General features: G+C 42.9%; 5 protein-coding genes, 1 long non-coding RNA gene, 1 other non-coding gene and 1 pseudogene across 21 annotated transcripts; 6 read left to right on the top strand and 2 right to left on the bottom strand.

Moving 5' to 3' along the window:
* The first annotated feature begins 73,750 nt into the window (after positions 1–73,750).
* Positions 73,751–74,902, top strand: Gpr173 (G protein-coupled receptor 173). The gene has a single exon (XM_026407435.2). The coding sequence runs from the start codon at positions 73,751–73,753 to the stop codon at positions 74,870–74,872; it is 1,122 nt and encodes a 373-aa protein (XP_026263220.1). The 3' UTR covers positions 74,873–74,902.
* A 4,147-nt stretch (positions 74,903–79,049) lies between these two features.
* Tspyl2 (TSPY like 2) lies at positions 79,050–85,410 on the top strand. The gene is made up of 7 exons (XM_026407416.2): positions 79,050–79,963; positions 81,274–81,351; positions 81,455–81,566; positions 81,649–81,794; positions 81,915–82,009; positions 82,323–83,044; positions 84,703–85,410. The coding sequence occupies exons 1-7, from the start codon at positions 79,157–79,159 to the stop codon at positions 84,831–84,833; spliced, it is 2,091 nt and encodes a 696-aa protein (XP_026263201.1). The 5' UTR covers positions 79,050–79,156; the 3' UTR covers positions 84,834–85,410.
* A 6,898-nt stretch (positions 85,411–92,308) lies between these two features.
* LOC113195779 (uncharacterized) lies at positions 92,309–162,847 on the top strand. Of its 3 annotated transcripts, none has more exons than XR_013342572.1 (4): positions 92,309–92,474; positions 92,585–92,661; positions 158,642–158,826; positions 160,260–162,847. It is a non-coding gene; the product is annotated as an uncharacterized LOC113195779 (long non-coding RNA). The 3 variants fall into 3 exon arrangements; XR_003302460.2 differs by adding an exon at positions 104,012–104,144 and having other exon boundaries at positions 158,642–162,847; XR_003302461.2 differs by having other exon boundaries at positions 158,642–162,847.
* On the top strand, positions 118,388–118,785 carry Kantr (KANTR integral membrane protein). Its single transcript, XM_077793867.1, has one exon. It carries the CDS (start codon positions 118,388–118,390, stop codon positions 118,616–118,618), a length of 231 nt encoding a protein of 76 aa, XP_077649993.1. The 3' UTR covers positions 118,619–118,785.
* On the top strand, positions 122,791–122,864 carry Trnaa-ggc (transfer RNA alanine (anticodon GGC)). Its single transcript has one exon. It is a non-coding gene; the product is annotated as a tRNA-Ala (tRNA).
* Positions 150,794–196,108, bottom strand: Kdm5c (lysine demethylase 5C). Of its 13 annotated transcripts, none has more exons than XM_077793923.1 (26): positions 195,655–196,108; positions 191,973–192,050; positions 190,044–190,166; positions 189,581–189,751; positions 188,729–188,863; positions 187,571–187,694; positions 187,291–187,493; positions 186,148–186,306; positions 183,813–183,932; positions 183,522–183,680; positions 181,028–181,209; positions 180,767–180,929; positions 172,908–173,027; positions 172,604–172,798; positions 169,601–169,782; positions 169,387–169,511; positions 169,111–169,258; positions 168,437–168,542; positions 167,187–167,545; positions 166,464–166,602; positions 165,819–165,998; positions 165,515–165,652; positions 164,725–165,324; positions 164,366–164,444; positions 164,028–164,227; positions 150,794–152,357 (listed from the first exon to the last, which is right to left on the bottom strand). In XM_077793923.1, the coding sequence occupies exons 1-26, from the start codon at positions 195,802–195,804 to the stop codon at positions 152,352–152,354; spliced, it is 4,344 nt and encodes a 1,447-aa protein (XP_077650049.1). In that variant the 5' UTR covers positions 195,805–196,108; the 3' UTR covers positions 150,794–152,351. The 13 variants fall into 13 exon arrangements, with proteins under 13 accessions (XP_077650049.1, XP_077650042.1, XP_077650044.1 ...); XM_077793916.1 differs by lacking the exon at positions 150,794–152,357 and adding an exon at positions 163,308–163,918; XM_077793918.1 differs by lacking the exon at positions 150,794–152,357 and adding an exon at positions 163,308–163,918 and having other exon boundaries at positions 164,375–164,444.
* Positions 196,109–203,005: 6,897 nt separating this feature from the next.
* On the bottom strand, positions 203,006–285,934 carry Iqsec2 (IQ motif and Sec7 domain ArfGEF 2). Its single transcript, XM_026407427.2, has 15 exons — positions 285,203–285,934; positions 258,283–258,312; positions 223,358–223,619; positions 222,132–222,533; positions 218,510–219,405; positions 216,931–217,092; positions 216,297–216,419; positions 214,875–215,041; positions 211,833–211,972; positions 210,950–211,075; positions 208,980–209,079; positions 208,126–208,287; positions 206,325–206,498; positions 205,785–205,834; positions 203,006–205,185 (listed from the first exon to the last, which is right to left on the bottom strand). The coding sequence occupies exons 1-15, from the start codon at positions 285,907–285,909 to the stop codon at positions 204,220–204,222; spliced, it is 4,467 nt and encodes a 1,488-aa protein (XP_026263212.2). The 5' UTR covers positions 285,910–285,934; the 3' UTR covers positions 203,006–204,219.
* A 1,872-nt stretch (positions 285,935–287,806) lies between these two features.
* The window catches only part of LOC113195782 (small ribosomal subunit protein uS2 pseudogene), an 857-nt pseudogene continuing 305 nt past the window's right edge, over positions 287,807–288,358 (top strand).

The raw sequence follows: 288,358 nt of genomic DNA, 5'->3' as shown, positions 1-288,358 counted from the left end.
TGACAATTATTTATAAATTACATTTCCAAACCTGACTTTTTAAGAAAAAGGAAAATAAATATTCATATTTTAATCTATCTCTGCCAAGCTAATGATGTCACCACTTCTATAGACTAGCTGATAAAGCCCCTCTCCCTAGTTAGGATGGTAATCCCATCTATTGTGGAGGTTGAGGCAGGAGGATCACAAGTAGGAGGCCATCCAATTTAGTAAGATCCTGTCTCAAAAAATAAAAAGGGTTGGGGGTGTAGCTCAGTGGTAGATCCCTTGCCTAGCATGGGTGAAACCTTGGGTTCCATCCCCAGTACCAAAGGAAAGGAAGGAGGGAGGGAAGAAGGGAGGAAGGAAGACCTCTCTTCCTGTGATAACTGGCACAGAACTAAAGGAACTATGGAGATGACAAGTGCCACTCATCCAGCCAGCCACCACTGGACAAAACACTGAGAAGGATGGAGACAATTTTCTCTATAATGGTGAGAGACAGAAGCAATACTTGTCCCGGCACTATGAGGTACAGATGTGCTATCTGTCCAGCCAGTTGCCAGTGGATCCTCCCAATAAGCATTTTTCAAAAAACCTTATGTCTCACACCCCATCTCCAGGGACACCTGGAGATGGGTGTGAGACATCTTTGGTCTCTTGGCAACCTATTCCACTGCCCTAGCATGACTAGGCTGTGGAAGTTACACTAACCAAGGCCTTCAAGGCATGGTATAACCCTGCCTACCTCTCTAGCAATAAGGAAATAACAGCTTCCACTTATTGGGCTTCTTTCACATCCTCAAGTTCTTAAATTTCTCCACTGACACTGGCTTCTCTTCCTGAAAGGACCTGATTAGTTAACTTCTATGCATCCTTCACATTTCAACTTGAGCATTGCTTCTGGGGAAGACTTATCTAAAGATGCTGCTGAGGTGATTTCCCCCAAAACCCTGAAGTTACCAATCAGAAGTAATTTCTACATTTATATGTGGGATTATTAGATAAACTGTTGTCTCGTGATTTCAAGTAAACTCCATGAGAGAAGAGCTGTATCTTTTTTTTCATTGCTTCCCCAGGCACCTAGAATGATTAGAACATAGATTTTGGCAAACCATTGTTAGCTGAATAAAGCTTCTCCCTCCATCTTTGTTCAATACACACAAGCTATCATCATAGTTATTCAGCTGAAAGAGCCATTTCTAGGCAGCCACTCTGATCTGGATTAGGAGGCTGAAGAGTACTGGTAGTTTTGCTAGAGGGTGCCTTTGAAGATCCCCAAAGGTGCCACAGTACTACTCCCAGTCAGGCTAAAAAGTTTTCTGTGTGTGTCACTGGTAAGGGTCAGGAAGCTTCATACCTTCAGACATTCATTGTCTACTTGTCACAGCTCATGGCAAATCCTAAGAATGTGAATTGCTAAGTATAAATAATTCCCTCCCTCAGACCAGGGAGGTTCTCACAATAATGGAGCGTGCTATACTCTCAGAAGAAAAACAGGCCCAGAAAATTGAACTTCAGCTGTGTATCCACTATTAATGCATTTTAGCATGCTTGCACATTTCTTATTTGAGTGACCCAACCCGCCCTGCCAATTCTGAATTTATTACAACAACCTGTATCTGCATCTCACTTTCTACCATATGTTTTCTTTCTGTGTTCCCTTTTTAAATCCATAAGCTTCCCACCCCAGATCACTCACAGAGGAATTGATGTTACAGGTGAGGCTAGGACTCAACCTCAGCATAGCTCACAAGCAGTGCTGCCTTACTGATACTATGTCTTACCTGATGGTGTCACTGGAGTCAAAAGAGAAAAGTTCTAAGAAGATTTAATTTATCTCAATACAACAACAAATAGGGTTTTTTCTTTTGTGTTCTTACTTGTATTGACTATGACATTCTTCAGAACACCTGTAGACTTTAGTTAACCTTCCATCTGGGCCACTTTGCTTCCTCCACTATTCCTGTCTACTGCCTCAAATCGTCCTGTTTTAAATGCTACCTTTGGCCATGATTGGTTTTTCACCTAACAGGGATATCAAAACAAATGTTTTATTCTGAAACATCAAGCTACCTAAGAGAATGAGTCTTCAGAGAAAAATGTTAAAATTGTAGAAACACTGGCTTAGCTAAACCAGTAAAGATAAACAAAACAGTGAAGAGTTTTATTTGAAAATTTTCTAGAGTTTCACACTTTGACCAAAGCTCTTAATATATGCTGTGTTCCCTGTCAGGATTTTTTCCATACATTTTTTTAAAATCCTGACATTGGGAGGGAAGGTAATATCTTCCCAATATTTTATCTGGTGTATTTTGTTTAATATCATATCAAACCTATTTTATATAATGACAATGTCAAGGATGTTGCTGCTGACCTTGATGATTGCAAATACATAACAGAAAGTTTGATGTGGTCCAGAAACTGTTCTTTTTGCTTTCCATGTATTGACTTGTTACTCCCATATTATTTAATGCACTCAACAAACATCATGTTCAACCCATACACAGATAAAATGTAATCCAGTAATGCTGATGGACATTTTCACCTGCCTTTTGATCCAGAGGACATCTGACATTGTAGTGCATTCAAGACTTTTAGGATTGAATTCCATGTCTCTTCATGTTTCTCTAGCCTGGATAGAAATTTGACTATCCTTGCTGGCTAAATTTGTTTCCTAATTTGTTTCCTCTTCTGTAAAAAGGGATGATTACATTAATACTTACCTCATAGCATTGCAATGAGTACCATCTTAGTCCATTTTCTGTTGCTTTAACAGAATACTCAAGACTGGGTGGCCTTATAAAGAAAAGAGATTTATTTTCACTTATGGTTCTGAGGACTAGGAAGTCCAAGAGCATGACACCAGTGTCCACTTGACTTCTTTTTGCTGAGAGTTATGTGTTACTTTTATCTCGTGGTGAAAAAAAAAGTGGAAGGGCAAGTAGGAACGTGTGCAAGGGTGGGTTTGATTTATAATAATCCACCCTTGGAACTAATCTGGTCTCACAGCAACTACATTAACCTTTTGTGGGGTGGGGCCACCATGACCCAAAGCCTCTCCCACCTCTCAATATATTACAGTGGCAATTAAATTTCAACATGAGTTTTGGTGGGAACAGACCACAACCAAATCATAGCAAGCACTTGTTTGTTTGTTTTGTGTTTCTGGGGATTTATCCCAAGAGTACTCTACCATTGAGCTACACCCTCAACCCATTTTATTTTTATTTTATCTTTTTTTTTTTTTTTTTTTGGTACCAGGGATTGAACTCAGGGGCACTCAACAACTGAGCCACATCCCCAGCCCTATTTGTATTTTATTTAGAGACAGGGTCTCACTGAGTTGCTTAGTGCCTTGCTGTTGCTGAGAGTGGCTTTGAACTCAAGATCCTGTCTTAGCCTCCCAAGTTACTGGGATTACACATGTGCACCACCGAACCCAGCTCAGTTTTATTTTTATTTGAGACCCGGTCTTTCCCTCACCATTCTCCTTGTACCTTCTTGGAAGGCAGGAAACAACCAGTATACTCTTTGAGTCCTCAGGATAGAAGACAGGGCCTGGCACACAGGAGGACCCCAGTCAACACATGCTAAATGACTGGATGAACAATCCCAGTGTCCTAACGATGAGCTATATGGCTATCACTGTGCAGAGGGTGGGAGGGCAATGGAATAACCATGGATCTCTGTATTAGGACCATGCAGAAGAATAAGACCCATTCTATGGTATTGATCTTTCATATCTTTTAGCCAGTTATGGTGTTCCTCTCTGCAGATAAAATATTTTCTTTCTGAAGGGACCCCCATCTATTTTCTCCTAAGGCTTTCGACTGATTGGATGAGGCCCAACTACACTATGGAAGGTCATCTGCTTTATGCAAGGTCTACTGAAGTAAATGTTAGTCTCATCTAAGAAGTACCTCCAGAGACCTCAAGCCTGGGGTTTGAAAATATACCTGTGTACATGGCCTAGCCAGGTGAAAACATAAAGCTAACCATCATAGGCCAGCTAATACAAATCCCCTTAATCATTAAGGTCTATATTAGAAAGGTAAGTGACTACTTAAGTTTCTGTATTAATCTCTCTTCTTGACCCAAGTAATCAACTCAAGCTCAGTCCAATTCCGGCCTGACCTGAATGCCTGCCAGGGCTGAGACAGGCTCAGGATAGGCAGATACACATGCAAGTACATCTTGGAAACCAATCATTTACAATTGTTCAGGCACACCCAGCAGAACATGTCAGTCAGACAGGGCAACTGACCAGGGCCCCCAGTGTGGCCCCCTACTGTGTGACCTTTCACTGTCCAGTTCCTGGTCCTTGTGTCTTTGGTTTCAGAGGAACTGCCAGAGGCAGTCAGCTCCAGTTTTGTTAGTCCGTGACACCAGTTCTTCCCCTTTCCAAGTGTGGATGACATTGATGGGTGTTCTGCATGGGAAGTTCACACGCTGGGGTCACCCCTGCTGTCTCTGTCAGGCATGACTGGAAGCTTGGCAGGTAGGGTGATTTTATTTTTTCTCTTAATCTTTTCTTATCAGTTGTGCCTATGGAAAGTAGTCAGTGTGATTTCAAAGTGCTCGTAGTGGATAGAAAGGCAGCATGAGTAGTATTTGTTCAGGAAAAGGGGAAATTTTCTGGAACCATTTAAAGAAACAGAGATCATTAATGTCCTCTCCCACCCTTGTCTCTCCCCAGGTGGCAGGTTTTGAGGTTTCTCCATTGTTAGGAAATCAGCATGTTCCATTCTGTCATCTAAACTTCACATTTCTTTTATCTGAAAGGACTATATGCAAGATGATGAAAAACACTGTCATAGTAAAATAATTTTCTATAATTTAATTATAAAGACACATCACATCTAGGAACTGTCAGGATGAAATCTTGAATTAAAAAAAATTAAACAGGTTTCCATAGCCTCCCATCCCTTTTGTCTCTATCATTTATCCAGTGAGAACACTAGAAAAGAGCAATCTCTTGCTGGAGACACTGCTTGAATAGTCAAACTGCCTGATATGTTACATTAGTTTTATCACACATCCAGATGCAATATCCACAAAATGCAAGGTCATTTTAAAAATTATCCCTTTTATCATCTTGCTGAAAAAATATCCCAACCCTTAGCAGTGCATTTAGTATTTACAGGGTTGCCATTATAGCAGCTAAGGGAAGTACTGTCTGGAGCATTGGAAGGGGGTCTGCAGTAGCCAAGCTGAAAAACAGGCTGAAGAGTGTTTTCCCCTCTGCTTTACCTAAAGCTTTGCTCCAGCCTAGGGAATTGATTAATTTTTTTCCTCTCCCATTTCAAGGAGAGAGCAACTCAAAACATTTAACATTTTTGGTCTATCCAAAGCTCATTTTGGGGAACCTTTAGTTCCTTTCTGCTCCTGCCTAGAGAGAGAACAAAAAACCAAAGCCAGCACCTAGCTGCACCTATTTCCCTTCACATCATCCAGAAAGGCCAAGGCAGCCAAGGGATTCTGTGAGTCAACTCTCCTTCAGTCAAATGTATTATTTTTAAATTCTATAATTTGCATTTACTTCTCATAATAGACAACAGTTCAACTGCTGTTTCATATTATGGGTAAATCCATAGTCCCCAGACATCAAAGGGTCATCACTCATACCCCCTCACCAAACTGCAGTGAATCAGAGTCTTGCCAGGGAATCACACACTGCCACCCCTGTGCCAGGATTCTCCAAGACTATCCTTACTTTCAATGATTCTCCAGGAGGACTTGCAGAACTCAACATATACTTGTCCTCATGGTTAAGACTTATATAGTCAAAGGATGAAAAGCAAAATCAGCGAGGGGCAAAGTCTAGAAGAAACTAGTAAAACTTCCAAGGGTCTTTTCCCAGCAGAGTTACACAATTTGTCCCTCCAGTAATGAATTATGACAACACGTGTGAAGTGTTGTCTACCAGGGAAACTCATCAGAACCTCAGTTCCCAAGTTTTTTATTGGTGGCTACCACATAGGCACCCTCTGCCCAACATGTATCAAGATTTCAGATTTCCAGGAGGAAAGCTGGGGTTTTGCATAAATCATATTGCTTGAACAAAGAGTTTAGGAGCTAATCACTCTTATCAGGCACATAGTGATGGGAAACCTCCTCGAATCCATTTTCCCAGTTGCCAGGCAAAGGTCAATATTGTAAGCTGGCCTTTCTCAGGACAGTAGTCTCAGGCTTTCTATATTAACTTTTTTTTCTGCACAGAAGAGAACACAAATATTCAGAATACATAATCAAATCAGACAGAACTGAACAAATCAGCAATATAGAGATTAAATGAATGATACCATGAACCAAGTGGATTTAGTTGACATGTACAAACATTCCACATAACAATAGCAGACTATATATTCAAGTGCATATGGAAGTTTCACCAAGATAGACCATATCCTAGAACATAAAATAAATCTTACCAAGTATAAAATAGTTGAAATCATATAAGAATTTTCTCTAACAAAAATAGAAAAAAACTACAAATAAAAAAAGTTGACAGAAATGTTTCCAACTGTGTAGAAATTAAGTCATATACTTCTAAATAATTCACAAGTCAAAGCAAAGTCCAAAAGAAAACTTAAAAATTAAAAATCTGCCAACCAGGCAGTGAGAATTGCTATGCTCTGTAAAAATGTTTTAATGCAGGTATATGTAGATATTAACACTAATTCTGTCTGGTTTCAAGTCATATATAAAGAGACTGATGTGGTATGTCCTCTTATATCTGGATTCTTTCACTTAACATTACTTCTGTGTACTCCTTTGTTCATTCCAGCTCATAGTTGTATAGTACTCCAGGGTGCAGTATTCCAGTATAGCACAATTTATTTGTACATTTCCCATCAGTGGATAATTGGGTAGTTTCCAGGTTTTTTGTTGTTTTTGTCATTGTTTTATTTTGTTTTATGCTATTATAAATAGAGTTATTTTCTCATGAGCATCTCTGTACCTTTCCTAGATTTACACATATGGGCAAGATTATTGACCAGATTGTTTATGAAAGTAAATCAAATACCATCTAACCAATGACTTAATTAACAGTGATGATAATAAATAATGTCATATCATCAGAATCATTTCAGACTATATGAGCTGGATAAATTACACAAGTGTTCCCTTGGTGGCTGATGTGATGATGGCTCACAGCTCTAATGATGGCATGTGGGTCACAGTAACCAATGGGGCAGTGAGCTCTCTGAGCTCATCTCAGGGCTCTGGTGGGCAGAGATGAGGATAAATAGGAAGGAGCCAGTGAAAAAGGCACCTGCCTGCCACAAATCACTATGGAGCCAACTTATTCTGGCCTCTCTGGCCCATGGTTCTGGTCACAGCCTCAGCGTGTCCCCCTACCTGACCACACTGAGTACTTCTAGGAAGGCAATCCCTGGGGGTGAGGTGGCCCACATCAGTCCTTTCCCACTAAGTCTGACTTTCTCCTCCTTTTCTTGAGCCAAATCTGCTTTCTTATGGCTTCAGCTCCCCTCCACTCAGGAGCATCCCCCGTATGCTAAGAGAATAATTATGCCCATTGAACAGGTTAGGAGACTGAGGCCATAAAGGGCAGGAACTGGATCTGCAGCAGCACAGCAGATCAGTGGGTAGGTGGTGGGTAGGCCGTCCCTTAACCCACAGCCATACATCTTCTCAAGCCATGTGGAGATTTTCTGCTGCTTGCTCCCCTGAGGGGCCTCCTGGCCTGTATCTCCCCCAGACCACTAGACCTGAGGCATCTACCTGCCCCAATGAGGGATTCTAGACTCATCATTCAGGCCCTGGAAGAGGACTGGGCAGAGGCTGATCTAGCAGCTGCCCAGGATATGTCTGGGAGTTTGGTGGCCTTCTAAACCCCAGGTTACTGGAATTGTCCCCAGTGCCTTTAGGATCTAGACCTGTGTGCCCTTAGGACTGGCCGAGCTGTACCCCGACCTGCCCATGGTTCCAGCTTCAGAGCCAATACATCTTGTGGGGGTGGGAAGCCCATAATGCAAACTTTAGATGAGAAAAAGATTAAAAATATGAGAGCCTTGGAAATGAACTCCTGGTAGGAAGAAGAAGAAAATAAGGAAGAAGAGGGCATATTCAGAAAACCCAGAAGAGCACTCACTAAAATCTGGGACCATCAAGATGGTGCAGTCCCCACCCCCCCAGGATGCCTCCACCGCTCCATATTTAGAGGAGGCAGCTCCAAGGGACACCCCGCCCTAAGGCTCATGCACTCAGGGCCTGTCACCCCTCTAGGAGTTAATGTTTAAAACTCCCTTGTCTTCTCTGAGGCCTTCGCTGTTTTGGAACTGTGACACTCCCTGCTGGCAAAGATGGGTATTGCTGCAACATACACTCCATGGCTGAGTTGTACCAGATAACACCAAGACCTCAATGTGTAACCACAGTCACCATGGGGCCACAGGCTTCTGCCAGGCTTCCCTAAATGAAAATAAAACTTATTTTAACTTAACAGGAACCTTAGGCTTGATCATACTATGATTTCATGAATCACCCACCATCCATTAACATAAAAAGAGAATTTTTCTTAGATTTCAGTGTTTAAACAGAAGAAAATAACATGAACAAAACTCACAGGGAATATGCTTGATATATGAGAAACATTAGTTACACAGTATATGAATTCCAGGATTGAAAAGTTTTCCTCTGTGAAAAGTAAGGTCTAACGGAAGTTTGATGTACATCTTTAATACATAAAAGAGAGCTCATGTATAATGGCATAATTTGGTGTGAATATACTTTATATACAGTTACGAAAAATGTGCTGTGAATGGATAATTATTAATGTAATGCATTCCACTATTGTCATGTAAGAAATAAAAAAAGAAGATCCCTTCATGTTCCTGTGTTTGCCTGTTGCAGCCTCAGCTCTCATTGTACAGAGATGTGACACTGTGACTCTCTTCAGAAAAGCAGTTGACAGAGTATAGCCCCGCTAACTGTCTAAGCTTTCAAGATATATAAACTCTTGAGTTTATACATTTTTCGAAGTCCAGTAGTTGAGGTCAGTAACTCACATATAGTGGATCCTAAGGATGAGGAATAAGATTGCTTGCACTCTTAAAGAAAGTGGGGAATTCATTCCAAATTCTCACATATGGGATCCAATAATATATCCACTCTTAAAACATCAAAACATAAGCTTCAAAACAGAAATATCTTATAGCAAATTATGTAAGTGTTTGGAACCACTTCAATACTATATAAGAGTCACCCAGAAAGGGAAGTAGAGGGGTTGTAGGATGTGTGCAGGTGACAAATGAGACCAGAGAGAGCATGGTCCACTGTGAAATTCAGATGCTGAGCCTACTAACAAGGAAGAAGAGGGAAAGGATGAATAAGAAGGTCCCTGAAAGGGACTGCACTCAGGGCTGATAAGAACACAGAAGGCCCCAAGGCCTCGGTTTCCTCATCTGTTAGCTGATGATAAATTCACACTCTTAAGAGTTAGTGTAAGAAAAGCGTGATTCTTGTAAATTGGTCAGCTGATTCCAGCACAGATTTAGTGTAAGGTAAATCCTGATAGTATTGTGATTATTACTAGAATCATTCTATGGTAATTGACATTGACATGCTGTTGTCCCCCACATGATGTGTACTCTGACCAACTGGCCATTGCTGGCTCTAAAAATGGGAGGGGAAGGGCACCAGCTAAGGACTGTGAGCAGCCTCTGGAAGCTGGAAGAGCAAGATGAATTCTCCCCCTAGAGCTTTCTGAAGGAATGAAGCCTGCCAACCTGTGAGACTTCTGACTTCCAGAATTGTAAGGTAATATATTTGTGATGTTTTGAGTCACTAAGTTTGTTGTGAATTTTTTTCCATCAGTAACAGGAAACAATTCAGGTGGGACATACATCCTTTCCACATTCCTTCCCATCCTCCCTCCCAGGCCATTTGTGTCAGAGACACCTAGCCCTGCAGCCTACACAGGATGTCACTGAGATACTGACACAAGCAAACAAAAACCCCTAAAACCCAGGGTGGGAATGTTAAGATATTTTTAAAATTTTACTGTTTTAAAATCCATTCCAGTGATAGTTCAAATAATAAATTTTTATGGAGTTAACTCTTTTTTTTTCCTTTGGTACTGGGGATTGAACTCAGGAGCACTTTACCACTGAGCTATCCTCAGGTATAGCTCAGATAACAGGCCCTGTCTCATTACCAAGTTCAGTGACAGAGGAGACTGAAGAAGTTTCAGGTCCTCTGGTGAGGGTGTGAAGGACCCAGTGCCTCATGAGGGTGCAGGCCAGGAAGGCACCTAGAGCATGGGGAAGCTCCTACCCTGCACATCATCCACTGTTATAACTATCCACACTGCCAAGGGGTGACAACCACAGGCATGTGCCAGATGCTGCTATCAGTGACTGACAAGTCATCTCATTTCATCCTCACATCACCCTGTGAGGAGGGAAAGTTACTACCCTGACAACAGATGATCTAAGGGAAGCACAGAGAGTCTAAGTAACTTGCCCACTGCTTGACATGAGGACATTTCAGTCTTAGATTATGTCACTCTAGCCCCTGCTCTTGCCTGCCCTGCTAAGCTGTATCAACTACCATATTAATTAAACGTAATCAATTAAATGTAATTAAAAAATGAGGGATTTTTACATATATCCTACCCAAACCCCATGATTACCCAGCCTGATGGGGATCAGACCCCACTTATGAATGAGGATCAGAGGCTCAGCAAAGACAAGTGACTCCCCAAGTCACACAGCTGGAAAAAGTCAGAGTCGACAGTTGAGACAAGGTTGGCCTGTCTCCAAACCATATTTTCCTTCTCCACTTCATCCCACAGACTCCCAGATGATTAAATGGTGCTCAGTGATACCATTACTTAAGATATCATGTGCAAAGTGAGAAAGAATACAAGTATTTAAAGGAATCCAAATGTCTAGCACAGAGCAAAGGAAATGCTGTTACTTGTGGGGAACACAGGGCAGGGAGCCAGATAGGAGCTTATCTTCTTTCAGCTGAGAATAGTAGACCAGGTTGATACACCTTAGGCTAGGGTGTAGCTCAGTGGTGGAGGCTTGCCTAGCATGCACAAAGCTCTGGGTTCCATCTCCAGCACCACAAAATAAAACAAAAATGCCCAAGTGTACACCTAGGCTGAGAGTGCTAAGGACTGGAAGGTATGTGGCTTGGTTGTGGAGTACTTCTCTAGCATGCATCAGACCCTGGGTTCAATCCCCAGAACTGTAAAACAAAAACCCCTAAAACCCAGGGAGGGAATGGTAAGGAAAAGGAAGATAAGATATTTTTTAAAATTTTACTGTTTTAAAATCCATTCCAGTGATAGTTCAAATAATAAATTTTTATGGAGTTAACTCTTTTTTTTCCTTTGGTACTGGGGATTGAACTCAGGAGCACTTTACCACTGAGCTATATCCTCAGTCCTTTTCATTTTTTATTTTTGAGTGAGGGTCTCACTAAGTTGCTTGGGGCCTTACTAAATTACTGAGGCTTGCCTCAAACATGTGATCCTCTTGCCTCAGCCTCTTGAGTCACTGGGATTATAAGCACATGCCAACACACTCAGCCTGAGTTATCACCTTTTTAAAAGAAATTCAGCTTTAAAGCATATAAGACATCATCCAATGCTTCATTTTTCCATAATTTTTTATTCTTAAATATTTACAAAAAAATATTTACAAAATATTTACAAAAAAAGTTGCAAAAATATTTTCCTCTCCCTTAAGCCAATGGCAGGAACATGAGAACATGATATGACTGTAATTCCTACAGTCAAGGACATTCTCCTAAATAACCACAATCCTACCATCAAAACCAGAAAGTCAGCATTGATACAGTACTGCCATCTGATCCTCAGATCCTTCTATGATTTGGATCTAGATGTCACCAAAGGGTTCATGTATTAAAAGCTTTGACCCCAGCCTGGAGCTATTGAGAGGTGGTGAAATAGGTGAGGCCTACTGAGAGGTCTTCTAGCCATTGAGGATATACCCTTCCTTTCTTGATCACATCCTGGCCATAGAGTAAGCATCTTTTCTAAGCCGTGTACTCCTGCTATGATATACTGCCTTGCCACAGACCTAAAAACAATGAGATGAAACCTCCAAAACTGTGAGCCAAAATAACTTTACTTCTTTCTTATTATTTTAGGCATTTGGTTACAGTAATAGAGAGCTAACTTACACAGACCCATTAAAATGTGCCAGTTCTGGGGACTGTGGCTGTGGCTCAGCAGTAGTGCACTTGCCTGGCATGTGTGGGGCACTGGGTTTGATTGTCAGCACCACATATAAATAAACAAAATAAAGGCCTATCAACAGCTAAAAAAATATTTTAAAAAGTGCCAGTTTTTCCAAGAATGCAGTTTATATATAGTACTAGAATCCAGTTCATAATTACATTGCATTTAATTATCCTATTCTCATTAGTGTCCTTCAATCTGGAATAGTTCCACCATCTCTCCAGGCTTTGATGCTATGGGAAACTATAGGCCGGTTATTTTGTACAATGCTCCTCATGTGGGTTTGTCCTGTTTCCTCTATTAAGTTCGGGTTATGTATATTTGGCAGGAATTTCACATATTTGCTTTTTCTTCTCATTGTTTTCTATCATGTGGCACATGGTTTCAATTTGTTCTATTTCTGATGATGATTACTTTCATCACTTCTTGAAGAGTTACACTTTTCCCATTTATGATTAACTCAAATTTTGTAACAAAATCCTTTAAAATTATTTAAATATTCCATTTTGAATCAAACTTGCAATTCATTTGTTTATTTATTTGTATTTGTATGCACTCAGTGTTTCCTATTTTATTCAGTGGGATACAATCTATTACTATCATTATTTATTTTGATGCCAAAATTGTCCCCAGTTTGGTCATTAGGAGTCCTTTCAAGCAGTTTCCCTGTCTTAGCCCCCATCATTCCTTGAATATTCTCTTTTTTAAAAATATTTTTTTAGTTGTAGATGGACACAATATCTTTATTTTATTTACTTATTTTTTATGTAGTGCTGAGGATTGAACCCAGTGCTTCACACATGCAAGACAAGTGCTCTACCACTGAGCTACAACTCCAGCCCTTGAACACATTAGTGGCATCACAACTGAAGTCAGACTCATCTTATCCTTTACCTTTCCCAGCATTCCAAGGAGCCTTGGCTCCTCTCAGTAGAGAATGGCACTTAGAAACTAAAATCTGGGGGCTGGGGATGTGGCTCAAGCGGTAGTGCGCTCACCTGGCATGCGTGCGGCCCGGGTTCGATCCTCAGCACCACATACAAACAAAGATGTTGTGTCTGCCGAGAACTAAAAAATAAAGATTAAAATTCTCTCTCTTTAAAAAAAAAAAAAGAAACTAAAATCTGGGGGCTGTTTGCTTATTTAAATTGGGGTATTGCTTGTGCCAGGAACTTTGGAATATATGCATGCATGACATACATGTACATATGCACATCCAAACCTATCAATCTATCCACACATACAGGCATATATATTGAAAACCATGAGTTCATGTGCAGACCTCCAGTACATCACCTCAGAGTTTGTTCTAGTTTTCTTGCTTTCCATATTTGTAACTCCCTTTGGAAAAAGTGAAAGACCTAGATCCTGTTATCTTTAATTGATGAAATCCAATGCATATAATCCATCCCCCTCTCCCACAGAGAGGCCTTTCTCAGCTGTTGTGCTGAACTCTCCTCAACCCATTGACCTCCACACCTCACTTACAACACTTGCATCCCTTAGCCAGTCATCCTTTACCCCACCTAATCTCCTGGACATCTTTCTTACAGCCTTAATCTCTGGCACCCACTCAAGGTTGTCTGCCTTCCTCACTATCAAGCCCTCCTCACTATGCCTGGGCTCTAACTTCCCAAGTTGGGATGCCCCTACACATGTACATTTGCTTGCTCTGCCTCAGAGAATGGCCTTAGGACAATTCAGCTCAGGTGCAAAATGGAGGGGAAGGGAAAGAGGGTAGAGAAAGGGCATATTTTTAAAGAATTGATTTATTAAGGTAAATTGGCCAAATCTAGGCAACCTTTTAAAGCCAGTGTATTTTTCCTCACTGTTCCTCATCTCCCCCTTTTTGCTTCTCTCCCAAATCTTAGTTCCTTTCTCATTCCTGGAATCCTGCCCTCCATCAAAAACAGAAATGTAGCCACGTGTGGTGGTACATGCCTATAATCCCAGCGACTCAGGAGGCTGAAGCAGGAGGATCACAAGTTCAAGGCCAGCCTCAGCAATTCAGTGAGACCTTGACTCAAAATAAAAAATAAGAAGGACTAGTAATGTAGCTCAGTGGTAAAGCACCTTTGGGTTCAATCTCCAGGAACCCCCCCAAAAAAAGTAGAAATATTTTTGATGGGAAGAAAATGTGATATACATACACCCTGGAGTTTTATTCAGTCATAAAGAAGAATGTATTTACATCATTTACTGGTAAATGGATGGAACTGGAGAGTGTCACTCTAAGTGAAATAAGACAAACTCAGAAAGTCAAAGGTCATATATTTTCCCTCATATGTGGAAGCTAGAGAGAAAAAAAGGGGGGATATCATGAAAATAGAAGGAAGACCTACAGAGTACAAGGGAACCATGAGGAGGGAGGAAGAGAGAGAAAGGGGAGGTACTAAGGAATAAAACTGACCAAATTATACTGTTATGTGTTGTACAAATATAAACAACAAATCCCACTGATATGTATAGTTATAATGCATCAACAAAAAGGAAAAAAGACACATTGTCATGGTCACCATATAATAATAATACTGACACATTGGCTGACATTTACTGTTTGTGGCATACTACCTCTAGCTCTGAGTCTATCTTGTCTCCTGGTGCAATAGAAGGCCACCCTCCCCACCTTTAGGAATTCCAGGTGTGAACAAGAGACCAGGCTCAGGGCACTTTGAGCCTCAGGTTCTTCATCTGCAGCATGAGGAATAACTCACAGGTTGTGGGAGAAATAAAGAAAAGGACACCAGACGCCTTCACTAAGTACTACATGTCAAAACCTGGGATGAGGCTTTACCAGTATCATAGGACTCCTTGATATCCAAGAACCCACCAAAAAGCTTCCTTCTTCAGGTCTGTTAGATATGCTGTTCCTTCTGCCTGAAATGCTCTTCTGAACATAATGAGATGGCCTGCTTCCTCCCTTCCTCCCCTACCTTCTCAGAGAGACCTTCCTTGTACACCCTAAATAATAAACATCCTGCCCACTTACCCTTTCTCCTGATACCACCTTAAACATTTTTTGGGTGTGGCATTGGAAATTGTACACAGGGGTGCTCTGCCACTAACCTACACCCCCAGCCCCTTCTTTATTTTTATTTTGAGGCAGGATCTCACTAAGTTGCCAAGGCTGGCTTTGAACTTGTGATCATTCTGCCTCAGCCTTCTGAATTGCTAGGATTAGAGGCATGCACCACGGCATCCAACCCACCTTAACTTTTTATATAGCATTTGCTACCCTGCGATGTGCTATATATTTACTGACCAACTCTACAAAATCAGGGATGTTATCAGTTTTATTCTCATATACCCAGAACCTAGACAGTACTCAGGCACCAAATGGGATCTCAGAACATTGTTGAAGGATAGCTGAAGGAGGATACTATTACACACATTGCTGATATGTACCATTCCTCTTCAAGATGAGGAACTGGTCCCATTTTACTGATTATGATACATACATAATGAGACATGAGGAAGCAAATGACTTGCCCAACATCATACAACCAGGACTTGGGAGTTCCAGGCCTTAAAGTCATGTCTTCCAGGCTCCAAAACCCACAGTTCTGGGATAGAGATCTTACAGCCAAAAAATGAAGAGATTTCAATCCTGAGACACAGATACCCAAAGCTACCAAAAGCAGCCCAATGAACTCACAATCTAAGACATACTACAAAAATCCCTGCAGAGAGAACTCACAACTTGAGACAAAAAGGCCCCAAACAGAACACAGACCAATCACACTATAACAAAGATGCCCCTCTATCCTCCCACACACACCAGAACAAAATTCTCAACCCTGGGAAACAAAACTGTTGGGATACATGTCTTAGATCTCCCATGCCACTCAGACACTTCCCAACCTAATAAAAGACCCCTAAAACAGAAATGCAGAAGTACAAATGGCTCAGAAACGTCACATAACCTTAAAGTAAAGTCCATGGACAAAGATCCCCAACCAGTTCAGCCACTTTACCCATTAAGATAAAGTGCCCTCAGCATCTCAGAAACACAATTTGGGACCCAGAATCACACATAGCTCAGATGCAGATGCCCACATAAAGGACACATATTCAGGGACATAAATGCCCAAAAAGCTCAGGGAATGCACATCTAGATATACAGACATACAAAATCCATTCACATAAAATATCCCACTAAGACACAATCCCCCTAACGACTCAGAATATTCCCAAACAGCATCTGAGATGTCAAACCTAGCAATACGCATTCCCAAACTACCTTACATGCTTTATTACTGGCAGAGACAACAAGCTCAGAGACCTCTCCCTGTACATTAATTGAATGCTCAATAAGAATGATAATGCGGTGCTAAAAGTTCCAAACCATGTTTGTGACAGTTATGGATAAACGTGATTGAAAGAGCTCACGTGAAGAAAGCACCCATCACGCCATGATTCCAGCGCCAGACTGGTTACAAGCAAGTGATTAGGGCGAACCTTGCCAGGATAGCATCTTCAGCCCCACTGAGGCAGTTGGTAAGTAGTTCAAAAAATTCTACAGACTGAAAAAGCAACACACACCTCAACCGGCTGCCTGACCACTGGCTCTGCAATATCTTGCCTGCCCCCAAAAGATGGCCAATGGGAACAAAGTACGCAAAAAAGGAGGGAGGGGCTGGAAGTCCTTCCGGAACCATTCTGTACCCCGGAAGTGCTTGCTCAGGCGCTCTAGCGGTGACCAATCACCTCCCAGAACAACCCTTGACCCCACCACCTTCCATATCCCAAAGCCAATCGCGTGCTACTTTGCTGTTCCCAGCTGGGTTTGACTAAGTTGAAGTGAAGGGGTGAAGTTAGGGAGGTGAAAATGCTGCGGGCTCCAGTGGGCCAGAACAGAGTAGGGACAGACCGAAAGGGGCCAGTAGTACCTCTGTTGAGAACTGTGGTTGATGCTCACATGAGTTTGAGGAGATCCTCAGTGTGCTCTCGCGCTCTCTCTTTACACACACACACGAGGGATTATTCCCAAGTGGTCGCCCCTTCCTCGGTGGTACCTTCCAGAGTTGGCTGTCCTACCTCTGCTCCCCTCAGTGGTATGAACCAGTACAGAACTGAAACATCCCGCGCGCCCCTTGGTGGTGCAAACCGGGAATAGCTGGTCGATGTAAATGCCCATGAGCCATTAAAGACCAGTTCCCAAAGAGGGCAAAGTCAAGACGAAAACCCTCATTGCGTGTTCACTGCAGTCTTGAACATGGAAAAAGTCTTCGTAAGCTGGTATTTACCTCCTTGCAGTGTCCACCGTGATAATACAGAGAGTTTTCAAATGCTTACTGTGTGCTGCACATTGTGCTCATTTGTGCCTACCTAGGTAATGCAAAAAGAGGTCTTATGGTGGCTGGGGCAGGGAGTTAACTGCTTGAGAACCCAGCCACAGCCCCCAAGGGGCTGGAAAGATGGAGCTCTTAGTGGGTCAGAAGGCCTGGTATGGGCCAGGTCTCTGTCTTTAATGGGTGAGAGGGACAGGAGGGCCTTCAAATTCCCTTCAGGAAAAGATCATCTCCCTACGTCCCCAGAGATAGTAAACAGGTCAAGTAAATACTGTCATCATCCTATTACACCTGATGATGTTCCTTGGCAAAATCTTCAATTTGTTTAGTTATGTCTATCACCATAACTTTGCATTTGTTTATTCACTCATTCATTCATTCTGTCCAAATGATGTGCTGTACACCATTATGGGCTATAGGAATACAGCCACGTGGAAAGAGACCCAAAAAAACCCTGCACTCATGGGATCATACAGCCCCAAAATGTAAGCAGGTCCTTTTCCACTTGGTGGTAATTGCTGTACTGAAAATTAAGTCAATGTAATGAAATAGAGATGGGAAGAGCATTTCTAGAAAGAGTGGCCGAAGAAGATCTTTCAGAGAATGGGACACTGGAGCAGAAACCTATGGGAAATGAATATCTGGAAGGAAAGATAAAAGATAAAAGCCAATGCAAAAGTGCTAAGATGGAACTCCACTAGCATGTGTGAGGAACAGTGAGGAGGTCAGTGTGGCTGACAGCATATGTTCAAGGGAGAGAGAGGCAGGAGATGAGGTTAGAGAGGGACAGATCATGTACGGCTTCTAAGCCATGCTGAAAACTTTGACTTACCCTGAGTGAGCCATAAATGTGTTTTTTGTTGTTTTGTTTTTGTTTTTAGCAGAGAGGCCCCTATATCTCTTTCAGCAGCCAGAGGTCCAGGTTAATCAATGCATAGGGAGGAGGTCCTGGTTTTCCCCAAGAAAGGACACCTTCCCCAGCCCCTCCACAAATGAATATGCCTTCCCTGGGCAATAAATTCAGGGTGATCCTCTACAACTGATCCCCATGAAAATGGCTGTGAAAGGATGATACTCTCAGAAAAGACTGAGCAAGGGCCCTCATGGAATGTATGAGGTCACAGCCATCCTATGTGTTAGAGAGACAAAGTAACACAAAGAAGACAGAGAAAAAGAGAGCATGAGATAGACAAGGACAGAGAGACTATTTCTAGCAGCTATTGTCTCCACTGAATAAGCACCCAGAGTTCTGACCACTCCCATACATACTTTGGGAGGCTAAGCCTATCTCTACAGGAGAAAGAAAGCACTTCCCCAGCAATTGTTTCTAGGGACTGAAATTGGCTTGGGCCTCAGTCATGAGGAAAGACCTTCCCCACTATCTTGACACATATCAAGTCCCTTTACCCATAAGGACAAGAACATGTTCCAGTTAAGGGAAGACCCATGTTGTACATAGGGTCACCCACACCCCCTCAAGCTTTGACCTTCTAATGACTCTTGGTGCCAAAAAAATTCTTTAAAATTGGAAGAGAAGGCAGGAATCTCTACATTTGCTCAGGGGCCTTGTGAAAATTGATGAATCTGGGGGCTGGAGTTGTGGCTCAGTGGTAGAGCACTTGCCTAGCATGTGCAAGGCACTAGATTCTATTCTCAGCATCCCACATAAATAAATGAATAAAATAAAGATCCATCAATATCTTAAAAAATTAGATATTGATGGATCTTTCCCCACCTGTGTAAACACTCTATCTCTACCTTACCCTACTACCCCTCCACAGGTACTATGAGAATTGCAACCTGCATATCAAGTACCAAGTAGGGTATGTGTGAGAGGCAGAGAAACAGACATCCTGACAATGAGTCAAATAAGAGTCCTTGGGGCCCTGGGAAAACCTTTCCCTGTCCCCTTTCATTGTCATTTCTCCCCTGACCTCAGCTGTGCGTAAACATCCAGTGAATCCGAGTTTATATCCAGTTCCTCCCTGCCTTGTGAACCTAGGATTGAAGCATGTCACCCATCCTCACTTGGCTTCAGCCTCTTAATCTGCAAATAGTGAGACCCCCCCCCTATACTATGTTTGGCAGATAAACTGAGTTAATACATGTACATGGGTTTTTCACAGGCTTGGTTCTGAACAAAGATAGCACTGATTTCAGCAGATATTGTTATTAGTAGTATTATTGCCAGAGGTCCCTACATGCTGCATATGACTGAGGAATTGCTCTCCCAGAGGATGAGAAACATATGTTTCATCTCCACAGTACCAGAGCAGGGATGAAATAAAATCAGGTCAAATGTGAAATCACAGGCCTTGTTCTAAGCCCTGTGAGAGAAAGGTTCATTTTGCCTTCCTTAAGTAAACATCCTGGGTGCAAGACCCTGGGTTTAACCCCTAGTCCCACTAAATAAATAAACAGAAAAAAGAAACATCCTGGGATGCAGATACATGAACAGCTCAGAGTCCTAATTTTCTGGATAAAGATCTTCCCCAACAGCACTAGGAACTGAAATGGAGCAAACTGTTACATGCAGTTGTGAATAACATCAAAATGAACCCCACTATTGTGTTTAACTATAATGCACTAATAAAAACATTTTTTAAAAGATACTCCCCAACAGTTTGGAGACTTCTCACCCTATTCACCAACCACCAAACAGCTCAAAGATGCCACACCTGAGCACACAGTATCCCCCAACCAACTCAGAGAATTCTTACCTCTAGGTAACAGCTTCCCAATTACTCAGATACACCAAAGGCTGCACCCTGAGACACAGACCCACAAATATTTAGCTCTAGGATACCATGAGGGCAGTGACACTGAGTCTGTATACCATCCAACCCTGTTGGGGAGAGGGTTCTGTTCTCACAGTTCTCTGCTATCCACAGTCATCATTATGTCATCATAAGGAAGGCAGGTTCTCACCACGGATGGGAAGAACTCTATACGACTTTTGGGTTCTGAGGGTGACCTCTCATATGTGGCTCCTGGGCATGGCCATAATCTGACCAATGCTGGTCACCTCTGATCATGATGACTTTTGTATCCTACCCTGTAGGGGATTCAGAGTGAATCTGAGTGCAGGAAAAGATCCATGGACCCAGACATCTCTGACATCTCTCAGTATCCACTGCAGAGACCTAGATCCTAGAGAGGAGAGAGGTCTTCTCCTCACACTGCTTATAATAACTCCCATTAAATCCCCTCTTACCATTCCAGTACTTTCTCCAAATTTCCTCTCCTAGTGGCAGCTATCACACCTCTCCTCTCTCTCAAAATCATCAGCACTAAGGGCCACCAGTTCTCCCATCCACCCCAGGGACCCCTTTACCCACCTCCCTCAGCCCTCATTACTGGGCTTTAGTTACATCCTTTCACCCCCATTTGTATCCCTCAGAGGACCTTCACAACACCCCCTTTTCTCCATGAAAATGAAGAACACTCTACAGGACAGATCTCTTTTCTGCCCCCCACACAGGGCTCTGTTACAACCAGATGAAACTCCAGACTCAGATTGGGAGTCCAGAGCAAGTCCCCTGTGGTTGGGGTTGAGGAAGGAGTTACCTTGAGTGTCGCCTTACAAGATGGGGTGACACTGCAGAGCTGGATCTGTGGGAACAGGGAAGGAACGCTAGGAGGGAACTGGGCAAGCATAGGCTTGGGGAATGTCTTGACTGTCCTTCTCCTGGACTTTGGCATCTGGCCCCACCCAGCTGGAGAACAGAGCCAGTACCTGTCTTCTCATGCCTCAGTGTTCTAATTAGTGACAGGAGTGAGGGAGGTTTTTTTCCCCAAGGGTCTTAGTGAGAATTAAATGGGATACCACATAAGACATGCTTAGGATGTTAGACCAGGACGCAAGAAAAGACCACTGACTCCAATTAGAATCAAATTAAAGCAAGCTTATTATTTCGACCAGCCGGGCTGCCTCTCCCTCCCAAAACGGCGGGAACAAGACAGCAACCCCAGCTTTCCTGCAGCCCAGCTTTATAGCCCAGAAAGTTATACAAAGAGGGGTTACAGATAACAGAACTCTGACAAGCATCACACTAATGGTAGTTTACATTTTCTTGCTGGCCCCAATATCATAATTTATGAGGACCATTAGAGCCTCAGAGAGGGTCGTTGTCTGGCCAGGGAAGGCCAATATTTATGAGGTGTCACTAAAGTTTCAGAGAGGTCTGCTATCTGGTCAGAGAACCAGGCATGGGTGAGTTCAAGGCACGGGCAGGCATTCCAAGCAGGTTCAGAATTTGGAGTAATTTATAGTAAAGCCGAAATTATCTTTTCATGGCTTTGTGGCGAGATGGCTCCCAATTTTAAGAAAAGGTCAGGTTAGGTCTATCAAGGACACTGAAGATCAAATGTAGAATTACTTAAAATATACAGCCCTGGCAGCCTGTCTGTAATCCCAGTAACTCAGGAGGCTGAGGCAGGAAGATCACAAATTTGAGGCCAGCCTCAGCAATTTAGTGAGCCACTCAGCAATTTAGTAAGACCCTGTCTAAAATTTAAAATAAAAAGAACTGAGGATCTGGGGATGTAGCTCAGTGGTAAAGTACCCCTGGATTCAATTCTCAGTTTTTTTTAAAAAAAGCCTAACCATAGAGCCCCATGCACCAAGTGCCCCTAATCTTAGTGAATGGTTACGCTAAACATTGCCTCTGACTGGGGAGGAATCCTCAGCTCTGTTACTAGACAGCTAATCAAATCTTGGAGATTAGATTTGATTGATGCTACAAGTTTTTTCCCCCATACTGGGTATTGAATCCAGGGGGTGAGGCTCTACCACAGAGCTACATTCCCAGCCCCCCATGACCCTTTTTTAAATGAGACAGTGTCTCCACTAAGTTGCCCAATCTGGCTTCCAGCTTGCAATTCTCCTGCCTTCCTCTCCCAAATCGCTGGGATTACAGGTGTGTGCCACTGTGCCTGGCTGGTACTCCCGTGCTCGAGCTCTAAATTAGGAGCTCCTGCCCATCAACCACTGCACCTGACTATATGCAAGCTCAGGGACCATCCTTCCGTATCCTGTAAGAGTGAGTCAGAGCTGGCTTTGGAAGTCTCAGAGTGAGCCTCCCAGAGCAGTCCTTATTTCCTTGTCTTTCTTATCCCACAACCAATCAACCTGTCCTTTGAAGGTTCCTGGTTTATTCAAATCAACGGAACCGAGATGGGCGTGGCCCAAAATGGGAATAGAGTGGTCTACACAGAAAACCAAGAATTGGTGTGTGCTTGAGGTTGGGAGGAAATCTAGAGGACCAATTGCTGGCAGGGGCAGTCAACTTAGCATCAACCTTTCTTCTGTCAAAGGGTAGGGCTAATCACATAGGATGGGTATGGGCTTAGTGACCCTCTACACACAGTATTTGTATTATGAAATAAAACCTTCCCTCCCTTTTGATACCTCAAGTAGTGGTGTGTGTTCATTCCTGGCACCTTCTATGGTATGTTCTGGGTGGGGGACAAGTTCCATCCTTCACACCTCATCCCAGACACACTTCTAGGAAGTGAAACACAAGAGGGGCTGTTTCATCCTTATGTCCTGTGGATTATCCTGCTGGTTCTCACACTTCAATGTGCATCAGAATCCCCTAGAGGGCTTGTTAAACACCAAGCCACACCTGCCAAAGTTTCCAATTGAATGGATCTGAATGAGTGCAAGGAAGGTAGTAGCAAACAATCAGGGAAAATCTCTAAATGCCCATTAATAGTCAATGTGAATAGCTGTAGGGCATGATGTAACGTGGGACATGTTGCATCAGAAAAGAGGAAACATAACTTGCTGGCTGCTACCCGATTCCCAGTCCTGGGGCCACAAGTGGCTAAGAGAGCACCTAGCGATTAGCCAGAAGGCATTGCCATGGGTTGTGATGATGAATCGGACCACCTCTAGGATAGGCTCAGAACCCTTCTGCCCTCATGGACATTACTGCCTGTAGGATGGGTGTAGATGTAAATTCTCCCCACCCTGCTGACCTTTATCCTAATTGGCTCCTGTACATTATATTAGCTGTGTATGTTTTCTCATTAAACGAGATCCTGCTTTGACTGTTCTCCCTGGTCCACCTGATTGTCCTGGGGGGGGGAGGGAGGGGGAGGGAGGGGGAGGGAGGAGGGAGGAGGGAGGAGGGAGGAGGGAGGGCCGGCTGGGTGTGGGTGGCCAGTCGACCTTTACCTTTCTCAGCTCGTTGGGGCGTGCTTTCCCCATCTCTCCCTCAGGTCAGGTCAGGCTGGAACGGGGTGGGGGGACTAAAAAACCCGACAAATAGCAAGGGATTCATGTTATAACACGAAACACTAACTGACCATGGAAAAGAATGAGGGGGATTACTCTCTGTACTGATCAAAGTGACATGCTGTTAATGTCAGGGAAGGGGGAAGCATGAAGAAGATGTTCTTAGTGGGACCCTGTGTGTGTGTGTGTGTATGTGTTGTTGTTGTTGTTGTTGTTGTTGTTGTTTAAACACAGAGAAATGTTTGAAAGAAAACAAGGAAATGCCCATATCTCACGTCGCTGGTAAGCAGGGATGGGGGTGAATGTGGAGAAAGAAATGGCCTGTGTTGTCCGTGTGCTGATGTACTAATAGAGTCTCTTCTATACCAGGCCCATATTTATATATAATCTGAGTAGCTCTTTATTTTTTTTCCTGAGCAACTCTTTATAAAGCAAGAGCATATGATGAAAATAATATCTGCACCACAGAACATTTTATGCAAGGGTATCTGGAGTGTGTCCAGGAAGAGGGTTCTCAAATTTCCAAACCCCAGGGACCAGACAGTTAATGTACATAAGAGAACCCAAGTCATCTCTGGGTAAGAAATAGTAGCACAATGTAAATGTTCCCTGTCAGCATCTTGAGTAGGTGCTAATAGAGAAGATGCAGCTGGTGTGGACTCCAGATCCCACACCCCATCTGAGAGTTTTCCAGAGTGCAACTACTGCTGACTGTCTTTGTGCAGGAATGAGATTCCCACATGGTCAGATTTTCCGGGTTTTCCCAGAGGAAACTGGAAGTCTAGGTTCTTGTCATCTCCATTTTTTTTTTAAATAATGGAAACGAATTAACTTGACAAAAAGTGTGGTTCAGCTTCCCTCTGTATAAGCCATATAAGACAATGTGTCTAGGAGTGGGGTTGGTCTGGGGGATCTAGTCTGAGACAAATATTTCTGAAAACTTTCTGAAGCTCTTTTGGAAGAGAGCAGTAGCTCAACTAATGCCTTTTGGATGAAAAAAAAAAAAACGAATGAAATCAGGAGATAATATTCAGACCTAGAAAATGGTTCCTATTCTCAGCCAGTGATGTCCCTTATAATGTCCACTCCTGGGCCTTGTTCTTCCCCGATTCTAGGGTCCTGGGTCAACACCTGTTAGGCATAATCACCTGCCCTCTGTCCCCTTTCTTCCACTTGTTGTGTCATCCCAGTACTCATGGCTCACGGCAGACTGCTCTTAGTTTTCATCCCAAGCAGAACTCTCTAGAATGGACCTCTCTATGCCCTACCTACTCATCTTCATCAGTGGTCAGGAGTTTGGGTTCTCCTGAGTGCATAGCCCAGCTTCTCTTCTTCATATCAGCTCTGTGACCAGAGACTGTTCCCTTACCCTCTCTGTGGCTCAATCTTCTGAATTATGAAATAGTGTTAATCCTTACAGGTTGTAGTGAAAAGTAAATAAGATGATACCAGTAAGAGTTTTCACAGGTCGTTGGCACAGAATAAATGTAAGATGAACCTTAGTCAGTATTATTATTTTGTCATTATTATTGTTTCCAGAGATGCTCTTTTTTATTTTCTATTTTTTAAATTTCTACATGATCTTTATTTTACTTTCATCCTTTTTAATTTTTAATTTTTTATTTGTTCTAATTAGTTATACATGACAGTAGAATGCCTTTTGTCACATTGTACACCAATGGCAGGGATACTCTATTTTAGTCATCAATTAATTTCTTTAATACTAATAACATTCCCAAAATGTGATTATTATTATCAATCACCATTTTAGAGATAAGTAAACTGAAGTACTGTGCATCAGTTAGCTAACTTATTCAAGTTCACAAGAGCCCAAGGGGAAATGCCAGTATTTTGCACTCAGGTCTGTCTAGCCCCAGAGCTCCTGTCCATACCACTCGCTGTGCCTTCTTCCACAGCAGTGTCAGTGACAGCAATAGCCACTGAGGTCATAAAGGTAGCCAAAATCAAGCATAGACCCCATTTGCATAAACCTTGAAATAAATATGCCCCCACAATGCACTAAGCAGAGACTAGATACCCTGAGTGCTCTCAGTCTCAGTGAACATTCTTCTCTGTTCATTCCTTGTGGGATGAGGAAATCCATTTTATGAGTACTATCCTCCAGGGACCTCTGTCCCATCTAAAGTGTCATGTCCAAAATTGACCTGAGCCACGTCAATCTCTCCCTCCACTGCTAGGTGGGGTATATTGGAGCCTCTTGTTCTAGGGAACTTCTGCCCCTGGGTCAGCTGACCGTCCTTCCTGGTACTCTTCCCTTGGAGTGACTGTGACAGCCCACATTTACCCCAATGTGTCAACAGACCAGTGCATAAAGAGACTTAGGTACCATAGAGTTAGACAACTTGCCCAGGACACACCACTAGTCTGTGGCAAAGCCTGAATTCACAGACCACACTTTCTGGCTCTAAGTGTCCAGACCTGAAACAATATTTTATTCTGCTTCTAGTAGCAGATGCTCTGTAAATGGTGATCACATGTCACTACTTTACACATGATGTCTCTAACATGCTCATCAACATAAATAATGGTAATTGTTATGATAGTGTAACAAGGAAAACCTAAATAAACTCTCTAGTTTCACTTGCTTTTAGCTGAATTTAAAAATCACGGTTTGAGGGACTGGAGATATAACTTAGTGGAAGAGCATTTGTCTAGCATGTGCAAGGCCTGGGGTTAATCCCCAACACCTCAAAAAAATCACTAATTTTGGAGGTCACACAGCTGAGCAATATATTTATTAGTCTGCTACTAGCTTTGCCATGGATGACATCTCTAACATGTGGGTCATAATAATGGCTGACTAGGTTACTTTTCATGTACTTGAAGGTCGCTTTTGCTTAAAGCACTGACTCTTCACTTGGGTCCGTAAATATGTCCAGTGGGTTACCAGAACAGGGTGAAAAAGTTTGGCATCTCTGCCTTCATAATGTACCTGTCTCCTTTGCTACCTTAATCTCTGGGTCAGATTTCTTCTTAACTCTGCACATAAACATTAATCATTTAAGAAATGTTTGTCCAGAACATGCAGTACAAAATTGATGTACCAAAACCTCCCTAATCTCCTTTCTTCTCCTTCTCAGATTGATGCTGACAAGACAAAGGTAACCAAAATATTTTCAAGGTTCACAAGGCCGTCACCACCCTGTGCTTATATGTGTACTAGCCATTGGTTTTCCTGTTCCAGACCACTGGTGAGACACCTGAAAGTCTGCAGTCATCAGACCTTTATTTAAGCCCTCCTTCCTTCCCCCTTGCCTAAGGGTAAAAGGAGCTTGAAGCCTGCTAAATTAAGATGTTTTCTCCCCAGGGCACTAGCTTGCCATCTTCTAATTTTGCTCTTTTCAGATAAATCTTTTTCCTTGCCCCAACAACTTATCCTCCATTCATTGGGCCTCTGTTTGAGCAGTGAGTATTTGGTAACAATAGCAATAGCTATTAAATCTTTACACTAGAACTGGAGGTGTAGCTTAGTGGTACAGCACTTGCTTAGCATGCATAGGGTTTCATCTCCAGCACTGCAAACAAAAAAAAATTAATAATCTTCACACTGATTGAAATGGGGAATTTCTCTTGACCTCTTCATTGCAGTACATGCATACAAATATAATATGAGAATCCCAGAACTATTTCAAGATGGACCTAAGAATTGCTTTTGGCTCTGATGGGTTTGGAGGTATTCTCCCACTTTGAAGAACTAGAAAATTGGGAGAAACAGTTTTAGGACATGGTAAACAGGCAGTGTAGGCATTGATATCTAAGAGGAAGAAAAATGATGTGAGCACCACAACTACCCCTAACTTGCAACCTGGAGAGAGTTTCCAGGCATCGGTGCAGGGAAATGGAACTAAACAAAGGCCAGCAGTCTCCAAGTTGTGGAAACAGAGTTCAGAATTCAGGGAGGCCAAGACAGCTAGAATTCATAGAGCAGAGGTCCAGAGGGCAAAAAGCTACATGGAGAGGAAAGAACTTCAGAGGCAGTGAGAGCCCTGGAGATCTGCAATAAGTCCTCTTCAGTCCCCAGCTGAATTCTGAATAGCACAAGAGTGTAAGGAAACTACCCAAGTCCAGCAAAAGAGTCAGGAAACAGGAGTGGATGGAACAACCCCAGAAGTCACAAAGAGACAGAAATAGTTTATCTTTGTACCTGACAGAGAGAGGGAAAAAACCTCATAACATACAGACTTTTCAGTATTCAGCAGGATACCATGTCAATAATGGGATAAATTTGCCTAAATAAGGCTCTGGTTCAATCTAATAATGCTTGAAAACACACCTCAAAAGGATTAAACTGCTTCCAAGTAACTTAACCACATCCTGAAACAAAGTTCAAAATTATTTAAAGAAATTATTATTATCAATTCCAGAACCCAACAAGGTAAAATTGGCATCCAATAAAAATTATTAGGCATTGTAATGTTTTGAGCAACTAATAAAAAAATTAAAAAAAAATTAGGCACAAATCAGAAAAAGTACAACCAATAATAAGGAGAAAATTCAAACAGAAACAGACCCAGAAATAACACAGATGATAAAGTTAATGGACAAATACATTAAACCACTACTGGAAGTGTATTCTGGGTGTTGAAGATGATAGAGAAAAGAATGAATATACTAAGAGGAGACGTGAAGTTATTATTATATTTTTGAAAGGCCTAAATTGAACTTTCAGAGATGGAAAATGTGATCTCAGATGAAAATTATGCTGGGTGAAATTAATAGTGGGTTAGATATTGCAGAAGAGCTTAATGAATTTGAAGATATAATAAAATTTTTAAAAACACAAAATAAAGCACATGAAGGGGGAAGAAAGCTTGGAAGAAACTGAATGGAGCAACAGTGAGCTGTAGGACAACTTCACACAGCCCAGCACATATATTATTGGAGTTGGGAAGAGAGGTAGGCACAAAAAAAATAGTTAAGGAAATGATAACTGACTTTTTTCAAAATTTGATTCAAACCATAAACTCATAAATCCAAGAAGCTTAAAGAATGTTAGGTACAAGAAACATAAGGAAAAATACACCAAGGAGTGTTATAATCAAAATGTTTAAAAGCAGCAGAAAAGAGAAAATCTCAAAAGCAGTGGGGGGTGATTCATTATGTGAAGTAGAACAAAGATAAAAATGATAGCACATGTCTCATCAGAAATCACAAAGCAGCGAAACATCATCATTAATGTAAGTCAATGAAAGGAATTGTCAAATCGAATTGAAACCAAGATAAAATAATTTGCAACAATGAAGACAAAATAGTGATTTTATAGATATAAAGCTGAACATATTCTTTAGCACATTTACAGTACAAAAAGGTTTAACCAGGTGCAGTGGTGCACACTTGTAATTCCAGTGGCTTGGGAGACTAAGCCAGAGGATAGTGAGTTCAAAGCCAGTCTCAGCAACTTAGTGAGAACCTAAGCAATTCAGCAAGACCCTGTCTTTAAATAAAACGGGCTGGGGACGTGGCTCAGTGGTTAAGCATCCCTGGGTTCAATCCTTGATACCAAAAAACAACAACAAAAAAGGTTTAAAACGTCCATCAGCTAGAGTTAAATGATAAATACATGTGTATATATGAAACATTCATTTTATTATTTTTATAATAACCTTAAAATTTAATTGACAGTTTAAGGCAAATAATAATAATATATAATGAGAGTTAAAACATATATAAAAGTAAAATATACTCCAACAAAGGCAAAGGCATTTGGAATTATATAATAATAAAATTCTTATACTCTCTCCAAAGTGGTATAATATTACTTAAGAGTAGATTGTGATAAATTGCAGATGTATACTATAGTCCCTGAATCAACTATTTTAAAAAATCAAAGAACAGCAGATATGCCAGCAAATCAACAAAGGAGATTAAATGAACTCATAAAAATACTACAGTAATACAAAACAAAGCAGAAAATGAGGATAAAGGAAGCAAAGAACAGATGGGACAAATAAAAAACAAGGTGGAATATGAAACCCAAACACATCAATAATCACATTAAATATAATTTGCCTAAATATTCCCATTAAAGGACAAAATTTGTCCAATTGATTTAAAAAACAAGTCTCAGCTACATGCTGCCTAGAAGAAAGCCAATTTGAATGTAAAGACACAAGTAGGTTAAAGAGGCCACTCAGGGGATTCCTCTTCCAGAATGACAATGCAAGGATTTAAATAATGTTTTTTAAAGATTTTTTAAAAAACTAAAAGTAAATAGCAGAAAGATCAGTAGAGTAGAAGAAAAAAGAAGAGGGAGAGAGAGGAGGGGAGGAAAGGGGAAATACTAGGTACTGAATTAGATCAAATCATATTCCATGCTTTTATAATTATGTTAAAATGAATCCTAATGTTATGTATAACTAAAAAGATCCAATGAAAAATAATTCTTACTCTTATAAATATTTTTGAAGAACGAAACAAAGTCTCCATTACATGTACTAAAGGCATATGACAAGGAAACATTTATTTAAGAATATCTACTGGGCTGGGGATGTGGCTCAAGCGGTAGCGCGCTCGCCTGGCATGCGTTAGGCCCTGTTCTATCCTCAGCACCACATACAAACAAAGATGTTGTGTCCGCCAAAAACTAAAAAATAAATATTAAAATTCCCCCCCCCTCCCTCCCTCTCTCTCTCTCTCTCTCTCTCTCTCTCTCTCTCTCTCTCTCCACCTCTCACTCTTTTTAAAAAAAAAAAAGAATATCTACTAACTTTTGGTAAGAACAGTGAGAGTCTGGTAGTTGAGCTATGACCATTGTATCTCCTATACCCCAAGCTCACTTCTGGGAGGATGTGACCAAAAAGATGAGGCTCCTTCTCCCTTCAGCTCTCAATCAAAGGATACATATCTCACTGGAAGAGGCAGAATACCAGTATTTCTCATTGCCTCCAAATTCAAGTTGCAAAGGCTAAATTCATAGTGGAGTGTGTGTGAGAGTTCAGGGGCTCCCAACCACAACAGGCTGATATACTAGAACATCAACAACCTTCACCTCATCTTACTCTTAAGATGTGGTTCTAGTTGAGAAAAGCATAGGCTACCAACCCCCATCTAACACCTGGAGCAGTGGCTCAGAGATTTCGCCCAGGGACAGAGGCAGTTCATAAGAAAAGAAAGCGGGACTGGGATTGTGGCTCGGGACTGGGATTGTGGCTCAGCGGTAGAGCGCCCCCTAGCAAGGGCGTGGACCGGGGTTCGAGCCTCAGCACCACATAAAAATAAAGGCATTGTGTTGTGTCAATCTACACCTAAAAAATAAATATTACAAAAAAAAAAAAAGAAAAAGAAAAAGAAAGCTCTAATTATCCCCAAAGGAAAAAACTTTATTTAAAACAGAGCATGGGGAAGTTCAAACTTAAGGGCACTCCTAAAAATAATGGAGATTTTGATGGTAAGCAATTAAGAAGAGGCTAATAGGTCTATGAGAACAATTAACAAAACTGACTGAAGGTTCTTGTCAGAACAATTAAGCAAGAAATAGAAATAAAAGTCATTCAGATTGGACAAGAAGTAGCAAACTTTCTGTATTTGCAGGTGGCATGCTCTGGTATATAAAGAACCCGTAGGAATTTACTAAAAATTATTAAAGCTTAGAAATGACTTCAGAAAATTTGCAGGTTAAATGATCAATATAACAAATAAATCCTATTTCTATACACTAGTTATGAATATCCCTAAAATGAACTAAAAGAAACAATTCAACTTACAATACCATTGAAAAAGTAAAATTTAGGAATAAATTTAACATGCCTTGCTCTTTCTGCCATGTGAGGAAACAACTAGAAGACACCATTTATAAACCAGAAAGTGGACCCTTGCCAGACACTAAATCTGCTGGTGCCATTATCTTGAACTTCCCAGAGCTCTGAGAAATTTCTGCTGTTTATAGTTTCTGTTGTTTATAAGCTACTTAGTTTATGGTTTATGGTATTTTGTTATATAAGTCTAAACAAGACAATCTCTTTTGAAAATAGTCTTTCAATTTCTAAACTATTAAGAATAAAGTCACTGTGGGATTCAGCAATTCTACTCCTATGTATATTCCCCAAGAGAATTAAAAACATAGGTCCATACAAATGTTTATAGCAGCATTATTTCAATAGACAAAGTGGAAACAAACTTAATGTCTACTAACTGATGATTAAACAAATAATATGTAATATATTATTTTAAACAATTAAGATCTTTTTTAATATTTAGTTTTAGGTGGACACAGTATCTTTATTTTTTATTTTTATGTGGTGCTGAGGATGGAACCCAGAGCCCCTCGGATGCCAGGCAAGCTCGCTACCGCTTGTGCCACATCCCCAGCCCGTAATATATTCTTTAATGGAATTTTATTTGCCAATAAAAAGTAATGAAGTGCTATGTGCTACAGCATGAATGAGCCTAAAAACATAATTCTAAGTGAAAGAAGTCATTCATAAAAGAAATCTCCCAAACCAATGATCTCAGATTCTGACATAATAAACTAGAAGAAGAAGGAAAACAAAAGCCAAGGTAAACAGAAGAAAGAAATTATAGAAATAAGATCAGAATTAAATGGAAAAATAATAAAAGAGAAAAATAAATGGAATTAAAAGTTCATTCCTTTAGAAGATCAACTCCTAGGTAGAATGATTAGGAAATGAAGAGAAGACACGAATTATCTACATCAAGAAAGACTACAGATGCTACATATTTGGTTTTTCTTTTTGGTACTGGGGATTGAACTCAGGGGTACTGGACCACTGAGCCACATCCCCAGGCCTATTTTGTATTTTATTTAGGGACAGGGTCTCACTGAGTTGCTTAGGGCCTCACTTTTGATGAGTCTCCTGCCTCAGCCTCTCAAGCCACAGGGATAACAGTCATGCACCACTGCACCTGGCTGCTACAGATTTTAAAAAGATAGCAATAGAATCTATTGTGCATACATTCCTTGAATACATACATTCATTCCTTGAAATGTATGAACTACAAAAGCTCAATTAAAAAGAAATAATGTAGGGGCTGGGGATGTGGCTCAAGCGGTATCGCGCTCGCCTGGCATGCGTGCGGCCCGGGTTCGATCCTCAGCACCACATACCAACAAAGATGTTGTGTCCGCCAACTAAATAAATAAATAAATAAATAAAAAGAAATAATGTATATGTATGTGTGTATATAGTTGTGTGCATATATGTGTATATATATGATAAATTGAATTTATAGTTAAATATATATATATATATATATATGATAAATTGAATTTATAGTTAAAATCTTCCTTTAGTGAAAACCCCAAGCCCAGATGACTTCACTAATGAATGCTACCTACCAAACATTTTTCTTTTGGGGGGGGAGGGGAGCGGTGGATACCAGAGATTGAACCCAGGAGAACTTAACCACTTAGCCACATTCCCCCAACTCTTCTTTATGTTTTATTTAGAGACATGGTCTCACTAAGTTGCTTAGGGTCTTGCTAAGTTGTTGAGGCTGGCTTTGCAATCCTCCTGCCACATCCTCCAGAGTCGATGAGAATACAGGAGTGCACCACCACTCCCAGCTTCATTTGTTTTGAGAAAGTCTCTCTGTATTTCCCAGGCTGGTCTTTTTTTTATTTTTAAAAGAAATCGAATTTTAATATTTATTTTTTAGTTTTTGGCGGACACAACATCTTTGTTTGTATGTGGTGCTGAGGATCGAACCCAGGCCGCACGCGTGCCAGGTGAGCGGGCTACCGCTTGAGCCACATCCCCAGCCCCTCCCAGGCTGGTCTTGAACTATGATCTCAAGAAATCTTCCTGCCTCAGTTTCCCAAGTTACCAGGATTACAGGTATACATCATCATGCCTGGCTGTCTACCAAACTTTTAAGAAAAAATAACACAACTTCTACACAATATATTTGTGTAGAAATATACAAATATATTTGAGAAAGTTGAAGAGGAAAGAACATGTTACAATCTAGTCTGAGACCAGAATTAAACTGATACCAAAATTGAAAAAAAGAATTTACAAATAAAACTACAGACTAGCATCCCTTGTGTGTGTGTGTGTATATATATATATATATATATATATATATATATATATATATATATGAAAAATGTTAACAAAGACTTCAAAAATCCAAAAACCTATAAATAGATCCTAATAAACAAAAGATATTTTATCCTATAGTGTAAGATTGATTTAGTATCCCAAAATCAATCAATGTAATTAATCATGCTCACAGAATAAAAAAGAAAATCTATATGACCTAGTCAATAGAGGCAGAAAAGCACTCAAAAAAATCAAACTCCCATCCATGCTAAAAAAAAGTCTTACCAAACTAGGGATAGAAAAAATAATTCGTCAGTCATAAAGAGCATGTATAAAAAGCCAGCAGCTAGCTGGGTGTGGTGATTCATGCCTGTAAAACCAGCTACTGGGGAGGCTGAGGCAGGAAGATTGCAAGTTCAAAACCAGTCTGGGAAACTTAGTGAGACCCTATCTCAGAGTAAATAAAAGGGACCAGGCACAGTGGCACATGCCTGTAATCCCAGTCGTTCAGGAGACTGAGGCAGGAGGATTATAAGCTCCAAGCCAGCCTCACCAACTTAGTGAGGCACTAAGCAACCCTGTCTCTAAATAAAATACAAAAAAGGGTTGGGGATGTGGCTCAGTGGTTAAGTTCCTCTGGGTTTAATCCCTGGCACAAATTAAATTTAATTTAATTTGAAAAGGGCTGGGAATGTATATCAGTGGTAGAGCACTTGTCTAGCATGCGTAATACCTTGGGTTCAATTCCCAGTACTTCAAAAGCAAAACAAAACAAGATGAAAAACCCAACAGCTAACATCATACTCAATGGGTAAAAGCAATGCTTCCTTTAGAATATCAGCAATAAGGCAAGAATATCTGATTTCCCCACTTCTTTATGTTTTTGTGCAGTGCTGGGTATTGAACCCAGGGATGTTTTACCAGCTGTTGCCCAGGCTGAACTTGAACTTGCAATCCTCCTGCTTCAGCTTCTCCAGTAACTGGGGGTATAGGTGTGTGTCACCACACTGTGCTGATTTCCCCATTTCTACTCAACATTGTACTGGATGTTGTAGTCTTTGAAATATAGTGATAAGAAGAATAAAAATATCCAGTTTGTGGTGGTGTACACCTGGAATCCCAGTGCTTGGGAAGACTGAGGCAGGAGGATCACAAGCTCAAGGCAAGCTTGGAAAACATAGTGAGGTATTATCTTACTAGGCCTGGGGATGTAGCTCAGTGGTAGAGCACCCCTGGGTTCAGTCCCCAGTACAGAAAAAAAATCTGTCTATCTACCCATCTATCTATTTATCTATGATACATACTTAGATACCTCCAGTGTGTAAAGAAAGAAAACTTTCTTTCTCACATATTATAGTCTATTATATATAGAAAATCCTGAGGTATCTATGAAGTAAACAAATAAATGAGTATAGCAAGGTTGCAGGATAAACGGTCAACATTAAGGGCATAGAGTTGTAGCTCAGTGATAGAACATTTGCCTGGTATGGGTGAAGTCCTGGGGGAAAAAAGTTAACATACAAGGTCTACTGTATGTCTATCTACTGACAATTAGCAATCAGAATTTGAGACTAAAAAGATCATTAACAGTAGCATCACAATATACAAAACACTGAAAGATAAATTTGACAAAAAATGTGCAGGACTTGTACACTGAAAAATCATAGAACCTTTCTGAGAGCATTAAGGAAGATATCCTGTGTTCAGAGATTGGAAGACTCATATTACCAAGGTTCACAGACTGAGAAGTTGATTCTATAATTCATAAAGAAATGCAAATGACCTAGAATAACCACCACAATTTTTTAAATGATTTCCAACTATAGTCACCAAGATGATATGCTATTGATGTAAAAGATGTGTGAAAAATAAGAGAGTCAAGAAATAGGCCCCCACATTTATGGTCAATTGATTTTCTTTTTTTTTTTTTTATTTTTTTTTTATTGGTCGTTCATAACATTACATAGTTCATAATACATCATATTACACAGTTTGATTCACGTGGATTATGAACTCCCCCTTTTACCCCATATACAAATTGCTGTATCCTATCAGTTTCCCTTCCATTGCTTGACATATTGCCTTTCTAGTGTCTGATGTATTCTGCTGTCTGTCCTATTCTCTACTATCCCCCCTCCCCTCCCCTCCCCTCCCCTCCCCTCCCCTCCCCTTTTCTTTCTCTACCCCTTCTACTGTAAATCATTTCTTCCATTTGTATTATCTTGTCTTGCCCCTCCTTTCCTCTTATATGACATTTTGTATAACCCTGAGGATCGCCTTCCATTTCCATGCAATTTCCCTTCTCACTCCCTTTCCCTCCCACCTCTCATCCCTGTTTAATGTAAATCTTCTTCTCAAGCTCTTCGTCCCTACCCTGTCCTTGTTTACTCCCCTTATATCAAAGGAGTCATTTGGTATTTGTTTTTTAAAGATTGACTAGCTTCACTTAGCATAATCTGCTCTAATGCCATCCATTTTCCTCCAAATTCTATGATTTTGTCATTTTTTAATGCAGAATAATACTCCATAGTATATAAATGCCACATTTTTTTTATCCATTCATCTATTGAAGGGCATCTAGGCTGGTTCCACAGTCTTGCTATCGTGAATTGAGCTGCTATGAACATCGATGTAGCAGTGTCCCTGTAGCATGCTCTTGTTAGGGCTTTAGGGAATAGACCGAGAAGGGGAATAGCTGGGTCAAATGGTGGTTCCATTCCCAGCTTTCCGAGAAATCTCCATACTGCTTTCCAAATTGGCTGCACCAATTTGCAGTCCCACCAGCAATGAACAAGAGTGCCCTTTTCCCCACATCCTCTCCAGCACTTATTGTTGTTTGACTTCCTAATGGCTGCCAGTCTTACTGGAGTGAGATGGTATCTTAGGGTAGTTTTGATTTGCATTTCTCTGACTGCTAGCGATGGTGAGCATTTTTTCATGTACTTGTTGATTGATTGTATGTCCTCCTCTGAGAAGTGTCTATTCAGGTCCTTGGCCCATTTATTGATTGGGTTATTTGTTATCTTATTGTCTAATTTTTTGAGTTCTTTGTATATTCTGGTTATTAGGGCTCTATCTGAAGTGTGTGGAGTAAAGATTTGTTCCCAGGATGTAGGCTCCCTGTTTATCTCTCTTATTGTTTCTTTGGCTGAGAAAAAACTTTTTAGTTTGAGTAAGTCCCATTTGTTGATTCTATTTGTTAACTCTAGCGCTATGGGTGTCCTATTGAGGAATTTGGAGCCCGACCCCACAGCATGTAGGTCGTAGCCAACTTTTTCTTCTATCAGATGCCATGTCTCTGATTTAATATCAAGCTCCTTGATCCATTTTGAGTTAACTTTTGTGCACGGGGAGAGATAGGGATTCAGATTCATTTTGGTGCAAATGGATTTCCAGTTTTCCCAGCACCATTTGTTGAAGATGCTATCTTTCCTCCATTGCATGCTTTTAGCCCCTTTATCAAAAATAAGATAGTTGTAGTTTTGTGGATTGGTTACTGTGTCCTCAATTCTGTACCATTGGTCCACCCGCCTGTTTTGGTACCAGTACCATGCTGTTTTTGTTACTATTGCTCTGTAGTATAGTTTGAAGTCTGGTATCGCTATACCGCCTGATTCACACTTCCTGCTTAGTATTGTTTTTGCTATTCTGGGTCTTTTATTATTCCATATGAATTTCATGATTCTTTTATCGATTTCTACAAGATATGCTGTTGGGATTTTGATTGGCATTGCATTGAACTTATATAGGACTTTTGGTAATATCGCCATTTTGATGATGTTAGTTCTGCCTATCCATGAGCAGGGTATATTTTTCCATCTTCTAAGGTCTTCTTCTATGTCTTTCTTTAGGGTTCTGTAATTTTCATTGTATAAATCTTTCACCTCTTTTGTTAGGTTGATTCCCAAGTATTTTATTTTTTGGGGGGATATTGTGAATGGAGTAGTTGTCCTCATTTCCGTTTCGGAGGATTTGTCGCTGATATACAGGAATGCCTTTGATTTATGCGTGTTGATCTTATATCCTGCCACTTTGCTGAATTCATTTATTAGCTCTAATAGCTTCTTTGTAGACCCTTTTGGGTCTGCTAGGTATAGAATCATATCATCTGCAAATAGTGATAATTTAAGTTCTTCTTTTCCTATTTTTATGCCTTTAATTTCTTTCGTCTGCCTTATTGCTCTGGCCAGTGTTTCGAGGACTATGTTGAACAGAAGTGGTGAGAGAGGGCATCCCTGTCTTGTACCAGATCTTAGAGGGAATGCCTTCAATTTTTCTCCATTCAGAATGATGCTGGCCTGTGGCTTATCATAGATTGCTTTTACAATGTTGAGGTATGATCCAGTTATCCCTAATTTTTCTAGAGTTTTGAACATAAAGGGATGCTGTACTTTGTCGAATGCTTTTTCCGCATCTATCGAGATGATCATATGGTTCTTATTTTTAAGTCTATTGATGTGGTGGATAACATTTATTGATTTCCGTATATTGAACCAACCTTGCATACCAGGGATGAATCCTACTTGATCATGGTGTATAATTTTTTTGATATGTATTTGAATCCGATTCGCCAGAATTTTATTGAGGATTTTTGCATCAAGGTTCATTAGAGATATTGGTCTGTAGTTTTCTTTCTTTGAAGTGTCTTTGTCTGGTTTCGGAATCAGGGTGATGTTGGCCTCGTAGAATGAATTTGGAAGTTCTCCCTCTTTTTCTATTTCCTGAAATAGCTTGAAAAGTATTGGTGTTAGTTCCTCTTTAAAGGTTTTGTAAAACTCTGCTGTATACCCATCCGGTCCTGGGCTTTTCTTAGTTGGTAGTCTTTTGATGGTTTCTTCTATTTCCTCTATTGTTATTGGTCTGTTTAGGTTGTCTATATCCTCCTGGCTCAATCTGGGCAGATCGTAAGACTCAAGGAATTTATCTATGCCTTCACTATCTTCTATTTTATTGGAGTATAAGGATTCAAAGTAATTTCTGATTATCTTCTGTATTTCTGTAGTGTCTGTTGTGATATTGCCTTTTTCATCCCGTATGCTAGTAATTTGGGTTCTCTCTCTTCTTCTCTTCGTTAGCATGGCTAAGGGTCTGTCAATTTTATTTATTTTTTCAAAGAACCAGCTTTTAGTTTTGTCAATTTTTTCAATTGTTTCTTTTGTTTCAATTTCATTAATTTCAGCTCTGATTTTAATTATTTCTTGCCTTCTACTTCTTTTGCTGTTGTTTTGCTCTTCTTTTTCTAGGATTTTGAGATGAAGTATGAGATCATTTATTTGTTGGTTTTTTCTTTTTTTGAGGAATGAACTCCAAGCAATGAATTTTCCTCTTAGAACTGCTTTCAATGTGTCCCAAAGATTCCGATATGTTGTGTCTGTGTTTTCATTTAACTCTAGGAATTTTTAAATTTCCTCCTTGATGTCTTCTAATACCCATTGATCACTCAGCAACCTATTGTTCATTCTCCAGGTGATGCTTGATTTTTCCTTTCTTCTTTTATCATTGATTTTCAGTTTCATTCCATTATGATCAGACAAGATGCATGGTATTATCTCTACCTCTTTGTATTGTCTAAGAGTTGCCCTGTGACATAGTATATGGTCTATTTTTGAGAAGGTTCCATGTGCTGCTGAGAAAAAAGTGTAGCAACTTGATGTTGGGTGGTATAGTCTATATATGTCAATTAAGTCTAGGTTGTTAATTGTGTTATTGAGTTCTATAGTTTCCTTATTTAACTTTTGTTTGGAAGATCTGTCCAATGGTGAAAGAGGTGTGTTGAAGTCTCCCATGATTACTGTATGGTGGTCTATTAGACTCTTGAACTTGAGAAGAGTTTGCTTGATGAACACGGCTGCACCATTATTTGGGGCATATATATTTATGATTGTTATGTCTTGTTGGTGTATGGTTCCCTTGAGCAGTATGAAGTGTCCTTCTTTATCCCTTTTGATTAGCTTTGGCTTGAAATCTATTTTATTAGATATGAGTATGGACACTCCTGCTTGTTTCCGTGGTCCATATGAGTGATATGATTTTTCCCAACCTTTCACCTTCAGTCTATGTACATCTTTTCCTATCAAATGCGTCTCCTGTAGACAACATATTGTTGGGTCTTGTTTTGTGATCCATTCTACTAGCCTGTGTCTCTTAATTGGTGAGTTTAAGCCATTAACATTTAGGGTTATTATTGAGATATGGTTTGTTCTTCTATCCATATTTGTTTATTGATGTTACTAAACCTGATTTGTTATCCTCTTTGACTACTTTCCCCCCTTTACTGTCCAACCTCCCATTGTTGGTTATCAATGTTATTTTCCATTTCCTCTTCCTGTAATGTTTTGCCAAGGATTTTTTGAAGAGATGGTTTTCTAGCTGCGAATTCTTTTAACTTTTGTTTATCATGGAAGGTTTTAATTTCATCTTCTAACCTGAAGCTTAATTTCACCGGATACACGATTCTTGGTTGGAATCCATTTTCTTTAAGCGTTTGAAATATGTTATTCCAGGATCTTCTAGCTTTTAGAGTCTGTGTTGAGAGATCAGCTGTTATCCTGATTGGTTTACCCCTAAATGTAATCTGCTTCCTTTCCCTTGTAGCTTTTAAAATTCTCTCCTTATTCTGTATGTTGGACATCTTCATTATAATGTGTCTAGGTGTGGATCTCTTATGATTTTGCACATTCGGCGTCCTGTAGGCTTCTAGGATTTGGGATTCTGTCTCATTCTTCAAGTCTGGGAAGTTTTCTCATATTATTTCACTGAATAGGTTGCTTAATCCTTTGGTTTGGAGCTCTGTGCCTTCCTGTATCCCAATGACTCTTAAGTTTGGTCTTTTGATATTATCCCATAGCTCTTGAATGTGCTGCTCATGGTTTCTTAGTAGACTTGCTGAGCTATCTATGTTCTTTTCAAGTTGAAATACTCTGTCTTCATTGTCTGATGTTCTATCTTCTAAGTGATCCACTCTGCTGGTAGTATTCTCAATTGAGTTTTTAAGTTGGTTTATTGTTTCCTGCATTTCTAATATTTCTATTTGTTTGTTTTTTATTACCTCTATCTCCCTGTGAAATTGTTCTTTTACCTCCTGGATTTGTTTGTCGATGTGATCTTTCATTGTCTGATTTTGCTGTCTCATGTCTTCCTTGAGACTTCAGATCATCTGAAGCATGTATGTCCTGAGCTCTCTATCTGACATTCCATCTGTTGCAGCTATTACCTCTTCTAAAGTTGAGTTGACCTGCATTGCCTGTGGTCCTTTCTTTCCTTGTCGTTTCATACCGCTGGCGTTTCTTTCTGCTTGGTGAAATTGTTGTGTCTTTGATATTTTCCCTCTATTTATTTATATTGCTCTTGTATAGTTGGAAAATCACTCTTGCAGGGCAGGTAGTGGTTGTGATCCTCCTCCAATTAGTGTGAACCATCTACCATGCTGGCAGGCCCTAGGTCTGCTTTGCTGGTCGGTCAAAGGTCCACCTACTCAGCAGGCGCCAGGGGCACCTGTGTCACTCCGTAGGTTGCTGGGCCTAACCTCCCGATGGGTTGCAGGTTCGCCTCGTTTGCAGGCTCTGGGGGAGGGGCCGGTTCCACCCCTCAGCAGGCTTTGGGCCCGCTCTGCTGTTGTTCCCAGTCCCCCGCCTACCTGCAGACCCTGGGGGAGGGGACGGGCCTAGCCCTCAGCCGTCCGCCGGACCTGTCCTAGTGGGTCCGGTCCGCGTTCCCTGCAGGCGCGTGTATCTGCTGTCACTTGGCTGGTTGCTGGGCCTGACCCGCCCGCCCGTGGCTTGCAGGTTCGCCTAACTTGCAGGCACTGGGGGAGGGGCCGGTTCCACCCCTCAGCAGGCTTTGGGCCCGCTCTGCTGTTGTTCCCAGTCCCCCGCCTACCTGCAGACACTGGGGGAGGGGACGGGCCTTGCCCTCAGCTGTCCACCGGACCTGTCCTAGTGGGTCCGGTCTGCGTTCCCCGCAGGCACGTGTATCTGCTGTCTCTTGGCTGGTTGCTGGGCCTGACCCGCCCGCCCGTGGCTTGTAGGTTCGCCTCGCTTGCAGGCACTGGGGGAGGGGCCGGTTCCGCCCCTCAGCAGGCTTTGGGCCCGCTCTGCTGTTGTTCCCAGTCCCCCGCCTACCTGCAGACACTGGGGGAGGGGACGGGCCTAGCCCTCAGCCGTCCACCGGACCTGTCCTAGTGGGTCCGGTCCGCGTTCCCCGCAGGCGCGTGTATCTGCTGTCTCTTGGCTGGTTGCTGGGCCTGACCCGCCCGCCCGTGGCTTGCAGGGTCGCCTCGCTTGCAGGCACTGGGGGAGGGGCCGGTTCCGCCCCTCAGCAGGCTTTGGGGCCGCTCTGCTGTTGTTCCCAGTCCCCCGCCTACCTGCAGACACTGGGGGAGGGGACGGGCCTTGCCCTCAGCCGTCCACCGGACCTGTCCTAGTGGGTCCAGTCCGCGTTCCCTGCAGGCGCGTGTATCTGCTGTCACTTGGCTGGTTGCTGGGCCTGACCCGCCCGCCCGTGGCTTGCAGGGTCGCCTCGCTTGCAGGCACTGGGAGAGGGGCCGGTTCCGCCCCTCAGCAGGCTTTGGGGCCGCTCTGCTTTTGTTCACAGTCCCCCGCCTACCTGCAGACACTGGGGGAGGGGACGGGCCTTGCCCTCAGCCGTCCACCAGACCTGTCCTAGTGGGTCCGGTCTGCGTTCCCCGCAGGCGCGTGTATCTGCTGTCTCTTGGCTGGTTGCTGGGCCTGACCCGCCCGCCCGTGGCTTGCAGGTTCGCCTCGCTTGCAGGCACTCGGTCAATTGATTTTCAACAAAGGTATAAATGTAATTCAATGAGGAAAGAATATGTTTTAATTAAATGGTGCTTGAACAATCGAATAGCCATATGTAAGAAATTTGGATCCTGGCAGTTACCTCACAACATATTAAAAAATAATGCAAGATAGATCAGAGACCCACAATAAAATTATTTTTAAATCAAGGAAAACATAGGAGGGGATCTTAATCACATTTGGTTTGGGACAGATTTCCTAAAGAGGACACAAAAAGCATGAAAAGAAGCAACAACAACTTGGACTTAAATCAAAAGTAGAAATTTACTCTTCAAAAAGAAACTATTATGAAAAGAAAAAAAAAAACAGGCCACAGACTGGGGGAAAAAAGTTTTATGGAGCATATATTTAATAAAGAACTTATATAAAGCATATGTTAAGAACTCTGAAAACTTGCTAAGAAAACAAGCAATCAAATTTTTCAAATGTACAAAATATCTGAAAAGATACTGCACTAAAGAATATATACAGGTGACAGTTTAAGTACATGAAAAACGGTCAACATCATCAATCATTAGGGAAATGCAAATTGTTGTACATAAATACAGGGGAATTTTGTTTAGCACTAAGAAGGAATGAACTATTGACTCCAAGGCTCAGTCTCAAACTAATTATACTGAGTGAAAGAACCAGACCAAAAAGAGAACATACTGTGTTATTCTATTTGAAAGGAAAGTGAAGAACTGGGAGATGGACAAGCAAGAAATGAAAGACAGAGACCAGGCAGAGATACACACGAGAGTTTATTTGTCAGAGCTCACAAATAAAGGCCATCTCTCCACAGACGGAGAGAGGCCCCAAGATATTCACATGTTCAGCTTTTGTGGGGGTAGACCATGGGAATGGGGGTGGGGGGAGTCTGGGTAAGAGGAAGCACAGGAAAATGAAACTTATCTCATGAGATGGTGATTAACATTTAAGATGGCTACTCGAATGTTAAATCAATACCCTATAATATTGATATAGAATTCAAGAAATGCAATTGAATGGATTAATAGATTGGAGGATGGTTCAAATATGGTGTGTGTGGTGGGGAGGGGGGAGAGGTCAAAAATAACTTAGAGAATGTGACCTAAGGGGCTGGGGTTTTGGCTCAGTGGCAGAGTGGTTGCCTAGCACATGTGAAGCACTAGGTTCAATCCTCAGCACCACATAAAAATAAATAAATAAAATAAAGGCAGCCGGATGCAGTGGCACACACCTATAATCCCAGTGGCTTGGGAGGCTGAGGCAGGAGGATCATGAGTTCAAAGCCAGTCTCAGCAACAGCAAGGCGCTAAGCAATTCAGTGAGACTCTGTCTCTAATAAAATAGAAAATAGGGCTGGGGGGCTGGGGCTGTAATTCAGTGGCAAAGAGTTTGCCTAGCATGTGTGAGGCACTGGGTTCCATCCTTAGCACCATATAAAAATAAATGAACAAATAAAATAAAGGCATGCTGTCCATCTACAACTACAAGAAAGAAAGAAAGAAAGAAAGAAAGAAAGAAAGAAAGAAAGAAAGAAAGAAAGAAAGAAAGAAAGAAAATAGGGCTGAGCTAGGGTTGTGGCTCAGTGGTTGAGTGCCCCCTGAGTTCAATCTCCATTACCCCTACCCCAAGAAAAGGCATTGTGTCCATCTACATACATTTGACCTAAGCAACCAGGTACATGGGGTTACCAACATGATAAAGCAAAGACTGTGGGAGGTGCTATAGTTTTAGGGACAATGTCAGGAACTGAGTTATAGATGTGTTGAGTTTGAGAATGATTATTAGACATTTAAGAGAGGATGTTAAGTACAAAGTTTGATGTGAGATTCTGGAGATCAGGAGAGAGAACTAGCCTGGAGATATAAATTTGGGAGCCTAACTCCAGGACTTTCACTCTTAACCACTAATATATATATATATCAGTACCTGAATATTGATATGGCTTCCCTAACTGGCCACCCTGCCTCCTGCTTTTACCCATTTCCATCCATCTTCCCTGCCTTCCCTGCTAGAGAGGTCCTTCTCAACTGCAAAAAAAGACCATACGACGTCCATGATTAAGAACAAAGGAGAAAGAGAAGAGAAAGAAAATTTTCAGTACTGACCCAATCCCTTAGGAATAAAGTCCCATTGTCCTAACTCAGCACCCTGGAGCTTTTGTGGCATGTTACTTGCCTCACCAACTGACCCTGCCACCTTAATTCTCTCCTCTACCTGTAAACAATTAAAAAATCTCCCTATGACCCAGCATTCCCAAATGCTAGCAGTTCCTCATGCTCCCACTCTGCCTTTAATCAATAAATCTCAATACCACCCCCCCTTTTCTTCCTAGGAATATTCTGTCTTGCCATCTGTCAAAATTTAGCTCAAACATCCCTAGGTTTGGGTACCCCTAACTCCATTTGTATAACTCTCATGTAGAATTTATGCAACTTTCTGCCACATCTATCTGTCTCACATGCAAGGCCTTTAGAAGTCAAAATAGTGGATACCCTAAGGTGGAAAGTGGCTGGGGGAAGACACAGTTGGACCTTCTAGAATGCTGATCAGAATCTGTTTCTTTACTCGAGTATGTTCCATTTGTGAAAACTCATCAAATTGTCCGTAAGTTTTGTGGAATCTTGCGTGTGTGTGTGTGTGTGTGTGTGTGTGTGTGTGAGAGAGAGAGAGAGAGAGAGAGAGAGAGAGAGAGAGAGAGATACATACTAGAATAAAGGCAAACCAGATGGTAAGAAAAAAGTAAGGAAGTAAACTATAACATTCAGGTGATAATTACCTTTAGAGTAAAGAGAAGGAGATACAATTGATAAGTCACCCAGAATACTTCTAGTTTCCTAAACTGTATGGTTGTTATATAGGTATTTAATTTATAATTATTCTTAATTAATAGATATAAGATTTTATACTTTTCTGTAGGTATATATATTTACCATTAAAATGTTTTTTAAAGTATATAACTTCCAGGATATAGTTGTAAAGAAAATACTTCAAAAACAAAAGCAAAGTGTAACAGAGGATCCATAGTATACTACTTTGTGTGGAAGAAAAGTAAAAATGAGAAATACATATATTGTTCATTGTGCAGACAGAAACACAGCAAGGGTAAATCAGAAACTAGTGAAGGTATGGAATGGGGTGAAAAAGATGAGAGGATGGGAGTACAGCAGGTGGGGAAGTGATATTTCTCTCTGAGTATAATTTTTGTATAGTTTTAAGTTTAAATCATGTTGATGTATCATATAATCAATCAACAAAAATAGGGAAAAAGAAAATAGAAAGCAAGCAGAAACAAAGGAGCTTATTTCAAGTGAATAATGGGACTATACTGAAAGGGGAAAAACAAAAGAACTGTAAATAGATATTTAGTCCTAGTTAGTAGCTTTATTTTTTAGTAGTGGTGTGGTTTGCCAATTCTGAAACTGCTGAGTATATATTCTCATGTTACTGAAGAGGGTCTGAGAAGGAGACTTCAACTCAGGATGACAGTCCTTCTTGACAAATGTGGCAGAAAGGAATTTCAAGATATGTCAGATAGAGGCACAGAGATTTATTCAGGAAAGCAAGGAGTACAAATTCAAGGGAGAATGCAGGCCATCTTGAGAATGAGAAGCAGACTTTTGGGGTCTCAGACTCTTCTTTTTAAAGGAAACTTTGTGAGGGGTGGGCATGGAAGGTATGTGAAAATGACATCAGTCTCATGATCACAGGTGGTTTATGGTGGTCTGGCAGTTTTCAATAGATGATTCTGGGAATGTGTCCTACATTATAAGTATTTTTAAATCTCCCTTTGTTCAGTCTATTAAAAATTACATTTATCTGTGGGGTAATTAACACTGCACAGGGCATTTTTTTTTGTACTGGGAATAAATCCAGGCACTTAACCACGGAGCCACATCCCTAGCCTTTTTTTTTTTGTATTTTATTTAGAGACAGGGCCTTACTAAGTTACTTAGGACCTCACAAGTTGCTGAATCCGGCTTTGAACTCACTATCCTCCTACCTCAGTCTCCCAAGCTGCTGGGATTACAGATGTGTGCCACCATGCTCGGCTGCACAGGGCAATTTTTTATAAATAGGTGGAATTTCCAGTAACTTTAAGATTATGAGTGAAGATTCTTAGATTTCCCAGAAATTTTAGATTGGCAGGTCTGGGACAAAAGCTATCTTAGGGAGTGACCAGCCTGGGAAGAATACTGGCTTTGGGAGTGAAGGTATGAAGAACTTTAGTACAAGACTTTCAGATTTAAGTTATAATCATCTTGTCCTTCCTTTTGTCTCCTTTCTATCCTACATAACTAGACTTGAACAAATGTATAAATTCACTGTGGATAATGGGAACTCGGTTACTATCAGAGCTAGAATGAACCTTGTAATTTAGAATTGGAATTAAAACATCAGTATGAGCTCATGGTCTTCAAGGAGATACAGAGATTAGATCGACAGATGATAGATGAATAGGTGGGTATATGGAAGGGTGGATGGTTGCATGGATAGACAGACCAACTGACAGATAGATAGGTGATATGTGTAGGAATATCCTAGCTCCACTGAAATGGCCTAGAAATAAGAGCAACAAGAGCACACCTAGTGCCCATATCTTGGTACCTTTACCCAAAAGAATTAAGACTGAATTACAAAGTAAGCCTGGAACATCTTGCTGTTATAAGAAAGAAAGAAAGAAAGAAAGAAAGAAAGAAAGAAAGAAAGAAAGAAAGAAAGAAAGAAAGAAAGAAAGAAAGAAAGAGAAAGAAAGAAAGAAAGGAAGGAAGGAAGGAAGGAAGGAAGGAAGGAAGGAAGGAAGGAAGAAAGAAAGAAAAAGAAAGAAAGAAAGAATAAATGTTCAAAGAATAATGGAGTGTAATAAAATAACACAAAGGAAAGTTCAAGCGGACTCCCCAGGGTTGAAGTTTTACCTCAGTGGTCAAATGCTTGCCTAGTATGCATGAAGCTCTGTGCTTGATACTTAGTACCACCAGAAAAAAAAAACACAATAATTCTAGAATAAATATTGAATTTAGTGGTTTATAGCCCATTGAATAAAATAAGAATCCACAAATTCATGTGATAAAATTGACTAAATTAATGAATAAATAAATGGGGGAGAAAACCTTTTTTATTGTAGAATGTGAACTAATAAATGTATAAGGAATAATGGAATTAGAAAAGCACCATTTGGCACCTACTAAAGTAGTCATTGTTTCAGGCAAGTGCAAAGGGATTATGAGAGAGCAAGGGGAACCTATGGCTTTTTATTCCATGCACTTCTGAGTTATTCAAGCGTCTCATAATGTGCATGTTGACATGCATTGCTTGTGTAATTAAAATATGTATAATTTCTGTCGTGCAGAGGGACAAATGTTTGTCACTGTCAGTGCTCACTGCAAGATACTAGAGATAAATAAGTTGCACTAAGGCGCTACCCAAGGAGCGCTGTCTGCTGAGAGTCAGAGATAAGAGCAGCAGCCCTAATTAACTGTTACACGGAAAAATACACTAGAACATGGTGATAAGTAAAATCTTGCCTGACTACCTCAGCACAGTGCTGGGAATAGGAACTCAATAGATGCTTGCAGAAAGGGTAAAGCGACATATACAGTCAGATAGCTTTGCATAAGAAAGGAAGAAATGCAGAATATAAGTTATCATCTTATGTATCTATAAGGTGTATAGTATCTGTATAGAGATAGATAAACACTGAAGAATAAGCCAAAAATGAATTAAAATATTAGCCTCTGAGGGAGGAGGCTTAACAGGGAATAGGGACAGGATAAAAGTGACATTGCTCTGGATAAATCTTGTATAGTTATATAGCTGAGACCTGGGAAATGTAAAAAATGTTTTACATATTTCAATTTCAATTCAATTTTTAAAAATCAACCCCTAAAAATTTTTTTTAAAAGAACTTGAATGAATAAACCTAACTATACCACATTGGTAACATAACTTCCAGAGATGATAAATGTACTATTTCCAGCAACTTTAGAATACAGTGTCTCAAGACCCATGCATACCATACACATAGTGGAATATAATTCAAAAATAAATAGAAATACTTAGAAATCTTAGACTTCTTTGAAGAGTCTAATTATTAGTAGAAATACTGATTTTATTAGTTTAATGCAAAGAAAGCATTAAATAGATGTTAGGAACCATGATTTTCAGAGAAAATGAAAGATAAAATTTTTAAATTGCTTAAACACTTTGGAATATTAATTTTGAATTGTAAATATCTATATGGTCTAATCACATTTTGCTTCTTTCACAAAAGATTTCCTTAATGCTAGGGCCTTTGGGTACCTTTCATATTCTATTTCTTGAGCTGAGCATGGGTGTTTGATTTTTAATTATTTGTTAATCTGTATCCATAAGCCTTAAGCACATTTCCATCTATACCTTACATTTCACAATTTAAAAAGTCAAATTTTTAAAAAAGTAGAATTGGATAATAAAACATGATATTCTTTCAACTGAGTGCAGCCTGGACTGGCTAAGGAATCCACAGCAGCCCCACAAAGGTCCTTTGCCCACTGGATAGCAGAGTACCATCATGTCAGAGAAAGGAACAGGAGAAAATAATAAACTTCTTAAATTGTCTAAAACATGTTTATCTTTCTGCCTCTTCCGAATGGTAAACAGAGGGACACAGACAGAAGGGAATCCATGCTTTTTCATTCCTAGAATGTTGGACTGAATTCAAAACAGGGGCCTGTGTCTGTAAGCATATGACTAAGTTCCCTCTGTCTTCTCCCCCTCCTGCTTGCCTGTTGACTTATTTGTGCTCATCTCATAGAGACAGGCCATTTTGGAGAATCCTTTCTTTCCACTGCCAATGGGGGAAAGCTGATCCCCTCCTCTCTAGAAGGGTGGGGTCTTGGGCCCATCTGGCTTCTCCTATCTCCTGTGCAAGCCATTCCTTCCTCATCTCTCTTACTCAACATTGCCCATCACCTCACCAGAACACTCCTTTCTCTTGAGGGCCTTGGAATGTCATGGGTGGAGGCTGAGGCCAAACTGAGATATGAGGAGTCCAGGTCAAGATCTCTGTCTTAGTAATGAAATCTAAGATCCTTAGACTGGCAATCAGAGTTTGATCCTCCCTCATCAGGCCACATCTAATTGCTTCCACTGTGCTCCAAACACATTTTGCCTTCTGGGATTTCCAAGCCTTTGTGCAGGCTATTTCACTCCCTCAAGTACCTTTTGTTTCTTATTTAATTAAGAGTTACATGGTACTGATTATTTCTTGACCCTCTTCTGAATACTTTGCAGATATTATCTCCTTTATTTTCACAATCTTACATAGTAAGAACTATTATTACTCCCATTTAACAGACAAGGAACTTGAGGCACAATGAAGGTAAGAGGCATGATTTAAAACCCAAGCAGTCTGGGACCAGAGTCAGTATACCTAGCCACTTATACTATACTGCCTCTTAAGCTTCTTCCAACTCACTTCCACTTCTTCTACACACTTATCTTGGATATTAATACCTCACCCCACTCTGCCCCTGATTTTGTGCTTCCACACGTCCTGGTTCCCACCTTTGCCTCATATTATGATGAAACAATCTAATTGCCTCTTTGATTTTTTCATTTTTAAAAATGTTTGTGTGTGTGGTGCTGACAATGGAAAAGAGGGCTTTATGCGTGCTAGGCAAGTGCTCCACCACCAAGCCACACTCCCAGACCCCAAACTTTTTAAAATTGAAGTATAACACACATAAAGAAAAATACTCAAGACATAAATGCAGAGTTCTCAACTAATCATTCCTAAGTAACCACTCATGTAATCAGTACTGAAATAAAAAATCAGAACATTTCCAGCATGCCAGAAAGTCTTTTAGGGCCTCCTACTCAGTCCCTCAACAGTAATCAATATTCTGATTTATTTCACCATAGATTAGCTTTGTCTGTTTTAGAACTTTATACATGGAATCATATAGCATGTATTTTTTTGAGTCTGGTTTATTCTGCTCCACATAATGTTTGAGGGATTCATCCATATTATTGTATGCAGTACAATGGGTCATTTCTTCTAGTTGATGTGTAGTATTCCATTATGTGAATATACCACAATTTATCATTCTCCTGTTGATAGCATTTGGATTGTTTCCAATTTGTGCTGTTACAAATGGTGGCTTTATGATATTATTGTATTTTTTTAGTTAGCATATCCAGTCCTGTGTGACTTAATGAAAGGATTAAATTCTAAGAGAAGCCTCGTGCAATAGTGCATTCCTGTAATCCCAGACACTCAGGAGGCTGAGGCAGGAGGACCACAAGTTCAAGGCCAGCCTCAGCAACTTAGCAAGGCCCTAAGCAACTTAGTGAGATCCTGTCTCAAAATAAAAAATAAAAAGGGCTGGGGATGTAGCTCAGTGATTATATGCCCCTAGGTTCAATCCCCAGTACCAAAACCAAAAACACAAAAACAAAACAAAACAAAACAAAAAAAGAAAACATAAGAAAATGTTTTATAAAGTTCTAAGAGATGCATTAGACAATTTTGTCATTGGATAAACCAAGATGGCTATGATATCACTGGGCAATTGTATATGTAGTCAGTTGTTGACAGCACATGACTGTACAAGCATTTCTGACAGGCCCATACCTAAAAGTAGAATTGTTAGGTTATGAATTGTGCATATGATCCCCTTTAGTAAATACTGGTAAGCAGTTTTGAAAGTGGTAATATCAATTTATATTTTCATCAGCACTGTGTGAGAATTTTATTCATTCTATATTCTCACCAATATTTTATATTGTCTTTTTATTTATGGCAATTCTAGTGGGTTGGGGAGGGTTTGTTCATTTTGTTCTGTGTAGTGCTAGGGATGAAACCAGGGCTTCACACATGTCAAGCAAGTGCTCTACCACTGAACTATACCACCAACTCCAATTTTAGACTACCAGTGAGGTTGAGCACATTTTCTTAAGTTGTATATTCTATTTTGTAAGGTCTCTATTCAAGTGTTTTGACTGTTATTCTATTGGGTTATCAGTCTTTTCTTATTGATTGGTAAGAGTTCTTCAGATATTCCAGATATGCATCTTTTATTGGATATATGTGCAAATATTTTCTCCCATTCTGTAACTTACCTTTTTATTCTCTTAATGCTAAATTTTGAGGGACAAAAGTCTTAAATTTTAATGTAATTTAATGTGTTGATCCTTTATTTTATGGTAGGTAACTCCTTCCTGTCTTGAGTCTTTTCTCACCCCATTTTATACAGATATTCTCCTATGTCATATTTTTAAAAGCTTTATTGTCTTGCCTTTTATATTTTTCTCAATATTTAGCAAATTGATTTGGGGATGTTTGTGTGAGGCAGGGATCAAGATACATTTTATGGGCTGGGATTGTGGCTCAATGGTAGAAGAGTGTTCGCCTAGCACGTGTGCGGCCCTGGGTTCAATCCTCAGCGCCACATAAAAATAAATAAATAAAGGTATTGTGTCCAACTACAACTAAAAAATAAATATTTTTTAAAAGTTACATTTTATGTGAATATCCAACTCATCTGAAAACACTTATTGAGAAGACTGACCTTGCCGATTCTGAAGAGCCAACTTCATCATAAATCAAGTGACTTAGTTCACTTACTGAACTCTATTGTCTTCCATTAGTCTATTTATTTATCCTTGCAGCAAAACTGCCCTATTGGTAACTTCATAAGTCTTAGTAGCTGGTAGAGGAAACCTTCTCTTGTTTTGACTATTCTTTGCCTTTTGCAATACTAAAGAAAAATTACAATTGGCTTATCAAATTACACATGCACATACACACAAATATGTTGGGATTTTCATTAGAATTTCAACAACTCTATTACTTTTGGAAGCTTGTATATCATTACAATTCTTGAACATAGCATATTGCTCCATTTATTTGTCTTTAATTTTTCAATGATGTTTTATAATTTGCTGTATATAGGTCTTGCACATTTTTCATTAGTTTTATTACTAGATATTTGGTAGGTTTTGATGCTCATATAAATGATGTCTTCTTTTCTCAATTTTTCTCTTTATTACTGGTATACAGAAAATACTGGTTTCTTTTCTTTGTGGTGCTGGGGATCAAACCCAGGGCCCTGTGCATGCTAGACAAGTACTCTACCACAGATCTATACTCCCAGTCCTAAAGAACTAACTTTTTATATTGATCCGTGTCTCACAACCCTGACAAATTTACTTATTATAAGTAAATTTTTATGTAACCTTTTGTATTTTCTATACACAAAAATCACATCATCTATAAATATTTGTATATTTATCTTTCCTTTCTAATCCTGTGTCTTTTATTTGTCTTGCTTTAATGCACTGAGCAGGACCTCCAGCACAATTTGAATGAAAAGACTATAGTGGGCATCCTTGTTTTATTCCCAACTTAGAAAACATTCAACATTTTCCTGTTAGGTATGATATTTACTACAGCTTTAAAAGTAATTTCCCTTATGTTCTTAGCAAACTTATGCTTGCTAATTTTTTTTTTGTCATGATGGGTTTTTTTACTTTTTTTTTTTTGCATCTGTTCAAACAATCACATGATTTTTCTCCAATTCCTCGAGAGATTTGTGTAAAATTAGAAAATTAGTGGTCTTTTTTTTTCTTTAAATGCTTTGTAGAATTTACTATTTATGGTATCTGGGCCTGGAGGATTCTTTGTAGAAAGCTTTTTAATTATAAATTCAACTTATTTAATAGTTATAGGATTGCTTGGAGTCTATTTTTTTTGGTGAGTTATAGTGAATTGCATTTTTCCAGGAATTTTTAAATTGTATTGAAATTTTCAAATTTGCCAGTATAAAGTTCTTTCTAATACCATCTAATTAAATTTTATTAAATTGTAATGTCTCTGTGACCTGTACTGTAGTGCCCCCATTTGTTCCTGATACTTTTTTAAATGTGCCTCCTGTATTTCTTTTCTAAATAAGTCTCAGGGATTTATCATTTTCTAGATTTTTAGAACCAACTTTATTTCCAGCCATTCTTTTTAAATAATATATAAATTTAAAGCTATAAGTTTCTCCCGAAACACAGACCTAGTGGCATCCCTCAGAATTTCAGATATATATTTTTTTCAGAGACAGACAAGTGTTTTTTTAAGAAAGCAGAGACACATTCAGAGGGGGAAAATGGGCTATCTTGAGAGTGAGAAGCCTTCAGATATATTATTTTCATTATTGGTCAATCCAAAATATTTTCTAATTTCCATTATGGAGTTTTCTTTTTTCTTTTTTTAAAGAGAGAGTGAGAGAGACAGAATTTTTTAATATTCATTTTTTAGTTTTCAGAGGACACAACATCTTTGTTTGTATGTGGTGCTGAGGATCGAACCCAGTCGCGCTACCGCTTGAGCCACATCCCCAACCCTGGAGTTTTCTTTTATCCAGGGGTTTTCTCCTTCTCCAAATCATGGTGCCAAACTTCAGTGGGCATAAAAAATTAACCATCTGAATGGCTTGTCAAAATATAAGATTTTGAGTCCCATTTCAAACCTACCAGATTAGTATTTCTATAAAGAGGGCCTGAGAATTCACATTTCATAAGTCCTCTAGCAGATTGAGATGCAGGTGTTTGCCTTCCTGGCACACAGTTTGGTGGCAGAGACTGGGTTTTCTAAGGGCAGGGAGCAAGTTCATTTCACCCGAATCATCAGGGCCCAGCACTGGACCCATGTAAAACTGTGTTTAAGAACCGAATGAGCCAATATATGAAGGAAGAAAGGAAATAAATTTCTTATATAAAGATAATTAGAATTCTGGAATGCTAAATTCAAGCAGCATCATTTGGTCCCAGTTTAATCCCATTTGGATCAGAAATAGTTTTTCCTTGTCTTCCCTTCCTTTTCTGGTCTGCCCACCAGGCTTTCTCTTCACCTGTCCCATTATGCCTTCCCAGAACATGGCCTTAGTATGGGTTCATGCCTGTCTACTTGCCTAAGGAAAACAGGGATTAATCAGAGCTGGGCACACCTGCTTCTCCCTGAGCTCCCCCTCCCCCACCACCCATCTCCTGGACCTGCCCATCGAACCCCACTCTAAATAAATTATTTATCCTACCTCTCAGAGACCTAAGCATACCTCCCAACCCAGAGATTTTGAAAAACTTCCACCGGACCTTTGTCCAGACCCCAGACACTCCTATTCCCTGCCTCCTTTGCACCTGTAACCCATGTGAGTGGCTCTCTCAGCAGCTCCTTCGCCACCTCTACCTGCCTCCATGCATGCCTCTCTCGAGCATCTCAGAAAGGCCTGAGCCTGACTTCCTCAGCCAGCTATTGTCCTGGCAGCACAACCGCCACGCCAGCATCCCCACCCAGCCAGCCAGCCAGCCAGCCGGCTGTTCCCCAGCCTCACCAGCCCCCCCTCCCCGCCCCGCCCTAGGGAGGACCAGGCTGGTGGTTGGGAGTCTCCCTGCCTGCTCAGCCTCCCTCCTTCCCTCTCTCTCCCTCCCTCCTCCACCCGCCCCTGAGGCAGGGACCGTGCAAATCGAGGAGAGGGGGGACAGACAAGCCGGATGGGGTCTAGCTTAGGGCTTTGGACTCCCCACTGTTACCCTATCCAGGCTGGGTATCCCCAGCATCTTAGGAACTAGATTTGTATTAGCTGGGGTGATTCCCAAGCCAGGAAGTTCCTTCCGGCAGGCCTGTAGTGCCCTCCTCTTACATTAGGACCCCCCTTGGATACTCTGAGCCACCCTCCTCAACCCGGATCTAAAACCCGGGACACAGCTATCAGGCCAGCCTCTCTCTCTCCACCCCACCCCCTCTTTCTGGCGTCCATCCCCTCCCCAACACCACCTCTGCTGCTGCCTCTGGCTGTGGACCTGCACCTCTTCCCCATCCCCGCCAGGCCCGGGGAGAGGGGTGAGCCTGGATGAGAGCCCCCCAACCTGGGGCTCTCTCAGGCCATGGCCCCTGTGCTCCCGGGGAGGAGCCCAAGACCCTGAGCATCTGCTAGAGGCTTGGCAGAGGCCCCGCGGGGACCGAGTCTTCTGAGGACAAAAGGCGGCGGCCAGCAGGCAGACGGGGCGGGGGGGGGGGGTACCAGCAGCCAGGCAAGTAGGCGGATAGCAGGGGCCAGCGCTGGCCCCCCCTCCCAGCCTGGCTGTGGCATGAAGATGGGGGTGGGAGTGTGTAGTGGGGGAAGCACCTGCTGGGACCCCCACCTGCCAGCTTGTTGGGCACCCCATGGCTGTATGCTGCCCACCTGGTGTTCCCCAACACCCCAGCCCTGCCCAGTGCACCCCTCTGGTGCCTGCTTCCCCTAATGCCTGCGATTTAGACCAGCCCATCTGTATCCACGGCAACAGAAGCAGAAGTGTCACTGGCCGCCAGATCACTGAGGGTCCCACAATGTGGCCTGGGCTGTGATTTATCCTGGGCGAGACAGCTTGAGCCCCCTTCCTGGATTCCAAGACAGACCTGCTGAGAGAGTCCAGGTAAGCAGTCGGCATCTCTTTATCAAGGATGGGGGGCTGGGACTTCTTTTCTGTCTCCCCACACATTTCAGAATCTCCATCACTGCCATGCTCCTTCTCTCTCTCTCTCTCTCTCTCTCTCTCTCTCTCTCTCTCTCTCTGACTCTTTAGTCTCTCTCTTTCTGCTCCATCACAGGGACTACTAGAGCACCCAAGCTTGGAGACTCCTCATCTTTCTCCATCTTTCCCCAGTCCCAAATGTCCCATGAGAAAGGGAACCACCACCTGTTTCCCCACATAGGGTCTGTTTTTATCATTATGGTCGTGTTTGGGCATGAGGCTGTGTTAATTCCTTGTGTGCTAGCTATAGAGGGGATGCCTGGGAGCCCGGCTGTGTTCCCCTCACAATGCCTGCAGCTGCTTCCTCTCCCTCTCCCTCCTCCTTCACCCTCCTCCAGGTTCCTTGGCCTGTTTGCAGGATGTGTGTGTGTCCATGTCCGTGTGAGTGTGTTTGTGTGTATGAGAGAGAGAGAGCACCTGTGTAGCAAGCAGGTGGGTACATATGACAGGGAAGCTGCACCTAGCCCAGACCACCCCCTGCTCCTTTTTTGCCTTTCCTTCTTTCCTTCCCGTATTTCCCCACAGGTAGCACAGACTTTTGCTCATTCACTATGGAAAATATGTGATTCCCATATAGGGGGAGGAAGATGCTGTAGGGATAAAGGAAGGTGAGGTGGGGGTAGGGAGTACTTCCAGGCCCTAGACTGCCTGAAGGCTCTCAGGGGGCAAGGAACAATCCACATGATGACCTGCAGTGACCAGGCACAACATGGTCATTCCCACACTGTGGGCCTCAGCCTCCATCATATGGCTCTATCTCTGTTTCAGATACCCATGTTGTGTTTGGGACCTCCAGATCTTATGGCCTTCTGCATGGTGGCCAGCAGTCCCTATATATTGAGGGCAGGAAAACTGGTACATGGAGAACATGGATTCTACCAGGGACACATCCCTCAACTGCTAGCTCTGCAACTTTAGCAGAAGCATGCCACTTACTGAACCTCAGTTTTCCCATCTGTCAAAGATACTGGTAACCCTTCCTTCATGGTGTGTGAAGGGATTAAATGTGTTGGTGCATATAAATAAAGGATATGCATAGAGGTGGCACTGAAGCAATGTCAACCAAGCTCATGGTCAATATCATTGCTGATTGTTCATGATTAATATTGCTATTGATTATTTGGGGGAAGAGCTAATACTTGTCCAGGGTCTCAATAGAGATCTTGGGAAGGCAGCAGGTGGGCAAATGGAAGGATGGGAAGTGGGAGGAGGCAGGAGCTACCTATGTTGTTACTTATCATTTGTAGGGAATGGTAAGTGATAGTTGTAGGCAGAGCCTTCCATCCCCACCCTTTCCTGCACTTTCCCCTGTTTGTGTGCACAAACACACACACAATCTTGAGCCCCCATGATCCAGCAAAGGCCTGGCTTGCAGCCTGCAGCATCCCTGGCCCTAGTGATGTATGTGTCTCCCTGTTGAGGGGAGACTTGGCAAGAGTTTGGCCTGTGGTCAATGTTTGGCAGGGCCTGGAGATGAGGATGAAGCTTTTTGAGATCGCAGGGCTTCTGGTAGAGCTGGGGTGTGGCTCATGCAGCAACCAGACCCATTGGGAACGGATCCCAGGGAGTTGCTCACCTAGAGCCTGGGGTGGGGGGGAAGTGTGGTCTGCTGGTTGGTTTCTGGGTGTGAGAACACTAAGCAAGAGGTCGGGGGCCAGGGGAGGAGCAAGAGGAGGAGAAAGACTGAGGCCCAGAAGATCTCCTCTGTGGGAGCAGGGAGATCTGGGGTCTTGAAGCATAGGGTAGACTTTTCTAAAAAAGCATTTGGTGTGGAAAGGAGAGAACCCAGCCTGTGTCTGGAGGCATCTGACCTGAGTGTGGGTGCATATGTGCAACTGAAAACATGTGGCTGTGTATGTAGTCTGTGTGTATGTGCATGTCAGTTCGTGGGGACTGTGGGTGTATATGAGTCTCTGTGTGTGAGCAGGCCATGTGACAGCATGTGGGAGTGTGTGGGTGTCTGGGTCAGGCTTGTGTTTGTACAGGGGGCTGGGTATGACTTTGCATGTCTGTCTGGGTGAGGGAATGGGCATGTTTGATTCTGACCTGAGTGTGGGTGTGTTTCTCTGAGCCTATAGGCCTGTTGAATGTCTGGTTGTATGTTTGGTTATATGTGTATGAGTGTGTACATGTCTGGTTATATATCTATGAGTATGTGGATTTCAGAATGCTTAAGTATGCATGTCCAATTAGGTGGATTCTTAGTTGTATGTACATTCATCTCTGCCCACAAGTCCCTTTGAGTGTGAGTACATCAAAATGGTGTGTTTGTGAGTGTAAAGAAATATATGTGTCTGGCCATGCATGTAGGAGAGGGTGTGTATATGAACATGCTTGTGTGTCATGTGGGTGTGTCTGTAATGTATTTGTGTGAGTATGTCTATGTGTGAATGTCTATGTGGATTCTCTAGCATTTTTAGTTATGTATATATCTTTGTGTACATGTTTGAGTGCACACTATCTATAGACAAACCTATGATTTCATATACAATTAGGAAATGTAAGCACAGATGGGCACACTAGTATAAAGAGAACTGATTTTGTGAGTATGGGATATTATATGAATAAAAATATACTTTGTGGGTATGCCTGTATATGCACAGTGGACTATGTATATGAGTATGGCTGTGGGGGGTATATACCAGTACATATTATACATATGCAAACACAAAAGGCTGTGTGTGTAGATAAGTGGATGCATTTGTATATATGCCTAATTGTGTTTGTGTATACACCATGTGTGAGTACATATATAATTGTGATATGCATGAGTAACTACATTTCATAATACTTGGGCATTCGTGTCTCATGTGTTTTGTTTGAATTTCTGAGTATGAGTGTTATGTGAGTATATGTTTGAATATGCTTGTGAGTGATTGTGCATGTATATGTGGGTGTATATGCTAATATGTATGAACACATGACTGCATGCATTTGAGTGAACATATCCATATATATATATATATATATATATATATATATGCCTGTATGTTCATGCACATCTAGTTCTGTATGTGAATATGTCTGTGTGTGTGCCTGTCTGAATGTACATGTGTGTGAGTGTACCAGTTTGTACAGTTCTAATTATTTGTATTTGTGTGTTTGTATATCTTTGTTCTGGAGCATATACTGCAGAACAATGTAAATTAATGTATGTACATGCCATTATAAGAGTGTTTGAGTGTGTATGTATATATGAGGATGTCTTTGCAGGTGTGTTTCTATAGGTGTGGATAAATTCTTCTTGTGTAGGTGAATAGTTGTGTGTGCAAAAATATGTGAATATACTTCCATGTGTGCATGTGTGTAAATATACCTTTGTATCTAAGTCTGTCTGTGGGAATGTAGATACAAATGATTCTGCTCTCATTTGTATGGTCTTATTATGGGTGTGTGAATTTACATGGTGTGCATATCTGGCTATGGTAGTGTAAGTATATTTTTTGTTTCAATATCTGTTTGCATATGGGAATGAATTAGTGTACAAGTTTATGTGCATATGAATATAATCATAAGTATATATGCTCACACATAGACTTGCATACAAGTTTATGTGTTATAATGGCTATATATGTATCATCATCTCATTTATAATCATGCACATATATGGGTATTTGTGTTGTGAGCACACCCACACAGGTGTGTGTGTGTGTGTGTGTGTGCATAAATACAATTATGTGGTTATCTGACAATGTGTATCTGATGTTTCTTTGTCATTTCCTTAGGTGTGATACAGTTAGCTTGTCCATGGGCATGTGAAAGTATACCTGCATGTATACCTGTATTTTTGGATGAATATATATCATTCATCTACATCATATTGCATGAATGTATGTCACATATATGCCTGTGTTTAAGAGTAAATGTGTGTGGGCTGGAGTTGTAGCTCAGTGGTAGAGTGCTTGTCTAGCACATGTGAGGCACTGGGTTCAATCCTGAGCACCACATAAAAATAAATAAAATAAAGGTGTCCATCTGCAACTAAATTTAAAAAAAAAGAATAAATGTGTGAGCTGGTACAGTGTGAGTATGCTTTGACGTGTGAGTATGTGTTTGGAAGAGTGAAGTTATTTGTGCATGTGCCCATCTGATGGTGCATATGAAGGAAATTTGGCTTGGTCCTGTGTAGATAGGACTTATCACTGAGAGGGTGATAAAGAAGGTTCTTATGAATTTATGGGACTCCATGTGCACCTTAGCTTATGCTTATATGCAAGTCTGAGAGTCAGTGGTGCCCCAATAGACCAGATTTGTTTATAATTGTGAATTGGCAAGCTATGACACTTAAGCCATCCATGACCTCACTTCTGGGTCTGGGGCTTTTCTTGCCTTGACCATATACTAGGTTTTGTGGGGGTCTCAGGACAAGTCCTCTTATTATTCACACCCCAAAAGTAGGAACGAATCATGACTGATATCCTACTGGGAGAAGGAGGCCTATGAACTCTTTAAAAAAGGATTCCTTGAAACACAAAGATCTCTCTTCCCATCCCTGCTCCATCAAAGGCTCATGGCAGAATGGCATTGTATATAGTGTCTTGGGTTGGTAAATAGTTTTCATAGCACCTAAATTACACCATCCTGGCAGAAATCTAAATGTGAATGTATATATTTAAGTGAAGATATATCAGTAGAGTATGTGTGTGTGTGTGTGTGTGTGTGTGTATAGTGTGGGTTGTGTGTATGTAAGGGAAAGTGTTGCTGTTTGTGAGTAAGGTGTACATGTGAGATATTTAGGTGTATTTTGGAGGGAAGGGGTGGGTGTGGGTGTATGTAAATTGGCCTGTTTGAGTGGAGGATGGTGAATGAGAGTTTGGGTTTGGATGGGTGGAATATGTGTGAGGATGAGTATATTTGAGGGGCATATGAGTATGGGTGTATCTGAATGGTGCAGGAGAGAATAAGGGGCTATCTGGATAGTGTGTATATTTGATAGCATAGTTGTATCTGTTGTATATAAGAAAAACTGGGTGTTTCTGGGTAGAATATGTATATGAGGGAGTATGGGTACCAGTGGGGTTATTCAAGTGTGGGAATATCTGGATGGTGTGTAGATGCGTGAGAACACAGTTATCTAGGCAATGGAAGTAAATGGTGGGGTGACTCTGATGGTGTGTGTAGAAGAGAGATTTGGGGCACATCTAGGTGAGGATGTGTATGGTGTATGTGAGAGTATATCTGCATTTTGTGTGTAGAGTGTGGATGTGGACAGATTTGGATAGTGGTGATTCAGAGAGGGGTCTGGATTGTGTGTGTATATACCCACACATGGATGTGTGTAATTGTGCAGATATTTCTGAGAGTAGTACAGATATGAAAACATGTAAGTTATTGATAAGAATGTATGGGCTGGGGATGTGGCTCAAGCAGTAGCGCGCTCGCCTGGCAAGCGTGCGGCCCGGGTTCGATCCTCAGCACCACATACCAACAAAGATGTTGTGTCCGCCGAGAACTAAAAAATAAATATTAAAAATTCTCTCTCTCTCTCTCTCTCTCTCTCTCTCTCTCTCTCTCTCTCCTCTCTCACTCTCTCTTTAAAAAAAAGAATGTAAATATGTATCTATCTGGGTGGGATACAAGAGTTTGGATTTAACTGGGTTGGAATGAGTGTGCATGTAGTAGGGGTGTGAGTGTGTATTGGGATGATACATGTGTAAGTTTCGGATTGCACGGGAGAGAAAGTGTGTAGGTACATTTGGGCTTTGTGTGACATGACACAGTGTGTGAGAATATATGGGGTGGAATGGGTACAAATGTGGATGTGTTAGGATGGTGGGCAGGTGAGAGCATGAGTATATTTGGGTGGCAGAGTGTGCACTAAGGTATATGTGAATAATGTGTTTTAAGAACTTTGGTTGTATATCTGGGTGGAGTGTGAGTGTGTATGTACTTGTGTGTGTGTGTGTGTGTGTGTGTAACTGAATAGAGAACATGTGAAAGAGAACATCACAATGAACCTCACCTTTATGTAAAATTATAATGCACTGATTAAAAAATAAATTAAAGGGAAAACACTAAACTAGAGGAATGATATTGGGGAGGGAGGAGGGAAAGGGAAAGTACTGGGGAATGAAATGGAGCAAAGTATGTTATATGCACATATGAAGATGTCACAATGAACCCTAATATTATGTATAATTATAATGCACTAATAAAAACATAAAAGAGAGAGTTTGGAGCATATCTGGATGGGAGTGTGTTTATAGGGTGTGGGTGCATCCAGGTGGTGTGGAGGGTATGAGAGCATGGGTATATCTGGTGAGTAAGATGTGTGTGGTGATGTGTGAGGGTTGGATATATCTGGGTAGGATGTATGTTTGAATGTAGATTTATCTAGATGGTGTTTGTGGATTTGAATGGTCTTAATGGTTTGAATGTATTTGGATGGGAAATGTGTCTGAAAATATGAGTGTGTCTGTCTGTGAATTTGGATTTATCTGGATGTCATATAGGTAGTGTATCTGGATGTTTTGTGTGTTCGGTAGTGTGGGTGTGTCTGGATAAGGTTTGGGATTGGGGGCATGTGTATGAATGTGTATTTCCTCAGGCACATACATTTCTGTTGGGATGACTCTGGATAGTGATGTATGTACAAGAGGGTAAATGTATCAGAGTGAGGCTATATTTGGGATGTGTGTGTTTGAATGTGATTGTGTCTGAGAGAAAGAAAGAGAACTTGAGAAAGTATAAGTGTGCATCTGGACAAGATTTGTGTGTGAGTGTGGGTTCTCTGAATAATGTGTAAGTAAATATCCAAGTGATTGTGTGTCTGTGTGTGTACACATATTTAGATTGAGAATTTGTGGTCTGAGTATCTGAGTTGGGTGGAAAGTGTATGTGGTTGTAGGTGTGTCTTGATACCTTGCATGTGAAAGATTGTAGATGCATCTGGGATAGATATGAGGGCTCTGAGCTTGGGGGCAAAAGTTCGAGTGTATCTGAGAATTGAATGTGAGACTGTGGGTGTACTGAGTTGGGATTTGTTTAAGTGCCGCTATATCTGGATAGAATGCTGGTGAGTGTAAGTGTATTTGAGGTATGTATATATGAGGGTAGGTGTATTTAGATAAGATGTGTGTGAGAGTGTGAATATATTGGTGTTGGGTATATGTGTGAAAGTGGGCATATCTGAGTCGTGTATGAGAAGAAGAATGGGTGTGTATCTGGGTTGGGGCATGTGGCAGTGTGGGTATATCTAAGTAGAATGGTGCAGTTCTTTCTGGATGGTGTGTGTGTGTGTGTGTGTGTGAGAGAGAGAGAGAGTACTCAAGTGGTATGTGTACATGAAAGTATATAGGTAAGTCTGTGTGGAATGTGAGTGAATCTGGGTAGGTGTGCATGTGGGTATATCTGGGTAGTGTTCATGTTCAAGTGTATTTATGTGGGGAATGTACATGAAAATGTGAGTATGTGTGTGTGAGTGGATTTATCTATATGTCATGAAGGTGGTGTATCTGGATGTTTTGTGTGTTTAGTAGTGTGGGTGGGTAGGATCTGTGATTATGGGCATACATATGAATGTATGTATATTTCCTTGGGTATATACATCTCTGTTGGAATGTCTATAACATCACCATGTCCATTTTTTCCATCCATGTATATGACTAGGTGAGTGTGGTCATACATTTTTACCTGTATTGAGAGTGTCAGTAAGTGGGGAGCTGACTTGTACGTGTGCATGTTTGTGCTAGAATGGTGTGTGTTTATATATGAGGTGAGTGTGTTTCTACATGTAAATTGGATCTTCAGGATCTCTGGAGACAGCCTTCAGGTGTGAACCTTAGTTCTGTGGTTTATTAGCAGTGTAGCTTTGGGGAGATCACCCAACCTCAATAAACCTCCAGTATCTTATCTATAGGGAGTGGGTAATAATACTACCTATCTCATAGGGTGAGGATTAGGTGAGTTAATATATGAAAAGCACTTAGAACAGTGCCTTGCACATAATAAGCCCTCTCATGAGGTGTTACCTATTAATGCAATTATTATCTACCTCCTTGTATAACAGTATGTGTCCATCTGCAAGTGCAAAGGGGGTTTCCATGTGCATATTTGCCCCATTATCTGTGTTCATGTGTAGGTGTGAGAGAATAAGACTGTTCACATATGAAAATGGGTTTATACATATATATGCCCCAGTGTGCATATTAATTACAGGTGCAGGTGCATGAGAAGGGAAGTATGTGTCTAGATATGGATGGAGTGGGTTGGGCCCTGTGTGTATATTTGTGGGTACACACTCTTCTGGGCATATGAATACACATACCCATATCTGTGGTAGCATCTGCGCGTGTGCAGGTGTTCTCTGCATTGCTAGAATTTCTGTATATATGACCATGTGTAAGTGTAAGTGCATATGTGCATGCCAATGTGTTTTTTTCTGACCATGGAACCAGGTTTGCAGCTATCAGCATTGAAATGCATGCATGTGAATCTCTATTGTGAGAATCCATAAATGTCATTGGTTAGTATCCAGTTTTATATGTGATGATGCAGGTGGATGTATGTGTGTATAAAGAGTTTGTGTTTCTATGGCTGTGTATTAGGATGCATGAATCTGTGTTGTGTGAGTGCATGTGTAGGTGTGAATGGGTGCTGCCTCTGAAGGCTTGTGTCTTTAGGTATTTATTTATTTATTTTTAATTTTTTTTGGATGGACATAATACTTTTATTTTATTTGTTAATTTTTATGTGGTGCTGGGATCAAACCTGGTGTCTCATGCATGCTAGGCAAGTGCTCTATAACTGAGCCACAACCCCAGCCTGTCTTTAGGTATTTATAAGCCTCAGTAGCTATGTGGTATGTATGCATCAGTCTACATTGCTCTACATGCCTGCTTGCCTCTGTATGTAGCAGTGAACCTGAGTAATTTGCCTGTATTCATGAGCATGTCTATACTGTGTGTATATGTCTGTGTGCCATGGCAGATTTGAGTAGCTTTGTATAAATAGTGAGCTTTAATCTCTTAGTGTGAGAGTCAGTGTATGGCAGGTGAGGGCCTGGATCTTGGGATGTGAGCAGGACTTGACTTGTGTCTGAATGTCAATTCTTATGTCTGCACAAGCAGGAAGTGCAGGTCCATGCAATTTGGTTTATATGTGTGTGTACTGGAAAGTGACCTTTGAATGATGAATGTGTCTTTGCCTAGTCCTGTATTTCTATATCTGCTTGTGTGTGTGTATGTGTGTGTGTGTGTGTGTGTGTGTTGCATACCCTTGAGTGATTCAGAGGTATATGTGAGTGGGTACCTAGATACATATCTACCTATTTCTCTGTAGATGAAGATTGTGTGTGTGTGTGTGTGCATGCACGTGCACGCGCATGTGCATATAGGAGCACCTAATTCTGCTTATCAGCTGGTATGTCTGTCTATAAGTGCAAATTTGAATCTTCATGTACCTATGTGCCCCTGTGGACCTATCTATGTGTGGTAGTGTTTTAATGTGATGTGACTAAATGTAGATGTGTTAGGGCACTCACAATCCAGCACCCAGAGAAAGTGAAGTCTTTGTATGGCACAGTGTGATAAACTGAAAAGGATTTGGGGTTCTGAGACTGGGTGAAAAGAAATTTCTTGCATTGTCTCATATGAGGAAAAAACAAAAATGCAAAGTTTGGGGGACTGAATTTGATACAACTTTCATATGAAATATTTTCAGAATTTTTTCATGACACATTTGAGCTCGCTTCTAGAATATACCATTTTTACTCACTAATGTAAATTTATAGTGGTCAATATCTGTACACACTTCTTCTGAGCCTTTGGTTGTAACTGCCTGGGTTTATTTCATGGTCATTTGATTAATTTCTGTCATTTTAAACCTTGGTTTGGTAAATCTGTTGGTGTTGAGCTTAAATCTTTTACATCAAGTTATTTTGCTTCTTTGTAAAAAAAAAATAAACAAGTGAAGCAAATAACAACTGGTAGTTTGGGCATGGATAAAATATCCATCATGGTTTGCCATTTCTTGATCCTGAAAGCCATGTTATTGAAGGTAAGGCCCATTCCACGAATAGTGTTCAGGCACATTTTGCCCTAAGTCTTTCATAATTAGCTTGAATGTGTGAAACATAAATGCATGATTCTGCGGGTCAGCAAAGCTCACCTCAAAAACATGAGCCTTGAGGTCATTGGATAGCATTGTGGTTTCTCTAAAGCATCAAATGCAGTTTCCACTGTTCAATATAGCTGGTGCTTCCATACCACACCACTTAATCTTAAGAAATGGAACAACTACTCGTTCATGCCTCCCTTTTCCACCTCCCCTTTATAACTCACTTGCTCTTGCCATGGTCAGAGACCCAGGCTTTAGGCTCAAAGTAGCTACATGATCTTTTCTGTCTCTTGGTAGTCACCATCAATAGGAAACTGCTTGCAAAAGTAGGTGGCAACAAATGGTCAAAGAATATATATATTACTGATTAAAACTCCTTGAGGGGGCTGGGGTTGTGCCTCAGTGGTAGAGTGTTTGCCTAGCATGTGTGAGGCACTGGGTTCAATTCTCAGCATCTCATATAAATAAATGAATAAAATAAAGATCCATCAACATCTTAAAATTTTTTAAAAAAAATTCTTTCTTAAGGTGGGGATGTAGCCTAGTACACAGGAGGCCCTGGGTTCAATTCCTCGCACTACAAAAACAAATAGATAAGCAAAACAATTTATTTCTCACCAATAATCAGAATTTGGATAATACAGTCCTTGAATCTGGGCTGGGTTGTGGCTTAGTGGTAGAGCTCTTGCCTAGCACGTGTGAGGCACTGGGCTCGTTTCCTGGCACCATGTACAAAATAAACAAATAAAATTAAAAAAAAGAGAGAGGATCTTTCTTAAATCTACCACCTATTTCTCTTCTTTCAATCAAATGTGATGTTGAAATTTCTTGTAATCAATATTCATGAATTTTGAATCCAACAAAAAATTTTAATTTTCAGTATCTCAAAATATGATGGAGCTTTTCCCCAGAATAGAAATTAATGTTTCTCTACACATCCTAATAAGTCTTATTTCATATTCAAATTGTAACACCAAGTAAACATCACCCAGGGAATCATACTTGACCTCACTTCTCTCAAGTTGAAGTTTTGCTTTGAATCTGTAAACCTTGTCAGCACTGCATACTCTGTTATACAATATATTTGAGTGTTTTTAAATTTTTGAATGTATTTTTATTCATGTGCTCAAAAAGCCATTTGTTGAGGCCAGTAAGCTCAAATCTGTAAAGTAAGAATCATTACAAAGAAATGCTTAAACGTTTCCTTTAGCTGAGATATATATATATATATATATATATATATATATATATATATATATATATATATTACAAAATCCCTACACAAGTAGGTAGGTTTAAAACACCAGAGAAGGTTGTACTGATCCCAATTCTTCAGAGAAAGCTGAAAGATAGGTGAGGAGTGTCTTGGATGTAGTTAAATTCACACAGCATTATTTACTGTGGAAGTGATGCTGGTTTACAGGCCAACTTTTACAGGTGAATGAAACTCAGTATTATCAGAGCAAACTTTCTGCCAGCAAACAGCAGCATTGATCCACAGACTTATGCAGAGTTTCCACAGTATCTCAAAATATTCATGTACCAATTTGCATATTTCAACCTTAGTTCATTTTGGTACTTCTTTCATTTCTCTTCAGGGTTTCTGACTATTATAAACTAAGCATAGTTAGATGACACCCACAGATGCATCACTATTAAGATGAAAACTCTTTTGATTCAACAGTCTTCTAGGTTAGTGTCATCTCAACGTCCTTTGACCTTTCATCAGTGTGTCCCTAATAGCAATAATTGAGAACTACAGTTTTTGTGTGTGTGAGTGTATGTATGGGGGGGATAGGCACTGGGAATTGAACCCAGAGCCCCATGCATGCTAGGCAAGCACTCTACCATTAAGCTACACCCCAGTACTTCCTAATAGCAATAGTTGAAAGTGTCCCCTTTCCTATTCCCTTAACCTCATTGGTCCCAAATATAGTGTGGGACAGTTCCCTGCCATGAAGGCCTAGATTTACCTTTACTGAATCAACTCAGTTAAGTCACATTTCATTCATTTACTGTTGAATATTTTTACCTAAAAACGAAAGGTAGAATGATGAGGACTGGCATTGTGGCTCAGTGGTAGTGTGCTTGCCTACCTAGTATGTGTGAGGCACTAGTTTCACTCCTCAGCACTACATAAAAATATTTTTAAAAATAAATTAATGATGAAATACCACCACGAATCCAATTTGGCTTTTTTTTTTTTTTGTACTAGGAATCAAACCCAGGGTGCTTTACCACTAAGCTACTCCCCAGCCCTTTTAATTTAATTTAATTAATTATTCAAGACAGGGTCTCTCAAAGTTGCTGATGCTAATCTCAAACTTGCAATCCTCCTGCCTCAGCCTGCCAAATTGTAATCCCAAATTGCTGGGATTACAGTAGTGGGTGGTGCCCCAATACACTTTTTAATGTAACCTATTTGTAATATCCTTTTACTATCTGGAGACAGAATTCTTAAATAATATAAGCACTCTACACATGCAATTTCAAAAAGAAAATCCATACAGGTTTTTTTTTTTTGTGTGTGTGTGTGTTATTAAGGATTGAACCCACAGGTGCTCTACCTCTGAGCTACATCCCCAATCCTTTTTATTTTTTTTAATTTTGAGATGAGATCTTGTGAAATTGCCCAGATTTGCCTCAAGCTTGTGTTCCTGCTGCCTTAGCCTCCCAAGTCACTAGAATTTTTTTAAGTTATAAATGGACACAATACCTTTATTTTATTTGTTTTCATTTTTGTGTGGTGCCGGGGATAGAACCCAGTGCCTCATGCATGCTAGGCAAGCGTTCTACCACTGAGCCACAACCCTGGCCCCAAGTCACTAGAATTTTAAGTGCACCACCACACTGGGCTCATATAGTATTTTATACAATATGCATATTTTATTAACTATAATACTAATATGAAATAAAAGGGAAATGACTTATAAGAAAATAATGTATATTTCAATATGTAAATGCTTGGGTGTGGCACTCTTTAGGATATTCAAGAAAGAAATTAGTGGCTCATAAGACCCTATAATAAATAAATATGGATTTAGGAGATGGGGGAAAGTTCAGGAAAATGATAGGCAAAATCATTTGGATGAGAGTTTACAAAATAGTAAATCGTGCCAAGGGAAGTGCACCACAAACCAAAGGACAGTCTCATCTCGACTTACAAAGACAGACACATTCCTGGATAATTCAGGGTATATTAGAACCAGAAAAAAGAAATGGCATTTGACTGAAGTAGGTTACAGTCTAGCTTCTGTTAATTATAAGTTCAAAGTCCTAAGGGATGCAGGACATATGGTGGTGGTGTGGTATTGCCATGCAGATCACTGGCTGGCCAGCATCCTTGCCCTAGACCCCTAAATAGGACACCTTACACTCCATTATTGTGGCAACCAAAAATGCTCCTACAAATTTCCAAAATGTCCCCTAGGGGGCAGCAATGGCTTTGTTGAGAAAGGCACTGGTTCTTAGGCATTGTACACTGTGTCCCTGTGTGAAGAGGCAGAGTATAAGATCGACTTCCATCTCGTGTGTGTGTGTGTGTGTGTGTGTGTGTGTGTGTGTGTGTTGTGCACGGGCGCGTGCGCGCTTGTGTGTGCATGCGTGCCCAGGAGAGAAAGAGAGAGAATGTGTTTGTTATTCATGTATGAGTTGGTTGCTGTCCAAAAGGCTCCATAGCCACAGGTTGTGTTTGTGGAAATCTGCAAGTGTGTATGTTTGCATGTGAGAGTGCCCAGGCACCAGCACAGGTGTGATCTGTGGGTGCACACACATCCTTAGCCTTAGCTGGGACCCAGTTGTGGCTGCTAGTCTGTGCTCAGGAGCACCCCATCGTCACTTACAACAATCTCCCCAGTTTTCCCAGAAACACCAGGGCTTTGTTTGCTGCCATTGTTTTGTAAGGGTTTTTTTTATTATTATTTGTTTGGGTTTTTTTCTGTTTTAGCTTTTGTTTCCACTGAGACTCAGGGTTACTCATTATTCACCTTCTCAGTCTTAGCGTGTCTCTCTGTTTCCCCCCATCTTTATTTTTGTCTCTCTATCTTTCATTTACCATCTCTCTCTAGTCTTCTAGATCTTTCTTTCTGTTGTCATCCCTCTTTTTCCCCCCTCTCCTTTTCTATCTCTGACTCTATTCCTTTTCATTTTCTGTTGTGATGTTTCTCTATGTGCCTGTCTGTATCTTTTTTCTCACTCTTCTTCCCCTTTCTGTCTCTATTTCAATCTCTTCCTTTCTCCTCTTTCTCTGTTTATCTCTTTCCCCCTCCTGTGTCTCCATCTGTCTCTCTCTCACACACACACACCTCTCTTTTCTTTCACTATGTGTCTCTCTAAATTTCTCTTACATTCAGTCTCTATTTCTGTCCCTTTCCTCTTGCCTCCCCTAAAGGCTAAGGAGTGTGTGTGTATGTGCACATACTTGTGCACAGGCATGGGTGTATGCACATGTACACATACCCAGATGAAGGCTGCCCTCCAGTTCTGAGAGGGGGCCACCAGAACTTGAGGGACTGAAAGAGAGCCCAACCCTCCTTCTCCTAACACCTGTCCTAGACCCCTCCTATGCCAGTAAGCCAATGACTCTGAGACTTCACAGAACCATAAAAAACAAAACCAAACAAAAAACAAAAGACAAAAAAAACCCACAACTGGTTCTAGGAGGCTGTGGCAGACTAGGTAGGACTGGGTCAGGAAATAATATAGAGAGAAAACTTTAGAAAGGAGGTGGTAGGAAAATATCCATTTAAGCTCCACCTCCTCTAGCCCAGCCCAGCCCAGCCCCAGCCCCAATAGCAATTGTGAGTTTCTCCAGCTTCTGTTCAAGTAGCTCAGCTACCTTCCCTCTGGGCTCTGCCCAGTTGCCTTATCAAATCCCAAAATTCTGTACCTGCACACACCAGATCCTCTCCTGATTTCCCCAAGCTCAGCTGTGCCACTCTCACTACCAGACACAATCCCCAGGCCATTCTTTCAGCAAATCCTACATGGATGCCCCCAGGGAGTCCTCTCTACTCACCAGCCCATTTAGTCCCTCAGTCAATTTATTTGACATCATTTCTGAGAACCTACTGTGTGCTCTGTACTGCTCCTATATAGGGCTGAGGTTGTGGCTCAGCGGTAGGGTGCTTGCCTAGCATGTGTGAGGCCTGGGTTCAATCCTCAGCACCACATAAAAATAAATAAATAAAATAAAGATTATGTGTTCAACTATAGCTAAAAAAATATTTTAAAAATAAATTATATCGTGTGTTAGCAAGAGAAATTCTAGGAAGAAAAAATAAAGGAGAGAACCAGGAATGGGAATGTTGTGACCTCTCCTCTCACCTGTATTACTGCAGGATCCTCTGATTAGTCTCCCCACTTCCACCATTGCACCATATGATCTGTTCTCAGCAGCAAGTGGGATCCTGTTCAGTCCTAAATCATATCACACCTCACCTCTGCTCAAAACCCATTTCATTGTGAGTCAAAGTCAAAGTCCTTACCATGGCCTCTGTGGTCTTTCCTTGCCACCTTTCTGACCTCACCTGGAAGCACTTGCCCTTTGTTCATTCTGTTCTACCAACTCCTTCCTTGCTTTTTCTCAAATGTGCCATACATTGCCCCACCCCAGGGCCTTTGTTCAGGTTGTTCCTATTGCCTGGATTTCTCTTCCCTCAAATAGCCATGTGACTCTCTTCCTCACTTCCTTCAGGTCTTTGCTCAAATAACATTTCCTCAGTGAAAATTTCCCTGTCTGCCTCATCAAAGACTGCAATACCTTTCCCAGCCCTAGTACTTCCTATTCTTCCCTCCTTTATGTTTATTCATAGGAATTTGTCATCATCTGATATACCAACTTCGCCTGTGTCTCAGTGTCATCTTCACAAGGGCAGGGATCTTCATCTGTCTTGTTTATCTGTCTTGTCCTCAGTACTTAGAATAGTGCCTGGCATACAGTAGATACTCAACAAATAAATATTTTTTCAATGAATGAATGAACACATACAAGCATGCTTTCATCTGTGTATTCATGCATATTCCTCATCTCACCCAAAGTAAAAACCAAAGTCCTCTTCATGGCCCACAGTCTATACTACTTGACCTTGGACACGTGTATGACCTTACCTCCTACCACTGTCTCCCTCACCTATGCTACTTTTGTGACACTAATCTTTCCATTGTTCCTGGAGCGTGCTGAATGCGTATCTGATCTTGAATAAAGAAATCTAGGAGCCGGGGTTGTAGCTCAGTGGTAGAGCACTTGCCTAGTACATGTGAGGCATTGGGTTTAATCCTCAGCACCACATAAAAATAAATAAATAAAATAAAGATATTGTGTCAATATACAACAACAACAAAATTTTTTAAAGAAGCCTTGTTATCCTAAGAAAAAATTTTAAACAGAAATCTATTTGATGAATGACTGCCAGCATGTTTTTTAAAAAAGATGAAATAGAAGCCATGCATGGTGGCACACACCTATGATCCCATCAACCAGGGAGGCTGAGGCAGAAGGATCAAAAGTTTGAGGACAGGAAAGGTAGCAGAATACAACAGTCACTAATATGCCATTATGTAGAAATGTGAGTATGTAATAGATGTGATTCTGCAATCTGTATTTGGGGTAGAAATGGGAGTTCAAAACCCAATTGAGTCAAATGTATGAAAGATGATTTATCATGAGCTCTGTAATGTTTTGAACAATCAATAAAAAAAAAAAAGTTTGAGGACAACTTCAGCAACTTAGCAAGGCTCTAAGTACCTAAGTAAGACCCTGTCTCAAGGTAAAAAATTAAAAGGCCTGGAGATGTAGCTCAATGGTAAAAGGCCCCTGGGTTCAATCCCCAGTACAAAAGGAAGGAAGGAAGAAAGGAAGGAAGTGATGGGGGGGGAGGAGAAAAGAAAGAAAAAAGTAATAAAATAGAATGGAGTACACTACACATGGGATCAGTTCTGTTTTTTGAAACTTGCTGAGTTGTGTGTGTACTGGGTTGTGGTGTAAAATATCCTTTTTACTGTGGGTGGTGGTCAAAAAAGTTTTAACACAACTTTGAGGCTTTAAAAAGGGGGAAAGGAGCCCCAACAACATTCCTGTCCCCACAGATGCACAAGTGTAGGAAATGGGTAACTGAGGACATCCAAAGAGATGAAGCATCTGCACCCAGCAAGGAAGGGGTAGGAGCAGGAGTGGGCTAGACTCAGGGCCAGACTCAGGGCCTGACCCTAACTAGGGAGTCAGTGGGAAGGGTTCACAGACACACTAACCCTGGCCTTTATGTTTCTTCCTCACCTTTCCTTTCCACCCATTTCTCACTGTCTCTCATTTATCTCTGTTTCATATCACTCTTTTTTATCCTCTTATCCTTTCCACATCTGTGTTGTTTATAACTTCGTCACCATTTCTCTCTCTCTCATTCCTTCCTACTGTCTCCACATATTTGTGTGCATTTTTCTGTTTCTCTCCTGTCCTCACTTCTCTGTCTCTCTGTGTCTGTGTCTCCCTCACCGTCCCCACTTACAGGTGCAGCCCAGCAGGACAACTGATGGAGTCCCCCAGGGCCCATCAAGTACCGGACTGGCTGACCCCCTAGGGTTGGGAGTAGCCCTTGCCCCTCAGTATGGCCAACACCACCGGAGAGCCCGAGGAGGTGAGCGGCGCACTGTCCCCGCCGTCAGCATCGGCTTACGTGAAGCTGGTGCTGCTGGGACTGATCATGTGCGTGAGCCTTGCGGGCAACGCCATCTTGTCCCTGCTGGTGCTCAAGGAGCGTGCCCTGCACAAGGCTCCTTACTACTTTCTGCTGGACCTGTGCCTAGCTGATGGCATACGCTCTGCCGTCTGCTTCCCTTTTGTGCTGGCTTCTGTGCGCCACGGCTCCTCATGGACCTTCAGTGCACTGAGCTGTAAGATTGTGGCCTTTATGGCTGTGCTCTTTTGCTTCCATGCGGCCTTCATGCTGTTCTGCATCAGCGTTACCCGCTACATGGCCATTGCCCACCACCGCTTCTACGCCAAGCGCATGACACTCTGGACATGCGCAGCTGTCATCTGCATGGCCTGGACTCTGTCTGTGGCCATGGCCTTCCCACCCGTCTTCGACGTGGGCACCTACAAGTTTATCCGGGAGGAGGACCAATGCATCTTTGAGCATCGCTACTTCAAGGCCAATGACACGCTGGGCTTCATGCTTATGTTGGCCGTGCTCATGGCAGCCACACATGCTGTCTATGGCAAGCTGCTCCTCTTCGAGTACCGTCACCGCAAGATGAAGCCAGTGCAGATGGTGCCAGCCATTAGCCAGAACTGGACATTCCATGGCCCTGGGGCCACAGGCCAGGCTGCTGCCAACTGGATCGCCGGCTTTGGCCGTGGGCCCATGCCACCAACCCTGCTGGGTATCCGGCAGAATGGGCATGCGGCCAGCCGGCGGCTGCTGGGCATGGACGAGGTCAAGGGTGAAAAGCAGCTGGGTCGCATGTTCTACGCGATCACACTGCTCTTCCTGCTCCTCTGGTCACCCTACATCGTGGCCTGCTACTGGCGAGTGTTTGTGAAAGCCTGTGCTGTGCCCCACCGCTACCTGGCCACCGCTGTTTGGATGAGCTTCGCCCAGGCTGCTGTCAACCCAATCGTCTGCTTCCTGCTCAACAAGGACCTCAAGAAGTGCCTGAGGACTCATGCCCCTTGCTGGGGCACAGGAGGTGCCCCGGCTCCCAGAGAACCCTACTGTGTCATGTGAAGCAGGCGGGTAGGCAGACAGGCAGGGAAAAGGTCATGGCCACCATGGTGGGGCCAACAACAAGGGAGGGGTGGGGCCCCATACAGGAGCCTTCTTTTCTGAGCTCCAGCCCCAGCCCCTCGAACCACCCATAATCCAGGCACCTTTGCCAATACCACCCTAGGGTGGGGGACTGGGAAAGAGGCATCCTAGTTTTGTGGGGCCTGTCTCTGCAGCCTCCTTCTCTACTTCTACAGTCTCTCTCTCTCTCTCTCTCTCTCTCTCTCTCTCTCTCTCTCTCTGACAATTCAGAAAAAGAAAACAAAACTGAAAATGCAGGTTTTTCTACTAACAGATAAGGAGGCAGGCTTTCTTGCTTTAATGTCTCTCCTTCTGACATTGTCCAGAAGGGGGAAATTTGTCCTGTAAAATAGAATTCCAGAGCTCTTATTGCCCCTTCTGCTCCCAGGCACCCTCCCCTTCCAAGTCCTTTAGCAAGGCCTGGATGTTTAGGGAGAAACTTATCCAAGGTTGCCAACAAGAGGGACCAAAAGGGGTGCTAGGTCCCCAGGGAGCAAGGATGTCTATTGCTATGTTGTGTGCAATGTCGTTTTTGGCTAATGCTGGTCCCAAGCCCAGTCTTCTCTCCCTCCCCACCATGTCCAGACCTCTCTAGTGCTTCTTGAGGATCTATTTGAGAAGCCAAGAGGGTAGAGAAAAGGGCCCCCATGATGGGCCCAAAAAACTAGGTAAAGAGTAGGATGTGAGCTGAACTCCTTGAGCTGAAGAGATCGAGCGTAGCCACATTCTCTCACACCATCTCCTGGATCCCTAGCCCAATAACTCTTCTTCCTGAGGATGGAAACCCACTCCAGCCCCACTAGGGCTGTAGGTGTCATGCAGGCAGGAGTAGCCCCTCAGATGTGTAGGGAAGAAGCTGAACTCCCCAGAGTACCTTGGATCCCAGAGCCTGAGGTCAGAGCTGAATTCAACCCCAGAATTTCTCCCAGGTTCATACTACTCTTCTGAAGATGAGAATTCTTTTGGGGCCTTGGTAACTGATAGTGGTATAAACCCCAAGGCACTGTGGACTTGAGTCCATTCCTATCTGACCTCTTTTTGTCCCCCTAAAGCCTTGGGCCACAAGCCCCTCCTTGGTAGCCCTTGGCCTTCTGGGTCAGCCCCAATTGTCCTTCCTCACAACAATCCTTCAATCCCTTCCTCCTTTCCACCCTTACCTACACCCAAAGTGGAGCAGACTGCAACCAGATTACTTAGGTGGGAGTTTCCAAGCCTCCCTCCAGGGACAGAATCTACTCTGGGCTTACTTCAAGGCTAGTTCTGTGAATTGGTAAGCCAAGTTGGCACTCCTTTACCTGGCCTTGCCCAGGCTTTCTGTCCCCCTATAATTTCCTTCAGGGGCAGGGATCTATCTGTATTTATCCACCCCCCTTTACCTTTCTTACAGAAGCCCCTGTCCTAAGATCCCTCCCTACCCCAAGACAGCCCCTGAACTGGGGAAGCCTTGACCCAAAAGAAATGAGGAGGGCACTCTAGGCAGGAGAGACATTAATGAGCCTAGCTGTGGAGTGACCCTGGAAAGGCAGGCCAGAGTGGCTGAGAGGCTGGGAGTGGGGGGGGGGTACCTGTTCTCTCAGTGATAGTGATAGGGGTGCCTTTCCGAGGGGTGGGGTGGGAAGACCAAGGGGGTGGGGGGTAGATAGGGTACACTCAGGAGGGTTTTCCTCCATTTCTTTTTTCTAACTGCCTGGATTCACCATTGGATTTTGTAAATGGAAAAACGAAATGAACAATGCTATATTGGATGTTTTCTCTTTCTGACTGTGTGTGTGTGTGTGTGTGTGTGTGTGTGTGTGTGTGTGTCTGTGTCCTGTCTGTGTGACCATACGTGGGGAAGTATGACTGAGTAAGACAGGGTGTGTCTGTGTGACTTTGTGTGAGAAGACACCCCTGAGGAGAACTTGCCTGGAGCACACATATGAGTAAATGCCTGTATGCAGAGATGCATACATTGCATGTGCGTGCACACACACACACACACACATACACATCCATCTAGTTGAGAGGAGACAAACTAGAGTATGTGCCTGCCTGAGGAGAACTTGCCTGGTGCATACATATGAGTAAATGCCTGTATGCAGAGATGTATACATTGCATGTGCGTGCGCGTGCACACACACACACACACACATACACATCCATCTAGTTGAGAGGAGACAAACTAGAGTATGTGCCTGCAGCAGGAAGTAGTGTGTTCAGGAGATAGAACCTGGAAATTATGTTTATGTATTTAGCAAGAGGGCTGACTCCCATCTCATAAGATCATCCTCTCTTGGCCCAAGCTCTGAGCACCAGGTGAAAAAGGCAGGGTACTTGAGAACCCCATCTTCTCCCAAAGCCTGGAGTCTCAGTCCCCTTCCTCAAACTCAAAACAAGATGTTCTTGAAATTGGATGACCATGGAGAATGGGGGAAGGGAACTGGGGATAAAATATTGGGGAAACTGATGGGGTTAGGAAATGTCCCCCCCAAAGTAATGGCACTGGAGAAATTGCTCAGTCTGGGCTAGGAGCCTTTCCCAAGGATCCACTATATACAGCTGGGACTTTGGTCAACTTTGATTAAATTCAGAGGCAGGTGCAGCAGGTCTGGGGTCTACCCAGCTGGCCTACTCCCTGCACACTTGATTTACTATTTATTTATTTATTTATTTATTTATTTATTTATTCTCTCAGGTGCACAGAACTGAGTGGACCATACTCCTCAGTTCTTGGCACAATATATCATCATTGGTCCATGCAAGGCCCTTTTATTTTTTGTTTTGTTTTGTCCCCTTCATCACCCATCCCTGATCCCATCCTCCCCCACTCCATATAGGCACCCACTCGTGTATTTAACGTTGTCCTTCCAATCCACCGATCATGTGTTTCTTTACATATGTGTATCTGTGTAAAATATATGGTATTGTTGTGTGTTTTAATTTACATAAACAGTATTGTACTATAAATCTTGTTCTGTTTCTTTTTTCACTCAACATTATGTTTTTGAGATCCAGCCATATTGCTGTATATAGATCTAATTCATTTTAGTGGTCCATCTTAAACATATATCACATTTTTCCAATCCATTGCCCTGGTGATGGATCCCTAGGTTCACTTCCATTCTTTGCTACCACAACAAGGCTGCAATGGGAAGCTACCTACATCTCTTTAGGAACTAGGGATGCCTAATTTAGAGAAGAAGCTCAGAGAGGTGCAGTGATTTGATTAGGGTTACAATGTGAGGGTCACACTCATTCCAGACCCAAAACCAGAATTCCACTAACCACCATGCCTCGCCAAAGACCATCCATCTCTGTCAAAAACAAAATCTTAAGATATAATTAAAAGCAGTATACATGGAGGAAAGGATGGAAGGGAAGAGAACTGTTCAATAGATTAAGAGAAAGTCCTAGAAAAATCTAGCAGATGAGCTGAATCGCTATCATTTTTTATGACGCAGAGGCAGTTACTTTTTTGTGTAAGTATTGTTTCTAGAACCATTTTGCAGAGATGGAAAATGCCACGTCAAAACCTAGACCCCAAATCAAAGACCTTGAGTGCCTAAACTGCAGGAGCGCTAGGGCAGCCGGCACCCTAAGTGGATACATTAGAGTTGACCACGGGGGCAGAAGCAGGAGATGGGGGAAGGGGCAGATTTAAGAAGTGCGTAGTTGCTGAGGAGAGGGGGGCGGGGGAACGATAGCGAGGCTCTTCGATTTTATTTGAGCACATCCTGCTCACTGCGTTTGTTTTTCGTCTTGTTTTTTGGTCTTCAGAACCACTGGTACTTTTCCCATTGGATAAACGTTTTAAGAGTGAGGGAGAGGGGCTTCTTCCCCTAGCTTTCCTCGCAACCAATCGTTTGGCAATTTTCCTCTCTTCGCCGGGGTAGACAGCCCGCTGATTCGCGGGTTTGAGGAGAGCCAATCGGAAAGTGATGATGTGTAGTGTTGGCAAGCAGATTGCGTGAGAGCGGGCAGGGGTCGCAGGAACGCGAGCGCCGCCGCGGCGGCCGGCAGCCAATGATGAGGCAGGCAGGCTCCTTGCGTCAGGCAGTGGGCGGGGCCTCGCGATTGGCGCGGAGGGAGTAGGGCAAGCGCTGTGGGAGGGAACGCCAGAGCGAGGCGGTGAGCGGAGCTGGTCGCGTGAGGCGCAGCGGCTGCATTTGAGGTGTAACTGGTAGCGGCGGCCGGCCAAGAGCAAAGGAGCTAGTGCTATCTCCTGAGCTTGTGAGCGCGGTCACCATGGACCGCCCGGATGAGGGGCCTCCGGCCAAGACCCGCCGCCTCAGCGGCTCGGAGCCCCCTCAGCGCGATCCGCCGCCGCCGCCTCCCCCGCCGCCGCCACCGCCGCTCCTGCGACTGCCTCTCCCTCCACCCCAGCAGCGCCCGAGGCTCCGCGAGGAAACCGAGGCGGCACAGGTGCTGGCTGATATGAGGAGGGTGGGACTGGGCCCCGCGCTGCCCCCACCGCCACCCTATGTCATTCTTGAGGAGGGGGGGATCCGCGCGTACTTCACCCTGGGTGCTGGTGGTCCCGGCTGGGATCCTGCGATCGAGTCAGGGTATGGGGAGTCGCCCCCTCCCACAGAGAGCCTGGAAACACTCCCCCCTTCCGAAGCCTCTGGGGGGAGCCTGGAAATTGACTTTCAGGTTGCAGAGCCCAGCAGCCTTGCAGGAGAGAAGGCCCTAGAAACCTGTAGCTCAGGGGGGTGGGGGCCCCAGATGTTAGTCGGTCCAAAGAGGAAGGAGGAGGCTGTCATCATAGTGGAAGATGAGGATGAGGATGAAAAGGAAAGTGTGAGGAGGAGGAGGAGGCGGCGGCGGCGGAGGAAGCAGAGGAAGGTGAAGGAAAGCAAAGAGAGAAATGCTGAGAGGATGGAAAGCATCCTGCAGGCACTGGAGAGCATTCAAATGGACCTGGAGGCAGTGAACATCAAGGCAGGCAAGGCCTTCCTGCGTCTCAAGCGCAAGTTCATCCAGATGCGAAGACCCTTCCTGGAGCGCAGAGACCTGATCATTCAGCACATCCCAGGCTTCTGGGTCAAAGCAGTATCCTTCTCATCGATACTCATGGGCCAGAAACCCATGACAGAAAAGGAGACATGGGGGAGGGACAGAAAGGGTGAAGGGATGTCTGGGAGGGCCAGAGATGGGGGTGAGCCCCCTATCGGAAGACTGACTAGATTGGGTAGAAGAGGGATGGAAGGAGGAGGGCAAAACAGCAGAGAAGCTGGACTGGAGATGTTGGGGGAGCACACAATAAAAACTGGACCACATATGGGAAGAGTGGGGGAAGAGGAGAAGCATAACATTAAAAAAAATGGATCACAAACAGTGAAAGGGGGAGGGTACCAGGGGAGCACAGCAGAAAAATTGGACCAGAGATGGTGAAAGGAAAAGGGGAGGGGCATACAGAAGATGAACTGACTCAGTGAAGAGGGAGGAGAAAGGCAGAGAAACTGCCCAGAGAGGATGTTTAAGGCACAGAGGGCTCTGCAAGCCTAGTTGTCTACTTAGACACTAGGAGACCTCAATCCTAGCTGAAGTTGGGAGGGGATGGAGGAGAGGGCATTAGGGAGGGGCTGGAGCCTCTGAAAGGCCAGGAGAGAATTACCTGGGTATGAAGATCAAGGGGTTAAATGAAGGAAAAGGGAGAATAGGAAGAATCCTATTCACTGTTCCTGATTGTTAAGCTCATCCCTGGGGAACACATATACATGTAACATGTTAGGAACATGTAGGTTTAACATCTTAACAGAATTACATGGAGACAGACCCCTGGCATCCTGATATAAATATCATGTGATCACAGGCCCTCAGCGCACTGGCATACAGTATCATGTAGTCACAAGATTTCAGCACCCAGACAGTGTTATGTAGCCATAGCTTCTCAGCACACAGACATATAGCATCACTTGAACACAGACTCTAAGAGCCATTCACACAACATCATGTGGATGCAGACCCTTGACACCCACTTAGAGGCCCTCAGTAACTGGATACATCATCACTTGGGGCCTTCAGCCCGCAGATACATAGTATTTTGTGAACCCATACCCTCAGCATCCAGAGATATCACATGGACATAGATCCTCAGCACCCAGACACATAGCAAATATGAACCATGGCAAGGCTACCTAACACAGATTTAACATTACATAAACACAGGGTCTCATCACATAAATTGTATCATGGGAATAAAAGTATGCTTTTATAAAGTATGCTTGCTCTACACATATCACATCAATATAGAAGAAATCCTCCTGCTCCAGCCTCTCTTTTGCTCTGCCCTGCCTGGCCTTCCCTCCCTCCCTCACATTGAACAGTTAATCCTTGACCTAAACTGCTCCACTCATCAGTTCCTCAACCACCCCAGAATTTCAATCTTGATCAACCAACGAGATGAAGACATTTTCCGCTACTTGACCAATCTTCAGGTCAGGCCAAAGAGGAACACCAAGGAATCTGGTCCTTAAAGGTGAGGGGGGTGGGAGGTACCGTTGGGGGAAAAGATTCCACCATTGCCACCACCCTGAGCAGGTACAGGATCTCAGACATATCTCCATGGGCTACAAAATGAAGCTATACTTCCAGACAAACCCTTACTTTACAAACATGGTGATCGTCAAGGAGTTCCAGCGCAACCGCTCGGGTAAGTGGTGGTCCCAAGGTAAATCCATGTCCCCCTGTCTGTCCTTATCCAGTCCTGTTTCTATGGCCTCCTCTTCCCATAGGCCGGCTGGTGTCTCACTCCACCCCTATTCGCTGGCACCGGGGCCAGGAACCCCAGGCCCACAATCGCAGGAACCAGGACACCAGCCACAGCTTCTTCAGCTGGTTCTCAAACCACAGCCTCCCAGAAGCTGACAGAATTGCTGAGGTGAGGACCCTCTTGGCATTTGCAGAGAAGGCTTTGCTAGGCTTTCCCTGAGTGTCTGGGGAATTGGATGTAAGGTCTGGCACTTATACACATGGCTCTGTTCCCCTTCTCTTTCAACAGATTATCAAGAATGACCTGTGGGTTAACCCTCTACGCTACTACATGAGAGAAGGGGGCTACAGGGCAAACAGAAAGAAGCAAGAAGAGAAGGAAAGGTGATGGGGGAATTGGTGGTTGAGAAATGGTTTGTTGGACATGGAGCAAAGACTAGGTTAGTATTATACAAGATTTATGGAGCTGCAAGGGACCTTTGGGATAATCTAGTGCAATATTTTATAAGTGAAGAATGACTCCCAGAAATGGCCTGAGGGTTACACAGTCAAGGGCAGAAATGGGACTCTTCCTAGCCTAACATCATTCCTTGGAGCCCTTGTAGCCTACTGCCTTCCCATTTACTTACCATTTTTCAGTGTTTTCCCTGGGTTTATCTCCCACTAACCCCATACTTAGCCTGAAACTTCCCCACAGTAAAGCCAAGGATGAATTTGAGATGGTGATCATGGAAGACGCTAATGACTATTATGCCATGGGAGACGTTCTCAGCGAGATCTCAGACATTGATGAGACCACTGACAATGAGACTATTCATGACATCAAGATTTCTGACTTCATGGAAACCACCGACTACTTCGAGACCACTGACAATGAGATAACTGACATCAATGAGAGCCTGTGTGACAGTGAGAGCCCTAACCACATTGAGAACCCCAACAATGAGATCGCTGACAGTAGTGAGAGTGCTGATGATGAGACCACTTACAACAAGAGTACTGATGACAATGAGAGCACTGACGACAAAAATGAGAATCCTGAAAACAATGAGAATCCCAACAAGAGTGTTGATAGTGACAACAAGAACCTGGACAGTGACAACCGAGGCATCAGTGGCAACCTTGCCATCAGTGCCAACAACCAGGACACCAGTGATAGTGACAACGGAGATGAGGGCAGTGATGATGAAGATAATGATGGCAATGAAGGTGACAATGAGGGTAGTGATGATGATGGCAACGAGGGTGACAATGAGGGAAGTGATGATGACGACAGAGACATTGACTACTACAAGAATGATATTAACATCTTTGACAAGGATCAGGATAACAGCTCCAACCAGGATGACTACGAGGATGAGGTAGAGATCATCTCTGAAGACTCAGTGGAAGAAGAGGAGGAGGAGGGCAGTGAGGAAGGTGAGCTAGACTCTTCTCTCTCAGAGAAAGCCTGGAACAGGGTATCCAGCTACTAACACTGTCTTTTCTTCTGAAGGAAAGAAAAAACAGCTTTATGCAGCTTTTTAAATAAAGGAAGGTCAGCGAGCATTTAATTTATAAATGTAACAAAACCAAACAAAAAAAGTTCAATTCTAGGTGATAGAACTGTTCTAGGTTGTAACAGAGCAAAAGACAAAAAAGTAGACAAAAATATAGGAGATAGTGGTGGAAAATTAAAAGTAAACACACATACACACATACGTGGAAAAAAGTGGCAAATACATTACAGTTCAGCACTCTGTACCCAGATCCCTGGTTTTGTGAGAACTCCCAGGCTTGTTTGGGCAGCTGAAGGTGAAGTGACAGTTTCCTTTGTAAGCTTAGAGGATGGAGCAGCTAATTCTAACTCAAGAGTGGGGAAGAGGGTGGGAGAGCTAGAAAAAGGAGGTGATACTTGAATTGGAAGCTGCATTCCCAATGAAGAGCACTGTGGAGCATTTTCCATGGAATGGATAGTGTGAACAAGGACCTAGAAGAGTGAAAATGCATGGTTTGTTGGGCAAGGGTTCCAAAATTGTCTCCTGAGAACCGTTTTATCAGTTTTGAAAGTTGGTCCTCACAGAAGGGTTCAGTGGTCATACATGTTACATACAATAATTTCCTCTTATAGAATCACACATATTAGCACCTTAAAGACTAAGAAAACCTACTGTGAAAAAAAAAAAACCTATTTCACTTTTCAGATCTCAACATGTTTAAACTTCTTGACCACAGAAGTTATCAAAGAACACATTTTTGGGAAATGAGGAAGGATTGCACAAGGGGGTTTAAGGGAGAGATAAGTATTTGAGGTAACTCCTAAGTTTGGTTCTGACCCAGAAGACTGGTAAAGGTGGTATTTGAGCTTGATTCTAAGCAGACAGAAGAGAAGTGTCATTCCCGCCCCCACCTGGTGGAGAGGGAGATAGACTGGGTGAGAAAACCAACCACTCCTACAGATTTTGGCCATGGGCTCCCTAGCAAACATCATTTCAGACAGGGGTGGGTCATCAAGGATAATGGCGTTGGATGAGTGAGTGGCCTCAATTTAGATTTATTTTTCAGGTAGGGTAGGGGAACTGAGGGAGTTGTCAGTCCTCTTCTCCCACCTGATGGCAAATCCAAGAATGGGAGGCAGAGCTGTCTGCCCAACCCTGGGGTGGTAGTGGGTGTGGGGAATTGGGCTGAAAAAGACAGACTGGGGCCTGTTTGCACCAGACTGGGGAAAAGAAGTGAGGGAGCTGCCTGGGGATGAATAGGTTTATTCAGCTGAGGTCTGAACTCAGGAAGAGCCAGATTGAGGAATGGGGGGTGAGGGGACAGAAAAAAAGCTACTTTCAGAAATGTATCAATTTTGACAGGACAGAGGCAGGGAGCCCACCCTGCCTTCATGCCTCCTTCCTACCCCCGCCCCCCACCCTGTGGGATTGAGTCTGTGGGCATGTGCTGACACAAACAGAGCTGCTTTTTCCAAGCAGAGGCGCTTGGAAAGTGGTTCCAGGCCCTCAAAGGCCCTGGCTGTGTCTTCTGTTCCTTTTCAGAGTGACATCTAACTGCCCTCCTCGATTTCCCCTTCCTTGCCTCTCTCCCCTGTGCAGGCAGTGAGCAAAGCGAAGACAGCTATGAGGAGGAAGGAAGTGAAATCGATTCAGAAGATTCTGACATTGAGGAGGTGCTTCAAGTCCCAAACGCTTGGGCCAACCCGGGGAAGAGGGGGAAAACCGGATAAACATCTTACCCTTTTGGGGGGTCTCTTCTCTGTGTCCCCCTCCTCCTGTCCCGTTTCCCACCCCCTCAGCTAGGGCCATGCGGCTCCACATTGCACTTCTGGGGGGTGACCGACTTCGTACACGGGTTTAAAGTTTATTTTTATGGTTTAGTAATTGCAGAGTTCTTATTTTGGGAGGGGGGAAGGGAGATTCTCCCCCTTTTTGGCCCTCCTCCTCCCGCAGGCTTCTGTGTGCTGCTAAACGTATTTATTGTGATGCCTTGGTCAGGGCCCCTCTAGCCCCCTTCTCCTTGTTAGTGTTGGCCCCAGCCCCTCTTCCTGTGGAGTGGACACCCTGATCCCAAAGCGGAGAGGGTCCTTGTGGCCTTCATCGCAGCTGTGCAGTAGCCTTGAAGGCTCTGTTGCCACCCTGTTCTACCAAGTCTCTCTCTTTCCATCCTTTTCTTCTTCCCTCCCCCCTCACCGTGCCGCTAGCCCGCCTAGGTGTCTATGCAAGGCCGCTTTGCCATTGCGGTATTCCTGTCCCCGCTCCCCCAGAAGTCCCGCCTCTTTTCCCTGTGAACCCTGATGATCCTAATAAAACTGAGCAAATTCAAAGTGCCGCTTCGAGTCTTTTGTCCGCCCTAGTGTGCAATCTCTAGCGGCCAGTCTTCCAACAGGCCAGCACGAAGCCTCCTAGTCTACGCAATCGCCTCCAAGATGGTAGTTGCTGGGGGTTCTGCAGACCTGGGGCAAGCTCCTCCAGGCCGCAAAGGCGTTGCGTCAGACCATTGCGGACCATCCTGACCAATCGCAGGGTGAGGTTGAGGAAGCCCCTCCCTGTCGCGGCGGTCGCTTTAGACCCAGCCAGGTAGCAAAGAGCTTCCCACGCCTTTCCTTTGACGCATGCGCAAAGAGATGTTCTGAGCCTGGACTTTAATTTATTCGGTGATTCATCTGTTCATTTCTAGTGCGTCAAGTCTTTCTTGGGGCCTAGTGTTAGCTAGGCGTGGGGAAGCCAGAAGAATCCATTTTTTTCTCGTTCTTACGTAGTAAAAAAAATAAAAGCTACGATATCGGTCCGGATATCACAACACAATCATACAGGAGCGCGCTCTCGTCTTTGGGGCGTGGGGGTGCAGAATCCCTGTAGCTGGACCTAAGGGAGAAGTCAGGAATAAAGAGGGCTGAGGCTGAGGAGTTTCTATACAGATAAAGGCAGAACAAAGGGAATTCACTCTATAGTTGTGCGGTGGGGTGGGGAATCGATGGGGTGAGGAGTCGGGAGTTGGGCATCTGAAAAGCAGGCTTTGTCTGGGAAACCTTGGAAAGACTGAGCTGTATTTAATTTTGGACCTAGTAACTTTATTTCCACGGACACCAGAAATATATCCCACATTTTTCTGGACTATAATAACTTTTAGACAAATATTCGGGTCGGTATTTTACAATATATCTCCCGAACTTTCCATCTAACGCCTTTATTTTGCAGGAAGGATTCAGATAAGGTCAGATTTGCGTTTTAGAGGCAGCCCTCTGCTGGCTGTCAGGAGAACGGATGGGAGGGAGGAAAAAGCTGTGAGGAAGCTATACCTCAGATGAGAAGGTACCATGGGGATGGATATGGTAGGGTTTTAAATATATATATTTATTTTAATTTCAGAGTATTTTTATATTTAAAGAATTACTACAAAGACAATACAGAAATATCCTGTATACCCCACAGCCAGTTTCCCTAATTATCAACATCTTACTTTAGTGTGGTGCATTTATTGCTGTTAATGAACCAGTATCAGCACATTATTATTAGCCGAAGTCCACTCTTTGTTCAAGTTTCCTTAGTTTTAACTCATTGTCCTTTGTCTCCTCCGGGATCTCATCCAGAGTACCATACTACATTTAGTTGTCATGTTTCCTTAAGTTCCTATTGACTGTGACACTTTCTCAGGATTTCCTTGTTTTTGATAATCTGGAGTCATCAATATTTAAGAAGTACTGGTCAGGTATTCTGTAGAATGTCCCTTCACTGGAATTTGTCTGATGTTTTTCTCATGATTAAACAAGACAGAGTGTTAGTTACCTTTTGTCTCTGTGACCAAAGTACCTGACAAGAACAACTAGGGGATGAAACATTTATTTAGGGCTCACAGTTTCAGAGGTCCAAGTACATGATTGGCCTACTCCCATTGCTCTGGGCCTGAGATGAGGCAGAACATCATGATGAAAGGGCATGATGGAAGAAAACTGTTAGTTCATGGCACCCAGGAAGCAGAGGGGGAGGAGGAGCAGGGACAAGATAAGAGTCCCAGGGCCCATTCCCAGTGACCTACTTACTCCAGCCATGCCCTACTTGCCTCCCGTTACCACCCAGTAGTCCATTCCAATTTATTAATCCATCAAATGTATTAATCCACTGATGAAGTTATAGCTCTCATAATCCAATATTTTCATCTCTGAACTTGCTACATTGCCCAACATATGAGCTCTTTGGGGGATATTTCTAGATTCAAACCACAACATGGGAGGAAGACCACAGAAGTAAAATGCTATTCTAATCATATCATATCAAGGGCTTGTATTATCAACATGATTTATTGCTGTTGATGTTAACTTTGATCATATGGCTGAAGTAGTGTCTGTAGGTTTCTTCACTCTAAAGCTAGTCCTTTTTTGTGCTGCTGTAATCTTTGGAAAGAAGCCACTATATGCAGCTAAATGTTTAAGGAGTGGGGAGTTATGCTGCATTTCCTCGAGAGGAAAGTATCTAAAGTAATTAGAATTCTTCCGTATGAGAAATATGTCTATTACACGAGAGCTTTTAAGTTACTGAAATTGCCAGGCTTTAGATATAGAAGGAGAAGGATTGAGAGGAGTCAGGCTGAGTGTCACATTGCGGTGGAAACTTTGGCAAAGCCCCTTCCCTCTCTGGGCATGTCTCTTGAAATGGCTGGAATGCCAGATCACGGACATAATTCTCAATGCTTCTGATAAATGTTTGGGGAAGAGAATGGAGGTTTTAATATCTCTGGTTCTGATCTTGACTCATTTTGTCAGAGCTGGGTGAAAAGGACTGAGGCTTGGAAAGGGAGAAACATTTAATCAGTTATGGTAGTGCACACCTGTATTCCCAGCTACTCACAAGGCTAAGACAGGAGGATAGCTTCAGCCTAGGGGTTTAAGACCAGCCTGAGAAACATAGTAAGATTCCATTTCAAAACAAAAATAAACTACTTTTAAAAGAAGAAAGGGAAACAACTTGCCCAAGATAATGTAGTACCTCAGGGCTAGAACAAAGAAGAGTGCAGAACCTTGAATCAAGGCATCTTGTGCAGAGTCAAAAGAGACATCTCCCTACACTATCTGGAGCCAGTCCCCTGAGCACATGTGAAGAGCGAAGGGAGAATGGGAGGCAGCAGGGCAAAGGCCCTGGAGTGGGCCAGGAAGGTGTGAGCCCGGCAAGAGGATCCCAGCCAGTCTGAGAAGTAGCCAGCTGATTATTCTTGCCTCAGTCTGGTCTACCTCACAAAGTGACTCCCTCATCCTCTCTAGAGGGCCTCAGTTTTCCCATATATAATCTAAGGCAAATTATGCTGGGACATCAGTCCAGGAGAAACAACTTAAGTTCCCAAGATAGAATCTAGTTTTGAAGATAGTCTCTAAAGTTTAGACTTCTTCGTGCTCTTCCCTGATTTCTCTCTGCACCCCAATCAAATTCCCAGCCCCTCAAGTTGATATATGAGGCTTCTCTTCATCCACCCTGTCAGAGAGGGCCTTTGGTGTGCAGGGACACTCTTCGGAGCCAATAATGAGATTCTAGTATAGTTGTCCAAGGTGCTCATGTCCAGGGCTAAGGCATAAGAATGAAGAAGTAAGAGACCCTCATGAAGAACAGCACCCCTTAAGATTAAGCAAGTAAAGACTCTGAAGGGGCAGATGAGACAGCTCCCATCCCTGAAAAGGGCAAATGTACTTCAGGGACTTTAACTCTTAGCTTATAAGCTATTAAAAGCATGGCATGTGCTCTCTCCCTGCTCTCCCATCTTAACTCAAGGCTCATGGGGTATTAAAAGCATTTGTGCTTTCCCCCACTCCCTCACTCAGTCACTTTCAAATAGTCTTGTGGGCCTTAGAAACCAGGTGCATCATTAAAGCCAGAACACCCTCTTCATGACTCTCTAAGGACAAACAACATAAAAGATAAAGCTGTTGAGCACTCACTGAAACAACAAATTCCTAGGCCCTTGAACTTGTTACTTGCATGATTTATGTTTTCTTCCACTCTCCACCCATGTGCTCTCTTAACAGCTGCAACAACTCATCCTATCACAGGGCAAAGAGGTTTATGCAGGATGTGGCATCAACATGAAAAATGTAACATTTGACACCAGGATGATGGGCTGACTACCCCTACCTCATGGTTAAAGTGCTTCCCAGGAGAAGAAAAACAGCTTTTAAAATACACCTAAAACCAATTGACATTCCTCAATTCAAGTTCACCCCTACTACCCTTTCACATGAATAAAATAAGCTCTTTCTCTTTGTTTTGAGAGGCGCTTGACATTCTCTTGGTCAGTGATGTGCCTCCTTTCTGCTCCAGCAAGAATTCCCAATGGAGTCTTGTTTCCATTGCAGTTGTGCCTTTATCTCCTTCTTCTGATGGAGGGCAGAAGAAATCACCAAGCCCTAAGAGGAGGAGAGGACATTTTTTTGCTTAGAATGACATCTTGTTCCCTGTGCCCTCAGTCCTTAAACTGGACCTCCAAAGGAAAAAAAAAAAAGAAGACTGTTCAAAAAGGTCTTTAGGGACACATCTAGCTCCAAAATGTAGTCTTCTTCTTTAAGGTCCCATTAGCTGGGACCTTAAACAGAAGCCAGGAGGATGAATTGTTGAGAGCCACAGCCGAAGGGGCCCCAGCAAACTTCCAGCTGCCGGCTGATGATTGGCTCACAGTGGCCCCAGCAAACTTCTAGCTGCCAACTGATTGGCTCCTCTGCGGTGATGCTCATTGGGCTGTTTCCCTGCCCTTTCAGACCACGGAGCTGCTCATTGGGGGACTTTTTTTGGCTCCGCCCATGTGACCCAGCCAATCGGCCTCAAGAGCAGGAGGAGTGGGGGAGGTTGAGAGAGGCTTGTGGGAAGCCGGTGGTGGCAGTTGGGCTTTGAAGGTTTTTCCTGAGGAGCTGTGTGGTTTGGTGTGTGTGTTCTAAAAATAAAGTTCGTTTCTTTTGACAAGTGGCTCCTGAATTGTGCCCAGCCAGACTGCGGCAATAATAGTCACACATCCAACGTGCCCCAGGGCCTGATCCCATGCTGAACTTGTCCTAGTATCCTTCACAGATTATCTACCTCTGAAGCAGACGGCCCTGTTCCTGAGTATGAGGTTCCCACGGTTTCCTAGGGCCAGACCTTTAAAGTGCTATTCACTTCTGTGAAGAGAATCAGTTTTGGCAGTGACAAAAGTAGATTCAGAAATGTCCCTTATTCTTAGGTGACCAAAAGGGCCAGCACTGGTTCCCTCAAGCGAGGGTATGAAGGACGATTGGGGAGGAATCCTGTTATTCATTCAGTAAGTACTCATTGACACCTACTGTGTGCCCCATACTAGAATGGGTGACAGGGATATAATAAGAAAACAAGAGAGACCAAATATTTGTCTTTCTGGAGTCTGGGTTCAAGTTCAATGTTTTGCACCTCTTTGGTGATCTAATTAAGCCCATGGATCTTTTCTCAGGAAAAAAAAAAATACCTCTTTAGTGCCTAAAACAAAATATGTAGAATTACAAAGGAAAACTATTATATTGAAATATAGTTATCAAAATATGGAAAAAGAGCCAGGTGAGGTGGTACACGCCTTTAATTCCAGCAGCTTGGGAGGCTGAAGCTGGAGGATTGCAACTTCAAAGCCAGCCTCAGCAACTTGGTGAGGTCCTGTTCAAAATAAAAATAAAAAGGTTTGGGGATGTAGCTCTGTGGTAGAGTACCCTGGTGTGTGTGTGTGTGTGTGTGTGTGTATACACATATAATATATAAAGCAAATATGTGCTAGAGTAATATATGTGCTCCCCATTAATTCATTAAATCATAAGATCTTATGGAGGATCTAATAAGTATTGTGATTTTTATTTTTTCACTTTGTAGTACCAGGGATTGAACCTAGAGGTGCTTAACCAGTGAGACACATCCCCAGCCCTTTTTATATTTTATTTTCAGACCGGGTATCACTAAGTTATTTAGGGCCTTGCTTAAGTTGTTGAGGCTAGCTTCAAACTTGTGATCCTCCTGCCTCAGTCTCCTGAGTTACTGGGATTACAGGTGTGCACCACCATGCTTGGCTAGTATCATGATTTTTAAAACAGTGATAAGATTATATATTTCAAGAGATCCACAACATCTATAACGTGATGTAAAAATCTCTGTGATTTCTATTGGGGACAGTCACCAATAATAGTAGTAGTATGGTTAGTTACTTTTAATTTTTTCCTTTTTGTGATGCTGGGCTTTGCACATGCTAGGCAAGGGCTCTACCACTGAGGCACACCACCAGCCCATTAGTTATATTCTTAATTGAGAAAACACTAAATTTTAGTTATTAGAGAGGGAAAGAATAAAGACATAAATTTGTTGCAACCCAAGTTTATGGGCTTTTCCAAACTCTATCCCCAGACTCACCCGGAGGTCTGTGAAACTCAAAAACCTACATTAATAGAAGGTTTTTTCCTGTCTTTCCTTCCTTCTTAAACAGCTTTCCTTTGGAAGATATAAGCCTGCGTTTTATTCTGGGTAATTGTTGTGTGACTTCAAGGCAATTGGTTTGCCTCTCTGGACCATAGTCTTCTTTGCCTGAACGTGGGAAAGGCAAGAATTTGGAGAGTCTTTAATTATTTATGCCACAGTCAATTAATTTGTGTTCTCATTTAATCATCACAACATTGTGGGGAAAAGTAAATATATTCCCATGTCACAGATGGTTAAACTGAGGCTACTAGCGAGGTTGTCACTTGACCAATATCTCTGGAAGTTGTAGGGACCGGTGTGAGATGTCCATATTCCCATAACCACTTCAACCTCCATGAATGGAAATAGGAATTCTGCTCTCCTAGAGAGACATCTGGTTCAGAAATCCTTGCACGTGGGTGTGGAGCTTTGAGAAACAGGGGTTAAAGTCGCGTCGCTTGGTAAAGCAATGCAAGGGCTAGGTGACTAACGGGAGAGTTCGGTGACTCATGCCTAGCCTGGCTTGGGGCTTCGCGCCTGCGTGTTCGCCGCTACACCCCCGTCCGCCCCCGGGCTCCACTAAGTCCTGCCGAATAGACCGGCAAAGGGCAATGAGAAGCACTCTCTTCCCGGCCAATCCTCTTAACGGATGGGTTAGGCTCGTAAACCAATCAAAGACCCCCGAAGGGGCGGAGTTTTCCTCGGCTTGGATTCCTGCCTGGGGGGTAAAAATAAAGTGTTTCCATTTTCAGCCAATCCCGGGGAAGGCAGAAGGCACTCTTCCAATGGGAGCCGAGGAGCCGTCGGTAGCGGCGGAGGCCTGTGACCCCGCTAGCTCCGGAGCTGGCAGGAGGGAAGCGTCCAGTATATTTGCGAGATCGTGCTGAGGGCCCCTGACATCTCTTCCGCCTGGCAGCAGCGGCGGCGCCGACGGCTGGAGGTGTCTGGTGAGAAGGATGGGGGTGGTGGGGGAAGTAGAGGGGAGAAGAGGCCCGCCCAGAGCTCGTGAGGGGTGGGGCCTGGGCGAGCTTTTACCTGGGCGGCCTCTCAACCCTAGGTCAGCGGGTGGTGGAGGATCGTACGGGTAGCCGAGGGAGGGCGAGTGCTCCTGAGATCCCCAGACGGCGCGCCCAGGTGAGTACCCTGCTGACCCCTCCGCTGAGCCCACCCTCCGCTGATCCCAGTCCCTTGGGAAATGATTCTGTGTGGGTCTGCCGCTCACGTGATTGTCTGCGTACCTCTCTGTCTCCCTGTCTACCCCCACCCCACTGTTTCTGTCTGTCTCGCCCTCTGAGACATACTAGACAGCCCAGATATAAGAGGCAGAATCCTGACCCAATCAGTTAAAACTAGCTTTGAAACCTTGGGCTACTTTACTTATCTGGGCCTCAGTTTCATCATCTGTCTAATGGGGCCCTAATAATCTCTATTTGAGATAGTAATGCATGTGCATCACTTTGCCCAGCACCAGGCCCCTAGAAAAAATTCAATAAATAATGACTGTAGTAATTGAAAAGAATATTGTCTCTCTTGGTCTCTGTTTTCTCCTTATCTGTCTCTGACCCTTGCCCATTGGGGTTTTTTTCTGAATGCTTCTGTCTTTCTGTTATTTTTCCTTTTTCAGCCTGTCTCTTCCCAGCCTCAAAGAGGTTAGAAGTGCCCTGTTTATAGCAGTGTGCTTGGCCTGAGGGCAGGGTAAAAAATGGAGCCTGGCCTTGAGATGCTCTGGTCTGTGAAGGAGAGAACCCTCTTTGTTTCCTGGCCTATTCTGTTAAACAGGTAGAAAGATCACGATTACAGGCACACACCTGTAATCCCAGAGATTTGGGAGGCTGGGGCAGAAGGATCACAAGTTCAAAGCCAGCCTCAGAAATTTAAGGAGGCTCTAAGCAACTTAGCAAGACCCTGTCTCAGAATAAAAAAATAATAATTAAAAAGGGCTGGGGATGTAGCTCAGTGGTAAAGTACCCCTGGGTTTAAACCTCAGTACCCCTCCACACATAAAAAACCCCTTCATCCTACATAACATTAGTCACCACAAGAAGCCTATCGATTTCCTGGTTACATCTCCATGCATCCCTGGGCAACCTCTTTTCTGTCCTTATCGGGAAGTCCTTCTACCAAGCCTTCTGAAACTCACCTTCAGGCATCAGCAACCCATTCCCCCATTCTCATCCTGGCTTTAGAATACTCCCTTCATTTTCTTGCCATATCTTGGTCTTTCTGAAACCTATTGGACCTACACTCTATAATGTATAATTTGAAATATTTGAAATGCCCCCTTCACTATTCTTTTTTTTTTTTTTTTAAAGAAAGAGTGAGAGAGAGTGAGAGAGAGTGAGAGAGAACTTTTTTAGTTTTTCGGCAGACACAACATTTGTTTGTATGTGGTGCTGAGGATCGAACCCCGGCCGCAGGCATGCCAGGCGAGGGCGCTACCGCTTGAGCCACATCCCCAGCCCCCCCCTTCACTATTCTTAAGTGAAGTGCATACAAAGTAGAATCTGTCTGCACACATAATTCCCTCCCAACCAATATAATGTCCTAATTGTAATATAAGGCAGAAATAAAGAAAGAATAGTTTAAAAGGAAACAATATGCATTTCAGTACATACAGGGTAGGATTGGACTCTACTAGAAGACATAATGAAATGGTCTTGCACATAATGATACTTGCACCTGTAAATGTGACAGCTACATGTGTATTGATTGGTGAAACCACAGGTAGGAGTGTGCAGTTTTCCTAAATGGTGAACAATTCTTTATAAACTTCTAAACAAAACAATCTTCCCTCAATTTATAAAGTCATTGAATTTCTGGAAATGTTAATATATATTAAAATCCCTGATCTGTTCCCTCCTAACCTCCCTGGCCTTATCTGCTACCACTCCCCCAACTCCTTGCTCTGTTTCACTCATTCTGGTCTCCTTAAAGGAAGATAATTGAACACATTAGGTATGTTTCTACCTTTGGGATTTTGTACTAGGCCTTTCCATGTACCTAGTCACATTTCCATGTATCCCAAGTATCCACAAAGCTCATGCCCTTACTTCTTTCAGGCCTCTACTCAGTTGTCACTTTCTCAGTTAGGGTTTACCTTGACCATCCAATCTAAAATTTCAGCTCCCTCCTACCACTAACCCTACTCTATTTTTTCCATAGTATTCTTTATCTTCTTAGATAATAGTCATGTGTCACTTAACAGTGGTGATACTTTCCAAGAAGTGTGTCGTTAGGCAATTTTGTCATTGTGCAAACATAAGAGAGTGTACTTATGCAAACTAACATGGCTATGATGTCCCTAGGTGATGTAATCTTATGGGACCACTGTCATATATATGGTCCTTAGTTGACTATCATTATGCAGCACCTGACTGTATATTATTTACCTCTATTATATTTGTTGTTATTGTCCGACATTCATTTGTAAGCAACAGAAAGACAGCAGTTTTTGTCTTTTTTTGTTCCCTGATGTATCTGTATTACCTAAAACAATGCTTGGCACATAGTAGGCTCTCTCAATAAATGTTGGACAAATAAATGAATAAATGAACAGATTTTTATCAATATGATAGTCTGATACATTTTAAAGTTGTACGGTATGCCGAACACTTCTTTATTGTGTGGTGTTATCTTGAGTATATCTCTGGTCTGTGCCCACTAAATGTCACTAATGATCTCTTACTTTTGTGATAATCAGAAGTGCCCCCAAACACTCCTTGACTGTACACACTGAGAATCACTGTTTTAATGGAGATTTGACTTCCCCATGAACACTCTGTTCCCCCAGTAGCTCTCATACCCTTCTTACTAGGAGGGTGGGAGGTGATGGTAGGTGTCCTTGCTGCTTATTTCTTATTTTGTGTGTGTGTGTGTGTGTGTGTGTGTGTGTGTATGTATGTATGTATGTATGTTACTGGGGATTGAATCCAAGGATGCTTTACCACTGAGCCATAACCCCAGTCCTTTTTTTTTTTTTTTTTTTTGAGACTAGGTCTTGATAAGTTGCTGAGGCTGACCTTGAACTTGCAGTCTTCCTGCCTTAGCCTTCTGAATTGGGTGTCCTTGCTTCTAATTGTCTTTTCCAGACATTTTGTCTTCCTCTTCCTTAATCATTATTTGTTTGTTTGTTTTTACAATTTTAAACTTTTCCAGACATTTTGTCTTCCTCTTCCTTAATCATTATTTGTTTGTTTTTACAATTTTTAAACTTTCAAATTTTAAAATAATTTCAGAAGAGTTCCCATATATCCTTCACTCGGATCCCCTAAAGGTTAAGAAATTATATAACTATAGTTTATGTATCAAAACATAGAAAATTAGCCAGCTGCTTGGGAGGCTGAGGCAGAAGAATTGTGAATTCAAATCCAGCCTCAGCAACTTAGCGAGATGCTAAGCAACTCAGTGAGACCCCGTCTTTAACTAAAATACAAAAATGGGCTGGGGAGTGGCTCAGTGTTTGAATGCCCCAGAGTTCAATACCAGTACCAAAAAGAAAAAAAAATAGAAAATTGGGCTGGGAATGTAGCTCATTGGTGTAGTGCTTGCCTAGCATGAGTAAGGCCCTGAATTCAATCTCTGGTACTACAACATCAAAAAATTAGAAAATTAATATTGGTGCAGTACTACTAATAAAAGTATAGAACTTATTAGACTTCATCAGTTTTTCTACTAATATATATTTTTTTCTTGTAGGATCTAATTCATGATTCATCATTATGTCTCCTTAGGCTCTCCAATCTGGACCAGATCTTTAGTCTTTATCTTTCATGACTTTGATAACTTTGAAGCATTCTGACCAGTTATTTTTATAGAATTTAGGTTTGTCTGAAGTTTGATTGTGATTATATTCCAGTTATATAATTTTGGCAAGAATACCATAGAGGAGATGTTGGCTCTTGAGTGTGTCATATCAGGAGGCACCTGGTATCTTTTTTTCTTAATCTTAATTTTGTTTCTTTTTGTTTAAGGTAAAGTCTGCCAGGTTTCTCCACTGTAGTTACAGCCATGCACCACATAATGATGTTTTGGTCAATGTTGGACACGGATATGACAGTGGTCTCATATGATTCAATTGACTAGTAATGTCATAGTTGTCTTAGTTCGTGTAAGTACATTCTGTGATGTTCACACAACTATAAAATTGCCTGACAATACATTTCTCAGAACACATCTCCATTGTTAAGCAACATATAATTATATTTTTTTACAGTGCTGGGAATGGAACCCAGAGCCTTGTGCATGCTAGTCCAGTGACCCACACCCTCAGCCATGTACTCTTTGTTCCTCTGTAATTAATAAGTGATCTATGTTGATATTCTTTGAGATTATACAACTATCAGTCACCCTGTTTAAATCTCAAATCATCAGACTCTACCATCCACTGCCCCTCTGTTATGGTCATGTGTAGACATGCATACTTGCCCCCTTCCTCATTCCTAGAAATTGTTTAGCTATGAACTCAAGTTTGAACTCTGTATGATTTTAATATCCTCATAAATGATCCTTCTAATGATCCTTCTCATCTCTCATTTCTATGACCAACTCTCCTATAGAGATCCTGCTTTTTGACTGCACCTCAACCACCCATTCTAGCAATGTTATCTTTCTTCTTAGCAGTACCTGTGACTGTGTTTTCTCCATGATTTCAATTTCTAACATCCTGCTATCTAACCAGTACTTCCTATCCTTCTAGCTCACTTCCTCTAGTCCCCCAATCCAGCAATCTTTCAACCCCACTGGGACCGAATGTTGTCACACTTTTGCTCCCATGTACCTTGTTTAATTAGGATAAATTCCATGGCTCACCATTAATTATAATTATTCTCTTGTATACAGCCTCATTTCCCTTGCCCCTCTCTTACTTCATCATACTTACCAGGCAAAACCCCATCTCTGGTTAAATCCAACTCTGCCTGTTCCCAAGCATTTCCCCAAGCCATTCACTCTCCCACTTTCCAAGATGATGATTTCATACCTTCTTTCTCCTCAAAATTCCAACATAGCCTCTCCCATCATGTTCAGGCTTCCTATTTAACTGAAAAAGTAAAGGCATCAGAAGAAAACATCTGTGCTGCAACTGTGGCTCAGTGGCAGAGCAGTTGCCCCGCATGTGTGAGGCACTGGGTTCCATCCTTGGCACCACATAAAAATGAAACAAATAAAGAAACGCTGTCCATCTACAACTACAAAAAAGAAATAAAAAAGAAGAAAACATCCACCAATTCCCACTATCACATCCAACCACCATATAGCGTCTGTACTCACATGCTCTGCCTACTTCTCTATTATTTTGGATAATCTATTTATGCTGTCATCAAAATCCAGTTCTTTGGGCTAGGGGTATAGCTCAGTAGTAGAGCATATGCTTTGCATGTATAAGGTCCTGGATTCAACCCCCAATGCACACCTTACACTTTGGCTCTAAATCTCACCCTCTCTTACCTACTTTAGGACATTGCTCTACCAATTTTCCCCTCTCTACAGGATCGCTCTCAGAGATTTGTAACCTAATCAGTGGATTAATTCACTGAGATGGGTTAACTGGGTGGTAACTGTAGGCAGGTAGGGTATGGTTGGAGAAAGTATGTCACTGGGGGTGTGCCTTTGGGGTTTATATTTTGTCCCTGATAAATGTCTCCTCTGCTTCCTGGTTACCATGATGATACTTTTGGGCCCAGAGCTGTGGAGTTGGCCGACCTTGGACTAAACTCCTAAAACTGTGAGCCAAAATAATATTTTTCTCATCTTAAAAAAATCACTCTCATTAACACATAGATTTTTTTATTGCTTCCTCCACAATTTTTCTCTTTCTTTTTTTTTTTTAAGCACTGAGAATTAAACCCAGGGCCTCATCTGTGCTAAGCATGTACTCTTCCACTGAGCCCCCAGCCCACTTCTATCTTTTTGTTACAACTTGATTGAGATGTACATACCATAAAATTTACCCTTTTGAAGGTTACTGAACAGTGGTTTGTAGTATATGTATGGAGTTGGAAAATCATCACCATGATCAGTTTTAGAACATTTTCATCCCTCTTCCCTGCCAGAGAAGCTTTCTACTTATTAGCATTCATCCCTCATTACTTCCCTTCTTCCCAGCCCTAGGCCACTACTAATATACTTTCTATCTCTATAGATTTGCCTGTTCTAGACATTTCATATAAATACAGTCATATAATATATTGGGTTTTATTTCTGGCTTCTTTCACTTCTTTCATGTTATTGAGGTTCATCCATGTTGTTGCATATATCATTTCTTTTTATTGCCAAATAATGCCATGTTTATTCATTGCTCAGTTGACAGACATTTTGATTGTTTTCATGTTTGGCTATTATGAATAATGTTTCTCTGAACATTCATGTGCAAGTTTTTGGGTGGATTTATGTTTTCTTTTCTCTTGAGTAGAAGAGATGTGTCTTATAGCAACTCTGTATTTAACTTTTTAAGAAACTACCAAACTGCAAAAGTGGCTACATGTTTTACATTCCCACTAGCAATATATGAGGTTCTCCATTTCTCCACCTCTCACCAACACATTTTATTGTCTTTTATTATACCCATCCTAATGAGTATAAAGTAGAATTGCATTGTTTTGATTTTCATTCCCCTACTGACTAATTATTTTAAAATCCTGTTATATATTTTTGGCTATTTGTATATAATCTTTGAAGAAATATCTATTCAAATCTTTAGCTCATTTTCATTGGTATTGTTTCATTTTATGTTTGAGTTGTAAGAGTTCTTTGTATATCTTGTCCCTCATCAAATATATGAATACCAGGTATTTTCTTCCATTCTGTGGGTTGTCTTTTCACTTTTTGGGTTGTGTCCTTTGATGCACAGAAGTTTCTAATTTTGGTGAAGTCCATTTTTTTTTCATTTGTCACTTGTGCTTTTAGTATTATATCTAAGAAATCATTGTCTAACTCAAGGTCACAAAGATTTATTACTGTTTTCCTCTAGGAATTTTATAGTTCTAGCTCTTACGTTTGTGTTGATGATCCATTTTCAGTTAATTTTTCTGGGTAGTATAATATAAGAGTCTGTCTTCGTCTGTTTTGTATTGCTACATACAATATTTATAAAGAAAAGGGGCTTTATATTTTGTAATTGGATAATTTATAAAGAAAAGCCTGGGAAGTTCAAGGTTGAGGAACTGTATCTGGTGAGGGCCTTCTTGCTGCATCATAACATGGCAAAAGTCATCACATGGTGAGAGAGTGAGGGTATGAATATTGAAGTCTCTCTTCCTTTTCTTATAAAGCCACTGATCCCATCATGGGGCCTGACTCTCAGGACTTTATCTAACCCCAGTTACCTCTCAAAGACCTCACTTCCAAATACTATCAACATATGAACTTGAAGATTAAGTTACCAACACATAAACTTTGAGGGAACACATTCAAACCATCGCTTAGTCTACATTCACTCTTGTGATGTGACTATCTCGCTCTCACTTTTTACTGATAAAAGTATTCTTTTCCTCACTGGATGATCTTTGCAACCTTGTCAAAAATCACTTGGCCATATATCACAAATATAAAGGGAAATTTCTGGTTTCTAAATTCTATTTCATTGATCTGTAGGTCTTTTACTATACCAGACCATAATGTCTTATTTACTATAGCTATATAGAACATTTTGAAATAAGGAAGTAGGACTTCTTTAACAATGTTTTTCTTTTTCAAGATAGTTTTGGCTCTGCTAAGGCACTTTTATTTTTCCATATGAATTTTAGGATTAGCTTATCAATTTATTTTTTAAAAAGACTAATTTCAATAGGGATTGTGCAGAATTTATATATCTGTGTGGGGAGTGTTGCCATTTAACAATATTCTCTTCTACTATATAAACATGGCATATCCTCTGTTTATTTAGAACTTCTTTAATTTCTTTCAGGAGTATTATGTAGTTTTCATCATATAAGTTATGTACTTCTTTTGTTAAGTTATTACTAGGCATTGTATTCTTTTTGAGGCTATTATAAATAGGATTTTTTTCTTTTTTTCACTTTCTAATTGCTTATTGCTAATGTATAGAAATACATTTGATTTTTGTTTATTGTTCTATCATATATTGCTTAAAATGATTATTAGTTCAAATAATTATTTAGTGTAGGTTTTTTACATATATAAAATCATGTAATTCTCACAAATTTGTGGAAACTCAGTAGTTCATCTCATAGAAGAATGGTGTGGAATAGTTGTCCTTGAACATTAGAAAGGGCAGTGGGGATGGGGGCTGGAAATTAGTTTAATAAATGGCACTATAACACAGAGAGGAGGAATTAGTTATGATTTTCTATAGCACAGTAACAACTATTGGTTAAAAAATATATGGTATAATTCAAAATAACTAGAAGAGTATGGGGGTCAGGTGCATGCCTATAATACCAGCGACTCAGGATGCTGAGGCAGGAGGTTTGCAAGTTTGAGGCCAGCCTCAGTAACTCAGCCCTAAGCCACTTAGTGAGATCCTGTCTCTAAATAAAAAATAAAAGGGCTGGGGATGTGGCTCTGGGTTTCAGCACCTCTTGGGTTCAATCCCTGATACAAAAACAACAACAACAACAACAAAAAACTAGAAGAGTATAAAATTCACAACACATAAAAATGATTTTATAGAAATGCTTTGAAGAGATGGAAATGCTTACTATCCTGATTTGGTTATTTTACTTTGTGAACATGTATTGAATTACCATAGTATACCCCATAAAGATGTATAAATATTATGTCTCAATAAAAAGGTGTCATTTGTAAATATATATGGTCTTAATTTTTCCTTTCCTAAATAGATACCAAGTTTTTCCTTGACTAATTGCCCTGGTTAGACATTTTATTACAATTTTAAAAATATATTTTAGTTGTTGATGGACCTTTATTTTTAGATTTATTTGTTTATCTGTGGTGCTGAGAATTGAACCCAGTTCCTTATATATACTAGGCAAGCACTCTACCACTGTCTTGCTTCTGATCTTAGGGGGGAAATATTGAGTCTTTCTCCTTTTCATACAATGTTAGCTGTGTGTCCTATGTTGATACCCTTTATCAGGTTTAGAAAGTTTCCTTCTATTCCTAATTTGTTGCATGTGTGTTGGATTTTGTCAAATGTTTTTTTTGCAGCTATTAAAATGATCATGTATTTTATGCTTTATTTATATGGTATATTACATTAATTTTCAGATAAAAGCCCACCTGATCATGTTATATACAATTTTTATATGCTACTAGATTTGTTTTGCTAGTACTTTGTTGAGATTTTTACATCTATGGTCATAAAGGATATTATAAGGGATATTGGTCTATAGTTTTCTTATCATACAACCTACATGTATGATAGGTTGCATAGAATGATTTAGAAATTGTTTCATCCTCCTTTGTTTTTGGAATGGGTCTGTGAAGGATTGTTATTCACTTCATGTATGTCTTTTTTTTTTTTATACTGGAGATTGAACCCAGGAGTCCCTAACTACTGTGTACACTCCAGGCCCTTTTTATTTTTTATTTTAAGACAGGATCTCACTAAGTTGCTTAGGGCCTTGCTAAGTTGCCGAGATTGGTCTCAAGTCACTGGTATCATACGTATGTTCCAAGGTGCCTGACTTCCTATGTCTTACGTTGTTTGTGTTCATCTGTTCCCCAATTCCTCTCTTCTTTTGTGTTAAATAGATACTGTCTACTGTAAATTTTTAATTCCCCTTTTTAAAAAACTATTTTTAGTTGTGGATGAATATAACAACTTTATTTATTTATTAATTTTTTATAGTAGATGGACACAATACCTTTATTTTATTTTTATGTGGTGCCAAGGCTTGAACCCAGTGCCTCACCCATGCTAGGCAAGCACTCTACCAACTGAGTTACAACCTCAGCCCTATTTATTTATTTTTATGTGGTGCTGAGGATTAAACCCAGTGCCTCACATGTGCTAGGCAAGCACTCTATCATTGAGCCACAACCCCAGCCCTTAATTCCCTTTTTAACTGTATTTTTAGCTCAGATTTTACTGATCACCATGAGTATTACAATTAACATGATAACTTGTAAAAATCTACTTTGGATTAATAATAACTCAATTCAAATAGTATATAAAAACTTTGTGGGGCTGTGGTTGTGGCTCAGTGGTAGAATGCTTGCCTAGCAGACGTGAGGTACTGGGTTCAATCCTCAGCACCACATAAAAATGAAATAAAGATGTTGTGTCCACCTGTAACTAAAAAATAAAATTTTTTTTTAAAAACTTTGTTTCAGTGTACCACTTTTCCTTCCCACCTCTATTGCATTATTGTCCTAAAAATCATCTTTTTATACATTATAAGCCAAATCAACAATTTTATTATTTTCATTTAAATAGTTATTTATTAATTTATTTTTATGTCTAAGTCCCCAGTACTTGGGATTGAACCTACAGGTGCTCTACCATTGAGCTACATCCAAAACCCTTAAAAATATTTATTGAGGGTCTCATCAAGTTGCCTAGGCTGGTCTTGAACTTGCAGTCCTCCTACCCCTGCCTCCTGAGTTTCTGGGATTACAAACATTCACCACCTTACCTGGCTATGCAGTTGTCTTTTAAGATAGAAAGGAAAATAAAAGTTACAAACAAAAATACTGTCTTTTGTAATACTGTATAGTTACCTTCAAGTTAACAGTTAGCCAATTTTTTTTTTTTTTGGTACCAGGGATTGAACCCTTAACCACTGACCCACATCTCCATCCACAGCCATATATATATATATATATATATATATATATATATATATATACACACACATACACACATACATACATATACATATACACATATATACACACACACACATACATATATATTTTAAATTTTTTAGTTATAGGTAGACACAATATCTTTATTTTATTTTTATGTGGTAGCTGAGGATCGAACCCAGTACCTCATGCATGCTAGGCGAGCACTTCTACCTCTGAGCCACAACCCCAGCCCCACTTTTTTATATTTTACCTAGAGACAGGATCTTTCTAAGTTGCTTAGAGCCTCACTAAATTGCTGAAGCTGGCTTTGAACTCAAAATCATCCTGCCTCAGCCTCCTGAGCCACAGGTATTATAGGTGTGTTCACCACCATACCCTGCATATTTAGTCAACTTTAATTTCAACCTGAAAGTCTATCTTTCTTTCTTTCTTTTTCTTTTTTCTTTCTTTCTTTCTTTTTCTTTTTCTTTTTTTTTTTTTTTTTTTTTTTTGTACCAGGGAATGAACCCAGGGACGCTTTACCACTGAGCCACATCCCCATCCATTTTTTTGTATTTTATTTAGAGACAAGGTCTCCCTGAATTGCTGAGGCTGGCTTTGAACTTGGGATCATCCTGCTTCAGCCTCCCAAGCCTCTGGGATTACAGCTGTGTGTCACCATGCCCAGTTCTGACAGTGTTTCTTGTAGAATAAGTTTGCTAGGAACAAATTCTCTCACTTTTTCTTTATCCTAACTTCTCTTTCTTTTTCAAAGGACAGCAATGCTGGATAGAGAATTAATAGTTGACAGTCTTTTTGTTACATCATTTTGAAGATGTCATCACACCATCTTCTGACCTCCATGGTATCTGATGAGGAAACAAACTTATTGAAAGTCCCTTGTATGTGTAAGTCATTTTCTCTTACTTCTTTCAAGATTTTCTTTTATCTCTGACTTTCATCAGTCTCACCATGATATTTCTAGATATAAATCTCTTTGAGTTTTTTCTCTTTGAACTCCTTAAATGTGTAGATTAATATTTTTCATTAAATTTGGTAACTTTTACCCCTTTCTCTTCCTCTTCCTTTGGGACCCCATTATGTATGTGTTATATTTGATGGTGCCCCACAGGTTTGTGATGATCCATTTCTCTTTCCTTTTATCTTTCAGATTCTTAGAGTGGATAATTTCTATTAACCTATTATTAGGTTTACCCTTTCTCCTCCCATCTCAAATCTCTCACTGAGTCCCTCTAGTGAAGTATTCATTTTGGATATTGTACTTTTCAATTTTAATTATATTTTAAATTGTCACTTTATTGGTATTCCTCATTTGCTGAGATATTGTTCTAATACTTTAATTCTTTAGATATAGTTTTTATTTCATTGAAAATATTTATAATAACTAAAGTCTTTGTCTTTTAAGTCCTAAACATGGGCCCTCTCAGGATCATATTTCATTGGCTGCCTTTTGTCCTGTGTGTCATACTTTCCTTTTTCTTTGTGTGTCTCGTAATTTCTTTTTTGTCAAAAATTGGACATTGTATATGGGCTTGGGTTGTGGCTCAGTGGCGGAGTGCTGGTCTAGCATGTGTGAGGCACTGGGTTCAATCCTTAGCATCACCTAAAAACAAATAAAATAGGGGCTGGGGCTCAGTGATAGAGCGCTCGCCTGGCACACGTAAGGCACTGGGTTTGATCCTCAGCACCACATAAAAATAAAATAATTTTGTCTGTATACAACTAAAAAAAATATATGTATTAAAAAAGCAAATTAAATAAAGGCATTCTGTTCATCTATAACTACAATTTTTTTAAAAAATTGGACATTGTAGATACTCTGCTTTAACACTTTAGTATCACTCTTTCACTCTCAAGTTTGTGGGGTTTTTTTTCTTTTTCAATATTGGAGATTGAACCATGCAGGCACTTTCTATCACTGAGCATTTTGCTAACTTGCTAACAACATCCTGCTAACTTGCCCAGGCCTCTAACTTGTGATCTTCTTCCTCAGACTCCTGAGTATATGAGATTACTGGTATACCACTATGCCCAGCTATTGTTCTTTTTTATTATTAAATTTATTTATATTTAGTTGACCAATAAAAATTATATATTTTGATCATTTGTTTCAAAATATACATGTACCGTGGAATAGCTAAATCAATTTAATTAATATATGCATTGCTTCACATACTTTTTTGTTGTTGAAAACCCTTACAATCTATTATTCTCTTAGCAATTTTCAAACCTACAATACATTATTATTAACTAAAGTTGATGCATTTCCTGCATCTATGGAGATGATCTTATGGTTTTTGTCCTTCTCTTTGTTAATATGGTGTGTCATCTTTGTAGATATGCATGTGTTGAGAATATCCTTGCATCCCTGGGATAAGTCCTACTTGATCATGGTTAGTGATCCATTTAATGTACTATTAAATTTGGTTTGATAATATTTTGAGTAGTATTTTTTCATCTATTTTCTTCAAGATATCAGCCTATAATTGTCATTTCTTGTAATGTCCTTATCTGATTTTGGTATCAAGACAATGCTGGCCTCAAAATGAGTTTGGATATACTCCTTCTTCAGTGTTTTGGAAGAGCCTGAAAAGGATTGGTATTAGTTCTTTAAGTATTTGGTAGTATTCAGTAGTGAAGCCATTGGGTCCTGAGCTTTTCTTTGATGAGAGACTTTTTAAAAATTTTCTTTTTGGTACCGGAAATTGAACTCAGGGGTACTCGACCACTGAGGCACATCCCTGGCCCTATTTTGTATTTTATTTAGAGACAGGGTCTCATTGAGTTGCTTAGTGCCTCACAGTTGCTGAGGCTGCCTTTGAACTAGCAATTCTCCTGTCTCGGCCTCCCAAGCTGCTGGAATTACAGGAGTGCCACTGTGCCCCATGACAGACTATTTTTTAATGGATTCAATCTCTTTACTCACTGTTGGTTGGTTTAGAATTTCTATTTATTTATAATTCTTCCTTAACAGTTTGTATATGTCTAAGAATTTCTATGTTTCTTCTAGGTTATGTAATTTGTTGATGTACAGGTGTTCATATTAGTCTTCTATATCTGTTGTGATTCTATGGCATCAGTTGTAATGTCTCATCTTTCATTTATGATTTTGTTTGGGATCTCTCTTTTTTCCTTAATCTAGCTAACGATTTGTTGATTTTGTTTATTTTTTTTAAAGTACAACTCTTAATTTTGTTGATTTTTTTCTATTTTTTGTAGCTCTTTTTCATTTATTTATGCACAGATATTTAATATTGCCTTCCTTCTATTAACTTTGGATTTAGTTTGCTCTTCTTTTCCTAGTTACTTGAGGTATAATGTTAGGCTGTTGGATATCTTTCTTCTTTTATCATGTAGATATTTATTGCAATTCACTTCCATCTTAGAAGTGCTTTTGCTGCACATCGTAAGTTTTGGTATGTTGTATGTCCATGTTCATTTTCCTCAAGATATTTTACATTTTCTCTTTTAATTTCTTCTTTGGCCCATTGGTTATTCAGGTGTATATTGTTTCATTTCCACATATTTGTGAATTTTCTGAAATTCTTTCTGTTATTGATTTCTGTTTCATACCATTGTGGTTGGAAAAGGCATTTGATGATTTCAGTTTTTTAAAATTTATTAAGACTTGTTTTGTGGCCTAGCATATGATCTGTCTTGGAGAATGTTCCATGTGTGTTTGAAAAGAATGTGTATTATGCTGCTGTTGGATAGAATATCCTGCATAAATCTGTTGGGTTCATTTGGTCTTATGTGTAGTTTAAGGCCAGTGTATCCTTATTGGTTTTCTGTCTGGATGATCTGTTCAGATAGAAAGTGGCTTATCAGAGTCCCCTCTTATTACTGCATTACAGTTTGTCTCACTCTTCAGATCTGTTGATAGATTTGCTTTGTATATTTAAGTGCTCCATTGTTGGGTACACATAATGTTTACCATGGTTATGTCCTCCGGAGGAATTGGCCCTTTTATCATTATGTATTGACCTTCTTACCTCTTTTTATAGTTTTAAAGTCTATTTTATCAGACGAAGTGTAGCTACCCCTACTCTATTTTGGTTTCCATTCACATGTAATATCTTTTCATATATTTTCTCTTTCAGTCTATATGTGTCATTAAAGGTAAACTGAGTCTCTTGTAGGCAGCACATAGTTGAGTCTTGTTTTATGGTCCATGCAGCCACTCTATGCCTTTGGATTGCAGAATTTAATCCATTTAAATCCGGGTAATTATTGGTAGGAAAGGACTTATTACTGTCATTTTGTTAATTGTTTTCTGGTTGTTTTGTAGATCTTTTGATCCTCTCTTCCTCACTTGCTGTCTTCCTGTGTGATTAGGTGATTTCTTCTAGTGGTATCCTTTGATGCTTTATTTTTTGTAGTATCTCCTATAGGTTTTTGCTTTCTGGTTACCATGAGGCTTACATAAAATATATTTATAAGAGGCTATTTTAGACTGATAACAACTTCGATTGCATTAAGAAACTTCACAGGGCTGGGGTTGTGGCTCAGTGGTAGAACACTTACTAGCATACATGAGGCACTGGATTCAATCCCCAGTACCATATAAAAATAAAATAAAATAAAATAAAGGTATCATGTCCATCTACAACTAAAAATATATTTTAAAAACTGAAACTCCACACTTCTCGGTGAACACCTGTAATCCCAGTAACTCTGAGGCGGAGACAGGAGGATCACAGTTCAAGGCCAACCTTATCAACTTAGCGACTGAGCAACTTAATGAGACCCTGTGTCAAAACAAAAAATAAAAAATAAAAAAGGGTTGAGGATGTAGCTCAGTGGTAAAGACCCCAGAGCCAAAAGAAAAAGAAGAAAGAAAAAGAAACTTCACATTTATCTGATAGTTCAAACCTGTAATCCCAACTACATGGGAGGCTGAGGCAGGAGGATCACAAATTCAAGGCCAGCCTCAGCAATTTAGTGAAACCCTACCTCAAAATAAGAATAAAAATTTCTAAAATAAAAAAAAAAAACTTTAAAAGGTGGTGATGTGGCTCAGTGGAGGAGTGCCTTGGGTTTCAGTACTACAAAATAAGAAGAGGGAAAAGGAGAAAAAAAGAAGCTCCACACTTTCACTTCACCCCATCACACACGACATTTTATGTCTTTTGATCTCATGATTTACATCATTTTATATTGTGTTTCCATTAACAAATTATGGTAGCTATCATTATTTTTAATAGTTTCCTCTCATTCTAAAGATGTCATGTACACACTTCCATTGTAGTATTAGAGTGTTCTGAATTTGACTGTGTACTTACTGTTACTGGTGAGTTTTATGATTTCTTTATGTTTTCATGTTACTAATCAGCATCCTTTTCTTTCAACTTGAGGAATTTCCTTTTGCATTTCCTGTAAGACAAGTCTGGGTTATGAAATACCTCAACTTTTGTTCGTCTGGGAAAGTCTCACATTTCTTCTTCATTTTCAAAGGATAGCTTTGCCAGGTACAATATTCTTTGTTGACAGTTTTCTTTCTTCAGCACATTAAAATATCATTCCACTCTTTACTGGCCTATAAGAATTCTGCTGAGGAATTTGATGCTAGCCTTATAATTCTCTTACATGTTATTTGCTTCTTTCTTTTCTGCTTTCAGGATCTTCTCTTTCTTCTTGACATCTGACAGTCCAATTATAATATGTCCTTTTGTAGCTATGTTTTTATTGAATCTGATTGGAGACCTTTGACCTTCCTATACAGAGATAGTTATATCTTTTTTAAAATTTAGAAAGTTTTCAGCTATTATTTCTTCTGATAAACTTTCTTTTCCTTTGTCTATCTCTTCTCTTTCATGAATTTCTATTCAAATATTTATTTGCTCCTTTGATGCTTCTCCATATACCCCATAAGCTTCTTCATTCTTTTTCTTTCTTTCTTTTTTTCTTTTAAACTGGGAATCTAACCCAGGGGTGCTTTACCATGAGCTACATCCTCAGCCTTTTTTAAATTTTTATTTTGAAATGGGGTCTTACTAAGTTGCAGAGGGTCTTACCAAGTTGCTGACACTGGCTTCAGATTTGGCAATCCTCCTTTCTCAGTCTCCCAAGTTGCTAGGATTACAGGTGTGCTGCCACCATGCCCAGCTTCTTCATTCCTTTTCATTATTTTTTCTCCTCAGTATATATTTTCAAATAACTTGCCTTCAAGTTTGTATGTTCTTTCTTCTGCTTGATCAGTTGTGCTATTAATGATCTGTTGCCTTTTTCTCTACATTCAATGTCTTTTTCAGCTCTATGATTTTTTTATAATTACAACCTCTCTAATAATTTTCTCTTCTTGATTTTTTATTATTTTATTGCTATATTGGATTATTTTTGTGTTTTCTTGGATTTCACTAAAACAATTATTTTGAATTATTTTTTCAGACAGTTCATAATTTTTTTTTTTAGATTTTGGTATTGGTGCTTTATTTTATTCCTCTAGTAGTAGTGTATTTCCTTGATTAATATTATTTAGGGGGGGGGGGTTACTGGCAATTTAACCCCAGAGTAATTTACCACTGATCTACATTCCCAGCCCTTTTTATTTTTTATTTTGAGATAGGGTCTTATTAAGTTGGTTAGGGCTTTTCTAAGTTGCTGAAGCTGGCCTTGAACTTGTGATCCTCCTGTCTCAGCCTCCCAGCTGCATGGATTATAGGCATACACCACTGCATCCAGCTCCCTGGTTATTTTTTATAATTATTACTGTACTTCAGTTTCTATGCATTTGAAGAGGTAGGGACTTATTCCAGAATTTGCAAAAGTGACACTGTCTGTAAAAGGCCTTTACTAGTCAGTGTGGGCTATGGGCAGGCTTGGTGCTGCAGTCCTTGGTCAGGCTATCCTAGTGTTTGAACTGGAGCCTGGATATAATGGGGTTGACCTATTGATTGGATCTATGGGGGTGGGCCTGGAACCTGGGTCCACAAGGGCATTCCTGGAGTCTGTATTCTTGGGGTTAGCCTAAAATCTGGGTTCACAGGGTCTGACCTGGTACTGAAGTGAGCCATGAGCCTAAGTCTAGCCAGACTCTGGGATAGGCCTGGTCCCTGGATTCACTGGTTTTGCCTGAAGCCTGAGTCCAAAGGGTCTTCCCTGGTACTGGGAAAGTCTGGAGCCTGAATCCAAGGGGCAGGAGACTTGGGTCTTGGGTTCACGGGAGCTGGCCTGGAGCCTGGGTCTATAGAGGTGGTCCTGGAGCCTTGGTCTATAGGGGCTGGCCAAGCATTAATGTCTATTGGGGTGGGCCTTGATCCTGTGTTATAGCAGGCTTGGACTCTGGGTCCAGTGTAGCCTTAAGCCATAGGATCAGCCTGGAGCCTGGGTAGGCCTGGTGCTAGGGAAGGTGTGAAGCCTCGATCCAAAGGAGCCAGCCCTGCATTGGGCTCTACTGGGATGGACCTGAATTCCACATATGCTAGAACAAGCTTGGACTGTGGTTCTGCTTAAATGTAGAGCCACAGAACCAGACTCCCATGGACAAGCCTAGAGCCTGTGTCTCCAGTTGCAAGCCTGCTACCTGAGGCCAGGGGGGCTGACCTCATGCTGAGGTAGGCCTGCAGCATGGGGTTATGTGGGCCAACCTTTCTGTGCTGGTCTGGAACCTGTGGTGGGTCTGGAGCCTGAGGCCATGGACGTTAGAGGTTAGCCTGGTCCAGGGTCTGGCCTGCAGGTTGGGTTGTCAGGGAGTAGCTGTAATGCTAGGGCTATGGAGGCTGGCCCAGTGCTAGGATGGGCTTAAAGCCTGGGGCCCAGGGCTACTGGGGAAGGACTGGCTATGGAGAAGGCCAATAGCCTGAGTATATGGGAGCTAGCCTGGAACTTGAGTTGTTTGTGAGTCTGGGGTCAGCCTGGTGCTTGGATAGGCCTACAGACTGAGTCTACCAGGTAGTCCTAGAGCCTGGAACTCTGGGGAATCTGTCCTGGTATCAGGGTTGGCCTTGAGTATCAGTCTGTAGGTACCGGCCTAGAATCTGGGACTATGGATGGTTACCTAGAACTGGGTTTTACTTGAATGGACCCAGTTTTGGTGTCCAAGACAAATTTCAGTTCTCAGTTCCCTCTTCTTTCCCCTCATGGTTAGCTATCATTCTCTACACTGTGTTGTCTGAGTTTGTGGGAGGGGGTGAGTGGATAATTTGGAACTGTTCTTTTTGCCTTCTTCAATATGTCTTTTCTTATTTCTGTGCTACACCCAGGTGCTGTAATCTCTCACCTGGTTTCCTTAGCTCTAGTGAAGGTATTTTCATGCGTGGATAGTTCAAATTGATGTTTCTACGGGGGGACAAGTGCTGGAAAGCCCTATTCTGTCATCTTGCTGACGTCCGGACTCCCAAGGTTTGTTGTTGTTTTGCTTTAGCTTTTGTTGCTGTTGTGGTTGTGATTATTGTTCTTGGTGTCATGTATCTGTTTATTGACTTTCCTGGATTAATTCTGTAGATTCTGTATTCCCTACTTTATAATAAGTGGCCCCTGAGTTTTCTGCTAGCTTGTATTTTTAAAGTTCTTGTTTTTATTTTTAAGCCTAGATTCCTAAGAGTCACACCAGGGTAAATATATATTGTTGGTCAGCCAATGATTGGTCAGAAGATCTCCTTCAATGCCTTGCCTGTATGTCTTACATCCTTTGCCGTGAAGATGTGTATAAGAAAACATACTTTCAAATTTCAGCCATTTACACAACCATCTGAGCTTTCAACTTCTGCTTGTACAGGGCTTTACAGTCAACCAGAAGGAGGTGACTTAGATCCTCTTCTTTCCCAAGTTTTTCCCAGGTATACACATAACCTTTGAGTATATGCATAGCCCCTTAGATCCCTAGGAGTACAGTAAGTTCCCTATGGTTGTCTCTTTCTCCAGAATTTCCTTTTAAATTCCCAAAGTAGTTAGATCTCTCTATTGTGTGGAATTTGGTTACATTTTGGCTTCTACACCACTGAGCTGAAAGCTGGGAGAGAAAGGGAGAGAGTATGGGGAGTATAGAAAGGGACTAGTCACAAGTAAAATGTCACAAAGCCTACTGTCTTACCAAGATTCAGTAATCTCTCTTGGATATATGATTTTCATTTCATTCTGTGGTTTTAGTTAATTGCCAGAGTTCTGAAATTGATTTCAGTTGATTTGCCCATATTATCATTGTTTTAGAGGGAAAGTGAGTTCATCAAAGTCCCTCCTGTTGTTCTTATCTCAAAAGAACTTTTTAAACCCACTTCATCTCATATCCCCTTGAAATCATAATTTTATTTCTGAATTCCCCTAAGAGCGAAACTCTTCAAAAGAGTTTTTAAGAAAATATTTTTCTAGCTGTTTATAGACTTTTATTTTATTTCTTTATATATGGTGCCGAGAATCAAACCCAGTGCCTCACACATGCCAGGCAAGCGCACTACCGCTGAGCCACAACCCCAGCCCTTCAAATAAGTTTTTACTTCCTCTTACTCTTCTCTCTGTTTATTCATGTAAAATATATTAGATATGCTGGGCATGGTGGCACATGCCTGTAATCCTAGCCACTCAGAAAGTTGAGGCAGTAGGATTGCACGTAGGAGGCCAGCCTGGACAACTTAGTGAGACCCTGTCTCAATATTAAAAATAAAAAAGTGCTAAAGATGTATCTCAGTGGTAGAACACCCTGGGATTCAATCCCCAGTACTGTAAACAAATGAATAAAATGTAGATATATGATAAAAGAATATATTGTACATATAGTTATAGTAGTATTATGAAAACTCAGGGACTCACTACCCCACCCAAGAACAGCATTAATGATAGCATCTACCCTTGTCATTTTCTATCTCATCTCCCTGTGTGTCCTTCCCATTAAAATTTCCCACTTTTTTAAGTTTTTTTTTTTTTTTTTTGGTACTGAGGAATGAATCTGGAGTGTTAAACCACTGAGCTACATCCCCACCCCTTTTTATTTTTTATTTTGAAGCAGGGTCTTGCTAAGTTGCTAGGGCCTTGTTAAGTTACCAAGGCTGGTCTCAAACTTGCAATCCTCCTGCCTCAGACTCCCAAGTCATCCTTAAGTCTTGTGTTTAGCATTCCCTTGCTCTTTTTCATATATGAGGGTTTTTGTTTTTCATATTTGTGGGTAAGCTTAACCAAAACATTGTTTATTTGACTTAGTTGTGAGCTTTCTTAAAATGGTTTCATAGTGGGGTTGGGGATATGGCTCAGTGGTAGAGTGCTTGTCTAGCACGCATAAGGCCCTGGGATCAATCCTCAGCACTGCCAAAAAAAGAAGAAAGAAAGAAAGAAAGAAAGAAAGAAAGAAAGAAAGAAAGAAAGAAAGAAAGAAAGAAAGAAGGAAGGAAGGAAGGAAGGAAGGAAGGAAGGAAGGAAGGAAGGAAGGAAGGAAGGAAGGAAGGAAGGAAGGAAGGAAGGAAGGAAGGAAGGAAGGAAGGAAGGAATCATTAAAGTAAAATGGTTTCATAGTGTATGTAGTTTTCTGTGACTTCCTTTTTCACTTAGTATTATGTTTCTGTGATTCATTTCTGTTGTTCTATATAGCTGTACTTTGTTCATTATCAATGTATCACATTTCTTAGGGTGGTCATAAAAAAAGTTATTTGCCCATTTATCTATTATGGACACTTGGGTCATTTCTAGTGCTGCTGTGAACATTCTTGTACAGGTCTCCTGCTTTACATGCATACCCATTTATCTATCCCTAGGAATGGAATTTCTGGCTAATAGGACATGTAAAAGTTCAGTTTGACAGGATTATGCCTAATGATACCAATTTACACTCCTTTTAGCAATCTACAAGAGACCCCATTGATCCATACCTTCATATACTTGATGTTGCCCCACTTATTTTTTGTCATTTTAGTGAGTATAAAATATTTCACTGTGGACTTAATTAGCATTTTCCCAGTTATTGATGTAGTTGAGCATCTTTTCATGGTTATTGGAGACACGGTTACTTTTTTTGTTAAAGGACGATTGGTATCTTTTGTACCTTTAAATTTTTAACCATTTGTATTGATTTGTAGGATTTTTTTTTTTTTTTGGTACTAGAGATTGAACCCAAGGGTGCTTAACCATTGAGCCACATTCCCAACCCTTTTAAAAAAATATTTCATTTAGAGATGGGGTCTTGCTAAGTTGCTTAGGGCCTCACTAAGTGGCTGAGGCTGGCTTTGAACTCAAAATCCACCTGCTTCAGCCTCTCAAGTCACTGGGATTACAGGCGTGCACCATCATGTCTGGCAATTTGTAGGAAATCTTTATTTTAGATATTCATCGTTTATCATGTATATGTATCAATGTATCAAATATCTTCTTAAAGTTTGTGATTTTGTTCTTTTGTGTGTATGTGGTACTGGTGATTGAACCCAGGGGTATTTTACCACTGAACTACATTTCTAGGCCTTATTATTTTGAGACAGCATCTCACTAAGTTGTTGATGCCGGCATCCAACTTGTGTTCTCTTGCTTCATCCTCCCAAGTAGCTGGGATTGCAGGTGGGTGCCTTTGCACCTAACAGCTTTTTTTCTTTATTATATCTTTGCATGACCAGAAATTCTTATTTTCTAGCTGAGTTGAATGAATCCATCTTTTCCCTTTTATAGCCAGCACTTTGTCTTGTCTTTCCTGACCAACAGTCATATTACATACTCTTTGTTCTAATAAAGGTTTACCTTTTATATTTAAGTCCTGAATCCAACTGGAATTGACTTTTGTGTGGGTATAAGGTATGGAGCTATTGATTTTATTTTCTAAATGGATAAACTAATGATCTGAAGTGCCACTTCTTTCATACATCAAAGTTCTTTATCTCTATAGGTCTGTCTCTGGGCTTTCTTTGCTATTGACCAGATTTTTGTCCTCGAACCAGTACTGCACTACCTTAATTACTTAGCTCCCTTATAAATCTTGATATTTAATAGCACAAAATCTTCCCATCTTATTTTTCTTCAAGAGTATCATATATCCTTGGCACTTTTTATTTCAAACACTTCACAATCAGTTTATCATGTTCTATATAAACTTTGGAATTGTGATGAATCTACAGATCAGTTTGAGGAAAATTTATAAGTTTATGATGTTGCGTCTTCTTAGCTATGAACAGAATATATCCCTCTATTTTAAATAAATTCTTGAATATCTTTTGTCTGAGCTTTGTAATTTTCTTCATAAGCTCTTGCATATCTTAAATTAGATTTACCCCTTCTTACTTTATGAGTTTTCTGCTTTTATAAATGGGATATTTTTATTTAATATTATATCCATTTTTCAGGTATATGGAAATGAGTCAATTTTTGTTGATTGATATTATTAGTGTTCATCTTACAAAGTTCTATTATTTTTAAGCAAGTTTTTAATTTTCAAGTAAGTTTAGATTTGTAGAAAAATAAGTAGAGAGATAGTATGGAGAGAGAGTTTCTATATACTCCTTACTATGGTACATTTATCAAACTAAGAAAGCAACATAGATATATTACTGTTAACTAAACATCGGGCTTTACATGGATTTATCAGTTTTCCCATAAATGTCTTTTTTGTTCTGTTCCAGAGTCTAATTCAAAATACCACATTGTATTTCATTTTTATATCTCCATAATGTTCTCTAGTCTATGACAGTTTCTCAGTCTACCCTTGTTCCTAGATGATTTTTAATAGTTTTGAAGATACTGTCCTTCGCATAGAATGTCCCTCAATTTGGAGTTGTCTCAAGTTTAAATGAATACCACAGAGTTTAAATGTCCTTATCCCACCATATCAGGGAGTATATAGTATTCACAGGATATCCCCTGGAGAGGTGAACTTTGATCCCTTAGTTAAGGTGGTTTTGGTCAGGTTTCTCCATGGGAAAGTTGCTGTTTTTCCCTTTTAGCATTCTGTTCTTTGGGTGAATCTAGACTGCCTTCAAGGAGAGGAGGAGGAACTAAGCTCCAGTTTCTGAGGAGGGCATATCTATACATATTATTTGGAATTCTTTTGTAAAAATTTATCTCTTATCCTTTATTTTCCAGTCACTTATTTATATCAGTATGATATTATGTATATTTATTTAATAATTTAACTTAATAACCCAATACTCTGTTCTTTGTTTTGTTGCTCAGTTTGTTCCAGCTTTACCCACTGAGGACTCTTTCAGGTCTGGCTTCTTTGACATGTCCTCATTCTTTGTTTTTGAGAACTTCCTTACTTTTTGGCACTACAAGATGTATCAGATTCATGTTGTATTTTCCTATTCCAATCCTTTAATCAGCCATTTCTCCAAAGAGCTCTGGTTACTTTTAAATTGTCCATTCTTTTGTGTTTTATATGTTGACAGTTTATCAGCTATAAATAATGAAAACATTTTTTTCCATTCCATTTTTTTTGCCTTTTGTTTATTTTTCTTGTCTTATTGAGATGGCCAAGATATCCAGTACAGTAATGAATAGAAAAGGTGATAGTTGGCATCTCCATCTTATGTATTTTAGTGAAAACACCACTTTTTCCTATTAACAATGATATTTGCTGTAGGTTTCTATAGGTTTTATCAGGTTAGATAAATTCTATCCTATTGCTCTAAGAAGGTTTTTATTTTTTAAATCATGAAAGTGTATTAAGTTTTTTCATCAAATGTTTTCTTCTATTTCTTTAGATGATTATGGATTTTTCCTCCAATAATCTAAAAATCTGGCAAATGATATTTGTAGATTTCCTTCATTCTGGAACTTTGCAATTCTATTATAAACATAACTTGGTCATGATCTTTTCCTTTTTATACAACAGTGGATTTTGTTTGCTAATAGTTTGTTTAGTATTTTTGCATCTGTGTTTGTGAGTAAAATTGGTCCTTAATTTTCCTTTCTCTTGCTGTTCTGACTTGCTGTTGGCATTAAGATTCTTCTGGTATCATAAAATGAGCCAGAGTTCCTTCTTTTACAACATTTTGGAAGAATGTTTTTGGCCTAGTGTTTTCCTTTTGAATATTGAGTAACTATTAAACTTCTAAATTAAAATCTGTAGAAAATTTAATGAAAAACGTTTTGCTTCTATAAAATGTTTATTTTATATAAGCTACCCCCAAATCCAAACCAAGACTTTGTAACGACTGTTCAGAATTTGAAGAACACATAACCATCAACAACAACAACAACAAAAAATCTTTTTTGTACCAGTAGGTGTTAAAATATTTAACACCATTTTTAAAGTGTTCAAAGGTGTTTAACAGTTGAAATTATATGTAACAGCTTTTCTTTTTCACTGAGATATATATATATATTGTTAAATTTTCTTATGATAATATGAGTAGATTTCAAAGTCAGTTGATCTCTCTCTTATTTAACTATTGCAAAATAATGATGAAGCTCTTATTTGCAGAACATGCATCATTATTAGAATCATCACCCTGCAGCTAGCTTGGACATCATTAGAAGGGCAACAAACGGATAGAAGTATCTGATATTCGGGAAGACAGAGTTTCAGGGCTTCTACCTGGAGCTACACCCTCCAGAAGCCCCTGCTTGGCCACCCTGCACCCAGCCCCATCCTAACCAGTCACAACTTGGGCTCTGCATGGTGCTTCTTGGAAACCGCAACACAGACTCCTCCAGCATCTCCACATGTCCCTTGTCCTCAAATGAGCAGAAGACTTCAGAAGCTGGCTACTGAAGAGGCTGTCCAAGTGGTAGATCACCTCCTTGGCCCTGCTTAGCACATTTACCACAGAGCAGTAACTGAAAGCTGGGTGTTGCTTATTTGTGCTTACCACCTGCAGGGACTGCAGAGGGATTTGTCAGACCCCACTTCACTAAGGGCCACTCTCTAAGGATCTCCAGAGAAGGCTAGGATCTCCAGAGAGGTGGTCTTCCTAGGGTCTGCACTGCCTCAGGTCCTACCTGGCTACCTCTAGGGCTGAGGGAACCAGTATCTCTTTACCAGCCTGTAATCCATAAACCAACTGGAAAATTCTGCCTGCTGTTTTTGTTCTTGTGGTATGAAAGAGTTTTAATATACTGCTTCAGTTTCTTAAGTAGTTATAGGACTGTTGAGAATTTCTTTTTCTTCTTGAGTCAATTTTGGTAAAATAGTTTCCTAGGAATTTGTCCATTTTTGTCTACGTTTTTGAATTCATTAGCACACAGTTCCTTTATTTTTTTAATTCTCTGTATATAATCTGTAGCTATGTCTCCTTTTTCATTGCTAATATTGGTTATTTGTGCCTTCTCACTTTTTTTCTTGATCAATCTCACCAGAGGTTTGTCTATTTTATTAGTATTTTCAAAGAACCAGCTTTTGGCTTTGTTGCTTCTCTCTATTGTATCTTTGTTTTCTATTTCTTTAATTTCTGCTCTTATCTTTTTTGATCTCCTTCCTTCCACATTTTTTGGGTTTATTCTGTTATTCTTTTTCTGATTTCTTAAATTGCACATTTGAGCTCATTAATTTTCAATCTTTCTTGTTTACTAATTTGTGCATTTAAGGATGTGAATTTCCCTCCAAATACTGTTTTTCTACAAGTTCAGATATGTAGTATTTTCATTACTGTTCAGTTTTGAGTACATGAACATTTCCATCACCATTACTTCTTTGATCCACGAGCTATAGAAGTGTGTTTTTAAATTCCTTAAATGTTTGGAGATTTAAAATTTTACCTCTTTGTTATTGAAATCTCTCTTAATTGCTTTATGATCAGATGATGTGGTCTGTGTGCTAACAACATTTTGAAATTTATTGAGACTTGTTTTATGACTTAAACAAGTATGCAATCAACAGTTTTTATTGTTTCCTGTGTGCTTTAAAAGAATGTGTGTTCTCCAATTGTTGAATACAGAGTTCTACATATGTCTATTATCAAGTTTGTTAACTATGTCGTTCAAGTATTATTTTTCTAAACTGATCCCTTTGGTCATGATCGATTAGTAATTGAAAAAGGCATGTTAGTATTGAATGATGATGGTGGATTTGTCAATTTCTCCTTGTGGTTCTCTCTTTTTTGTGGCTTATGTATTTTATTAGGAATATACAAATTAATAATTGTTATATATTTCTGGTAAATATGTAACACCCCTCTCTATTCCTAATAATGCATTTTTCCTCAGAGTCTACTTAATCTTGTATTAATGTAGCAGCACAAACATTTCGTCTTGTTAGGATTTGTGTGGCATATAATCTTCTATCCTTTTAGTGTGGAGCATTTTTGTGTCTTTATGTTTTAATTATATCTCTTGGAAACTACATATAACTGGACATTTTTAAAAAATCAAAATTATTACCTCTGTCTTTTAATTGAATTTGTTTCTACCATCACACTTTCTTATTTCTGTTTTCTACCACCACTTTCTTTAATTGTTATTTTTTAAATGAATCAATTAATTTCTTTATTTTTGCGGTGCTGGGAGCCAAACCCAGAGTCTCACACATACCAGGCAAGCACTCCACCACTGAGGTACATCCCCATTCCCTATCACTGCTTTTTGCATGCTTCATTTTCTCTTTTCTCACCTGCTCTTTTGGTTCTAAGATTTGTTTTCCTACTATATTTTCCCATCCCTATTGCTTGGATTTCTTTTTCTACTTCTGTGGTTATCCTTGAAATTTTACCATGTGTGTTTAACTTAAACTTCTTTTAAAGTTGAACAGTATTTTAATCCCCTCTTGAAGAATGCAGGAAACTTAGAAACCTTCAATTTTAGTCATTACCCTTCTGACTACATACCATTATTTGCAAATATGTCAGTTTCTTTCTTTTTTTGTCCTAACCTCACTATTGTACGTTGTCATCCTCAGTATTATATTACATAGACAGTATTTGTTTGGACTTACATGCATCCATTCTTACATCTCAGACCATCCTTCTAGAATCATTTTCTTTCATTATGAATAGAATTTAAATGTTCTTTTAGCACAAGTCTCTTGGTGTTAAATTCTCCAAATATTTGTTATATGTAAATGACTTTAGTTTATTCTCATTCTTAAAAGATAGTTTTTTACAGTACTTGGAGAGAATATGATCTCGTCCTCTTTTAGGTTTGAAAAGTCTTCTTTGTTGCTGTTAAGAAGTACACTGTTGAGCTAGGAATGTAGCTCAGTGGTAGAGCACTTGCCTAGAATGCGCAAGACCCTGAGCTTAATCTCCAGCACTGCAAAAAAAAAAAAAAAAAGAAGAAGCACACTAGCACACTATCAGTCATCTAAACATATTTGGCATACATTTCTTTTCATGTATTATACATACTTTGGAAATGTGTTTCATGGCTCAGTATATTCATGCTTTTTATAGTTTCTGGGAGATTCTCAATCATTATCTCTTCAAATGTTGTCTCTCTTTCATTCTATTTTTTATTTATCACAATCTAGCCATTCATATTTTGGACCTCCAATCTATCTTCCATATCTCATAACGTCTCTTCAATATTTTCTGTCTTCTTGTACTTAATTTTGGGCAATTTCTTCAGATATATCCTTTATATTTTTCTCTTCTGCTGTGTCTAATCTGCTATTCAATCTTTCCATTGAGATTTTATTTCAAAAATTATATTTTAATTTGTACAAGATCCATATACTTTACTTTGTAATTGCTTAGTCATCCCTTGTAGTCTCTTGTTGTTTGTTCACCTTTGTGATTTCATCTGTTACTTCTTCAAATATTTTATACAATTTTCATTCAACTAGTAGTCACTGTTTGCATGAGTGTAGTACTGTAAATGTTGTTCGTGTCTAAACCACATAATACATTCTGATTACGTATTCTGTGTTGTATACCTTTTTGTTTTCCTAGGAGCTAATGTTTTGTTTTCTTTTGCCTTAAGTTTTAGTACCTTTTAGAAATTCTTCTCTGAATTATTTTTTAAATCCAAATCAGACATGTCCCTTTTCTGCTTGAAATTCTCCTGTGGATTCCACCTCCCTCAGAACAAGAGCCACAGCCCTTACCATGGCCCAAGTGTTCCTACACAATCTGGTTCCCCTTACCTCTCTGACTTCATCTCTTGTCACTCTCCTCATCACTCATTCTTCTTCAGCCACACTTGTCTTCTTTCTGCTCCTCAAGCATGCTAGGTAACCTCCCTCTGTAGGGCCCTTGTGCTTGCTATTCTCACTACCTAGAACACCCCTCCTCCCAAATAATCTGATGACTTGCCCAAGTATTTCCATTATGTTCAAATGTCACCTCCCTAGAGAAGTATTTCCTGATCAACATATATAAAACAGCCCCATTCACCTCCATTTTTTTCTCCTTACATACTTTGTTATATCTTTCTATGAAGCACTGATCACCACCTGATATACTTTATATTTATTTATTGTGAGTATGTTTGTCTCTTCCCCATAGACTGTAAGCTCCACAAAGCAGGGACTTCTGTTTTGTTCGCTGCTGTATCCCCAGTGCCAAGAAGAGTGCATCGTAATATTTAGTAGACAATAAATATTTGTGGAATAAACTGAATGAATGAATGAGTGAATGACTTTATTAATTAATGTGAAGGAGAGAGAGAGAGGAGAGAGAGGAGAGAGAGAATGAATGAGAATATATATGAGAATGAATATTGCTTTGGGAAGTAGGCTAGGCCTGAAGGACATCCTAAGGAGCTTGGATACCATAGTTCACAAGGTTGGGGGCTGGGAAGAAGGAGTGAGGATAGCTTCTGGGTTATTTTGGGAATCAAGATCTCACTTGGTAATATGATCAAAAAGCCCCATGTTCTCTATGACTGGCCCTACAATCTAGGGCTCCTGAAAGCAGGCCTGCCTCTGTCTCAACCAGCCCTCAAACTCTTGTATTGTACCTGCCTATTACTCAGTGGAAGCCAAAGCCCCAGATTGCATAGTGATCCCAGCTAGCATTCTCCTTTCTTTTGTCCTCTGAGGAACTGTTTCTTGGTTCTCAAGCCAAGGGATCATGAACCATGTTAGACTTTATCTATGGTACTTGAGGGGAGGGAACAGTGAAGAAGCTGATAAATCTCTGGTAGATAGTTAAGTGCTGTTATAATGATGAATACTAAGTTTTGGACAAAAAGGACTTTTATCCATTGTTCAGGTGGTAATGGTCTCTGGGGTTCTAGCCCTGACTTTGCCCCTAACCCCTTGGGAACTAGCCTGGCTTCACTGTTACTGCCTGTGCATGACTAGATACTAGTTCTATTGTCTAACATATGCCCTATGCCCCATCCCCACATTTTTTGTCACCCGCTAATTTCATCAGAATATCATCAATACAAACAGAGCCTTGTGGCATGCTAGTAGAGACCTCTTTCTTCATGCCAGCATTAGTCATTAGCACACTGGGTTTAACCAGTTCAGTTGAGCAAAATTTTACCGCTATGTTTTGGCCTTCTGCTGTGTACATCAGACACAGAAATGAACCAGGGTGTATTCCCAGATACAGCACCATAATTTCAGGGCAGTATGATCAGTACAGTGGTGGGCATAGTAGACTATAAAACCCACTAAGGAACACGCAGCCCATCTCACCACAGCCCATCTCAGGAGGCCAGGAAGATTTCTTAGTAGAAATTGCATAGGAAATGAATCTTAAATGATGAGTAGGAGTCTTCTAGTTGATTAACAAGGGGAAGATGGGCTGGGAATGTAGCTCAGTTGGTAGAGTGCTTGCCTGGCATGCACAAAGCCCTGGGTTCAATCCCCAGCATCACAAAAGAAAAAAAAATCAAACAAGGGGAGGAGAGGGTGGTCCAGGCAAAAGATACATCCAAAGACAGGAAGAAACATGGTATGTACCAAGCTGCCTCACGTTTCACCCATTTTCCCACAAGACCATCCTAGAAGACTTTGAGAGTTTGGGGCTGGAGATGTGGCTCAAGCAGTAGCACGCTCACCTGGCATGTGCGGGGCGCTGGGTTCGATCCTCAGCACCACATAAAAATAAAATAAAGATGTTGTGTCCACCGAAAAATAAAAAATAAATATTAAAAAATTCTCTCTCTCTCTCAAAAAAGAGTTTGTAGCTTCCCTGATGTGACAATCTGATAAATATTCATAAAGTTAGTGAAAAGTTGGTCTGACCTGTCTATGAGCTTAATATGGCTATAAGTTTCCAGTATTCCTGTTTTCCTTATGTAGATCATGGAGTTTATATGACTAGCTTCTTTTAGAACTCCCCTAGGTTTAGTCTCACTCCCACTGTCCTGGAGGTTATAGAATCTTCCTCAGTCCATGTCTTTCTTTTCTTTTTTTGGTACCAGGGATTGAACCCAGGGGTGCTTAACCATTGAACCACACTCCCCAGCCCTTTTTTATATTATATTTAGAGAGAGGGTTTCACTGAGTTGCTTAGGGCCTCACTAAGTTGCTGAGGCTGGCTTTGAACTTTGATCCTCCTGCCTCAGCCTCCTGAGCTCCTGGGATTACAACTGTGTGCCACCATGCCCAGAAGCCCCATGTTTTTCTGACTCCTGACACCTGCCATGGAATAGAAACCCTTATCCTTCAGGAAATAGACTGGGCCTTGGTCTTGAGCTTTATTCAGAACCATAATAATCCAGGAAAAGTATGTTGTGGAGTCCAGCAGGCCCTGTTTCAATTTTATTAATTTTTTTGGTACCATGGATTGAACCCAGTGGCACTTTACCGCTAAGCTACATCCCCAGCCCTTTTTATTTTTTTATTTTGAGACAGCACCTCACTAAGCTGCTGAGTCTGGACTCAAACTTGCAAATCACCTGCCTCCACCTCCTGAGTTGCTGGGATTTAAGGCATGAAGCACCACACCCAGCAAGAACCAGAAACTCTTTGGTATCCAGGGCTGACTTGATAGATGTGAGAACTGCACAGTGGGGCAGGGACCCCACACTTGGTTTAGTACTTCATTGAAGTTCTGCTGTTACATTTTTGGCAATTCTGAGGATCCAACCCAGGGCTTTCCTCGTGTTAGGCAACTGCTCTGCCTCTATGCTACATCCCCAGCCCTCTGGTAGGCCCAGTTTCTAAGCATGGAACTCCTACATCTTGGTTATTTGAATGTAGCTAAGACACCTGCCCTCTACCTTGATAGTTGCTGTTGCTGTTAGAGCAGATATACACCTGGCCATTATTTATTGAATACCTACTACTATTGCTATGAAAGGGAGAGCAGTCTAGGATTCAGAGTATGATCTGTAGATCCAGAACAATGTGAATTTGAATTAAAGTTCAACTAGTTATTGATGTAATTTGGATCAAATTTTGTAACACTTTAACCTTAGTAGTTTTAACATTTGTAAAATAAGGTTAATGTACCCACCTCAGAGTTCTTTGTGTGTTATAATAGCATATAACACGCAAGATGGGGCCTTCACAGGCTCTAGGCCCCTCCCCACCCTGCCCTCTGGAAAGACTTCCTTCCTCAGCCTCTTCTTCTTTCTATGGCTCTTAAAGAGGACCCTACTTCCCCCTTGAAGTCACAGGGCCACTTTCTTATGGGAACTTCTTGATGGTACATAGCTTTCACATCTGAATTAAACCCAACTTTTTTTTAAAATTTATTTATTTATTTTTAGTTCTCGGTGGACACAACATCTTTGTTGGTATGTGGTGCTGAGGATCGAACCCGGGCCGCACGCATGCCAGGCGAGCGTGCTACGGCTTGAGCCACATCCCCAGCCCTAAACCCAACTTTTTATGTTATATTTAATCTTATTCATTCTGGATTTAGTTTGCTAATAGATTCTTTAGGATTTTTGTGTCTTTGGTCATCTACTGTATTTGTCTGGTCAAAGTTATAGTCATCTCATTTAGTAAATTAATGAGTTTTCTAGAATTGGCTCAAATCATCTAAATTTTCAAATTAATTATATTCTCTTAAAATCTTTGCTATAACTTTTACATTGTTTATAGTATTCATGCATTTTTTTCTCTTTTTAAAATTAGTCCCTCCAGAGATGGTTTTGGTAGTTAGCCTTGACATTTTTTTTTTAAAGTTTGGGCTTTTTATACCATTATTTTATTTATTTATTTTTATGTGGTTTTGAGAATCGAACCCAGTGCCTTGCACATGCTAGGTGAGCATTCTGCTGCTGTGCCACAACCCCAGCTCCTAGCCTTGACATTTTACCATACAGATTTAACCTGAAATTTAAAGTTAGACATTACCATAATCCCCACCCAAACAATACAAAAAAATTGTAAAACTCTAATGTCTCCTAACTTTCATATTATTGTGTCTACTATTTTAGTTCTTTAAAGGAAGACATTATCACAAAAAATACACATTAACAATATCATTATTTTATGCAGACAGTGTTTAGTTTTAAATATTTGTTTGCACTTTTATTTCCCCATCTTCTAAACCTCAACCCTAACTTTTGGGGATGAGTTTCCTTCTTGAAATATATACTTTAGAAGCTCCTTTAGTGCAGATCACTTAATAGGAAACTCTCTCAGTCTGGGTTTATCTATAAATTCCATTTTTAAACTTTATTCTTCTTTAAAGATAGATTTTTTGGGGTGTACCCAATGCTAAATTACCTCTCTTTCTTCTTAACACTTAGAAGATATGGCCTGTCTTCTAGTTTCCATTATTACTGTTGCAAAGTCTGATGTCAGTAGAAATGATTTTTGCTAGTGTTCTTTTTTCTTGGGCAGTTTTGAAGATCCTTCTTTGATTATAAGTCAACTCTAAAACTTTTTTGTTGTTGTCCTCTGAATGTTCCTTTTTATAGTATCTTCATCTTGCTTCATGAATGTAATATTTTTTTTCTTGTCACTCTGAAGATATTAGATGATAATGTATTTTTCTGTGTGTTCTTCTCCCTTCGTAGTTTTTGTTTCCAAATACATATATTTGGGTGTCAGCAGTAGTGAGAAACTCTCACTGATGACAGATTTGGCTGCAGGTACCATAGATACCAAAGGTGTAACATATTAGAGGGAGTTTGTATAGATGGTGGGAAGAGGGGCCCCTCTACTAGTATGCAAACAGTGGTCAGTGCCACTGATCTGTCACTTGAGAGCCTTCTAGTGTAGTGGGTTCCAGAGCTGGACTGCCTGGGCTCAAATCCAGATCTGCGACTTCATAGCTAGTCAAGTTACTTAACCTCTATCTTCTTTAGTTTCTTCTTCAATAAAAGTGATGATAATGATAATGCTTACTTCATAGGGTTATTGAAGATAGTAATGAGTTTGTATATAAAGAGTGTTTAGAATAGTGCCTGGTACTTAATAAGCACTGTACATATGTTTGATATTATTACCATTATTACTTTGTGTGTGTGGTGTGTGTGTGTGTGTGTGTGTGTGTGTGTGTTGTGTGTGTGTGTGTTTGTGGTGCTGGCAATAGAATCCAGGCCTCATACAAGCTAGTCAAGTGCTCTACCACTGAGCTAAATCCTCAGATATCCATTATTACTTTAGTGCTGAGAGGATTGAAAGGAAAAGAGTTTCTGTGATGTATTGGGGAAAGCAGAGTATATCCTGCCCTATGGGTTCTTCCACTATCTTTGAAACAAATGCCATCCACAAAAAGACAAGGTCAGGAGTCTGAAGCTATTATTTGGACACCTTAGGATGTGGTATGTCAAGTTAATTAGGTAGGCAGAATGGAATAGGATTCTTCAGTGGAAAATGGGAAGCAGTATTTAATGGTCGGTCCTTCTGTAGAAACAAGCTGTGTTGAATATTTCCTCATTGGAACAGAGAAATACCAAATGGGGAGAACAGTACCAGAGATAATATAGGGTAAGAGGATTTCCTAAAATTTAATAATGCTTTTTTCTTAGGAGCTAACCTGTAGGTACTGTGATGATTCTTCAAGATGGGGATACACCACAGTTAAGGGGAAAGGCTGCTGCCAGGAGTTACTTCATTTTTAGAGGTAGGATTAACCACATCAAAAATGCTTTCAAATACTGTTCTCTAAGTTTAGAGCCTTCTCTAAGTTTGGGGAAAGTCTTACCTCAATCACTGTCGCATACAATCTAGATGATACAAACAGGAGGACTGGGTCATACTGAAAGTAGGTGCTTCATGGGGAGGCAACATTGAGGAAACATTAGGGTTAAAAGTGAAATTTCATGAGATATAAAATTTTAAACAAAATTTTATCGAATCTAATTATGTATGAAAAAATAATATACAATGACCAAGTTGTGTTTATCCCAGGAATGAAGGGTTGGTTTAACATTAGAAGATCAATCAATACCATTCACCATATTAACAAGCTAAAAAAATAAGACTCATGATCATTACAATAAATACAGAAAGAGCATTTGATAGAATCCAACATCTATTCTTGTTTTTAAAAAGCAAAAAACTAATGAGGGAACTAGGAATAGAACGGAACTTCTTCAACTTGATGTAGGGTGCCTACCCCAAACCCACAGCTAACATGTTTCATGGTGAATGACTGAATGCTTTCCCCCACATGATCATGAATAAGACAGGGATGTCCCTTCCTACCATCTCTATTCAACATTGTATTGGAAGTTTTCACCAAGTGATAAGGCAAGAAAAAGAAATAAAGGGATACAGATTGGAAAGGAAGAAGTAAAACTGTAGGCAACATAATGGTCTATGTAGAAAGTCCAGTATAATCTACTGAAAAAAAGAACCTACTAGAACTACTATCAAGATGAAGCATATAGCCAGGCATGGTGGTACACACCTGTAATCCCAGTGGCTCAGGAGGCTTGTGAGTTCAAAGCCAGCATCAGCAATTCAGTGAGGCCCTAAGCAACTCAGTGAGACCCTGTCTCTAAATAAAATACAAAAAGAGCTAAGGATGTAACTCAGTGGTTAAGCGCCCCTCGGTTCAATTCTTGGCACCAAAAAAGAGTTGAATAAAACAATTGCATATCTATTAACTTTAAGTTACTACAAAGAAGTATACGAGGCAGCTAAAACTTTATAAAGAGAAAAGTTTATTTAGCTCAGAGTGCTGAGGATTCCAGTCCAAAATTAGATGAACCCACTTCTTTTGGGCCTCAGATGAGGGTACTGGATGACAATGGTGGGGTACACATGTCAGAGAAAACTACTCACATCATGAACCAGGAAGCAAAGAGAGACAAGACTGGCAGGGTCCCCCAATTCCTTTTGCAAGCACATTCCTAGTGACCTAAGGACCTCCCATAAGGTACTACATCTGAAAGGTTCATAGAACCTTCCAATAACACCACCTTGGTGAGATATACACATGTACCTTAGGGGATACTCATCCAAACCATAGCAATACTGTGTACTAGCAATAGATAATTGGGCATAGAAAATTTAAATAATAATATCTAAAAATTATATATAAATCTGATTGCTTAATTCCAGAAATTTGGACCAGCTGAACAACATGGGAAATCCCATCTCAAAAAAGTGGGGGGATAAATCTGACAAAAGATGTAAAAGACCTGTACACCTGTGTGTTACCTTTCCATAGCTAGACCAAAATACCTGAAGCAATTAGCTTATAAAAAAGAAAAGATTTAATTTGTCTCATGATTCAGTGAGTTCCATTCTAAGATCAGGTGCCCTCCCCATTGCTTTGGGCCTCTGGCAAAGGTGCAGACTGTGGCAGGAGCACGTGGCAGAGCAAAACGACTTACATCACAAGCCAGAAACAAAGAGACAAAACCAAGAAGAGATTGGGGTCCCACAATCTCCTTTGAGGATACAGCTCCAAATAAATAAAGACATTCTACGTGGCCCCACCTCCCTATAGCGCTACCAGGAAGATCAAGATTTTAACAGGGGACACATCCAAACCATAGAAACCTGTACTGCTGAGAGAAAGGAGCAAAATAGATGGAAAATAGCATTCACAGGTCAGAAAATTTAGTATTGTTACAGTGCTAATTCTTTCCAAATTCATCAATAGATTTGGTATAATCCTTATAAAAATATCAACAGGTATTTTTTGCAAAAATTGACAAGATGATCCTAAAATTTATATGGAAAGGCACTACAGAAATTGGCACAGAGTATAGAAACCGTGTTCAGGGTCCAGCCTTCCCACAATATCAGGACTTATTAGTAGATCCATACAGAGAAGAAAATCAGTGGAGAGGTCTCTATTTGCAGACAGGTCTACAAAGGATTTGAACAAACAATTTCCTGAAGTGGAAACCCCACTAAAGGCATAAGATGCTGAAATGCATGAGTTATGAGGAAAGTATAAAATAAAAGTACAATGAGATTTCACTTTAGATCTCATAGACAAAATTTTGAAAAGCTGGATCATGCCAAGTCCTATAGTAGGGATATGAGATCCTCATGTACTTCTAGTGATGGTGAAGACTTTGACAGTCAGAGATGAACATGGCAGTACATAGTCAAATTCAGTATCTCCAGGTACCCTCTGAAGAAATTCTCACACAGATCCATAAGGGGTCATGTAGGAGAAAATTCGTTATTGTGTGATTTGCAACAGTGGGAAGTTTGGAGGCCTGCTATGTGTCCATTAATGGGGGGGTACATGGGGACAGTGATGGATGCACTCTGTAGAAGGCCTCTTAGCAGTTGGAGCAAGACTTCACCATGTAGTACTGAGTGAAATGAAACAAACCATGTTACTTAACATTATTCATATAAGTCACAGATACACACATCTTCAAGAAGTCACACAAACAAAAAGGATATAAGTTAAGCACATTCAAAAGATCCTATGTGGTGTGGGTTAGGGGAGGAATGGGAGTATGGATAATAGGGAATAAATAAAACAAAAAGGAGAGTAAAAGATAAATAGAAAGTAGATACAGTTGGCCCTCTGCATCCACAGGTTTCACATCCAGGGATTCAACTAACTGTGGATAGAAAATGTTTTGAAAAACATTCTATCTTTACTGAATGTGTACAAATTTATTTTCTTGATATTATATTCTGTGAACAATACAGTATAACAACGGTTTACATAGCATTTACATTATACTGGATATTATGGGTAATTTAGAAATGACTTAAGGTGAATGGGAGATGGGCTGGGGAGTGTTGCTCAATGGTAGAGCACTGGCCTAGCATGTGAGAACTCTTGGGTTCCATCCCCAGCATGTTAAAAAAAAATTAACAAGAAGTTAAGTACTTGGGAGGATATGTGTGGGTTCTATGCAAGTACTATTCCATTGTATGCAAAGAACTTGAGCATCTGTGGATTTGGGAATTCATAGGAGGTTCTGGAACAAATCCCTTGCAGATTCCAAGCAATAAATGTTTTCCTAGGCCTAGTTACCCATTTCCCTTTGGTATTTCTCCTTTGGTATCTATTCTTCAATAAAAAGGAAATAGAAACCATATCTTCTGTTGACCTGAGGCCAGAATGCCCAGGTGGGCCTGCCTCAGATGAGTGTCTTAACTAGTCTTGACCCCTCCTCCCAGCACTGTAGTTGGTTGGGGCAGGTATGGACATGATGTCACCTCACAGCAGTTCTATGCTGTGATCTACTGAGGATGGGGGCTGTTCATGGGGAGATTAGAAATGGGAAAATTTAAAAAAGAAATGGGAAAATCAGAGCAGCCCAGTTCCTGTCTAGTCATAAAGTTACCAGATAACTATTTCTTTTTCTCTTTTGGGGGGTAGCAGGGGTTAAACTCAGGGACACTCAACCACTGCACCACATTCCCAGCCCTATTTTGTATTTTATTTAGATACAGGGTCTCACTGAGTTGCTTAGCACCTCGGTTTTGCTGAAGCTGGTTTTGAACTCGAGTTCCTCCTGTCTCAGTTTCCCGAGCTGCTGGGATTACAGGTGTGCGCCGTGCCCAGCCCAGATGACTAATTTTTGGTGTCTGGACTGCATTGAGCCATGGGTTTATTTCATTTCCCTAGACTTACTCTTTTGATTTATTTTTAATTTTTTGGTACTGGGGATTGAACCCAGGGGTACTTTACCACTGAGCTGTATTCTCGGTCCTTTTTTATTTTTTTATATTTTGAAAACAGAGTCTCACTAAGTTGCTGAGGGTCTCACTAAGTTGCCAAGGCTGGCCTAGAACATGTGATGCTCTTGCCTCAGCCTCTCAAGTCACTGTTATTTCAGTATGCACACTCAGCCCTTGACTCACTAATTATAACTATTAATGCATATAAATTATACATACTGATGAGTTTGACTGTGAAATTTCCATTCATGTGTATATTGTTTTTTATTATGCCTGAGCTCCTCTTGACTTTATTCTCATATTTCCCTAGAAGCGGCTTGTGTACACTCTTGGGAAATTGAAGCCAGATGATGACCCAGATTCTCTTCAGCTTATCCTCCCCTAGAATTCTTCACCTAATCGTACCAATATTGCCCTTTCCATAACTAGCTGTGTGCTTGCCATATGTTTTCAAAACAAAACAATATATTACTTAGACAAACATACATGGGAGGTAAAATGTTCACAAAAAGCAAGGGAATGAGAATATAAAGGTCAAAATAGTGGTTTCCTCTGGGGCTGTTAAAGGAGCCATGTGAAGGGATCCATAGGATGCTTCTAAAACACTAGAATGTGTTTTAGAAGCATCCTACGGATGTAGTTCTTAAACTAATTGGTGAGCATCATACGGATGTAGTTCTTAAACTAATTGGTGAGTATGTATTTTATTATACTTCTTTAAATGGTATATATATGTTTTCAGAAACTTTTCTCTATATTGAATGCATAGAAAAACTTAAAAGAAACACAAAGAAGTTTCAAATCCAATTACATTTACACCTAACACAACACACAGAATCAAAGAGAATCATAATAAATATATTAGAATATCTACCCATGGTGGGGCATGTCTTAGAAATAAGAGTGGAGAATGAAAATAAAATGGAATAAATGAATGAATGGAAAAAGATACAGATTCTACTATTTAAAGATAATATAACAAGACCAGTACAGTAGAGTTTCCTTTACCTTCTGAGATTCAAAGGAAAAAAATACTATTGAATGTGATGAAGAAACTGGACCCTATTACATAAATCTGCTTGTTCCAAAGCCAAGGTCAAATCACATGAATACTCAAGAGATCATTATAATCAAGCAAATTGTTGCTAGAAAGGATGTCTGAGGTGAAGGATTTTGAGTGCCCCCTAAGTGGTCATTCATCCAAAGTTTTGTCTGTAGATTGTTTCCTACCATTCCTGAAGGATTCCAAATGCAGCTCTTACCCAGCCCCATTTCATAATAAACTAATGGGAAAAAGAGAACAAACTTGTATACATACAAAAGCAAAAAAACAAACCCTGATACCTTAAAAGTATAGTGCATGTTGGGCCCTGTCCTGGAAATTGCTCCTGGAGTTTAAAAACAAAAACCTGGTGATTGGTGAAATGAGTGCTTGGGTAAATCTTAACCATCCTCAGACTAGAAGAGAATGATGAGGATTATAGTGAGTCTGCACAAATCAACCCTAGTCTCACTGAGCCTCCTTTGAGCTCCAATCATTCTGTCCCTGTCTTTGTTGATGGGCAAATGGAACTTTCCACTCAAGTCCTGAAGTTGCTTATTCTGTCTTATCTCCCCATATTCAGTTTGTCTCATCAGAGCTGCTGTTTGCTAAAATTTTAGTTGAGATCAGGTCAGTTAGCATTACAAAATGGCTTCCTATTACCATGGGATGTCTCATTTGAGGCATGTGCCTTCCTGATTAGCCCTTTGTGTCTACTAGCATATCAGGTAGAAATGTTCCTTGCAAATTAAACGTAGTAATGTACTGCAGACCAGCTGGAGTATAACTGGACCTCCCCATGCTCTGTATCACCCTGATCTGGCCCTCAGTAGCTTTCTGGGTGGGGCCCTTATTGAAGTCCAAGCCAGTTTGGGACAGCTGACCTTAACAAGATGGGGGTAGGCAGCTGCTTACTACTCCTATTAAAATCAAACTTACACAGCATACATTGCTGTCTTCTTGCCCTGCTGCTCACTTTGAAAACTGGTAGAAGAAGGGAAAGAGCCTATTATCTTTCTCAAACAGGGTATCTTTTTTCCCCACATTTTTTATTGGTGCATTGTAGTTGTACCTGTTGGGATTTGTTGTTAAATATTCTTACATGCACACAATATAACATCATAATTTGTCCAAAATCATTCCTCAGTACTTCCCCTTTCCCTTCTCTCCTCCCTCCCTGTGATCCCTTTTCTCTACTGACCTCCCTTTGATTTTCCTGAGATTCTCCCCACTTTTATTTTCCTTTTTCCTCTCTGGCTTTCACATATGAGAGAAGACATACAGCCCTTGACCTGAGTTTAGCTGTTTCATTTAACATAATGTTCTCAAGTTCCATCCATTTTCCTGCAAAAGAAATAATTTCATTTTCTTTATGGCTAAATAAAACTCCATTGTGTATATATGCTAGATTTACTTTATCCATTCATCCATTGATGGACACCTAGGCTGGTTTCATAGTTTGGCTATTGTGAATCATGCTGCTATAAACATGGGTAGGCATGTATCACTATAGTATGCTGACTTTAATTCTTTAGGATAAATATCAAGGAGTGGTTTAGCTGGGTCACACAATGGTTCCATTCCTAGTCTTTTGAAAAACCTCAATACTAATTTTCATAGTGGTTGTACTTACTTACAATCTTACCAACAATATAAAGGTGTTCCTTTTCCTCCACATCCTCTCTAGCATTTATTATTGTTTGTGTTCTTGATGACTGCCATTCTGACTTGTTTGAAATGAAATCTCAGTGGAGTTTTGATTTGCATTTCCCCAATTGTTAATGCTGTTGAACATTTTTTCATATATTGGTTGGCCATTTGTGTTTCTTCTTTTGAGAAGTATCTGTTTAATTCATTTGCCCAGTTATTCATTGGGTTACTTGGTATTTTTTTGGTGTTATGTTTTTTGAGTTTTTTTATATATTCTGGATATTAATCATCTGTCAGAAGAGTAAATAGCAAAGATTTTGTTCCATTATGTAGGTTTTCTCTTCACATTCTTAATTATTTCCTTTGCTGTGCAAAAGCTTTTTAACTTGATGCTATTCAAACTGGCTGTCTTTGCTAACCCAGAGTCTGTGTGATGGCCAATCTATACTGGATCTGGAATGTCTCCCAAAGGCCCATGTGTTTAAGGACTTGGTTCCCAGCTTGGTGCTGAAGGTGAGGCTTAGTGGGAGATCTGAGGATACTAAGGGCATGTTCTAAAATAGGATATTAAGACCCTGGCCCCTCTGCTTCCTCTCTCTTGCTTCCCACCCTCCACGAAGAGAGCAGCTTCCTTCACAAAAGTCCTCTCACTGACATGCCTCACCATAGGTCTCAAAGTTATAGGGCCAGCCAACCAGCTAGCCAGGACTGAAGCCTCCAAAGCTGCAAACCAAAATAAACCTTTCCTCCTTATAAGTTGATTGTTTTGTTAACTATTCTGCAGTAACAGAAAGCTAACTCAAGCCTTATCCTGGTAAGAAAGTCAATAAAAATTTTTTTCTAGGAGCAGACAGATCTACTGCCATGATCAGGATCCATATGACATTAATGAGTATGTGTCACCCCTGTTCTTCCCTGAGTTTTGAACTTACCATCCTCCTCTCCATGAATCTAGTTCAGGCTTCTTAAAGGTTGTCCTGACCAACACTGTTTGTCTGTCTCACGACACCCCAGTTACCCAAAACTCTGCTTTCACTTCACCCTCAGGCCTTTAATTTTTTTTTTCAGTTGTACATGGACACAATACCTTTATTTTGTTTATTTATTTTTATGTGGTTCTGAGGATCAAGCCCAGTGCTTCACATGTGTGAGGCAAGCGCTCTTCTGCTGAGCCGCAACCCCAGCCCCTAAAATTTTTTTTGAGTCAGGGTCTCACTAAAATGTCAAGGATGACCTTCACCATCAGCACCAGATAATTTGGACTGTCCCTACCAGATTACACCAACTTTCCCACCCTAAGCAGACAGGCTCTCAAAGGAAATCTCAATTCCTATAACTCTACCTTCAAGAGTATTGGATGAGCTGGACATGGTGGTGCACACCTGTAATCCCAGCAGCTTGGGATGCTGAGGCTGGAGGATCACGAGTTCAAAGCCAGCCTCAGCAAAAGTGAGGTGCTAAGCAACTCAGCAAGACCCTGTCTCTCATAAATTACAAAATAGAGCTGGGGATGTGGCTCATTGGTTGAGTATTCCTGAGATCAATCCCTGGTACCCCACCCCACAAAAAAGGAGTATTGGATGATCTAGTAGGAGTGTTTGGGGATACAAGATGCTCTTCATTTACTTAGGGACCCACGGCAGCCTCAGGGCTTCTCACTCAAATGTAGGCAGCTCATGGATCAGTATTCAGACCCCACTACCTCTAGGCAGTATACTGTTGGTCCTCAATATGCCTCAGTGTCACCTGAGGGCAGTTAAGTCTGAGCATATTAGACTCATTATTCCCTTTACCAACCTGAAATGGAGTTTAGTAATAATGGAACCCATCTACACACATAGTTTAAAAATATTAACATAATGCACTAACTCTAACATAAAAGGAATAGATCAATTGCTTTTTTTTCTGCATTGAGATAAACTTTTCTCCTTTAGACCATTTATATGATAAATTGTATATATGTGTAGTGTGTGTGTGTGTTTCTCCTTTTTTTATTGTGTGTTAATGGGAATTAAACCCAGGAGCGCTCTACCACTGAGCTATGTCCCTAGCCCTTTTAAAAATTTTGAGGCAGGGTCTCACTAATATGCCAAGGCTGGCCTCAAATTTACAATCCTCCTGCCTTAGCCTCTCAAGTAACTGGGATTATAGGTGTGCACCACTGTGACTGACTGTATTAGTATATTTTTTCTGTTGAACCATAACATCCCTTAGATATGAATACACTATTAGTGTCTGTTTTCTAAGTTTTTTGAAGAGATTTTTGTTTCATAATGAAATGGCTCTAGCATTTTCTTTTCTTGGGTTCTCCTTATCTGGTTTTACTACCTAGGTTACACTAGGTTCAAAAAATGGAATGGATGGGTTTTGTTCTTTTTTTGTGTATAAGGTAAGAATGAACTATTCCTTAGAAGTTTGCTGGAACTCTACAAAACCAACTGGGCTTTTCTGTTTCATTAATACTCACTGAACTATTCAAGACCTCCCCCCATTCTTTTGTTCTGCTGGAGATGGAACACAGAGCCTTGTGCATGCTAGGCAAGCACCACTGAGCTACATCCCCAGCCCTAAGATCTCTCTTTTTGTGCCAAAAACATGTTATATTTTTCTAAGAATGCATATCTTTTTCATCTAGGTTTTCAAATATTGACATATAATTTGTAATCCTGCATTTTTAAAAAAGATCTGTTTGTCCATAGTTACTACCCTGTTTTCATTCTATATTTTGGGGTTTTGGTCTGTTGTTTGTTTTGTACTAAGGATTGAACCCAGGGTGCTTTGTCACTATACTACATCCTTAGCCCTTTTTACTTTTCATTTGAGACAGGGTCTCATTAAATTGCTGAGGCTAGCCTTGAACTTGTGATTCTCCTGCCTCAGCCTCCTGTGTGGCTAGGATTACAAGCATACATCTTTGTGCTTGGCTACACTCGACTTTTAACTTTTCTCTGTTTTTTTTCTTACCTACTCTTGTCAGAGGTCTGCCTCTCTTATTAGTCTTTTTTAAAAAATATATCATTTTTTATTATTGTTGTTTGTTTTTTATGTGGTGTTGGGGATTGAATTCAGGGCCTTATGCATGCTAAGCAGGTGCTTTACCACTGAGCTATCCCCCTAGCACCCTCTTATTAGTCTTTTCTAAGAATCAGTTTGGGTTTGGTTAATTTTTACTGTTGTCTTTTGTTCTCTATTTCTGCCTTATCATTTTTATTTCTTGTATATTTAAATTTAGTAATATATACAATGTATTATTGGCAAAGAAAGTTACACCAATAGAACAGCACAGATACAGGTATATGTATATAAAGGAACTTAATGTATAACAAGCTATTGGAGAAAGGATAGTCATTTAAATTAAGGGTATTGCAAAAACTGACTTGTGACATGGAGAACAATAAAACTGGATTTCTACCTTGTACCATGTACAAAAGTGGATTTTGACACATGTTGGACATAAATGTGAAAGATAAAATGGTAATCTTAATAGGAGAAATTGTAGGAGGATAGCTTTGTGACTTAGGGGCTTAGATAAAATTTCAAGAGTATGGTAAAAAAGATGATTGATTGGATTACATTAAAGCTAAGGATTTGCTGGGTGTGGTGGTGCATGCCTGTTTTCCCAGGGACTCATCAAGCTGAGGCAAGAGGATTGCAATTTCAAAGCTAGCCTTAACAATTTAGCATGCCCTAAGTAACTTAGTGAGACCCTGTGTCAAGATTAAAAATTAAAAAGTAGGGCTGGGGTTGTGTTTCAGTGGTAGAGCGCTTGCCTTACACATGTGAGGCACTGGGTTCGATCCTCAGTACCACATAAAAATGGATAAATAAAGTAAAGGTATTGTGTCCATCTACAATTAAAATATGTATATATTTATTATTATTTAATTTATATATTATTTAATATATATATACATATTTATTATTATTTAATTATATATATAATTAAAAAATAAAAAGGGCTAGGAATGTGCCTCAGTGGTTAACCATTCCTGGGTTTACCACCCCACACCATACAAAAAAAAAAAAAAAACCTAAGGATTTGTGGTCAATGAGAGACATTATGGACACAGGTAGAAGAAAACTTGCAGATTGAGGAGAGTAGTTGCAGTGTCTAAATATCTAAAATATACAAAGACCTCCCATTAATCAATAGGAAAAGAACAGTTGATATTTGTAATGGACCTCAATGGTAGAACACATGCCTCGTATATTCAAGGCCCTGGGTTTGATCCCCAGCACAGCAAAAAGAAGAAGGAAAGGGAAGGAAGGGGGGAGAGGAGAAGGCAAAAGCATAGGCAATTTGCAGAAGAAATATGAAAAGCCAACAGCTGTTTAAGATTGGAAATCTGAGGAATTAAAATAACAGTGAGATATCACTTTTTGTCTATCAGATCAGCAAAATTAGAAAGCAGAATAAGGCCAAATGGTGGTGGGGATATGAATACCTATGTTTGTAGGTCTTATGTGGCTGATGGGAATGTGGACTAAAGCACCCACTGTGAAAAGCTGTTGGAAGTTCCTCCTCACCTGAGATAGTGTATATTCTATGATCCAACAGTTTTGCCCCTAGCTATTGTAAGTCCCAGAGAAATATACAGATATATAAGGTGACAGACAAAAGGGTCTTCATCACAACATGAAGCATAAATGGAAAAGGCCAAAACCAAATGTATGCCCCTCCAAATTAGAAGCTTCCAGGGGCAAAAACACAAGTCTTCCTTCATTAAAATAGAGTTTCCCTGACCTATGTTCCCAGGTACTTACAGTGCTGCAGATTCCAGAGGTAGGAATTATCAGTAGTTATATATTTTTTTAAATATTTATTTTTTAGGTGTAGATGGACACAACACAATGCCTTTATTTTTATGTGGTGCTGAGGATCGAACCCGGGTCCTGCCCATGCTAGGCGAGTGCTCTACTACTGAGCCACAATCCCAGCCCCAGTAGTTATAATTTTTAAAGCAATGATTAAAGTTTTAAAAATATTTCTAACAAACATTAATAGCTGTTTTTTTCCAGTGTTAAGTTATTTTGAAATTATATTTGAACAGTCTAATTTTTCACTCTTTAATTTTCTAGATGCAATGATTATTATGCTGATATGAAAGTTATAAGTTACAGCTCAGGCCACCAGCGGGGAGCTGTGAGGGGTCTGCACTATATGGCACCTCTGTGATCTTCTCTGGGGATCATTCCATATAATCTGATTTTTTAGTTTGCCCCTCCTCATCAAGATGCTTCATTTTGTGGGTATATGTATAATACTTAAATTTATTAAACTCGATCTGTCCTCTTCACAGTTTTTTTCTGGTAACATCTTTCTTATCAGTATCAACAGCATCTACTATTGGGAACATCATTGGTTTTGTTTATTTATTCAGTTGTTATTTTCTTATTCTCTCTTTGCCCCTCCTCCCTCTATCCCTTTCTTCCTCTTTCATCTTTTTTTCTCTCTCTATCCATTCTTGGTTTTTTTTTTGGGGGGGGGTGGAGATACTGGGGATTGAACCCAGGGGCACTTAACCACTGAGCCACATCCCCAGCCCTATTTTGTATTTTATTTAGAGACAGGGTCTCACTGAGTAGCTTAGTGCCTCACTTTTGTTGAGGCTGACTTTGAACTCAGGATCCTCCTGCCTCAGCCTCCCAGGCTGCTGGGATTACAGGCATGCGCCATTGTGCCCGGGCTCTCTATCCATTCTTTGTACCTCTTCCTTTCCCTCCCCATTTCTCTTTCTCCCCCTTTCTCTATATTATTGGATTTTGATGCTAACAACTAGCCCAAATGCTGGTTTTTTAAATGGAAATTGATTTTTAATTATTTACTTTCAGGGAAAAAAAAGGAAACATCCAACAGTGGAACCACTTAAATTGATTCATTAGAGTGGGTTGATTTTAGGCCCTTACAGCTTCAAAAAAAACCTGTCATTCAAAATATGTTCACACATGAGTATAATATTTAGTTTTAGAATTCTTATTATTATTATTATTATTATTATTTTTATTAATTTGGGTCTGGAAATTGAACCTAGGGGTGCTTTACCACTGAGCTACATCCCTAGCCCTTTTTATTTTTTAGGACAGAGTCTCACTAAGTTACCCGGGCTGTCCTTAAACTGGCAATCCTCCCACCTCAGCCTCCTGAATAGCTGGAATTACAGGCAATGTACCACTGCGTCCAGCTCAAATTTTTATTTTTAAATTAGCCAAAATTAATATTTCATTTATTATATGGGAGGTTTTTAATACATTCTAACAGTTTAAAATAATTTTTGAGAACTTAAACATATAAATGGATCTAATTTTTACAAATACTTACTTTCAAATCTGTCTTAAGGTTTTCCAGAGAAATAGGATGTATGTATATAAATATATAACTAAGCTGGACATGGTAGCAGGCACTTGTAGTCCCAATTACTTAAGAGGTTGAAGCAGGAGGATCACTTGAGCCCATGAGTTTGGGGACTGCTTGGGCAACACACTAAGATCTGTTTCTTAAAAATAAATAGAGAGAGAGAGAGAGAGAGAGAGAGAGAGAGAGAGAGAGAGAGACTGATTTATTGTAAGGAGTGTTAGCTCATGTTATTATGGAAGTTGACCAGTCTCTAGTTCTAGTTCTGTAAGGCAAATCAAGTCAGAGGAAAACCCAGGAAAACCAATGGTATAGTTCTAGTCTGAAGGCAGGCAGCCTCAAGACTTAGGAAGAGCTGATGTTTCAATTTAAGTCCAAAAGGAGTGAAAAGCTGATGTCCCATTTTGAAGAGAGTCAGGCAAGATAATTCTCTTACTCAAGGGAGGATCAGGCTTTTGTCTATTCAAGCCCACTCATATTAGAGAGGGCAATCTGCTTTACTCAATCTACAATTTAAATGTTCATTTCATTCACAAACACCCTCATGGAAACCATAGAATACTGTTGGACCAAATACTAGGCACACCATGGCCAAGTCAGATTGACATGTGGAATTGATCCTCATAAATCCTCCCTTTTCTCCTCACAAACTCCTTCCCCTCCAAAGGAGGTAAAGCCTTTTACTGATATTTATTCTTTTCTTTGAGATCCTGTGTCTTAAATACTATGATATAAAGTTAAATATTCTTAAATATTATGGTATAAAGCCTCCACATGTTATGTTACATGATAATGGGATAAAAGAGGGAAGAAAAAGATATTTGATACACCCACAGGTATAGTCACAACAGAATACAGAAGAAATATTTGTGAAAATTAGAGCCCTTGTTTCTTGTGACTGTTCATGTGGTTATAGCTGGTATTCATAACTACCCCTTTCAGTTACCAATTCCATATTCCCTTTCTTCTCAGCAAGAATGTGGGCTGGTTGGTTCTTTCCCTGGTGGGATGACTCACACCTTCATTTTGGAAGGGTCTGGGCCATTTGTAGTCCTGCCTGGATTAGGTGGCAATTTTTCATTGAACTTAATAATAGCCATGATAATATTAAGAGGTGGCCTAAGGGATCTCCTGCATCCACAAATACTCTTTCTTACCTCCACTGTGAAATTGCTGTGCAATTTCCCCATGGTTGACAGGATCAGTCACCCATCCAGGGCTGTGATTCCCTTCTTTGCCTGTTGATTCAGAAGCCTGAGGAGTCTGAAGTGGAGGGATGGGACTCCACTTACAGTACAATGGAATCATTGTTGTGACTTCCTTTAGAAATAAGGCCTCTAGGCATGTAGAGGAGGAAGTAGTGTGAACAGGAAGCAAAAATTTTGCCAGTGAGTCACTAGGGATGATGATTACTGGTGCCATTTCCACCCATTGATTTCTGGACCCATGAACCCCAGCTGTGGGAGAAATAGTACTATATATTGGATGTTTATTCAGAGAACAGACTCTGAATAAACACCCCTGCAAGGTATTGCCATCTAGATGGCACTGTAACCACTGTGACTAATCTTCAAAAGGCCATTCCACTGTTCTATCAAACCAGCTGCTTCAGGCTGGTAGGGAATATGGTAAGACCAGTGAATCCCATAAGCATGGGCCCAGCTGTACTTCATTTGATGTGAAGTGAATTCCTTGATCAGAAGCAATGCTATGTGCCATGCCATGAGAGGCATTCTGCAAGTCCATGGATGGTAGTTTTGGCAGAAACTTTGTGTGTAATTCCACAATTAGAGTGTCTATTTCAGGAAGAACAAAAAACTGCATCTTCCATGAAGGAAATCATCCAAAAGAATCAACCTGCCACCAAGTAGTTGGTTGACAACCCTGGGAAATGCTGCTGTATCAGGGACTCAGAGTTGATCTGTGTGGCTGGTAGGTTGGGTGCTCAGCAATGGCCATAGCCAGGTTGGGCTTAGTGTCAGTCCATGTTGCTGAGCCCATGAATAACCTCTGCTCTGCCTTCATGACCACTTTGTTGAAACCCATTGTAAGATGACAGGGGTAGCTGGGGAAAGAAGCTGACTGGTCACTTTATCCATTTGATTATTAAAATCTTATGTTGAGGTCACTCTTTGGTGAGATACAAATACAATCATACTTTACCTTGTTAGTAAGATTTTTGTCACTGTTACCAAAATACCTGACAAGAACCACTTAGAGGGGGAAAGATTTATTGGCTTATAGTTTCAGAGGTTCATTGGACCATGGTCAGCTGGCTTCAAGGCAGAAACATCTTGTTGGAAGGGGATGTTGGAGGAAAGCTCACAGCAGCCAGGAAGCAGGGGCAAGAAGATGGTGGGGAGAAGATAAATCCTTCTAGGACATGCCCCTAGTGACCTACTTCCTCCAACTAAGTTCCACCTCCCAGTAGCCCAGCTATAAATGAGGTCAGGGCCCTCGTGATCCAATCATTGCCTAAAACTGCACCCCTTAAAAAAAAGAAAAGACCACACCTCTTAACCTTGCTGTATCTGGGACCATGCTTTCAACACGTAAGCTTTTGGGGGGACATTCCAAATCCAAACGACAGCATACCTCTTATCCCAATTTACTTGTCAATTTTCCAACTGTGTTTCTTCCAAGTATCTGACTATACTTTGAAAAAATTGTCCACAGGCCATGAATTATCTAGTCATTTTACATATCTGGTCATTTTTATTTCTAAGAAAAGTGAACAAAAAGGTGCATTGCTTGAAGTTCTGCCCACTGGGAGGATTTTCCTTTACCACTGTACTTTGGGGATGTCCCAGAGAGGGACTGTAGAGCTGTAGCTGTCTGCTTTTGGCTATTCCCTGCATATCATGAAGAACCATATACAAGCCAGGCCTGAGTCTTCTCTTCCTCTGTCTATTGATCATAGAGAACTTCCCCATGAGAGCATAGGTGGAGGTTGAGAGAGGGAAGGCAGTGTAGCAGGAGTGGGGACCATGGGCATTTGGGCCACTTAATGTAACTATGTCTTCAGAATTTGCTTGTTGCATATATACCACTTCCATTTGGTGATGGAGTGCTGCTATGCAGGTCCAACTTCATGGCTTGGTGGCTCAGATAAATATCCAGTTCATGATGGGAATTTCAGGATACATGGTAACTTGGTGGCCCATAGCTAAGCATTTAGGTCTGTACTAAGGCCCAGTAGCAGGCCAAGAGCTGTCTTTCAAAAGGAGAGTAGTTATCTGCAGATGATGGCAGGGCTCCAAAATCCTAAAGGTTTTCACTGCAATTCACTTTCTGGGGCCTACAAAAAGTTTCAAACATTATCCCTATCTGCCATTGACTCCTCAGATACCAATGGGTCTGCTGGATCATATGGCCATAGTGGCAGAGCAGCCTAGACCTATTATAATGACTTCTCTTGTTTTGGGCCTTTCTCAAAACCAGCAGCTTTTTAGATCACTTGGTAAATGGACCAGAGGAACGTAATGCATGAGAAGTTGTGTCTCTTTTTGGTTGTGGGAAGGGAAATAGAACAATCTATCCTCCTTCTTAAAACAGATATCTTGACATGCCCTTACTACTGGACTCCTAGAAATTTCACTGAGGTAAAGGCCCCCTGAATTTTTTTCCCAGACTTATTTCCTACCTGCTGACATGCAGATATCTTGCCAATAAGTTTAAAGAAATTGTCACTTCTTGCTAAGTCCAATTGGTATAATATCATGTACCAGCATGATATCTGTGGAAGCAAAAAATCTATCAAGATTTCTTTGGACTAAATTATGACATTAGGACTGGAGGTAGGACAGTCAAGGAATATTGCTGGCCATGCCAGCTGGAAGCAAACTACTTTCGGTGGGTTTTATGGACAGATACAGGCAAAAAGATCATTTGCCAGAGCTCTAGCTGTATATCAAGTACCAGATGATGTATTAAGTTGCTCTAACAATGAAACCATGCCTGGAACAGCAGATATAAATAAATGGGTAAGCTCACAGTAATCCACTGCCATTCTTCATGATCCCCTGTCTTCTGCACAGAACAGAGGCATGTTGAATAGAGATGATTCTCACGACCCCCTGCATTCCTCAGGTCTTTCATGGTAGCACTGATTTCTGCTATCTTCTAGGATTGTGTTATTGCTTTCAGTTTATTATTTCCCTTGGTAGAAGTGGTTCCAGTGGCTTCCACTTGACCTTTGCCACCATAACCCTCACCCCTCAGATTAGGAAATCATTGTAGGATTCTGCCAGTTGCCAAATGTATCTTTTTCATTTCAACTGTGCATTAAGGGACTCAACTGGACTCACTCTGAGATGATCTGAATTAAAATTCCATTGATCTCCTATTATGGTCTGGATCTAAAGTTGTTTCCCCCAAAGAGCTCATGTGTTAGATAATGTAGCAATGTTCAGAGGTGAAAAGATTGGATTATGAAAGCTGTAACCTCATCAGAAGATAAATCCATTTGATGAATTAATAATTTGAATGGACTACTGGGAACTATAGGCAAGTGGAACATGGCTGGAGGAAGTAGGTCACTAGAGGTGTGCCCTTGGGGGTTATGTCTTATCCCTGGCCCCATCCCCTCTCTGCTTCTCAGCTGCCATGAGCTGAGCAGCTTTCTTCTCCTATGTCGTTCTGCCATGGTATTCTGCCACACCCCAGGCCCAGACCAGTAGAGTCTAAAGCCATTGAACCCCAAATAAACTATTCCTCCTCTTAAATTGTTCTCTCAGGTAATTTGATCACAGAGAGGAAAAGCTGACTAATACGGCCCCTGACCTCCATAAGGCCTGACTCTGATGTGTTCACAGTGACATTTTGGGTCTCCTGGAATTAGTGTCAGTTCAGAGCCAGTGTCCAGCAATTTTTTAAAAATGTAATTATTTCTTTTCCCTCAGTGTACAGTTGCCCTAGTAAAAGGTTCTAAGTACCTTTGAGAAAAACTGGGAAAAAGATTACAGTATGTAATTTCATCAGTGTACTGGGGTCTTTCCTCAAGGGGTCCCAGTCTCCCCTTCATTCAAGGGGTTTTGGGTTCTATAAACTGATTCAAGTCTGGGAATTGGAATGATACTATGTTTTTATGATTCAAGTTAGACTTTTGTTCATTTGACCTAGAACTTTTATGCTGATACAGCTCAAGTAAGAATTGTGGGCTTCTCAACTATTTCACTTCTAGGAATACCATGATCAACAAGCCAATGCTCTAGATTTGTGCAAAATTAAATTATTCTGATTGCTGAGTTGACTGCTCTCCATTACCACATTAACCTGGCCTTTGGCTGATGTGGTCTACCTCTTTACCCCTACTTTCCTGGAAGTCAGTTACAGATGGTCTCCCCTTATGATAGTTCATTTTAGGATTTTTTAACTTGATGATGGTGCAAAAGTGATGGGCATTCAGTAGAAACTGTACTTCAATTTTTTTTAAAGAGAGAGAGAATTTTTTAATATTTATTTTTCAGTTTTCGGTGGACACAACATCTTTCTTTTATTTTTATGTGGTGCTGAGGACCTAACCCAGCACCCCGTGCATGCCAGGCAAGCGCGTTACTGCTTGAGCCACATCCCTAGCCCTGTACTTCAAATTTTGAATTTTGATCTTTTCCTTTTCTCAGGCTAGCAAGATATGTTCTTATCCTGGGCAGTGGCAGCAGTAGCCACCCCAACTCCCAATTAGCCATGATCTCACAAGGGGAAACCAATAACACTCTACTGTGTCCTGTATTGCTAAGATATGATGTTTGGTAGATTAGGTATACTGCATGCATTTTCAACTTATGATGAGTTTATCAAGACATAACCCCCATCAAAAGTTGAGGAGCACCTACACTTGCATGGCATTTCAGTTTCCCTGATTCAGCAGCAGCAGTTCCCACTGTAAGTTCTGAGAGGAGTGATTAGGGAGGTTTTCAAAGATGCTGGAGCTCCCCTCTCAAAAATTCCCATAATCCTGATGAAAGGTGTGTCTTCTGGGCCCTTCCACGGTGAGTAAATCTTAAATGGCAAATCCAATCTAAAATTCCAGTCTCCTCAGGTCTTTGAATCTTTTCCTCTATATTTTATTGAGGCAAGTCCAGCTTTTTTTTCCTTCTCTTTTGCTGGTCCCATCACAATGTTTCAACCAACCAACCCAACTGTTAGCACTTTTTTTGTGGTGCTGGAGATTGAATAGGGCCTTGTGCACCTGAGGCAGGCACTCTTCCAACTGAGCTATATCTCCAGCCCATTAACACCCTTTCTAAGTTTCCAAGTGGCAACTTTAAATTCAGTATCTCTTTGTGGGCCCATATCAATAAATTTTATCCCAATCCAACATTATGTTCCTTCCACTATTATCCCACACCCTGGTACTAGGGATTGAACCCAGGGGCACTCTACCACTGAGCTACATCCCCAGCCTTTTATTTAGTTATAAGAGAGGGTATCTCTTAAGTTACTGAAGCTGGTCTCAAACTTGCAATCCCCCTGCCTCAGCCTCCTGAGTTGCAGGGTTCACAGGCATGCACCGCCATGACTGGCCTTATATGTATTTCTCAATACAGGCTCCCCAGATTTCTGTCTGTATAAATTAGAAGACTCAAGTAGCTTTGGAGCGTACTGCATTCCCTCATGGGTCTACTTTGTGCCTCACCATTAGAAGCCTGCTGATACTTGAGTCTAGTTACAGATCTAGAAGCAAATGCAGGGTGGCAGGGATGGGTTGCAAGGAGGATCAGCATTTTCTTGCATAGCAACTGCCTCAGAGGAGGCTATTACTTTCCTCGGGCAATTCAGGGCTAACACTCTCAGAGGAAGGTGAAGAGGCTTTTTCCTCTAGGGTTGTGGAGGCTACTTCCCTTGGCAGAGAAGACACATCAAAATTTAGGGGCCAAATGTCCTCAGTTTCATCAGGGATCTTCCCACATGTCTTCATTACATCTTTCAGGACCCCATTCTTTCACAATCAATGTCCTCCTAATAAAGATTGGCAGTTCACTTGCATTGTAATTCAGCCAGGTGATATAATGCTGAGTTTGATTGTTGGCAACTATCAGAGATCAGAGTGACCTTCAGAACACACATAAAAGCTTTTAGGACATTTCTGCAGTGTTTGAGCTTAGGATTCATATCCCTAAACTCATCCTTTACTTTCCCCACTTTGTTCTGTGACATTAAGAACATTCATCCAACCTAATTATATTTGACAAAAATATCCCTAAGGATCATATACACAGTCACCCAGAACCTTTTTATAAGTGATTGATTATAAATATCCCGTGGTGACATTTTGTGGAACTCTATTGCCAGATCATGGCATAGATCAGTAACCAATGGGATATCAGAAAGAGGGAGAGATTGTTATAAGGAATTGGCTCATGTTAATTATGAAGACACAAGAGATTTGATTGTGTAGTTCTAGTCTGAAGGCCAGTAGACTTGAAGAACCAGTGTTTTAATTCAAATATAAAAGCCAGGAAGAACCAGTGTTTTAATTAAAATACAAAACCAGGGAAAAAAACCTATGGCCCAATTCCAAAACAGGCAGGAAGAATTGTTCCTTACTGTGAAGAAGATAAGCCTTTTTTTTTTTTTCTATTCAGGCCTTCAATTAGATGAGGCCTGCTGACATTAAGGAGGACAGCCTGCTTTACTCAGTCTACCAATTTAAACATTTTGGGGGTGGTACTGGGGATTGAATTCAGGGGCACTCCACCACTGAGCCACATTCCCAGCCTTATTTTGTATTTGATTTAGAGACAGGGTCTCACTGAGTTGCTTACCATCTAAGGCTGGCTTTGAACCTGAGATTCTCCTGCCTCAGCCTCTTGAGCTGCTGGGATTACAGGCATGCACCACCACACTCAGCTTTAAATTTTAATCTCATTTAAAAATGCTCTTATAGAGGGGCTGAGGTTCAGCGGTAGAACACTTGCCTACCATGTATGAGGCACTGGGTTCGATTCTCAGCACCACATATAAATAAATGAATAAAATAAAGGTCCATGCATCTAAAAAAAAATATTTTTTAAAAAATGCTCTTATAGAAACATCCAAAATAATGTTTGAGCAAATATCTGTGCATGCCATGGCCCTGTCAACACCTAAAATTAACTATCATAATGGACAATGTTGAATATCCGTGTCTTAGTCTATTTTCTGTTGCAGTGACAGAATACCTGAAACTGGGTAATTTGTAAAGAACAAGGACTACTCTCGGGCACAGTGGCACATGCCTATAATTCCAATGACTGTGAAAACTGAGGAAGGAAGATTACAAGTTCAAGACCAGCCTGGGCAACTTATTGAGACTCTGTCTCAAAAAATAACAAGGGGAAATGCCTAGCTCATTACCTACCCTCTTGTCTGATCACAAGACAAAACAGGGAATGACATCATCCAAAGAACAAGGAGGTGCTGAAGGGAGGTCCTCAGCAGCACCTCTTAGCAATAACTGAGGGGATGAAATTGTCAGAAAGGAACTGGCCCCAAAGACATCTCCATTGCTTGAGTCCCTCCATAGCCGACCTCAATTCCCAGCCCCTCTAGACTAGGTCTCCTTCTTCACTTATCTTTGTTCCCAAGAAAGAAAGGAGGTGGCTGGGGTAGGTGCTGTAGCTCAGTGGCAGAGCGCTTGCCTAGCATGTGTGAAGCACTAGATTAGATTCTCAGCACCACATATAAATAAGTAAAATAAAGGTCCATTGACAATTAAAAACAATATTAATAAAAAAAAAGGAGGTGGTGGCTGGCAAGTACTCCAAGGGACAAAGAATGGACCTGGAACATGAATTGAATGGGGGAATTCTCTTGAACTCAAAGAGTTGGGTGTCCTCCAACATTTCCTCAGACTACTATCTCTCCAGAGGTCATAACAGTCTGCAGAGGACACAAGTCAGGGCACTCCCCACCAGAATCAATGACCCTAGCTCTATAAAGTATACAAAGTCCTGCATTCCCCCACCTTATCTCCCTCACATCCTACTTTCTATGCCCCAGCCATTCCCAGCAGGACAAGATGGGCCCCCCGCCCCCGCCCGCTGTCTGTTCTCTGGACCTTAACTATTGCTCAGATCTCAGCAGGATTTTCATCCTCCTTCTCAAACAAACCCCTACTCAGCTGTTCAGATAGCTCATGTGGGATCTTCCTTCAGGCATAGAAAAGTGGAAGTATTAGCTATGAAAAATCTGATCTTCCAGTTCACTTATTCATTCTACAAATGTAGTCAAATCTACTGTTTATTCCATCTATTACATTCTGTACTTTAATTATTTTTTATTTCAAATTTTTTTTTACTCATACCCTTTCCTGTATGTGGTTATGTCCAAAAATTTAAAAGTAAGTAAAACAGGAAACAATTTTATATGAATACCCGCCAGTTGTAATACATGTGATATTTCAGGTAAATAATATTTTTTGCATCTGAAATTTTATCCATAGACACCCAAAGAACAATAAAGTTCCTGTTTGATGTAATAATTAGTATATCATTTGGTTTAAGATGACTTAATTCAGTGTTTAATAAGTAAGTTGTCAAATGTTTTAGTGTAAGAATTAAATAGGCCCACTGTACACTTTCTTTCCAATCTAGTGTTTTTTTTGGGGGGGGGTGGGTTTACTGGGAATTAAACTCAGAGTGATCTACCACGGAGCTACATCCCCAGCCCTTTTATTTAGGGACAGGGTCTTACGAAATTGCCAAGCCTGGTCTCAAACTTGCAATCCTCCTGTCTCAGCCTCCTGCATTGTTGGAGTAAAGGGTGTGTGCCACCATGCCCGGCTTAATGTGCTTTTTACTTGAGCTCAGCAGAATGGTTGAAGAAACACTTTATTCTTTCTATGTCAGTGTATTATTTATGTATGAGACATGTTCAACATGTTCTTTGTCTTAGAAGTGCTCCAAGTCAGAATATGTTGCTTTTGAAACACAGTATGGAGAACATCTACCTGTACTAGACCTGAAGGTAAATGTGTAGATGTGAGTATACTAAAATATACATATGACTGGCCTTTTTACTCTCTATCTCTAGATGCATTTGAGAAACTGTACCTTGTTTTAATATAATATAAGCAGTATCTTTTGATTATTTATGAACAGTAAATACATATTGCTGACATGATTTTTTAAAAAAAAATTTATTTAGTTGTAGATGAACACACAGTATCTTTATTTATTTTTATGTGATGCTGAGGATTGAACCCAGTGCCTCACACATGCGAGGAAGCACTTTACTGCCTCAGTCCCTTGCTGACATGATTTTAAAAAGCTTTTTTTTTTTTTTTTGTACTGGAGATTGAACTCAGGGACATTTAACCACTGAACCACATCCCCAGCCCTTTTTTGTATTTTATTTAGAGACAGGGTCTCACTGAGTTGCTTAGGGCCTTGCTAAGTTGCTGAGACTGGCTTTGAACTTACAATCCTCCTGCCTCAGCCTCCTGAGCCTCGGGGATTACAGGTGTACGCCACTGCACTTGGCTTAAAAAAGCATTTTTAAAGGCAAGATCATAGTTTTAGATTTTGAGTTCAAGGCACTGGGGAGTTTCTTTACTGCCCCAAGGAAAGAAATCTCCTTTAAACCCTTACAAAAATTAGCTCCAAATGAACCATAGGCCTAAATGTAAACCACAAAACTAAAAAAAAGCTCTTAGAAAATAATAGCAGAAAATTTAGATGATCTTTGGGTATGGTGATAACACTTTAGATATAACAACAAAGGCATGATCCATGAAAGAATTGATAAGATGGACTTCATTAGATCTTTTAATGACATTTTTAATGACATATTTTACAAAGGACACTGTCAAAAGAATAGAAAACAAGCTACAGACTGGGAGGAAATATTTACAGGTCATATTTGATAAAGAACTTGTATCCAAAATATACAAATAACTCTTCACACTCAACAATAAAAAAAAACAAACAACACTCCCACTCCTGAATTTATATCCCAAAGAGATGAAATAAGTGTGTCAAAGAGGCATCTGCAACCCCATATTTATTGCAACATTATTCACTGTAGCCAAGAACTCCAAACAACTTAAATGGCCATCAACTGATGAATGGATAAAGAAAACATGGTACAGATACATAGTGGAATACTATATGACCATAAAAAGGAACAAAATCTAGTCATTTGCAACAACACAGGTAGAACTGGAGATAATTATGTTAAAGGAAATTGGCCAGGCATGGAAAGACAAGTACTGCATGATCTTACTCATATGTAGAATCTAAAAACTTGATCTCATTGAAATTGAGAGTAGAAAGGTAGTTGCCAGAGGCAGGGGAAAATAGCAGGGATATACAGAGAAGATGACAGATGGGTTTCTGAGTTAGTTACATAAGAGAAGTTCTAATGTGCTACTGCACAATAGGGGGACTATGGATAAAAATAATGTACAGTACATTTCCAAAAGCTAGAAGGATTTTGAAAGTTTTCACCATAAAGAAATAATAACTGAGAAGATAGATAAATTTAACCTGATTTAAACATTATACAGTATATACATGTACCAAAACATCCCATGTTACCCCATCATTATGTACAGTTTCTTTTTGCAGTACTGGGGACCAAACTAGGGCTTTGTACAAACTAGGCAAATACTCTACTAATGAGCTACATTTCCAGCCTTTGAACAATTTTATGTTCTCCTGTATCAGTTAAAAAATAAATTTAATTTTGGAAAAGAACACAACCCGATTAAGAAATAGGTAAAAGACCTAAACAGATACTTCACCAAAAAAAGGATGTACAAATTGTAAAGAAGCACATGAAAAAGATGCTTTACAAAATAGATAAATAAAACAAAGGTATTATGTCCAACTACAACTAAAAAAATAAATATTTTTTAAAAAAGGATTGGAATATAAATATCAGAGTTGATTTGGACAGATCTGAGTGCCCTAAACCCCAACCTTCACTGAGCAGGGAAATGCAAATTAAGCAACAATGAGATACTATTACATACCTGTTGGAATAGCTGAAATCCAGAATACTTATAACACCAAATGCTGATGAGTATTGGGAGCAACAGTAACTCTCAGCCATTGCTGGTGGAAATGCAAAATGGTACAGCCACTTTGGAAGACAGTTTGACGGTTTCTTACAAAACTAAACATTCTCTTACCATATAGTCCAATACTCACATTCCTGGATATTTTTTCCCAGTGGGTTGAAAACTTATATCCACACAAACCGGCATACAAATGTTTTCAGCAGCTTTATTCATAATTTTCAAAACTTTGAAGCAACCAAGATGTCCTTCAGTAGGTGAATGGAGAAATTTGTGGTACATCCAGACAATGGAATATTATTCAGTGCTAAAAAGAAATGAGCAGGTGCAGTGGTGCATGCCTGTAATCTCCACCACTTTGGAAACTGAGACAGAAATATCACAAGTTCCAGGGAAGGCTGGGCAACTTTAGCAAGACCCTGTCTCATAATAAAAGTTAAAAAGTGCTATGGGTGTAGCTCAGTAGTTAGTAAAGTGCCCCTTAGTTCAATCCCCAGCACTGAGAAGAAGGAGAAAGAAGTGAGCTGTCCAGTGACAGAGTGCTTTCCTATGCCTGAGGCCTTGGTTCAATTCCCAGTTTGAAGAAAAGAAAGGTAAGGAAGAAAGGAAGGGAGGAAGGGAGGGATGGAGGGAAGGAGGAGAGAAATGAGCTATTAAGTCATAAAGTGACATGGAGGAAACTTAAATGAGTATTACTAAGTGAAAGAAGAAAATCTGAGAATGTTACATACTCTGATTCCTGAATAATGTCATTTTGGAAAACATGAAACTTCGGAGACAGTAAAAAGATCAGTGTTGCCAGGGGTTAGAAGAAAGAGACACATGAATAGGTGAAGCACAGACATTTTAGGGCAGCGAAACTACTCTGTATGATACTGTAGTGGTAGACACATGTCATTATATATTTGTCAAAAACCATAAAATGTACAACACCAAGATTGAGCCCTAATATAAACTATTGACTTGATGATACGACAATATGAGTTTATGAACATGAACAGTAACAAATGCACTACTCTGTTGTGAGATTTAGATAGTGCGGGAGGCTGTACACATGTGGGAGCAGGGGGTATATGGAAATTCTCTGTACTTTGCACTCCATTTTACTGTGAACCTAAAACAACTCTAAAAATAAAGTTTATGGTTAAAAAAGAAATCTGTTTATCTCTTCTAAACCCAGGACTGATGCAGACTGAAATCAGACATAAGCTAAATCCTGTAGGTTGCTAACTTCCAATGCAGATTGAACTCACAGGACCTCCAGGTCTCTTATGTGAAAATAAGGCTACTAATTAGGGAAACAGTGGGACCTTAAGAATTGGAATAGAGGGGCTGGGGTTGTGGCTCAGCTTGCCTAGCGTGTGCGATGCCCAGGGTTCTATCCTCAGCACCACATAAAAATAGATAAATAAAACAAAGGTATTATGTCCAACTACAACTAAAAAATAAATATTTTTTTAAAAAAGAATTGGAATATAAATATCAGAGTTGATTTGGACAGATCTGAGTGCCCTAAACCCCAACCTTCACTGAGCGTCCCTTGGCACCAGAGGCTGTTCTTCCTCCCCAGTCTAATGGGGCTGGTCTTGCATGACTTAGGGGCCCTTTCAAGATCTGGCTAATTAATCCCAGTGACTCAGGAGGCTGAGGCAGGAGGATTGTAAATCTAAGACCAGTCTCAGTAACTTAGCAAGGCCCTAAACAATCCCATCTCAAAAAATTTAAAAGGTAGGGGGAGGTAGTGCAGAGGTAAAAAGCTCCTGGGTTTATCCCCTAATACCTCCCCCGCAAAAGAAAAAAAAACAATTTGGCTAATCTTTCTCAAAGAGCTATCAATATCACTCCTTGCTGCCTTTAGACCCATTACAGAATTCAGATATCCACACGTCCGAGAACAAGTAGACACCTATGAGAAAGTGTGCAAGCACACATGCATACACAAACCTAAGGAGATTTAGCTAATTTATATTGGCAGGAATCTCAGTAACATGTGTGGGAATTGACTCTAAGGATGATAGATCAGGAGAAAGAAATGTAACTTTACATTGAGCTAAACGTTTTTTGTTGTGGATGGATATATATATATATATATATATATATATAAAATCAAAAAATTGGGGGCTGGGATTGAGGCTCAGCGGTAGATTGCTCGTCTAGCACGTGTGAGGCCCTGGGTTCTATCCTCAGCACCACATAAAAATAAATATAATAAAGATATTGTGTCCAGTTACAACTAAAAAATAAATATTAAAGTAATTCTTCATAATTTTTAAAAAATTTGTCATTTTAACCATTTTTGAGTGTACAATTAGGTGACATTAATCACGTTCACAATGTTGTGCAATCATCACTACTATCTAGTTCCAAAACTTTTCATCACCCCAAAAAGAAATTCTCACAACCATTCTCTCATATTACTAGCCCCTAGTAACCTTTTAATTACTTTCTGTCTCTGAATTTGCCAAGCCCAGATAATCTCACTAAAGTGGAATCATACAATCTTTGCCCTTTGCGTCTAGATTATTTTAGTTAGAATTTTTCCAAAGTTCTTTCATATTGTAGCATGTGTCCAAACTTCATTCTTTTTATGGCTGAATAATATTCTACTATTTGTACATACCACATTTTGTTTATACATTCTTATGTTGATGGAAAGACACTTGTGTTGTTTTTTCCTCTTGATTATCGTGAATAATGTTTCAGTGAAAATTAGTATTCAATTATATGTTTGAGTTCCTTTTTAAAGTTTTTAAGTGTAAACCTAAGAGTGGAATTGCTAGGTGATATGGCAATTCTGGTAGCTTTTTGAGGAACTGCCAAACTGTTTTACAGAGAGGGCCCATTTTACATTACTACCAACAATATACTAGGGTTACAATTTCTCCATATCCTCTCCAACTTCCTATTTTCTGGGTTTAAAATTTATTATTGTAGCTATTCTAGTGGACATGAAGTGGTTTTTCATAGTGGCTTTGATTTGCATTTCCCTAATAAAAGACATTACACATCTTTCCCTGTGCTTCTTGGCTATTTTTATATCTTCTTTTTTAAAAATATTTTTTTAGCTGCAGTTGGACACAATACTTTGGTTTTATTTATTTATTTTTATGTGGTACTGAGGATTGAACCCAGCGCTTCACACATGCTCAGCAAGCACTCTACTGCTGAGCCGCATCCCCAGCCCCTATTTTTATATCTTCTTTGGGGAAATATTTATTCAAGACCTTTGCCCATTTTTAAAACTGGGTTGTTTCTCTTTTCGCTAAGTTGTATGAACTCTTTACATATTCTGAATAGTAAATCCTTATCAGATATGTGATTTAAAAATATAGAATCCTATTCTGTAAATTGTCCTTTCTCTTTTTTGATAATATCCTATTATGCACAAAAAATTTAATATCAATGAAATCCAATTTATCTATTTTATTGTTTTGCTCATGCTTTTGGTATCATATCTAAAACTCCATTGCCACATCCAAGGTTATAAGGAACAATTCCTATTTTCTTCTAAAGAGTGTTATTTTAACTCTTAAACATAAGGCGCCGATTCATTTTGGGTTAATGGTATATGGTGTGAGGTAGAGGGTCCAAGTTCGTTGTTCTGCATGTGGAAATTAAGTTGTTCAAGCACTATCAGTTGAAGACTATTTTCTCCCCTACTGGACTTGTCACCCTTGTCAAAAATCAGTTATCCACCTGGAGGGTTAACTCCATGGTAGAGGGCTTACCCAGTTTATGTGAAGCCCTGGGTTCAATTTTTAGTATCACACACAAAAATCAATTGGCCATTTGATATTCTTTTTCAATATTGTTTTGGCTATTATTGGTCCCTTGCAATTTCATATTAATTTGTGGGTTGGCTTTCCAGTTTCTGCAAAAATCCTGTTCAAACTTTCATAGAGGACTGCATTGAATTTATAGAACACCTTGGCTAGTATTAACATCTTGGCTAGTATTAACATTAACAATGATAAATCTTCCAATTCACAGACATGGAATCTTTCCACTTCTTTAGATCTTTATTTTCTTTCGGCAATTTTTTATAGTTTTTAATGTGTAAGTCTTTCTCATCCATGGTCATATTTATTCCTAGGTATTTTATTTTTGTGGGTGTTATTGTAAATGGAATTGTTTTTTAAGTTCATTTTTAATCATTCATTGCTAGAATATAAAAATAGAACTAATTTCTATGTGTTCCTCTTGTATCCTGCAATTTCTCCTAAATTTTATTAGCTCTATGCCTTTTCTGCATTTGAAATGCCTTTTCTGTATGAAATGAGATGATCATGTGTTTTTTCTCTTTGTTCTATTGTGATGTATTACCTTGATAGATTTCATGTTGAATCACTCTTGCATTCCTACGGTAAATCCCACTTGATCCTGACATATAATACTTTCAATCTGCTGCTGGATTTGTCTTGCTAGTAATCTGTTGAGAATTTCACATCTATATTCACCAAGGATATTGTTCTGTAATTTTCTTTTTTTGTGCTATTTTTATCTGATTTTGGTGAGGTCAGACTTTTCAATAGAGGTACAGTCATTAGCAATCCTAGATGTACTTTGTAGGCTGAAGCAACTATGAGTATTTCTGAGTTGTTGTATTGTTTGACTAAAATGTGGTCTCAACAATAATCTGTGTTAAATGAAGTTAAGACGCCAGAAAATCTGTGGTACAATGTAAATAGAAGAATCCAAATTGTTTAGGGCAACAAGAATGTTGTAATTGACTAATCATGCTAACCCATTCATTTCATCCTCTGTTACTATTCCTTCTAGAAGGGCTTTGAAAAGTACAGTATGACATATGGCAAAAAATTGGTTAGGTGATCATTAAGTCTTCTTCCTCTTCTTTCTAGGGACAAATTCAGATTATGTTTTCCAGTGTCCCTGAAATTGGGTATGCCATTGTCTGAGTTCTAGCTAACAGAATGTGAGCAGATGTAACATGCACTACATCCAGACTTAGCTTCTAAAAACTTTCTACCTGGTCTTTTCCTCTTCTGGCTGGCTGGGATGGAGGTAACAATAGTACAATGGTGACCATATTTTGAAGATTTCAGTGGGGATGATAGGATCACCTTCAGAGAGAAGTTGGGTTTGGTTCCTATAGTGAACAGCAGAACCATAGCAGTAATCAGAATGGTTTGACCTGTGGGAATCTGTAATAGTGGCTAATTAAGCATGGTTTTATTGGGACCAAATAGATGGACAGTCCTACTTATTATATAACCCCCCCCCCCAAATTTTTCTGGTGTGGCATATGATATAGTTGTCAAAATGTACAGTCCCAGCCTTTTCCCAGTCCACAGACTAAATAAAGCCCCTTGAATGAAAGGGAGAGTCCATTTGAAGAACGACCTTGCTACACTTTCACAAGTGTATATGGTAAAATCTCCCTTCCTGCTTTCCCCACAGGGACCTACAGCCAGGATAATTTTGTGCTGGGGACAGGGAAATATCCAGACATCTTAAAATACACTGGATATGCTGTATTGATGTTAATCCCTGGTGACCCAGCCACTCACTATGGTCAACTAGTTAGACTAGGATCAGGTTATACATGAAGTTTCATCCTGAGTCCTCAAATGGTGCCCAGGAGAAATCCTAAGGTGATTTCTCCAGTTCCTGGATACATTATTGAGACACACAGTACAGATGGCATATAGATAGAGGGTTATAGCAGAAGAACAAATTATTGAGAGGAAGATCAGATTGAGGGCCTTTTCTGGAAATCAACAGGAAAGACTAAGGAGATACAACATACTTTTTATTTAAAGACTAAAGAAATGGAGGATAACATTGGAATTGGCAACATCATGATATAGAAATCCCAGAAGCAGTGAGAAATAAAAATGAAAAAGTGGATCAATTTTGTGAGTGAACACCTGAGCACAGGACACCAGCTGACCTGTGTTTGGTGTTGATCTGCCTATGTTGATCTCTGGAACTGTCTCATCAGGTCCATGAAGTTATCTTTGTGCAACAGCATTCGACTATCAAATAGAATAGGTCTATACATCAGGTCTTGGAAACACAAGTAAGCTGCCTGAACAGGTAATCTTACTCCCCCACCTGCTGTACTGCCATCTCTTTCTCACCTACACCTAGGCGTCATGGGAGTTGCCTGTGACCAAATGACTAAGGGACACAATATTTAATCTTGGTTTAAAACCAAATGGTTCTATACAATATGCTGGTATCTGCCAGAAGTGGCTAGTTGCAGGATTATAACCCCACTTAAGATTGATCTTGGATGATAGTAAGAAGGGAAATTCTTCCAGTAGAAAAACTACCTGGTCACATAAATGGTCAAAAATGTAGATAGCTGACAACTCATTGATGAGTAGTTACCAATGACCTGGCTCCCTGGTCAAGGATTTTAAAAGGATAGAGTTGAAATATTGTTAATAAGTAAGTTTCAGGAAGGCCATGTCCTCCATAGAATGGACATACAGTGTGAGAGTTATTTTTGTCCCACATAAACGAGCACCAGAAAGAATCCACTATGGAGGAGGATCTCAGACAAGATAACCTGTTCTGTGAATATGAGCCAACCTCTATCCTGTCGTCCTTTTCCTTGCCCAACAGACTCCAGAACAAAATGGCCATGATGGTGGACATGGGCTCCACAATATGGACTTCCACCAACGCCAGTCTGGCTATAGCCACTGGTGACTGCCCAACTCACCAACAGAAGAGAAATACCAAGCATATGATTACAGACACAATACAAGACAAAAAGAAGTCAATGGACCTCTGAAATTCTACTGGCGGTAAGCAGATTGGGCGAACTGCTTAGCTGCAAACATGTGCTACTCTTAATGAAAAAGGAAGGAAGGAAAGAAGGCACAGATGATGGAAGCAAGAGCCCAGAAGGCAGGGCAAAGAGCCATTGAGAATTATTCCCAGACCTTGAAATCTAATCAAGGAACTTCTGTTTGCCCAGTTAGATTTCAGAATTATTATAGACCAGTAACTCCCTTGCCATCTCCCATTTCCCCCACCTTTTGAACAGGAATATCTGTAGCAGTTATCCTATGCCTGTTCCACCATTGTGTGTTGGGTGTCTTGGGAACAGATAACTTGCCTCTTAAGTTTCACAGATCTATACATAGAGAAAAATAGTATTTAAAGAACCATACTTAAGGAATACACCCAAGGCACCTCAGTCACACCTGGACCTGATTAAGATATTCTGAACTTTGAGGTCATGCTGTAATGGGATGAGATTTTTAGAGAACTTGGGAAGGGATGAATATATTTTGTATGTGGAAGGAATATGAATCATTGGGGACCAATGGTAATCAGTCTCCGAGATGGCCCCCAATGTTCCTCACCTTCACTGTTGGCACCATTGTGTAAATCCCTCCCACTCAGTGTGGTCTGGACCTAGTGACTTACTTCTAATGAATAGACTACTGCAAAAGTGATAGGTTATAAAGAATGACTTCTGTCTCGCACGTGGGCACACATTATCTCTCTCTCATCTCACTTGATTGCTCTGACAAAACAAGTTGCCCTATGAAAAGATCCACATAGCAAGGAATTGAGAGTGGTATCTGGCCAAGAGCCAGCAAAAAATACTGAATCTTGCCAATAACCCTGTGAAGGAGTTTGGAAACAGATCCTTCTACAGTGGAGCCTTGAGATCTACAGCCCTGGTTGACACTTTGATTGCAGGCTGTGAGTGGCCCTGAAATAGAAACTCTATCCCACAGGAACTATGAGATAAATGCTAGTTTTAAGCCACTATGGTTTTGAGGTAATTTGTGACACAGCAGTACATAATACAGACAGGCATGGAGTTTATGCAGAACCTCAGCAACAGAGGCTTCTACCTACCAAGGCCAATATGTATAGCACTGCTGAGTTCCCAGCCTACCAACAGCAGAGATCAATGCTGGGTTCCCACTATGAACTACTTCCTGGTGGCAGACCACTTACTTTGGAAACCTTCTGACAGGCAGAGCTTAGATTCACAGAAACAGTGAACATCCCAGCCCTATCAAGTTGATAATACCTGGGCCTGACCTGTTCTAGAGGTCTGTTTCCTATGTGTCTATCAAGGACTCTGAAATATCTCATGTGGAACTTGGCACCCAGGAGGGAGTTCACAAGGGGCTGTTTCCCTTTGCTAGAATATGAGTGTTCTAGGGGAGGGAACCCATTTCTCTGGCTTGGTATCCCTTTTCTCTCACAATTTCAGGTCTTCTTGGAAGCATGCCTAATGCCTGCCCAATTGACCATGGACCTCAAACCCAATTACTACCACTATAGATTGCCATCTGGAACTTTTTGCAATGCAAAAAGGAGGTTCACATGCACGGTATGGGATTCCAACTGCTGCTTCTGTCTGCCTTCTTCTGAGCCAACTTTGCAGGGTTCCTAGCCTAAAAGTGGGGAGGACTCAAGCCTGTGCCTCACCTTCCCTTCAGGAACTCCCAGTATGGGGAACAGAGGGTAGGAGGAAACCCATTAATCCTAGTGTTTCAGACACCATTTAAGGCACAGTGGAGGCACTAATAGCAGGGGGGGGGGTTCAGTTAAGCCTGAGAAACGGGATAGTCCTCACTAATGTGTCTTCCTATCCCCTTGTCACCTGCAGACTAAAGAGACATACTGAGGGGCAAAGTAGTATCTGGGATACAGAGCAGGGTGTCTCTATAAAGTAGAAAATAACTTTGAAGTGAGACAATACTAATGCCCTGGTTTCATTCTCCTATCCCCCACTCAGATCTAAGGCTCCTGCATCAGTTACCCCTCCCTTTCTAGGGGACTGCCTGGGAAAGGGACAGATGTGGAACCAAAGGAAGTTCTCTAGTAGAGGTTAGAATTAACCTGGGTCTTGCAGGATGGCTACAGCCTTTTCTGTAGAATTCAAGGGATACATGTCCACTGTAAAGGGGGCATAAAGTAAGAGGGATGGGGCAGGGCAGTGCCAAGGTGAGAAAGGGTGTCTGCCAATCAGTGAGGGATGGGCCCATAAACTGAAAGACCCTCACCTCAGGCAAGCAGTTCTCTAGCCTGGGTCTTGCTGCATCATCTCTTCCTTTCCTGTCTGGCCACTTCTTCCAGTGGTTAGCTGCCTTGGAGTGGTGATTAATTGCCAAGATTGAGCCCCTTTCTGTCCCTGTCCCAGGTCTTTCTTGTCTGTCATTACCCTCTTTTCTTCAGGATCAATTTTAGACAGGTGGGCAGATAAAAAGCCAGATTTTTCCCTGGACTGGAACCTGGAATAAAACTGGGCGACAGAGGGCTGAGACAAGCCCTCTCACCACTCAGAGCTGCCACAAGAGGGCGTGCTTTGTAATTCATCACCAGGTTCCTATCACCTGGAAATCCTGGGTAGGGAAAGAAATAGAGCAAATGGAACTCTCCAAACACACAGATGAAAAAGGACAAAATAGAGTGGCAATGTGCTGTATTCCTGGGCTAGGGATCAGGACCTGGCCTTTAGCTTCTAATACCTCTGTGCAGCCCCTTGAAAGGAGGGAAAGCCCTCTAGGAACCAAGCATGAAGAGAAGCTGGTTGACTTAGCAGTTTCTATGCTCTTGATTCCTCCTCTATGTCCTTATGTCCTGAGCACAGAACACTCAGGACCACAAGGAATGGTTCTTAGCCTCTGGAGGGTCAAGGATCCTTTTATGAATCTGATGCAAGTTGGTTAGTCTATTTACCTGAAAAACACATGCAGACACTCACAAAAACGTGTCAGTAATCTCCAGGGGTGGTCCCTGATCTAGCCCAGCACCCTCATCTTAAAAGACTTCAAGGCTCAGAAGGGAAAAATCCACCCAACTATTGTAGGACCATTAATGGGCTTGAAATGATTATGCCAAGTGAAAGAAGCCAAACACAAAGGATCACATATTGCATAATTTCATTTATATAAAATGTCAAAAATGAGCAAACAGGGGGATGGGAAGGACACCTAAGGAGTGTGGAGTTTCTTTTGAGGGTGATAAAAACATTCTAGACTTTTTCGCAGCGATGGTTGCACAACTCTGTGAATATACTAAAAGCCACTGAATTGTACACTTTAAGTGGGTGAACTATATGGTATGTGAATTTTATCTCAATAAAGCAAATAAAAAAAGTAAACTCAGGAATTGCAAATAGCCAACCACACATTTGAGCTTTAGTCCCCATTGATCAGGGGCAGAAAGAACCAGTGGAGAAACATCAGGGATGAGTCCCTGAATACGGCATATAGGTTAAACAGGAAAGCATTCTAGAAAGAATGACATTAAATATAATCTTTATCTTAAGGGCAATGAAGCATCACAAAGTTTTAAGCAGTAGTGATACGGTCAGATCCATACTGTAGAAACAACTATCTGACAGAACAAATCACATATTTCAAACAGGTGAATTTTAAGCATGAAGACTGTACCTCAATAAAGCCATGAAAAAAAAAATTCCTCTGGGAACTAGAGGCTTAGATGAGGGCACAAAGCTGGTGGAGGCTATTGTGCTGGAGGTTAGGTGGGCAGGGCCAGAGCCCACCTGATTGGAATGTCTTGCCCAGGTTAAAGAGAAGCTGGTGGGACTAAGATTCTGAACCCTGGGCTCCCTGTCCTCAGCCCCAGAATCCTGCTAGCACTACAGCTGCTCCACTGACAGACGAGGGAGGCACCATTCTCCCCTTCGAAGAGAAATGCACTTCAGAAACATGTTTCCAAAAAACGTTGCTAAGGGTTTTATTTCTAACAAGAGGAAAATTATAATAAAATAAAATTAAAATAGGCTTCAGTTGGAACCAAGTTTCTTGTTTTGCTTTTTTTTTTTTCCTTTTGAACAAATTAATTACACACCAACAATCTTCTTTATTACAACATGAACCCAGGAGGAGGAAAGGAGACAGGGGAAGATGGGGTGGGAGGGTTGAGGTGGGTGTGAGGACAAGCACCAAAAGCTTTCTTCAGACCAAAGGATGCCCTGTTCAGCCCCCCAACCAAATTCCTTTAAAATAAGAAACTGAGCACAGCTATGTGAAGCTTCCTCCTCCTGGGTAGAACAGTCAGGGAGAGGAAGGATGGGAGAGGGAGGAAGGGGAGTGGGGAGAGGCAAGAGTGAGAGGGGGAAGGGGAGGTTAGTGTAGCATGGCCTGGCCAGGGCCAGAACTGGGGAAGAGAAGAGAGAGGAGATCCCCCAGTTTGCATATGCACTGGCCTTGTCTCTGGAATGGTGCTGGCCCAGCCCCAGTTGTCCCTCTGCCCACCTGCCCATCTGTCTATCTGCCTCAGGAGTCTGGGAATGCTGGTTAGAGGTTACCAGGGACGGGGGGACTCCAGGGGCCGGCCCCCAGGAGCTGAGGTCTGAACAATACCTTGGAGTCAGAATATAAAAATCAAGGGACTCAGGGGTGGGTGGGGAGGGGGTTGGCCTTCCCCCCCTCCCTGCCCACCTCCCAAGAAGCAGGCTTGATGGTCAGAAAGAGGATCCTTGAGGCCAAGGTGGGGGATCTCTGTTGGGGTCTGTGCTAGGCTCAGCCACTGTCACAACTGTTGCTGAGGAGGCTGCTGTGGGCAGGGCATATGCAGCCGGGAAGTCAGAGTAGAGAAAGGGGACGAGGGGCCTGAAGTGGCCCCTAGCGCCGGTTCCAAGCCATTCTGGTTCTCCTGGGTGCTGGGGCTGCCAGTGTTGGGGAGGGATGCAGGGGGGACCTCACCCCCAGTCTCCTCCTCCAGCTCCTCCTCCTCCTGGGCTTCCTCGGCCTCTGGCCCTGAGCTCCGTACCCTCTTTGGCTCTAGCTCCTCTCGGGCTGGGTCATCGCCCTCCCCACCCCGATCCACCTTCCGCCGCCGCCGCCTCTCCAGGGCCCGGCCCCGTGCCCGACTCCCATGGCGCTCTGCCTTCTCCAGCTGTGATCACAGACAGGCAGAAAAGATAGGTTGTGGGCCAGCAGTCAGGCCTGGGCTCCCTGCCTGCTTGGCCTGACCTCCTGGCCCTGCCTATGATTTCTCTCCTCACCTCTAGAAGTGTTTGGATCCGCTCCAGGTCTGGAGGCTGCCCAGCCTGCAGCAGCTGCCAGATGCTGTGGTTCTCATCCAGGGTCACCTCAAGCAGGTCCCCCTCCATCATGAGCTCCTCCAGTGGGGCCCGGGTTGCCTCAGGCAGTTCTAACACAGGGCCAGTCAACTGTGGCAACAGCGAGGATAGCATCTCCAGATCTAGGAGAGGTGGGGTGGGGACAGGCTATGTTAGAGACTGTCCTTGGTAGTTTCCACTACCATGACAGAGCTGAGAACTATATGGGTCACTCTGGTGACATCTAGTCAACAGCCTACCCACACCACATCTAGACCTACCTCTCTTACCTGAGCCCTCCTCTGGGGCCACCTTCTCAGGACTGGTCATACTATCTCCGTTCTCCAATAAACCCTGGACCTGCCAAGGAAAACAATAATGGGTAAGAGTAACTAAACTGAAGAACCAGACCTTATTCTTCCATCCCCAACCTGGGACCTTCTACATCCTGGAAGAGGAGGGAGCAGACACAGGCTACCAGTAGGGAAGAGTCTATGGATCTGGACAGATACAGAATGGGGCAGGGAGGCTGGGCCAAAAGAGTATGAAAATTGGAAAGCAGGGACAGAGCTGGAATCTAAATCGGGGTAGGGGCCAGGAGACAGGAATTTGAGGACAAGAGCTGGGCCAAGCAGCTCACCTTAGGCATATCCTTGCCACTGCCCTCTCTGAGAGAGTCAGAGGCAGGGGCCGAAGGATAGGAAGGGGGCTCCTCGGGCCTGGGTTCAGCCTGTAGCCGTTGGCGGAGCTCAGCCAGCCGTCCCAACAGAGCAGTCACGTCCTCAGAGGCCAGAGCCTGTCTGGCACGGCCTTGCCAGCTGATGGCCCTCTCTGTGAGGCACTGTAGGGCCTCACCCTCAGGCAGCCGCACAGGCAGTCTCTGTAGGGCTACCAGCAGTGCCAGGATGGTCTCCAGGCGTGGGCGCCGTGAGCGCATGCACAGTGGGCATAGGAATTTGGTGTCCCACTCCCACCAGGCCAGTAGCGGGGATGAGGTGGGACTGGGCCTTGGGGAGCTGAGGAGGCGGGGCACCGACACACACCGCCCATGGAACCAGTCCTGACACAGGTCACACTGCAGAGCTCCCACCCCGGCTGGCACTTGCCCACACACGCAGACGGAGGTTGCAGAAGAGGCCGTGGTCGACGATGCCAGTGGACTGGGCTTGGCTGAATTGGTGCGACGCAGCTGCAGGATACCCTCCTTCTCCTTCTGTTCCCCCTCCTTGAAGGCCACGATCTGCCGTGCCCAGGACAGGGGGGAAGAATAGGTCAGCAGCCTGTCCCCTCTCTTCTCTGGCCCCCTTAACACCCCACTCCCAAACCAGGAGAAGTAAAGCTCAGGAAGCAAGCGGTCTGCCCATGGTCACCCGGCTCAGACAACTCTATCATTGCCAGGCTCTTCACCCATCTGTGTCTAAGCTCCTTACCACAGAGCCTGGGTCCCTGAGGTCCTGCGCAGACAGCCCCAGCAGCTCTGTGTCAGATTTGTACAACCCCAGCTCCTTCTCCATCCACCGGCTGCGCTTGGTGCTGTCTGAGCCGGCGTCTGCACACGGGCAGAGCACCTGAGGCAGGCAGACAGAGGGGGAATGACCGGGCTTCCCTACCTCCCACACCCTCTCCTCTCCTCCCCTTTCTGGTGCCCTTCAAAAACCCATTTTCTCATATGAGCCATCTCACAACAGCCAGGCCAGGTGAGAAGAGGCTGTGGGTGAAGGTGCAAGGTCTCACCTCCAGCAGTGTGTAGCAAGAGTTCTTCTTGAGAAAGGTCTTGGAGGCCTTCTCCCTCCAGGAGTGCGCTGTCAGTACCTGCAGCTCCAGTTGTCTCAGTTCCTCTAGCCCCACAGGGAGATCCCGGCCCACAGCCACCAGGCCCTCCAAGTCATCCAAGCAGGGGTAGTGATCACCATTCTGAGGACAGAGGTGAGAGAAAGCTGAGTTTAAACTGCCAATGTCTACTGATGCTTACTCTGCCCAGTCCTGAGCTGAGAAGATAGACTGGACTCAGTCTTGAAGCAGAAAATAGGCATTGTCCTGGCTCTCTCCCAAACACCTGCATCCACTGACTGGCTTATCCCCCGTCCCAGGACCACCAGCCTCACTGTTAGCCTGTGGTTTTTCCTCTTCAACCCTCCTCCAGGTACCTACTCTGCTCCACTCCCACACTAACTGGTTCCCTGCCCTACCATCTTCATCCTAACCAGCACCTCAACTTTCTTCAGGCCAGCTTCGCGACCCTTCCTCTCACATTGTTCACCAAGCACATTTTGCCTCCTCAATGTGCCATACAAGTTTCCTCTCTTTAGCCCACCCAACCCAGTGTTTGCAAACTCTTCTCAGCTGACAGAAAGCCTTGGATGGGGGAGTGGTCCTCACTTGGATCTCATCCACATCGGCAATCCAAGCCCGGGCCTTAGCAAGAGCCTCCTTGAGAGCTTGGATGTTGGGCAGGTGAACTGGGATGTTTTCTGCTTCACGGATTATGGCCTCGAGTGTAGCTGGTGGATGTTTCTGCCTAAAGGTAGGGAAAAAAGAGGACTCCGTCTGGTATAGCTGACCAGAAGCCCAGTCTGATAACCAGATGTATCTGCATAGGCCCCTTGGGCACTTGTAATTCCTGTTATCATGTGGGCTTAACTGCTTGAGTCCTGACTATGGATGGCTGCCAGTCCCTGTTTCCTTCAGACTGCATGCACCCATGCATCTCTTTTTGCCACAACTCTTGCACCTCTGCCTGTCCACCAGTCTATCAGTCTGCTGGAAGTGCCTACACATACTGTTGGTGTGTAACCTATGGCTGCAGTCTTATCAGACTGCCCCATGTGTGTTGTCTTCCTACTAACATATGCCCAACTGCCTGTTATTTGTGCTTTCGTGTGTATACCACATAAGCCTACAGGGCTAGTCCTCTATGCATCTCTGCCTCTCTGTGTATATAAATTATGTTTTAAAAAGAACAAGACAGGAAACACAAGTTAGGTGGAGAGTCCCTACACCAACACAGGAGTAAAACATCCAAGACCACCTATAGCAACCATCTTCAGGTTCTCCATGAAACTTTGAAGGATAAAGGGCATGGAGGGGAAGAGCCGGGCCTACCTGGCCTCCAGGCAGAGGTGGGCCTTCTCCTCCCAGCGTTCAGCAATGGTCAGCAACTCCTGCAGCTCAGCCTGGGCCTTATCCACAGCAGGGCTAGGGGCTACATTGGCCCCAGCAACCAACAGTCCTCTCATGACAGCCAAGGTGCCCCTTCGGGCAGACGGGGCCAACGTGCGTTTTACCTCATCCAGCCATCGCGCCTGTTCCACTTGCCGCTGGAGTTGCTGGGCCTCAGGCACCTCCACTCCTAGCTGCTGCCCCCTCTCCAACAGGGACTGCAGTAGCCCTGGACTAGAGGGCTGTGAGGCCAGGGCCTCACGGGCCTCAACCTGGTAGGCCTCCACCTGTTCCAGAATACCCTACCAGGATATGGAATGAAGAACAAACTCCTCAGCTGGGCTCACTTAGAGGTTCTACCAGTACATACCCTTGCCCCACTATCTTCTTCCCCTCTAATCTTTTGGGAAAAGGGAACCTAAATGCCAGGCTCTCCTCCTCTAAGCTCTAAGACAGTGATTCCTAACATTGAGTACTTCTTAAGATGCCCTGGGGAATTTGTTAAAATGCACACTCCTAGGCCCCACCACTAAAGATTGTTTTTAAATTTTCTTAATGGTACAGCAGGGGCTACCACTGAGATATATATCTGGTCCTTTTTATTTTAAGACAGGGTTTCACTAAGTTGCCAAGGATAGCCTCAAACTTGTGATCCTCCTGCCTTAGCCTTAGTCACTGTGATTATAAGTGAGTACCACCACACCCAGTCACCCTCAGAAATTGTTAATAGAGAGTGGTCAGGAATCTGCTTCATTTCTCTCTGCAAAGGACTTTGCCCTCAGAGCAGTGAGAGACCCTCTGCCCTAAGAAATGCCACCCTACACTTAGTCCCTGTACAAACAATCATGCTCACACTGGTGTTTGCTCTCCTCTTATCCTGCTTATTCTTTACCTTTATGAACTTTGTTCAATTTTCCAGGCCCAACAAGCACTTTCATTACCTCCTTTTCTTCTACCTCCTCCAAACAACTTTCTTTTGATTCTGCATCCTACACTCAAACCCGTCACCTGCCCCTCAAATCCCACATTTAACAGAGAGTTACTAGACCCTTGCATCGTGCCTATTTTCTCACACATGCAACCTACATCACCCAAATACCTTAAATTTGCTAAGGGAGCCCAAAGTGACCTGCTGCTCAGGTTCCCCAGTCCCTCTGATCCCTCAGCAGCATTCCAAGTCCACCCCTCCTCACCTTGACATCCCCAATCTGGTGCATGGCACAAGGCAGGTTGTTCATCTGGTCCAGAAAGGCCCGGAGCTCAGCCAGGGTCATCTGTAGACCAGCTACCCTGTGGGGACTATGGAGTTTCACATGTGGGGGTTTCAGGTCCAAAACCAGTCCCTTCCCTCCATCTCTGTGCTAAGTAAGACCCAATACCTTTCCTCACCATACTTATCCACCTTGATCTCATACCTCAGGATTTCCCCAACTGCCCAGATTACAGGGAGGGTTTTAAAGTATAAGTATATTCATAGGATAAGGGAAATTAGGAGAAACAGGTCCTTTACCACTTAGCTACACACCCCAATACCTGGACTCTTCAATCCATCCCCCACTGTGTACCCAAAAACGTGTGGCTATGCTCAGATTTATGTGTCTACATCCTGTTCTAACCCAACTCTCCCATAACTTCTCCCTGTCCACAAAATTCCTCAGCCTGTCTCTCAAATCTCCTATAGGTACTGATAAAATAGACACAAGTTGCCTGGTCTCCTTACCCTTCCAGGCTACCTCATACTCTCAGGTACTTAACAACTTCCTGCTGACACACCTAGTGGTATTGAGAGTCCACCCCCTGTAGCACTTCTCTTAGGCACTGGATCCTAAGCAGTCTCTCTATGCCCTAGCACCTCATGTTGCCATACCCAGCTTCCTGGCCGCTGACCAGCCCCAGAGCCTGGGACACGCAAGCTTCTGCCTCACTCAGGCAATTCTTCAGTCGTTGCAGCAGCTCACTGTTAGGAAACCTCCGCTCACGGGCCTCAGACTCTAGTGCTCTCAGTTCTTCAAGGCCTAGAGGGAGAATGAGAGCAGCAAGAAGTAGGCAGTATTGAGTAAAGGCACAGGAAGGGTGTCAGGGGTACAGTAGAAAAGGGAATAGAACTTGCCTGTGGAGTCCCTCCGACCCCCCCATCACTCACTGCGCTTCCGCCCATCCTCCACCTCCAGGGCCACTCGCACTTTGTTGGCCCAGGTGTCAAAGGACTCGGCCCGAACCTTCAGCTTATGCAGCATGGCAGGGAGCTCATCCAAGGTGTACCGATACCTGGAGGAAGACGACAAGGAAGAGCATGTCTGGCCCAGCTCTGCACCCTCCTCATTATCTCATTTCCTCCAGAAAGGTTCCATGCTCACCGCAGATACTGCCGGCTACTGGAGCACTTGCAGAGGTCATTGATATGGGAAAGGCAGACAAGGCCATCTGGGCAGTCATAGCAGGCCAGGGCAGAAAGGAAGCATGTAGTCTTGCACTTGATGCATTGGCGTTCATCATCTGGGAGCAGCTCAAAAGCCTCTCGCTCAGCCTCTGTGATACCCTGGGAACATCCAACCACATGTGTTATGAACCAGGCAGGGTTGAATAAACCCCCATCTTAGCTACCACTGAGCCCCAATTTAGACTCAAATCTATGCTGATGGTCATGGAGGTCGAGAGGCCAAACTTCACAGAGCACACCTGCCTTTTATCAAGTCCACACTCTCAAGGCAGAGGAAATCAGATGGATCAGGGCAAAATCAATATGGGCTGAGACAGAGAATTTAATAGAGGAAGAAAATCAGATAAGATTCAGCTAGATACTAAGGGCCTTTTGGATGAGAGAAGGCAAGGACAGTGGTGGACCATGGCACCAGAGAGGTAGCAATGTAGAATGTATTCAAGGGAACAATCCTGGCTTAAGAGTTACTTGTGCTGACTGCTTATCAGGCAGAAGACACTGCCTGCATCTATCCAGATTACAGAAATTCAACTGCATGCCCTTGTGTCCATGTCTTAAAGATACAAGATTTCCAAAGCTAAGCCAGTGACTTCATCTGCTGCTTAGAATGAAGACAAACCAGTCTATTTCAGAAATGAAGGAAAAGCCAACTATGCTGGAGTAACTTAAAGACAAAATGCTATATATTATGGGTTATTTTAGGGATTTTAAAGAGAAATACTGATGCTAACAGTTTTGCTTATACACTTCAACAACTAACCTCTGCATAAGCTATAAGCCCACTGCAAATTATAGATACCACTGCTGTGCCACTTATTTTAGCTGTGTAATCATGAGTAAATTATTTAAACCTTTCTGGGTTTCAGTTTTCTTGTAAGATAGAGGTAACAGTACCATCCTCTTTGGATTGTTAGGAGGATTAAAAAGCAACTTCAGTGCTCCACAAATACTTATTATATCTCATTTTACTAAGGAGGAAATTAAGTCTCAAGAGTCAGTAACTTGCCAACTAAGGATTTGACTGTAGTCACTTTGACTCCAAGCCAAAGAATGTTCTAATGATGAAGCACCTATGGGCTGGGATTGTGGCTCAGCGGTAGAGCAAGTGTGAGATCCTGGGTTTGATCCTCAGCATCACATAAAAATAAATAAAATAAAGGTATTTAAAAAAGAATAGAACTTCCTTAAAAAAAAAATAAAAAATGAAGCCCCTAGGTTTTCATGGATCATGAACTCCTAAGAATTGGATGCAGCCAGGCGTGGTGGCAAATGCTGTTATCCTAGTGCCTCAGGAGGCTGAGGCAGGAGGATTACAAGTTCAAGGCCAGACTCAGCAACTTAGTGAGACCCTGTCTCACAATAAAAAATAAAAAGGGCTGGGAATATAGCTTAGTGGGTTCAATCCACAGTATCAAATTAAACAAAACAGAACTGGATGCAAATCAAATCTTCTCCTCCAAGAAAAGTATTCCAACACACACATCATCTCTTAAGTATTCCAAGACTAGGGTGTACAGAACTCCTCTCTGAGGTGAGGGCCAAGTGTACAGAATTCTAAATGTTAGGACAGGAAAGTCTATTCTCCCCATGTTGCTTTGGCTCTTTCCTATAGTATAGTATAGCCTCAGGGCCATCATTTAAGAATAGGACCACAGAGAGAGAAAATGATGCCTGGAAATCCTCAGAGACTTACCAACTAATGCCATGACTGAGAGGCCCCAGACTTTCAACACTCCTATAGCTGAAACTCTCCCTACATCCCATATTCACAGAAAAGTTATGAGCTTTAAAATAATAAAGTATCATCCCAAATAGGAAGCAAGGAATTTCTCAGGACCAGCATTCATTTGTAAACTTTGTTCTTTTTGGTGGTGCTGGGGCCTTATGCATGCATGCTAAGTACACACTCTACTCCTGTGCTATACCCTCAACCCTCCTCTGTAATCTTATGGAGGAGCCCCACTAAGTCAGTTCCCTAAAGAGATAAGTGTGGAGCTTGAAGGTGGCAGATGAATCTACATGGGTGGACTTTATACCTCTGTAGCAGCTTCTACTCAGCCACACACACAACTGACACATGCTTATCAGAAATGTATTAAAATAGAAACACTTTCTACTTGGTAACACTATTTCCCTAATTAAAGTTACTAAACCACCTATGTGTAAGAAAATAGCACTTTCAAAGAAATATTCCATATTTCATTTTCTTCATGTATTAACATTACCAAAAAGAGCAGAGAAAAAAGAGGCTGTCTTTTTTTTTTGAACCCAGGGCCTCACACTTGCCTCACACATGTGAAACTCAAACTGAGTTTCACAACTACCTTGCAGGTCAGGTATTTATTCCCATTTTACAGAGTAGGAAAGTGAAACTATGAGAGTTTAAGTAACCTAATAAAGTCACCCAGATACTCAGCAGTGAGGATTTCATATGCTTGCCTGTCTCACTGAGTTATCTGGATAATGATAAAGAACTGCTATACAATCACCAGCTATGGGTCAGTTATTAAACATTATATCTGATCCACTGGACTATTCAAAAATATTATTATTATTATTTGAGTTATAGATGGACACAGTCAGTATCTTTATTTTATGTATTTATTTTTACATGGTGCTGAGGATCAAACCCAGAGCCTCACATGTGCAAGGCAAGTGCTCTGCCAATGAGCCACAATCCCAGCCCTTAAGCATTATTATAATTCCCATATTATATGGAAAAACTGACAGTGAAGTCAACTGACTTGTCTAAGGTTGCCAGTAAAGGTTAGAGCAGAGAATGGAGTGAGTTTTTTAATTCAGATGCATCCAGTTCTTTTCACTACACTCCAAGAGTAAGGTTACATCTCCTTGGTATGGCCCATTTCCTACAACCTCCTAGGCTAGGGTATCTAATGCTAGGGACTCTCCCACCACCCACCTTCTCCAATAGAGCCTTCCGTAGACGCCGCTCCTCTTGCACCATGATGAACATCTCCTTATGCACAGCTGCTGCCAGGTTCAGGTCCAGCTTCTCAGGGCAAGCAGCCATCTTGCAGATGAGTTCCTCATGGGAGAAGACACAGTACCTTCGGAGCCGGCGATAGTGCTCAATGCACTGGCGCCCAGCTGGCAGCTGTGAACAGGTTCAAGTTTGAGTGTGGCCAAGTCTGAAGGCAGTGATGTCTTAGCTTCCTCACAACTTTCCTGCTTCTCATTGCCAGCCCACCACACTCCAGACTCACCCAGTCGGCAGTGCAAAAGTTGACAGCCTCAGCAAAGTTGTAGCCTTGGTTGAAGCCACTATGGTAAGCACGGGGAAAGGTGATGACAAATTCTCCTGCACACTGGTTTGTACGGACAACCTGAAAAACAAGAAAGGTGAAGACTATTGATATGGAGGTTTTCCAGTCTGCAGAAACCACTGCAGGGTCCTTAAGGAGACAAAGGAAAGCATCAGGGTACACAACCTGACAACAGAATCCTAGGCCCTTCAATTCTGAAGGGAGAACCATTAGTCTCTGCTTTTCAAGGTTCTGATCTTGACAGATGACAGAAAGATTTGAGTCACAAACACGCAACATACCTATCAAATTATTTCAACTTCCCTAGTAATTTTTGTAAAAATTATAAATATCACTTTTAATTAAGCTGCCCAAACTTTTTATACTAATGTTTACTTTTATTAGTCACAGACACAGTTTTAAGAGTCAAATGTGTTCTAAATGATTTGTTATAAAATCAGAAGGTCCTGCCATTCTCCCCTTCCCAGAGCCAATCACTTTCACCTCTTCTGGTTACATTGGTGTTGACCTTTAACAACCCTAAATGACATGCTTTGGACTCTGTTAAAAACAGTCTCATAGAGCTGTGGCTCAGTGGCAGAGCACTTGCCTGGCATGTGTGAGGCCCTGGGTTAAAAAAAAAAGACAGCCTCTTTTTTTCTCAATTTGCTTAACTTTCTCTGCACATACTATTAATTTAACCCCCAACTTTCTGACAAGTGTCTGAATCACCTTTCCTATTAATTTTCACCTTTCTATAACACTCTCTCATGCAGCCTTCTCATCTGATCCAGTCTGGATCAGCTGTCTTCCTGAGATCCTCATACTTCTATGACAGACCTCCTATTTCTTAGATCCCATGACTTCCTCCTTCTTGGTTTATTCCTTTGCCATATTTGAACTTCCTGAGAAATGGAGGGAAGAAACGTTTTTTGGTGGTGATGGGGTCTATTCTTACTCTCACACTTGACTGTATATAGAATTCTTGGGTTTTTTTGCTTTTTTGTTATTGGGGATTGAACCCAGAGACAGTTTACCACTGAGCCACATCCATAGCCCTTTTTATTTATTTTCAGACAGGGTCTCACTAAGTTGCTTAGGGCCTTGGTAAATTGCTGAGGCTGGCCTTGAACTTGCCATCCTCCTGCTTCAGCAACCTGAGTCAGGATAAAAGGCATGCACCACGACATCCAGCTGTGTATAAAATTCTAAGATGAAAATCACTTTGAAGGCTTGCTCTGGTCTTCTAGATTCCAATACTGCTGTTGAAAAGTCTAAAGCTATTCTTATTTCTAATGCTTTGAATTAATCCTGATTCTGTCTCAAGAAGTTCACATGATTACTCTGTTCCCAGTGTTTGAGATGAAAATCCCCAAGATATATCTTAGTGTAGATCATTCATATACTGGATAGGCTGTTTGACTCTGAAAACTCAATTCTTCAGTTAAAGGAAATTTTCTTAAATGATTTCACCAATGATTCCATTCTCTCAGTTTCCATCTATTTTTTCTTTTCATAATTCCCACTATTTGAATTTGAACTTCCTGGATAAATTCTCAAATTTTATCTTTCCCCATTTTTATCTTTTCATTCTATTTTCTAGGAAACTCAACTACATTTTTAAAAAAACAAAAAAGTTTCACTTCTGCTATCAAAATTTTAAGCTCCAAGAGCTCAATGTTTTGAGTATGCTCTTTTTAATTAGTTCTTAGTATGTTCTTTTTAAATAGTATTCTGCTCTTTCAGGTTTGCAGTGCAGTACTCTCACTGTATCTGTGGGGAATACATTCCAAGACCCCTAGTAGAGGTCTGAAATCTTGGATAGAACCAAATCCTATATTTAATGCTTTTTTTTCCTACGCATACATACACAAATTTGATACCTTTCCTTTCCTAATAAGCACTTACCACATGCTATGCCCATCTTTTGCAGTCTGAGGTGTGATATTAAAAATAGCACAAATTTCTTTTTCCTTCACAGACACAAGATTTACTGTAGATCTTAGCAACCTCAGCACACAACTTTTTCAAGTTGAGAATTTTTCACATTTCACTTAAGGAAAACACTTAACAGCTTCTCTTTGGCATATCTGAATTGCTAGCTTCACTACTCTTGCACTTTGGGGCCAGTATTAAGTAAAACAAGGGCTACCTGAACACAAGCACTATTATACTTTGACAGTCAATATGATAACCAAGATAGCTATGTGACTGACAAGTGGGTAGCATATACAGCACAGATATACTGGACAAAGGAATGATCATGCCCTAGGTGGGATAGAGCAGAGGTGGCACAAGACTTCAACATGCTACTCAGAATGGTATGCAATTTAAAACTTATAAACTGTTTATTTCTAGAATTTAAAACTTTTAGACTGCAGCTGACCACTGATAAATGAAACTATGGAAAGCAAAACTATGAATAAAAGGGCACTACTGTGCATGCTTATCTCTGAAGACAGTAATGAAGTTTCTTTTCCTTTGAAAGTTACTATTGCTGGGCATGGTGGTGCACACCTCTAATCTCAGGGTCTTGGGAGCCTGAGGCAGGAGGATTGCAAATTCAAGGCCAGGCTCAGAAAACTTAGTGAGACCCTGTCTCAAAATTTTAAAAAATTAAAAGAACTAGGGATGTAGTTCCATGGTAAAGTGCCCTTGGGTTCAATCCCCAGTACAAAAAGGGGAAAAAAAAAAAAAAAAAACCCTAAAGTTAAGTTTATTTCTCCTTTCCTGGCCTCTGTTTCTCCAAGTAGCTTTCTTCTTATTTGTCTGTTTCTATTGCATTTACTAGGGTTTCTTTAGTTGACTGTTAATTTGTGGCTGCCTATTTACATTTAAGAGGAAGAGATGCTGCTGGATGTGGTGGTATATGCCTATAATCTCAGCAACTCAGGAGGCTGAAGCAGAAGAACTGCAAGCTCAAGGCCAGCCTCAGCAAATGAGCAAGACCAGATCTCAAAATAAAAAGGACTGGGGATATGGCTCAGTGTGGCTCAGTATCCCTGGATTAAATCCCTGGTACCAAAAAAAGAGAGAGATGAAAAAGCTCTGAGTACATAGGTGAAATCTGACAACTGTGAGTTTCAATGCTGGGTGATCTACCTGAGCCATTTTGTTTAGAAAACTCTACTTCTTTCCTTTGAGGCCAGAGAAAATCCTCACATTTTTTGCCTATAGGAAAAAGGCCTGTCCGCATGTTCTAATGGTCAAGCAAAAGAAAATGCCTAGAAATCCCAGCTATCAGTATGCTCAAATGATAAAAATCCTATTTTCACTGTTAACCCCACCTTCAACTGCACCTAGGGGACCTCAATCCAGGGGCCCTCTATATTAACCTCTTCAGAAATAAATCCTTGGGTCTTACTTGAGTAAAGGTAGTTCACATTTCTAGCAGCCCAGCATGGGAGGGGAACCCCCAGCTTTTTATTCTTTTATTTATTTTTTATTTTTTACAGTACTGGGGATTGAACCCAGGAGTACTCTACACTAAGCCACTAACCCCAGTCCTTTTTATTTATTTTTTTAATTTTTGGGGGATGGGTATCAGGGATTGAACTCAGGGGCACTCACCCACTGAGCCACATCCCCAGCCCTATTTTGTATTTGATTTAGAGACAGGGTCTCACTGAGTTGCTTAGCGCCTCCGCTTTTGCTGAGGCTGATTCTGAACTCACGATCTTCCTGTCTCAGCCTCTGGAGCCACTGGAATTACAGGCGTGCGCTACCACATCTGACTCATTTTCGTTTTTTTATGCTGAGATGGAAACTAACTTGCCCAGGCTGACCCTGAATTTGTGATCCTCCTACCTCAGCTTCTCTAGGTAGGAGGCACCATAAGCATATGCTATAGCACCTGGCTCACAGCTTCTCATATAGATTTGAACCAGTCCTTATTTTCATCCCATCTTTGCCTCTAGAATGTCTGGTGCCACTGACTACAAACCTTTGGGGGACTTCTGAGGTAAAAATCAGGTTGGTTCTCAGATGTTCTCAGTTCTGGCTTAAGATTCAGTTTCCTTGTCTGTTTTGTAGTTTCAGGAATTTTATTTACCATTGTATCCTCTGTTTTCATAATCTCTGTGATCTTATATCCTAAAAAAAAATCCCCTTTGTGTCGTTTTACTGGAGTTTCACTAAGGAATGGAAATAGCTATGTATACTTTTATCTTTTTTTACAATAAGTCAAAACTTTTAAGATGAACATTTGATGCTAGCAAAGACACACAGTGAAATAGGTACAGTGATGCTAAGAAAATAAACTCTATTCTCCAAAAAATAATCTTATGTGTGTGCACACACTGGGAATTGAACCTAGAGTCTCAAAGTTACACCTGCTGCATGCAAAATTGCCAATTTTTATCAAGAACCTGTTTATACCCTTCAACGATTCCTCTGATAGGATTCTAGAATAGTTCAGGATGAACTAATCCTAACAAAATTAAATCTTCCCATTCATGAACATATCACCACATTCATTTGGGGCATATATCAGTTTCTACCTCCAGTACATTTTCTTCTTCTCTGCTTAGAGGCAATTATCTGCCTCAAAGCATTTCTTGCTGTATTACTGTACTAGCTTGCCATATTATTGTACTAGCCTCTACTATCAAACACCTGAACTATCTTCTAAAACTGCAAATCTGACAATGGCATATCTTTGCTGAGAGAGCCCCTCATTTTAACCTATTTCTACAAACCCTTTCCTAAAACCCCAGTCTTAAATGACCCAGTTTGTGGTTCTTTTGCAGCATCCCTCTTTATTCCATATGTTTACTGCTCTCTGTCCTGTACTCAACTGTGCATACCCAAAGGCAGGGACTGATTTATTGACCTTCAGGGTGTTGATGAGAGGCCCTGCACACAGAAAGGGCTTTAGCAATATTTGCTGAATGATCTAGTCCCAGACTAAATTTTATAGATGTGAAAACTAAGTCCCAGAGAAGCCTTTGGTAGGAAAACCAGGAGTAGAACCTAATGCTCCTGGCTCTTCATCTCAGCATGCACCTTCCTTTTGGCAATTTCACTTTACTATTTCCTACATGGTGGTTTTAAAAAACTCTTCTCACGTTCTGTAGCTACTAAAAATGACAAATGTGAACAGCCAAAAAGTAAAAACAACCCAATATTAATTAGATAGTGAAGGGAATTATTGGGTCAGAAAGGGAATGAACTCCTGACATGGATAAACCTTAAAAACCTACTAGGTGAGAGAAGACCACTTATTTTTCTATTATCATGAATTGGCCAGAAAAGGCAAATCTAGAGACAGAAAACAGATCAATGGTTGCCTGGTCCTAAGGGCTAGAATGAAGAGTGACTACAAATATTAATAAGGGATCTTTCTGGGATAAGAGAAATGTTCTAAAACTGGATTTTGGTGATGGCAGCACAACTGAATTGTGCACTTAAAATGGATAAATTTTATGGTATGTAAACCATAATGCAATAAACTGTTTTTTTAAAAAAATGACAATTATAAAAATCATTCTAGACTAGCACTGTCCATAAGAAATATGCTAGGCACATATGCACTTTAAAATTCTTTAGTAGCCACATTAAAAAAGTAAACAGGTAAATTAATTTCAATAATTTTATTTAATAAAGGCATAATATTATCATTTCAATGTGTCAATTGTTATACAAAAGTGTGAGATATTTTACAATCTTTGTTTCATACTATGTCTTGAAATCCAACATAAATTATATATACTTTCAGCACATTTCAGCTGGAACTAGTCACATTTCAAATGCTTAATAGCCGCATGTGACCAGTGGCTACCAATTGGACAGTGCAGTTCTAGACCGTCAAATTTATAAAACATTAAAAAATCTATATACTGATTATTACTACATCAAAATTTTCACAAAAAACAAAAAACATATGGAAACATAACAAAAATGTTTACTAGGATGGAATATGGATAACCTCCTTATTTTCCACTTTTTGAAAAGGAGGAATGTTTCTTTTTTAATGAAAATAATACTTACACTGTATATCTATAAAAAGAAATGGCCTTCTCCCTCCAAAGAAGAAGGCAGCGGGGAACAGATAGCTAAAGATAGCTTTGCAGGGAGCTCCAGCTGGCTACACTGCAGCCTGCCAGTATGAGTACATGAAAATCACAGATGCCTTGGACTAGGGGGATACTGCCAAGTCCAAAGGACCTAGAGATGCTGGGAACTACCAAAATGGGATGGGGCAGAAAGAGGGCAGAGTGGTAAAGCAGGAGCTGGCTAAAGAAGCTGGTTAGCCATTAGCCAAAGCTATGGAGATATAAGCAAAGAGTACATGTTTAAAAGTGTGTGACAGTCTTTAAAAAAGAGCTTAGGATCAAACAGCTCCATGACCTTCTCTCATATATATGCATCTTAGCTACCTAAATCCTTAAGAATCTTCTACTCTTACAGTTTTCCTTGGCATTGTAGACTAGAATGAATGCTGGGCTATGAATGAGAAAGAGGGAAGTCTGAGAAAAAGTCAGACCCAAAGTCTACTTATGAAGTAGCAAAACTGAAAGGGTCTTTGATGATTTTTTTTTCTTTTTTAGGGGGTATGTGCTGGGGATCAAACCCAGGACTTTGCACATGCTAAGCACACACTCTACCATGGAGTCAATCTGCAGCCCTCCTTGATCATTTTGACCCCAGTAATCCTTAACTGGGGTAAAGCACAGAGGGAAAAGGAGAGTCCCTTCCAAGTGCAGGAAGGTTGCCAGAGCTGTTTTAAGATGTTGCTTCCCTTGTTCAATATCCCAATTCATGGTTAAGTATCATTAAAATGTAAAAAATTTTATCCATAGGATATAAAAATAATAACACAAGGTGAATGCAAGAAAAAAATTCAGAGAGAACCACAGACCAAGTCCAAAGCTCTACTGCAAAAGGTCCGGGATACCTCAAAAAGACTAAGTATTAACAACTACCTAATATGTCCTATATATAAGACTAAGTGGCAATAAGGCCAAAGCCAGAGGGAGAAGAAGGGAATAGGGAGTAATACCAGCACAGAGTAAGAACTAAAGCAGAGATGGAAGATATACTAATTCCTTTTTACATAGGAATGTTGATCAGTTTTTTTGTTTGTTTGTTTTTTTAAGGTCCACACCAGAAAACTGGCAGATGCTAATCAATGCCAAAAATTCCCAGAAATATAAAGTCCCTCACAGATATGTGAAGTTGTATACCCAGCAATACGTTTTTTTTTGTTTGTTTGTTTGTTTTTTTAGGGTAAGAAAAAAATTGTCAGAGAAAGTGGATAGGCCAGGACTCTGGATTCAACTTTTGACCTGTTTAGTAAGTAAAAAGATATACCCACTGCTCCAAAAAAGGTAACAATATGAAAACATGGCACAAATAGCTATTTGTCCTCTGATATTATTTCATAATAATTTGACTTACAATTTGTAGGTGGTATATGACCATCCAGTATAAAAATAACATTCCCTAGTTTTCCTTACAGCTAGATGTGGCCATGTGACCAAGTTCTAACAGGAGATAAGTTGATAGATTTGCCTTTAAAAGCAAGGAAACATTCTAGCCCTGCCATTCCTCCATTTCCCTCTTCCACTAACTGAAACACAGTTATGATAATAAGCCAGTCCTAAGGTACCCCCCCTCAAACGCAAGGCCTGGAGGGCTCACAATCACATTGTGTATCTACCTATTATCATGGGTCTCTACTAGAATAGTCACACCTACAACTCAATCAGGATAGAAAAGGAACGAGAGCAGGGGTAAACTCAGATGAAGACTATCACTGCCACCAAAAAGGATATCACTAAATCATTCCTACTCCTTGTTCACTTTTCCTGGACACTCACCGGCACACCATGGGACATGAGAGTGTTCGGATTCATGAGAGTGACAAGTTGGTGCAAGAGGTCAGGCTGGCTATCAAAGAGCTCAGGTGTCAGCTTCTTCATTACTTCTTCCAAATGTTCTGCTGCAAGTGACGGTACCCCATACCAGGTCTTTGGCTCACCCCTACTCAAGTGAAAAAGGAACACATAATGTAGTCACACCTGATGTCATGCAGAGAGCCCATCCTGACTGCTTCCCAGGCTCTTCAGGGCCCCACTCACCAGTGGAGGTAGTTAATAGAGTAACTCCAGTGATCCTCAATATGCCAGCAAAAGGCTGAGAAGACCATGCCCACATAGAGCCAGGGCACCTTCATGCCAGAGATATCTGCATTGATGTGGCATAATACAGACTGCTCCAACACTGGCATCACATTCAGATTCCATCCACTTGTAGCATACTCCTGTAAGGTCAGATATTTGGGGGATCACATCTAAACATCTAAAATTGAAGTTTTCTTACCCCCCTTCCCTCAAAATGCATAAACACAAAATTTCAATTCAATTTGATCTATCCATCTACCACCTACAAGTCAAAGCCCTCTGCCAACTGATTTTCAACAAAGGCATTAAGAACACACATTGGAGAAAGAGCAGTATTTCCAATAAATGTTGCTGGAAAAACTAGATATCCATATGCAAAAGAATAAAACTGTACCCCTATCTTCCATCATTAATAAAAATCAATTCTAAATGGGTTAAGGCTTAAATATAAGACCTTAAATTATGAAGTTAATAGAAGAAAACAGTGGATACACATCAGGACATTGAAACAGGCAAGGGTTTTTGGTTCCTTTACTATGCCACATAACACCCCCAAAACACAGTGAACAGAAGCAAAAGTAGACAAATGGGACTACGTCAAATTAAAAAGCTTCTGCACAGCAAAGCAATCAGCAGAGCGAAGAGTCAACCTACAGGAGAAAATATTTGCAAACAATATCTGACAAGGAAGTAATATTCAGAATAAGTAAGGTAATCAAAATATTCAATACCAAAAAAAATAGATAACCTGATTAAAAACTTGGAAATAGACCTTAATAGACATTTCTCAATAGATGACATACAAATGGCCAGCAGATATCTGAAAAACTGTTCAGTATTACTAATCATCAGGAGAATACACAGTGAAACCACAAAGAGATATCACTTGACCTGAGTAAGAATAACTAGTATCAAAAAGATAAAGAGGCAGGGAATATAGTTCAGCATAGAGTTTGCCTAGTATGCACAAGGGTTTGATTCTAAGCACCACAGAAAAAGAGAAAAATAAAAACAAAAGTTAGTAAGTGCTGGCAAGGATATGGAGAAAAGTAACCCCTGTACACTATTGGTAAGAATGTACATCAGTATAGCCATGTTGGAAACAGTATGGAGGTTCCTCAAAAACTTAAAAATAGAACTATCATATGATCCAGCAATCCCACTACTGGGTATATATCCAAAAGAAAGGAAATCAATATGTATGTCAAAGAGACATCTGCACTCCCATGTTTATTGCAGCACTGTTCAAAATCGCCAAGAAATGGAATCCAACCTGAGTCCATCAACCAATGAAGGAACAGAGAAATTGTGGTAAATATACAAAATGAAATACTATTCAACTATAAAAAGGATGAAATCCTGTCATCTGCAGCAAATGGATGGAACTGGAGATCATTATATTAAGTGAAATCAGCCAGGCACAGAAAGCCAAGTACCACATGATCACATTAATATTTGGAATCTAAACAAGTTCATACCTCACAGAAACTGAGAGTAAAATGGTGGTTCTAGTGAGCAGAGAAAGTAAAGGTAAGGGCAGAACTAGGAAAGGTTGTGTATCTAACTATATACTAAGTAATAGTTAGACAGATAGTATGAAATTCTGGTATGCTACTGCACAGTAGGTTGACTATAAATAACATTTATGAGCTAGGCGTGGTGGTGCACGCCTGTAATCCCAGTGGATCAGGAGGCTGAGGCAGGAGGATTGCTAGTTCAAAGCCAACCTCAAAGCCAGCCTCAGCAACAGCATAAACAACTCAGTGAGACCCTGTCTCTAAATAAAATACAAAAAAGGGCTGGGGATGTAGCTCAGTGGTCAAGCGCCCCTGAGTTCAATCCCCAGTACAAAAAAACCCCTAACAACAATTAAGTACTATTATGTTTCAAAAAGCAAGAAAGGATTTTGAATGTTGACCATAAATAAATATTTACTCTCATTTAAACATTACATAATATATACTGTACTGAAACATCACATGGTACCCCATAAGTATATATAATTCTAATGTTTTTATATATCAGTTTTAATAATAATACATTTAATAATTCTATAAATTTTAAAACAAACATCAAAACCCTGTTCTAAACCCAAATGCTACTCTTCCCTTGAGATAGACTGGGCCCTCAATTTCCTATGCATCCAAATCCCACTCCCTGAACACTTCCTATGAATGAGCTGAGCAAATTCTTGTAACATTTGCAAGATAGGTATTATCTCCATTTCACAGCTAAGAAAATAGGTTCAGAGAGGTCAAAGAACCCATCTTGCATCTATACACACCAGGTACTAGACTATGTTCTTTACATACAGCATTTCATCTAAATTTCACAGCAACTGCATTAAGAGGCATAATCATCTCCATCTTAGAGAAATATTGAATCTTTCAGATACTAAATGACTTGCCTAAGCTACACAGCTGACATATAACCATGGTATTTACCCACTCACCTCCTCCTCAGGGGTTAGGTGCCGCTTACTGTCACTGACAGGGAAACCACTGCCAAATTCTTTGGAATGGATGTCAGCCCCATACTCGACAGTCACATCTTCCTCAATACTATTCACTAGCCGCCAGAACTCCTTCTCTACTAGTTCTGTAGGCACCATCTGGGGAAACAGGGACAGCAGAGAACTGTGGTATGTCTTATCCTGGCCCCATTGACCCAGGAGAGGTGAGACTATCAGGAACCAATACCTATGACCCTAGCCCCAACATTATCCCAGCCCTCCATCACCTACATGCACGGGCATGTTGAAGTAGTCGGCTTTAAAGGAGTCAGCCATTTCGCCAAAGCTCTGCAGAGTGTACTCCCGGGTAGCCTGCTCAAAGCCAAAGGCTTCAGGGGGCCGTTTACACTCCTGAAACCCAAAGGAGAACATGTCACCAAAACAGGCAAAGAGATAGAGAATCCTTATAAGTGGAACTGGAATATGGAGTAGGAGTAAGGGAGAGAGGTCTGCACTCAAGGGCTTTGAGGCAGCTTTTACTTTATAGCTCTATTTTTTTCTCTTACCACTTGATCCTAATTCATCTTTTCCATTTCCCCACATATACCCTCATTATATTTTTGTTCATATAGATCCTCCTTATTTGAAATGTCCTCTCTCTCTCTTTTTTTTTTTTTTTTGTAGTGCTGAGGATTGAACCCAGGGCCTCACATATGCTGAACAGGTGCTCTACCACTGAGCTATACCCTCAACTCCTCTCACATTTTTTTCATGACTCTTCGAAACTCAACTTCAAGCCAAATAATTGGTGCATGCCTGTCCCAGCTACTTGGGAGACTGAGGCAGAAGGATCACTTGAGCCCATGCATTCAAGAGCAGCCCGGGCAAAGTAACAAGACTCCACCTCAAGAAGAAAAAAAAAAAAAAAAGCTGAGTAGGGTGGTGCATGTCTGTAATCCCAGTGGCTTGGGAAGCTAAGCAAGTTCAAAGCCAGCCTCAGCAATTTAGTGAGACCCTGTCTCAAAGTAAAAAATAAAATAAAATAAAATATGGGGATGTAGATCAGTGGTTCAGCACCCTGAGTTCAATCCTAGTACCAAGAAAAAAAAAAAAGAAAAAACACAAAACCCAACTTCTGTCCCACAGCCTCCAGAAACTGTTGCCTCATAGCTGTAGCCTATACTCTATTCTTTAAGACTCTATCATCTAAACCACGTGCTCTAGCTTTAATATGGTCTCCCATGCTCTTCTGCCATCATTTTTTCTTTCCAGAAAGTATGAGTTCATATAGGATACTTCTAATGAAGCTTTCTTAATGGTCAGATTGGAACTTTTCAGCCTGGGAAAATGGCACTGAATATTCTAGTACCTTACTGAATGGAAAAACGAAGGCATTAGTTTCTATAGTGTCACACCCTTCACTATTCCTGTTCTGTAGACTATCTAAGAAGACAGGACATGGGTTTGCCTTACTTCTATCTATATTCATGATTTCAGATGAGAATTGTATGCACCCCACACATCCTGCTCATGATGGAAAAATAAATGTCAGCCTGGTCCACTGGCTCATAACCACTTAAGAGAGCCAAGTAGAGCTCACAGTCTTCCTCATTCATGGCGCTATTGGTATCCAAATTTTTCCAGACAATAATCTCCACTAATACCAAGGCCGTTATGCATTGTATTGCCCTGGTCCTTTTCCATATGTGTGTGTGTGTGTTACATGTGCACATCTGGTCTCTACAACCACAGCTAAGTCCCTAAGATGAGGTGAAACCACCAATGTGTGCTCTCCAGAAAACCAGAGGGAAATGTAGAAGACAAGCACCAGGAATTTGGTTGAAAGCAGGAAGCTCATGAAATGGACCTGCCAGACTTCCCAGGTCCTTGCCTTCACTGCTGCTTCTGCTTACTGCCCCTACCTGCCCTAAGCACATTCTCTCCTATACAACTCAGCTCCCAATAATCCCCCATTCCCCAGGCTTACTGCAAATCAATCTAAAGATCATAATAGGAGAACAACCAAATGAACATTATACCCATATAATGTAAAAAAATGTCATACCTTGAATAAGTTTAATAAGGAAATATGAAGTAACAAATGACCATATATAACAAGACCCCGAACTTGTTAAAGATAGTTACACAGAACCAACAAAAAAAAGATGAGAAAAAAGTATATCAGACTATTAATAGTGATTATCACTAGGTGGCGATAGGTAATTTGTCTATTTTCTTAAAAAAAAAAAATCAAAGAATAAAAATCTCAGAAACGTGAAAAAGAAATTTATTCCTATCCTTCAAAGCTCATTCCTGACACTTTCCCTGATTACTACTCCTTATCATTCTCCTCTCTTCTCAACTGCTATACCTCAGAATTTCTTAGTGTTTGCTTATAAATCACCAAACACAATTTCTCTGTTCATGACATTTACCTAGGAACTCCCGTAGAACACAAGCAAAGCTTGGGTCTCTTCTTTCTCTCTCTCCCAAAGTTCTGCTCAGATTAACCCCACCCCAGGGAACCAAAACATAAGGCTTGTGGCTGAGCTAGGAGGCTGTCCTCAGTAAGATCAGAGGAACAAAGGACAGGATACCCTATGTGGATGGATTGGGAAAGTCTTACCGCCATGACACACTTTGGGCATCGCCAGACACCTTTTGGTATCTCAGGCAGAGGAGGCAACAGGCAGAAAATGTGGTAGTTATCATCACAGCCATCACACAGCAGGAGCTTGTCATCCTCATCCCCTCGGGAACACATCCGGCATACATATGACTCAATCTGACATGGGAAGTAAGTAAAAGTCCATCAACACAAGCCCTGTCCAGCCTTCAAACTCCAGGTCCATTCACACAGAACCCTAGTCCAGAGAGCAGCTGTGAAAACCTGCTGTGCTTGCCAGCTGAATCATTCATGGCCCTGTATGCGTTACTCATGTGAGGTCTAGAATTCAACGGCATGCATGTCCCATCTCCCCAAATAAGCGGGCAGAACTTTAAGAAAGGTCTTTATCATTGTCTTGAATCTTTCCATTTTTATTATTAATTCAGTGAACATTTACTGAATCAGCATTACACTAGACCCTATGGCACAGAAATGAGTAAGACATGGTATCTGCCTTCCAAAGGCTTATGGTACTCTAGACACCTATGTTTATAAAAACTTATGGCCAATATGGGCCATAAAAGGTACTATGGGAGCCTAGAGAAGGAAGCACTCAAAACAGCTGGAGATAAGGAAGGACAGCCTTGAGGGAGGACTTCTTTGTAAAAGTGACACTTGATACTGGATGAACCCTTCAGGCAAGTGGAAGCTTGGCAATGGAGCACAGCAGAAAGAGAAACTTCAAGGCAGAAATAACATATGCAAAGGATGCAGGTAAGAAAGAGGATGGCATATCTCAGGGGAAAAAAAAAACAAACACACCCTCAAATAGTTTGGTGTGGCTACAGCAGATGAATGAGGTGGGCAGTGATAGGGAATGAGGGTAGAGGTCACCAGGAACTGGATCGTGCATGATAATGAGGAGCTTAGCCTTTATCCTAAATTAATGGACAGTGAGTCTCATTCTCTGGACCCTTCCAGCACTTCATGTAGACAACACTTGATCACCCTTTCTTGTTCTTTGTTCCAAGTGAGTCGGCTTTGTTTCCCAATTAAGGGCCCACCAGACACACTTGTCTGTTTAATGCAGTATCATGCTGGGAAAATGCTCATTGAAGGGCCATGAAGCAGAACATTGGAGAATCAGGGCTAGGTCCTTACAAACTGAGCATTGCTGTGGTTCCTCCTCAGCCTCATGGTCATCTTGGTGCAGGGTTCTGGGCTGTGACTCAGCTCCTCCTTGCTTTCAACGAAGGTCTTGGGCGAGTTTGACTCCACCTTCATATCCCCACCTGACTCCTCCTTCACCACTACAGTGGGGGGACACTCAGGGCCTTCCTTATCTAGCAGAAAGAAAAGTGGCTCTAAACATAGGTCTGAGACGTGTAGGGCCCTACCTCCTCCCCCAAGGTGAGACCATCCCTCGCCTATTAGGGCTCACCTTTCTTCCGCAGAGTCTTATCTTTGGCCATGAGGCCTAGGCCCATCATCTTGGGACCTGCCCCATATATCTGTAGCTTCTTCAGTTCTGGATTCTTTTCAATGTCTTCTTCTGTGGGTTCCGGCTAGAAGGAAAAGAAATGAATCAAGACTGCTATCTGTGGCTGAATGCCCCATTCAGAAAGAATAACTCGGACTATGTATCACCCAAGCGCAAGCCAGGGGCTCAAGCACAGATGGACCAAGACAAGAATTCAGGTGCTTTTTGGACACTTGGGGTAAATGAGCTCCTACCTCAGCCCTCTCTTAGAAAGTAATTAAAGATAAAATCGGTTTTCCCAGCTATAAAATGAGACTATTAACTCCTACCTTATATTGATGAGGCAGTTCAGGGATAACTCATATTAAGAAAATCTAACATTGTTTGGCTTTATCAATTAGTGGCAGTGACTATAATAGTCTGCTGAATTATATGCTTCAATGAGCCCAGGGGCAGTATCTATCCTGTTCTCTACTCTATCCCCAACATCAAAAACACCTGGCACATAAGCTTCTGCCTAAAGTTAGGATACAAGGTATAAAGAAAAAGACTTTCACTTCTATGAACAGAGTGAGTCAAGAAAAGAATAGACAGGTAAGAAGGGCAAACATACAAAAGGTATTACACAAACAGATCAGGATCTAGCTCAATAGTGAAGCCAAGAATGGAGAAATGAGCAAGAATGAAAGCAGATATAAGCACACCAATGCTCAAAAACTCAGAGAATGAGCTGGGCATGGTGGCACATGCCTATAATCCCAACAGCTTGGGAGACTGAGACAGAAGGAACAAGTTCAAGGCCAGCCTCAGCAACTTGATGAGACCCTATCTCAAAATAAAAAATAAAAAAGGGCTGGGGATGTGGCTTAGTGGTTAAGTGTCCTCGAGTTCAATCCCCAGTACCAAAAAATAAAATAAATAAATAGGGCTGGGGATATAGCTCAGTAGTGAAGTGCTCCTGGGTTAAATTCCCAATTACACTCCGCTCCAAAAAAAAAAAAAAAAAAAAAAACCCCTCAGAGAATGAGAGACAGTACAATAGGGAACACAGCCTTGGTCAACAAAAAGAAGATTTTCCACCCCAAAGCAACTCTAAATTAAAAAAGGGGAAGTACTCACATCAGGCTGCAGTCTCTTGGCCCGCCGACCATAGCTGTTGAACTTGGAAGGCTGCACGGACTGTCGAAGGGGGATGCTGTGGGGTTTGTATTCTTTGTCCTTCTCCTCATTATCAAACGGACGTGTATTACACTGCTGGGGACACATGAAGGGAAGGGATCAGGGCATGGAACTTCAGTCCTCAAGAGCAAAAACTTCCCTCTAACCTCACTCAACACTGCCCTGACACATACCAATAGCCTCCCTTCAACGAGTCTTTATCAGTGACACCAGATGCATTTGAGGACCTCTCAGTGCTTTTGCACAGTCATTCCTCTTTCCAATGATCCTTCTTCAACCATCTCCCAAAGTAAATCAGACGTTATCTCTTCCCACAACCTCTCTAGTCCAAAAGATCCCTCCCTCTTCTGAATTTCTCTGTCAGTTATGACTTTGTCAATAGTAGGCTAGCTCTACAGATAACTCCCTGACCTCTAACACTGGACAGTGTGGGAAAAGAAAAGGCCCACTAGGAAAGGGTATGGTCTAGCTCCCAGAGCTCTAGTCCACAAAGCTAGTTTTATTAAGAGCAAGAGTGATAATCTAGTTGGATGCAGTGACACATGCCTGTAATCCCAGTGGTTTGGGAGGCTGAGGCAAGAGGATCACGAGTTCAAAGCCAGCCTCAGCAAAGGCAAGGCACTAAGAACTCAGTAAGACCCTGTCTCTAAATAAAATACAAAATAGGGCTGGGGACGTGGCTCAGTGGCTGAATGCCCCTGTGTTCAATCCCCGGTACCCCCACCCCCCAAAAAGAGTGACAATCTATGTCTGAGGGTAAAGCCCTACTTTATCTCTGCCTGGCATCCTTACCACAAGGTTGGCTCCAGACTGGTACATCTCATAGGGATAAACGATGCGTTCATAGTGAGAGCGTAACAGGGAACCAATGTTTTTGCCTGGTGGATAGTTGAGGCGCTGGGCCACCCGGGCCCACCGACGGTCCTTGCAGATGGCTTCATAACCACCTTCCTCCACCACAATCTGAAAGGACAAGCAGGAAAGGACATAAATGTGCTGTTTATGTACATAAGGAAGCAGGCCTGTCAAAGGGGAAACAGGAACAACCCCAGCCCCTCACTTTACTGGGGGCTACCCCTTTCTCCCAATCTCAAAGTTCAGCAAGAGATGCCAAGATGTTCTGATGACACCTGTGCACTATCAGGCTGCGTCCTTTCAACTGTAGCCTAGAGATCTAATATCCAAAATAAGGAGAATCCAGAGTAGCAAGGTTACTGGGGTGGGGTAAGGATATTTGAAAAAAACCTGTTCTTACTTTGCTGAGGCTGTAGAGGTCCAAAATCCGCCGTTCTACATTGGGAATCTTTAAGGAGGAACCCTGGATTTCCCAGAATTTGGCAATCTGGTCCAAGTAGTTCAATTTCACTCTTGTCTGGGCCTGAAGAAGAAATGGCTCAAAGAGACTGGCCAGCCCTTCCCCCAATTCCTATCTTCTGGCTCAAGAGAAGGAGAAAAGGGAACAGAGCAGCCCATGTACACTAACTCAGGGCTTTTCCTACTAAATTGGATCTCATGCTCTGGGCAATGCTTAGTTTTCTCTCTCTCTCATCTCCCAAGAGATGAGATGTAAAGCCAAAGCTTTACATACATTTATTCCCAATCTCCCTGACAGGGTTGTATGAGTATTATCATCTCTTGTACAGAAGAGGACATAAAGGATCAGAGAGTTATATCACACAGCAAGCATCAAGATACCTGGGTTGTCAAACAACTAAAGTTTTAGTTTTCCCTCTACTACTGATTTGCTGTATAGCCTTAAACAAATTGGTTCTAATGTCTGAATCAACCATATTTTTATTATACAAAGAAAATAACTGGCAGTCCACCTACCCTAGAGGAGTAAACTCAATAAGACCAGTAAAGGCCCTCCGGAAACTTCAGAATTGTATCTAAGCTCTAAGTAGGTTTCAAAGAATGAAGACTCCAAAAGAACGTAATCACCTCCTTATGTACCATGAAACTCTTAAAGGACAGGAGAACATGCTATAGGCAGAATGGACTAAAGAACTGAGATGGAATTCTGAAATAGCACCAACATCTAACCAACTCAGTACCTGACCTAGGGCAAAAATCCTAGGTAAAAGGCATGTATCATGCTTGCCTGGTACATGGGTCAACTCAGTGACCTAAGAAGGGCTCCCCAAAGCCCCAATTCTATAACCTCCCCACTCCAGTCAGAGGACATGGTTCTAGGGAGAATTAATTATTAGTATACACTGAGGCAGGAAGACTATAAGTTTAAAGCCAGCCTCAGCAACTTAGCAAGATCAAGATCCTATCTCAAAATAAAAAATAAAAAGTGCTAGGGATGTGGCTCACCGATTAAGTACCCCTGGGTTCAGTCGCCTGTACAAAATAAGACAGACAAGACAAAACATCCTACAATGAACAAGACAGCCCCACCAACCATCCACCTTGACAAGAAAATGATCTGGCCCAAAATGTCAACAGTGTTGAGGTTATGGAACTCTGGTCTTGATAAATAAACTTTCAGGTTATGGGTATTTAGCTGGGCCCAATCACCCCTAGGACTTCTAGTAAGGCTCGTGAATACATAATAATGTTGGAGGAGTGGAAGCACATGTCTAACCTACATCTTTCATGGAAAACTCCAGGACCTTACCTAGAACTAGTTTCAGAGCATCCTATTTCATTATCCCAGGGCATTCTCAATTCCTTGGTATAGAACCCTATCTATCCATGAAAAAGGGCCTGGATTTCCTGTATAGAACAAAAGGTAGAGGGGAAAGCCTACCTGCCTGACTCTGCCTGTCTCTAACCATTCTTGCCTCTACATAGACCAGTCCTTGTGTTGTTCCTGCCCTTTTACCTCACCTCCCACCTTACCAAGCACCATGGAAAGAAGATAGAAAGCACAAGGCTATAAATGAATTAGATATATGAAGAAAGGGTCTCAGCCAGCCCTGTATTTCCTTTTAATTAACCCAAGAAGGTAGATCTTGACAGGGGAGCTTCAAAAATAGCAAACTTTTGTGGGAAAGGGGCATTTCTAGCCTTTGGGTCACCAAACCAGAAACGTTAAATGCCCCCTGATCTTGGTTTTATTTGGAGCTCTAAAGCTCCAAATAATAAAGGACCTTAGTCATAAAAGGTATGAAGGAAGAGGGATCGGAGGTCAGGTGTTCATTTTCCCAACCCAACCACCAGCTACCAGTCTTCTCACCTCTAGCTCATTCAGCCTCTGAATTCGGGGGGTAAACCTGAAGTTGTCCACTTCCACAGCAAAGGGTGGCTGCCAATCCTGAGAGAATAAAAAGGGGAAAAGAGACTAGCGTTATCCCAGTATAATACAAGACTAGAGGGCAATAAAAGTAGCTCAGCACTCCTTTTACACCTTCCCACATCTCTAGGCACCCCAGACCCATTAACCTGGCAAATACCCAATCCACCCACCCCTATTTCCCAGCAAGAACTCACAAAAGGCCTGGTAGACCCACAAGTCTACATCCAAGGTCCCATGTGTATGCCCTGGGAAACTTCTAGTCCCTCTCAACAGTACAATGTCAGGATTTCAAGACACAGAGAGATGGAGCCCAAAACAGATGACCCCAAACCCTCCTCACACCCACATTAACTCCCTATACCCAAGGCATGTACAGGAAAACACATAGGATCTACAGTCAGAAGACCTGGGTTCATGTTCTAGCTCCACTACTTACTAGTTATAAGATCTTACCTTTCTGAACCTGTATACTGATTTTCGAATGAAAACATCATTCAAAGGAGTCATCATTAAGACCTAACGTCGAAGGCTGACCCCATAACCCAATACACACAAAAGGTAGCTCAGCTCAGATTCTGGCAGGATTTAAAGGTTTGGGACTTTCATGTGTATTCTCAGTTTAAAGGGCCTGAGATAGACACTGCAGGAAAAAGCAAGGAACATCAAAATCCTCATACTCCCTTGGTTTGGAAGGTTTCCTGTGGGTCTTCTCTTATACACCAGCCTCATACAGGAAGAGATAGGGGAGGAAGCCGAGGGCAGGTAAGCACTGGGATGCCAGACTGTGGTGGCAAAGAATGGTAAGATTTGAGGAGGGGGAAGTCAAGGAAAAATAATGAAAGTAAGGAAGACTCTGCCTTTTCATGCTGGAGCTTGTTTTCTCCTGCCCAAAGGATGACGGTAAGCGATTCCTCCCCTCTCTAGTACTCCACCCACCCCCAGCTACCATGTCCCTGGGGTGGGTGGGGTACTAGAGAGGGGTACCCAGAGCTCTGGCTTTTATTGGGGTGGCAAAACAAAAAGAACCTAGAATAACCTAGATCAATGCCCTCATTTTACAAATGGGGAAAATGAGGCCCAAAGAAGAAATGTGATTTCTCCAAAAATCACATGCTGAGTTAGTGGTGGAGTCACTCATATCTTTTAACTACAGGTCCAAGGTTCCTTGCACTACAGCAAGGCACCAGTGTTCATACATACATGTATATACATGGAAGGAAATGGGGGGACAGTAAGAGAGGGAAAAGCTGTTGACCTCTTCTACACTTACATTTTAGAAAAAGGGGCCAGAGAACTTATACTTGCATGCACACATACTCTTCCTCACCCTTCCTCCTGAACTCTAGCAAGAGCAGGTAAAAAATACAGTGAAGCAGGGGGAGAAAATATAGGCTAAAATGATAGGCTAAAGCCCAGTCAAGCTTCCCATGTCTCTTGTCTCCCACCTCTAGGGCACTCCCCTCAGTGGTAGAAAGGTGCTCAAACCCAAAAGCCAGGCACCTTCTTTCCTACTGACTCAGGTTCTAGACAAGAATCAGTGCAATATCAAGCACCCAACAGGAAATTGCAGAACTGGAACCCTAGAGCAGGAGCTGTGGATGCAACTGATAACTGGGGAAGGTCCAGTAAACTTCCTGTCTTTGGTCTCATACTACTGTGTGCCCATGTACAATATGGTAGCATTATTAGAATGTGGTGACAAAAAGGCAGGAAGTTGAGAACCTTCCAAGCTCCCTTGGTCTATTCTAGGGTACCAACATTGTCCTCCCACCCATCTATCCCTAGTGTAGTAATACCTTCCCAGCAATTCAGACCCCAAATGACTCATCCTAAGGCAAACCTCCAGTTCCCAGGCACCCACCCATACACAGGTTTCTACCCTGAACCCAAGCATCACTTGGGTAAGCGCTTCGAATATCAACCTGCCTAACAGTCGTCTAGAAGAAAAAACAATACCAAACCAGAGAGCCAAGTGCCTTGGGGAGCACACTATTGGGGTAAAGAAACCTAACAAAGGACAGATCCCTCCTGCCCACACATACACAGAAGGCCAGCCTGCCGGGTAAGTCCAAGGTAGAAAAAAGGAAGTTGAGTCCTCAACTAATCCCTATGTCAAATATATTTTTTTCCCACAGGCCTGCCCAACCACTTCAGGGAGTGCCTCCTTAAGGGTGCCCAGGACTCCAGCCTCTCCCTTCTGCTGGCTTTCCTGACCTCTCACTCCCATTGCCACTCCCTCACCATGGATAAGGATACCTCAGAGATCTGTGGCCAGGATCCAACAAGGAAGAAATTAGCTTACCCAACAACTCCCAGAGGATCTATTTGAAACCATCCTAGATCTGTGGCTGAGCACCAAAAGTACCAAGCTGGATAAGAAGGCCTGTGGTGCCTTCCTCAGGTGGGAATGAGGCTCCCCATCCAGAGACACCCAATCAAAAAACCCCCTGTTCCATTCAAACTCAATTCCTGCCTTTAGAATCCCAAGTGGTCAATAAACAGCATTTCTTCTCCATGGCAAGAGAGCAGTCTGTCCTAGCCCTTGGGGGATTTCTCCAGGCCTAGCCAGGTCCAGAAGGAAAGACATGGCCTTTGTTGCTGACATCTGGGAATCAAGTGTTCCAAAGAGGGCACAATTCCATAGCTCCATTCTGTTTCTGCCCCCGCCCCCGCCCCCAAAGCCCTCTCCTCTGGGACCTCCCACATCCGGGGCCACAGAAAAGTGGAAATCTTCTGAGAAGGACTCACAGCCCACACTACCAAGATGACTGGTTCAAGCCTCTCCACAGAAAGCAAGTCTTGGGGGTTACGTGCAGGAAAAGGCCTGACACTGTCTTCAAATAGGAAAAGGGGACAATCCCTGAACCCACCTCAAGGGAGCCAGACAGAGCATTCCCTGTGAGACTGATTTCATGACTGGTCCACCCGGCCAGGATGTTATCATAGACGAATTGGCCTAGCAGGGTGTGAGTAAATATGAGTCAACCCACATAGAAGCAAACCAATGACCACATCAAACACCTTCGCAGTCTCAGTAATTACCCCTTACCTAGTGCCTACTATACACAGACGCTACCTAGTTTAATCCAATCCTAGAAACAACCATTCCTGGGACTCATTTCACAGGCTCAGAGAGATTACATTACCTGCCCAAGGTCACACAGCTGCTAAGCTTCAAAGCAGAGTTTTGAACTCATGTCTGTCTCCCTTCAGAGCTGTGATACTGTCATTACACTATGCCGCCTGCCTTAAGGGAAGTGATGACAGCAGATGGAAGAAGGGCTTTTATTGAATGGAGCCTTGACCTGAATGGTCCGGAGTAACTAAGAGATATTTGGGGTGCCTCTCTGTGAACTCTTCCCCGCCCACTAGACTCCCTGCCTGGAACCAAGAAATAAAAGCGGGGATGGAGGTAGGACTCAGACCCCAGGTCACTTGTGCGCCTCAAACTAGAGGACCCCTGCCCCCAGCACCTTTTCTCCAGCCCGCGCCAATCCACAACGGTCCCAATCAACCCATCTTCCCACACCTCGAGCTGCCCTCCGCCCCAAGCTTCACCGCCGGCTACCCTAATCCTTCATCCCCGGCCTCGCCGCCGGCGACTACCGGCCCCAAGACTTACCGCGGGTGGGCGGATCTTGCAAATGCCGGACTTCTCGGCGATGGGCCTGATTTTCGCGATGTATCCCAGAGGGTCTCGGAACTCAGCCCAGCTAGGCTCGAACACCGGGCACTCCGGCGGCGGTAGAAAGTCGTCAGACCCCGGCTCCATGGTGGGCCCGAGGAATGGGCCAGGGATCAGCAGGGCTCGAACCGCCCTTAAGGGCTCATGGCGCCGCCGCTATTTGAAACCGAGGCACTGCTCGGAGACTAGGCCCTAAGCCCGGCGGCCGCCGCCCGCCGAAGGCCTAGGGGGGCGTGTGGCTGCCGCACTCTGAGACTCTCAGGATAACGCCACTGCTATCCCCTCTTCGTCTTGTTCCGTTCCTTCCAAACTCTGCCGCTGCCTCCTAACTAACACAGCCCTCACCACTACAGTTACCTCCCAACCGCCGCGGCCTCCATCGCCGCCGCCGCCATCTTGGTTTGTCAGCGTCTCCCCCTCCCCTCACCACAACAAACCGGATCCCTCCGCGGAGTGTCCCTCCGAGCCTCTTTTAACTAGCGTCAGGATAAACTCTAGGAAGCCCTTATCCTTTGGGGACTTGGCTAAATAGAATGTCACGGGTTCCCTATTTGGAAGCGATTACTCAAAAGTACCTTCCCGACTTACAGAAAATAGTTCACCTCAGCCGCGGAAGAACAAGGTTGTAATTTGTTTGCCGGATCCTTTTTCCGGATGGACCGGCGGTGCACGTTTAAAGGCCAGCGGTGCGCATGCGCATTTGGGGGACAGACCGGAAGAGGAGCTGGTCTCCGTGGGTGGTGGGCCCAAACTGACGCCCCGCTCCGCCCCCCACACCCCCCCACCCCCGCCCCACACCACCACCCAGAGGATCTCAACCTGGTCACCAGCCCCGCTCCAGTGTTTTCTGCCCCTTATCCTTAATCTTTTGTGTGAACCGCGGAAGGCAGTTTGGGGTGCCTGATTTCACAAGACCCCTTCTATACTGGCTTGCAGGTGGAGCAAAATATACCAGGCTCCCTGTTCTAGGCCCCGACCTCTAGAGCTTTGAAAAAAGGAAGGCAAGAGGCCGCTCACTCCCTGGGGAATATGGATTTTTAGAACCCTAAATCCTCAGTCCCAAGTAGAGGAAAGAAATATTTCTTTTATCCAAGGTTATGTAGAGGCCTCTCAGAGATGGGTTTTCATTCTTAACCCCCAAAGAATCATAGACAGCATTTTAATGAATGCTTTCAACTGTTCTGTATGTATTTATGTACACATTTGTGGCACAGTAATCCTATAAAATAAGCCCGAGTGTATATATATTTTAACTGCTGGATGTTTAGCAAGCGTTATTTTATCCTTCTCCTACCAGTGAGTGCTACTGTGTAAAACACCAGGGTCAATTGTAAGCTTACAGCATACTGTTTCTCAAATGTCTGTGTACAGCCCGACATGGTGGCTGAGACAGGAGGATTGTGAGTTCAAAGAGAGCCTCAGCAACTTGGCGAGGCTCTAAGCAACTCAGTGAGACTCTGTCTCTAAATAAAATACCAAAGGGGGGGGGGGGTGTGAAGATGTTCCTCACTGGTTAAGCGTCCCTGGGTTCAATCCCCTGTACCAAAAAAAAAAAAAAAAGAAAGAAAGAAAGAAAGAAAGAAAAGTGGTTGTGTACATTATGTGTTTATTGTGTAGTGTAGAGCCCATCATATGCATTTTATTACTGTATGTACATCTAATCCTATTGTATGCGTGTTCCTTGAGCAGTTTCAGAATAGATTTGAAACAGACCCCTATGAAATTAAAAACTTCCCGATGACAGCATTTACTTCCTCCAACAGAGCACAGACACAAGTGAAGCTGAAACTGACTGGTTCTCTGGCTTATTAAATATGAATATGTATATTTCCTGCCTTTTGTTCCACCTGCCTTAAGAGCGCCCAAGATGATGATTGGAGAAGTCTCTAATTTCCTCCAAGTTGGCTTTGAATAAACCTATTTTCCTTACCAACCTGTCTCCCAGATTTTTAGTGGAACAGTGAACAGTAAGGCCTTTCCCCCTGGGTAACATGTTCATCCCAACTACCTTGAAGGAGTATCAAATCAGTATTTTGTCCATCAGTCATCTACTGCATTTGAGGATCATCTCTATTATTCATCAGGTGTAGGCCCATGGCATGTAGTTTGAATACCAACTCTACACATATTTCAGTATTTATGCACATGCTATTAAGTGCTTGTTTTGTGCTCCTCTACCAGACTATGAATTCCTTAAGGGCAGGGACCATGTAGCCATATACATACTTAGCACCTGGCATGATAAGCAGTAAATGTTGAATGAACAAAAGAAAAATGAACAACTGTATAGTTTTGAGTAGACTGAGTATATTGACTAAAAATAATGTATACTTTTTGCAAACATGTCCTATATATATTAAGCATCTACCATGAGCTTGAATGCATTTCAGGGGTGGGGAATGTCATTCCTTCATTCAGTTAATTATATCTAATCACATACTGTGTGCCCAGTTAGGTAGATTCTACCTACTTCAGGACTGAGTTTAGGAAATCCTAGCTGAGGGAGCAGGTGGGAGCTCGCACTCTGGGTCAGACAGGCCTGCCTTCCTGTTCTACCAGCTCTACCATTTTCTAGTTATGTGACCTTGGGCAACTCCCAACTTCTGAAACTGAAATGGGGATGATAATACCTACCTTGCATGATTATTGTACAGTACTTGGCACATAGCAAGTCCTCAGTATCTGGTAGCTGTTACTTTTGTTTCTGAGAGTCAGCAACCAATATGTTAAAACTCATTAAGAATATCCTTTGTGCCAGGCATTCAGGCATTGTGCTAGTGTTTTTTTTTTAATCCCCTGGATCTTTATATTACCTTGATTGTTCAGGATCTTTATCCCCACTCGGTCCCAAGTAATACAAATGGTGACATCTCCTTTCTAGTTTTCTAGATGTCAGGGGAAACCCCAGTCCCTCCTTGCCAGAAACACATTTTTTTTGAGACAGTGTCTTGCTGTGTTGCCCAGACTGGTCTCAAAATAGGGTGATCAAGCAACCCTGCCACCTTCAGCCTCCAAGTAGCTGAGACCAGAGGTGTATTTTATTATGCATGGCTTCTAGCCTGGACTATTAAAAGAACCTCCTCAAGGTACCTGTGTGAGCACATGGTTTATTGGACAAATAGACAGGGAGAGAAACAGAGAAATATAGATGAATACTATGTGCTTAATACATATACATAACAATAAAATCATATATTCAAATAGTGATAATCAAAATGAATTATGGCAGTAGTGGATTATAGCTCATTGATTAAAAATTCATGAATCCACATTGATATAAGTAAAATGAGGAAAAAGGGAAAGCTCTTTTTAAAAGTAGAATGTTTAATAATAAATACTGAAGGAATGATGGGGTTAAAAAATCACCAATGGATGCTCAAACTTTTTCAAAGTAATAGAGAAAATTCTATAACACCTACTGCCCAAATCTTTGATTTCTAAATGTCATTCTCTACTAGAAAGAATCAGGGCTCCTTGGACACAATGACTGTTTCCAGAGTTGGGCAGGGAAAACATAAGATAGGTCTGAAGCATCTCTTGGTGCCAGAAAAAAAGGAAAGTGCTCAAAGAAAGATGGAGACATGCCAAAGGACACAGGAGCCAACTTGAAGGGCTTCCTGCTGGCCAGATCTGGGGCATTCTGAACATTAAAATAAAGAATGATGTTAATGGGTTATATATAACCCATAGAGTAAAACAGCCATGAGTCCATGAGGATATAAATAAATGTGGGAGGAGGCAAAGTTGTACCTTATAGTGGAAAGCCAACAAATACACATGAAAAGAATGATGGCATTTGAAAATCACCATTTGGCAACCTCAGCCATAGTAATTGTTTCAGTGGAGAATCATCAGTGAATGTTAAAACTGGTGGGTAAAAGTTTGAGGAATAATAGGATATTTACATATTCTCAATGCATCTCTCCACAAAATACTCATTATAAGGGGAAAATAGTAATTTTACAGTGTAAATACTATGTAGTCCAACTATCACCTGATATTTCTTTAGCTGCTGCTGAAGCCAGTTAGAAAACCTGTTGGCAACAAAGCAGAGGAGGCCTATCTGCCTCCATGCTTCATTGTATGCTGCGCCTACCACCTGAGCTGCACTCTCCCCTTTCTTGCCATGCCACTAGTACTTGTATTTTCTCACACCTCAGGGCCCTTGCACGTGCTGCCCCCTCTAGTGAATGACCTTCTTTAGCATGCCAATTCCTTCTCAGTCTTCAAACTTAGCTAAAGGGGCAGTTCCTGAAAACCTTCCTTGACCCTACTCCCACCCCCAAGTGGAGTTCTTTGTGTCCCCACACACCCAGTGTTTCTTTCCAGACCTGATCTTAGATTGTCCTGACATTACCCACCAGGCTATCAAATCCTAAAAGTCTTGTCCTACACTGTCCATTATGGTTTACACCATCCATGAATGGCTATTTAAATTGAACTATTATTGGTACTGGGGATTGAATGGAGGGGCACTCTACCACTAAACAGCATTCCCAGCACTTTTTATTTTTTACTTTGAGACAGGGTCTTACTAAGTTGCCCAGGCTGGCCTCAAACTTGTGATCCTCCTGCCTCAGCTTCCTGAGTCACTGGGATTACTGGTGTGTGCTACCATATCCTTCTAAATTTAATTAAAAATCTTAAAATTCAATTCCTCCACTGTACTAGCCTCATTTCAAGTGCTCAGCAGCCACATGTGTCTAGTGGTTACCATATTGGACAGCAGAGATAAGAACATTTCCATCAGCACAAAAGACTTATTGGACAGTGCTGGTCTAGAACAAAGGTTAAGAACTCTGTGAGATCCTAGAACCTTTGTCCTTTGATATAAGAATAGTCAATAGGCTTCTTGTCTCCAGGTCCTCAGAGAAATGGGGAGGTGAGATGAACTACTGCTCCAAAGTCTGGGCCAGGAACCTCAACTGAGAAGGAGAAGGTAGGGGCAAGGACAGCCTGGAGCTAGAACCACAATGAGGATAGGAGGAGAACTTATGAAAGAGCTGAAGGAAGCATGAGGAGGTCCCAGAGGGTCCCCAAAGCTTGGTACACAAGGTTGCATCAATTAATAAATCAACCAATACAAAGATACCTTATTCTAAGCATAGAAAGAACTATTCAAGTCGGGTGTGGTGGCACATGCCAATAATCTCAGCAACTCAGGAGGCTGAGGCAGGAGGATTACAAATTCAAGACCAACATGGGCAACTTAGTAAGCTTCAGTCCCAAAATACATTTTTTAAAAAAAGGACTGAGTTATAGCTCAGTGGTAAGGTGCTTGCCTAGCATGCATGAAGCCCTGGGTTCAATCCCCAACAAAACACACACACACACACACAGAGAGAGAGAGAGAGAGAGAGAATATTATTCATTCATTCATTTCATTAATAAAATCTGAGTGACATCAGTATTGTGCCAGGCACTGTTCTAGGCAATGCTATGGATGGAGATGATACAGATCAGTGTTACTCTCAAGCCACTTGTGGCCTGGTTGGGAAGATAATGAGAGAATCTCAGGAAATCTGATCAAGGACACATTTTGTGAAGGATGGTCCCTTTAATTCTGTGTTTCAAGAGTGAGAAAACCTCCATCAGGGATATTGGTGGTTTGGGGGGGGCACTCTGGCAGGGGGAAAAGGCACAGGTAAGATACTGAGGTTGGAAAGTACACACAGGCACTTACAGAGAACAGTGAGTGTATGATCCAAGTGTGAGGGAGGAATGTGAGACTATAGAGATCAGCTGGCCACCCCATGGAGAACTCCCAGTGTCAAGACTAGCAGTTTGCACTTGTTTCTGTAGGTGGCCAAGAATACTACTGTGTGTCTGGCAGGAGGTAGGCGCTTCACTTTCATCTAGTAACAACTGTACTGCATGATTGTTATCCCCTCCTTACAGGTGAAAAAACAGGCTCTGAAGGGCTGGATGACTCACCAAGGGCAGCATAGACAAGTCACTGAGGCAGGATCTGAGTGCTAAAGGCTGCACTCTAGGAAGATGCAACCAGCCTCAATCTGAAGGTGGGAAAAAGGGGAACAACCAAAGGTAGTCCATCTTGGATTACCAGAGAAGAAACAAAAATGCTGATTGAATTTGATTAGGGACTTTTTGTACCTAAATTCTTAAAACGCTCTGGTCTGGTTTGCAAGGAGACATCAAATGCTTAGATAGTCTCAGCTGCTGCTTTTGTAGTTGTCTTCCCTGGGATGCCTTTAAATGTGAATGAGGAAGAAAACCAAGACACTGGTCCAAGTTGCTAAAGAGTGGGGCCATCCAAACTATTCCTTCTTAGAGGCCATTCCAGATTCTCAGAATGCAGCAGAAATATTAACTGAATGCTGTTTCTGGGGACCCTGCTGACCCTAATCAAGAGGGTCAGGATGCTCTTCTCCATCCCTCCTCTTCTAAGTCAAAAGCCAATCATCAGCTAGAAAGAGGTTTGTTTCATAGGGAAGCAGCTTGGGGCACTGGAAAGGGGCATGGGCTAGAAGTCAGGAAACCACATCCTGACTTTGTGTAGATTGTCCCCTCCTCTGTAAATGAAAGGCAGTCCAATTATTTGTTATCTAACAACCTAAATATATACAAAGAGCTCTTGTAATGTATCTAGCCCTGTGTCTTCCTGGCCCAATTCACACTCCCACCCTTAAGGACAGAAATGTGACCAGCCATTGCATGCGGGGTGGGGGCTCCAAGGCAAAGCCACAGGAATAGAGGCCATAAAACCATGGAAGTATCCAACCTGCCAAAGGAAAATAAGGGAACTAATTTGCTGAACACCTCTCCATCCTTGTTGCTTGACACTTGTTAGCTCATGTCATCATCACAATCCATGTGGCAAGGGCTGATCACCCCAAGTTGCAAATTCAGGAAACTGAGGCTCAGAAAGGGTGACACCCGAAGTTCACATGCCTAGGAAATGAAAACCCCAGAATATGAACTGGATCAACTCCAGAGCCCACACTGTTGCCACTCTTGTCACATAGACTATGTATGAAATAAGACAGGGAAACCTTTCTTGTTCCACCTCCTAACAAACCAAAGCATCTCGCCCACCTGAACTTCTACCATTAGCGCATCACCTCCCCAGGCTAAGGCCTCTTTCTCCATGGGCTCCACAGTGGGGATAGGGGACATAAGTAGGAGGCAGAGGCGGGAGGTGAGCACAAGTTCTTTTATGAGGCATCAAATATACATTCTTATATACAAGGAGGAAAAAAAGACAATGCCTGAACCCCAGCTCCTCTCCATACAGCCCCTCCCACCACCACCCTTCCCGACCCCCAAGCCCCACAGGGTCCCTGGCCTTCCATACGCCAGGGTCCATCTGTCTGTCTGTACTGCAGCCCATAGTGGAGAGGGGAGAGGAAGGCAGGAGCTGAGAAAGGAGCTGAATGTGCGGGGCAAGAAGAGGAGCTGGGGCTTGTAAAAAATATATTTATAATAAATAAACAGGGCTGCAAAAGGGCTGGAGAGGCAGCAGAGATTTTGACGGACAGAAGGACTCAGGCATTCTGGCTCCCAGCCCCGGCTCTGATGGCTTCAATCTCTGCCTCAGGAAAGACATCTTGGGCTCAGGATGGCCCTCTGGGAGCTTCTCCCCAGGGCTGATGCTGGGTGCCCTGCCCCAGAGAGGTGTGTTTGGGTGATATCTATAAAGTGCATTGTCTTCGGTTGTTGCTGGGAGAGGTGGAAGGGACTGGGGGGGGGCATGCAATATGGGTGAGGGAGGGCAGTGCCCTTCTCATCCCAGACCTGAGCCCCCCCCTAAACCTGTCTGGACTTTGATCAGGATAAGAACATTGCAGGGCGAGGCAAGTTCCTGAAGTCAAAGAGGTCTGGGCTGGGGCTTACTGGAGAGAGGGCATAGACTGGCTCAAGAGAGGAAGCACTGCCCCACATGGGGGCCAGCCCAAGCGGGGTCCCACCCACCCAGTGCATTGACAGTCTGTGTCCTCCAGCAGGCAGAAAGACACATGGAGGTGTGTGGCCAGGCCCTGAGGTCAGAGAGAGGGCCGAGCCAGCTGAGGTTTGGCCACAACTCTACAGAGCTCTCTCCCAGCTCCACATGGCCAGAGGAGCTCTGGGGAAGCCTTCACCCCCACAGCTCCGACAGCTGCCCTTTTCCACCAGCCAGAGCTGTGAGGGGGTTCACATTGGCCCGGAGGTCTGAGGCCACCGAGCCAGACCTCCAGGGAAAAGGTGGGGAAAGGAAGACAGGTGAAAGAGGACGAGGATCTCTGAAAGACCCCCACCACTCCCCAGCTCTGGAGTGCCCTGAGTCCAGGCTGCAAGTGGTAAAGGTCTTTTAATCTGGAAGGAAACCCCTTGGCAACTGCAGGGGCTTGGAGGAGGGGCCCCAAGGCAGGGAGGAAGTGGAGAGGAGGACATTGCTATGTGTATATATATTTTGAAAAAAACTGAGGAGGGAGAGAAGGGCAAGGTCCCTCTCCTGTGAATTCCCCCAGACCTTCCTGTTTCCTAGCTCACTTGCTCCATTCATCAGACCACGGTGCTGATCCGGCTTGGCTTGGCCTTGGGGTTTGCACTGGGTGGGTTGGCAGTGCCAGGGGGCCCAGAGGCGTGCAGCGGGCCATGAGGGGAGGTGGGAGGCAGAGGTGAGTGCGGGGTGTGTGGTGAGGGTGGAGGGAGGGGCGGGTAGGAGGGGTGGGGTGGGATGGGTGAGTGTGGTGACAAGGGTGACTGGGGGTGGTGGGGGTGGGAGTAGGAGCCCCCGGGTGGCCGGGATCCAGGGCCTCCGGCTGCGCCTGCTGCTGGCATCATCTGTGGGTGGTGACTGAAGATGAAGTGTTTGGGGCCCTGTTTGTGGGCAGGAGGGTGCTGGGGGGCAGGACTGTACAGGGGCAATGGGGATGTGGGCTGGTGCAGGGGGTGGCGGCCATGTGGAGCAAACTGAGGGTGTCCTCCAGCCCCTCGTCTGGGAGCTCTGCCTGGCCGGCCCAAGGTATAGTGCTGAGGCCCTGGGACAGGGCCATGGGCATGGAAGTGGCGATGTGGCCCCACAGGTGGGGCTGAGGCGGGTGGTGGTGGAATGGAGCCCAGTTGGGGCAGGGGTGGGGGCTGCTGTGGAGGTGGGGGCAGAGGGGGCTGCTGGGGTGGGAGGTAGGGTGGTGGGGCAGGACCCGGTCCTTGGCAATATTGGGCATGCAGGGCTTGGAGCTTGGACTGCCCATCAGGTAGCACCCCCAGGCCACCGTGGCTGTGACCATGGTGGTGGTGGTGGTGATGGTGGTGGGTAGAGGAAGCAGATGAAGAGGAGGCAGAGGCCTGGCCTGTTGGCGGTGGTGGCATCTGGAAGGGCCCCTTGCCCCGCTTGCTTCCAAATAGGGAGCCCAGGAAGGATGAGGAGTTGGAGACTGGCCTCTGGCTCTTGTACTCCTCTGGCGGCGGGGGTGGGGGCGGAGGTGGCATCCTCTGGTGAGGGCGTGGACTGCTAATAACAGACCCCTGGAAGCGGGGAGGGGGGGAAGTCAGGCCAGTCTAGACATCCTAGACCCGCAACCCTAAACACCACCCCTGTCCCTGAGGGCTGGAGCTGGGGAGACAGGGACCCCCAAGTGATGATGAAAACCAAACAGCAGTCCTGTACTTGTACATGGAGCTCCCCAGCTGGCAAAGCTCTGCTGTCACATCCACTATCTCGGATGAACCTCAGCAGGCATAGGAAGAATTAGTAGGACCTCCTCCTCACACCCATTTTGTAGGCCAGGAAAATGTTAGGACCAGAGAGCAGAGTGACTCGCTCAGGGTCAAAGAGCAGGACTTGGAGGTAAGAGCTTCTTCAGGCCCAAGTCCAAGGGCATCCCTACTCGGAGTTGGCCCTGGGGTTGAGAGGGGGCACGGGAGAGTGGAAGACAGACTGAGAGACAGGCAGAGTGAGGACAGACAGAGTTGAGGACAGATGGAGAGAGTGGTAGGCTGGGAGAGGCAGCCACATGGTTCCCAGCAGGGAAGAGGGGGAAGCAACAGGTCCCCTCCTCCTCTGGGGCTCCATGGCCGGGGCAGGGCTCATGCAGAGGACGAGTGGGGCAGGAGCTGGCACTTACTTCGATGGTGCTGTCCAGCGATCCCACGCTGTTACGCCGCCCCCGCTTCCCTGCACCCACAAGCAAGGAGCCCAGCGTCAGAGCAGCAACCCCCCCTCCCCACCCTGCTGGGCTCCAGAGCTGGGCACCAGGCCTGGGCCCCTCCCGGGGACAGACACCCCATGATCCCTTTCCCCCATTGAAGAGGGGGAGGTGGGGAGGAGGAGAGGTGGAGAAGGAAGAGAAAGAGGAGGAAAAGATGGAGAAGGAGGAGAGGCGGTACAGGAGAGACAGAAGAGGGAAAAGAGGAGGAGAGGAGGAGCAGCGAGAGAGAGGGGCTGAGCCCGTGGCCCCACTTCACACTCCCTGGCCCAAACCCTGGGCTCCACCTGTTCTGACCTGGCTACCAGGCCCCCTGTGGCACAGTGCCCAGGGCTCTGGGTGAAGGCAGGGTGCGTGCGTGTGTAGCAGGTGGAGGGAAGGCTGATGGCCAGTGACAGGAGGCAAAGAGGACACCTGGTCCCATGTCTCCCCAGCCAGGGCAGGGCCCAGAAGACTTACCTGCATCAGAGAGGTCTCGCAGAGAACTGCTGAGTGCGCCCCGTTTGAGCCCATCGCCTGCCCCATAAGTGTCCTCTAGGCTACTGCGGGCCAGCGTCCCATTCACTGAGTCCTTGGCCCCTCCAGGCTGTGAGGCGTTAGGCCGCATCATACCTTTCTGCTTCTCCAGCTCCGCTGGGTGATAGTGGAAGAGACAGGGTGCAAAGATCAGGAATGGGAGTGGGAACCCATCTGACTGGCCCCAGCCCTCCACAGGCTCCCAGACCTCTTGTTTTGCCCCCTGGACAGCCAGCACTTATTTCCCCCCAAACTGCAGCTCTGAAGCCACCTTGGTGCCCAGACCCTGTCCTGCACCACTTCCTCCTGCTAGTTCTTTCCTCTCAGTGCCTGCCCTACCTGCTCCTTTTCCCCTCCTTTTGCCCTTTGTACTCCTCCCCTTTCTTACTGTCTAGCAGTCAGGTCTCCCCAAACACCCCTGAAGTTCAAAAAAGAACTTCAAGGCAGATGGTTCACAGTAAGGACAAGAAGACCCTTCTAGCCTATGGAGAAGGACAATCTTTCCAGAGCTCACTCAGTTCTCAGATACCTTGCTCCAGGGCAGAGGAGCTCCTGGAAGGGCAGGAGCAGGAAACTGACAGGAATCGAATCCTCTATTATGTGCCAGGCAGTATGGTGGGTGCTACACATACTTGATCCCTCTCAATCCACATTATTAGCATCATCCACATTGTGCAGAGGAAGAAACTGAGAATCCGAGAAGTCATAGAGCTTGCCCAGGGTCATATAGCTGGAAATGGTGGAGCCAACATTCTGGAAGCAGGTCTTCCTGATTCCAGAGCTTGGGCTTTCCTGGCTTCCTTATACCCCCAATTCTTTAAGCAAGTCATAGAAACTCTAGTCTAATTATCCTCCCCTCATCTTGATATGCTAATGTCTTGCTCTGCATTTCCTGAGGGTCTCTGGGGATTTGGTGAACTGAAACTTCTAACCCTGCCTTGCTGAGTAGAGTAGACCCTGGAACTGTGAAAGCCTCACCAAGGAGCTGTCCGCCGCCTCTGTCTCTCTCTGTGTGCCTGCCTCTCTCCTTAATACCATGTTACTTAACTGTGACTGCTTAGCCTGGAGAAGAAAAAACTTGGAGGACATTGGGGGAAATGAGATGTAATCACTTTTGTTTTCCATTGTATATGATTCAAGATGATTTGGTGTAGCCCCCCTAGGGCTGGGAGAACAAGTTGCTGAGACTCAGCTCAGGAATTGATATGTGGAAAGAGGGAGGGAGAGGGTGAGATAGGGAATGATATTTGTTGAACGCCTAGGATATATTGGGACTCTTTGGCTGCCTTGTTTCATTTCATCTCTTCAATTCTGTGGAGGAGATTTCTGGTCATCCCAATTTCATGTAGGAAGAAACTGGGGCTCAGGGGGTTAAGTGATTTGCTCTAGTTTATCCAGATAATAAATCATATATCTAGGATCTGAAACTACAGATCTACCTCCTATACCCTGATTCTTCTCCATGATGCCTTTTAATAGAAGGAAGAATTAGCTCCCAATTGGAGAATAGATGTGGGGGCCAGGGTATTGGCTCTTAGGGCCTGGAATACTAATCTGAGGTTGGGAGGTAATGATCTCCTTGTCACTGAAGGTATTCAAGCAGAGAATGAAGGGTTCCTGGAATAAGGATAGGAAAGTTATGCAAGCCAACCCTCAACTCTGAGATTCTCTGAAGATGGGATTCTTGATGTCTGCAGGGCACTATGTCAAGAGTGGGGGAAGGACACATGGCTGGGTTACTCACACTCCACACGGTACTTCTCCATCTCCTGCACCTCAGCGATGGACTCCCGCAGGTCTGATGTGAAGCGCAGTCGGTCTTGGAGGCTAGGGGCATTGAAGATGATAAGGACTTTTCGCTCCCCACCAGGTACTGCAGACAGCAACTTGATTCCAAACTGGTAATCTGTGGATAAAGGGAGGGGACAGGAAAAATTGGGTGCCTCTGTAGAACTAAAGCAAGGTGGCTTAGATGGGAAATGAGTTCTCTCTCTCCGTTTTTTTTTTTTTTCAAGACAGAGTCTCATTATGTTACCCATATGGTCTTAAACTCTGGCCTTGGCCTCCCAGTGATGAGACTATACCACCAAATCTGGCTTGGAAATGATTTCTCTAATGCCCAACTCTGACGTGTCTCTTTCTCTGCTCCAGTGTCTTTAGTGGTTCCCCTTTGCCCCCGAACTCCTGATAGTTGTGGCCCTCTTATTCATTATACTCCAGGATGTAAAGGCAAACCCAATTCTGCACTGCTTTCTAAAAACCCTTTCCTTTGTACCTCTGCCTCTACTCACAATGATTTTGCTGTCCTGAATGCCACCCAACCATGCTCCTCCTGGTTCAGTCCTTCAGAGCACAGCATGATCACCATCTCTTCGCCCCACCAGGGAACACACACACACTGTGCTTCCCTGATCCCTAAGGGCCAGACTTGAGTCACACTCCACCTTGGCCTGCTCTTCATCCCAGGACCAGGTAGGTGCTTTGGAGAACTTAACCCATTTGTAAAGGACTCCAAAACCTGAAGGCTGGTATGGATGAAGGATGAGCATGGCGGCCATGGGATAGACTCAAGATGCTGGGGTCCAAGAAGGGACTCACATGAATTCTGGAAGAGCTGCATGTGCATTTCCACCAGGGGAAAGGACTGACGGAAGCTGTATGTCACCAAGATCTTCTTCTTCTGGAAAATTTTGGTGACCTTTGGCAGGGGTGGGAAAAAGACAAGAGGCAGGGTTTGGGGTGGGGAATTTCCACATGGCACCTAATTCTAGTAATCACCCTCCCTTCCCACCCCCCACTAAGAGACATAAACACACAAACACATATACCCACAAGTTGGGGAGAACTGAAGCTTGAGGAACAGAACAGGAAAGATGGGATTTTTCTATCCAAATTCTTGATGTCATGACAAGGCACACAAGTATTTACAATTTTTACAGGAACTGACTGAATGCTGCTCCCTCTAGGAAGCCCATCCTAATGCCCCACATGGATTTTCATTTCCCTTTTCTGAGTTTCCACCAGAGTGTCAGATCAGTGCTTTTCCCATCTAGAGCTCTATGGTAGTCCTTTGAGTATATAATTGCCCACTACTAGCCTGGAGGACAGGAATCTGGTTTTCAAGTTCTCTCACCCACCTGGTCCTCACCCTCCACAGCCAGCACAGAATGGCACTCTCTGCTCTGCCTATTTATAGAGTTAACAAGTCTTTTTCTCAACAACCTAAGAGCTTTACTAAGTACTTAGGCACTCTGGACTTTCCACTAACATGAGCTCAGGGAATCTTCTAGTGCCTTTTTTTTTTTTTTTTTTTTTTGTGGTGCTAGGGAACTAACTCAGGGCCTTACACATGCTAGGCACTGAATCACTGGGTTTCAGCCCCAGCTCCTGCAAGTGGCTCTTAAAAAGTAACTGTTTTGATTTCAGGATGATTACAGCTCACAGTGATTCAAAGTACTTTTTTAAGTCCTTGGGACTGTGAGCTTCCTGAGAACAGGGACTGAGTCTGATTCATCTCACATACCCAGTGCCCAGCATAGGGCTAGACACAGATGTCAGCACACGAGGGGCATCTAAAACTGACTTAGCACTTGTGTGGGTCAGGCCTACCTCAGGGTAACACCATTCCACATACACATATGACTTTTTTTTTTTTCAGTACTGGGGATTGAACCCAGGGGCACTCTACCACTGAGCTACATCCCTGGCCCTTTTTATTTTTTGAGATGATGTCTCAGTTGACCAGGTTGGCCTTGAACTTGTGATCCTCATGCCTCAGCCTCCCAAGTTTCTGGGAGTACCATCACTCCTGGCTATGACCTCTTTTTCATCTTCATGACAACCCTAGGATGTACAGGTTAGCTCCATTTCACACATCAGAAAACAGGCTCAGAGGGGGCATTGAAGATATTTGTCTGAAGCAGTGATTCTTAACTGGGGGTTATTTTTTCACCCAGAAGATATTTAGCAATGTCTTTTTGTTATCCCAAAGATCAAGTGAAGATCCTTGGAGGAAACCCACAGGGAAACAGATTCTAACCATCAGAACTGTCTGATAAGACAATTGGATGCCTTGGAGGAGGGTATGTTTCTGTCTCTGCAGTCATAAAGGCCATCTACAAAATTGGTTTTTACCCAGAAGAACTTGAAAGTCCCATCCCTAAAAGACAAACACCTCTGTACTGGTGATGAGCTTGGTTTCAAGAATACCTTCCATAATCAGGACCACCACTGGAAGGTTTCAGACTGATACCAGGGTCACAGTTCACCTCTTTTCATACAACCCTCCTGGCTATTAAGATGAACAGGGACATCTCTCCTACCACTTTCCATATTGCAAATTTGTATGTCAACCATTTTCTGCCTCTTTGTGGCTGTGGCAACCTACAAATGAACCCATGAGGAAAAGGAGAAGCAGAGAAGGCCTGGGCCTTGCTGGTGACCATGCAGATGGCACAGTAGAGCACCTCACCCGCCATGCTCCACACACCAATGTCAACAAGGTTTACACAGATCCAGCAGCCAAGCTGACCAACTCCCTCCCATCTCCTTCAGCACTGTGCCCATACCACTAGGAGATCATTGAAGAGGAAGACCTCCCGCTGATGCAGCCCTAGCCTTTGGGGGCGGTTTGGATCTGGCACCTCGTAGAGCTGGCAGCAGCAAACCAGTCGACGGTGAGGAAGAGACAGGACCTGGACAGGCATGGAGAAACAGTGTCAGCAAGGCCAGCCCATCAACTTCAGAGTCCCAGCACTTTAACATTCAATTGCAAGAGGAATTGTACCTCTGATAAATATGTGCCACTCTGACACAAAGACTATAAAGCTCCAGCTTTTCTGACACCTTGCTTTGTTCCCTGTAGCACCCTCTGTCTGTAATGCCTTTCCTGTCCAGCTCCACATGGCCATATTCCACCCCTCTTTCGAATTCCAATTCCAAAGTTTTCCCTTCTAAGGTTTCCTTAATTTACCCATGCTGAAAATGGCCTCTCCTTCCTTTTTACTCCCCTAAACTAGACCATAAGGTGGAAGTATTATAAATGTCTGTCTGGCAACCCCATTGGTCTCTGAGTGCCCCTAAGGACAGAGACCATATCTGATTCCTACATTTGTCTCCGGGGGCCTGTGAAATGCTGAGCTCAGTGGAAAGGCATTCATAAATGTTTGTTGACCAAAGTGTATTCTTGCTCTGCCTCTCAGCTAATATTAGCTTGGCTCCTTACTTGGAGTGGGCAAGCAAATCCAGAGGTGGGAAGGATGCTAATATTTATATAGCAACCGCTATGGGCCTTGCACCATCTGCAACACTGTCCCCACCCCAAGGAATGCATTATCACTCACTCCATTTTGTAGGTGAAGGGAACCTTGGGCTCATAAGGGACAGTGACTTACCACATAGTGGTAGAGAAAGACAGAACCCTGGCCCTCTGCAGCCTCCCGGGGCACTTACCGGTTTCTTGCCAACAATCATGCGCTCCACGGCCTGCACCTGGGACACATGGTCATCATTGGTCCGTAGTTCGCGTCCCTGGATGCGCTGGTAGATGCCCACCAGGAGGTCTCGGGGGATGTCTTCACCATTGTCAACCCCTGAATGAGGGGAGTAACCCCAGGATATGTCACATAAATGTAGGGAGTGATTGGTAGGGGTTTTCCACAATATCCCACACCTACATATGGACCATGATAATAGTTAGGGCCAAGGGTTAATTGGGTACCCTTGATTCCTTGACCAGGATTGGGGCAGGGAAGCTGCCCTTCAATAAACCAGCAAATTGCTTTCTTCCCTAGGGTAGGGACTTTATCTAAACAGCCCAGAACACACTATAATTAAGACAATCATATAGTATTTTTTTTGCCTTCTAAATTAGCAAAAATAATATCCAGTGTAGAGAACTGGGCATGTATAGTAACATGACTATTATGGAAGGTAGTTTGGCAAAAGCCTAAATATCCAGAGCCAGTGATTCCTCTTCTAGGAATCTGCCCTGAGAAATTACTCAGAAATAACATGCAAGATATATGTCCAAGAATGTTCACAAAACGCTACTTATTGGGAAACTCCGAAACAACCTAAGTTCTAACAGGAGAAAAACAGTTAAGTAAAGGTTTGTATATCCATCTAATAAGATAATATACAGATGTTAAAAACTTGACATTTACAAAAACATTTCAGTAGCATGGGGAAATTCTTGTAGCAAGTTAAGTGAAAAGAGTAAGATAATAAATTGCATGTATAACATGAACTTAACTATATAGAAAGTTACATATGCATGGAAAAAAATATACCAAAATATTAAACATGGATGCTCTAATGACAGAATTTGAGACCATAAAAAGACATTTTCTATATTTTCAAAAAAAATTGTTTTGGCAGTACTCAGTATTGAACTAGAGCTCATACATACTAAGTACATGCTATACCACTGAGCTATATTCCCAGGCTCCCAGAGTTTCTAAAGTGAGCATGTATTACTTTCATTTGTTTGCTTTATTTATTCAATAACTGGAGGGGAAATACACACAGACACCCCCTTCCCACATAGCCTCCAGAATCACATTTGTCCTTCTATATGCAAGGGAGATTGGTTCTATCAATACCCAAATCTGAGGATGTCCATGTCTCTTATATAAAATGGCATAGCATTTGCATATAACCTACATAATCCTCCAGCATATGTAAAATCACCTCTAGATTATTTACACTTACTACAATATAAATGCTATGTAAATAGTTTTTATACTGTATTGTTTAGGGAATCATGACAAGAAAAAACAACTTTTTTCAAATATTTTTGATCTGTAGTTGGTTGAATTCACAGATGTTGAACCCGCATATATGGAGGGCTGACTGTACATACATATGGGGACATATGGGGGGTAGGGAATAGATGAATGAATAATGGCAGGATTTTCATAGACAGCTCCAGATGGCCTCTGATCTAACTCCCTCCTCCTAAGTCTACCATCCTTCTCCCCTCCTGATTGTCTGCTCAGTGAAACCCACTCACTTCTTTCTAAACCTTCTGCTAGAGGAAATGATGTCTCCTTTGGAAATGCCACGCCTACTCCTGGGACAGGTGCTAAAGGAACATTTTTTTTTTTTTTTTTTTTTTTTTTAGTACTAGGGATTGAATCCAGGGGCGCTTTAACATCCATCCCCAGCTCTTTTTAATTTTTTTTTTTTTAGACAGGGTCTCGATAAGCTGCTGGGGCTGGCCTTGAACTTAAGATCCTCCTGCCTTAGCCTCCAGAATCACTAGGATTACAGGCATGCACCATGGTACTTGGCTTAAAGGAATACTCTTCACCGTATTGCCTTTTTCACTTTAGCTGTCAGAGAGTTTAAAGCCTACTAACTGTATAGACCCTGATGCTCAGCAACTTTGTCTTGATTTTGGCTCCCCCCACCCCCAACTCTATTTTCTTCTTTCATTTCTGTTTCCATTTTTAGCAGGCTGCTCTTTGGTGAGAGGCAGGGCTTGACATCAATACAATAAACCAAGAATAACAAGTCAAAGTGACACCTTTCATCTGGCATTCAATGCCCTCAGGTAGTAGCTCCATCTGACCTTCTCAACCTATCATCTACCCCATTTCCATTGTTCTCTAAACAACTTTACATTTTTCTCCCACTGTGCCTTCCTTGTTCTTCCTACTACTTATCCTCCCCTATATCTATTCTGTCTCCTTATCCATGCCTTTAGGGCTCAACTTAAAATAAAATCCTCCAGGAAGCCAGCTGGAGGTAGGCTCTCCGGAGCTGTTTCGAGGTCTGACTGGATTTTGGCTTTTCTAATATCACTATTCAGTATCTGTCTTATGTTGGTTATCTGGGCACTACAAGTCAGTCTCTTCCACACATGGGGAGCTCTCTCAGAGCAGGGACTATGGCAGACTCTCCTCCATTGTCCTTGGCACCCATCATAGGGCCTGGCACACATTAAGAATCAACTGACTAGTGGCTGAGTGAATAAATGAATATGTGAGTGCAGGAAAGGGTACGTAAAATAAATGAGTCTTTATGGGTATATATAAGGAAGAGAAGGAAGGAAAGAGCAAAGAATGGATAAGTGAATGACTGGGTGAAATAATGTAAGAGCCAGGACTTTTATCTATCATATTCAGTGCTATAATGCTAGGACCTAGAAGCCTGGTACACATAAGATGTTCAATAAATATTCAGTGTGTGGATGAATATATGGGCAAATAACATTTTTTTGTGTGTGTATATGTATGTGTTGCTGGGGATGGAACCCAGAGCCTCATGCATTCTAGGCAAGCACTACATCCCCAGCCCTTTTAAAAATGACTCTGAGTGAATTTAAAAGTGAATGCCCTGGAGATATTCAGCCTTGACAGAAAGTGAAACACTACACAGGTTAATTTCTAAAAACAGTTGGGATCTCCCTCATCCTTCCCCCACCTCACACCCCACCCACTTTCCTTTCACAGGCAAAGGGTAGGAAAAGCTGATGATAAGTCTGGTCACCTCTCAGGTTCTTGATGAAGTCATCTAGTTTCATCTTCCGCTCAGCCTTGACGCTAGGACTGTACATGTCGGTATTGAGGAGGATGATGGCAAAAGCAAGGATGAAGATGGTGTCTGGGTTCCGGAACTGGCGCACGAGGGCTGGGTTACAGACACAGTACCTCTGGCTGTAGGGCAGGAGGGGTCAAGTCCAAACTCAGGCACCAGCAATCTCTACCTACCCACCATTTGCCCAGGCTGGCAGAACCAACACTTTTCTCCAAGAAATACTTCCTTAGCCTTCTGGATCTGTCCATTTCAGATCTCCCAAGACTAACATGTAAAAACAACACTATCTTTTTGGAGCTTTCCCATTTTATGTATTGTTCATTGTCTCATGTAATCTTTTCACAATCCTGTAAAGTAGCTATTTTTCTCCTTCTTCCCCTCTCTTTCTCGATTTTTCTTTTTCTTTTTTTGTTTCTTTTTTTGGTATCAGGGATTGAACCAAGGGGCATTTAACCACTGAGCCACATCCCCACCCCTTTTTATTTTTGATTTGGATACAGGTTCTTGCTAAATTACTTATGGTCTCTCTAAGTTGCTGAGGCTGGTTTTGAACTTATGATCCTCCTGCCTCAGCCTACCTCTCTCTTTCTCACTTTCTCTCTCTCTTTCTCTTTCTCTCTCAGGTTCCAAGTGGTGAGGTAAATTGCCCAAGGTAATACAGCTGGTAAATGGTAAAGCCATATCTTTCTGACTTCAAAGCAAATCCTTCTCCCATATGGGAAACAAGTTCTCAGCAACTCCTCTGTTTCTCCTCTAAATACTTCAAAGGAATGGAGCAGGTTTCAGACCCACACCTGTCTGATCCTTAAAGCATTTATAGTACCATATAATGGTTAAGGGCATGGATGGACTGTGCAGTCAGACATACTTAAGTTCAAATCCTGGTTCCACTCCTTACTCACTGTCCTGGGCAAGTTAATTTATAATCTGCAAAATCAGAATAATAGAAGCACCTACCCATAGAGTGGTTTTTAAGTATTTAATGAAATAATCATGTAGAGTGTCCAGTTTGGTGCCTGATACCTAGGATGTCTTCCATGAATGTTAGCTTTTTTGTTTTTTTGGCCGAGCTGGGAATGGAACCCAAGGCCTTGTGCATGCTAGACAAGTGCTCTACCACTGAGGTACATCTCCAACCCCATTAATGTTAGTTTTTATTTCTGGTATTGTTATTAAATGCCCATGTTACAGATGCTGATCTAGATACTTTATATGTACTACCTCTGATCTTCACAACTGCTTTGGAAGATAGGTTTTATTGTTTCTGTTTTATGGTGAGAAAAGTATGAGGCTCAGAGAAGTGACTTGTAGACATACACTACATGGGTCCCCAAAGTGGAGAAGGACAGCTTCAGGAGAGGAAAGCTGGCATACCTAAAAGCTTCGATGAGTCGCTCCACTTTCTGGGCCTCACCCTGAACCCGGATATGGGATTGGAACTTCCGGAGCGCGTCATCCAGATCCATGGAAGAAAAATCCATCTCATCCACAACACAGCTGAGGAACAAAGAAGGGAATGCAGCACTCTCAATTCTTCCACACACACACACACACACACACACACACACACACACACAAACCCTTCTGATCCACCCTGACCTGCTCAAATGGACTAACATCCCCACCAATAGATTTCTAAAATCAAGACCTGTGGGCTGAACATTTAAGGGCAGAATGTGTAAAATAAATTCATCCCAGAAAATCAAGGCAGGACAGGTGGTCACTAGGGATCCTATCCATCAATCCACTCATTCCAGAGATGGGAAAACCGAGGCCCAAAGCAGGACATAGGATGAGCATGCCCTGCCCAGGGTCACTCAGTAGACTTTCCAAGTAAGATCAAGATAGATCAGATTCCTCTGTGGCAGAAGTATAAGGGAGCAGGAAGATATATTCATCCTGTTTTGAAAAGTTTATCTGATCAACAAGGAGGAGCTGTCCCCTTCTTCCCTGCTAGCTTCCTTTCCTGGGAATCCCAAGCCCGCCTGCCCCATGCTGGGGTCCTCACTCCAACACGTCTCTGTTGAACTGCTTCTGCCGGTTCCCTAGGAATTCCCCTATCATCTGCCGACTCAGGCCTTTCCGCTCCAGGATGAAGTGAGCCACTCCCACTGGTGTGTCTGACAGGAAGCCCCGCTCGATTAAATACTGGATACCTTTCTCTGGCTTCCTGTAGAAAGAGAGGAGGTGGATGAGATGACAGTCATTCTAGAACTTTGTCCTCTGTCTCATTTCTAGAACTAATTTGGGGCCCAACTAACAACGGCTTCAGTGGACCAAGGATATCAAATCTATAATATGGACCAATCCCTTCATGGTACAGATCAGAAAATTAAAGCCTAAAAGAGAGGAAACCACTTGCTCATTTCACAGAGCTTCAAAATTCCAAGGTCTCCTCACCCCAACTTCCTCCTTCACTGGAATGACACCACAGTTGGAAGAAAATCAGTATCTAATGAGAGCCAGCTTTATGCCAGGAACTTTGATATTTCTAGCAGGTACCAGGAGTCCCGAGAAAAGGCCTGAGAAGAGGACAAGGTGGTCTCTCTGAGTCACACATCCTCAGGTTTGAGAAGAAGTGAAGGGGTCACTTTGTTCCATGTCCCATATCTCATCCTGGTAGGTATCACCCAGCCTTAGTATTTCTACAGGCAAAGTGCTCCTTAGGTTTCTAGAGAGCCAGGCCAAAATCTGGGTTGGAGCTATCCCACATCCAGAGCCCTAGAACCTTAGCTCTCCTGGAGGCTAAAATTTGGGAGACATTGGTGTTCTAGGAGTCTCAAATCTATCACTTCCCAGTTGTATATCTGTGAATAATCCTCTTTAGTTCTGCGAGCCTTGATTCCTTGTCTATAAAATAGGGACATAACTACCCAACTTGCTGAGTTACTCTGAGAATTAAATATAGGTGGCAGTGTTTAACAAACTATGAAGATGTGAGGCATTACATCTAATGCCTTCCATTACAGCTAACATTTTCTAATTGCAGCTAATGTTTTTGAATTGTTTTCTCATCAAATGCCACATTCCCAACCCACTCCTAAGCACCTGGCACGAGACCAGGCACCCAGAAAGAGCTCAGTCACGGTCACTGAGTAGTCTAGCACACCGCTCTGTCCCCCCAACACCTCCCAAATACACCCCCCTGCTTATAGATAGATGGAAAAAAACAAAGCCCAAGGAAGGAACACACCTTGCCCAGGGCTACATAGTGAGTGGCCAAAGGCAGACAAAGGGTCTTGGTCTCCTGTTTCCCAGACTAGGGCTCTTTATAACCCAGACTGCTTCCTCTCTGAAAAGGGGAGGTGGGGAAATAAGGCTCAGAATTCATTTAATGGAAAACATCTATCCAAGATCACACAGCCAGTCAGTGGCAGCACTAGGACCTGAACCCGGGTGTGCTGGGGGTCTCTCTACTCTGCCACTCTGTTTTCAATCCTCTTCCCTGAACAGCTGGGAAAAAACACCATTCTACCAAATGAGAGGCTAGTAGAACCAAGGTTGCTGCTTGGAGCTCAATCCCAAGGACCAAAGTGCCCACTGGCAGAGTAAGCAGGGGTGAGGAGGCTAGAACAGGAGGCACATACTTATTGAAAAGGTTGAGGCCAATTCTGTAATGCCGCCTCTGTACCACGTCGTTGTTGAAGGCTGGCGAGTCCCAGCTGTGCCTTGTCTCCCGCTGGTAAGTCTGCTTGCACAGACCAGTGGCCGGAGGTTCCCTCAGACTGTCTCGAGAAGAGGAGCCAGAGCTGCAGTTGATGGTCTCATTGGAATTGCTGGAGCTCTCAAGGCTCTCATTATCTCCACCATCAGAGTTCTCGCCTGCTGCCTCACATTTCCCCAACCTCCGACCCCCAGCCACACCACTGGGCCCAGTGCCACTGTTTGGGGCTGGTGGCAAGGGCCCTGGTGGGGCTGGGGCTGGGCCCTCAGGGGCTGGGTAGTGGCGGTGCGGGATTGGGGCCCTGCCCGGTGGCCCCTTGTGCTTCAGGGTCCCATGGGGGCTGCAGCCATCAGCCTCATATACCAGCTGGCGGTGGACAGAGCCGCGATCTGAGCGGTCACTCAGGTCCACAGAGCTGTCACTAGGAGGCTCAATGGTAAGCAAGGGAAGGTGGGCAGCCCGCAGCCGGAAATCCCGGCACTCCAAGCACCCTGGACCTCTTCGAGTGCCTTCCTCACGGCTACCATCTTCCCGGGTCCCTGGTGGCACTGGTGGAGGAACTGGAGGGAGGGGGGCTGGTGCCCAGAACTCAGGCCGGCCCTGGGGTGGGGGCTCTGTGCTGGGCAGTCGCTCAGGGGATGGTGGGGGAACTGGGTCATCCAGGTAGAGGGGAAGGTCACTGAAGGACGTGGCTGAGCTGTCCTCTTGCTGTTCCTTTGACTCCCGCTTCTCCAGTTGGGCTGACCCTGGCTCCTCTGACATAGGCCCTGATGGGTGGCAGTTCAGGGCTTCGTCGATGGATTCAGCCAGAGATTTTACCTGTACAGAGGGGAAGGGGAGGAGGGAGAGGGAGGGACAGGGTTGGGGGGGGAAGATGAAGGGAAGAATGGTGGAAGGGAGGGAAGGAGGGAAGGAGGGGAGGAAAAGAGGGGGAATCTTCCTGGTGGGTAGGTCAAGAAAGTATAATCCCCTCCCCCAACCCTTGGCAGGTTCTTTATGGTTTATAAAATAACTCCCAGGGAGCCATTGTGAGCTCACAAGAGCTCAGGCTAATGACCACAAGGTCCTTTCTCAGACACCCCAATATCTCCTTTGTATCCATACAGACTCAAGCCAAATACTACCTCCTCCCTGATTCAAGCCACATTCCTGCCTCTGCCATCCCCCTGGGGAAAACCAAAATCCTGGGCTCCCAGAGTGCTCTTTAGGAAACCCATTCAATTTAGCCTTAAGAATCTGGACTACACCTGGGAACTCTGCTTCCCTGTGGTATCCAGCTTCCAAACTGGCCCTTACAGATATCCACTCCTGGTATTCACACCCTCAGGTACCACATTATATTACAGTTGGTCTGTGTAACCAGCAACACATGGTAGAAGTGAAAGCATGTGACTTCTGGTATTAGCATCTTGAGCACTCTCTTGCTGGCTTGTATTCTCTCTCTGTCTCTCAGACCCCTCACCTGGGAGGAGCTACATCATGAACAGTCCCAGGGAGAGGACCATGTGGTGAGGAACTGAATCCTGCCAACAGCCAAGTAAGTGAGCCTGAAAGCAGTAGACCTGTCAGTCCCAGTCCAGTCTTCAGAGATTGTAGTCCTACCACACAGCTTGACCACAGCTTCATGAGAGATCCTGAACTAGAACCATCCAGCCAAGCCCCTCCCAGCTTCCTGGCCCTCAAAAAGAAATGGCTTCAGATAATTTATGTTTGTTGTTTAAGCGCAGTCTCTAAGGTCAGTGTTAAGCTATTAAATTTGGGAGTAGTTTGCTGTGTAGCAATAGATAAGTGATACACACTTCCCCATCAGACTTGTATAGCACCACAGCTGGGACCAGGCCTTGTTCCTCTATCTCTCTCACCAGACTGTGATCCCTTATTCTCTATTCTTCCCTTGAGGGATGGGTGCAGTTCTGGCTTTTCTCTTTTTAGCTCAGTTCAATATATTGCTTGACACAGAAGAGATGTTTAATTAAATCTTTTCCATATGAATGAGTAGATGAATGATATAGACCTTCGCTTCAATACTACTTTCTTCCACCTCTTTACTAGCTCTAAGGAAGGCTGATGGCAAGACCAGATCACAGAGTATAGAGCAGAGTTATTTCTTCTCTTATAAAGTTTCATTCATTCAATTTCTAACAAGTACATAATTGGTTTGGTATTCCTTTTTGGGAGGTAGAGGGTGCTGGGGGCTTGTGTATGGTAGGCAAATGGTCTACCATTGAGCTAATCCCCAACTCCACCTCCTTGGTTTAGGAAGAAACCTAACATGTACTTAGCAGCTACCATGTACTAGGTGCTTCCATATGGGTTACCTAATTGAAATGTATCTTCATTTTTGGGGGGAGGCTAGTGGGAATCATCACTGATGTATATCCCCTACCCTTTTTTATTCTGAGGCAGGGTCTCATTAAATTGCCCAGGGTGGCCTTGAACTTGCAATCCTCCTGCCTCAGCCTCCTGAGTTACTAGGATTACAGGAGTGCACCACTGTGCCCAGCTTGAAATGAATCTTCAAAACATTGCAAAAAAAACCCTGAAATAAAATAAAAACCACTCTAAAAAGAAGGCTTACTGGAATATGGTAGTGCATGCCTATAATCCAAGCAACTCAGGAGGCTAAGGCAGGAGGATTGAAAGTTCAAGGCCAGCCTGGGCAATTTAGTGAGACCCCACCTCAAAATTAAAAAAAAAAAAGGTTGGGGATGTGGTTTAGTGGTAAAGTACCCCTGGGTTCAATCCCCTGTACCACAAAACAAATAAGTAAATCAGTGAGGTTAAACCGTTTGCCTAATGTAACACAGCTGAGAAATGGCAGAACTAGATTCATACCTGGGCAGCTATGCTGACACACCCCAAGCCTAGAATGATCTCCCACTCCCATCAGTGCCAGTTACATTCTCATCTTTCCATGTTTTTGCTGATGCAATGCTTCTGCAAGCAACACCCCTCAATTATCTCTAACTTGCTAAATCTTCTCAGTCTGGTAAGGCCCATTTCCAAAGCTGTTTTCTCCAAGAAGCTTTCTGTGGTCCTCACAGAATCCTTCCTCATGGCTTTGAGCACACTCTATTTCAGGAAATAGTAGAATGCATATGTCTGCTATTTCCCACCAGATTGGGAGATCCTTCTGAACAAGTACCAGGGCCAGTGTCTCAGCCTCAATCTCCTCTGAAAAATGGGGATAATAATCTCTATCTCACAGGTCTGTTAGGAGGCATACATGGTGCCTGGCACACAGTAAGAGCTCATTACCTTCTAGTTTTTATGATAGCAGATCAAGTTCCAAATAGTGATAACTTTTATTTTATTATTTGTCCTATACACCCATATTTTAACTGGCTTGCTTTAGCAATGTAATTTTTTTTTTGTCTCGCCAATTCTGTCTCATCACTTTCACAGTCCCAACTCAGATTGTAGCTATTTATTGCTATGAAATGCTCAGCAGTGCAATTCCTTTCAATTGGGAATATGAGCAAAAAGCAGTAGAAGCAGCCAGAGCCTGGGGATGAGGAAGAAAGGCCCTTTTCAGGGCTCCTGACCTGTTTGGAGAAGGAGTCCTCCAGCTCTGTGATGTCATTAGAAAACTCTCCAGATGTGGTGACAGAGCTTCCACCACCATCAATGCCCCCACCACAAGAGCCTCCATAGGGGAGCCCCCGTTCAAGACGGTGGCTCCGGGCACCAGCCATGGCACCCTCGTCCAGCGAGGCAGGCTTGCCCTCGAAGTACGCTGGGTTCTGTGCCTTCTCATACTCCTCAAAGGAGAACTGCATCCGCATGTTGGATAGGATGATGCGGCGGGACATGCGGCTCTCTGAAGCTGAGCTGCGTAGCCGCTCAAAGTTCTTGTTCATGCGGTATTGGCGGAAGGCCGTCTGGATGGTCCTGGCAGCCCTGCGGCTCAGGAAGGAGCCCCCATACTTCCTCTCCAGCATTTCCACCTGACAGGGGAAGGCCAAGAGGAACAAGGTCAGAAAGACGCTACAGGCTTATGCCCTGGGCCTTCAAGCACATCCCCATTGGAGTCACAGCTAGCTGTTGACAGTTGCTCAGATGTGCCAATCTAATTCTCCTGAATTTCAGTACTGGCCACATGGGCTTGGACTATGTTGTTGTTATTGTTTTCATTTATAAGAAGTATACATTGATTATTCAAAGGCAGGAAAAAAAATCAGAGAAACCAAAAAAGGAAAGGAAGGAAATGAAGAGCAAGAAGTTTCAAGAAAGAAGGAAGAAGAAAGAATTGAGAGGAAGAGAAGGAAAGAGAGAAAAAGGAAGTCAGGCAGGGAGGAAAGAAGTCAGGAGGAAGGGAGATAGGTAGGTTTGTTTGCCTAAAGTCCAAACACCTAGGCATAACCACAATTAACATTTTGGTATGCCCTTCCAGATTTCTTTTTTCCTATATGTAGTATTTTGTCCTCTCCCTCCCCTTTTTCAAAACAAAAAGCTAAACAATATATTGTATCATACTGTGAAACTGTCAACGGACGTGTGTGCTAATGAATGATTTTGAAGACTGGGGGCAGGTCTCCAGGACCTGGGCAGGGAGCTCAATAATGCTTGCTGAGTGAATACAAGACTCAGTAGACGGGTGGTAAATGAGTGAGTCCTCAGGAGGGGAAAGGGTCCTGGAGCCAATCTTTTCCAATTCTGGTTTTATCATCCCTCCCTGGATACCACCCTCAAGCTCCATATCCCGACCCCTCCCTCAGTTCTCTCTTGTACCCCACTTCCATTCCCAACCAGAGAGCCATATCTTCTGCACCTTCTTGTCCTGCAGGTCTGTGGAGAGTTCATAGCTGTCCGATAGGGCCTTGGAGCGCTTTATCTCCTCCTCCTCCTGCTTCCTCAGGGCCACACTGGCTGGCTGGAGGCGTGCCCGCTGAGACCAGGGAAGGCCCACCCCAGCAGGGGGGCCCCCCATGTGGCTGCTGGTGGGGGGCATCTGGCTCAGTCGGTAGGGGGGTTGGCTCCCAGGACTATCAACTGCTGTGCTCAGGTCACTGCCAGGGGCATCACCCTCCACACTGTGGGGATGAGATAAGATGAGCCAGGATGTGGGAACAGGAGATTGGCCTGCTGGGCCAGACTGAGAGTGAGTGAACCAAATCCCTGCCCCCAATCCCATTCTCCCTGCTTCCTCATAGATACAGGGACCCCAACACTTAAAGGGGAGTCCTAATCCTCAAGCTGTCTCCTCACTCTGCCCCCACAGTCCCTTCCCGTCAAGCCCTCTAGCTCTCAGCCCTTTCCTCATTCCTCTTCCGCCCCCAACCCTTAGATCTCTCTCTCCCTGTAGCTCCATCCTCTCTGATGCCTTTCCCTCAAGGCTCTCTTGCCCCCAGTCCTATTTATCCCTTACAGCCTTATCCCCACACCAGTCTCCTCCCAGTCCCCTCCTCTCTAGCCCTTTTTTCTTCTTCTAATAGTCTTAAAAGAAAAAAGTCCCCTAATAGCTCCAGCCTCAAACTCTCCTCTCCTCCCATGGGCTAGTTTCCCCCTCCCCAGACCTCTGCCCTCTCAGCTCCATCCCTTGGTGAGTCCTGTCTGGGACACAGTGTGCTGTGATTTTCCTCCCAGTGCCATCCTCAGCGTCACACCAGACCAGTTCCCTTGGAGTGTCATCCCCTCCCAACCCTTTTCCCTTTTGCCCAAGGCCCACCCCTGTACCCTGCCCACCCAGACTCTCCCCTCCCCCACCCAGCCCCACCCCTGCAGCCCCGCCCCTGCCCTTAGAAGCCTGGAGGCCCAGCCTGGCCAGTTCCCAGGGTTCCAGGGCTGCTGCTGCTACTGCTGCTGCTGCTGCGAGGGCAGGGCGAGGGCGAGGGCTCAGCAAAAGTGGGAGGCGCCTCCCATCCAACATCCTCACAGGTAAAGAGCTGCCCTGCGGGGCAGCTTCCTCTTTCTTCTCATGGCCTCCTCTGCTCAGCTGGGGAGGAGGGAAAGGGGGTCTCGAGGCCGAAGAGTGGCAGAAGCTGGGCCCCAGGTCTTGCCTACCCGGGTTACCCAGAGCTGTTGTTCTGCCAGACCTGCTCCCACGGTGCCATGGCAACCAGGCTGCCAGGGAACCCAGGTGGCGACAGAGCCCCGGAGTCCTGAGCTGAGCCGGCATGGTGAGGAGCCACAGAGGTGGGGAGAACCAAAAGGAGGGCTCAGGAGGGGAAAAGCAGGCAAGTGAGGAATGGAGGAGGTTGTGGGGGGAATGGATGTGGCCTGGGCCCAGAGAATGGTCTGGTTTGGGGGCACATGGTTGGGGGGTTCTTGGATAGTAAAAAGGTTAAGGGCCCATTCCTCAGCCCCTACTTGGGAGAGGCTAGAGTATAGGGCAGAGAGGCAAGCTGGGGTATATGGATGGGGAGTTCTCTACCAGCACAGGAGCTTGAGCTGCAACAGGCCCACCAGCCTCCCAACAGAACACTGTGCTGGGGACTGGGGGCTGGGTGTGGTAGGGAGACTGCAATTATAAGGCTGGGCCCTGGGTCACAGAGCTGGGCTCTGCCCTGGTGGGAACTCCCACCCACTGCTCATCCTCCACCCTCCCAAGTATTATATCTGCAACACTGCCCTGGACAAAGCAGAAACAGACTCGGGGAATGCCCTTCACCTCAAATTCTCTTTCTCCTGGCGGGGGGAGGGGGGTGGGGGGGTTGACATCACCATCCATGGGTTAAACCCAAACCAGCCCACCCTCATCATCCAAGAGACTCCTTTCCCTCAGGACTGCAGGACCTGCCCACCAACCTCACAAACATCTCCCCTCCCAGCACACTGCTTGAGTTCAGCTTTGATCAACTGTCTCTTCTACTCATGAACCATCCATAGATAGCTCCCATTGCCCACAAGAGATAGCCCAAATTCCTTATTCTGACACTTAAGACCTCTTTAAGATACAACAATGATTATAGAGCACTTAACATTCTTACCACTTCATATGCAATAATTTGGTTACTTTTCCAAACAACCCTATGAGGTAGATATTGTTATTTATCTTCATTTTACACATAAAGAGACAGGCCCAAAGAGGTTAAGTAACGTATTCACTGTCACACAGCTGCCAATGATACAGCCAGGATTGAAATCCAGGCAGACTGATTCCAAAGCCCACACTGTCAAACATTAAGCCACACTGTGGGGCTGGCTGCCAGCCCCCTCCCTATTTCATCCATCCTGGCCCAGATCCTGTTTCTCCCCAATGCTCTTCAGTCTCCCACCTCCAAGATTGCTCATATACTACCTTCCACCTTCTATGCAATCCCCGTCATCTCTGCCATGTGCAATCTGAGAAATTCCCCACATCCTGGTTCCGTCAAGATTCAGGTCATATGCCACCACTAAGAAGCCCTCCTGAATCCTGCCTCCAGCCAGAAATTATTGCTGATCCTGTTCAGAGCTCCCACACACAGCACATGGCTGTCCTTCTTTTTATGGCACAGATTAGCTTTGGCAAAGCGTGACAGTTATTTGTGTGCATGGCTCCCAGAATCCCAGCACAGGAAGAGAATTTGGTAATCTCCTAGCTAACACAGATCATGGGGCCTGGCCCAGAGTAGATGCTCAAGAAACACTTCTGGCATAAGGGAGTCAGTGAATGTTCTCAGGTGGTTGCTTAATAAAAATCTCACCTGAACTTGTACCACATCCTCCAATCTCCTCTTCCAAACTCTTCTCCATACTGTGGCAAGAAAGAGCTTTCAAAAATATGAATCTGACCATTTTGATCTCCCATGGAAACTCTTCCACAGCTCCCCATAATTCACTCAACAAACTACTAAGCACCCTCTATGCAGTGAGCAAGACACACAAGAGTGTTCCCTTGGGGAGGTAATACTGTAATGGGGAAAGCAGACTATTAAAGAAATAAATCTATCAGTTCAGGTAGGGATAATCTCTAAGAAGGAAAATAAAGCAGAGTGCATGAGGTGCTTTTATAGATGTGGTGATCAGGGAAGGCCTTTTTGGGGAAATGGCATATAAGCAGAACCCTGATGGAAGTGAGGGAGTGAGCTATGTGGCTAAGGCAAAAGCAGTACAGACAGGGTACAGCCAGTGCAAAGGCCCTGAGATAGAACTGTGCCTGGCCTGTCTGAGGAGCAGTGAAGAGGCTGGTATAGCTGCAACAGAGTGAATGAGGAAAGACAGAGAGGAGGTAAGGTCAGAGAGGTAATGGGGGGCAAATTATGAAGGACATTGAGCCCACAGGAGACTGGCTTTTGCTCTGATTTAGATCAGTAGAGGAGGGATGTGACTTAACTTCAGTTTTATAGTAATCATCCTCCATAGGATAACCTCCAGTTTCCTCAACATGACCATGGGTGGCTCTCCTGACCTGACTCCTGTCTTATTACCCCAACCTGGCTACCTCCTGCTCACCCTTCATTTTAGCTCAGGTGTGTCCTTCCATGCCTGTCTACCTTTTTCACACAGGCTGGTTTACAGGCCCCTCCTCTGTACTGCTATAGGGCTCTGTAGTTACCTCTATCCCTCGGTCAAGGGCTTAATTAGCTCATCGAGTCCTCCCAACCTATTGAAGCAGGCACCATTAGCCCAATTTTATAGATGAGGATACTGAGGCTCATAGAGGGGGTGTAAACTTACTCAAGATCACACAGCTATTAACTGAGAAAGCCAGGATTCAAACCCAGAGCCTAGGCTTTCTTTTTATGACATCTTGTTGCCTCTCCCCACTCCTGGCTCTGTGTTGCCCCCAGCTCTCCACTCTTTGGCATAAGAGGGCCTGGCAAAAAAAATGAGAGTACTTGCTTCTGAGATCACACACATGGCTGAAGAAATTGGAGCTAGGGGTGTGGAATCCTGCAAGTCAGAGCCCCCAAAACACTCAGGTACATGCTGATCACATGGAAAATCTCAATCTCTCTCTCTCTCTCTCTCTCTCTCTCTCTCTCTCTCTCTCTCTCTCTCACACACACACACACACACACACACACACACACACATGGAGGACAGGTAGATAGGCCTGCTTTCAATTCCTGGCTTCCAGCTTATCAGCTATGTGAGTCTGGGCATGTCACTTTCCCTCTCTATACCTCAGTTTCTCATCTGTGCAGAGATCAAGCAAATGTAATTCCTTCTTTGGATTCCTGTACTTCAGATTTGGTCTGGGAGACCCCTCTCTTTCTGGACTCCCCTGAGCCAGGAGCTAAGCTTGTACATGTACACACACACACACACACACACACACACTCTCACACACATGCCCACACAGGTACAAAACCAGATACATCCAAAGGCTAACAAACCTAGAATCAAAAGCACACATCCACAGTCACATGGAAACAGACATGAATATGTGCAGACATGCACATATACAGACACAACCACACATGTGGGCACACACACACATACACACATGTGCCCATGTACACTGTCTGCTGGGCTGTTCTGTGGGGGAAACGAGCATCCTCTGCAGAGGGGGAAATAAGCCACGGTTACACAAATAACCACAGTACAAAGCGGAAAGTTATCAGGGCTGTAGAACAGAGGAAGTGTTGGGGGAGTGCAGGAGAGAGATCCCTTCTGCTTGGGGGTGGCTGAGCAGAATAAAAATAAACTCGCACTTACTGTGCACCTTCCCCGTGTCAGGCATTTTCCACATATTATTTAATCTGCATGGCAAACATGAGGGAAGAATTAGGAATCCTAGTTTACAGAGGAAGAAAAAGGCTCCAAGAGGGAAAGTGACTGCCAAAGGTCTCATAGCTAGCAAGTGGCAGAAGTGGGGGAGGTTTAGACCCCCAAGCCTCTGCTAGCCCTCCTGCTGCCTTGAAGGCTTCCTGGGGGAGGATGCTTATAGACTGGGCCTTGTCTTCAAGCAGCTGGGAGAGATGAGGAGCTAGGGAACCTTGTGAGCCAAGGATTTAAGATGGGAAGAAGCTGAGCAGGATAGGAAAGATCCCTAGGGATTTGGGGCTGGCCTGCCCATGGCGGGGGTGGGGCACTGACCCTCCCCGGATGCTGCTCCAAATGGGAGGTCTTTACTCCCTCCTTCCCTTTATTGGCACTGCCCGGAGCCAGGCAATCAGCAGGGGATGGGATCAGGATGCAGTTGCCATGGAAATGAATGGGGGCTGTTGCCATGGATACCATAAGATGAGGGCAAGAGGAAGTAAGGGATGTCAGGACTATCCCCATGACAACTTAGGCTGGAGGGAGGGGACCGGAAGTGAGAAACAAGAAAAACAAGAGGAGAAGGTCAAAGCACCTAGATAGGGCCAGGGACTTTTAGGCTCTGGAACAAGACTGGGCAAGGAGACCAGAGCCAGTGGCAGGTGGCAAAGGGGTGGAGGGACAGCAGTCATCTCTTTCTTCTCCAAGAGTCTTCTGCAAGCTGTTTCTGTGGCCCAATCCCACAGCCCAGCCTGACTTGGCCCAGGAGCTCACAGGGGTGAAGGAGGCCAGCTAAGGGATTGATTGGGTAGACAGTGGGCAAACACAGGTTCTGGGAGCACACAGACCTGGATTGGAATCTAGCTTTGCTTCTCTGTCACCCTAAACATAATAGTTGTCACTTATTGAGTGCATCTTTTTTGCTAGGCATAGCTAGCGTGCAAGGTCTGGGTTGTTCTCCCTGAAGGAGATAACACATATGATGAAACTGAGGCATGGAGAGATAAAGTAACTTGCCCAAAGTCTCAGAGCTCAGCAGTGGTAGAGCCAGGAATCAAACAAAAGTGTATCTGAACACACAGGGGTGTGGTGTAGCTCAGTGTTACAGTGCTTGCCTAACATGTTCCTGGGTTCCAACCTCAGCACTGCAAAAAAGGAGAGAAAAAGTGTATCTGAACACAATGCTCATGCTTTTCCCACCCTGGCACTGTGCAGTCTTTCCAAATTAAAGTCCTTGCATTCTCCACCTCCTCATGCCTTTCCACAGTGGCATGCAAGGGGCCAGACACTGGGTAAATATTTGTGGAGTATGTGAGTGAGGGAGCCATCCAGGAAGAAGCATGAAAGACTGAAGTTAGATGGGAGAAGTTCCTTATTTCAAGAGTAGTGACTCATGGATTTGGCTGGCTAAGGGTAGAAGATCTACAGGGCTGGGGTAGACTATGAACCATCCAATTCCACAATCCAAGTTGAGGCCCAGACAGTCAAAGTGACTTGCCCAGGGTCCCTCAGGATGAGAATCTCCCATCTTCTAGGCTAACATCCCATTTGGAGCCTCAGAACTCTCACCTCCCACCCTGACCCAAAATGTTGGCAGCAGCAGGCACTTATAATTTCAAGACATGGCAAGCTTATCTGCATTCCCATGCCTGTGCTCATATACTTGTTTTGTTTTTTTCTACCCAGAATATCCTCTCTCTCCTCTTCACCCTGGACTGGATAGGCTTGGGCGAGCTCATCTCCACCTTGCTGTATGCTGAGAAGTCAGTTCCAACTCATTCCTACACATCACAGAATCACACAGGGTCAGCTGCTGCCTACTCTGTGTCTTGTGCACACACATATCATGGTGGGTGTATTTGTTCTCTTGCAATGTTGGGAATTGAACCCAGGGCCTTGTGCATGATTAGCAAGCACTCTACCACTGAGCTATACCTCCAGACCTTCCTTTTTCTTGAGATAGGGTCTCACTAAGTTGCCCAAGCTGGCCTTGAACTTGTGATCCTCCATCAGCTTCCCAAGTAGCTGGGACTATAGGCATGTGCCACCACCAGCTCATGGTGGTTCTTATTACCAGCTAATTTGTTATTCTCTCTTGAAGTGACCATCCCTGCTCCCCTCCCCCATGCCTATTTCCCAAGGGCAGTGGCCTGGTATGATTCACCTTCATGGACCTACCATGCCCAGGCCAGGGAGTAGCACACATCTGTTGCTCAGCAGCCACCTTGGTCCCCTAAGACCACAAGTAGAAGTCATGTGTGTCTGTATGTGTGTGATCATCCTGCCTGACACTGTCAACCTAAAAGTCATAGCCCCACATGCTTAAATGCCACCCACACCCAGCCTTGTGATTACATCTACCAGACACATGAGTAGAGACTGCCAGGCACCAAAAGTCACCACCTCACACAAGTGACCTCACATTCTCAGAATTCCTCACACCCAGCCTCACATAATCACATTCTATCAGATGCTCAGCAGCTCCCAATCTCTCGCTACTGGGAGACCTGCACAGCCTCACACAAAGATATGTGCATGGATGTGCAGATACATGGAGACATATTTTTCTTATAATGGCTATAAACCTGCCCCCTTCCCACAGCACAGGTCCCCTGCCTGATTTGGCCAGTACAATTGCCTACCCAAAATCTCCACTCCAATGGCTCTCAGGATGGCCATCCAACCTTGATTTGCCCTCTCTCGTCATTTAGTTGAGCACCCTCACCTCCTTCTATCTCCACTCAAATGAAGGGTAGAATGATCTCCATCTCCCAGCTACAGGATACCTAGACTCACCTACTCTACATTCCCCAACCTGGCCCTGGAACCCTCCACCAGGCTTTTGCTCATTTGGTCCTTGCCCCCTGGATAAAGCCTTCTCTTCCCTTGCCACCTAGTCAAACCCTTCTGAGCCTTCAAGGCCCAACTCTTACCCTTCTGCCTCCAGCAAGCCCTCCTAGATGCTACCCCTCTCTACCCACCTCAGCATCTCTCTGAGAGGTGGAGAACTCATGGAGGACTCAGCCATTGTCTTATTTGATCTCTCAAAGTCTTTAGCTTGGGGCCTTGTACCCAGTTGGTTCTCAAGCAATATCTTCTAGGAGAGTAAGGAAGGAAGAAGGAAGGGAAGAAGAGAGAGGGAAGTGAGAAATGAGAATATGAATGAGTGAATGGATAGGTGAGTTGAGTATCTGAGGGAAGCAGTGAGTGAGGAAATGAGGTGAGGTTCTGGAAAAACTACAGGTTCTACATGACAGGGGTGCTAAGGGAGGAAGGAAAGAAAGGAACTCTCACCTGGACCTTAATCCAAACAAGAACCACTAATCATGGCACACTTGCCCAAGCATGTACTAGCCCCTATGCTGGGCTCATTGCATTCTTTCTTGGTAATAAGCGTCATGACAAACCAGAGAGGTAGATAGATTCTCACTGCACTCAGGAGGAAAATAAAGCTCAAGGAGAAGAAGACTTGCTCAAGGTTACAAATATAACAGATGGCAGAACCAGAAGGTAAACTCAGATTTGTCTGATACCAAAGGCTTGGAGAGGGAAAGTCAGGGTATGAGCCCACTTTGGGGTCTCCTGGCTGTGCTCCTAATACAGACACATTATAAAAGGTGAGGGGCCTATAAATACATAAATTTAGCACACTATCCACTCTCTTGCTGACAGTATCTAAGGAGTCTTTGCTTCAAGCTGGGTGAAAAGAATATTTACGCTCATTGAATGTGGGCGAAATGGCTTCCTTTCGGATTCAGAGATCCCTAAAGTTGTAGAATCAAAATCTTAAAAGTATAGGATCAAGTAATCTTAACATCATAGAATATTAAAATCCCATTATCAGATTTGTTTAAAATTGTAGAATCATATAATCTTAAAATTACAGGATTGAAGACTCCAAACATCATGGCATTACAGAAATAGAGATCACAGAATTATATGGAATGTGTCTCAGAATCATCATATCTTAAATGCACGTAGTGCGGTTTCTTAAAATCAGAGCATCTCAAATCCATAGAATGTCAGAGTTGGAAGAGCTCTTGGAGACCCTCTGGTCCAGCCTCCCTCCCCATTTTTCAGATAGGAAACTATGTTTCAGTGAGGTCAAGGGACATGTCCAAGGTTAGCCAGCTCATAACAGCTAATGGGCTGAAGGGGGCAATAGGCATGCCCAAGTTGGGAGCCATTTGCACATTTATTTATTGAGTGCCTCTTGGGTGTTGAGAATACCACAAATCAAATCCTACTCTGTCTCCCAGTCTCTGTTCCCAGCCCTGGATAGGAAAGAAGGCAAGGCCCTGGTGGGGATGGGGACAGGGAAGTAGGGTGAGTGGAACATACATCAGACAGAGAGAAGAGATCAGCTTTTATTGATGGAAATTCCTTTGTACACAGCAACACACACTCTGAAAGGCCTTTTCCTCCTGATCATATTTACAGAGCACTATGGGAGTGGCAAGGGGCATGGGCAAGGCCTTCAAGCAGTGGAGGAAATGGCAGCAATGGCCACAGCAAGGGGACGAATGACAGGGATCTAGGCAGGCTGGGTCCTGTCCCCGTCTGGTCCTCTGAGCCCTAGGCACCCTGCATCTCTGTTTGTGCTCACAGAGGACAGAGGTAGGTCCTTGGGATGTCATTTGGAGACCTCTCCAGGAGTGGCAGGCTCCAGGGTGCCCGGGAATCGGGAAGTGGGAAGTGGGAGTGCATGTGCAGGAGGGTTGGGATTCCAAAGCTCCAAGCTCCAAGCTTTGCTTCTCCCACATTTTAGTCAGACCTAGGGCTCCAGCTCTTTTTAATTCCGGGGCTGGAGCCCAGGGGAGACAGTAGTGGGAGGGGGTTCCAAGAAGGAAGTAGGGGAAGAAGGGGCACAATGCTAGCCCATTTGATTCCTGAAGCAGGGGACACGGTCCCATGGGGGATCCACAGGGGCTGGGTGGGGGGCTGGTTAAGGCTTTTGCTTCTGCATAGAAAATGGCCCTTGTCCTCTCAGTTACCGAGAGGAGGGACTACTGCACTCGGAGGCCGGACAGCAGAACTGGTGAGCGTCTTCCTCTTCCTCTTCCTCAGTCTCCTCCTCCTCCTCCTCTTCCCTGGGGCCAGGAAGGGCAGGGTAGAGGCCACAGGCGGGCGGGTGACAGAGAGAGGCAGAGGCATTAGTTTGCAGAGCAGGGGAGATACATGAAGGGCCAGAACTGCGAGGTGGGGCTAAGATAGGGGTCTGAATGGGGAGGCCAGTGTGATGGATTATCCAGGGCCACACCCAACTCAGTCTCCAAGGAGCCTGTTGCTGGGCCCCTCCTGGGACAGCCCTCCCCCTTACGCAGCCTGGACTCAGTTCTAAGATATCCCCAGAGTATATAAACTTCGTTTCTGACTCTGATAGGTGCCCGACCTTCATTTTAATGTGAATAACAGCAACCTGTTCTACGTTGGCACTTTGTATACATCTCATTTAACCCCTGCAACAACTCTGCAAAGCAGCCTTTTAGAGATGAGAGAACTGAAGCTCAGAGAGGTTAGATAATCTGAGGTTACACTGCTGGGCAAGTGACAGAGTCAGGATTTGAACCTAGAGTTCTTGGAACTCCAGGTCTCAGACTCAATCCTACTAGGTCTTTTGGGTAAACTTGACAAATCTGTCTTGAAATCCACCCAGTCCTTGAAGGACAAAGATTTGTCTTTCCTGAAGGCTCAGGGTCAGGAAAATAGGAGATGCTTAGAAATGGAGAACAGAAAGGCACAGTTTGGGAAGCAAAAAGACCTGGGTCCAGAACCCAGCTCTACAAATGCCTCTTGGCTTTCAGGGTATGTGTCCTTGGGCATGTTATTGCCCCTCTTGGAGCCTCAGTTTCCTCATCTATAAAATGGGGCTCATGATGCCCCCCCAGAACTGTTGCAAGGTCTAGAACATACATCAAATGCCTGGCAAACAATAGCAATGGGAACACAGTGGGGATTGTTAACTGCTTGTGAATGGAATTTAATTCTCAAGGTAGCCATCTGCCCACACAGAAGCAGCCACCACAGTGAAGAAGAGTTATTGCAGGAACCAGCGCCTGTCCCCAGGGCACTGCTGAGCAGTACCAGAGGCCAGATTGCATGTGATAGTCACTGGAGCTGGGTTACAGTTTAATGGGGTGGATGGACAGACAGTAGGACAGGGGTGAACCAGGCGCCTTGACAATGAAAAGGCTGATCTTCTGGGGGATAGCCAAGGAAATAGAAATACCCTATTCCCAGACTACTCAGCTCTGGGGACACAGTAAGTATAAAATCTCAGAAAAAGGAGGATCAGGAAGAGATGGGGAGGAAAACAGACAGGCAGGGGAAGGCACTGCTGTCTATCGGATAGACAGACAAGCACATGCACACATGTGGCACACACACACTTCTTGGACTCAGAGCTCCCTGTGACACATTGTTCCACACACTCACTGAGTCAGCAAGATCACATGAACCAGGACTCAAGTCCTGGGCATCTGAGTCTCCCATTCCTCATCTATAAAATTAGAAGAAAAATCCACACCTCTCAAGGCTGTCATGAGAAACAAATGATAGTCCAGTCCCACTGATTACTTCCCACTTATCTAGGTCAGGACCCTGCTACCTCCTCCCCTGAAACTGCATCCCTGTTTCTTCTAACTTCTTGGACCACATACCCCTTCCTAAAGTCTACCTTTGTGCACCAATATTTTCTGCTCAGGCACCCATCTTGGTTTCACATTGCCTCCTGGATAAAGTTCAGACCCCTCAAGTTGACATTCAATGTTCCCCCATCATACAGCCCCACTTGGCCTTTCCTGTCGATGGAGTCAGCAGACCTGAGTTTCAATACCAGCCTCACCAGCTGGGTGGCCTTGAGTCCATTTCTTTATCAACCTGGGACTCATTTTCCTAATCTGCAAAATGAGGCAATATCTATCCTGCATGATGTGGTGGGATTAAATGAATTCAAATATGATAAAGTACCTGTCACAGGGTAATTTGGGTGTTTAACACATGATAACTAACTTTTTTTGTGTGTGGTACTGGGTATTAAACCCAATGGTGCTCTACCACTGAGCCATATACCCAGTATTTTATTTGAGACAAGAGACAAGGTGTTGCTAAGTTTCCTCAAACTTTCCATCCTCCTGCCTTAGCCTCTGGAGTAGCTAGGAAATAGTATAAGGACTATAGTATAGGATTATAGTATATAGATTATAGACTATAGTATAGGATTATAGGCATGTGCCACCCTGCCTGGCCAACTCGTGGTAACTATTTTTATGACTGTCATTATCAGTGGCATCACTGTTATCCTACTCATTCATGGCCAACCTTTATCAAACTAGCTTCCATCAGCACACTCAGCCTTTTCATGCCTCTATGCCTTTGTTGATTCTGTTTCTTCCCCTCTGAAGATTCTTTTTTTTTTTTTTTTGCACAGATCTTTGCCTACTGGTATTCTGTCTGAATTTCATGACCCTATTCATGGTGCTTCCTGCAAGAGTCCTCCCTGACACCACCAGTCTGTTTCATGGGGCTTCCTGTTGGCTCCAGCATCCATGCTCTTGTTCACGATTCTGTTAATTGCTTTGAACTTTCCTGAATCACTTTGGTCACCAATCCCCTCAACACCCTTATATGCCCACCACCATCACTGCTGCCCTTCTCTGTGAGAAAGAAGTGGTCCTTATACTATTTAAGGCCAGTCTCTCCACCTGGGCTCTGGAGCCCATCCCTGTTACCTCCTCCTCAACAATCATCCCCTCTCCCTCCAGTATTTTCAACCTCTCCCCCTCTGTTGCCTCCTTCCTATCCTCATTTATAGAAGCTCAAGTCTCTCCCATCTGGGAACAAAAACCCTCTATCTGCCCCCACATCCCCCTCTGTCCCTCTCTCCTCTTCACAGTTAAGCTTCTTGAGAAATTTGTCTACACTGGCCATCTCTGCTTCAGTACCTCCCACAAACTCTTCAACCCACTGCAATCTGCCTCATGCGCCCACCACTGCATAGAAGCTGTTCTTAGGAAGGTCGCCCAGGCCCTCCTGATGGTTAAAGCCAATAGACTTTCTTCCACCCTCGACTTACTCCTCCCGCCCTGCAACATTTGATACTCTTAACAAGGCCCTCCTCTGCATGAGGAGGCATGGCCCCTTCTTTCCTCTGCTTCCGTGAGCCCACTCCTGGCTGGCTTTCCTCATACCTCTCTGATTCCCCCACCCCACCACGGCCTGACAATCTCTCTTCCTGTGCCCATTCCTTACACATCTGAACCCCTCCCCCAGTTCTGCTCTGGTCCTCTTTTATTCCACACTTTCTTTTATTGATGCTGTCACATTTCTTATCTTCAGGTGTGGCTCCTTCCAGCACAGATCTCTCTCCTGGATCCAGACACATCAAGTCTAATGCTTGCTGGACAGCTTGACCAGGATGGTACCTCTAACTCAGCATCTTTAGCACTGCAAACCTGGCCTCCTGCATTTCACTAAGGTGAAAGGCATTGCCATACACCCAGTCGCTCAAGTCCAAAACACACCTGAGAGTCACCCTAGATTCTTTCTGCTCCGTTAGCAAGTGAGTCACTAAATCCTGCTGATTGTACCTCCTAAATAGGTCGAAATGTCTGCATATAATGTGGCTGCTGTCACCTCATTTTCTACTCCTATGGCCCCTTGTTCAACCTTTATCCAGTCACACTGGCCTCCCTGCTGTTCTCCAAATGTACCAAGCACATTCTTGCCTCAGGGCCTTTGGGCTTCATGTTCCTTCTATCTGGAACATTGTTCCCCAGATAGGTGCATGGCTTACTCCCTTACCTCCTTCAAGTCTCTGTTCACATACTACCTCATCAAAGGGACCCTCCCTCTTAAGAAAACACCCCAACATTCCCTACCCCTTCACTATTTTTCTTCATCGCACTCAGGGACACCAGACACATTCTATATATTTACTTACTATTTATCTCACCCACTGTAAGATCCATCAGGACCAGCATCTCATTTTGTTCTGATTTATCTCTAGTATCTAACCCAGTGGCTGGCTCTTAATAAATACTCAATGAATGAATGAATCCATCGGTAGGCCTGAACACTCCAACTTACTGTCAAGTCCACACTCAGACATCTCCACCTCTCCCTCCAACCCCATTATTTCCTCAGTCTCTGACTCCAGTTTTCTGTTCAATCACCTCTTGGTCCCTCTCCTCTGTTCTATCCCCACTGCTACTTCCTTAGCTTCTTAGTTTACTGCAACAGCCTCCTCCCTTGTTTCCCTTCCTTCTAAAATGCTAATTTGTTCACACCACTTTTCCAACTCAAGAACTGCTCATGGCTCCCCAGCTGTCTACCCAAAGGAAAAAATAACAAGTCTGAACTCCCCAGACAGCTGCTTGAGGCATGTTAACCTCTGCCCCCTCTAATGTTTTGCTTTATCCATTCTCACCTCCAGGCTTTGTGTAGACCCTCAGAGCATCCTTCATCTTCCAACTTTAGCTCTTGAAAATCTTTTTTTTTTTTTTTTTTTTTTTGGTACTGGGGATTGAACCCAAGGGCACCTAACTTCTAAGCCACATTATCAGCCTTTTTTATAAATATTTTCTTAAGAGACAGGGTCTTGCTAGGTTGCTTAGGCCCTCACTAAGTTGCTGAGGCTGGCTTTGAAATCATGATCCTCCTGCCTCAGCCTCCCCAGTCGCTGGGATTCCTAAGGCACCGTGCTTGGCTTCTCAAAATTTTTATGGACCTTGAACAACTAGTTCAAATGTTACTTTATTCAGGAAACTACCTGATTCACAAACTAATCACTCTCCAAAATCCACAGGAAAATAAGTGTTTCCAGGGTGACCTGGGATCCCCAAGAACCAGGAGTAGGATGGAAGTTAGTAATTATGTCTGAGACCAAGGACTTTGAATGCTGGATGTGCATTAACAGAGGTTCCCATTTCTTGTACTATTTACTCTGGCCTTCTATTAATGGCCTTCTATTAAAGTCCACTCATCCTTGTCTCCTCCCTTTCCACCTCCTACATCCATAACAGTTTATATCCTCTGACATTTCTATTGAAGCTTCATTATTATTCAATTATTCATTAATAATTGTCAAAGGATTTGGATTCCACAATTCAAAATTAAAATTCCTCTATATGAATGGGGCTTACCAGAGTTGTACAACCCAGTAGCCCTGCTCAATTTCATCTCTTTTACGCCAATACCCCAAATTAGGCCTTCTAGCTGGTCTCTATGCATACAATCCAGTTTTCGTATTGACTGCTAATATGTGTCTAAAACATGACTTTCACCAAATTACTCTCCTATTTAGAATTTTTTCACATGACACTGTCACCAACAACACTGGTTCCCAACCTTTTCGCAAGGACACAAATCCCTTTATGTATTTCATGAAAGCCATGAACTATCTCCCCTACAAAAACTATGTACATAGCTAAACATATGCAACACTTTGCATCCAATTTCAGGAGGTTCATAGGCCTCCCAAAGCCCATCTGGGACTCATATGTTCCAGGTAAAGAAACTTTTAGCTCAGGCTCTGGGTGTAGTTCAGTGGTAGAGTGCTTGCTGAACATGTGCAACGACCTGGGTTCCATACCCAGCACCGCAAAATAATAATAATAAATAATATCTAGGTTCTTTCACATATGCTATTCTTTCTGCCTAGAATGCTCTTCCACATGTCACCCTTCTGTCCCTGGCTAACTCTTACTTATCCTTTAAGACTTAGGCTGAGTTGATCTGCACTCGCCCTAGATTGGTCCAGATCCTTTCATCTAGGCTACCATCCCCCCCACACACACACACTGTGTTCTCCTCTGCCACAGCCCTTCTCAGTCTCCCTATCTGACTGAGGACCCACAGAGGACAAGAACCATTCCCCAAAATAGGCCCTGGATGCAGCTGTCCATCATTAAGTGTCTACTGCTGTAAATACTAATAACAACACTTAGTGAGATGAATTCTGAATGGATTTATCTGAATCATCTCATCTACTCCTCAGTAAATGAACCCCATAATGTTAGTAGTATTCTGTCCTTTTTTAGCAGATAAGGAAATAGGCTCAGAGATGTGTGAAGTGGGTTGTTCAGGGTTACTCAACTCATGAGTGACAGAGTTGGGATGGAAATTGCCGGGTATGGCATGGTAAATAGTGGTCCACCATGCCTCACTTCTCTGGGCTGTGAGATTAGGAGATGGCAGCAGCAGCAGCAGAAGAGGACCAAGTGCTAGAGCCAGAACTGACCTAGACTCTGTTTCCTAAGACCACTTACTCTCTCTCTTTTTTTTTTTTTTTCAGTACTGAGGTTTGAGCCCATGGGCACTCTACCACTGAGCTATATCCCTAGCCTACGTTTATTTTTTTATTTTGAAATGGGGTTTCACTAAGTTGCCCAGATTGGCCTCAAACTTGCAATTCTGCCTTAACCTCCTGAGTACCTGGGATTACAAGCATGCACCATCCTGCCCAAGCCCATCTATTCTTATTTTGCCTCCTATATTATTCACACCAAGACCAAGCACTTGACTCTCTCTTCTTATAATGCAACCCTGACAACCCCATGTACTACTCTTGGTCTTATCACAGAGCCCTGCTATGGTCAGGCCCATCCTTTATTCTAGGATCATCCTTAGACATGTAAAGCTTTTAGATCTAATCCAGTGCTACATGTTTGGCTAGGAGGAAAATAAGACATGGGTAGTATCTGCTCTTCCAGAGTTGACAATAACTCCAGGAGTTTTACATATGTCATCTCCAATCCTAAAAACAGTCCTGAGACGTAAGCAGGCATTAGCCCCATTACACAGAAGAGGAAACAAAGGCTCAGAGGCTAAATTACTTGCCCACTCACAGAGTTGGTAAGTAGAAGAATTTGGACTTGAATAAAGGTATTGACTAAATTGTTTCCCCCATGAGGTCATCCTGCTTGCAAAGAGTCAAAGATTAGACAAGACCATTTCTGGCAGGAGCGGGGGAAGAAAGAAAGCTATTACTCTTTTGAGACTCAGTATAAATGCCCCTTCCTATAGGAAGCCTTCCTCAACTCCCAGATGGGGTTAAGTGCCCCTCTTCTGGCAGCCTTCTGAGCTTAATCCTGTCCTATCCCAAACCACATTATGCTGTCACTGTCTATGTGTCTTTCTTCCTTTCCAGATTTGAGCTCCCTGTCAGTAGGACCAGACACAATTAATTCCAATATCCTACCAAAATTCAGCACAAGGCCAAACCTAAAGCAGGCAAGAGAAAATACTTGCTGAACAAATGAGTTACTAATTAAAAGAAAAAGAAAGATCTGGGGAAAGGTATAAAGGAGGAGGAAAATGAGTTAGCAAGGAAATGGGACCAAGGGAAAAAAAACAGGAATTTTGAAATGATAAAAGGGTTTGTATAACATGTTTTTATTGTCATTATGGAGGGGGGTTCTTTTCATTGCAAAACTAGTATCATACTATGACCCTGTTCTGCAATTTGATTTTTCCATTTAACAGTAAGTCTTGGAGGTCTTTCCATAACTGTGTACAGATATTTATGTTTTACTTTCAATCTGCTAATAGTGTGTGTGTATCATCAGCTAAAAGCTATTCCATACTGATGGACATTGAGATTGTTCTCCTTTTTCACTATCACAAGCAAGTTGTACTGACATCTTTGTATATATCTGGAAGTACTATTAAAGGATAGATTTCTAGAAGTTCAACTACAGGGCCAAATGAATGAACATTTTTTTAAAAAGAGCCGATAAAATTATTTCCATTGCTTTTAACATTTTTATAGATTGGCTAAAATTAAAGATTATTCCTTCTCTTGCAATCCTGTCTTTATTTTGAGAAGCATACATCATGCAACCTTTTAATTAAAAGTTGGGTTGATCCAGGCGTGGTGGTGCACGCCTGTAATCCCAGCAGATTGGGAGGCCAAGACAGGAGGATCACGAGTTCAAAGCCAGCCTCAGCAAAAAGTGAGGCACTAAGCAACTCAATGAGTCTCTATCTCTAAATTTAAAAAAAAAAGAAAAAGAAAGAAAGAAAGAAAAAGTTGGGTTGATGGGCTAGGAATGTAGTTCAGTGGTAGCCTACATGCATGCATGAGGCTATGAGTTTGATCTCCAGTACCAAAAATAAATAAATAAAAATAAAAGAGTTGGTTGAGAATGACATTCTACAAGGGTATGTGATACAGAGTTGCACAGGGCTAGGAACATAGCTCAGAGGTAGAGCACTTGCCTATCATATGCAAGGCCCTGGGTTCAATCCCTGGTACCACTAAAACATAGGTATATACATATTCATATGCTTGTGTTTGCAGTTGGATTGGGATGTTTTAGAAAAGACCTCTGGCAAGTAGTAGAAAAAAAGTTGATTTTTACAAGAAAATCTAAATATGGTTCTGAAATTGGAAAAATAGGCATGTTTAAGATTTGTGTGGCAACTGGCAAATTAGCCCAATAAAAAATCCGTGCCAATTTGTATTTCAGTCAAGGTATCTGAGAAATCCTATTTCCCCCCCAAGCCTTCCAGTCTTTTTCATCTTGGTACCTAAGAATGGTACTTCATTATTGTTTTAGTCATATTGTTGTTGTTTGTTTGTTTGAGATAGAGGTTTTCCTATATTGTTCAGGCTGGACTCATGCAACCCTCCTGCCTTAGCCTCCTGAGTAGCTGGGACCTACTACATACCACCTACAGCATACCACAATGGCTGGCTTGGCTTCTGGGTTTCAAAGTCATGCTCTGAAAGGCCTTCTCCACCCTAATACTATAAAAATATTCCAGATTTTCTCTAGTACTTTTAGAGTTGTATTCTTTGTATTGCTCTTACATGAAGTGAGGGTTTAACTTAATTTTTTCCCAAAGAGGGAACCAATAGTCACATCCTGATTAATAACTCCCCACTGATTTGAGTGTCTTCTCTATCATAAATTAATTTCTCATGTCAACATATGGATTTGTTTAAAAGTTCTTCATTTTTTCATTTATATATCCTATTTCTGTGAGGATATAACATTTATAAGTTCTATTGTAAGTTTTTGTAGCTAACAAGGCATTCCCACTCATTACTCTTTTTTTCTCAAATTTTTCTTAGTACTTCATGAGTATTTATTTTTCCAAATGACCTTTAAAATCCAATTGCCCAATTCACAAAGAAAATACCATTGAAATTTTAATGAGAAATGCACTGAATCTTTCAATCAAATTGGGGGGAAATGTCATTTTTTTACCATATTGAGCCTTCCCATCCAGGAATTGGATGTGTCCTTGATGTACTTAAGTCTTCTTACAGTCTTCATTGAAATTTTATAGTTTTCTACAGAGAAATATTTTCCACTTTTGAAAATTCCCAGGAATATTATAGAATTTTAGAATTTTTGGTACCATGAGCAGGATTTTTTTCTATTATGTCTTCTAACTAGTTATTGTTAGTATTAGGAGAAGTTAATGGTTTGGGGTTTCTATCCATTGCACTGAATTTTATTATTTAGTTTTAATAAATTTCCATTTTATTCTCTTTGATCATCTAAGTAGACAATCATGTCATTTTCAAAATTTGTGACTCTTTCTAATATTTAGGATACTTACATGTTTTTAAAATCCCATTGATTAAAGCCTCCAGAAAAATTATTAGTTAAAAAAATAGTGATAGCAGCAGGGCACAGTGGCACACATCTGTAATCCCAGAGACTTGGGAGGCTGAGGTAGGAGGATTGCAATGCTAAGGCCAGCCTCAGCAGTGTAGAAAGACCCTGTCTCAAAAAAAAAAAAAAAAAAAAAAGAACTAGGGATATAGCTTAGTGGTAAAGCACCGATGGGTTCAATCCCAGTACTCTCCCTTGTTCCCCACCAAAACAACATTATTTATTTATAAAAGAACAGTGATAGTAATCATTCTTATTTTATTCCTAAATTTTAGTGGAAATGTATCTACTGTTTCACTGTTATATTTGACAATTGTCTTTGGTTTCTGATAAAAATTCTTTACCAAATTAAGGAAGTTTTCATTGATTCCTAGTTTACTTCTTTTAGTTATTTATTGCTGTGTAACAAACAAGTCCATTGTAGCAAGAGAATAGATGTGTAATTTTATAAGATCATTTCTCAGTATTTATGAAGGTGATTATATGATCTTTTCTCTTTAATCTCTTAATGTAATAAATTACAATAAGAGTTCCTAATTTTGAACAATCCCTGTACTCCTGGAAAACCTTCATTTGTCAAGCTATATTTTTTTAATACCCTAATGGATTCCATTTGCTAATCTTTCATTTAAAATATCTGTTGCTCTATTAATATGTGAGATTAGGCTATAGTTTGGGGTTTGTTGTTGTTGTTGTTGTTGTTGTTTAAACCTTTCTAGTTACTAGCCTCTTCTATAGTGTTGTTTTTTTAAATGTGTGTTATGTTTTGCATGTATATATGTATGTATGTATGTATTTGTTTTTGCAGTGCTGGGAACTGAACCCAGGGCTACACCCCCAGCCCCATTTTATTTCTGAGATGAGATCCCGCTATGTTGCCCAGGCTGGCCTTAGAGAATGAACTGAAAAGCTGTCCATGTTTTCCTGTTATCTGACCTTTCCAGACTCAATTGAACTTCCATCATACTAGGACTACTAAAAAATCAACTGGACCTGGTACAATTTCCAAGGAGAAAACTGACCAACTTTTTAATTTATTCTATCCTTTTCCATTCTATTTGGGTTTTCTGTCCCTCCTTAGGTCATTTTGGTAATTTCCATTTTCCTAGAAAACAACAAACTTCATTTAAATTTTCATGATTATTGGTATAAAAGCACACGAAGCATTTTCTTATATTTTTTTCATCGCCTCAGAATCCATGATTAAATCCCCTCCCTCATACCTTATTTTATTATTGTTCTTGCCTTATTCTCAGTCATATCTGTTAAAGGATGGTCTACCTAGTTTGCTGTTCTTTTGAAAAGCTACCTATTACTTTATCAAATCTTTTTTCTTATTTCATTAATTTTGGGCTTTATCTACAGTAATTACTTTGTTCTGTTTTCTTTTGGTTGTTCTTTTTCTAGCTTCCTGGTGGAATAATTAGTTCATTTAATTTACTCTGCCTTGTTCACTAATAAAAGCATTGAAGGCTATAAATTTTCCTCTGGAATCCCTATGGTCATATCCCATAGGTTTTGGTATATGATACTCTCACTGATGACATTTATTCTAAATAGTCTATAAGTTCCATTCTTAATTTCCTCTTTAATGCAAGTATTTTAAACTTTCAAATGGGGGAAGGGTCTAGTCTTTTTTATATCGTCGTTAATGTTTCCTTTTGTTGAATTCTAATTAGAAAACATAAAGCATGTTTTCTAATTAACTTGGAAACAATGTCCTCCAAATGTGTGGGTAGATTCTTCCCTGAGCCTAAACACCCAAGTCTACCTAACTGGCAAACTCCTATTCATACTTCAGAACAGCTCAGGTGTCACAAATTCTGAAATGAACCACTTTTGCCATTTGGGGCAGATCTCTAGGGAAGGATTTCTTTTAAAAAGGATAAACTAGAAATAAATTCTACATGTCCTCTTTGATCTGCTAACCTGATCTCTCAGGTACTCTACTCAGACATTCAGACACCCATTCCACAGTCACACCAGGGGCTAAGGGACATGGGGAAGGGTCTGGCAATGATATTGCATATTGGTCTGGGAGGGTGAGGGAGTAGGAGAGGGATGGGTCTAGCTCTTACCTGCTCTCTGCCAGCCTGCCTGAGGGGGTAAGCTTCATGGAGTCAAGGACCTGAGTAGGACAGCAATACTGGTGTAGAGTATGAGACGCTGTGGACCTGAGAGACAGTAAGAGACAGAGAGAGAAAGAGAGACGGAGAGAGAGAAAGACAGGGAGGGAGGGGAAGGCAGGATGGGCAATGGGAACAAGGAGGCGAGAGTGAGTGGGGGACGGAAAAAGGGAAGGCTGGGAGGAATGGAGGATGGGGAATGGAAGAGGAGGGGAGGGGGAAAAGGAAGGAAGACAGGGAAGGAGGGAGGGAGGGAGGAAGGAAGAGAAGGAAGAAGGAGGAAGGGAAAGGGAGGGAAGGAAGGGAGGAAGGGAGGGAGGAAGGGAGGAAGGGAGGGAGGAAGGAAGGAAGGAAGGAAGGAAGGAAGGAAGGAAGGAAGGAAGGAAGGAAGGAAGAAAAAAGAAAAAAACCACAAAGTCAAGAAAGAGAGGACGGCACTCGAACCACAAACAGAACACAACGACAACAGGGGGCAGTAGAGACGAAAGAGCCGGCTGGGCCTCCTGTGTTCCAGGTGACTCCGTGGGGACCTGGGCCACTGAGAGACGCTGGGACACCACAGCAGGGAAGGGGGAAAGGAGCCCTTCTCACATCAGACGCCACGTGGGTTGGGAGGAGGGGAGGAGGAAGGGGGGATGAAAGAAAGGGAAAAGTTATATGGGGGGCTCCCCTTATAGAAGACCCCTCACAGGAAGGGAGGGGAGGATGGAGAAAGGAGGGGCTCTGGTCCCAAAGAGGGGGAAGAACCCAGGTGGGGGGTGAGAGAAGGAGGAAACACTGAAGGAGCAGAGGGAGAGAGACAGAGAGAAACTGAAAGAGACAGAAAAGGAGAAAGAGGAAGACAGAGAAAGGGTGAGACAAAAGACACAGAGAGAAGACAGGGAGTGACAGAGAATGCCAGAGCAGAGGATGGGTGAGGGCAGAGGAGGCTGACAAGGTCTCGGTGGTCTTGGTGACAGGATAGGACTAGGACTAGGGGCTGAGTAGGCGGGTAGAGCCCAGGCAAGGCAGAGGACAGAGAGGTTCCAAGCAGGAGTATGTGCTTCCAAGGTCAGTGCTGAGCCCCCCACCCCAAGGCAGGGCCCACATGCCACCCCCCCAGCTGCTGTACCCCCACCCCTCAGTGCAGAGTCCAAAGGCCCCTCTACCTCCTACTTCTTCCCAAGATTAAAGTCCAGAGAATGGCAAGGGGGAGGAAGAAAGACAATAAGGAGTAAGGCTAAGGGCCTGGTCCCTGCCCTACCCAGCATATGCTGGGGTCACACCAGTTAGCCAGAGTCAATCAGCGCCCCCCTCCCCAATTCCCTAAGAGCAGGTTGTAGTCGGGGCCTGGCCATTCAAGAGCCCAAGTAAAAAGTTAGGAGATGGGCCTGCAGGTCAGGCCAGCTGCCCATTCTCTCACTTGCTGTGAATTTGAAGATGCCCAAATCTTAGAACCTTACAGAGAATCTTTGAATCTGAGACTTCTTATCTGAGGCTCTAGAATAATCAGGATCATGATCATCATCATCAGAGTGACTGTCTCTTAAGTACCATATCTGTGCCAGCCACCACCCCAAATCTTTGACTTGATATCTTAATGAATCTGAGACTCGGAGATCCTTAGGCTGCTGGAATATTGGTATCAGAGGATCTCAGCAGCTGGAGCGGCTGAAACCCTGCAGTGCTGTGCCTGCCAGGCCAGCATGCCAGGGCAGCCACCAAGCGCACCCCTCCCAGGCCACAGACTGTGTTGCTTGGGGCTCCAAGGGCCTTACAGAGCTGGGCACCCGGATGCCCATGCCTGCTCCAACGGGTTCCCTCCCCGAGCCAAAGGCCTCCAAGAGTCCAAGAAAGGAGCCAGGAACCAGGAAGCTAGGAGGCTGCTGAATCAGCAGCCCAGGGACTGGGTCTGGGCCTGGGCAGGGAGAAAGGGGGTCAGGCTATGGGACCCAGGTTCCTACCTGCTGCTCCTCCCGGGGGGCTCCATGGGTCTGGACCTGTCCCAAGGGCAGGCCCCCCTGGCCCGCCAGTGCCTCCACCGTGTCACCACCCCCTCCTCCCCAGCCCTTCCCTAGAAGGAGGAACCAAGGAGGCGGGGCCAGGCCTGCTGGGCTGCAGGCCAGGCTGCAACTGGAAACTTTGCTCCTTCACTGCTCCCCCAGGAGAGCTGGGAACTCCTCCTAAGAGGAAGCAGCTTGGAGAGCTCATTACTTCTTATGGCAAAACAAACCTCAGCTGGGCCCCCTATGTGCACCTCCACTGGAATTTCCCAGAGCACCCTGAGAAGTTTGTGTCACTAGGTCTCTTCTGTAGACAAAGTGGAGATGGAGAGAGGTTCAGTACCAGTGGCAGAACCACAAGATCAGGACCTAGCTTGGCCACTCCCAAATCTGGAATATGTCCCCTTGGCTGTTTCACTGTGAATACAGAAATCTTTCAATAGAAGCTTTTCACAAACATCCTAATTTTTAGCATGGTTAAAGAGACTATATTTAGGAGGTATTCTGGGACACTCCACATCAAGTAAAATTCAAATCACCCATTTGGAATATCAAGATGGGGCCCTGGCCAATATTCCTTACCACTGTAATAAACTCTCACTTTTTCTTGTGTTATTCTCTAGAATGGCCTAGAGAAATGTTCCCTAAAGAGAAAAGTACAAATCAGAAGACACACCATTCACAATCAAGAGTCTGTTCCTCTAAGGAAGTTGCCCAGCCTAATTCTACAGATGGGCAACTGAGGCCTATAGAGGAGCAGAGTCTCACTGAAGTTCACAGGGCCAGCCTCACTAGGATCCAGGTGCCCTGGTTCCTTTCCTACCCACCACAGTAATCTCACTCCTCCATATAGGTGGCACTGGGTAAGGGAGAGAACCATTGGGGTCTGAAGAAGGTGAGGCTCCTGAAGAGGACTACAGATACAGCTCAGAGCTCTCCTGTCCTTTCATGGCCTCAGAGCCCAGGCCCCTGGCTGTTTTGAGCAGAAGGTGGCCCTGGGAGGGGCCAGAGGGTCAGTGATCTAGAAGAAATAGGAGCTGACAGGCAACAGGCCAGCCTTCCTGCCTCCCTGCCGAGGCAGCTGCTTCCTCTCCAGAAAGCCAAAGCTGCTGAGAGAGAGAGGCCCTCCGGACCACCACAAGGTTGGCATCTGTGGGCCCTTTGTGGCCTCCTCTCCCTCTGCCTACCCTCTAAAGCCCAGCCCTCAGGGCTCTGGCCTCAGCCTCTGCTTTGTGTTCTGTCTTAGAGCAATTTTTCTAGCTCTCACACAGCAGCTCACCTTGAGCCCATTTGCAGTTATCACCTTACAGGCTTTACCTCTGTCCCAGACTTTCCTCTTGGCTTGACAGGAGTTAAGAAACAGGAATTGTAGTCCTGCCTCTAAGACTGATGCAGTGTGACCTCTGGCAAGCCCCTTCCTCTCTCTGGTAAGACAAAACATCAACATGCTCTACAACTTTTTAGCTGGGTAGCCCCTCTGAGGCTAAGTTTGTTCATCTGTAGAAGAGGAATGGCAATTCTTAACATATGGGTTCTTATTAGGATTCAGTGAGATGAAATATGTACATCACTAAGAGTCTCAAGTTGAACCCAAGAGTTTGACTCCTTCCCCAGGGATACGGGGAGAACCATGAGTAGCCTGTTTGTTTTAGGGATGGGGGAAGAATTCTAGGAAAAGACACCTTAATCTGGAGTCACTTTTGGAATTTGAATGTATCTGGGCCTGTTTTGTAGACTCATGGAATGACGCCCCAGGAGGCTGAAGGGAAAAAGGAATTGAGGATAAGGAGTTTGACCCAGTCACAGGGGCATGGGTGGAACCTTCATTTTCTTTATTCAATAGATACCATGGACCAAGCACTGTGCCAAGTGCTAGATATAGCACTAACTAAGGGTATACAATGTCCTGCTCTGATGAAACTTCCATCCATGTGAGAGGAAACAGATATTCACCAACTAATAAAATTAAACTAAGCAAAAAGTAACAGTAGCAAGGGAAGAGCATTCCAGGTAGAGGAAAGGACCTAGGCAAATGACCTGAGGTGCTACATCCAGGAACCGCAAAGAAGCCTATGTGGCTGAGTGGGGAATCCAAAGGGGACAAGGTGAGACTGAAGATGTAGGTGGGGCCAGATCATGCAGAGCCTTGGAGGCCATACTAAGGGTTTCCTTATTTATACTAAGAGCATTCTGGAAGCCTGTGGTTCACAGATAGGCATGGAAAGGAGTATCTCTGATACCCCTGGAATTGTATTAAAAATATTATTCTTTGAGGAGAAAATATCAGTCTCTATCTTTCATTTGATCCTCAGAGACATTTGTGATCCCAAAGGATCTTTTTTTATTTTTATTTGATTTATTTTTTGAGGTACTGGGAATTAAACCCAGCGGTACCCTACCACTGAGCTACATCCCCAGCCCTTTTTTATTTTTTATCTGGATACTGGGTCTGGCTAAGTTGGCCAGGGTAGCCTCGAACTTGCCATCCTCTTGCCTCAGCCTTCAGAGTCTCTGGGATTACAGGTGTGCACCACTATGTCCAGCTTGTGAAGCATCTCATAAGATTCCATGCACTAAGTGCCTAATGAATGACCCAGTGGCAGGCATCCTAGAACCTTCTGTGAGCTAGCTCTTATCTCCCACCTCCAGGTAGTCGCAGCCTTCCCCCTATCTTCAGCCTGTGCTCCTCCCAGACAGAAGTGCTTGCAATTCTCAGCCACATGCTGCTCCATGCCTCACTTTCAACTGTGCTTGCCCTCCAGGCCCCTACAGCCACCTCCTCACCTGGTTAGTCCCCCTTTATTCTTCAAAGTCAGCTACAGGTTGTACCTTCTGGGCTGCCCTGACCCCACCCCAGGCAGGTGGGTCATTCCCTGGTGTCCTTCCATCCTGCTCTTCTTTAGGCCAGCTTCTCTTGACACTTTCTTTTCATATACTTGTTGCCTCTTCTCAGCTGGGAGTTCTATGAGGACAGGGGCATGTCCCCTTAGTGTTCCCAGGCACCCAGCATAGGGCACCCAGTCACATGTACATGTGGGAGACAGACAATACACATTAAGTGGAGAGTGCAGGATGGGTAGATGGACACTAGAGGGCACTGAGAACCCTGGACTCCAGTACTGACGCTTACCAAGCCCACCCAAGAGGCACCCTGGGGCCAGGCACGCTGACAGTGTCTCCAGGCACCAAGAAATATGGAAACTCTGCCACTGCATCCTGCAGCTCACTGGCTCCAGGCCTAACTGACTGAGGTCCCAGTTCCAGCCTCCCAATGTACCTTCTGTCCTTTTTCTAGACTCTTTCTCATGACAGCCCCATCTCACTACACATATTTAGTTCCTCATAAATGCAGGTGCCAAACACTCCTTCCAGTTCTGGCCTGCACTTTGCCTTGCCTCATGCCACCCCATCCCCTGGCTAACTTCTACTCATCCTCCAAGTCAAAGCTTGAATGTCAGCTTGGAGAAGCTTCCCTGACCCTCAGGCTGGGTTGGACACACTTCCATAGTACACCCATGACACCCTATACTTCCCCTATAATTGTGGATAATTGTCTGTTTCCTGACCAGACTATGTGCTCCATCAGAGGAGGGTCCATCACTCTATTTATTATTCACTATCCTACTAATCCCATCATATCAACTGGCACTTTGTAGGTACTCAATAAATCATGCTTGAATGAAGGAATAAATGAATGGAGAGATGAATGGATGACTTCAGGGAAGTTACTTTACCTCTCTAGGCATCCATTTCCCTACCTGTAAATCACCCCTACTTGGCAGGGTAACCACAGGATTAAAGATAATGTGTGTCAAGTGTTCCCTAACAGTGCCTGAAATATAGTAGATATTTTCTGAATCAAAGTGATTATTCATATTTGGCACAATAAAAATAAAGGAGGAGGAGGAGTTGAAGGAGACTCTGCCCTGAGCCTGGGATAATTTCTCCCACTTAGTTTTACCATTTATATACAGAAGATGGCTTTAACAGTAATAATAAATTGGTCATTTTTATTAAAATAACAACAGCAATTTATTATGTGCCAGGCCAGAAACAGAAGGCCCCCAAGGAGGTAGTGGGAAGACTCTTAGACTCAGTCAGAGGATGTGAGGCCAGAGCTGTGGGCATCGGCCTTGCGTCTGGAGACCAGTTATTAGTAGCACAGCTGGTTCCTAACTCTTTACTCATAGGTGAAAACTTGTCTAAGGGGTCATTAATTCCCTCTGTAATTAATGTAAAAACTGCAGGGTTTGTATTAATGGAAAAATAAGCTGAAGCGTCAAGCTGATAATATTGATAATATGTGCTTGTAATTATATACTACAAATAATTATAAATTCAGTGACTGCACTAATAAAACAGAAAAAATCCTGAAGCAATCAAGATCTTGGTAGCAGCTACCATCAGTAGCATTATGCCAGTGGTTCTGAGGCTATAAAAATCACCACAAACTAGGAGCAATGATAATATTCACTGTGTATTTAAAAGTTACTTTGACATAAAATAAGAGGACAGGGTAGCTCAATGGTGGAGCATATGCTTAGCATGCACAAGGCCCTAGGGTTTAACTCCCAGAATACACAAAAAAGTAAAAAGAAGACAGTTTTAGCTAAAACCGCGTATTTTGATGCAAGAGCACTTGAAAACAATTCAAGAACTTGAAAACAAAATGAGCTGAGGTTATCTTTACAAAAAATTAGGAACTAAAACTTTGGTGGATGAGCAATCTTACAACTTTGGGCCTCTGAACAGGATACCCCTCCCCAGGCTCTGACTTTACTTGTGTACACATAAAAGCTGTACTCACTGGAGAAGAAACACTAAGTGCTAAGTATTTTTTATGTATATGTGGCAGTAGCAGGGATGGAACCAAAGGCCTGACATATCCTACCACTAAGCTATGTCCCCAGCCCTTTTTGAGACAGGATCTTGCTAAATTGCTGAGGCTGGCCTTCAACTTGCGATCCTTCTGCCTCAACCTCCTAAGTAGCTGGGATTACTGGTGTGTACCAGTGCACCTGACTAAATGTTGAGTATTTTACCTCTCTACCCTCACCCACTTCAAAGAGAATCAAGTCCGACATATAGCCTCTTGCTGCCTTATATTACAACTGGTTGGATGAACTCAGTGCAGTCAGAAGGGGTAGACTCTGAAGCTGGAAGGTCACATAGCTTCCAAGTTGGCAGCCATGTTAGTCATGTGATAGCAGAGGAAGCCAGTACAGAGAGAAAAATGAAAAGGAAATGACAGGGACTAGGTAAGCTGTGTGTGTGTGAGACACACACAAACACACACACACACACACACACACACGATATGGGCTCAGGAGATGCAGAGAGTAAGAGTGCAATCTTGGTCCTTGACATTCAGGTCTCATTTCCAGCTGGCAAGAGACCTGGCAGTACTTCATTTACTGTTCTTAGATTCTATGAGATGTAGCCTCACAACAGTGCCCCCCTTTATTCTTGAGCTAGTTTGAGTGGGCTTCTGTTCCCTGCAGCAAAATGTACCAAGACTAAGACAAGTGAAAATTGGGAATATAAGTGCTGGGCTTGCATAAGCAAAAACCCATATAGAACACTTATGTTGGGAGGGGCAAATGCAATTATATGGTATTTGTGTTTGTTCATTCAAAAGCTCCCGCATTTCCTGACACTTCCTGCCACAGCCACATACTACGGCCACACAGTCACACACTAACTTTCAGTCACATGCCAAAACAAATGCAGCAACTACCAGATATGTTTGTATGCAGATACCCTGGTGTGCATGGCCACACGCCAGCATGCGATATTGCCCTGACTTTTCACAGCCGTACTGACACAGAGCCTCTCTGACATGCAGCGATGCACACCCACACACATGAACACAGTGGCACTGCCCGTAAGGCTCAGGGCAGGAGTTGAAGCTTGACTGGGCTCTGCACAGCCTCCCTCCCCAGCTGCCAAGTGACTCATCCCCAGGGCTGCTAATTAAAGCCAGGACAGAGGGGACAGAGGCAAGGGGAGGGGAAGAGAGGGAAGGCAAGTTTATTTTGGTGCCAACCAGGCACTCAGCCAGCTTAGGGGTCACCCACTTCCTGGGGCTGGGCCAGGCGGGGGCAGGAGAACACAAAGAGGAAAGGGAGGAGAAGAAGAACCTTTTGCTCCTTCTCACCCCTCTGAAGCTTCCTGGAAAGGTACCTGCTTTGGGAAAATTTCCCCAGCTCACCCCACTTCTTGCCTTCTCCATCACACTGTCAGAATCCAGCTTGACCCTTCCAGATTCTTGTCCTTACACTTTGGCTATACACCTCATCAGCACACTCCCATATGAACTTTTCAGAGCTGGCTCATCTGTCTGTAGCAACCCCAGACTGGGAGCTCCCTGTGGGCAGGGACCATGGTTGCCTGCTTCCATTCCCCCTGTGGATTGCCCAACACAGGCTTGCTACATAGGGAATGCTCTGTTTATGCCTCGGGAACATAACTGAGTCAACTCCAGGGTAGTGTGGTGATCATAAATCTGATGGTTTGGATTCCTACCTAATTCTACCATGGGATAAATTATTTTCATTTTCTAAGCCTTAGTTTGCTCATCTGTAAAATGACAACACCATATGCCCTATAGGATTGTTGTGAAGAAGAGAGACTGCAGGTAAAGTGCCCAGCATGGTACCTGATGTACAGTAGCTTTAGCCATCACTCAATAAGCTCTGCAGCTGCTGATTATCCCCACCTCAAGCCTGAGGTAGCAGCAATTATACAGAGCCAAATTCCATACTTGGCTCCACCAGACAGTACCTGTGGAACCTCCAGCAAGTCCCATAAGCTCTCAGAATATTGTCTCATATGTAAAATGGAGATTCACAATATGTCACCATAAATTTACTGGAAAGAGCTGAGTCTGTCAAGTGTACTGTGTGGAGCCCAATTCAGAAGCTGCTCAATAAATTACAGCAGTAATTCCTAAGGCTAATAGGAGGGACTCAGACCTATGAGGCCAGAGAAGCCCAGGAGAGAAGAAGTGGTCAGGGTAGGTAGTGGCAGTCAGGGCAGGATTTCCAGAGCAAGCAGTACAGAAGTTGTCCCCCCAACCCTGTTCACACCTCAACAGCCATTCAGCAAGCAATAAGTGACAAGGTTCCAGGCAAACGAAGCAGCAGGAATAGAGAGAGCTTGGGCAGGGTGGGCAGCTGGGCTGAGCTGAACAGGCAGCAGCATGGGAGGGAAGAATTGGACACAGCTGGGGTGACTCTGGGGACTGGTGTGTTAGACATGTGAATGGGGAAAGCCATGGAAGGGCCATAAAGGCTAGGCCATCTCTGATTGCCAGGAGGTCAAAACAAGGAAGAATCTTCCAGATTATCTAATCCAAACTCTGGTTGGACAGATGGGGGCACTGAGGCCCAGAGTGGGAGGCCTCCTCTGGGAATAGAGCCAGCAGTGGCTCCTCCTCCCACTTCTCCTCCCTACTGCAGCGGCTCCAGTTGCCATGGGGACGTCCCTGGCTCCGCGGGTGTCAGTGGCTCCCCCACCCCCTCCCTCCTTCCCTAGCAACAGGCCACCTCCTCTGGCTCTCATCCTTGTGTGCCTAGCAACCCCGAGCCTGGTCCCCCCACCCCCAGTTCCAGCCTGACCCCTCACTGCCTGCCAGTGGAGCTGCTGGAACTGGGCTACTGGGCTCCCTCATCTTTGGTGAAGGGATCAATCAAGCCCCTCCTTCCCTGTCTGTTTTCAAGTTCTGCACTTCCCCATATTTTTTCCGCTTGACTCTACAACATAAAACAATGGATTGGATTAGGGAAGGACAGAGGGCACTGCAATTCCTTGAGCCACTGTTTTATGCTGAGCACTGCTTTAAGTTCTCTCATCAACTCAAAGAAGTCAGAATTACCATTCCCATTTTACCAAAGAGAAACTAAGGACCAGAGAAGTTAGGTGCCTTCAAAGAGCACAAAGCTAGGAAGCAGGCTTTGTGATTCTGAGCCAGGGCCAGTTCTTCTCTAGACTTTGGCTTAAGGTGCCTTTATGTCTGACAACTATTCTAGAATCTATGGGAAGTCCAAGCACCTAACTCTGCCCACTGCCCTCCCCCATCACCAGCTGTTCAGCTCTAATTAGACTCTACACTTCCTCTGGCACCCAATACTTAGAAGCCCTCAGGCCTGGGCCCTGCCTTAGGTGGTTTGCAGTCCACCTATCCTGCTCACTCCTTGCTGTGCAGGTTTCACAACAGCAGAGCCCTAGCCCCTCTCTCCGGTGTTTCTTTTTCTTTTTCTTTGTTTTTGTTTTGTTGGTATTGGGGATTGAACTCAGGGGTGCTTTACCATTGAGCTACATCCCCTTGTGATTTTTATTTTGAGAAAGGGTCTCATTAAATTGTTGAGGGGCTTGCTAAGTTGCTCAGGCTGGCCTTGAATTTGTGATCCTCCTTACTCAACTTTCCAAATTACAGATGCCATCATGTCTCACTTCCTTGGTGTTTCTTCTAACCCTTCTCTGTGTGTACACACACACACACACGCACACACACACACACACACACACACACACACACACACATACTTATTGGATGAGGAAATGAGTTCTAAGGGACAAACAGGTTTGTCCAATCACACAACTAGAAAGCAACCTAGCCAAAAATGGAGCCCTCTGCCTGGATCCAAAGTTTCTGCCTTTTTTTTTTATGCTACAGAGCTTAACCTCTCCCCAACCTTTCTCAGCTCCCCCCTGATGATAGAAAGTATCTGTGACCCATCCTTGACCACAGTTCTGAACTTCTTTTTTTTTTCCTGCCCAAATCTTCTGTTTCAGCCTAAATGACTGCTCCCTGTCCTTAAACATACACCTTGCTTTCCTATGCACACTAATTCCATTTCCAGGAGAGAGAGAGAGAGAGAGAGAGAGAGAGAGAGAGAGAGAGAGAGAGAGAGAGAGAGAGAGAAAAAATATATATATATATATATATATATATATATATATATATATATCTCCATCCCCAGAAGACCTCCCTGATCCCTAACTGTGGTGAACTCAGGAATTTACACATGGGGCCTGAGAGCATCCTTAGAAGGTCCTATCCAGTCCTGGTTCCCAGGTAAAGAATCTTTCCACCATGTTTGCAAGATCTTGCCCCATAATGTTATTGTTTCAGTCCTTCCTATGGCCCAGGTTTGACCCTTACTTCCCTACCTGCTGAGTCCCCAAAGCCTCTATAGCCTCCTTGACCAAGCACCCAGGATGGATGCCCAAGAAGCAAGTATAAGAAAAACCAACACTGGCTTTAGAGCCAGAAAGCCAAGGTCTGAATCAGAGAAATGCCATCCTGCCCATTACTCTTCTTTCCTTGGGCAAGGCATTAACCTTCTCACAACCTCCTTTTCCTCATCAGTAAATCAGGAATCAGAATCCATGCCTAATAGGGCTGCTGTGAGCACTAAATAAGATCATATTCAGAGTTCTTAGTGTGTGAGGAATCAATGATAATTGCTATGATTACTAATATTAGCATGAGGATGAGGATGATTATTATTATCTGTAAGGCTGTTGAGAGCTCCCACGGTGATGGTGTGGGCAGGGCTGTGGGCTTGATGCCAGGCAGACCTGGGTTTGAATCCTGGTTCAGCCACATATTAGTTGTGTGACTGTAGGCAAAATCCATAACCATCCTGAGCCTTAGTTTCTTCAACTGTAAAACACTGATGATAAGGCCAGCCCAGGTTCCACCTACAGTGTCACTGGGAGGATCAAACAAAAGAAAGTCCATGACAACTTCTGTAAGTCGTAAAGGCCCAACATAAGTCATCACATGACTTATGATTATGATTATTATTAAATACCCTGAGCTATAGATCTCAGAAACTCCCTTGGCAGGAAGAGGTAAGAACCAGAGGCACCCTGAAGCTGATTCCTCAACAAATAGCAGGCACATCATTAGGAGCCCTGGGCTCAAGGTCAGTTCAGGTTACCTTTTCCCAAATCCATAATGGGATGGTGAGATCCATGTCCTTTTCCAGACAAGTGCCTTCCTAAGTGCTAGAACAAGCTGTGCCTATGCCATGCTCCTTGGCTGTATGCTGGGACTAATTATAGCTCATCATATACCCCTTTCCTGGACACCAGGGCTGATTGTGTCCATCATGTTCCCCCTGCTTTCACGCTGACCTCACTGTGTGTCTATCCCACAGCTCTGACCTTGGCCCAATGTGTTCAACACAGACCCCCTGCCTGGGACGCTAGGATAGGTGTCTTATATCTCTGTCTGTGTGCTGGCATCCTCTTCCTCCAGCCCATATCCACTGTCTGGATGACAGGACCTGCACTGCTGCATATGGCTGGGCAAACTGTGCCCTACACAAGGGGTAACAGCCAAGAGGGCATGAGTGGGGGCTGATATCTAACCTTTGCTATGCTCACGAAGCTGGGAAGCCTGGTGAGATGGCTCAGAGGTAAAGGAACATTTTTTCCAATTGATCCCAATCAGAAGGGATGCTCCTGAAAGGGACACCTTTTTTCTATTCTTCACAAAGGTGCTATATATGCTAGTGGTAGCCCTGGTTGGGACTAACTGTCCCCATCCTGTGCCTCTGGCTGCCTGGACCCATCTCATCTCAGAGGCCCATCCCATAGTCCATAGCCTGGAAGCTAAGACTGAGCCCCCCATCATTCCCAAAATAATCCTTATATTTGACACTTCTGCCTTCATGAGGTTTCTGATGGTTGAAGCCTGGGGAATACACAAAGAGCCCTTGCCTCTACCCCAATTTTCCTCCTGCCTACTCAAGTGGCAATTGACTCTACCTTTAAAACTTACTGAATCTTATAAACATTTTAACCAAGCAAAAAAAAAAAAGTTTACTTGTCACAATGATATGTTTTTCTAATGTCTAGGATGTGTCATATCCAAAGTCCACCTAAATCCCACTACTCAGGGCTGACATAGTTCAGGGTAGGAACAAGAACACTAAATTAGGTAAGCCCTACATTCATCATACCCTCTTCTCCTGAGAGGAGAAGGTGGTAAAGGTCCCAGGTCCAGAGCTGATCTCTCTGGAGATCGGCTTTCATATCTGGCCAGCTCCTATGAGCCCCGGAAGTGTTCAGCCAAGCCCCTGAGTTAGCTAGGGTCAGAAAAACTGAAGAACAGTCTACAACCCCCTCCCAAGACCTGCCACATTCACCCTGCCCTCCCACTCCACTCTGGTCCACACCCACCCCTAATATTAATGGGGAAAGAACCCTGGAGTTGGTCCCTACCCCTGCCCATGGATCCCAAAGTAAGAAATTAGAGGCTCCCACCCCATGCCAGGCCCAATTTCCCAACTACTACTAAAGAAAGGAGGTACTGACCTGACAGTTCTGGAATTCTCACCATCAGATCTGAAAGGGAAACAGAAAGAAAAAAAAAAAAAACACAGTCAACACGTGCTTTCTACTTTCTTCCCCTGCCCTATGTAGTGCCCTTGAGGCCTAATGCATGTTGATGGAAATGAGATAAAGGGTATTCCATTCATGCAGAGAGAATAGCAGGTGCAAAGGCTGTGAGATGGTTGAGTTGGCGAGTGCCTAGCCAGTTGGAGGAACATGGAGGAAGACAGGCTGGGGTGGAGTGAGCAAGGGAAGGGTGGTCAGAGGTGAGATCAAAGAGGTACCCATAAATCAACAGCAGTGGGGCCTAATGGGTCATGGTGAGGAATGTGATTTTTCTCTGGAGTGGCCTAATAAGCAGCCAGCAGCTGTGGGCAGGGGCAAAGCCTGAGCTTTAAACATAGAGACCTAGGCTCAGATATTGGCTCTACCACTTACCAGCCCCTTGACCTGGCAAGTCACTTCACCTCTCTGAGTCTGAGCCTCAGTCTCCCCATTTGTAACATGAGGTCGATCCTTGCAGAGCTGTTGGGATGATTAAGCCCTTTGGAACCCAGTAGACAAATGCCAGGTATTATTAACAACATAGAAGAGGCTTTGCCAATTGCCTGGCCCAACCTGCTTATTTTCCGGATGAAGAGAATGGAGCCAAGGGGGTAAATGAGTCAGCTGCTGGGTTCCTTTCTACTACACTGGTCTGCCTTCTTCATTGTGAGGCCCCTCAGAGACAAAGGGAGCACAACAGAAGAGAATGGAGTGGGGGACAGCTCTGAGGGAAGCAAGGAAATGAGTGAAATGTGAACCACTCCCCTCCCCTCCAGCTACTCCTCCCTGAAAGGAATGTATGAGTGTGTGTGTTTGTGTGTGTGTGTGTGTTGTGTGCATGTGTGTGTCTGTGTGGAAGAGAGAGAGAGATGGTACCCGTGTGTGTTCGACTCTTCATGTACTTGTGTATGTCTGTGTGTGGACATGTACTGTGTGAGGGAGATTAGGGCAGAGGAGCTGGTAAACTGGGGGTAGGGAAGGGGAGGAGGGCCAGGGACCATGGAAATGAGACAGTCTGGGAACTTGTCTTCCTCTTCCCCCTGGTAGTCTTCATCCTCCCTCTACCCCAGGCCTCCTGCCCTCTCCTAGGCTGGGCTGTAAAAGAACACAGAGGTAAACACATTATAGGCTCTTTCCTCAGCTGAGAGAGCCAAGATATGACTAGTGGCAGGAAGTCCCATCTTTAACTATGCTGAGTGCCAAAGGACAAAAGGACACACAGGGAGGGAGATGGAGCTTGAGAGAGAGCATCTGTTGAAAGGGTGAATGGAGGCCCCATGAGTGAGGTGGGGCAGGTAAGCATCAGGGTATCAGGTGAGTACAGCACTTCCAGTTTGACTGTTTCCCAGCCATATAATCCTGGGGAAGTCACCTCACTACATGAAGCCTCAGTTTTTTCACTTGTAAAAGGGGTGGGTGTGGGGGCAGTGGTGAGAATCCCTCCCTTTATGGAGTGGCTTTGAGGCTTAACAGCATCTGGCACAAGTGCATGCTCATCTGATAACAGTGACACCAACTTTTAATCATTTAAGCCCCCAAAGGAACATAGGAGCAGAGCCATGGAATACCTTTTTATTAAAACTTTCTATCTCACTCTGTAGTAGCAAGATTGCTTCTGAGGCCTGGCCCAATTATTTTCAGGTACCAAGTCTGAGGAGCCCTTCAATGACTTCCCAATTGCCCACAGAATAGAGGATGAGCCTTTCAACTTCTGTCCCTAACACTAACCCTCTGCTCTAGATAGGCTGATCTCTTCACTACCCACTTACCCCCAAACCCAGCACACATTTATTTAATCTACTAGACCCTAACCTGGAAAGACAACTCATCAAGAAGCTCATGGACTGGCCACTTGCCCACATTCATTTTAGGGATTAAGCAATGTATATAATCACCTTCTTCATCATCACAAACAATCATTGAGCACTTACAATCTACCAGGTACAGTGTTAGGCTCTTTTCATAAATTATTTCCTTTGATATACAAAGTCGGGATTAATCTTCCAATTTTAAGATGATGAAACTGAGACTCAGAGATGCTGAAGTGACTTGCCCAAGGTCACACAACTAGAGGAGCTTGTAGTGAACCCCAAAGCTCAGGCTCTTACCACATTTCACTGTACCAGTAGCTCAATACTACTTCATTCCCCAGTATCAAGCCAGAGGTATTGACTGACCCTTCCTCTCCATCATTCATTCTTCTGAGAGATTCTCAGATATATACCTCTGCTCCCAAAGTATTGGGAGTTACAGTTATAGTTCTCAAGATGATAGTGAAGAAGAGAAAGAGCTCCAGGCCACAATGCAGTGTGAATTAGCCAATTCTTATTGCAGTTTGATTCTTATTAGTTTGAGAAGACGACAGCACCATATGACTCTCAATGTAGGGATACAGCTCACCTGAGGGGTCTATCATTCTTTATGCATTTAGTATGTTACAAATAGACAACAATCATCAATGCAGTGCTATCCTACCCCTCTTCATGGGCCAATGCCCTGCCAAATGGTCAATCTACCTTCTACTTAATGAAGCTGGGCCACTATTCTGGAAGGCAGAATAGACTGGTAGAAAGAAGTTGGGTTTGATTTATGGCTCACTCCCTCACTGACAGCGTAGACTTGGGCAAATCAATTCTCTCTGAACCTTGGTTCCTCATCTACAAAATGACAGGGCCATGTTAGTTAAGTTACAAGTAACCTTCAGACTTTAAAATTTATTTTTTCAGAACCCCAGGTTTATCTCTTTTATCAACTAGATTCAGCTGTCCACATATAGAAATGCAAAGACCTAGGGACCAAATCCCCTTTTGTTATCCATGTAAGTAGAAGAAATCAATTTCTCCTGCTGATCCCCAAAGCCTTCTAATAAAAGGCCACTTAAGACCCCAAGATTCTCATGATTTGGATTTATCATTCCCATGCTCAGTAGTGATGCTCAATAAACAGTAATTTATTGAGGCCATTGGGTATAGTAACTGTATTTTCTGAGCCAAAAACTTGGGCATGTATTCTGCCCAAGAATTTTGATGTTATGGCTTCCAGGTCTGAGAGGCAATCTGAAGATGGAAGAATAAATGGCAGAATCTCAACAGTTCCTGAATTTTTAGGGAACTTACAGAGATGACAATGCAGAACAGCTGAAAAGACTAGAGGCTCTCAGGATGCCACACTGGAGTTTCTGTCCTTGCCTGCAGACTAGATTCCCTGCTCCAGTTTTGATTCTCCAAATCAAGTATAAACAACAACTGGGTGAACAACATGGTACCTCTCCCCAAGAACCTGGAATTAGATACAAAGTTGTCTTCTGAAAGCTAAACTAATTAAACAAAACAAAAGCATCAGAAACAAGATATGCAGAGGCACCCAAATGAGATAGATGTCTTCAAGCCAGGATTTGAGTAATGTGTCTAAAAGATCATGTGTCCAGGGATGAGGGTGTGATTCAGTGGGAAAGCACTTGCCTCATGAGTGCAAGGCCCTGTGTTTGATTGCTAACACACATGTGCGTGCATGCACGCGCACACACACACACACACACACACACACACACAGATTGTGTGTCCAACAGAAAAGAGGTTGGACATCAATGAAAACAGCCTGGGGATGTGACTCAGAGATAGACCACTTGCCTGGTATGCATGAAGCCCTGAGTTCAATCCCAGTACTGAAAGAGAGAGAGACAGAGAGAGAGAGAGCGCGCGCGAGAGAGAGCATGAGACACACACACACACACACACACACACACTTGAAGGGCAACTGTGAACAAAGATCTTCCCAAGAGTGTCCTGAGAAAGAGGTACCCTGGCCCAGGGATCATGCAGTTCTCTCCAAAAGCTGACAACCAGCCCTCAGTAGCCAGGCATCTTCCCTCCCAAGCTGACTGCATGTGTCTTCCATGAACAACTCCTTTTTCATCAGGACTGAGAGAAAGGAACATTCTAAAGCACAAATCAGTTGATGTGCTTCTCCTGCTTTGAACATTCAATAACTTCTTCAAACACACAGAGATCAAGCTCTGCCTCAATAAAACTCTTAAATCTCTCACTCTACCCTCCCCCTGTCTTTTGAGCACACCTAGTATTTGCTATCTGGAACACACTTGACCCTCTTTATTTAATTTTTTAAATTTTTATTTGTTTTTAAATGATTTTTAATTGTATTGAAGTAATACATGAACATGGTTTTAAAAATCATATTGAAAAGGATCTTAACTTTTTAAGTAATTTTTTTCTAAATAACTTTTCATATTCCTAAAATATGTGTTCATATCACTAATTCATTTTTGGCCTTATCTTATATGTCTTTTGTTTTGTTTTGTTTTTCAGATGGGGTCTCACTATGTTTCCCAGGCCAGCCTTTAACTCCTGGATTCAAGTGATCCTCCTGCCTCAGCCTTCCTAATAGCTGGAACTCCAAGCACACATGCCACCATGACTGGCTTGTGTGTCCTTTTTTCTTTGTTTCTTTCTTTTTTATTTTTATTTATTTTATAATACTGGGAGTCAAACCCAGAGCCTTGCACATACTAGGCACTGAACTATCCCCCAGACCTTGTGTGTCCTTTTCTAATTTTATTTTTTAATTTTAATGTTTTTTGAAACATAATAGTGGAATTAACTGTTACACATTCATACATGCTTGTTTAATTTTATTTTTTTTTTACCAAAGTAATACATGTCTATAGAATTTCAAGTCACATAGCACTGCAGGATTATAAGGAAAAACACGATTCCCTGCTATATCCCTCCTCACTCCCAGTGGCCACTCTCAAAGGCGATGGATCCCTTTCCATATCTTTTCACTGCTTTTTCAGTATTTACCCCCTCATTTCTAAAGAACACACATGCCAATTTATTTCCTAATATTTTTTTCAGTTTTCTAAATTATGTCCTGAATTCCTACTGTGCAGTACAACATTAGAACCTTCTCATGCATACTACCACCACCATGAGTCTTTAAATGCTGTTTTATATGCATTACAGAATGGTGACCATTTTCATTCATTCCAGTTGTCATGCAGGTACACATGTGCCCTCCCCTCATTCCACCATTAGACTTACATCACAAAGTCTGAATTAAATCAATGTTGGTGGTTTACATTATAATGTCTGCATAGATACTAACACAGGTTGAGTATACCTTATCCAAAAAGCTTAAGACCAGAAGTGTTTCAGATTTCTGATTTTTCCTGATTTGGGAATAACTGCATATAGTTAATGAGGTATCTTGGGGATAGGACCAAAGTCTAAACATGAAATTCATTTATGTTTTATAAACGCCTTATGAACAGACGCAAGATAATTCACACAAATTTTAACTAATTTCTGCATGAAACAAAGTTTCATGGAGTGAAATTTCCCACTTATGGCATCATGTCACTGCTCAAAGATGGGAATTTGGGGGCATTTTGGATTTCAGATTTTTGGATTAGGAATGGTCAACTTGTAATGGATAAATCATATCATATATAATTGTATTTCCTTTCCCATACAATCTTTACTTTTTGTGGTATTGGGGACTGTAATTTTTTATTCTCCCTGTTAATGATCACTATTTTTTTGTTGTTGTTGTTTGCTTAGTTCTCTTTATCAAATGATCAACTGCTCCCCAGATTCTGTCAGAAAGGCAATTCTCTTTTCAATATGTTGTGACATGGGGCTGGGTTTATGGCTCAGTGGTAGAGCACTTGTCTCACATGGGCAAGGCCCTGGGTTCGATCCTCAGCACCACATAAAAACAAATAAACAAAATAAAGGTATTGTGTCCAACTACAACTAAAAAATAAATTTTAAAAAATATGTTGTGATACATCAAGTAATCCATTAGTTCATATTTTTCCCCTTAGAAATATCAATCCTTCTGCTGTGCTCAAAACTGGCTGCTCGGGGCTGGGGTTGCGGCTCAGTGGTAGAGTGCTTGCATAACATGTATGAGGCACTGGGTTCAATCCTCAGCACCACATAAAAATAAATATATAAAGGAATTGTGCCAAATTACAACTAAAAAAAAAATGGCTGCTCTTCAGGTCTAACCAGGTCTTACCCTAAGACATTCTCCTCCATCATATGGGAATTCCTTTCACCTCTCTTCTATGTTGTACTTCTTGTTTTCTAGTTTCCGTGACTTTTTTTCCCTGAGTTTATGTCCACATCTTGCTGGAGGACTTTCTCCAAAGTTTCTTAAGAAAGGAGGCATAGGACATAAAATATTTAGACCTTCCATGTGTGAAAATGTCTCTATCATTCCCTCACTCCTGATTCATAATTCAACTGAGTATAGACTTCTAGTTGGAAATTCTTTTCCCTCATAATATTGCAAAATACTGCTCCATCATCTCCTAGCTTCCAGCACTGCTGTTGAGAAATCCAACATTATTTTTTCTTGATCCTTTTTATGTGATGCAGTTATTTTTCTCTAGAAGATTTTAGGATCTTCTCTTTCATCCCTGGTATTCTGCTGGGCATGGTGGCCCACACCTGTATTCCCAGTGACTCAGGAGGCTAAGACAGAGGAGCGCATGTTTGAGGTCAGCCTCAGCAACTTAGCGAGGCCTTAAGAAACTTTGCAAGACCCTGTCTCAAAATAAAAAAATCGTTGGGGATGTAGCTCTGTGGTAAAGCACCTCTGGGACCAATCCCCAGTACAAAAAAAAAAAAAAAATCCATGTATCAGAATGTCACAGTGGCATATCTTGGCATGGGCCTTTGTATTATCTATCTTGCTGGGTACTTGGCAGGAGTTTTCATTCCTTCAGTTCTAAGCAAAATTCTTGTATTATGTGTTTGAAAATTTTCTTCCTGCTGTTCCTCCATTTTCTATTTCTGGAACTACTATCGCTAGGTGGTAGAGTTCCTCAATTGATCCTCAAATTTTCTCAACTGTTTTCTCTTGTGTCGTCTTTCTCTTTATCTTGTTATTCTGCTTCCTAGGATATCTCCTTACCTTTTACTTTCTGATTCTACTGATTTATTTTTTATTTTGGCTCTGTTTTTAATTTCCCAGGTTTCTTCTCCTTCCTTTATTACCTCAATCCCTTCCAGTTCCTTACTTCCGTTTGTTTGGTAATTCCATCTGTTCTTCAGGTTGATGGTCTTCCTAAATGGCTTTGGACTATCTGATAATCTCTGGCTGCCTAGAATTTGAAGTGTTTTCTAAATATCACTTGTAGCCAGGAGTGGTAGAACATGCCTGTAATCTCAGTGACTTAGGAGACTGAGGCAGAAGGATTGCAAGTCCAAGGCCAACCTCAGCAAATTAGAGAGGCCCTAAGCAATTTAGTGAGACTCTGTCTCAAAATTAAAAAAAAAAAAAGGGGGGGGGGCTGGGGATGTGGCTCAAGCCGTAACGCGCTCGCCTGGCATGCGTGCAGCCCGGGTTCGATCCTCAGCACCACATACAGACAAAGATGTTGTGTCCACCAATAACTAGAAAATAAATATTTAAAAAATTCTCTCTATCAAAAAGAAAGGACTGCTAGATTTAAAATAAATAAATAAATAAACTTAAAAAAAAGAGTGTGGGGGGGGCTTTGGATATGGTTCAGTGGTAAGCACCCGTAGGTTCAATCCCCAGTACTGCAAAAAAATAAAATTTAAAAAAACCCCACATCAATCGTATTAAGGTTTAGTTTACATAAAATATACATAACTTAAAGATCTCTGGTTGATGATCCTTGGCTATCAGTTCCCAGAGCACTACAAGCTGTGTAGCAGCTTTGGGTGCAGGTGGAACTTGCTAAAAAGTGAGCTTCACCAGGGGGTTACTGAGCTGAAGGCCTGTTTTTGTTGTTGTTGTTGGGAGACTCCCAAATCTCTTAGAGGCCTTTTTTCTGGGGTCTTTCAGTTTCCCTAGAGAATAATCCTTTGATCTCTTGTGTGCTCCTGACTTTGGTGTCCTGAAAATGGGGGAATGGAAAGAAGTTGGGGCCTTATCATTTCAGGTTGCAAACCCCTTTGCTTGCAGTCCTGTTTTACTCCATCTTTCACTGTGCCTGTTGTCCTCAAGCCCAAAGCTTCTTAACTTCAATTTCACCAGAGAATCAACCTCCATCTGCAGGAATGGGGCTGCAGGTGGAGGGAGTCCCTGACTGGATGGGATTGGGGAAGAGCCAGGAGGAACAGACTGCCTACATTCCTCTATTCTTGGGTCCGTACCTCACTCTGCCTTCTGAAGTGTATAGTACCTCTGCGTTCTGAGCATTGCTAGGTCCTCCTTGTGAAATAGTTTACTTCTGGTCAGCATCCAAAACCTTACATGTTTCTGTTTTACTCCTTTACTCATATTTTGGTGGGACTTGGAAAAGCAATCAAAACAAATAAGGTTATTTTGTTTTGTTTTCGTGGTACTGGGGATTGAATCCAGGGGACACTTTACCACTGAGCCACATCCTCAGTCCTTTTGATTTTTTTTTTTTTTTATTTTGAGACAGGATCTTGCTAAGTTGCCCAGGCATGCCTCAAACTTGTGATCTTCCTGTCTCAGCCTCCTGAGTAGCTGGGATTACAGGTGTGTGCCACCATACCTAGCTCAACTTGTGTTTAATTGGAAGCTTCTTTTCTTATTCCAGCCAACTCCTATTCATCCTCTATGACTCACAAAGGCACCACCTCCTCCAGGAAGCTTATGTTCATGTCCTCAGGATGGGTTAAGAGCCCCTCCTCTTTTCTCCCACAGTAGACTATTCTTGCCTCATCTCAACCAGGATCAAATTGTTCCAAAATTGTCCATTTTCATGCCCAACTCTCCCAGCAGACTGGGAATTCTTGGCAGTCCAGGGCTGTATCTCATTCCTGCTCATAACTCCAGCTCTCAGGGTTGGGTTTACAGATATACAAGGTGAACATGTTAGATTCAATGAATGAATGAATGAAATACTATAAGAATGGATCAGACCCTAACAGGGTCCATCTACAAAGGGAAATAAGCTGGATACAATTGTTCCTATATAAGGTCAGTTCTTTAAAAGCTGTAAGTTCCCTTAAAGCTGTATGTATAAGGAAGCCCACTGCAGCATAACTTAAATCAATGAAAAAATGGGTCCCACTTTTATGCCCTACATGCAGAGGATACTTAAGTACATCATAGCATATCCGCAATACTAAAAATGACGGTGAGGAAGAATATGCAATTACATAGGAAAATGTGCAAATGAGAAAAACAAGAAAAATATCATATGTGCAAAATCATTTCAAATACATGAAAAAATGCAAAGAATGAGGGAAATACACCAAATGTTCAGAGTGGCTGCCTCTCTATGTTGTAATTATGCATAATGCTTTTCTCCTCTACTTTTCCAAGGTTTTCTAAATTTTCTAATGGAAGAACACATTAAATATACAATTTGTTCAAAGGTACTAAGAAATGAAGATAAGTATCCTGAGAATACTCTGAACAAAATACTACAAAGAATACCCTAAGGGGCTGGGGTTGTTGACTCAGTGGTAGAGCACTTGCCTAGCAATGTGTGAGGCACTGGGTTTGATCCCCAGCACCACATATAAATAAATAAAATAAAGGTCCATTGACAACTAAAAAATATTTTTTAAAAAGAATGCCCTAAAAATCTATGTGCATATCCAGGGCTTACTGTGAAGGAAGCATTCCTGAGTAGCCAAAGATCTTGAAGGCCTAGTCCCATAGCACACCCCCACAGATACTCCCTTCACTGCAAGGCAGGAGCTAGCCCAGGAAACCAGAGGAGGAGGATCTTGGAGCCCAGTCTATTACAAGCCTCAATATCATAGGCTATAGTGAGAAACAGAGGCCCCTACACTGGGCCCCACTCTTTAGGGGCCCCTCCCCATAAATCAAAGTATCTGTGGGGTCAAGGAGCCATGTCCATTGGGATCTTTGGCCTATCCCTTCTAGATCACACTCCAAGGTACCCAGGACCCCAGAATTCCCTGCCCAGATTTCTTGAACTTACTTTCAGAAATTATGTGGTCTTATTATCCAGGTCCCTCTGCTAGGCCCAAGGGGTGGCCAAAGGAGAAGGGGAGACAGAAGGCTGTGAGTATCTGAAGGTTACATATGAACCACTAGTGCAAAGAGAAGGGGGAGAACCAAGGGCTTTAAATGGTAGCTTGCCTAGATAGAGCCTGCAAATATAAAGGTGGATAAACCCAGAGAGCCCTGCAAACCTCAAGGTTTGCAAAAGGGCATAGCCTTGAGTGTTGGATAGATTTGGGTTCAAATTCATTCACTGGCTGTGCAACCATGGGTAAATCCATTCCCCTCTCTGAACTCAGTTTTCCCAACTATAAAAGGAATCTTATATAATTCTGACTTTAGAGAGTTGTAGTGAGGCTTGGTGAATGACAATGGTTGGGAGCAGAGGCTTCAGTTCAGGGTTTAAACACCAATCTACCCCTCCTGGCTATGAGATTTGCATCTCTAAGTCTCAGTATCTTATCAATATAATGGAGCTAAAAATATTACTAACCTAGGGTCATTGAATACCATATGATTATAAAAATATGTGATAACATTGGAAATGCTTAAATGAGGAAAAGGTTGCTTAATAATGATCATGCAGTCAGGCATGATGGCACACACCTATAATCCCAGCCTCTCAGGAGGCCAAGGCAGAAGAATTGCAAGTTCTAGGCCAGCCTGGGCAACTTAGCAAGATCTTGTCTCAAAATAAAAAATAAAAAGGACTGCAGATGTAGCTAAGTGGTAGGGCACTCCTGGATTCAATCCCCAGTATCCCCCCTACCACAAATGGTTGTGCAAATATTAGCTATGGTTGAGTTGACCAGGCCTTCTGTACACCCCATCCCCCTGCCTAGTTTTGCTTTTGTCCATGACACCACCATTTGACATACATAACTGCTTGTTTGTTTTCCAACCCTAACCCAACAAACACACACTAGAATTTCAATTTCACAGGATAGAGGTTTTTATCTGATTTGTTCACTATTTCCAAGTGCCTGGAACAATGTGAGGAACACAGAAGGTGCTCTTCAAAAGTTGAGTGGCTGTCTGCAGTGTAGAAAAGGGGGAAAAGGCATTTAGCCATGGGAATAGCCAGAATAAAGGCAGAGAAACATAAAGAAGTCTAAATGCTTAGAGAACTCTAGATATTTCAATACAAATTGAGTGCAGGGTTAGGAAGGAAACAGAATAGCTAGAAAGATGAGTGGGGCTACAGCCTTAACCAAAGGAACATGAAAGAGCTCCCCTAGACCACAAGTGGTATGAAGGCCTACTTGTGACAGCAAGGAAGTAAAAAAGCACTAAGGAGAGGTAAATATGTGTCCTGAGTTCAAGGACGATGTGAAAAGACGATGTGAAAAGTAAAAGAAAAGCCTTTAGAAAATTGATTCAGGTGGAGAGGAAGACTCCTTTCTCAGGGGCCCGTTTGAGCCAAGAATTGGAACTAGAAATGGCAATAAGAAGCAGATTCCTACTGGATGCAATGATGCTATAATTCCACCTATTTGGGAGGCTGAGGTAGGAGGATCAAAAGTTCAATGCCAACCTCAGCAACTTACCAGGATGCTGTCTCAAAATAAAATAAAAAGGGTTGAACTCACATGCACAAGGCCCTGGGTCCAATCCCCAGCACCACAAAAAAAAGGGGGGGAGTTGGGGATATAACTCAGTGGTAGAGCTTGCCTAGCATGCACCAGGTACTGGGTTCAGTTTCCAGCAACACAAAAATAGAAAAAGAAAAAACAGGTACAGAGTGAGGTACAGTGGTATACGTCTATAATTCCAGCTACTCAAGATAATGAAGCAGGAGGATCATGAGTTCAAGGCCAGCCTCAGCAACTCGGTGAGGCCCTAAGTAATTTAGCAAGTCCCCGTCTCAAAAGATAAAAAAAAAAAACATAAGGGTTGGGGATGTGGCTCAGTGGTTAAGCACCCCTGGGTTTAATCCCCAGTACCAAAAAAAAAAAAAAAAAATCCATGTAATAATAAAGTTACTACTTATTTTGCATCTACAATGGTCCAGGACTGTGTGGAAGGTAGTCATTCTTTGTCTCCTTGTATGGATATGGAAACAGGTTCAGAGAAATACTGTGATTTACCCAGAGTCACACAGTTAATAAGCAGTGGAGTTGAGATTCAAATCTGGGTTTTTCTGACTCCAAAACCGGTGCTTTTAACTGCTACAGCTGCTGCTTCCTTCTGTCATACCAGAGCCAAACAGGCTTCATCTCCCATACCAGCCTGTAAGCTTGGCCTTTCTTCCTCACCAGTCTCCTGTCTCTCCTCCACATAGCACGGCCTAGGGCCCTCCACACCAAGAACATTCACATTCAGGGAGTGCTTCTAGAAAAGACGATCACTCAAGGATGGAAAGGGGGAGAGCCCAAGACGGAAGGTAGGAGTAGGCACAGGTATTACAGCCCAGATCAGATCAACACCGTGATGAGGGAGGGAGAGAGAGGAAGAAAGAGAGAGAGAGGGAGGGCGGGATGGGGGAGAGAGAGAGAGGGAAAAAAAAGCAAAGGAAAATGGAACTGGCTCTCCAGCCCTCCCTTCTTTCCTCCCTCTGCCTCCAGCAGAGGGCTGGAGGTTCAGCCATGATGGGAAAGAGAGTGGGTGGAAGGGGGAGCAGCTAGAGCAGCCGGCTGTTGCAGAAGTCTCAGTTCAGCCTCCAAATCCCCTCTTGTGTGCTCGGGGGCCCATCTCTGGCCCACCTGCTCCCACTGCCTGAGCAAAGAGGCTGGGCTGCTTTCCAAGCACCCAGCCAATCCTGGAAAAGCCCAGCTCATAGAAGACCAAGAGCCTCTTGAGTCACAGACAGGGCACCCAGAGAGGTCAGAGGGGCTGGCCCAAGGCAGTAGGAGGACTGGGGGCAGAGCCCAGATGTGAAATCCTCAGCTGAGGCTCCCTTGACTGCATAGTCTAGGAAGCAGAGGCTGAGGAAAGGGATGCTCCAGGGCTGCTAAAGGAAGCTCATGACAGGGGTTGGGGCCAGTAGCAGTACAAGGCCCAAATGAGGCCATTCCAAGTTCGGCTATGGGGTAGGGGGGTTTACTAGTAGTTTTCAGCTTCAATCTGAGAGAGAGCAAAACAAATGTTTTTAAAAGTAGCTTTAGCCTAAGTTTATACCTCAATAGCAAAAAATGTTTATCTCCTTTCTCTCCCAGTGCCTCACCAAAATGAAAGTGAAGCAATAAAACAAGGTATGAACTCATATCAGGGAAGAGAATCGCAGAGAGTGGTATCAGTAAGATGAGAGATTTCAACAAATTTCTGGGAGCAAAAAAATAAACAAAAGATTACCTGCAGTTGAAGGAGAGCCAAGGACACCATGTAGGGGGTTACAGTTGAAGAGGGAGCCAGTCAGGCCAGCAGAGGCCAAGAGAAACTCCAGACTTGGCAATGGTAGGTAGTAGGGAGGGTAGAAATGATCATGAGGCTCAAGACAGGGGATAAACTGAAGGTGGGTATATAAATCCTCCCTTCCCTGCTACCCCAATCACCAGACCCAAGACCTAGGCCACTCAATATTTGCCCCTAGGCAAAATATCAGAGGTCTCCTTGCTGAAGAAATTAAATTATGGGATGAATTAAAGGTGGCCTCCAAATAGAGTGCTTATCATTCTGGTATTTGGGGAGCACCCATGATGACAACCAACTCCCTGTTGGCCCACCAAAATAAAACCAGCAAGTAGAGAAGTGAGCCTGGGTATAGATGGGTCAATGAGACTTTCTACTAACTCATTTATAAGCTATAAAATAGAAAATAGGAGAGAAAAGATAAACAGCCTAGAGAACCAATCCAGGATGTTCAACATCAAATAACAGACATTCCAGAAACAGAAAACAGAAAAAATGAAGGGGAATAATTATCAAAGATATAATGTAAGAAGAGACAAGGCCTTCAAATTGAAAGGGCTCCCTGAGTACCAAGTATGTGGAAAAAAAGACCTCATCTGAGTGCCGGATAAATCAGTGTTTGGTCTATAAAAACTGACCACGTCCTTTGTAAAACAGTCATACCATTTATGATATGAGCACTTTTCTGCATGCATATTATATTTTAGAATGAAATGTTACAAATTCCTCTCCTAAAAATCTCTAAGTAAAATGATATTCCCAAAAGATGTGCTATGATTATCCCATGATTTCAATAAACTCCACAAACAGGAAGATAGTAAGTAAATTAAATAAATAAAAAGGCAGAAAGAAAAGGAAAGAAAGTCCTGGTTCAAATAAAGTAAAAGGTGATGCAATTTTCATCAATTGTTAGAATGTAAGAAAGGAAACGTCACTTCATCTTGATGTTCCTAGTAGTACAGATATTATGACAGCAGAACTATGGGAAATGAGGTACAATTATAGTACACTATTTGGCCCTACACTGAATAATAGTGACATAGTCATAACTACATAAACATATTGTATTGGTGGTCAATCCTTATAATTAGTCTCTCTAGATAAAGCAATGAAGACTGATTATCTTTATAGCAAAGAATGATAATGTACTCGATTTAGTGAGGCCCTGTCTTAAAATAAAACAAAGGGCTAGGGATGTAGCTCAGTGGTAGAGCACTTGCTTAGCATATGCTAGGCCCTGAGTTCAATCCCCAGTACAAAAAATAAATAAATAAAATAAAGGGAGGAACGGTGAAGGAAAGGATGGGACAATAATATCTATGTCTCGCAAAGCAACTGATCAAGAAATATTACGTAAACCCAGAAAATTGTAGGAATAGGAAATCACAGTTTAAAATACTATCTAATAAAGTTACAAAGGTAACCAAGAGAGGATACCAAATAGTAACATAACAATAGAAACTTGAGATGGGGGAGAGAAAGAGCAAGTGTTGCAAATAAGCTAAATTATCATTTGTCACAGAAGCAAGAGGTCAAGAGATAATGTTCAAAGCTGATAAATGAAGAAATAACTGTTGAAGCACGTTATTTAGAGATATGAAGTTATCACCAGAAAAACAAAATGATAAAAGTAGTTACATCTTGGGGCTAGGAAGTGAGAGGCGGGTAGACTTTAGGTGTTTTGTTTTGTTTTGTTTTGTTTTGTTTTGTTTTGTTTTGTAGTGATGGGAATCAAACCCAGACAAGTGATCCTCCTGCCACATTCCCATCCCCAAGAAGGTTTTATTTTTAACTGTACAAGTCCTTACTATTTGCCTTTTAAAAATTGTGTATGTATGATGCTCTCACTTACATGTGGAAGCTAAAAAGTTGATCTTACTAGGCACCACACCACCTGAGTTGCCTCCCGGTGACTCAGAAGGCTGAGTGAGGCAGGAGGATTCCACATTCAAAGTCAGCCTTAGCAACTCAGCAAGACTTTTAGCAACTTAGTAAGACATTGTTTCAAATAAAAAAAAATAAAAAGGATTGGGGATGTGGTTCAGTGGTACAGCATCCCTGGGTTCAACACCCAGTACACCCCCAACAATAATGATAAAAGAAAGAAAAAACAAAATTAAAAAAATTGATCTCACAGAAGTAAAGGACAGAATAATGGTTGCAGACACTGGGGAGGGCACTAGAGGAGAGGGGAATAGAGAGAGAATGATTAATGGGTATAAAGATGCAGGTGGATATGAGGCCTAAGTTCTAATGTTCTATAGGCAGAAGGATAACTATGGTTGACAACAATTAATGGAACATTTCAGATTAGTAGAAAAGAGTTTGAATGTTCCCCACACAAACAAATCATAAATGTTTGAAGTGATAGATGTACTAATTAACCTCATCTGATCATTAAATATTGTATACATGTATACTGTGCCCATATATACATACAATTACCATGTGTCAATTAAAAATAAAAATGCATTTTAAAAAATTATGCATATGTGTTGCTTTTTTTTTTTTAGTACCAGGGATTGAACCCAGGGTTGCTTAACCACTGAGCCACATCCTCAGCCCTTTTTGTTTTTTGAGACAGGGTCTCACTGAGTTAAGTTACTTAGGGCCTCACTAAACTGGCCTCAAATTTGTGATTCTCCTACCTTAGCCTCTCAAAACACTACGATTATAGGCATGTGCCACCTTGTGTGTGTGTGTGTGTGTGTGTGTGTCTGTGTGTATGTGTGTGATACAGAGAGAGAGAGAGAGAGACAGAGAGAGAGAGAGACAGACAGACAGACACACAGACAGAAATGAGGTCTTATTATGTTATCTATGCTGCTCTTGAATGTGTGGGCTCAAGTGATCATCCTGCTTCAACCTTCCAAGTAGCTGAGACTAGTGCAGTGATTTTATTTAATTTCTAGAAACAAGTCCTTTCGGGGGGGCTGTGGTTGTGGCTCAGTGGTAGAGTGCTCACCTAGCACATGTGAGGCCCTGGATTCAATCCTCAGCACCACATAAAAATAAATAAAATAAAGGTATTGTGTCCAATTACAACTAAAAAATAATTTTTAAAAAAGTACCTATGTGGTACTTTAAAAAAAAAGTATCCTACACTATACATAAGAAATATAAAGGGGATGATTCTGGATAACCAGAGGTCCTGTTCTCCAAGCTTTGCTTCTTTTTAAAGCAGAAGCAAGAGAGGTAGGTAAGGGATGACCCACTGATAACGACTTCTTTAGCTCCTACAACCATCCATGGAGGTACCTCCTCAGCTGACACAGCCTGCACCACCCTCTGGTCCTCTTTAAATCTCACCATCCCCAATCCAACCTCTTCAGCCTTCCATTCATTCAACTATTTACACCTATTAGTTATTTATACCTGCTTGAGTCACAAAGGATTTGAAGTTGCTCACTCCAAGAACACACGTAAGGACAGAATGTAGAAATTGAACTACAAAATAAGATCTCAGAAACAGAGATCAACAAAGATGCTAGAGCTGTACTTCAAATTAACTGGTGGTAGAGGCAAAAAGCAAGATACAATGAAATGTGACAGCCTCATATTAGGAAAAAGGAAATAAACCAGGTTTCAGAGGAAGGAAACTTTGCCTCACACTGGATTCTTCAAGTCATTGTCCATGAGAGATTTCATGTAAGAGAAGGAAAACAGATATTTATTAAACACATGTAAATAACAGGGAATGCCATTCAAATTGTTTTGGTTCATCTTAAGAGATGGGCATTGTTATCCCATTTTATAGATGAGAAAACAAAAACTCAGAAAAGGTAAAATGATTTTGCTGAGGGTATGCAGCAGATTGGGGTAGAATCTAGATTAAATTCAAGTCTGTGTAAAAAGCTCATTATTTGTGCATCATACCACAGGGCCCCAAAACAAAGACAGCTAGGCCAGAGATTCCCTGCCCAAGGCTATGGGGACATACTAATAATCCATGCAGTCTCTCTTCCTTTATGAAAACAGAAAGAGGGGGACAAGCTTGGGTCTGGGTCTAGAAACTGCCCCTGAGTTGCCTCAGTTACATCTAAATGAGCTACCTAAGGGAGAAATCAGCAGAAAGAAGGCCAGGCCTGGGCTGGGTGGGGCAAGAGAACCCTGGGTTCATGCCCTAGCTCTGAATCCAGCAGCTGTGATTTCTAAAGATACAGAACAGAGAAAAGGGTCTGTGTACCATCTAAGCTAGAGCCCCTTTATGCAATGCCTTCCCTTCATCACCTCCTCTCCAACAAGTCACCCAACCTTGTTGGAGTTCTGGTTTTGTCACGTGTACAACACAAAAATAATGATCCCCGACACCTTCATAAGATTTCAAGGCAGGAAATAGCACATTTAAGGAAAGATGCTTTGAATACTGGCATTAGTACTAGAGCAATTCTTCCATTCAGAGCTCTCACACCTTGTACAGCCTTACACAATTGCTTTCTCTCCCCGGGCCTCAGTCTTCTCACCTGTAAAAACGAATGCCTTGAGCTGTAGGATTTTTCAGGACCCTTCCACCTTGAAGTTTCTTGACTTCGATGCTGGTATCATTATAACCCTGATGCTCCTCTGAGCACCTGCAGTGGCCTGTGCTTCCCTCCATCACAGCACTTGTCAGTATGTTGCCATCATCCGTCTTCCCCCATGGTGATCTGTACTGCCACTGCGAAGCATCTTATTGTCTCTCATGTCTCACCTAGACTGTTGCACCAGCCTCCTCACTGCATGTCCTCCAATTTTTCTTCCAATCTGCCCTCCAGGGGCAATCTCTTCAAAACATGACTATCCATGTGCCCCCTCCCTGTCATGTACAATGGATATACCTCCTTCCAGCTTAAAACCCCATGCTGGCTTCCGGTTTCCAACAGCATAAACCTCCTGATGCTGTTCTTCAAGGATCCTCGTGATCCAGGCTGGCCAGCTCTCCAGGCTCCTCTCCAACCCCACCTGCCTCCCAGGTGGTTCTCAAATTTGTACTAAACAGACAAAAGTGCTTCTTCCCCCAACACATACCCTATAAATTTACCTTACCTCTCTCCCCTTTTTCTTTCCTTTTTTTTTTTTTCAGGCACTGGGGATTGAACCCAGGGGTACTCTACCACTGAGCTACATCCAAGCCCTTTTTATTTCATTTTGAGACAGGGTCTCATTATGTTGCCCAGACTGGCCTTAAACTTGCAATCCTCCTGCCTCAGCCTCCCAAGCCACTTTTATTACAGGCATATACCACCTACAGTGCCCAGCACTCACCCTCCCTTTTGACCCCAGCACACTGTATCTCTTCACCTAGCCAATTCGTAGTTATCCTCTGATCCTTAGCTCCAAGAAGCCTTCCCCTCACAATCTGGGTAGATGTCCCTCCTATGGGCAACTTTGGCCCCCTGAGTTCCCCAAGCATAGCACACTGCACTCCACATTGCAATTGTGTTTCCACAACCATCTTCTCCACCCAACAATGAGTGCTCTGAGGCCAGGAACTGTATAATTCAAATCACAGAACTCTCTGCCTGTGAGGGTACAAGACACAGCATGATATTCACTGCACTGACCTCTTTCTCAGAAATGTGGTGAGCTCCCACTTGGCTTGTCCTTTCTGCCCTCCCTTTACACAGAGCTTTGTGAAGTTACCATTAATAATAATGCTTAATGCTGAGGAAACACATACTATGTGCTGAGCACTTCAACTATGTCATCTTATTTAATTCTGACAATAATGATGAAACCAGGCACAGTAGCATACACCTGTAATCTTAGGGAATTGGGAGGCTAAGGCAGGAGGATCACAAGTTTGATGTCAGCCTCTATAACTTAGTATATATGCTGTCTCAAAATAAGAATTAAAATAAAAGGGCTGGCGATGTAGTTCAGTGATAAAGGACCCCTGGGTTCAATCCCCAGTACTAGGGGGAAAAATAACCATGATGAGATGGATTGTTTGTAAAGTGGCTAGCATATCAGACATGCAGTTGTGTGAGATGCCTCCCTGTTTTATAAGGAAATTGGGGGTAAGTAAAAGTTAGTACTTTTCATACAGATATAATGACAATAATTCTAAAGTGAGAAAAACATTGCTTTGATCCAGATAAGTATGGTACACTGTATCCTAGGATCCATTAAGAAATCATTAGGCCTACACAAGTAGTCAGATTACCCCTTTCAAAAGGTGTAAAAATCCCATAGCTCCACTGGGCGTGGTGGTGCACACCTGTAATCCCAGTGACTTGGGAGGCTGAGGCAGAAAGATCACAAGTTTGAGGATAGGCTAGACAATTTATCTCAAAATAAAATAAAATAAAAGGGCTGTGGATGTAGCTCAGTGATAGAGCACCCCTGGGTTCAATCCCCAGTACCAAAAAAGAAAAAAAAAACCCACAGCTCCAATATAATTACTGTCAATTAATAATAAACTGTTCAATTTTTTTAAAAAAAACATATAGCTCCAAGGAAATGCACGTGGTATTAGTAAAATGGTACCTCTTATGTGATAGGAGCGATAAATTTATAGCTCAGATGTTACACAAACAATTGTGATGGGCTGTGTAGCTCTGGCTTGTCATCTTTGTTTTGAAAAGGATGTGATGAGGAGGTCTTCTTGTTGTTGTTTTATTTGCTATGCTCCGCCTCTAGGGGGCAGGGCAGCTCCATCTAATATTTTTCCATCCTCAGCCTTCAGCTTTCCAGACTGATCAGAACCCTGACAAGTATGAGAAGCAGCCAGGAAAGTTTCTGATACATTTTTATGGTGGGGGTAGGGGCAACATGAATATTACATATCAAAAAAATACACTAGAATCTTTGTTTCCTACTGGAAAAAAGTGAGGTTCCGAAAGTGATGTGATGCCTAGAGTCACAAGAAGTCCTCCCTCCAGGGCACCACACTTTATCTGAACACTAAGATTCCAGGGAGCTTAAGTATTAAGCACTTGGGAATGAATTGCCCCATGTAAATGCTTTCAACTTAGATGCTTGGAGACAGACTAAATACCACGGGGAAGTTAGGGTTGCTAGCAAATCATCTTGCCCTAAAGAGTTCCCCCAAGGGAGGAAATAAGTCATTTATTCATCACTCTTCCCCATGACCAATGTTTATTATCCTTCCAGGGAGTACAGCAGGAAATGAGCCAGAGGGTTCAGGTCTTATTCCCACCCCAAGACACTGTGGCTAGCCCAGGACCTGAGCTTGGTAAAGATTCAATGGAGCCAGGCACGGTAGCACATGCCTGTAATCTCAGCAACTCAGGAGGCTGAAGCAGGAGGATCTCAAGTTCAAAGCCAGCTTCGGCCACTTAGTGAGGCCCTGAGCAACTAAGCAAGATCCTGTTTCTAAATAAAAAAGTAAAAAGGGCTGGGGATGTGGCTCAGTGGTTAAGCACCCCTGGGTTTAATATACCCAGTACCAAAAAATAAATAAAATTTTTAAAAAGATTCAACAGATATGGGGGTGGGGGGCACACTGGTAATTCAATGATAGAGCACTTGCGTAGCTTGCGTAAGGCCCTGGGTTCAATCCCTAGCACTGCAAGAAAAATAAATATGATGTATAAATTAGCAACTTCTCATTGGGCTGGGTGACTGCACACAGGTCCTAGGTGAGCCTCTATCCTCTATTCAGAAAAGAAGATTTTACATCAAAAGTCAAGACCATGGCAAGACACAGCCATAGCATGGTAGAGAGAGATAACAATGAGCATATTGGCCTGTATGTCTCTAAAGGCTCATCCAACTCTGCTTCTCTGTCACTCTATGAATTGGGAGACTGGTGGGTATGAGAAGCAGAGAGAACAAAGGCCAGATGACTTCAGAGTGCATGAGGAAAAAACACCAAAAAGCCAGTATAATTCTGAAGTTGTCATTTCTCTCAAAGGGAGTTCCAGAAGAGAGAAAAAAATGAGGTACCCTTGGCATTAGTTCACCAGGACTTAATGAATCATTCATTTGTCTAGTCAGCTTTGATTGAACAGCTACTATGTTCTGTGCTGTGTATTTCCAAGCTTTTTCATTCCTTCACTCATGCCCCCAGTACCTATACATACAACATACATATGACACACAATATACACTCAATATATGTCAGTTAAATATGAATCCTTTGGGGCTCTCTCAGTCTACTGGAGGAGACACAAGATGCAAACAACCATTAAGGTATAAAAAGGGGCAGACTGTTCCTTAAAACTGTTGGGGATAAACTGAACATCCTTAAGGACTATCAAATAAACATGGGAGAGGTGACAGCTAAGTTCAGTTCAGGCTATCAAAAGGCCTGGGTGGGCTAAAGACAGGGCACACCAGCCAGGGTGGCTGGAGCATATTCTGTCAGAAAGAGACTACAAAAAAGATGAGAAATGGAAGTTGGGGTCATTTCCCTAAGAAGACCATGGACTACGGGTAAAGGAATTTGCAGGCCAGAGAGTGGAAATATTGAAGCCAGAGCAAGATCTATTAAGAGATTATGGCAGGGCTCAGTGGTAGAGCACTTGCCTAGCATGTGTGAGGCACTGGGTTCAATTCTCAGCACCACATATAAATAAATAAAATAAAGACCCATTGACAACGAGAGAGAGAGAGAGAGAGAGAGAGAGACACACACACACACACACACTATGGCAAAGATGAGGAGGTGCTTATGAGTGGGAACTTGCCTTGCTTCAAGCAGTAGTCCTGGGAACTCTGTAGGGGAAAACCAGAGCCTCATTTGGAGTGGCTCTGATGTCCTTAAACCCAACCTGCAGGAGGGGAAAAGTGTTCTACAGAAATGGGAACCAGACAGTTCCAGGCCCTATCCAGCTGTGCAACCTCCAGCAGGTCACTGCCCCCATCTGATCCTCATTTCCTCATCTGAAAAATGAGGCTGATAGCATCCACCTGGCAGGGATTCTATGTGAAAATAAGACAAGAAGTAGTACTGCCTTATGGGTAAGAACTCCATGAACCCTGGATCCCCACCACCTGGGCTCCTTCAGGCTCCCATTTAGCTCCTTCACAGTTCTGTCACTTATTTATTAACTGATCTTGGGTATGCCAGCCAACCTTTCTGAGCCTCAGTTTTCTCATCTGTAAAATGGAGTTAATAACAATTTCTACATGAAAGGCTTGACATGAAGACAAAATAAATTACTACATGAAAAGTGTTTAAAACAAACAGGACCTGGCACACAGTAAGTACAGTAGAAAATGTTAGCTATTATTATATAAAACCACATAGTATAGTACCTGTCATACAGAAGGCTGAGACTCATTCAGTACCTGTGTGGCCTCTTCACCATGCTCCTGGCATTTACTATGCTCCCAGCAAACCCAGAGGCCATGGTAGGCAGGATAAGAGAGGAAGAAAAGGTAGAAAGCAGGTGGCAAGCCTGAGTCTGGTGTCTTCTTCACAATCCCCCCCCCCCGTCAGATACCAGGTACCATCCACCCTTCTTCAGAGCCCCTTTCCCCACTGCCTAGGTCCTTGGCTTGGCCTTCCCTGATTCCTCCATCTTCGAGAAATTCCATTCCTCACCTCCTTTGCTACTCATTTGGTCCTGAGCCCCATCTCTATGGCATGAACTGGGCCTGCAGACTTGTTTCCCTGGCCAACGAGAGAGGGGCTCTTCAAGCGCCATAAGCATGGTGGGTTTTGCTCAGCCTGGTGGCCCCTCCTGTTCTGTGCATACAGCCAAGAAATATTTGTGGATGACAACTCCATTCTTGCCCCAGATCTAGACAGAAAAGCAAGACTCCTCTAATTCTCATTAAACTCAACATTATCATTTCCTCCCACATGAGCATGATGCTCATAACACAGTGTGTGGGGGGGGATATAAATGGTTTTCCCTGTTAGGGGGTGGGAGAAACCCCCCTGAGAAAAGAACCCAAGACCCCAAAGGAGACAGGCTTCTCCAGAGCCTCTCCTTGGGCTGAGTCTCTCCCTTGCTTCCTCTCAGTAGCCTCAGTCCCTGCAGGGAGCACACCAGCACCCCACTGCCTGCGGAGGACAGCCTGGCAGCCAAACAGTAGACCACGCATTGCCCTGGCTGTCAAGAACACCAGGTTGGTCCCTCCGGCTGCTGTCCCCAAATGTGAGCCAGCTTGTGAGGTGGGTGGGGACAGAGGATGGAGAGTTACCACCATACCAGCTACAGCCTACCACCACCTACAGCAGAGCCAGAGCTGGGCCCATGCAAAAAGCCTGGGAAACACAGCTCTCTTCAGCATGGGGTACTCCACAGTGGTCCCCTCAGAAGGGGCCCTGAGCATTCCTGTAAATCATTCCAGGTGCCATAACTGCAGGGGGCCAGGCCAGATCAACAAGGAAAGCTGAGCTCTTCTCTGATAGTGGCAGGATGGTGGAGTGGGGGTGACAATTCCAGGTAAAAAGATCTGAGCATTAGTTAAGACCAACAACTACTAGACAAATCAATAAACCCTCACAAACAGAGGACCAGAGACCAGAAGGATGCAGGGACTCATCTAGCTCTATACTGCACTAGGAAGGCCACACCCAGAGCACAGCAGAAGGGATACTGGCATCCTGGAACCTGTCCAGAAGTGACAGTGCGGGAGGATGTGGGAGTCCTGGATGGCTGATATGGATGGTGACGGGAATGACAGCTGATGTCCAATGCAGGGAAAGGAAAGTCCACAGGATCGGGAGTCTGTCTTATTAGTAGCATGACCTCAGTGGGCTTTGCTTCTCGAAGCCCTCAGTTTCTTCTGCTATAACATGTGGATTGCGGTGACAAATGCCCAGGGTCATTGGGAGGGCTAAAGAAAATCCCTAGGCAGAGTGGCCCCCAACAAGCTGCAGCTCGGCCCAAGGCCCCGTTCTCCCCTCTTCATCCAGCAGAGGGAGCCCAGGGACCAGGAGCGCCCAGCTCTGCCTGTCCTCCCCCAATGCTGCAGCCTCTGCTGCTGAACTCCCACCCTGCCTGCCCGCGCTTCCAGCAGCAGCCTTCTCACCCACTCCTTACAAACCCAGAAAGGCCTAGCAGGGGAGTCACTTAACAGAAGCAGCAGTGGCACCAATGGCTACTGCACTGCCAGGTACTCCTAATGCCTTGCTGGGAGGAGAGTAGAAGAGGGAAACAATATTCCTTCCTCCCTGTCAACTCCCCCACTCATCCCAGACTCATCTCCTCCAACTCAAACCTTGCAGATACCTAAGGCTCTTCTGGCCTCTCCCAGTTCAGTATCTACCTGTCCAGGACCCAAGGCCAAGACACTCCTAGGGGTTGGAGAACACTCATGAACAAATAACGTGCCTTGGAGACAGACACACTTGGGTTCTAGTCCCAGCTCCATTAGCAACTAGTAGCATAACCTTGAACAAGGTTCCTTCACGTTGCAGCCTCAGTTTTGCCATCTCTAAAATGGAATTGCTAATAATCACTGCACAAAACTTGTTGTGAAGACTAAAAGAGGTAATCAAGGATGCGTGAATAGTTAATATGTAGTTAGGAGAGAAATTCAAAGTACGATCTAAATCCCTTTATTAATCCAGTAGGAAATGTGAAACAAGGATATGCAATGAGAGACCTGGAAGGTGCACAAAAAGATGGAACAAGAGGCAAGCCCTCAAGGATGCCACAAGAGCAAATGGGCTTCCAGCCAACCAAGAGATTCAGACCTGTGTCTGCAGGATAGAGAATGTGAGGGCAATGGAATACTGGAATTGAGGAAGACCCAGATCATTTCACTGGGCTTTATACCCCATTCGGGTCTTATACTTTCTCCAGCTCTCCTGGATCCCCACCAGGCCTCTGCTGGACATGTACAGCCAGCTGCCACCCCCACGCCTTGAGGCAATCTACTGCATCACCAGTGGCCAGGTTGTAAAGTTCTTCCTGATTTTATCTCAAATGTCCCCACTGTTCCTGCTTCTGCTCCCTGGAACCATACATAATGAAGCTGCTCCCTCTGTCACAAGCCTGCCCCCTCTAGAAAAGTCTTCTGCAGTCAGATTCCAGGACCACAATGCCCCCACCCAACCATAGCCCTCTCCTAAACAGGCCCTGATCTCCCTGCATCTCTCTTCCAGTGTGGTGCCCCATGGTGTACATGGTCAGTCCTCTGCAACTGGGCTCCCAGTAGCTCTGCCTGGGCAGGCAAGCCTATTCCCCTGGCCCCCAGACTACCCTGGAGCAGTCTACACCAAGACTCAACTGAGGGTGCGCTGCAGTGGAGCCCAGCAGAGCCCTCACACTGCAGCTGCTGCTCCTGGGGCCCAGCCATCTCAACCCAGCACCCCAGCCTGCTGCCTCACCACGGGGGAGTTGCAGAGAGCTGTCTCCCAGCAGATTTCCTGAGGCAGAAGGCTTCCCCACCCCCAGCCCAGCCTCCAAGAGACACTCCACTGGTTGTGGCACATGGTAGGACCAGCTGAGCAGTGAGAGGAGGGGGAAGCCTGTCCATTCGCTAGAGGACTTCAGGCTTGCTCTGTAGTGTGGCTGGATTAGTCAGAGAACCATGGAATCTAAGCTGGAGGGGTCCTTAAAAAGCATCCACAGCAGACCTCACCTTTAAAAAAGACATAGGGGAATTGATGAACTGAGAGAAGAAGGGACTCAGTCAAGGTCACAAAGCCAATCTATAGAGAGCTATAGCAGAGCTGGAAGGGTAACCCAGGTCTCCTAACTCCCAATTCAGTATTCTTTCCAATACAGCAGAAAAGCAATAAGGGAGCCTTTAGGGCATCCCCCTGAGCCTGCATGCCCTTGACTCTCAGCCTGATATGTTTATCCCAACCAGCAAACGATGAGATCTACATGGAAAAAGTGGACCCAGCCCATGTCCCACCAACCCAGAAGATATTGCCAAGGTGTCCCAAATAGACACACAGACCCCAGCACAGGAACTGGAGCGGATCCAACAGAGGGGAAATCTGTAGGCTTCCCTTCCTGGTAGGGCTCTTTAAATGGGTGTTGTTTTTCTTGAAGGGTGGAGAGGGGGTGGACTTTGAGGAACTAGCCAAGGGCCTGGCCTCCATCTTTGCTCCCCCATCTTTGCTCCCCCCCTGGCCAGGATGTGCTGCAGTTCCCCTCAGAGGGATGTCTCAGCTTCCAGCAGCCATTCTGGTCCCCACCTGCCTCTCTGGGAAAGGATGGAGCGGAGGCCAGAGACCAACAGGGGAGACAAGATCAGGCGAAAAAAGGAAAAAAAAAAAAAAAGAAAAAAGAAAAAGAAAAGAAGGGGGTTCCTCTCCCTTGGGGCTCTGAGTTGACACCATCACTGACAATAAAAACCCCAAGCAGCACAGCCAAAATAAATAAATAAATGAATGAAAACCCATCCTCTGGCAAGGATGCAGCTACGGGTTGAAGAAGTGGAGGGGGGGCGGTGATGACTGCTCTAGTCCCTCACTGGCAGCGGTACTGGGAGAAGAGAGATGCCTGCACTCATCTGGCCAACCCAATGTGCCCTGGCCAGGGAAAGGGTGTTGGCAGGACGAGGAGAACCTGGCTTCACCCGGTTGGGACAGGAGAAGAGGACATGGAATCAGACACGAGCTTCTTACTTTATCAGCCGGACAAGTTGGAGAGGGAGCTAACAGGGGAAGAGCGGGAAGTGGGGGTACAAACACATTCCTTACTTTCTCTGGAGGGTTGTAGCCGGGCTGGTGCTGGTACTGGTGCTGTGGCCTCCGCCAGCGCCAGGGCTGGAGCTCCTTGATGCGCCACGGCTCAGCTGGCCCCGCTCCCGCGGTGGCCGCGGCCCCACGCCCACCGTGGCGGAATAGCCGGCTTCCTTTTCGCGGCCGGGGTGCGCTGGCCCGGCCTCCCGCCCGCCACGCTCGCGACCCAGGGCTGGGTTCTCGTGGTGCAGGTGGCACTGGGCCACGTCGCGCTCACGGGCTGTGTAACCGGTAGTGTCCTGGAGCGGATAGGAGGCGTCCCGCTCCTTGTCCCGATACACAGCCTCCCTGTTCTGGTAGGCGCCGTCCCGGTTCGGGTAGCCCACGTCCCGAGCCGCCTGGTGGAACTGACTCTCCCGCAGCTCGCGGTGGTGGAACTGGGTCTCGCGCAGGTTCTGGTACTGGCTCTCTCGGCCGGGGCTGTCCCGCGCGCTGTGGGGGTCCCGGTGCAGCTCCCCGCGGTGCAGCTGGCTCTCCTCCCTCAGGTCGCGGTTCTCCTGGGTGAGCTGGTCCAGCTGGCCCTCCAGCTCTTCGATGCGCCGCCGCTGGGTCTCCAGCAGCTGCTGCTGGCTTTCTATGATGTTGTTCAGCTCCAGCAGGTACTCCACCGCCCGATTGGGGCTCTCGGATCCCGGGCCGCCGGGGGGCCCCGACCCCGCCTCCATCCTGGCGGCCCAGGGGCAGGGGAAGGGGCAGGAGAGCCCAGTCCCCGCTCGCTCACGGCGCCACCCTCCCCCGGGCCCAGCCGGGGGAGGGGGCCGGCGGGACGCGAGGGCGCGCACCGGGCTTGAGGGCCCGGGGGCCCGGGGGGGCCCGGGAGACAGCGCTGGGGCCGGCGGCACGGGGAGCAGGAGCTGAGGCTGCCGCTGCCGCCGCCGCCGCCGCCACCGCCACGGCTCGGGAGGACGCGGCCCACGGCGCTCCGCCCGCTGCGGAGTCACTGCGCAGCGCGGCCGCGCGGGACCGCCCCGGCCGCCGGCCCGCCCCCCGCCCCTGCCCCCACCCTGCTCGCCCGGCCCGCCCCCGCGCGCCCCACCTGCAGCCGCCACCCGCACCCGCAGCTGGACCAGCCCCAAGGCACCGGCGCCTGGCCGGGGCCAGCCCCATCACATCCTGCAGGAGATCTCTTCATTCCACCCACCAGTCCCAGGGTCCTCACTTCACAAATGCAGCCTAAAGAATCTCTCCTTATAACCAGGTTCCAACATCTCTCTGGGGTTCGCCAGGCCCAGGGTCTTCATCCAAGCCATTCTGAAAACACCCATCCCAGGCAGTCCCCAAGTCCAGACAACCGACGGGATTCTCTCCCGTACTGTAGGTCTGCCAGCCCGAAGCAATGTCAGATACCCCATCCTAGACAACCTCTGGACCTCCTGTCTCCGGAGACCTCTGTCCAGCCCCCACCATGGATAGATAGTCTCTGGGTCTCCAGTCCTAGTCTGGACCCTCCTCCTATCCCAGTCAGCCCCATGTCCCTCCAGCCCAGTCAGTATGAAGCTCCCTCAGTCCCAGGAAACACCTGGAACTCCAACTATACACACACACATCCCAGGCATCCCCTGACTCCAGCCAGCCCCTAAACTTTCCGTCTAAGCCAGTGCCCAGATTCCCTATCCTAGCCAACCAGGTCTTAGCCAGTCCCTGGGGCTTCAACCAAGGAAGTCCCAGGGTTTTCCATTCCAACAAGCCCTGGGACTCCCCATCAAAGCTAAACTTGGGATCAAAGCTCCATTCATTCAACCCTCTTTTCCTGCTCTCCTTTGGAAATGCTCTCCTCATTCATTCCATCATCTCCATCCAATGAAACTGTACCCATCCCATTCTCCCATCCTTTGAGAATTAACTCAAATGCCACTTTACTGAAGCCAACTCTTATTTCCCCAGTAAGAAGTCCCCCCCGCCATTTGACTTCCCACTACATTTCCTCTGCCCCTCTGTTGTGGCATTTTGGGGACAAATGGAATTTGGCTTTATATCTTCTTCCAGACTGAGCTCCTTACAGCCTTAAACATGTCTTGATTTATCTTTGTGAGGACATTGAGATAAGAGGGGAAAACATGAGTTTTATAGTTAGACAAAACTGGATTTAAATTCCATCTTTTCCTCTCTGAATTCCCATTTCCCTATCAAAACACTTAGTTCACAGAGGTGGTCTTAGAAAAAAAAAACACATTCAGAAACAACTTGCACAGAAAAGAATGAGAGAAATTATTTGCAAATCATATATCTGATAAGGGACTTGTATGTAAACTATGTAAAGAACTCTTACAACAAAAGCCAACTCAATTTTTAAAAATGGGCAAAAGAATTTGAACAGACATTTCTCCAAAGAAGATATACAAATGAGCGATAAGTACATGAAAAGATGCTCAGCATTATTATTCATCAGGCAAATGCAAATCAAAAGCACAATGAGCTTTCTATGATATCCATAAGGCAGTGTTCTGGGTTCCTGTTGTAACTTAAAGGGAAACTTTCCCAATATCCAAAGCTCTTCATGTCCTACACATGAGGAAGAGGATGTCCTTGAACTTCTTGCATCAGTAACTCACTTAGTTCCACATGGAACAATATATCTACAAAAGGAAAAATGACCACATCTACATCATAAATCAAAAAAGGAGCTGGGAGAAGCTTCTGCCATTGTTACTATTGAAAACTTAATTGATGTCAGTATTTTCTTCTCTAGAAACACTGGCCAATGGGCTGCATTGAAGCTTGCTACTTCCATTGGCACCACTCCTATTGGTGGGCACTTGGCTTCTGGAACTTTTACTCAACAGATTCAGGCAGCCTTCTGGGAGCCACATCTGCTGGTGCTCACTGATCCCAGGGCTGACTACTAGCCTCTCACAGAGTCCTATGATAACCTGCTTATCATGGCTCCGTGTAACACAGATTCTCCCCTGTGCTACATGGACTTTGCCACCCAGCACTGCAAGGGGGCTCACTCAGTGGGTCCAATGTGGTGGATATCGGCCTGGGAAGTTCTGTGCATGTGTGGCACCAGCTCCTGTGAATACTCATAGGAGGTCATGCCTGATCTCTACTTCTACAGAGATCATGAGGAAATTGAAAAAGAAAAGCAGGCTGCTGCTGAAAAGGCAAAGACCA

This window comes from Urocitellus parryii, chromosome X, assembly GCF_045843805.1.
Source record: "Urocitellus parryii isolate mUroPar1 chromosome X, mUroPar1.hap1, whole genome shotgun sequence".
NCBI lineage: Eukaryota > Metazoa > Chordata > Mammalia > Rodentia > Sciuridae > Urocitellus > Urocitellus parryii.
The sequence above is the reverse complement of the archived record's forward strand: the minus strand, read 5'-3'. Positions and strand labels throughout refer to the sequence as shown.

Bases quoted from the DNA above. Each gene is read 5' to 3' on its own strand.
- Gpr173 (XM_026407435.2), top strand. From the start codon at position 73,751: ATGGCCAACACCACCGGAGAGCCCGAGGAGGTGAGCGGCGCACTGTCC.
- Tspyl2 (XM_026407416.2), top strand. From the start codon at position 79,157: ATGGACCGCCCGGATGAGGGGCCTCCGGCCAAGACCCGCCGCCTCAGC. The intron at 79,964-81,273 runs GTATCCTTCTCA...TCCACTCATCAG, and splicing joins CAGGCTTCTGGGTCAAAGCA to TTCCTCAACCACCCCAGAAT. The intron at 81,352-81,454 runs GTCAGGCCAAAG...CACCCTGAGCAG, and splicing joins GCTACTTGACCAATCTTCAG to GTACAGGATCTCAGACATAT.
- Kantr (XM_077793867.1), top strand. From the start codon at position 118,388: ATGTCTCCTTTTTCATTGCTAATATTGGTTATTTGTGCCTTCTCACTT.
- Kdm5c (XM_077793916.1), bottom strand. From the start codon at position 195,804: ATGGAGCCGGGGTCTGACGACTTTCTACCGCCGCCGGAGTGCCCGGTG. The intron at 166,603-167,186 runs GTAGGCCCGGCT...CCCTACCTTTAG, and splicing joins CACCTCTGCCTGGAGGCCAG to GCAGAAACATCCACCAGCTA. The intron at 165,325-165,514 runs GTAAGGAGCTTA...TGGGCACGGCAG, and splicing joins TCAGGGACCCAGGCTCTGTG to ATCGTGGCCTTCAAGGAGGG.
- Iqsec2 (XM_026407427.2), bottom strand. From the start codon at position 285,909: ATGGAGGCGGGGTCGGGGCCCCCCGGCGGCCCGGGATCCGAGAGCCCC. The intron at 219,406-222,131 runs GTCAGGAGCCCT...CCCTCTGTACAG, and splicing joins AGGACTCCTTCTCCAAACAG to GTAAAATCTCTGGCTGAATC. The intron at 216,420-216,930 runs GTGAGGACCCCA...TTTGTTCCTCAG, and splicing joins TTCAACAGAGACGTGTTGGA to CTGTGTTGTGGATGAGATGG.